Source organism: Onychostoma macrolepis, chromosome 02 (assembly GCF_012432095.1).
Source record: "Onychostoma macrolepis isolate SWU-2019 chromosome 02, ASM1243209v1, whole genome shotgun sequence".
In the NCBI taxonomy this organism is placed as follows: Eukaryota; Metazoa; Chordata; class Actinopteri; order Cypriniformes; family Cyprinidae; genus Onychostoma; species Onychostoma macrolepis.
In genome coordinates, this window is record NC_081156.1 from 5,058,530 (window position 1) to 5,290,844 (window position 232,315).

General features: G+C 36.0%; 10 protein-coding genes across 22 annotated transcripts; 5 read left to right on the plus strand and 5 right to left on the minus strand.

Moving 5' to 3' along the window:
• Nucleotides 1-5,205: 5,205 nt before the first annotated feature.
• On the minus strand, nt 5,206-15,664 carry tmem125b (transmembrane protein 125b). 2 transcript variants are annotated; one of them, XM_058764596.1, is made up of 4 exons: nt 15,138-15,664; nt 9,958-10,105; nt 9,695-9,803; nt 5,206-6,676 (listed from the first exon to the last, which is right to left on the minus strand). In XM_058764596.1, the coding sequence occupies exon 4, from the start codon at nt 6,621-6,623 to the stop codon at nt 5,970-5,972; it is 654 nt and encodes a 217-aa protein (XP_058620579.1). In that variant the 5' UTR covers nt 6,624-6,676; nt 9,695-9,803; nt 9,958-10,105; nt 15,138-15,664; the 3' UTR covers nt 5,206-5,969. The 2 variants fall into 2 exon arrangements, with proteins under 2 accessions (XP_058620579.1, XP_058620571.1); XM_058764588.1 differs by lacking the exon at nt 15,138-15,664 and having other exon boundaries at nt 9,958-10,217.
• A 95-nt stretch (nt 15,665-15,759) lies between these two features.
• On the minus strand, nt 15,760-41,210 carry cfap57 (cilia and flagella associated protein 57). Of its 10 annotated transcripts, none has more exons than XM_058764582.1 (22): nt 40,544-40,577; nt 35,201-35,511; nt 33,392-33,642; nt 30,189-30,354; nt 29,953-30,105; nt 28,788-28,927; nt 27,464-27,629; nt 27,192-27,305; nt 26,824-27,036; nt 25,112-25,285; nt 24,860-25,021; nt 24,393-24,548; nt 24,211-24,304; nt 22,945-23,135; nt 22,540-22,713; nt 20,924-21,082; nt 20,332-20,475; nt 20,015-20,131; nt 18,081-18,215; nt 17,858-18,004; nt 16,484-16,613; nt 15,760-16,375 (listed from the first exon to the last, which is right to left on the minus strand). In XM_058764582.1, exons 1-22 carry the CDS (start codon nt 40,560-40,562, stop codon nt 16,215-16,217), a joined length of 3,477 nt encoding a protein of 1,158 aa, XP_058620565.1. In that variant the 5' UTR covers nt 40,563-40,577; the 3' UTR covers nt 15,760-16,214. The 10 variants fall into 10 exon arrangements, 8 of the variants coding, with proteins under 8 accessions (XP_058620565.1, XP_058620566.1, XP_058620560.1 ...); XM_058764583.1 differs by lacking the exon at nt 40,544-40,577 and adding an exon at nt 37,602-37,647; XM_058764577.1 differs by lacking the exon at nt 40,544-40,577 and adding an exon at nt 36,394-36,670 and having other exon boundaries at nt 17,858-18,001.
• Nucleotides 41,211-42,225: 1,015 nt separating this feature from the next.
• On the plus strand, nt 42,226-47,628 carry ebna1bp2 (EBNA1 binding protein 2). Its single transcript, XM_058761604.1, has 9 exons — nt 42,226-42,476; nt 42,624-42,707; nt 43,474-43,649; nt 44,748-44,871; nt 45,610-45,699; nt 45,785-45,860; nt 45,995-46,082; nt 46,864-47,029; nt 47,123-47,628. The coding sequence occupies exons 1-9, from the start codon at nt 42,396-42,398 to the stop codon at nt 47,168-47,170; spliced, it is 933 nt and encodes a 310-aa protein (XP_058617587.1). The 5' UTR covers nt 42,226-42,395; the 3' UTR covers nt 47,171-47,628.
• A 337-nt stretch (nt 47,629-47,965) lies between these two features.
• LOC131531039 (doublesex- and mab-3-related transcription factor B1-like) lies at nt 47,966-53,219 on the minus strand. The gene is made up of 4 exons (XM_058761592.1): nt 52,581-53,219; nt 51,341-51,579; nt 49,807-49,939; nt 47,966-48,429 (listed from the first exon to the last, which is right to left on the minus strand). Exons 1-4 carry the CDS (start codon nt 53,137-53,139, stop codon nt 48,347-48,349), a joined length of 1,014 nt encoding a protein of 337 aa, XP_058617575.1. The 5' UTR covers nt 53,140-53,219; the 3' UTR covers nt 47,966-48,346.
• Nucleotides 53,220-54,160: 941 nt separating this feature from the next.
• On the plus strand, nt 54,161-156,655 carry LOC131525810 (low-density lipoprotein receptor-related protein 8-like). Of its 3 annotated transcripts, none has more exons than XM_058753781.1 (18): nt 54,161-54,492; nt 56,266-56,397; nt 89,845-89,967; nt 105,939-106,061; nt 122,525-122,917; nt 132,644-132,766; nt 133,212-133,334; nt 136,826-136,945; nt 137,273-137,398; nt 139,551-139,722; nt 142,677-142,904; nt 143,594-143,712; nt 143,864-144,003; nt 148,378-148,519; nt 148,875-149,027; nt 149,208-149,456; nt 150,936-151,004; nt 152,847-156,655. In XM_058753781.1, the coding sequence occupies exons 1-18, from the start codon at nt 54,426-54,428 to the stop codon at nt 153,158-153,160; spliced, it is 2,916 nt and encodes a 971-aa protein (XP_058609764.1). In that variant the 5' UTR covers nt 54,161-54,425; the 3' UTR covers nt 153,161-156,655. The 3 variants fall into 3 exon arrangements, with proteins under 3 accessions (XP_058609764.1, XP_058609756.1, XP_058609751.1); XM_058753773.1 differs by having other exon boundaries at nt 54,162-54,492; nt 152,829-156,655; XM_058753768.1 differs by lacking the exon at nt 54,161-54,492 and adding an exon at nt 55,625-55,754 and having other exon boundaries at nt 152,829-156,655.
• A 2,508-nt stretch (nt 156,656-159,163) lies between these two features.
• LOC131525119 (KN motif and ankyrin repeat domain-containing protein 4-like) lies at nt 159,164-168,608 on the minus strand. The gene is given in 11 exon segments (XM_058752499.1): nt 159,164-159,499; nt 161,760-161,960; nt 162,111-162,253; nt 163,790-164,009; nt 164,883-164,967; nt 165,074-165,406; nt 165,586-165,667; nt 166,112-166,688; nt 166,690-167,621; nt 167,745-167,814; nt 168,498-168,608. Coding segments are annotated over 10 exon segments (2,712 nt in total). The 5' UTR covers nt 167,773-167,814; nt 168,498-168,608; the 3' UTR covers nt 159,164-159,388.
• Nucleotides 168,609-178,869: 10,261 nt separating this feature from the next.
• LOC131554015 (angiopoietin-related protein 3-like) lies at nt 178,870-184,156 on the plus strand. Its single transcript, XM_058799024.1, has 7 exons — nt 178,870-179,396; nt 181,277-181,387; nt 181,993-182,104; nt 182,188-182,301; nt 182,445-182,540; nt 183,111-183,380; nt 183,564-184,156. Exons 1-7 carry the CDS (start codon nt 178,917-178,919, stop codon nt 183,725-183,727), a joined length of 1,347 nt encoding a protein of 448 aa, XP_058655007.1. The 5' UTR covers nt 178,870-178,916; the 3' UTR covers nt 183,728-184,156.
• Nucleotides 184,157-185,513: 1,357 nt separating this feature from the next.
• LOC131554007 (phosphoglucomutase-1-like) lies at nt 185,514-198,567 on the plus strand. Its single transcript, XM_058799010.1, has 12 exons — nt 185,514-185,950; nt 188,356-188,657; nt 189,717-189,879; nt 190,676-190,822; nt 190,928-191,053; nt 192,979-193,169; nt 193,286-193,440; nt 193,530-193,645; nt 195,185-195,320; nt 195,414-195,597; nt 195,713-195,847; nt 198,433-198,567. Exons 2-12 carry the CDS (start codon nt 188,400-188,402, stop codon nt 198,520-198,522), a joined length of 1,701 nt encoding a protein of 566 aa, XP_058654993.1. The 5' UTR covers nt 185,514-185,950; nt 188,356-188,399; the 3' UTR covers nt 198,523-198,567.
• Nucleotides 198,568-202,110: 3,543 nt separating this feature from the next.
• Nucleotides 202,111-227,742, minus strand: LOC131554000 (tyrosine-protein kinase JAK1-like). The gene is made up of 24 exons (XM_058798998.1): nt 227,629-227,742; nt 227,205-227,393; nt 227,009-227,132; nt 226,774-226,912; nt 226,529-226,680; nt 225,239-225,578; nt 224,101-224,289; nt 223,848-224,005; nt 222,449-222,563; nt 222,062-222,257; nt 216,273-216,376; nt 213,785-213,922; nt 213,609-213,696; nt 213,369-213,496; nt 209,556-209,691; nt 207,208-207,359; nt 206,930-207,089; nt 206,539-206,630; nt 205,648-205,831; nt 205,336-205,460; nt 204,967-205,139; nt 204,529-204,646; nt 204,332-204,442; nt 202,111-204,258 (listed from the first exon to the last, which is right to left on the minus strand). Exons 2-24 carry the CDS (start codon nt 227,326-227,328, stop codon nt 204,151-204,153), a joined length of 3,354 nt encoding a protein of 1,117 aa, XP_058654981.1. The 5' UTR covers nt 227,329-227,393; nt 227,629-227,742; the 3' UTR covers nt 202,111-204,150.
• A 703-nt stretch (nt 227,743-228,445) lies between these two features.
• Nucleotides 228,446-232,307, plus strand: LOC131554033 (leptin receptor gene-related protein). Its single transcript, XM_058799055.1, has 4 exons — nt 228,446-228,580; nt 229,095-229,170; nt 229,251-229,434; nt 230,686-232,307. The coding sequence occupies exons 1-4, from the start codon at nt 228,562-228,564 to the stop codon at nt 230,800-230,802; spliced, it is 396 nt and encodes a 131-aa protein (XP_058655038.1). The 5' UTR covers nt 228,446-228,561; the 3' UTR covers nt 230,803-232,307.
• Nucleotides 232,308-232,315: the final 8 nt, after the last annotated feature.

Consider the following 232,315-nt stretch of genomic DNA (forward strand, 5'->3'; position numbering starts at 1 on the left):
CTGACTACTTGTTTGCTTACATTTTATCAAACGACATCCTGCCAACAAATCCTTTTGTGTATGGAAGTAACCGATGATGTCAGGATTGTCATTTTTTGGGGTTAGCTATGCCTTCAAGATGCATTTTTCCTTTTAACGAATCTGATATGAGAAGAAGAATATACAGCACATGAAACAGGAACATTTTTGTAAAAATGTTAGATCTGAGATTATATTTATTTATTTTTTTTTAATAATGGAATTATTCTACGGTGGATGGACAACAACAGAATAATAATAATGTGCATATTAACATGCTTAAAAGAAGCTTGTGTTTGTAATGGGGCCGATTACTGGTCAGACCAGCTTTTTAAAGATGATTTGCTGTCATGTACTCACATTAGCATTTGATGCATGAAAGCCTCCCGCTACACTCTGGCCTTTCAGTGAACGCTTGATTCACACAGTCGGCTGTTGTGATGTGACCTCACAGTTTCCAGATCATGGAATCAATTTTACTGAAGCAAGATGTGAGGGAAAGAGAAATACATTGTAATATAAAAATCTGACAGTATAATGAATGAATTAAAACAGAAGAAAATGTCCTTTTTTCATTCTCACTAGAGCTGTGGTTACTGTTAAATAAAATATTGCACATTTAATATTATTATTATTGTTGTTATTAAGATTACATAACTTCAATTCACCTTATTCAATGAAAAGGCATTTAATAATGCATTCTTGAATGAATGAACGAAAGACTGAAGTCCCATATTTGACACTATTATTCAATAATTAGATGTGCATCAATTGAAATAATTCAATTTGAATTCATACTGTTGCCATATTTAATTATATGTAAGTATTCAAATGCCTGTATGTCAGAGAATATATTCATATACCTTCTAGAATATAGAATATACCTTCCAATGGGACCCAAAACTGTTTGGTAACCCACATTCTTCAAAATATCTTCTTTTGTGTTCAGCAGAAGAAAGAAATTAGGACAGGTTTGGAATGACATGAGGGTAAATAAATGACGACAGAATATTCTTTTTTTGTAACTACAGGTGCTGGTCATATAATTAGAATATCATCAAAAAGTTGATTTATTTCACTAATTCCATTCAAAAAGTGAAACTTGTATATTATATTCATTCATTACACACAGACTGATATATTTCAAATGTTTATTTCTTTTAATTTTGATGATTAGAGCTTACAGCTCATGAAAGTCAAAAATCAGTATCTCAAAATATTAGAATATTACTTAAGACCAATACAAAGAAAGGATTTTTAGAAATCTTGGCCAACTGAAAAGTATGAAAATGAAAAGTATGAGCATGTACAGCACTCAATACCTCGTTGGGGCTCCTTTTGCCTGAATTACTGCAGCAATGCGGCGTGGCATGGAGTCGATCAGTCTGTGGCACCGCTCAGGTGTTATGAGAGCCCAGGTTGCTCTGATAGTGGCCTTCAGCTCATCTGCATTGTTGGATCTGGTGTCTCTCATCTTCCTCTTGACAATACCCCATAGATTCTCTATGGGGTTCAGGTCAGGCGAGTTTGCAGGCCAATCAAGCACAGTAACACTATGGTCATTGAACCAGCTTTTGGTACCTTTGGCAGTGTGGGCAGGTGCCAAGTCCTGCTGGAAAATGAAATCAGCATCTCCATAAAGCTTGTCAACAGAAGGAAGCATGAAGTGCTCTAAAATTTCCTGGTAGATGGCTGCGTTGACTGTGGACATCAGAAAACACAGTGGACTAACACCAGCAGATGACATGACAGACCAAATCATCACTGACTGTGGAAACTTCACACTGGACTTCAAGCAACATGGATTCTGTGCCTCTCCACTCTTCCTTCAGACTCTGGGACCTTGATTTCCAAATGAAATGTAAAATTTACTTTCATCTGAAAAGAGGACTTTGGACCACTGAGCAACAGTCCAGTTCTTTTCTCCACAGCCCAGGTAAGATGCTTCTGGCGTTGTCTCTGGTTCAGAAGTGGCTTGGTAGCCCTTTTCCTGAAGGCGTCTGGCGTGGTGACTCTTGATGCACTGACTCCAGCTTCAGTTCTCTCCTTGTGAAGCTCTCACAAGTGTTTGAATCAGCTTTGCTTGACTGTATTCTCAAGCTTGCGGTCATCCCTGTTGCTTGTGCACCTTTTCCTACCCAAATTCTTCCTTCCAGTCAACTCTGCATTTAATATGCTTTGATACAGCACTCTGTAAACAGCCACACCTTTCAGTAATGACCTTCTGTGACTTACCCTCTTTGTGGAGGGTGTCAATGTTCGTCTTCTGGATCATTGCCAAGTCAGCAGTCTTCCCCATTATTGTGGTTTCAAAGAACAAGAGATACTCAGAATTTATACTGTAGGGATGGTCATTTATTCAAACTCAAATGTAAATATTCTAATATTTTGAGATACTGATTTTTGACTTTCATGAGCTGTAAGCTCTAATCATCAAAATTAAAAGAAATAAACATTTGAAATATATCAGTCTGTGTGTAATGAATGAATATAATATACAAGTTTCACTTTTTGAATGGAATTAGTGAAATAAATCAATTTTTTGATGATATTCTAATTACTGTATATGACCAGCACCTGTAACATGCAATTAAGCATCAGAAAGCATTACATTCAGTTTGCAGTGTATACATTTAAAGTATAGTCCTATTATTTCTTTTTTAAAGTATGCTAAAGTGCACTCCTTTTTCACAAAGGAAGGGAAGATGTTGCACAGGGTGAAAGAAAACAGTTCATAAACTGTATTTAAATTGTCAAGTGCGGATCAGCTGATACCTGCCAAGCCACAAGAAAATGAGTTAACAGGTAATAAAAATTACCTATTAACCCAGATGAAGAGTTACACCTCTTTCAACCTTTGCTCAAGATGCTTGCATTGTGATACACTCCACACTGTAAACATGATAATTGAAAATTATAAAAAACACTGAAATATTGGATTGTACCAAGCAACAGGTATGTATAAAAAAATTACTGTTTATTTTACTGTTATTTCAGTGGGTTTTGACTACATGATCATGCATTTCTCTTTTCAGCTGATCGAATGAGAGTCATATGACTGTTGCATTGCTTACATTGCTCACCACATCCTTGTATTTAAGCCTTAATACGACAGATATGTTAAGATGTCTTTGTATATTCTGTCTCAAAAGGACTGTTATTACTGTACTTCGACCATGCTGTTGCTCAACTGACCTATTTAAACAAAATGTATTGCTATGACTTTCATCATGTTAGTCCATTCCAGGAAACTCTTTGCTTTTTACGCAATATGACAGGACTGTGATATGATTTACAGATAGAAACTACAAAAAAATATCATAAAAATACTCTCTATTACAGACAAGCCATCATGGGCAACAGAGTTAATATGGTTCTGATCACATATTTGGTTATGGCAATGTCTGCACATGAATGTGTGACTGCTCAAAAAGACCAATCAACAGAACTTCCATTGAAAAGCACTTCAGATGGACAAAACGGTTAGTGCATCAATTTAATGTCCATTAGGATATATGAAAAGTGTTTTGATAATTAAGTTAAAGCTGATGTGAACATTATCTAATTAATCACTTTATTCATATCAAACATAAATCATGCATTATTTTATTTAAATTCACAAATATGGATCCTGTCCATAGAGATTTGTTTTGAAAGTTGAATTGAATCTAGAACATTATTTTAAATATACTGAAAGCTCTAAAACAATAACAGATGGATAATCATTTCTCTATTCCAGTATATATTTTGGTTCTGTGTCATAGACACACAGGCTAGTACTTTTTTGTATTTTCATCAAAAAACAATAAGCATTATTAATTTACTATAATCACTTTTGCCATCCTCAGACTCACGGGAAATCACTGAAGTCCACTCCGCCTGGCCCATTGTGCTCGGTGCTTTGACTGCGGTGCTTTGCATCGGCCTCCTGATAGCACTGGCCGTGAGGTACCGCTTCTTCCGATGGTGCCTGACCACAAGCAGTCACGCTTTATTACTGGAGGGAGAAACGGCCAGTCAGTTCAGCCAAGCTGGAGATCTGGAGGGAGATATCCCAGTGCGTGGCATAAGGGGCAGAATGATCCGGAGTGGAGAAAGTTCAGATGATGATAATGATGGCTACATCGAGGACAACTACATCCAGGCAAACGAGAGAGTGAAAGCTGAGGAAGAGGACATCCAGCAGGAAGATACTGAAGACAGTGATGATGAACTGGTCATTCTAGACGCTATATACGTGAACTGATTTTCTCCATGCACCGGATGTCCCCATGAATATAAAGTCTGGAATCACTATGACATTTTGGACATTTGCATTTCTAATAGATGATGTTCTTCAGAACAATTGTTCATTAAAGATTGAACAAGTCTTTGAAGGAATATTCTGGTTTTAGTAAAAGTAAAGTTCAATCTTCAGCAATAATGTTTGTTACCAAAAAAATGTATATAGCCTTCCTTTACTTAAAGAAATCTGGGTTACAGAGGCACTTACAATGGAAGTAAATGCCAATCCATACACGTTAAAATACCCAACGCTTCAACTGTATAGCCACAAATTAATATGGATATGGAAGTTAACATGATTTAACTGTGAAAAAAAATCACTAACCTTTCTGCTTATGCCCAACTGATGGTTAAAAATGAAAAATGATGTTTTAAACAGCTTTACAACTCAAACAGGTTTTAACAGATGAATGAATGTACAACATTTCTTCTTTTAACTCTTTCAAAAATGGGCTCAGTTCATTTCCATTGTATCTCGAAGTAACCTCAGTTTTTCAAAATAAATTATATATTTTTTAAATATTATACCACAAATGCTGTTGATTGAGCTTAACTTGGATATGAACCCTGAATATTCATGGAATGAATATGTTTTTGCATATATTTGTTTTCTTATGATCACAGTTCACACAACACCTCAAAATTATGAAAATCAATCCATCCATAATAATTGTTATCTGTTCTTCCCTGTACTTCTTATTTGCCAGTGTGGCTTTTTCTTTCAATATCTTTCTAAATGTCTAAAAGCCTGTCTTAAAAAAAAGGATGTTCCTATTGAAGTGTGTTCAGTACTCCAGCAAATGAAAAATTACCACACTTAATAATTGAACAAACGTGCTTATGTACATATATTTCACTGCTTAGCATAAAATTAGCACAACATTTTTTTTTTTTAGTTTAGGAATTAATACAATTATGAAGAGCTCAGGACAGCTTAATACATTACACATATACCACTTACATTTAATGCACCTGTATAAACTCTATCATAGATTTATTCAGCAAATTGTGCATACTTAATGTATTGGTCATTCAACAAATATAATAACTACTCTGGAATGTGTATAGAAATAACTGTTGCCATTTAGTTTTTGGCGCCATCTGTAGACAGCTGTGTAGAACAACAGACTTCAAGTCAACATCTGCACTTCAAGTTAAGACAGTCTGACTTTGGAATAGCATACTAGCATACTATGCTTACTTATTTCCACAGAAACAGAGCAAGTTGTATGCCAGTGTGCTAGAAGTTTCTGTTCATTCATCAGATTGGAAATGCATGGTGAAGTTGAATGCACTGCATTCTGGGATCTGGTATTCAAAGGAGTGAATTTTGTTGTACATGGCACATTTTGGCAAATCCAGGTATTCAATTCAAGATTCATTTCCATACAGATATAGAATATTCCTACTTGATCATTTTGACTTCCAACTACAAGTTCCATTGCCTGGTGCTCATAAGACGACACGTAAAATGAGAAATGACAATGCAAGCATTTGAATTGGAGGCGTTTGATTGTCAATAAAGATGTCTTCTAGCCAAACTGCAGGTCTAACAGGTGTAAAATGAACACCAATGAAGCTCATTTATTGTGTTTTACACACCAGTGTGCAAATAGGTCTTAATATCATGTAGGAACCAGAGCCAGATGGAATTCTCGATTCTTCTTTCACACTAAATTCGACTGACTTGAAGTTGAATCCCTCCATGGTCGGTTCCTTTGCCCCGTTACCGTATACACTCTCACCCTTCGTCGTCTTCGCCTTCTTGTGTTTCTCCTTCCCTGCACATTAACCATCACTCCATACACCATCACACCTAGCACCACAGCGCTGCCACTGGCCAGGAGTGTCACGCCAGAGAGCAGCATGTCCAGCTGAGTGAGACTGAGCAGCGTAGTCCCACACACCACCAGTGCCAAACCAGTGAAAAGCAACAGCATGGGATCTACCGTTCCTCCACTGCGCAGCTGCTCGATGCGTCTGCGGCTGCGTATGCAGCCCATGTCTTGCACTGCAGAGCTGAGCAGCTGCTTCATGAGGACCACCAGTGCCAGGAGACAGAGAGTGGAACCTACGCCCAAGCGCCACAGCACCGACGGCCCCGCGGCAGAGGAGGCGGTCGAGAGGAGCCCCACGCCGGCCGAGCCCAGGCTTAGAACCATGGCCACTGAAAAGCAGTAGCACAGGAGAGACACATGCGGCTTGTTGAACCACCATAGCTCCACCTGCTCCTCCACGGCTTGGCGCTGGAGCCACAAAGGGTCTGCTTGCAGACGAAGGGGAGCTCCGGGACTCATCACACTCAGGGGGAGAAGCTCCATCTCCAGGGTCTCTCAGATGCTGCAGTTGTCTGGTGTGTGTATTGTCTCAAAAACTATGTGGTAAATCAACACATTTTAAAATTAATAACACTTTATAATAAGGTTCAGTGCATTAACATTAGTAATGGTGACATCTAAATTAACTGGCTCTCTTCAAATTAAAACAAATATTTAGCATCACTATATCAACCAAAATTATAAACAAAACTAATTCTTATGGGTTAAATCATGTGAAAATTGCACTTTAAGGAAATGTTGGGACGTTTTTTTTTATTTGAATAAAATTAACACTAAAAGAATTTCAAATCACATGAGCCAATATTTTATACTCAATAGAACATAGATAACATAACAAATGTTTAAACTGAGAAAATTTACAATTTTATGCACAAAATGAGCTCATTTCAAATTTGATGCCTGCTACAGGTCTCAAAATAGTTGGGACGGGGGCATGTTTACCATGGTGTAGCATCTCCTCTTCTTTTCAGAACAGTTTGAAGACGTCTGGGCATCGAGGTTGTGAGTTTCTGGAGTTTTGCTGTTGGAATTTGGTCCCATTCTTGCCTGATATAGGTTTCCAGCTGCTGAAGAGTTCGTGTCATGATGTTGTAACAGCTGCAGTATTGGTTTTGCATTGTCCTGCTGAAATACACAAGGCCTTCCCTGAAATAGACGTCGTCTGGAGGGGAGCATACGTTGCTCTAAAACCTTTATATACCTTCTAGCATTCATAGTGCCTCCCAAAACACGCAAGCTGCCCATACCGTATGCACTAATGCACCCCCATACCATCAGAGATGCTGGCTTTTGAACTGAACGCTGATAACACGCTGGAGGGTCTCCCTCCTCTTTAGCCTGGAGGATACGGCGTTTGTGATTTCCAACAAGAATGTCAAATATGGACTTGTCTGACCATAGAACACTTTTCCACTTTGAAACAGTCCATTTTAAATGAGCCTTGGCCCACAGGACACGACGGTGCTTCTGGACCATGTTCACATATGGCTTCCTTTCTGCATGATAGAGCTTCAGTTGGCATCTGCAGATGGCACGGCGGATTGTGTTTACCGACAGTGGTTTCTGGAAGTATTCCTGGGCCCATTTAGTAATGTCAATGACAGAATCATGCCGATGAGTGATGCAGTGTCGTCTGAGGGCCCGAAGACCACGGGCATCCAACAAAGGTCTTCGGCCTTGTCGCTTACACACAGAGATTTCTCCAGTTTCTCTGAATCTTTTGATGATGTTATGCACTGTAGATGATGAGATTTGCAAAGCCTTGGCAATCTGACGTTGAGGAACGTTGTTTTTAAAGTATTCCACAAATTGGAGAGCCTCTGCCCATATTTACTCCTGAGAGACTCTGCCTTTCTAAGACATCCCTTTTATAGCTAATCATGTTACAGACCTGATGTCAATTAACTTAATTAGTTGCTAGATGTTCTCCCAGCTGAAACGTTTCAAAATGTCTTGCTTTTTCAGCCCTTTGTTGCCCCCGTGCCAACTTTTTTGAGACCCGTAGCAGGCATCAAATTTGAAATTAGCTCATTTAGTGGATAAAAGTGTAAATGTTCTCTATGTTCTATTGTGAATAATATAATGGGTCATGTGATTTGAAAGTCTTTTAGTTTTCATTTTATTCAAATTTAAAAAACATCCCAACATTTCCGGAATTCAGGTTGTACTTTTTACAGTGCCAGCATGATGAACTAACAATGAACATCATGTTTACAAGATTAATCTAGAACAATGTTAATTTATAAGTATTAATTCTTGTTTTTTTCTAATGTTGATTTATGCAAGTTTAGATGTTAAAAATGTATATGAAGAAATTAACATTAAAAATGCTGTTAAAGTATTGTTTATTGTTCTTTCATGTTAGCTACTGCATATTCCATTCATGTCAAAGGCAAATGGCGCATGCATTCCTCAAGAAGTACACAAATTGCATGCTGCCATCTTTGCTTTACAGGCTCTCATTTATTTTAACCAATCAACTGAGCCATAGATGCCATGTGACTGATCACTCTATATTTGAACTCTTCACAGCAGACAAAACAAAACAAAACCAGTACAAAGAAGAAAAAAAACCATCACAAATAAAACAAAACCATAATACTTGGTTCTTTTGAATGGTTGTCACAAAAATATGGACCATGTTTGCAATGGAATAATCTGGAATTGAATAATCTACAGTATGTGTATATTACCTTACACTTCACAAATAGTAGGCCCAATTAAATCAGTATGCATATTTACATGCTTAATATTTTAAACAATAATATGCTACATTGTTGTCAAATTAATTTTTTATGTTACATGTTTAATTTAGAGAGTGACATCGAGTTATCATTTTGGAAATAAAAATGGTTATTTTGAATTTTAAATTTTGTGTAAAAATGTCTGAAGAAGAAATACTGGCAAAAAAGGGTGATATGCATTTTAAATTTTTTTTAAAATTTAAATATAATTAATACGAACAAATAAAAAATCAAATTGTAAATATGTCATTTTCACTACACATGATCAACAACCTTTCCCAAACTTTAAGTACTCAAAACTTGCTGTATTTTAAGACAGATATAACTGAAATTAATAACTTGCAGTTAACTTAACTTCATTAACAGAGTCAGATGATTCAGTAACCACTTTGATTAAGTGCAGGATTCATCAGACTGATTCAAAGAGCTTTTGAGTATATTTGAATTATTAAAAGTAAAAAGTAAAAAGCAATACTAAATTATAAGAGAACTTAGGTGCTGTTCCTGCACAATCTTCACAAAATCACAAGCTTGTGAAGTGATACTGTCAGTTCTCAGTGTATCTGTAACATCTCCTCATTTACTTTAGCAAAAGAGTTATGCATCAAAGCTACATTAATGCTTTAGTGTGTGCAACCCAACCTTTATTAAACAATATCACCTATGCCTAAATTACTTAAAAATTGTTTATTCTATTAAGTTTTTTAGCATAATAGCAAATCCAATAAAAGCTTCATAGTTATCACATTTGCATAAAGTAGTTATACCTAATGATATATAAAGTAGTTGCAACTAATGAAGTTTCCTCACCTTTCGTCAGTGCATGTTTCTGATCCTTGATTCAGATTCAGACTCAAACTTTGAAATCATGAAATTTCCACAAACATCATCATGTGTCCTGAACAGCAGTCATTCGTTCCTGTGGAAAAGATGGTCCTGATTTAAAAAGCTACATTTTAGTAAGTTTAATTTGAACAAACACACCATCCTACCATCCTCAAACTCCTCTATTTTGGCAGTTGTGCAGGACTGATTATTGTCACGTCTCTCTTTCTTTCTGTCTTTTTGTTTACCTGTCTCTCTCATGCTGTGGTGTGTCATGGTGCAAGCCGACTGGACACTGGTGCCAAGCACTCGGGACGATGACATACTCCTGCATTGTCTTCTCCTGCCACATTCCACCAGGACAATAAAAGGTTTCTCATTGTCTTCTTTGTGACACTAAACAGCATGTCCGCAAAAGGAGAACACACAAAAATGCTCAGTCTCACACATGTGCACGCCTAGCAGGCAGAAAGACTGACACAGAGAAGCAAGGACATCTTTCAAGGCATTGTGGGAAAAACAATAGGCCAACTGGAGGGACTTACAGAGGGACATCCCACCAAGTGAATCTCTGATGTCACGCCTGCAGCATAATGGACGTTTTGTGACTGTAAGGATGGTGTCATTCACATGACATAAGTTTACTTCGCTTCTGCAACAATAGAGCTCCTCTTCTCAGTGTTTATATGTGCTGATTGTCCAGAATAGCATGTGGCATGTTATTCTTCATAAACCTCCTTCATACAGGATAATATATGAACTGATATAGATTAACAAATGCTAACTCATGTCAGAAGTTGAAAGTCATAGTCAATTTAAAAATATTTTGCACATTGTAGGAAATTAACTCATGAATGAACGTGCAATTGTTTTTGTTTTTTGCTCTATAGTTATTCTGCAGAAACTGGCTTATGACGTTTCTCACCACAATTCAGTTTTGCTAATGTTGAGTTTTTATACTTCTTGAAGAAAGTGTAGGGTTTGGTCAGGTTTTCAAAATTTTCAGATTTGTGATGCACTGTCAAACTTTATTTTTTTATTTATTTTTTTTTAATTTGAGTAATTGCAAATGCAATTTTATTAAATAATATCTAGCAATGATTTTATGTGGCACAATTTTATTGGATTATTCTTACAATTACATATTACTGATGTAATTGTAATAACCCAATAAAATTTAACTACAAAAAATATTTTATGTCATTTATTATGTATGTATATACAGTGGCATGCACAGTGGTCGCTGATGCTAAAGTGCCCTTTAGGTTCAATACAGGTGCCCCTGGACCCTGATTTTGCCCTCGTAAAGTCATTTGCCCCCTGAGTATGTATGTTTTTATGCATTTATTTATTCATTCTCTTGGTCTTGCTTTATGATATTTGTCTGTTGTCTGGCTAAACAAAATTCCATCATGTCCCAGGCCATTTATATTTATATACTGGTCAATAAAGTTCCTGCATTAAAAAAAGAAAAAAGAAATACAAAGAAGAGAGTGAAAGCTTACTAATGGAGGGACCATGTGGGAGGGAGGGAGGGCATAGTATGACCCAGACACTGATGAAAGTGTCTGGTGTCCTGCTGGTTCTTGACTTGTCAGGACTAGAAGTAATTTTGGCTGAGATTCTTCATGCTGTTAAGTAGCGGTTTCAGTGACCTCTTGTTTTACTATCCACTGTCCATTTTTGCCTGGTGACTGGGGGTCCAGACTGGGCTGAGATGGATATACGTAAATCAAAGTACTGTACACTAAAATGGGATGTATTCTATGATAATGTAGTTGTACGCCAATGGAAACATCATGGGCATCATATGGTGTAAAGTGTTCATTAGACACCCTCAATCCATGGCAAGATTTTGTGAAAAGTCAATCTTTCCTCGTGTGATGACGGCTTGTCACAAAGACTTTTTGCTTTGTTGAAGCCCCAAGGAAATGCACATACACGCACCATTTTTAAGAAATTAAGATTAATGAATCCTATAAACTCCCAAAACATGCCTGCACTTTCAACTGTGGAGAACATCACTGTTGTAGTAACAACAAAGCGAGTTCCCTTTCAGTCGGTCACTTGAGAGCCCATACACCTCTAACATCATTGAGAAAAGGCCAATGAAATTGGTCAACAAAATTTACATAGCTTTTACATAGCTGGCCATGCCCTGGACATCCAGGTATAAATAGACAAGCGTGGCATTTGCTCACTCTGTTCTTCAGAGCTTGTGGTGGAAATTTAGATTCTTTCAAGAGATTCGTTCATTTTCAGTTGTTCACCAAAATGATTCATTCAGTTTCATTCACTCATTTGTTCAGACCATTTTTTTCATATTACATAAATATGCCAGCACATGGCAAAAAAGAGTGTCTTATATGTTATGTCTTGAACGTTACTTAACGTTACTTGTTACAAAAAACTGATTTGGCTCTATTAAAATGTGTGCCTACTCATTAAAGGTGCCATAGAATGCATTGATACAATATTTTAAACTGTTCTCTGATATCTACATAGAAGGTATGTGGCTTAGGTAAGGGCAAAAAATCTCCAGAAACGGTTTTACATGTCCATTTACAACCCTAGGATTTGTCCCTAGAACAAAATGGTCGGTTATTACCTTATTTGGAAGGGTCATGAATAATAATGTTGAGCTCTGCTCTGATTGGCTGTTTCACAGGAACATAACATTTATTTCCATGATCTGCCATTTTCGCTATTATCCTTGCTTGTTTCTTCACAATACCATTTGGCTGTGCAGGTTCGGCTGGCGGCTGGCATAGAACATGGGTGGGTATATGCAAATGTAGGGGGTGTAACTATTAGTGATCCCGACTGTAACGTCACAGTCGGTGTTATGTTCTGATTCGCTTATTTTTCAGTGGTCTTTTGCATTTACGAGATTTACATAAGAAGGAGGAAACAGTGGTGTTTGAGGCTCACGGTATGTCATTTCCATGTACAGAACTCTTATTATTCAACTATGCAAAGGTAAATACAGTTTTCCATTCTATGGCACCTTTAAATAAATAAAATAAGTCTAAATAAGTGGTTCAGATGACCAAAGCACAATGTTGACTTGCATAATTAACATTTCAATGGTTTGGTCAGACATTTACATAAATCTGGGATTATGTTAAATGTGTTGTGGAGTGATTCTGTATGTTAAATATGAATATGTAAACAAGCATATGTGCACAGTGCCTATAACTGCGCTTTACATCCGCAGTTATACGTCGAAGACGATCACGAACTCTTCAGCAGCTGGAAACCTATATCAGGCAAGAATGGGACCAAATTCCAACAGCAAAACTCCCGAAACTCATAACCTCGATGCCCAGACGTCTTCAAACTGTTTTGAAAAGAAAAGGAGATGCTACACCATGGTAAACATGCCCCCGTCCCAACTATTTTGAGACCTGTAGCAGGCATCAAATGTGAAATGAGCTCATTTTGTGCATAAAATTTTACATTTTCTCAGTTTAAACATTTGTTATGTTATCTATGTTCTATTGTGAATAAAATATTGGCTCATGTGATTTGAAATTCTTTTAGTTTTCAATTTTATTCAAATTTAAAAAACGTCCCAACATTTCCGGAATTCGGGTTGTAGATCCAACCGTTTGGGAAATAAAAGAACCAGTTGTTGAACGATAATGATGGTGATCAGGAGCTCGGCTCGTGTAGTTTGACATTTTTGCAGCAAAGAAAGAAATTTACACTTTACCATTGTAATGAAAACTGACCCACTACTGTGTTTTAGACTGGTATATTTTGCACTTTACTTGACTATGTACTGAGTACTGAACAAGTCTGAACGAGATCCAACCAATTAAAACCAATTACCTTCACAGCTCGAACTTTAATGCTATTTGCTGACGTGACATAAATGAGACCTAATCAATACTGCCACATTTTTTTTTACATTTTTTAGACAAGTGCATGACATGACTCAAATATAATGAAGTCATTTATAATTAAAAGAAGAAAACTGTTCAAACATAAAACAACAAAAATAAATATAGCTGCAAGCAGTGATGGCGGGCCCAAGCCATCAGCACAAATGCAATCAGGCAAACGGTGTCCAGCGACACATGCATTTACAGTAATTCTCTGGCAGTCTGGTTTTAAGGGATACCACGGAGGCCCTAAAGGGACATGGTGGTGTAAAAATTCGGTGTAGGAGAAAAAAAATTGTTCCCTCGCAAAGATATTTGCATTCCCTTGCAAAACTTTTGCATTCTCTCGCAAAGATATTTGTGTTGCCTCGCAAAACTTTTGCGTTCTCAAACCAGTTGAGTACAGACAAACACTTCCTGTTTGCTTTACGGCTTGCAGTGGTTATACAAATCCATACGTTCACAATGTAGTATTTCATAGAGTTTTATTTTGAACTTGGACTCAAGTATGAAGAAATACAGTCAGTGCTTAGTTCAAGGCACGGTTTTGGGAAATTCTACACTTAATGTAAAACACTGGAGGACCAAATTCAGTACACACCTTATAATGCATACAAACAAGCAGAATAGCCCAGAATATGAACGTAACCTGCTAAATTGCACAGTAAGCATTTTATATCCCATTGAAAGAAAGCGCTTAATAAATGGACTAAGACAGTGGTATAAAATGGCTGAATTCGGTAGGCTATACAGTTTATTAATAAATAGCCTATATACTGGGCTACATACAGGAAAGCAGAGAGCCCAGAATATGAACAGAAAGCACTAAATTGCATATTAAGCATTTTCCTCCCATAAAGAATACACGGCTTAATGAAGACTGTGATAAAAAAGACTAAATATGCCACAGAAATTATTGAAAATATATTACTGTACATGCAAGCAAATGAGCCCAGACTATGAGCTGAATTGCATGATAAGCGTTTTCTTCCCCATAGAAAACCGTGACAAGAAGACAGTGATGTAAAAAGCCCAAATTTTATATATTATTAAAAATATATATGTACCTATGTACAGACAAGCAGGTTATCCATTAAGCCATGTTAAGAGTTTATGTTTTTCTACACGGGAGAAAACACGTGAACTTTGCGCGTTCCGTGCATATTCTGGGCTTGTCTGCTTTCCTGTGCATAATATATTTTATTGATGAACTGTGTACCAGATTTGGTCTTTTTATATTACCGTCCTGGTCCATTAGTGTTTTCTATAACAGTATTCTTTGGGGGGAAAAAAGCTTAATATGCATTAGCGCGTTGCGTTCATGGCTCTTCTGCTTCATTAATAGTTATATTATTAATAATTATATAGCATTTATGAATGTTAGTTAATCATATAATGTAATCATTTTTTATATATTTGTGCATTTCTATAGATATTTTCCTACAAAGACTGGCAGATACCTTATACGTCCTAGTTAGCTGCACACAACACTACTGTCATAAAAGTAGCAGAATATTGTACAAGCAAATTGTAACAATTACCTTTCATTTGTTTCCTGCCACATGACTCTTCTTCACACATTCATCAGTGTAGTCCAGCAGCTCGAACAGTGTCATGTAGCCGAGAGAGTCATTCACAGACATAAACAGTAGACAAGTGTCAGTGATACAGATTTTTCAGACAAAAGATTCAAGCTGCACTTTAACACATACTAAAACAATTTTCACAGGCATTTTATTTTACATTCAGATTATGGAATAAAAATGTAGGTTACTGAACTTACCGTGTTCATTAACTTATGTTCAGTGACCTTTCTCAAACAGCAGCACATAGATGGAAAGTGTCATGCACAACAGATAAGTTTCAGTAATATGCTTTTGTGATTAAATTTATGTATTTCTGTAAAGATTTACCTTCATTGGAAGATGGATGGAAATGCTAAACAAAAACTCATAACTTCTAAAGGTTTGTCATTTTATCACGTCAGCTTATTAATTTTCAATCTTATCGTATAAAATTGTCCAGGCCGAAACACAAGAGGGCAGCAAAACATCCCTCATCACTGAAAAATAAAAGGCCTCAAACTCAATTTTGTTTGAAAATCACTTTTAATGACTATTACAGTTCAACAAAAGTACAAGCAAAAAAAAAAATATATATATGTATTTCAAATATAATGTGCATCTCAAAGTGCCTCTTTAAAGAAATAGACGTGAATGATAGGCCATTGTCTTCTCATTTTAATTGGACAGCAATATATTCAGTCATGTCTGGCAAATGACAAATATGCATTAGAATATATAAAAATCAAGATATTATTTAATGTAATGTAAACTACAATCATTTATAAAATGTAGGAGATACTGTACTGTAAGTGTACCATGGTTTTACAAATGAATTTCTATGCATTTTTAAATTGCATTACTTTCTATTCTATTGATATAAATGGCTGATCGTTTAGAGATTTCTCTGTATTCTGTGTCATTTGTCAGCACTCTGGAGGCAACTAATATCTGGAAAAATTTTTAGGACAGGTTCTTCATCATTGATTCATCAAGAAACACCCGTTATGACTTTTATTTGACACTTTATTCATGCATGGAGCACAAGAAGTGCATTCAGTTGGTGAGTGGTGGTAGTTTGGTTCTGGATGAGGGTGTCTGACCGTTAATCTCCTGCTTGAGCCTCTGGATCTCCAGTCGCTGAAACTGGATGATCTTCTCTGCTTCTTCTAAACTCTGCCGGGTCATCAAGCTGTTCGTCCCTGCTGAAGCTGCACCTGAAGCATGAAAGAAAAAGGTAGCTGAGAACCTCCAACTTCTGAGGTATCAATCACGGTCCATGTTATCCAGGTGTATCCAAAACCCATAGATTTCACACTGGTCACCTCTCGTGTTAGCAGAGCTCTTGCTGTTCTTGTTAAAGCTGCTTTGACTCTCATAGTTGTGCAGCTGCATACGGACAGTGCGCAGCTCCTGACGCAGGTCATTAATCTCTTTCATAAGAATGACGTTGTCCTGGACACAGATGACAGATGTGAGATCTTTCACATAAACAGAAGCAGTGATTGATGAGAAATTAAAGGTGAAGCGCTCATACTGCTGCTTCCATCTCCTCCCCTTACCTTAAATACATGTGATTATACAAATATTATTCATTATATTTTCTAAATATATTTTTCAAGGTAAAAATATATTTTTTAAATATCCTGAATCATTCATTCACAAATTTCATACATGCCAACATCAAGGTTTGGGGGAGTTACACCACGTGAAATTGTCATATTTACATGTTTGTTGTACCATATGATTTTGATCTGATGGACAGTTTTTAAATGTTTGTTACCCTTCAAAAATCTGGGCTTGGTAAGATTCTTTTATTAGTAAATACTCATGGCTCATCATTTATTTGATCAAAATACAGTATAATAAATATAAAAAAATAAAATATTAATACAATTTGAAATAACTTATAAAATAATTTTTCCTCTTAATTCAATTCAAAGTGTAATTTATTCCTGTGATGCAAAGCTGAATTTGTATCATCATTACTCTAGTCTTCAGTGTCACAGGTGTACTGCTCAACATTTTGTGGAAACTGATACATTTTCAGGATTTTCGATGTACAGAAAGTTCAAAAGAACATCCATCCTTTCAATGTGAGCTTAGAATACTTACAATTTACTCATCTAATTTTTTCTTTAATACTGGTCATAACTTTAATTTGGTTACATAAAAATGCAGATTAGGCTAAATTGGATCTGCAAAATAAGACTGATTAACCCTTTGCTAACTGCTAGTTAGACAGACTAGTTCTTAAGACACAGTCTTAACATAGAGACTAAGTTTGTGTAGCTGGCCCCAGGACTGTTAACATTTTTTACTTTATGCACGCCAGAAATTCAGAAATTAAAAACATATTTATCATAAAGGGAGTAGTCATGTAATTGTATGTATATACGAAGCAGGTTGCGGGTAGTCTTTTCTAAATAACTACTCTAAATAAGTGACTCTAAATTTCATATGAAGTTTATTAACTTGATTGTAGACGTCACAGTATGAATAAAAACCTTCGGATACTGATACACTGGAATTTTATTTTCAGGTGTAAAAAAAATATCCCTTATTAGAGTAAAATCAATCCATTTAGACATTTACTGTCTAATTGACCGTTAAATCATAACTACTTAAACCAGAGGAAAGTGAGAAGTAGCACATACTAATTTCCACATTAACTGCACATTGTTATTTGTTATTTGCACCTTCATGAGCTTTGTATTGTTAGCCTGGAAGACGTTTGTGTCCCTGGTGAGCTGGTTCTTCAGTGTCGTGATAATCTTCTCGTAGTGCTCCCTCTGTCTGTGGTTTTCCTTCTGGGTATCTGTGTCCACCGCTGCTTTGTCTACCTGCTGTCAAACACCACACAAGCTCCATTCACTGGAAATCAAAACAGCAAGAATGATGACCCGAATGTATTGATCTTACCACATCTGATGGCTGAACATAGCATTTATAGAGCTCTCGAATGTGTTCTTTTAATCTTTTTGGGTCCTGAATGAATTCCACACATGTGTGAAGGTCAGCTTTAAATCTCTGTACCAGAACCCCAATGTCCTGCACCTGGAGAAGACGACAGCAGGCCAGTCATTGTCTAGGAAATATAGTGAAACTAGTGTATTGGTATATTTATGGATGTAAATGTCAAGTTAAAACTATAAACAAAAAGCAACAAACAAACAATTAATTAAATAAATAAATACTGTTAAATGCAACCTAAAAAGTAAATCTAAAAAATAATGCTTTTTAATATTTTCCAATTTTTCGTATTGTACATTATAATGTATAATATACATAATTTGTTGCTAAATTCACTTGTATTGTTGTCACGGATTCACCTGCCTCACCAGCTGTATCACCTCATACACCAGTTCACCATCTGTAATCACTCTCACCTGACCGCCATCAAGGAATCCTCTGCACCTGTTGCCACCAATCAAGCTCCCTATATGACTGCACTCAATCCATTCCCTCACTGTCTGGTCACAAGGTAGCAAGCTATTCTCTGGTTGCTGTCTATCTCTTGCCTGGGATCTGCCGGTCTGTCACTTGCCCACCAAGGAAAGGACGCGGGCCCAGATAAGACCCTTTATACTGCTTCCACTGATGTTTGAGTTACTATTTACATGATCTTTTGAGTTGTGAATAAATTACTTACCTGCATGCCAGAACCCTCTTGTCTGCCTACTTGACCAGAATCTTTTTTTTTTTTTTTTTTTTAATTTGATCTTTTATTTAGACAGAACTGAATCCTTCATTGTTTTTTAGTAAATTACTGCATACTTAATACATAAGTTTGTAATAAATCTCAGTGACCAGCTGATTTTTTTTTTTTTTTTTAAACTCATTAAAGGAAAAGTTCACCAAAACAGAAGTTCTGCTGAAAATTTACTCCAACTCAGACCATCCAAGATGTTTCTTCATCGGTACAGATTTGGAGAAATGTAACATTACGTCACTTGCTCACCAATGGACCCTCTGCAGTGAATAGGTGCCGTCAGAATGAGAGTCCAAACAGCTGATAAAAACATCACAGTAATCCACACCACTCCAGTCCATCAGTTAATATCTTGTGAAGTTAAAAGTAGTCTTTGTAAGAAACAAATTTCTCATTAGGAGTTAAGTGTCAATCCATAATAACACTTAAAAAAATCCACCACAGTTGTCCTCTCACATCAAAATCCACTGACATATTTGTTTAGAACAGTTTTAGACTGTTTTTTGCTTGTAAATGATGCTTGTTCTCTGCATATTTCTCTCCTGATTCAGACGAGCTGACTTTTTCACTTGAGAAACCAATATTATGGATAGAGGACTCATTTTAGCTGCTTTGAAACTACACAGTTTGAAGTTAAAATCATCTCAATGAATTTGTTTCTTATAAACAGTTTTTCACTTCACAAGACATTAACTGATGGACTGGAGTGGTGTGGATTACTTGTGGACTATTGTGATGTTTTTGTCTGCTGTTTGGACTCTCATTCTGACGGCACCCATTCACTGCAGAGGATCCATTGCTGAGTAAGTGATGTAATGCTAAATTTCTCCAAATCTGTTCCGATGAAGAAACAAACTACATCTTGGATGGCCTGAGGATGAGTACATTTTCAACAAATTTTCATTTTTGGGTGAACTATTCCTTTAAAGGAAATATTCAATGTAGTAAATGTAGATGGGTAGTATTTATGATCACTAAGCAATTGTGATGACAGAAGGTTCTAAATTTAATGAATGATCACTCATCTGTCGAGTAGCAAAGTCTGCTTGAAACCAACAGTACAGTGACATGGAGACCTATAGTGCCAGTGTAAATGAATGTCAGTGTGAACCCTGAAGATGTCCAGTGCAGTACACATACTAACCTTCCTCATTTCTTTGTGCATTTCTTTGTCTTTGTTTTTCAATTTTAAGTTCAGTTCAGCAATTTTCAGCTCCAGCTGTGTGTTCGTCTTATGGAACTCCTTCAACTCTCCCTCCATCTGAAACACACATCTTTTATCACAACACTCATTTGGTTTATGTAAAGTGATTTTTATTTAAATATGTGACTATGTATTTATTATGAATGATATATGTTTTTGTTATTAATGAATGTTACTTTTTAGGTTTGACAATGCAGCAGTATAGTGCACAAAATGATGTGGCTCAGGCAGAAAGGGCTGAATAAAACGTGTCCCACCTCCACCATCTGCTCCTTCAGCTCCTGGATTTCATTCTCTTTTGGCTCAATCTGCTCTTCCATATAGTCAGCCCTGAACTCCATCACTTCAATTGTTTTGTTAAGTGTGTCATTCTTCTTTTTCAGCTCATAGATGCTCTTTTCCTGATGAGACAGAACAGATTTTATTTTCATGTACTTTTTTCTTGTAACTGAAACTAAACTCTGAGTTCACGTATCTGATGTGGACTCTGTCAGATAGCATGGAGAAAATACTAAATCAGTTTTTGCCCATATAAATTAAACTAATTAAGGCTCTGTGACTGATTTTCAATCCATAATACATTAATTCATCGACCATGTTTACTTCAAATGCACATTTTCCCCTCAATCAGGTGCTGCCAGAATGAAACCTTGTAATGAGTTAGAATTTTTGAGCTTCAGTTCCATCATCCTGAAGTCAGTAGGTTTCTATGAGGGAGTGAATTTCGCAATTTAAAATCTGTCAACAACTGCTTAGATAGCTAAATGTCGTAAAATGAACAGGGATACAGAGGACGTACTTGACTTGGTTTTCCTCATGTCGTCATGAACAGGGTTCATATGTACTCACCTTGTCCTGTATGATCCCATCTCTCTTCTGAATTGCGGTCTTCAGCCCAGTGATGTCGTTCTCTAGTGCTTTGATCACCGACTGCAGCTTCTGCACTTCCTGCTTCAGCTTCTCAATCTCCAAGTTCTTGTTTTCAATTTCCCTCTGCAGGACATGAAACTGTACGACACAACACAACCTACATAAGGTTCAGCTCCCTGCATTTACTGCATTACTTCAACACACCACTAGGTGGCTGTCCTCAATCTTCAATAAACAAGCTACAGTTAGTCCAAAATGCAGCTGCTAGCATTCTTACCCGGCCAAGAAAATATGATCATATCATCCCACTTTTGTCATCTCTACACTGGCCACCGATTAAGTTCAATACTGTTCCTTTGTATTTAACAGACCTTATATCACACTACATTCCATCATGCTCTTTAAAGGAATAGTGAAGTGAAAAGCTGTGTTTGTACCAAATCAAATCCATTCTTAAGGTATTTTAACATTTAACAGTCGCTTCTGGACAATATATGAGTAATCCATAATAACACTTCCAACAGCAAAAAAGTCCATCCTCTGTTTTCCGCTCACATCAAAGTTCACCAACACATTTGTTTAGACCTGTTTTGGACTGTTGTCACTTATAAACAGTGCTTGATCTGTACATATTTCTCTCCTGATTCAGACGAGATTTTAGCAACGATTTGCAGTTAAAAACGTCTTAATGATGGATTTGTTTTATTACAAACATGCAGCTTTTGGCATCACAAGATGTTAATTAATGGACTGGAGTGGTGTGGATTATTGTGATGTTTTTATCAGCTGTTTGGACTCTTATTCTAAATTGGAATCTTGGATGGCCCGAGGGTGAGTATATTTTCAGACATTTTTCTTTTTTGGTGAATTATTCCTTTATTATTATTCCTAGGGTTATAAAACTATCGACTTTTGATGGATTTCAAGTCTTCTAAAGTAGGTAGATATTTTCGTGCTTAACTTCTGAACTCTAGAATAGCCTTCCTGATCATGTTTGGGGCTCGGACACACTCTCTCTGTTTAAATCTAGATTAAAGATAAATCTCTTTAGCCAAGCATTCATATAATGTCCTCATAAACTTGCACTAACATTATATCTGATGAAACAGTACTAAAAACTCATGATCATCTTTTGCCTGAAAAGCTTTGAACTACACTAATTCTTTTCCCTTTTGCTTTCCTGTTTCTATCGTTAACTGCAGACTGATCCAGCTCTAGTTTGGATTCAGCCTTTGCAAAGACTACAGATGATGCCAACTTTAAAATCGAAATAAAAACTGTCAAATATCATTCTTATATTGTAATAATTATAAGCGTAACCTGTAATCGCTGCCTTGACTGAATACACAATGTCAACTAACCATATAACATGTATTACCTGTAATAGCTGTACTGTATATTATTGCCATATGGACATTTATACAACTTTGATACACTCGTCTCTGGCTGATATCAGAATACTTACTAATTGTAACACTGAAACGTGCATTTTCAGAAACAATAGGCTATGTATTATGAAAAAGCATTATACAAATAAATTTCAATTAAATTGACTTGTCACTGTGAAGAAGTCAAAACTGATTAATTATAGTCACCTGCTTTGTTGTGGTATCTAGTTCCACTTTGAGCCTAGTGTTGGCCTTTTTTTCTTCTTTAAGATTTTGCTCGAATTTCATGCGGATCTCATGGATTTCCATATCTATGTCTTCTTCCTCCTGCTTTATGTATTCATCAAATTCCCGAACCTTCTGCTGCGATTCATCCTGATACTGCAAGTTGGAAAGAAAAGAATGAGATATTGTGTTTCCAAATTATTTTTCTGTCATCACACCTTAAATTTCAAACGGGTTGATATGCAGAGACTCCAAACATTTATGAAAAGAGTGGCCAGTAAATGATTCAACGTCTCCTTTTGTGTTTCACAGAAGTAATACTGGTTTGGAACATGAGATTTTTTTTATTTGCTAAGCATTGGTAACTTGTTTGGCAATTGCCTTTACCTGGGTGACCAGCATCATTTTCTCCTCCAGCTTGGCCTCATAAGACTGCATCATCTCCTCCAGGGCTCGGGTCTTGCTCTCCTCCACACTGTGCAGCTGCTGCTCATATTCCTGCTGAACTTTATGAAGCTTCAGTTGTAGCTCCTGGTATTTCTCATATTCGAGCATGAGCTTCTGGTTATTGCTTGACTCTGTGAAGAGCAGCTTCAGTTAGTCCAAATAGGCTAACGCTGAGATGGGAACTGACTGGTTCTGAAGATAGTAAAGGTTTACATTACAAGCAAAATGACTCCACCATTTATTAAAAAAAAAAAAAAAAATGTAGGCACAATTTTTATCAATTCTATATTAATATTAATATTCAGTCAAGTGTTCCAACCTTTAACTCCCAGGGGCCAGGACCCCTTCGGAGGCACAAGGGTGCCTCAGCAAACTTACAAGTGGGTATCAAGATGGCTTAAAATGGTTTAAATGAAAAAACAAGCTTCAAAATAGGCTAAAACAACTAAAAATCAAGACATATTTTACGTATTTTAATTTGTTCCAGTGGTCTTGGGAAATTTGGTTAATTGTTATTGGGATATTTTAAAAGTGTGATTTCCACATGGAAAAGTCATGGAAATAGAATGTATATGAATTGTTCCAGTTATGTCAAACAGAAATTTCTATTTGTGCATGATTAAATAAAACAAAACAAAAAACCTTATCTGGTAATCATGAACAACTAGAAATGTCACGTAAATTCGTAAATTTTTATAAAAAAAAGTGTGAACAACCCAATAAAGACATTGTAAATAATTATTTCAAATTTATTATTTTTTATAAATTATTTTAATATACTCCTAGTTTCAGTAAATTAAAATGTTTGAAAACAAGAAGCTTTGTCATTACAGCAAAAGTCTGTCTTAGCCTACATGGGTGGCCTTCTAATATTGTCGTGGACAATCGGGGGCCTTGGAGTCAAAAAATGTTGAGAACCACAGCTTTAACTAGTAGTGTAAAGGTTTATTATTAAAGGTAAACCAATGTCCATAGCATAGCAATATACTGTATAAAGCACAGCTCGCACAGAAAACACCTTTAAACCAAGCAACTTTCCAGCAACTTAAAAAAGAAAAACAACAAAATCTGTCTGGGGAACTTTTTCGCTCTCGCTTGAAACTCCAGATTGCAAGGATTCCTATTGGAACGACTTGGAGAAATTCCGCAGAGCGATAGTAAATGTGGCCGCAGTTTGTTAAAATGAATGAAATATGTTTTGTTTACCCATGTCCTGCTGCTCTTTGTCATGTTTCTCTAAGACTTCTGAGAGAGATTTAACATGGGCTGTTTGCTGTTTCTCTTTCTCTGCTTTCAGGACCTGTAATAAAAAATAAACATCTTAAGTTTAATAAGCCATTGTGTTGCAAAATAAGAATGGTTTTCATTTTGGATCTCTTGACACTGACCTCTTTCTCAGCATTAAGTGAATTGATCTGTTGGATACATTTTTCAGTGAGTTCATTGATCTTCTCTTTGTATTCAATGTCCCTGAGGCTGAGCTGGTACTTGTTCTCCTCCTGGAGCTCTGTCACTCTTGCGTTCAGGTCCAGCATTATTTTATTCTGCAGGAGGGTTCAACACAAGATGAAAAAAGGCTGCAGCTGCTCTTGTGGTTTACAGCGGGACAGTTCTGTGTTCATTTTCCCAAATTGTTTCCTAAACTTTCTCTTAAACTCCAAGTTTAAGATAGTTCAAGAACACAGTTACTGATTTAAAGAAGACCTAAAAACCTGAGCTTAATATTTGAATTTTTGTATTTTCATTTAAGGATAACAATCTATGTCACCTTAAATCAAGAAAGTACAAATTTAGCTGATTTTTTAGTATAAAGCTTCAAATGAGCAACGCAAAGGAAAATATTTTCTGAGATTACCTTTTCCTCAAGGTCTGATTTGGTGATGAGGATCTCTTCTGCATATATTAATTCCTTCTCTCTTTTCAACCCTTGTCCCTCTTTGTCAATAATTTTCCAGATAAAAAGACAGCTGTCTTCTGAGACAGTTATGAGGAACTGGTCATCAAAAGTGATGACCATCTACGGACACAAGACATAAAAATATTAATGAAAAACATGCTTGACTTCTGACTAGGAGCTCACATTCCAACGAATTTTAGCAGTACAAACCTTAGTGACAGGGCCAGCATGGGCCTGGTACTCTATCCAGTCATTCTGGATGGGTAGAGGGTATTTGATGGCCCTCACAGTCCCAGTGGAAGTTCCAATGAAGAGCGCTCGTCCTGAACGAGACATGGCAACAGTGGTGCAAACCACATCACCTGTACGCACTTCCTTAAGGATCTGCAGCAAGAATATTAACACACACTTTTATCTCGCGGGATCATTTATGGTTCTGTTTAATCAAAAGCATTCAAATGTGCTGTGCCACAATGCAACCAATGACATTTGACAGAAATTGAAAACACACTTTTTCCACACATAAAGCTGTTGTATAGCTTCAGAGGGCCCTGAAATGCGGTGTAGTATGAGTAGTATGGACTACTTTTATGGGGGTTTTATTCATTTTAGTAGAGTGAATCATCATCCAAAAATGCTCGAGATTCTTGGTAACAATGTACCTGCATAAGATCTACCATTTAAGGAATATTTTTTAGATCAATACAAGTTAAGATCAATCGACAGCACTTGTCACAATGATGATTACCACAATCAATTTCAATTTGTCTGTCTTTCTCTTAAAAAAAGTGTTACAGTGAGGCATTTATTTTAAAGGATCCATAAATGCAAATCCATAAACGTTAAAATAATCATTGTTTCAATAATATAGCCACAAGGCATACACTACTGTTGAAAAGTGTGGGGGTTTTTTTTCACCAGGGACACATTAAATGAATCAAAAGTCAAGGTAAAACTATTGTAATATCTATTTTAAAATAAATACCGTTATTCAAACTTTCTATTCATTGAAGAATCCAAAGAATATTATGTAGCACAACTGTTTTAAAGACTGATTATAATAAAAAAATGTTTCTTAAGCACCCAATCGGCATATTAGAATTAATTCTGAAGGATCACGTGACACTGAAGACTGGAGTAATGATGGTAAAAATTCAACTTTTCTAATAAATTACAATTATAATAATTTTAATGCATTTACTTCACCCAACTAACCCCAAACTTTTAGTGTGAAAAAATGTATCTTGTGTAAAGTTACATAAAAAATTGTTTTAAACAGCTCTACAGCTCAAATAATACTCACATTTTAACAGAATTAACAGATTATAATTTATCAAATTATAAGCTTCATATTTCTTTTAAAATATTCAAACATTTGGCCCAATTTACTTCCATTGTAAGTGCCTCAGTTTAACTTTTTTTTTTTTTTCTTTTTTTTTTAAATGACCAAGAAGTTGAAATAAATATTTGTGGTAAAAAACATTTTACCACAAATGCTGTTGATTAAGCTTAAGATGTATTGAACCCATAATCCTTTAATAAGCATCACTACATTGTTTAGTACATTGTGTACATTGTTTGTCTATAGTTAGTTAACTCAGTTAACTACTTTACATCCTCTGTCATGTCCTGGATTCATAGTACTAGCATATTGAGAATTTACAATTTTTTTTATGATAATTTTATGCTCTGTACAGAATGGTGACACAGTAATGTGAACATATGAATAAGAAAACTATGATAAAATAGGCTGTTTATTGAACAAACCACATAAATTCTGAAATACATATTGAAAACCGCTAAAAACCCTGTATTTAAATGACTGCATTAAAGTAAATATATAGCAATCAGAATCCAGTTCTGTGACTCAGAAGTGGCTCTGGTTTTGAGATGTCAAATGAGTCTTTTGAAAATGTGCTCACCTGACAGTCTTGGATTTCTTTCAGAGAGCAGTCTGTCCCGACAGCAAAGAATGTCTTTGCGTCAGGGGAGATGGTAACTCCTGTGTAGCTGCACGTCTTGAGGACGCTCTCAGACTCTCGCGCACCGGTGAGAGTATTCCACTCATACACGGCCCCGTCCATGCCACACGACACAAGACGACTGTCCTCTACGCTGAATGCTATCGCCCGCACCTGTAGCACAATAACATAGAGACACTGTTTAACGACTGTTCACGGAGGCAAAATTAGAGCAGTGGATTACCACATTAAAGATATCATATTCCACACAATACATACACATAGTATTGGAACAGAGATGACAGAGTTTTCAATTTCAGAACACATACTTTTTCATTGTGTCCCTTCAGATTCAGGACATCCTCAAATGTGGTAGTGGAGTAGATGTTGATCACGTTTCCATTGACAGCAGCAAACAAGTGGCCCCCGTGGCTGAACGCACACTGAGGACCAATGCATAGAAAATTAGCCACCACAGTCAATCCACAACATGTATAGGCATGTAACAAATGAGATTTTGTAAGAGCGATGCTTATACAAGAACAATGTTGTATACATAAATAAACAGATAATAGCAAACTTGAGCAATGTGGAGACGCACCTCACGGCAACTGCGTACAGTGAACTCCTTGAAAGTCCTGATGTCATCGATGAGCAGAGTCATGAGACGGAGTTTGTCTGAGAATCCCACCAGGATGTAGAGTCCAGTGGGGTGAAGAGCTATGCTGTAGGCTTCCTCCTGGAACTCCTTATACATCTCTAAAACACTGGACAACACACACTCACGCTATTGGAAATATCCAACCCAATCCCTGCCACAAAAGCCTTGACAGCTCAGACCTGATGGAATTTTAATGCTTTAGGGTTGTCAAAGTCATTTTAAAATATCGATTAAATAGGCTCAATAAAATTAATAAATATACTAACATTCAAATTTCAGAGTCAGTAAAAATGTTTTATGTTTTGGAAAGAAGCCTATTATGCTCAACAAGGTTCCATTTGTCTGATCAAAAATACAGTGAAACATTAATATTGTGAAATTATATTGCAATTTAAAATAATTGATTTCTATTTTAATATATTTTAAAATGTAATTTATTCCTGTGATTTAAAGCTGAATTTTCAGCATCATTACTCCAGTCTTCAGTGTCACATGATCCTTCAGAAATCATTCTAATATGGTGATTTGCTGCTCAAGAAACATTTCTTATTGTTGAAAACAGCTTAATATTTTTGTGGAAACTGTGATGTTTTTTTACAGGATTTTTTGATGAATAGAAATTTCAAAAGAACAACATTTATTTAAAATATAAATCGTTTGTAAAAACGTAAGTGTCTTTTCTGCCACTTTTGATCAATTTAATGTATCCTCACTAAATAAAAGAAAGAGAAATAAACAAACAAATTAAAGCAAAAACAAACAAAGCAAAAAACTAATTTTACTGACCCCTATTAATTTTATTCATATCCCTAGTTTTTAACAGTAACATATAAAAATCTGTTTTAAGAAATCTAATATTTCATTAATAAATAATGCTGTCTTTATTTTTACTCACAAAATTTAAATTTTAGTCTTTATAAACAGAAATATACAGCTGGTTTATATTTTAGTAAGGGGGTCTCTCACAAGGGTTTATTTATTTGGGCGTCCAAAAAGAGTGAAAAAAGCCCATAATAAATGTAGGATTAAAAGATTTTGGCATTTTTGGGAATTTGTGGTAAGATTTACCAAGACACAATTTATACATTTCTAGATATGGGTATTTCTGCAACGCGACCATTATCTCAAAACCTACTTTTCTGAGAAAGTAAATACTACCTTGACAGACATTTACAAGAGCATAAAGAACCAAAATAAAAACTCGCTACGAGACACAATAAAGCAGAAGAACGACACCTTGTCTCTTTAACAGAGTTGAACTTACTTGGTCTCAAAGTTCCAGATGCGCACTGAGCGGTCCTGGGAACAGGTGGCGATGAGCGGTTTGCGGATGCAGGTGGATAAACCTGTGATAACGCTGGAGTGGGACGAGTGAGACAGGTGCTCAAACTGAGCAAAAACACCCTGATAACACAACAGGAGACAGAGCTGAATTAGTCATGACTGGTATTAAGAGTACAAACAGAACTATGAGTAAAACACCTCTTTTATTACATGCTGCTATTACGGGACACCGTGAGGTTTGTCATCTTGTTTCTCACAATAGCTCTCTCAGTTTAAAAAAGACACTAAGGAAACTAAAAAATAAATAAAATAAAAAAGAGGTAAAAAAAAATGAACCCAATTTCTGACCATCTGAGATGAGCTCAAGCCCAGACAACTCAACCGCACAGGATTGAGGACTGAGGATTGAACAGCTTTCTCCGTGTGTACAGGTTGCATTTCTTGATGCAGCAACGGACTGTCACAACAACGGTATTTGGAATTACTCCTGAGCCCACGTGGTTATATTTAACACAATAGTATGATTGAATGGTCTGATAATTCTCTTATTAAGTTTAGATTATAGACTGGTATTTTGGCCAGAAGCGATGGTTTAATTGTCTCAATGGATTTGTTTCTTACAAACATGCAGCTTTTTGCTTGACAAGATGTTAATTGACGAACTGGAGTGGTGTGGATTACTTGTGATGTTTTTATCAGCTGTTAGGACTCTCATTCTGACGGCACCCATTCATTGCAGAAGGTTCATTGATGAGCAAGTGATTTAATGCTAAATTCTCCAACTCTGTTCTGATGAAGAAACAAACTCATCTACCTGTATATTTTAGATGGCCTGAGTACATTTTCAGCAAATTTTCATTTTTGAGTGAACCATTCCTTTAAAGTGCTAAAATTACTAACTGGGTATTAACAAAAACTAAAATCGAACTAAAACTAAAACTGAAATAAAAATAACAAAATTATTACAAGTTGTACTGAAATGAAAATGAAAATATAGAAATAAAAGCTAATTCAAAATATCAATAAAAATAAATAAAAACTATAATTATATACGGTTAAAAAGATAATAAAGAAACTAAATCAAATAAAAAAAAGATAAAAAATGAACCCAATTTCCTTAGTATATAAATATAGGCAGACGGCACCTTGTTCAGCTCGGCTAGAGAGAGGCTGATGCCGTAGAGCTGACCGCGGTCTGTGCTGGCAGCAAGGGTCTCTTCTGACGGACTGATGCACAGAGTGCTGATTTCCTGCTGCTCTGCAGAACTGGGATCATTACTGAACAGTTCTGGAGGAATCTGAAATGACAAGACAAGAAAACCCTTTCAGGATCAACCTGACACACTCCCGTGAGCATTTGAATGAGAAAATGCCATGGCACCTTTATTTCTTTGGTTTTCTTGTACTGGTCTTCCTCCTCTCTTTTCTCAAACAAACACACAGTGCCAGGACCAGCGGAGCAAGCAAAGCCATTAGAATAACCTACAATGGCTGTCACCCGCGGCAGTGTGGAGAAGGTCTCGTTAGAGTCCTGCTTTTCTGACTGACTGCAAGAACAACATACACAAATTACAGTAATACACATTCATGACATTTTATATGTTAGGGTTTAAAATGTTGCAGATATAATAGCCATTGTTTTGCCAAATAAATAAATAAATAAATCGTAATGAGATAAATGTTACATGTACCAGAAATTTAAAATGCTGATAATAATCAAAATTTTCAGGGCTCTGTGCATCTAAATAAGACATATGACATATTAGTCCTCAATAATTCAATAACATGTACACGTTGTATCTATTATTGGGTGTTTCTTTTAGATGCAAGTCATTGACATCAGTGACTGCTTTCTTGTTATTTGAACGTCACATTAAAGGGGTCATCAGATGCCAAATGAATCGGATGTTGTTTGAACATAAATGTGTGTTGGCAGTGTTTGTACACATCCACCCTATAATGATAAAAATCCACTCAGTGTTTTTTTTTAATCCCTATAAATAATATCCCCTTTCTCAAATCAAGCCATTCTCAGCTTCTTGGCTGTGTGACGTCACACAGACTCACCCAGGCCCCTCCCACGATTGTTGATTGACAGAGTGAGCTGTCATCAGTCCACCATTGTTTCGATGCCAGAGCAGGAGTAGACAAGAATTTCTCCTTAATGATTGAGGCGTTTTGTTGTTGGACGTAATAATGAACATAGCAGTCATCATTTACTCCCGACATCTGAGCTGCTGAAGATGCAGAGGATTACTATTGTTTTTGAAGGGAATGCTCCCCCAAGCTACCTAAATGCATTTATGTTTGTGTGAATCATTCGTGATCCAGCCTCACCTACAGAAGAAGAGAGTATAAGGTTCTTTTATGAATCTTTGCAAATCGCCTTTCCTAATAATGTGCTAGTTAGCAAGTTTAGCAAATTAAAGTAAATAGTCTCATGAGAACGGCTCGTCACCCCATGGAAGAGAGGGGCGGGGTCAGCAGAGCTCATTAGCATTCAAAGAAACATGCACTAAAACGGGTTGCTGTGTGCAGATCTGGTTTTGGCAAGATAAAAAAGGGTGTTGTTTTACACTACCATTGAGAAATTGTAACCAAAGTATGTTATAGGGTCATTCCGTGTCAAATCAACCAAATTTCAGAAACTTCCCCGGCTCAAATTTTTGATTTTGCTAATATTTTTTCTGAAGAAAGATAAGCATGTATAGTGATGAAAGCCAAAATATTAAATGTCATGGATGAATATTTACTGAGTAATCTGCTTTTTTGAAGAGGGAGGTCAAAATGGCAATTTTCACCTGAAATTCAGAGCCAAATTACAGTGGGCTAAAAATGACTTCAGAAAGATGGCAGCATCATAATGTTACTTTTACACAGAGATTGGTAGGTCATTAAGTAAAATCTGTTGACTTTTGCAATCTTTGTTGCAATATGTGCCAATGGTGACCGTTCAAAAATGGGGAAAGAGCAGGTTTTTTCTCCAAAGTTTGCAGGCCTGTAACTCAAGAAGTATTAAAGATATCTTAATGACCACTAAAAATGTGTACAATTTAACGATTTACTCCTGGAGCCATATTGAAATTCCAATATCTCTAGAACTGAACAATATAGGGCCTTAAAAATGAAGACGTCAAAAGAATCGTTTGTTAAGACCCAAAATCTAACAGGGCATTAAGATATCGTTAATACTTCTTGAGTTACAGGCCTGCAAACTTTGGAGAGAAAACTTGAAAAGTGCTCTTTCCCCATTTTTGAACGGTCACCATTGGCACATGCAACAAAGATTGCAAAAGTCAACAGATTTTACTAATATACCACCAATCTCTGTGTAAAAGTAACATTATGATGCTGCCATCTTTCTGAAGTCATTTTTAGCCCACTGTAATTTGGCTCTGAATCTCAGGTGAAAATTGCCATTTTGACCCTCTACAAAAAAGCGGATTACTCAGTAAATATTCATCCATGACATTTAATATTTTGACTTTCATCACTAAACATGTTTATCTTTCTTCAGAAAAAATATTAGCAAAACCAAAATTTGAGCCAGGGACCTCTAGTTGAGTTGACACGGAATGACTTTTCATTAAGACCCTAAAGAATCATATCAACTTGTGGAAAACGGGCATCCAATGAACCCTTTTAAAGAAAAAACTACTTGTTTACAATGGTGTCAGTAAAGAGACTGATATGAAATACATGTGGTGTGAAGACAATCAAGAAAAATAAAAAAAATATCAAGAAGTGTGAAATATTTAATTGTATGTATTTAGGATTCATTATGTAATATTACATAATATTTATATTACAGAAATACAACAAATGCAACTGTCACAAACATCATTTTCACCACTAAGTGTTATTAAACATTAAATTCTAAAATTATACACAAACTAAAACAAGAAAGTATCAATAATTCTGATCAATTTTTTAATATATTTTGAAATACAAATTTTTAAGAAAATATATGAATTACTAGTATTAACAATTGAAATCGATGGATTCCGTTGAAATGGATTTATTTAAATTCATTTGAACTTACAATTTTATGCATTCTTTTTTAACAACATAAATATTACTCTTATATGTTTTAAAGCAAAATATATGAATTTTACTTGCAAAAAATGTCACTTTTACGATGAAAAAGATGATAAATATTTCATGCAGCAACTTCCTTTCTTTTTCAAATTTAGACCAATTGGTCTTTTTAAATTTTGCTCTAACCCCTTTTTAGGCTGTAGTTTATTTGATATAGTTTATTTGGTTAATTCACAAAAAAAATAAAATAAAAGGCGGTAAAGCCTCAGTTGATACTCAAAACTGATCATTTAAAAAAAAAAAAAAAATGCTTATTCCTCTTAAAAATACTGTATTTTGTATTATACGTATAATAAAATATTCTACACTATTCTGGGTCAGAAATCACCCTGAGTGTATTACAAGGTTTAAGAAAACATGAGATAAATGACAGATTTCTCCTGTATTGTACGCACACTGCATGTATGAACTGAAGTTCCGTAGCACGTTTCCCTCTTGACACTGTTAATATCATAAGCACTTGACGTCACAGTTCATTCCACTCACCTGTAAACCTTCTTCACTGGCGTCACATTCATCTCCCAGCGCAGACGGCCTGACTCAAACATCATCAGCTGACCTGCGTCTGTGCCAGCAATCACCTGCTCCGTGGACATCCAGGTGTGGCACAGGAAGTGATGGGTGTCTGTTTTAAATGTGCTGGACTGTTTCAGGGTTTCTCCAGCATAGCGAAAGATCTTGAACACCCCGTTGCCACTCACACAGATCTGTGTGTTGTCCTCAGGGTTGAAGCTGATCTGAGAATGGGAATTGACAGATTGTATAAGGACAGCTCGATCACTGCAGTAATTTTGACCTGTGATCAAAATGACTTTTAATGGTCAAATTAAAGTTTAATTAATTAATGTGGTTTGCATTATGGTAATGAGAATATGAGAAATAGGCTTTTTTCCCATATAGCAAAGGTGTGCTTAACTGAAAATAATGTTACAATAATTTGTTATATTTTGATGAACAAACCATCATATTTCATGTGGAAATGCCAGAAGTTTATTCCATGTACTACAGATCAGTACTCATAGTTTTATAGTTATTATAGTTAATAATAGTAAATGATCTTTATACAATTTATACATATATATATATATATATATATTTCAATATGCATTCATTTGATCAAAATCTTGATTTTTTACATTTTTTTATTTTTATTTAACCAGAAAAGACTCTCTGAGGTTATAAATCTCTTTCACGGGAGTGTCCTGGCCAAAATGGGCAGCAATACAATCTGTTTCAACACAGATTTATATAACACAAACAAGCTAAAAATACTTAAAACAATTACATATCACCGAGTCATCTTCCATTTGCCGAATAACTGTTTTAAAATGATCCGAAGACAGCAAATTTTGCAATTTCAATTTCGATTGAAGAAGATTCCAGTCGGATGGAGCTGCATGCATAAAAGCCTTCTTACCTAGTTCAGATCGAACAAAAGGAACAGAGAAAATATAACAATTTTGTTTTCTATTTCCTATCAGTATTATTTTAGTATTATTTATACAATATTGTTTTACTAATATTTTGAATTAGCTTTTATTTTATATTATTTATATTTTACATTTTCATTTTAGTTCAAATTTTAGTTTTGTACTTTTTTCGTTTATTTTTTAGTAATCTTTTATGTGATTTTGTCATTTTTATATTTTATTACTATTTATTTATTTTTTTGTATTTCAGTTTAGTTTTAGTTCAGTTTAATTAAATAATTAAAACAATGTAATTTAAGTGCTTCAACCTTTTAATATTTTTTAAAAATTTACTTTAATTTTTAATATTTATCTATATTATTTCAGCCTTACAGCTTTTTCAAATAGTAAAAATACTTGAAGTTTTAGTTGACAATAATGACGCTGTTTCCTACATACGATGTAATAAGATTAAGAAACACCAATTCACATTAATATAATTTTTCTTAAATTCTTAAATTGAGTGATTGTGATGAAATTGAGTGATTGTGAGAACATGAACAATATTTTTAGGACCATATTATCTTTTTTTGATATAATTTTAATAACCCATATTTAATACCCATATTTCCCCACACAATTCTCATTACTCCATTGCAAAAAATGAAATGAATCTTTTAAACAGTAATGGTAACGAATTGTAACTTTCATTTAGGGGAGGGGGATGTTTAATTGTCATGAAAATAATGCCACAGTGCCAAACCTCTGCGTGGTCCTAAAAACAGACTTTATCTTTTTTATGGAAAATATAATTTCTTGTTTTTGTCTTTTGATTTTGAGGTGAAATTTGACCATTTTAAGTCACCTTCCTGTTAAACGTGTTTACCTGGTTTATGGGGCCATCGGTGCTTGTCTTCACAGTGGCCATCACCTTCTTCTTTTCCCACATCCAGAGGAAGAGAGTCCAGTCTGGCCCGCCTGCCTGACCGATCAGATACTTGGAGTCAGGGGAAAAGGCCATGCAGACAAACTCGTTCACCGGGATCTCTCCTCCAGTCAGCACTTTCCTCTTCCTGCTCTGCTCGTGCTGGAGATCAAACACAGTGATGGTGGCTTTCTCTACACATTCAGACACAGCCAGATAACGCCTGTTTGTACTGATGGCCAAGGCCTGCATGCCCTGACTTCTCTCTGTGCCTGTGCAAACACAGGAAACAGATACTGGTCACCATACGTCTTCTCACAGAACATGTCCAAACCACATTTAATCCCAAAATAATAATAAAGAACCAAGAAATTTTTTTTTGCATAAAAATACATTAGGAAGAAAAAAATACTATAACACTTTTATATATGTATTAAAATAATAATATAACCTTTTTAAAACATATTTCACTTTATATCTTTTTTCAATATAGTAAAATATTACTTCTTTATTTCAATGTTGGGAGAAGCAACTGAAGCAACTGGACTGAAGCAACTTAGGTTTACTTGATTATACAAACATATATATATATAATATATATATATTTTTCAAAATATCACGTTAAAATATAATTATTAAATATATAACTTGAAAACAGAGATATGATCATAAAAATTAAATACGCACACACAGTTTAGGATTAGTAAGAGTTTTAATGTTTCAAATAAATGTTGGCATTTATTTGATCAAAAATACAGAAAAAAAAAACAGTTGTGTTGAATATGTGAAATATTATTGCAATTTAAGATAAAAGTTTTCTATTTTAATATAAGGTGAATTTATTTATTTTCCATTTTAATATTAAGCTGAATTTTCAGCATCATTACTCCAGTCTTCAGTGTAACATGATCCTTCAGAAATCTTTTAATATGCTGATTTGATCTTTGATGAATAAAAAGTAAAAAAAAAAAGAACAGTATTTTTTTAAATAGAAATATTTTAGAAATCCTTCTATTTTTCCTTCTAAATTTCTCAAAGAAGAAAAAAACATTTACTGACCCCAAACCTTTGATAGATATATTGTTAGACAGATAGACATAACCTATTGCTTAACATATGAAGCAAATAAAGATTATGATAAAGTTTTGTTGTACCTGGAATGAACTTCTGGCATTTCTGATTGATGTTATAGCGCACACAGTTGTTTCCACACGGAAATATGACGGTTTGCTCATCAAAATACAATAAATTATTCCTCACTCCAGTCCGCAATCCGAATATATAATGAGACTGTGCCACTACTGTAGCCATCTGACAAAATTATTAGCTAACACTCTGTGGAAAAGAAAGATTTAAGCGGGTTGGTTTGTTTGCTGTGCATCTATCTGACACTGCAGTGTTGAATGTTGATTAGTTAGTTACTACGGTAACAACAAGCTACCGCGTCTGCGGCCTTCAAGACCACAAACCACGCCCATTACACCGCCCACCTTACAATAAAGCCCCCCATACGGTCTTGTCTGTAAACTTCGACGATAAATTAGCCCTTAAATACGATTTACAAATTACGAATGGTTATTATAGCTGTAAAAAATACAGTATATGCTTGTTTAGCCATCCACTTTTATTTTAACATCAGCAAACGTCTGCAAGTATGACTTCACACCAATAATAAATGAAAACAGATAAATGATGATATTCAAGCTTATTATGTATTTGATAAACCCAAGCCCAATCATTATTACAATAAAAAATACTATAGAAATTATATAAAAAGAAAATAAGATTTGGTAGAACAAAAATAGGCTAGATATAGGGCTATAGTGACGGAGTGAGTGAATAAAAACAGTACCTATACAAAACAGGACGCAAAAAACTCGACAGACATCATCTTAAGACCCGTAATACAGAGCTTTGAGAAATTATAAGCCGGTGAAATTGACTGATACTGGCCAGTTTAACAAACAAAATTTAATTTTGAATTTTTACAGTTCATTTATGAACGATGCTCTGCTGCCCTCTTGCGTTTGGATCCTAACATTCAGCCTGGATATCTTTTATGAAATTTGCTCAGAAAGTAATATAAACTGACGTGATTTCCACTGGTGTAATGCAAATAAGAAAGAAAACCTTTTGAACTGCTTTTTCTCTGTTTAACTAATGTTAAAGTGATCAGATATTATGCGTTTATGAACACTCTAATAGAAATTTGAAATGTTTGCATTTGGATGTATTAGATTAGATAATTATATTCAGCTGCTTTTTTAACTCCAGCTATAAACATTTAAATGGAGCTTTAAAGGCTGCACAAGTCTTTATATGTCTAAAGTATGACTTTTATTTTTTGTGTTTTTTTCCATACCGCATACTGAAGCCATTCCATACTGTGCATCCCAGGCCGTATAAACAATGACACCTGTTCTGAGATCCAGATCCAACTCCTCCCACCTTACATATACCTAAACCTACCCATCTCCACCCCCTGATCCCTAAACCCACCCATCTCCAGCCCTAAACCTACTCATCTCCACCCCCTGATCCCTAAACCCACCCATCTCCAGCCCTAAACCTACCATCTCCACCCCCTAGATGCGGATCCAACCCTGCCCCCTGGATCTTTGTTCTGCAGTGAGGCGCTGCATGTGATTTGCACGAATTTAGAGCTCATTGGTTTGTTTGAACAACAATAGCGTGTGTAACATTCCAGTGGCGTCATAATGGACAGGTTGAGCTGCAGTTACAGTAACAGCTCTGAGTTCATTTATTGGTACCTGGACGTTCTATAACACCATAAACTGGAACACAGTGCTGTTGAAGTCTATAGTTCTTGTGTGCGACTGGGACGAACAAGGTTTAAATCTTTACAGAAGCACATAAAATAATCATTAATATGTTAAAAATAATATCACAAAAACATATTTTGAAATATGTCTGGTCTTCTCTCTTCCTTGTAGTGCATGACGCTTATCTTCTACATGCTCCTGTTTGGGAAGTTCATTGAACAGCAATTAAAGAACAAGGTCAATTCAGTAGGCCAATTTTTTATTCCATAATGTTAATGCTATGTATAAATACAGTACACTTCATTTCTAGCGATTATCGCCGATTTGATTGCACAGATACTATTTAAACTAAACTGAGCTAGACAATGACATCTCTGAATTCAATAATGAAATGCCTTTAACTGAAAATTGAGTGTTTAATCTTATCATTATACATTACTGACACTCTATCCTCCAATTTGATACTGTTAAGTGCTTTGACACAATCTGTATTGTAAAAGCGCTATATAAATAAAGGTAAAAAAAAAAAAAAAAAAAAAAATGCATGAGAAATTTGTATTAATGCATGTTACAGTACAGCATAAATCCTTTGCCTGAAAAATAACAGATACTGGTCTATTGTTTATTTCTGTGAATGACTCTCGGTCTGAGCTGCTGGACCACAATGGTAAATTTGGAAGCAGAGACATGTGACAGGAAACAAATAAAAGGTAATTGTTACCGTGTCCACAAGGTGTAAACACTTGATTGAAAGGTTTTTAATGAACATTGTTCACACTGTTCAGGACAGTGATTTCATCATGGATACACTGAGTTGAGTTGCAGTTACATGTATGTTCATTAAATTCATATCTGAACATTCAACTGCTTGTATGGCAGTAGTTTTGTAGTCTTTGGAGTTTGTGTGCAACTAACTAGGATGTACAATGTATTTGCTGGTCTATGTAAAAGCATCTATAAAAATACCCAAATACATCAAAAATTATTAAATTCTGTTCAAATATCACATTATTTCCAAATGAAATTGCTCTAATATTGGTCGTCTCTATTCCATGTTGTTCATGACCCCCTACATTTACATGCACTGTTTGATCCGCCACAGTGGTAAAAGTGTCAACAGTAAATTAACACGGTAATGTTCAGAAACCCGCATTTTTATTACTATAAAATAATCATGTGTTTCATTTTAATACATCAGAAAATCAGTGTATCTCTGTGTTTCTTTCCATGCTTGACTCTCTTTATCTACGTGCCACTGAGCGAACCACAATGGAAAATGTGGCAAAAGGGTCATGTGACAACTTCAAACTGGCACACTAACCCAACTTTTTAGTCCAAAACCTAAATCACATGCACCATTTAACAATACTGACCTCTTGTCTTGTTTAACAAGACAAAAGTAATGCAATATAGAGGTACACCATCACTTTTTTTTTTAACTGTGCAGGCTGAAGGATCTGGAGTTAAACAATGAAGAGCAGAAGAGGTCTGGACTTGCAGCTGTTTGCCCAACAGATTTGCTCATTTCCTACACTTGGAAATTCACTTCTCTCTGCTCTCAACCATCAAACAACCTTTGTATATTATCCTATTGAAAATCCTACTAAATTCCACAGTTATTATTTGTCCTCCAGGTCAACAGAGCAGCCTCATCAAAAATCAAAACATGCTGCATCACTCTGCACACTAGTCACAAAGTATTTTAGAAACGTGCACATGTAACACATACCTTTGTAATATAACTCCTTTTAATCAAACACATCATTTGTATGCGACCTATCATATATTTGTAAATAAATTACCGTTTAATGAGATGGGTGTGCTTGATATGATTTGCATAACTGGCTGTTTGGCTGTATGGGAGAAAGTCTTAAATCGTTCTCTGTGGACAGTCTGTGTCGACATTGTTCTTTATGTCAGTAAGTACTGAGAACGCAAAGGTACTTTGTCGCAAAGGGCCTCAAAGTCTTTACAGTAAGTAGTAAGGGTAAAAGGGATTTGCAGTAAGGGTAAAAATATTTGCGAGGTAGCTTCCAATCCAATAGATGCGTGTAAACAAACAGACAATGCAACCCAGGTCTCCTTCTATTCTTTTATCTTTTTACCTGTCTGGCACCTTACACAATATATAACTGCTTCGTTTTTTACCAGCAAGAGCCACAACGTTAACCACATTAACCACCGGACCATTAATTACTGGACACTCTGATTGATGCAACTCTCCTCTCCTTCTACTCTTATTAGCCTACCTATTTGCCACCTTACCTTATATTTTATTCCTCTCTTTTAATCCATAATGAAGCACACATCCCGTGGCACGTAACATCACGCCTGGCACATCTTTCACTGTTTTCACTCTGACCGATGCATGTCAGCAAACAGAGGTGCATTTTTGACCGCAAAATATGGTACTACCATTTTTGTGTACATGTGAGGGGGCACACACTTATAAATTTTGCCTGTGAAACACATGCTCAGTTGAATGTTATTTAAGAGTGCGATATAATTAAAGTAACGGTACCTTTCAGTATTTTGTTCATGTACTTCCTCCGTCACTTCATGTACCCCCAGGGGTACGTGTACCTCAGTTTGAGAACCACTGCTCTAGTCTGGACGCCTTCCCATATCACTCCAGCAGACTTATCTGCACTCACTTACAGCATCAACATATCTAGAGTAACTCCACTGCTCCAAAAAACCTGCTGACATGGAGAACCACCAGAACCTCCTATCCACACTTTCTGACCTAGTCATTACAGAAACTACACCTCACCCATCAGTCGACCATAATATCGACTGTACAATGTCCAACTGGGTTCAACAGCACAAACACAAACCAGAACAGCCAGAAACAGTTAAACTTCTTTGCACGACTGGTGAGGACTGGACTACTGCAATGCTCTGTTTACCAGCCTTCAGTCCAGCGCAATAATGCCTCTGCACATCTGATCTTCCGTCAACCAAAAAGGACCCCATATCAAATCCCTCTTCGTCTCAGTCCACTGGCTACCAGCAGCTTCCCGTATCAGATTCAAGGTTTGTTGTTGGCCTTAAGGAATACAACTGAACAACAGTACCATCTTACCTCAGTACACCTCCACAGCACATTCAGCCACATCAGTGAACGAGCGCTGACTGCTGGTTTCATCACAAGTACAAAGTCACCTTCCACAACCTTCATTCACTTCCTACAACATAAGAAACAGCTGAAGACACATCTACAAACACTTCATGTAAAACACAACTACAATTAAAAGCTCTCTGTACAAATACATTATATTTAGGGGTCCAAGCACCGAAGGCACTGTACTGTTTGGCAGGCACACAGGCAATAGAGCTATTTAAATATGCTTCAAAATCTGCCCATAGGGGGCATTACAACTAAATCATGTCATAACTCTGCAACAGTTTGATCAAAGGAAAATTAAATCAATTAATGAATTGCACAGTCAATTGTACAAAACAACAAAAACGACTGGCAGCAACCAATGAAATTTCAGTGGTTCATAATGTCAAGTCTGAATGGCCTACCAAGACAAAAAATTATATTTGTACAGTACATTGTATGAAAATGTACAGTATATGTGTATTACATTCTGTGAAAATGGGCCACAAGGTGACTAATATGCTTATCTCATGTCTAAGTCCAAAAATTCATTTCAGTAATTTTAAGGAAACATGCTTAGTTTCATGATATTGTGATGGTCAGGGCTAATAGCAAATTCTGATGAATAAGCAGGTTCAACTGACAGATAAAGGCTGTAAAACTATAATGTTCCAGAGGATAAGAAATGCATGCATATGAACATGCATAGAACCAATTGTAGAACCATGGTGCGCTGACAATATAGTTTTATATCATTATTAGGGTTGTGCATATTCAGGAAGTAGGCTAACTGTCAAGATGGCTTTATTTTATGGGGATTTATAAAGTGCTTACGCCTCCACACATTTTATACATTATAATGTCATTCTGTAAATTATTAAAAGAGCATTCGGTTATTTGTTCATATGGTGGTTTTGCTGTAGGCTGCAGATTCTCTGGCCTATTTTACCTGAACATGTTAACATGTTAACACTGAGGGGGGGTGTTAATAACTTTTGGGTTTAAACGTTTTTATTTTGTTATATGTTTTTTAATACAAAATTATAGATTATGCGCCTGTGCCATCAACCTGCCATAAACCCGAAGAACGAGTCGCCAAGTCCTCCAGCAGCGGAACCATTCTTTCGCTGTTCTCTGTTTCCGTCGGGGCTTTAATGTTGCGCGCACTCGTGAGAAACAGCGCTGTCCACACGTGAAGCTTGGGGATGTTGTGAATTCTTCTGTTACTGTATTTATTTTCCTAATTCCCGTTCTGTATTCGTTTACAATGGTAGAAATAGATGAGGATCCCCAGATGGGGTTTGAGGCCGAGGAAGACGACGACGACGACGAATTATCGGACAGCGAGGTGAGAATATAGTGCATATCATGTGTTTTGTTCAGGCAGTGCAGTTTTACATTACAACCCATTGTCATGCTACATAAATCAACAAGTAGGTACGAGATCCAAAAGAGTACTTTAACACGTTTGTATCATACGTTTGTCTCTGATCAGCTGCAAGAAGCTTTCTCCAAGGGTTTTCTCAAACCTGGACTGAATGTTCCTCTGCTTGAGCCAAAGAAGGCCATCAACAATGTGGTAAGTTTTGTGGAGAACTTTATCCTGTGAAGTCTGACATGTGAAATTTAAAAAGGACCATTTTTTTTATCTTTAGACAAAATTCAGGTTGTGAATGTGTTTTGTTTTGCGTCATATATGATGCTTCAGCATTTTATGGCCCATATGGTGTGATATAGGAAAATACAAAGAGGAAAAAGACATCCAAACTGAGCAAAAATGTGCAATCTTGGTGTAGATGCTGAGATTTTGTTAGTTTGTAATGTAAATCAGCGATATCTTTCTAGCAGTATGACAGACTACTTGCATAAAATGCATATTAATTTTAGTTGTCACTCTATATCTCCCAATAATTTGTCATAGTAAGATTATGTAATGTTTTTATTTTGGAAGGCAAAGCATATAATGTATACAATCATGATTGAGTGATGGACAAATAAACATTTCTTAAAAGCCTGACATATTTGATACATTGATACATTTTAACATGATATTTAAAATAAATTATGTATAATCAACTAAACCTAAAATGCTTTAGTCAGTCGATATTTATAACAAAATGAAAGTTATTTTTACATTTACTGAATGAAAATCATTTAAAAAAGTATGAAAATGCATGTAGAAGATTGTGTACAACAGATTTGATAATGTTGCTAATTTTGAGGCCTTAGAAATTCATATCAGATATCATACTGTATTGTTTATAGAGTTAATAGTATAGTAATTTAAATGATTTGTTGAGAAATCTAATAAAACATCTTTAATGATTTGATTGTACATCATTCAGGAGGGTCTTAAAAAATGTCTCACTGAGTTTAAGAAGAACCTGCCGTGGGCTGAAAGGCTGGACCTCACTAACTACCCAGCTGTTGACATTGTTGCAAAAGCGGAGGGCAGAGCGCAGCAACCAGAAGGCAGTGAAGACGTTAATGCAGAGGATGACTTTCAGAGGGAGATGTACTTGTAAGTGTGTGACTTGGTCATGTAAAACAAGGATGCCAAACTTTTTCTCAAACCGCTCTGATCACAATGCTGCACTTCATGAAACATGCTGTGCATATATTTAATCTATTCAAAATCACAGCTATTTTGATTTTATAATTGGATGAAGCCATATCGTGATTTCAGTTTTTATTTTGATTATTTGTGCAACCCTACCTTATTTATGGGTGTTCTCTATTTGGCCTTTATGGTGCTTTTAAATACTGGTTGTTGGATAGGAGTTCTCAGTTTCTTTCTTAGATTTTTTTTTTTTGCATGATTAAGAACTTAAAATGCTAATAATACTTGTATTTATTGACAGCAAACAACATTTACACAAAATCCTAAATGAGCGCTAATTTTACACTTTATAATATTTGGAAACAGTAGCCCCTTTCACACAGTAATACCAGTAAATTGCTGTAATATTACTGGAATGACTTTACTGGTAAATGCAAAAATGTGAAAAAAAATTGAATAAATTCACACATCCGTTTCAAAATACTGGTAAATTCTGTGACATCAGTAGCCAGAAATTACCTCTGAACGGCTGCGCCTCCTTGTGTTGTGTTTGTAAATATGAGGGGTGTACACGGTCAGTGTGTTTGTTGATGTTTTCATTTTTGTGTCGAACGTTCACATTCATGCAGCGCTTTTGGCCCAGAGACATCGCATTACACGACTTCAAACCGAACTACACAGCATGGAGTAAATGCGTCAGAATGTTATGATTGGCCCAGAGCCGTTGAATTTTTAATTTTAATGGCTCTGGATTAGCTCAGAGTAGACGTCATACATCAGCGCGTTCTGAACCTGTTCATGCTCCTGTAATCTTCATTCTGCATTCACACAGCATCATTCTGGCAATTTACTGGTAATGTTACAACTTCTCATACTTGAAATTGCCGTTCTGTGAAAGTGCGGGAATTTTCCGGTATTTTTTTTTAAAAGGGCTTGTTCACACATGATCTCTTTACGGCAATTTACCGCTAATTTTCCAGTAAAGTCTGTATTTGTGAAAGGGGCTAGTGTCTTGTGCTTCAATATGTTTCATACTGTATGTTAACTGATGTGTTTCAGCTACCGACAGGCTCAAGCAACTGTTTTAGCGGCGCTGCCAAAACTGAATAAATTCAAGATTCCTACCCGGAGACCTGAGGATTACTTTGCAGAGATGGCCAAGACCGATCAGCACATGCAGAAGGTGAGAAAATGACATGACAATCAGGCTTTATAGAAAGCACTTTGTCCAGTTAACAGCGGAAGTAGAAGTGCCAATAACCTCTATCTCATGGACAAGCTAAGGACATGAGAATATATGCTACTGTTCAAGAGTTTGGGGTCAGTAATATAGATTTTATTTATTTTTGGGAAGAAATTAATACATTTTTGTTTTGTTTATTCATTAAATTGATCAAAGCTGACATTAAAGACAATGTTACAAATGATTTCTATTTATAATAAGTGCTGTTCTTTCTGTTCCTCAAAGAATACTGAGAAAATGGACAGTTTTCAAAAACGTTTTAAGCATTTTTCAACATTGATGATAATCAGAAATGTTTCTTGAGCAGCAAATCAGCATATTAGAATGATTTCTGAAAGATCATGTGACACTGAAGACTGAAGTAGTGATGCTGAAAATCACAGAAATGACTGAAAAGTAAAAAAAAAAACAAATAAATATAGAAAACAGTTGTTAAATTGAAATGGTATTTTACAATATTATTGTTGGTACTGTATTTTTGATCAAATAAATGCAGCCTCGGTGAGCAGAAGAGACAAGAAAACATGCATTAATAAAAATGTCAACCAGCTGGTGCATAAATCTTCAAAGTAAAAAAGCTAAAGTGTTCCACTTTGTCATAATGTTTTACTAGATGAATTCAATTCCACTGTCTGTCAATTAAAAATGATAATTTTCTACTTGTTTTGTTTTGAACAGATTAGGAAGAAGCTTCTTCTCAAGCAAGCTGCAATGGAGAAGTCAGAAAAGGCCAAGAAGCTCAGAGAACAGAGGAAATATGGCAAAAAGGTCAGTTTTAAAACAGCTGCCAGGTTCTCCCAGAGTGATGTTTTTGGGTCTTGACAGACCTGGTTTTAAATCTCTTTCTCTACAGGTTCAAACACAGGTGATTCAGAACAGGCAGAAACAGAAGAAAGCAATGCTGACAGCTGTAAAGAAGTATCAGAAAGGTACATTTTCACACGTGTACATCATTAAAGCAAAGTGTTTTCACTTCATCTCATGTGTTTACCAATATTATCCAGGTAAAGTTTTACATTCCTTATTCGTGGCACAAATTTTCACTCGTCCTCATGTCCCACAGGAATGACAGATAAATTGGACTTCTTGGAAGGAGATCAAGATCAGAAACCGAAAGGATCAGCAGCAAAAAAGCAAATAAACAAAAAAGAGTAAGCGATGACTCTATATTTAGTTGACATTTATCTGTTCAAGTGTAATCTGTCATCCTTAACTAGATATTCAGGGGGTAATGCATAGATAGAAGTCTACTTGTATTATGAAATTTCACTAGTAAATATGATGGTAGATTTCACAGCTCTGATTGATTTTTTTTTTTTTTTTTTTAATTCATAATTTTGGCAGCTCCTTAAATGGGTCATATCATTACCTGAGCAGCGGAGTTAAATTCGCTCATTGAGAGACATGCGTTTATTGCATTTTATGAAGTTTGACCCCTTTAATGGTGTTGAACTGAACAATAATGCGGTTAAACTGTACTAAGAAAACTTCACTGAAACATCCACAAACAACATTAACAAGAACATTGCAGAGCGCAGTGTATCTGTTGATCAAATGTGCGTGAAAGTTGCGTTTATTACTATAATTACATTACACACACACATACTGATCTAATTTGCAAACTGATTATATGATCAATGATCAGACCGATATTGCCCTCATAGATAGCTTTAATGTAATTGGCTTCTTCTTTTGTTAGTAGCTTGTACAGTATTATTTTTTTACCTTGACTGTTTAACTACTTTAAAGAGATATTTCACCCAAAAATAATTGTTTACTCACCCTCATGCTGCTCCTTCCATTGCTTCTTACTTTCTTTGTGTGACACAAAATAATATATTTTGGAGAATATTTCAACATATATTGTTATTGTGTATTATGTGTGTTTTTATTTCTCATTTATTGTCCTTTTTTTTTTTTTTTTTTTTTTAGTCCAAATTCTAAGAGGAAATACAAGGATAAGAAGTTTGGCTTCGGGGGAAAGAAGAAGGGCACCAAATGGAACACCAAAGACAGCCATGACGATGTTTCTGGATTCAAGGCCAAAATGGCTCATGGGAAAGGTGGGAAACATTTCGGCAAAGGGGGCAAGACAAATGTAAGTGTTTTATTTTTATTTAAATCAGTTCTGTTATTATAACATTTTAAAGACCTCCCTCACACGTTTTCATCTCTCTCTCTTTTTTTATAGAAACGGCCAGGGAAAGAGGCAAGGAGGAAAATGAAGGCACGCAAATGAGCTGTATCTTCCCATTAGTACCTCTCACTCAAATGGATTGTGCCATTAAAAAGACTTTTTTATCTCTATTTCCTATTACTCGGGTGAAGTCATGGCTTTGTTCTTTTTTTGACAAACACCTTTGTATTTTTCAAAAGACCTCTCCATGTTGCCCGAGAGCAAATATTTCAGAAAATTTAATTTTTTATGTTTGTATTAAACAGACCAATGTTAACACCATCAATAAAACCATTCAGGGTGTTGATTATTTAATTGAACATTTTTCCATAGATTTGCATCTATACTGGTAATGTTTTTTTTTTTATATGTAGAGAGACAGACTGTAAAGCTACTTTTCTCCTATTTGTCTGGGTTCAGAAAGCACACAGTCTTGTACTAAATCAGTCAGCAAATCAAATCTGTTTTCACAGTAATGTTTGTATTTGCTATGGGAATAAACATACTGCTTTATCTGCTTACATTTTGTACACAAATTTGAGTTTGGCACACATCGGATGAGAGTTTTACATTCAGCGCTGCTCTGAGCCAGAGGAGCACATTAATATTCATGAGATTGTAATTAGTTTATCTGCCCACTGGTCCTGGTTGTAGTATTCTGACAGTGTCGTTCCTGTGCCGTCTGGGTTCAGATAAGCAAATGAAGTGAGATGTTCATCCTGGGAATCTTAATGTCTCTTTACAAACAGGATCAAGCCGAGTCTGAGTTACACAGGGGAAACTAATAATAGAAAACAGTGATTTAAGAGTCGAGAGCTGCTTCAGTTAAACTTCGCAAAATCAAAAAGACACTAAATCTTCAAAATTGAACTGTTTATTCATAAAACAAATTTAGGAAAATAACATCTTGAATTTCACTACTGCCCCAAAAAGAGTACTAACAACAGGCATTCAGCTTTCTAACCTGTCAAATGCAACAACAAATGAAGACTGATACCATAATCGATTCAGTAATAAACTGATTGTAGTGTAAAAAGAAATTTAAAACTGTTGCCTTTAACTGGAACAAAGACAGCATTGATTTCAGCTGTGTCTTCTGAAAATCAGGAATACAACATTGTCACAGTAATGAACATGCATTGTACACGCTATTGGAAATTGAAAAGGAATAAGGAAAACTCTTATTCTGTTTTTGAAAAGGAAACAATGAATGCATGTCTATGTACAAAAGATGTGAGATCATCTGGTCTCATCTGTGTTCCTTGAGGAAAGACTGTCGGCAGGTACAGCATCTGTTTGCTGGATACCGCAAACTTGACTTTCTGTATGAAGCAAACAATGAACAATATGAACATTTCAAGGAAAGTTCACCTATCGGCAGCAAACAAAATCTGCTGACAAAGAATGAAATCTGACACCTACTGATTATATCAGAACATCTAACTGAACATTATAACTATTATACTGTGATTGTGATGTACTTCAAATAGTTTAAAAACTTAAGTAGACTAGATTCCATCACAGCTGTTATATAAGTGTAAATAAAACTATTCTGCAATGTATTTTTTTAAGCATCTAGTTGAAGACTTTTAATCTGATCAGGTGATCGAATTTTATTTTAGTAAAAAGGTTTTAACTCAAGGTATCATTTACTGTTATTATACAGAAACAGCTAAAATCACTGATACAGTATTTACCTCAGTTCAGTCCAATACACATAGAAAACAAAATATACAATGCCATCTGACTGAATTGACCTAATATTTTTGATAAAATAAGTAAAACGGTGTTCATTTTTCATTTTTTTTAAATTGTTCATTTAAGATCAAATTTTTTTTTTTTTTAATTGAACACAATATGTCCATATGTTCTCTTCTGTTCAGGTTTTTAAATCTTTATTAAAGACATATTTTTATAAAAAGGTTTATGGGCTGGAGTAACTGCTGTATACAGTTTTATTGTGTGTATATTTAGTGTTGTGTATGACTTGTGTCACCTTTTATTTTCATTTTTTTGTTTTATGCTTATTGACATAATTCTATTTCTCTGTGCAGCACTTTGGTCGGCTCTGTCATTTTTAAATGTGCTATATAAATAAATTAAACTGAAACTGAACTGAAACTCTAAAAGTAAATGTCTAGGGAGCAGAAAATGAGTTTGAAAATACTGCTTCCAACAGATCTCAATTACTATTTAAATCATTTGACAAAAAAAAAAAAGCTTAACTATAATATGGTTTTGTCAGTTTTGTCTTATTTTCCAACACAAATGTTTCAAGATACATTGAGAAGTACAATTGCATACAGCAATATCTTGTCAGCAAAGTCTTGTTTTCTGAGAAATTGATCAAAATGAAGCGAGTTTATTATAATACAAGAACAAACAAAACAGGCTCAGAAAATGGAAATCATGTTTTCATTCCACATTGACAGATATTTCCTCACTTGTTGAATTTCTCAGACTTAAACTACTTCATTTTGCATCGCAAGTGAATGCATTTTGATTTAAAGATTACAAAAGAAGACAAATATTGAGGAAGATGTTTTTTTTTTGCAGTGCATGCAACATTTAATGCCATGACTTTATGATTTTGAATTTGTGTAAGGGTGAATTAAAGCTTTTTAAGACCCACAGAAACCTTGTCCTTCCCCCTAATTTTATCAGAATAATCAACAATGTACGGTTTCAATATTTAATACCTGGGATTCTTGCGACTTGAGGAGGAAGCTCAGATCTTCCTTGCTCTCCTTCCATGTGACTCTGTGAATGCTGGGAAGGTTCATCTCTCAGCCCTGGATATGTGGGGTACGGACTATAATGCGGAACATGGATCTCCAGAAACACAGGAACAGAAGAATCAGACTCAGCGTAAATACACCAGAAAAGTCTGGGACAGAGCTAAACTTCGAAGGAACATTCATAAACTTGATCTTCCTGCTGATTTACACTGTTCCCGAAGGTTTGGATAACCTCTGAAAAATCTAATGAGTTGCACAGCTACAAGACTGTCGGCCGTAGCCTGATATCACAGGACTGCCGTCTGTGCAGATTATGGAAAATGAAGTGATTAGAAAAAGAAAGAACATCAAAGAAGTTAAACTAGCTTTGGTGTTTCAAGCTTTCACATACTGTAAGTCGACTGCACAAGATAAAGAGAACAAGAAATAGACATATTTTCTCTTTTTCCCCATTTTTTCTTAAAAGTGAGAGCAGCCCAAAGTATTACTGTGACAGTTCTTGAAGTTTGGATGAAGAGACAAAAAGTTACATAAAAGTGTTACATAAGATGTTTTAATGTTTTTGAAAGATGGCTCATCAAAGCTACTTTATTTGATTATTTATTAAGATTTTATTATACCATTTAAGATATTTAAGACTCTTATGGCCTTAAATTTGATCAAACTGAATTTATAAAGTTACAAAAACCTGTTTTACCTCAATTAGTGTAAATAACAGTAACAGATTTGAGACAAGCTGTAATAAGAGTATATATATATTAGTGCTGTCAAACGAATAATCACATCCAAAATAAAAGTTTTTGTTTACATAATATGTGTGTGTACTGTTTATATTTATTATGTATATATAAATACACACACATTCATGTATATATTTAAGAAAAATATGTTACGTTTATATATTAAATATATTCATATATGATATAAATTACATGAATATAAATATATACATGTAAATATTTTCAAAATATACGCTGTATGTGTGCCTATTTATATATACATAATAAATATACACAGTACACACTCATATATTATGTAAACAAAACTTTTATTTTGGATGTGATTAATCGCGATTAATCATTTGACAGCACTAATATATATATATATATATATATATATTGCATATTTTAAAATGTAATTTATTCCTGAATTTTCAACAGAAACATCAAGACACATTTCTTCTTATTATTAACAATGTCGAAAACAGCATTTTACATTTGAAAAAGAGCCTTTTTCTAACATTGTAAATGTCTTTACTGTCACTTTTGATCAATTTAATGCGTCCTAGCTAAATAAAAGTTCTAATTTCTTATTTTTTTTTACTTTTACTGACCCCAAACCTTTGATTGTGTGTATCACAGACTTAACTCACTAAATTTTATACTAGCTCACACACTGACTACAATGGACAATGCTGTCTTTGTCTTACTAACATAATAGTTTGTAGGAATTTTCATGGGTGCCACTGCAGAACAATCAGGTCTGTGAAACATACTTGCCATTCAGGAGTGTCCAGCGGATGGGACAGCGCCCCTGGTGGCAAGGGAACAAATCCAACATGTTCCCTGAAGGCTCCTGGTGCAGGTGGTCTCAGGGTCACCAGCACAGCCGGGAACATGTATCTGTCCAGGTAATGTTGGTACAGGGGAAGAGGCATTGCGAACATTTCTGCTGGATATATTTGCCCTGGAACTGCCTCTTTAATTATGTACTCTCCAGGAAAAGGTGGTGCATCTGTGGATATATACAGTATTATACAATATTCAATAACACTTTCTAATAACTTTCTAATAAAAAGAAACTACATAATGTTTAAAAGATAACTTGTTAATATATTTAATACAGTGTAAATGGGTTTTAACACGTGACAAAAATATTGTTGCTGCATGAGTTCACTTCTAAATAAACTAATTTTATGCAAATGAAAAATGTTTTGTATGACTAGAGAAATTAAACGGGTCAGACTGTACAGCTAATTGCATTTTTGATAAATAACAAAGTTTTATTCTACATGTACTGAAACTGATGTGTTAATATATCAGCATGTACAAATTAGTGTTTCAAGGAACACCAAATAACCGATTATTGTACTGATATTATTAGAAAAATCTATTTATTGAATGTTAAATCTTTCCTTTCTGTGACTGGTGACCGAGAGAGAAGCCACAAGGGTTTAATTACATTGTTTTAAATGCCGTTTATTGTTGCCACTTTTAAAATATAATTTATTGTTTTACTAAAAATAATACTGTTTAACAATAATGTTAATGCTTTACTACTTCCAGCTACTGATAATAATAAGACCATCTCGAAGATTAGGGAGATAGATTATAACAACCATCTACAACATACTATATAAATACCATAAAGTAAATATGATGTAAACTTTGTCATAAGGTATTTGGTGATTGTGAACTGCTCTGAAACCCCGCGCGCAACAGTTTAGGTAATTAATTGCATCATCGCCACGTGAATAATCAATATAGGCCGATGTCATTAGCTCTTAAATAATTTTATTTTTGTTAAATTTTGATTTTCTGTATCAGTTGTATATGTAGAGAAACTATACTGATCACTAATGTTTGCTAATGACTTATTAAGCTATAATAAGAGTCCTCCCAAAAATATGTACGTCATATTATATGGTTAATAGTAAAGGCTGCCTTCGAAACGAAAGGATTACTGGTCAGAAAAAAAGATTTAAAAAAGTATTTAGTGAAAAAAAAAGCACAAACCTCCAGCGGCACAGTCCTGCGCGCTCGGTCCCGCCGGTGTCTTGGGATCACAGTTAACGCCGCTAACGGGACCGCACGTGCTTACAGGCGCGCGGAGCTCGATGTACGTTGAATCGTCAGCGGGAGGTTTAATAATAGTACTCTGCTTTCTTGCGCTGGTGTCGGTTTCACCGTTTTCCCCGTTAGCTGAATTATTGTTACCCGCGGAGACCGTTTTTCTGCTGGATAAAGCGGTGTGCTCGGGACGCTCGGATCTGATCCGTCTTTGAGATGCGAGGATTCTCGTCCGCTCGTTGATTAGAGAGCACTTCCAGCACAAACACTGCTTGAACTGACATTTTCCCGAATGGCCTTTTAACTGCACGATGAAGCCGTGGTTCCGACATCTGGCACACTTCGGGCTGCGCGCCGCTTTTTCTGCCGTTAGTCCGTTATTTGCTGCCGCTGCTGGAATATTTGCCATCGCCACGAAAATATCCGTATCAATAATAGTTTGAAATATCAAATTAATGTTACATTTGAATAAATTTCGTGTGCAGTGTCTGTCCGCCAAATTCATGAAATTGGCAGTTCATGTTGCAAAAAAAAAAAAAAAAAAAGATTCACGTGACGCTTCCCAGCAGCGTGAGAACAGACTCGTTATGAGCGTCTGGAGACCGCAGACAGCGGAATTCCCCTAAAGCGGGAAATTCCCGAAGTTGTAGCTATTCACGTAAAACAATACTTTTGACGTGATTTTTTTTAAAACACATAATGAATTTAAAGCTTGTAATTTTTGTTTAATTTTTATTTTATATTCAATCTTTTAATTTTATGAATAAAATACGATTGATGTGGATTACAATTCGACATGTAACCCAAATTATTTTTAAATATCTGACCTAATAACCTTAAATAATAAAAAATTGTTGTGTTTGAAAATACATACATAGGCCTAAAGAAGCTGAAACTGACTGCCAAACGTTTGGAACAATTACGACCTTATAATGTTTTTGAAAAAAGACTTATGTTCACCAAGGCTGCATTTATTTGATAAAAAATACAGTAATATTGTGAAATTTCACAATTTAAAATGACAGCTTTCTTTCTTTTTAAAATATGTTTAAATTGTAGTCCCGTGATGGTAAAGTCAGCATCTTTACTCCAGTCTTCAGTGTCACGTGATCCTTCAGAAATCATTCTGATATGCTGATTTGCTGCTCAGTTATTAATAATGGTTCTTATTATTGTCAATTTTCAGTTTCATCGAACAGCATATAATTTTTGTAATATAATATGATGTCTTTAGTGTCCCTTAATGCATCCTTGATAAATTATAATATTTTTTTATTGTAATAACCCCAAAGCTTTGACTGGTAGTGCTTCACCATTTAAAAATATTGTGCAGCAAACACTGTTCTAACATTGATAATGATAAATATTTCTTGAGCATCAAAATCAGCATATTAGAATGATTTCTGAAGGATCATGTGACACTGAAGACTGGAGCAATCATGCTGAAAATTCAGCTGCGCATCACAGGAATAAATTACATTTAAAATACATATTAATGGAAAACACTTATTTAAAATTGGAACAATATTTCTGTTTTTACTGTATTTTGATCAGATAAATGCAGCTTTGATAAACAAGAGACCATCAGAATGAGAGCTGATTCAAAGTTAAAATGTTTTATAATGGATTTATTTACACAAACAAAGTTTTTCACTTCACAAGACGTTAACTGATGGACTGGAGTGGTCTGGATTACTTGTGGACTATTGTGATGTTTTTATCAGCTGTTTGGACTCTCATTCTGACGGCACCCATTCACTGCAGAGGATCCATTGATGAGAAAGTGATGTTATGCTACACTTCTCAAAATATGTTCGGATGAAGAAACAGACTTATCTACATCTTGCATGGCCTGAGGGTGAGTAAATTTTCAAAAAATGTTTATTTTTGGGTGAATTTCTTTGAAGCATCTGCTCAAACTCTTGTTCTAAACAATTTCTTTCAGGGGCAATTCATCAGATCCCTGAAGGCGGATTGGCTGCCACCTGCCGCCTGTTTACATAATCTGGGTGTATGCCAAGTTCATGACAATAGGGTCTTTGCCCCTGTAAATTTTTCCTTTTGAATACCTTGTTGCCATTGGCTGTGCACATAGCTAAGCAGTCGGGGGAGGGGCTTCAGTCCCATCTTACTGCTATTAAAATGACTGATTATTCTGTCAGGATAGCTCTGGCCTAGTTTTGACTGACAGAATAGTTCATGCTGGCACAGTGCCACAGATGCAGTACTATATTACTGTAACTCTTTTACAAGGTCACCTAACCCCATTATCTTAATAAGGATTATAATTAATGCAATTTCAAAACTGATCATCTCGTGCTTTTTCTGCCTTCCCATATCGCTTCAGGGTGATAAGTTTTTAAGGAAATGTGTGTGAACATCCCGGAGGGGTGGTGCAGGGTTTCATCAGATTTTTAAGCTAAATAGGCTCAAAATCTGTTTTTGGAAATTCACAACGAAAACTACTTAAAATAGCTAGATTGAATAAGTCACTTTAGCATATCAAATGAATAAATACAATGAAATTTACATAAATTGTCATGCGTATATGTGTTACTTGCCTTTGTAAATAACTGTGAAATTTATTAGCAATTTCTGAGTGACAACTGTAGGCTACACCAAATTTTAAACCCAAATTCTAGGCCGATAACTTATCTTATGTTACTCTTTAATAAATAAACTAATAAATTAATAATATCTATTGATATAAAACACACACTAACTAAATTAATAATTAAAACAAATAATTAATAATGGAGAATTTATTTTAAACGCTGATTTGTATTAATAATGCCATAAGTATTGTATTGTTTTGACTCATTTTCTAGTAAATGGTGTTTGATAGCACGCTGCAGTTATTACTATATATTTTTTTTTTATTAATTTTTTATTAATTTTTTTGCAAGCAGTGCAGTTATTATTATTCATACTCGCTTACGTTTGATGTCGTCATTGATTCAAATTGTCTGTGAATCTCTTGGAGATCCAGTGAAGGAGCGACGCCATCCGGACGCGCTTTTGTTTGTGGATGAACACTCTTACCCGTTTCGGAAATGTGGACAGAAATTGGGAAATTATTATTTTTTCATTTTTTAGTTTGGGAATTATACTCCGCGAAAGGTTTGTTGTATTCTCTTTTTGAAATGTAATTATCCGGAGCCTTTTTCAAAGGACTGAGTGAATGATGCTGTGTTGGATATTTCGTGGGTGCGCGAGACCAAACACTCCTGATCCTACGGACACACTGCAGCCTCGTGCTTCCACATTTCTGCTTTTAAATCCACAAAGAAACACTTTAGTAAAAAAAGCTAGTTTGCAACACGAGTAGAATAATACAGGAGGATGATTTGGCAGCATATGCGTTTATTGTTTCATGAGCATCACTATCCACAGAAACACTTTCGTCTGAAATAGCACTGAAAGAAAGAAAAGGATCTGTGGGTGTTTTCTTCGTTTTCTTTGTCATGGCTTTATTGAATTGCGCGTGCAGTAATATAATTGCTGCTCAAAGCACGCTGTGTGTTTGGATTCGCTCGGTTCGGTCATGTGTTATTGTGCAGTAGTAGATATATATATATATATATTGTGATGGTCGCAGGTTATCTGTAAATCTCTTCGCTGTCGTTCACAGGTACTGAAACTGGCGCTGAGACGGAGTGCGAGGATGGACAGTTTCAGTGCAACAATAAAAGATGTATTCCCACCATATGGAGATGCGATGATGATGATGACTGCTCTGACAACAGCGATGAGGAGAACTGCCGTGAGTAGCGTTTACTCACACTGACTGACACACATGTGAAAAGAGCAGAGGGCAACAGCAGTGATATTAAGACCAAACAGAAACCAGACCACGCGCATCAGCATTTGTTGGGTTTAATGACTTCTGAGATTTTTTTTAAAACAATAACTTTTCGCTTTTTATTTACTGACGGTTGTACTGTGCACTTGTAACAAATGACACAAGAAGAAAAGCATTGAAACTTGAATCAAATTGTCACACTCTTCGCTCCATTATTCTTTATAGAATAATTGTTGAATGTCGATGTTTTTGTGGGCATATTAGAAACCTTTATTTATAGCCTACATAAAACCTAACGTAAACAAATGCTTATATGCCTATATGCCTATGTTTGGGGTCAGTAAGATTTGTTATTGTGTTTTTTTAAATTAAAAAAAAAAAAATAGAGTAAACAGTAATATTGTATTATTGCAATTTAAAATAACTGTTTTCTATTTGAGTATACTTTAAAATGCAATTTATTCCTGTGATGGCAAAGCCGAATTTTCAGCATCATAACTATAGTCTTTTAGAGTAAAAAACATCTATTGTTTGATGAATAGAAAGTTTAAAATATCAGCATTTTTAATATAATATGTCCCTTCTGAATAAAAGTATTAATTTCTTTAAAAAAATCTTATTGACCCCAATTGTGAGGTTATATATATGTGTGACCCTGGACCATAAAACCAGTCTTAAGTGTCAATTTTTCAAAATTGAGATTTATACATCATCTGAAAGCTGAATGAATAAGCTTTCCATTGATGATTGGTTTGTTAGGATCGGACAATATTTGGCTGAGATACAACTATTTGAAAATCTGGAATCTGAGGGTGTAAAAAAATCAAAATATTGAGAAAATCGCCTTTAAAGTTGTCCAAATTAAGTTCTTAGCAATGCATATTACATTTTTATACATTTACGGTAAGAAATTTACAAAATATCTTCATGGAACATGATCTTTACTTAATATCCTAATGATTTTTGGCATAAAAGAAAATTGATAATTTTGACCCATACAATGTATTTTTGGCTATTGCTACAAATATACCCCAGCGACTTAAGACTGGTTTTGTGGTCCAGGGTCACATATAGCCCAGATATACATAGCCCAACTAGCCCAAATATTAACATTCAATATTTGTTTAGCAATACTAATACTATTAGCCTTTGCATGTTCGAAGACCAAGATCACACTCTTTTTATGAAACTATGCATTTCATTAATGGAAAATAAAGCCCCGTTCACACAACAACCGATAACTATAAAGATAACTATAGTTTTAAAAATCATTCTCAATATTAAAGAATAGCAGAGTCCACACCACAGCTATAACAATAAAGGCACAGAGAAACCATATCATTGGAATCACTTTCAGAAGGATTTTTTCCAGCTGATGAACGATACATACATTGACACCCAATCAGAATCAGATCCTGCTATAACGAGCTCGAGATTTTAAAGCGGCAGACAAGCATGCGAATAAACAGACAATATTGTCCACTGGTGTGGACGCTGATATTGTTGTCTTTATAGTTATCGTTCTCGGTGTGAATGGGGTTTAACTGACTCATAGAATACCTGCCAATTTTAAATGTATTGCATCAGATTTGACTGTTTTTGGAGCATAAACTATAAAAACAAAAACTGTGGAATTCATCCAGCCAGACATTCCCAGCATTCCATGCATTGTTCTTTCATTAGACGGTTAATTGTGGTACAAGACCAATCCGTGTACATGTGTTTTGTACAATAACTTTCTCACATACTTTTAAGAGATTTTTGCCTCATTGCATCAGATTATTTTTAAAGGCTCCAAGCTGAAAACAGGTCAAAGTGAGTGCTTGTTTTCTTAAGCAATTTATGTGTCACCGCATCATGCGCCTGTTGAGTTTACTGTTATGACTGCTACTTCAATTTTTCTCACCAAAGGGCAGTCATGCAGTCTGAAGTTATTGCATCCAAGCAATGCAACACGTCCATGTGGGATCCTGCCTGTCATAATGAGGAAATGTTTTGTATTGATCCAAGCACACAATTAGGTGCTGCAGATCTAGAAGTATTTTTTTGTATAGAACAGAATGGAAAATAAGTCTGTTTGATTTTCTGGCGTTGCAACTAGATAAATAGATTCTTGATCCTGCTCTATAATTCCTTACCTTGTTCTAACAACTATTGGCACAGACACCACTGACCTCCGCCCCAACGGATTCCCCTGATGCTCCTCCATCCCATCCCATCCCATCCCCCCCGTGTCCCTTTTATCCTCCTCCTATACCAGCAGCCCCACCCCCCATGTCAAATCCAACGGATTCATCCGCACGCTGTCTATATATCCGCCTCTAATGCATGACAAGGCCATGCGTATGTGTGTAGAATCATGTGATGAGTTCTTGATTCGTGACCTGCCCTCTCCATAGCGCACATTGGCGAACAAAACCGTTTGATCGTGTGTCATGAAGATGAGTCATGTTTGTCAGGCTTATTGAGTCGTGCTGAACTGTCTTTCTGCAGTTTAAAATGATTAATAATCTGAGACTGAGAGCGTAAAATGAGTCATAAGTGATAAATGTGATAAGCAGCAGATTAGGTATAGCAGCGGTTTTGCTTCAGGACCCAGATTTTACTTTCGAGTGTGACCCATAGTTGTTTATCATACAAAAATAAACAAAAAATCCAACATAGTAATTCATTACTATTACTTTTGGCCCATTTTTGGGTCCCGAAGCACCATAATGTGCAGCAGAGTATAGTAATATCTAAAGTAATCTACTTTCTCAGGTTAAAAGTCATGTAAAACCTAGTTGGTAATAAGATTATATATAGATATATTACTGCTAAAAGTTTTTTGAATGGCATTTTATTCAGAAAGGATGCATTCAATTGATCAAAAGTGACAGTACAGACTATAATGTTACAAGAGACTGTTATGTCAAAAACTGAAAAAAACTGAAAAAAGTGGCATAACCATTTTTAACCATTTAGATTAATATTAAATGTTTCTGCACATAAATAAGTTATTTTAAATTGTAATAATATTTCACAATACTATTTTCCTTTATTTTTGATCAAATAAATGCCGACTTGATGAGCCTTGAATATGACTCATTCTTGTTTATCAATTTATTATTATACAAATTTATACAAAAATATACAAATTTATTCAAAATTATACAAAAATAAACAAAAAATGTCCTTAAAATTCATCATAGTAATTTACTATTATTATTAATTTTGGCCCATTTTTGGGTCCTGTAGCACCATACTGTTGAGTAATTTCTGCAGTAATCAACAATTTTTTTTTTTTTTGACACATGGATACTTGATCCTGGTCCAAAACTCCACACCTTGCTCCACTAAAAACTGGCACAGAAACAAAAAGAGTTGAGCTGTGCCAAGTGTTGATCCATCATATTAACCTCTTTTTATTTAATTCTCCCATATTTTCCTCTTTTTAGTGTGATTATAATCCGGAGGGCAGGAAACCAGCCAGAATAATTAATAAAAATGCAGTTTCACACCATACGTATTGCTTAGGTGGAAATGAAGGTTCTCTTTTTGTCAAGAGCAAAGCGTTAAAATTTTAAAGCTGTGTCATTTTGGCATGTGATTTTGCACGACAGAGGAGGCAGGAAGGATTCCTTCATTTCAGAGACAAGCATAATGTGTACGCTCATACGCGTTTCTGTGTTTGATACATTTCCTGCTGCGTTAGAAAAACAAAACATTTCCAAACAATACTGAATGTGAAATTTAAAGGCTTCATATCAAGAACACTGAATGGCTGTTTCCAACAGGTCCACAGGAAGGCTTACAAATAAGTCCAATGATACTACACTGTACCAAATAGTGTATGGCAGGTGATACTGAAATACGGCCCTTTCACTATCACCATAGCACCGCAACCCCACGCGGCCTCTGTACAGCTGTAGCCCCCGTCTGTGGGCACCTCAAGAGGCTTTTCCCTCCGTCTGCCCAAAAAAACTCTTTTGTATTTGGCTCGAGTGCAAGCTCCGTTTGTGTGCAGACTCCCACTCAGAGAATGGTGGAAAACCACTCAAAGGCCACCACAGAGAGAGACCTGTAGGGACCGGAAGAATAAAAGAGCAAAACCAGAAGAGAGTAAGACGTAAGATTTGATGTTTGGAATAGAATGAAAAGGAATAAGAAAACGGCAGTAATTCAAAACAGAGCGGAGTGAGAAATAACCAGCAGCGCTGAACAGTGATCTTTAGACCTGGACTCAGTGCAAGAGAATGTTATTGAAAAGAAGGCGTCTCTGGAGGATTTCTGTAGCAGATTGTGAAGAGCAAAGATCCTAATAACGATAAAAGGCCCATGGGATGTCTGCATTCTCATTATAGAGTTAAGGAGATGTTCACATAACTAGGCCTATCTACTGAATTTTAAATAATGAAGAGACCATTTGCAACCCTTTCACCTTCAGAGTATTTTAACAAAATATAACAAGTATGTTTGTCCAAATCATGCATTACAAATAGGACTGTACAGTTATATTATACACAGCTTAGCACCGTTTTTGTACTGTTTAATGTTTTTTGCTTGAAGATGCTCGATAGTCAAGGTTTCTTGTAAGGTTCTTGGACTTGCAGCAGTTATGTAATTTCATTTACATATGCATTTTTCAGCCTCATGCTGCCCCTTTGAATTCAGGTTAACCTGAAATCACAATTTTCACTTTCGTAATGCATGTTCCTGGTTTATTGCACAGAACGCAGTGCACATTATTAAAACGATCTACTATTAAGAGCCTTAAAATGTTTTAAAATTTACATTGTGGCATTATTTTCAGAACAAATTGCTTATTTTACCCAAATAATGTATTTTATCTTTAAGATTTCTATATGTAAATGCCCCTTTTTGTGATTACTCTAATGCAAAATCTCATTACTGTAACATGGAAAAATTAGCATTTGTTGTACTGCCTTTAATTACTTAAAATAATTTATTTTGATTTTTAAAATGATTACAAAATACACTTTATTTGTACTGAAATAAAAATAAAATGCCTTTACAGTAATGTGAATTCATTAAAAATAATTAAAGAAAGAAAATATCAAATGATTTTCACCTTTATTAGGATAGGACAGATCAGAACTGACAGAAGGCGAAGTGGGAGAGAGATAGGGGGCGGGATCGGGAAAGTCCTCGAGTCAGGATTCGAACTCGGGACACCCGTAGCACAACCGACAGGAGTGAAAATGTTTTAAATTGTCATCACAATGCAACTAATTACATATTATTATGCAATATATGTTTCCTATTTTTTACCTCTTTATTTGGAGGAAGGTATGAACTGTAATCTGGACATTTCTTGAAAGGTTTTGTGAGAACCACCCTTGTCAAGTGAATATCTCTTTGATTACAAATCAGTGTTGTATTACAGGATGTTGACTGTAAATATGCTGCTTTTCTGCTGTACCATTAAGATTTCTGCATGTAAATGCCCTTTTTGTTATTGGCTAATATTTGCACACAGAAATAGTTCACATTGTTGTTCATTAGGATGGACCAAATGAGTAAATATGGGTGGTCGTTTGTTATTTGCTCATGGTTTGTGATAGAATCATGATGGTTTGTGATCAGTTTTTCATCTAAATGGATAGTTCATCCCCCAAAAATTCTGTCATCATCTTCTATTGTTCCAAATCTGTCAGTGGACACCAAAATTTGTGTCCATTTGATTGCCAACATTCTATGAAATATCTTCTTTTATGGTTCACTGAAAAAAGTCATACAGTTTGGAATGAGGGTGAGTAAATGGGTGAACTATCTCTGAGCTTCCATAAATGCTCTGTGTGGACTGAGGCTCTGTATATTGAACATTAGAGTATGTCTTTTCTTCCGAATGAGAAAGAAAATTCCATGATGTGTGTTTTACCCAAGTTTTTTACCCAACAGAACTTCACTGACTTTGAGTAACCAATCCCTGATTTGCCTCAGAAGTCTTGACATGTGAATACCTGTGGACAGGCCTTTGTGGGGATAGTCTCCTTATCCCTACAGCAGATAATCAGTCTGAGAGGTTTCTCCCCCTCCTGTGTGATCAGGGTTCATGAGCCAGCTCCCCGATGTGGCTATTAGGAACTCAGTGGTTCAAATCCACCCATTATCTGTGATTAGTCAGGGTGATGCTGTGGGAAGATTAGTGGATGCTGAGCAGGAGAGCTTAACGTTGACATCAAGGAATCAGCTCATACCAATTTATATACCGATGCATAACACATATCTGTTCATATGTTCTTGTGTGTGCAAATCTAATATTCTTAGAGGACAAACTAGATATGCATCTAGTTTCCCATATATCAGTCAAATATATGTCAAACTCTTTCTAAAGTAACACCACTCTTAAAAATAAAGGTTCTTTACTGGCATTGATGGTTCCATAAAGAACCTTTAAGATGCATGAAATCTTTCCATTCCACGAAAGGTTCTTTATCGTGAACAAGGTTCTTTAGATGTTCTTCACACTATGAAAAAATGTTTCTTTTTAGAACTTTTCACCGAAAGGTTCTAAAAATGGCTGTTCAGTGTCATTGCTGTGAAAACCTCATTTTGAAATGTTTATTTTAGGTGAGTGGGTGAAGTTTTTAGGTGTGGTAATGGCGATATTGAAATGAAAGTTAACCTGAAAGGAGGCAATCACATTGTCTGGCTCTTTACCCTGTCAATGTGATAATGCTGGCCTATCGTGTTCACAAACGTTCCGCAAATCTGGGTCAGACTGTTGAAACAGACAGACTAATTGCAAAGTAAACAGCTCACCCACTCAGATATCATCACTTTCAGTCACATCTGAATCAAAATGATTTTGAAATGGTGATCTGTGAGTGAGCCGCTTTTAGAGCATTCAGCTCTGTTAAATTAAACCGGCACCTCTGTACCCGCGACCATCACGACACCTGTTGTGTTTACAGAGTTATTGGATAATGGTCCAAAATCAATATGAACACATAAAATACATAATCTATCTATCTATCTATCTATCTATCTATCTATCTATCTATCTATCTATCTATCTATCTATCTATCTATCTATCTATCTATCTATCTATCTATCTATCTATCTATCTATCTATCTATCTATCTATCTATCTATCTATCTGTATATAAACACACAGACTCAGATGGGACCACCACTGCTTAAATGCCCACTAAATTGTTTTGGATTATAGATATTGTCTGCCAAATGCATAAATGTAAATGATGCTGTTTATACTATGGAAAAATCATGCAGACAGTAGGCTTCTGTTTGCATTTAGGATTTCTTTAGTCTTGTGAGAGGCGGCCGTTAAATTCAAATGTCTCAAATGTCTCTGTAAATCACTTTATAGTTACTGCTGCAAACACACACACAAAAAAATACACAATGCATCTGGTGAGGGTGATGTGGGTCAGGTCCATATGATGAGTTTAAGGGTGAATGTGCAGGTTATAATCTGGCCCTTAAAATCTAAAAGAAAGAAATAAGAATGAAGACTATTTTTAGGACCATTAAGTTTTTTTTTTTTTACACTGTGATATTATTTTCTCAACAGTTAAGCTTTTTTAATTTCCAAAGTCTCATCACGATACTACAACCGGACATTTTACTTTTGAGTTGCATGTAATTTTAATTATTCTCATGATTCCCATTATCATAAAAGTACTTTTTCATGACTTACAATTGCATTTAGCAGATTAGAGCTGAGTTGTAATATAGTTACATGTTGCACCAAAATAAAAAGCAGGCAGTTGAGATTTGCTATATAGTATACAGTATATCGCTTTACATGAGTGTACATTTGCTAATAATGTTGTATATAAAATATATACAACTTCATATACAGAGCTGTGCAATAATAAAGTTGACATATTTGCAATAATATAAAAAATCAACAGCCAAGATTTGCTATAAAATATAGATAACATTACATAAGTGTACTCTATGTACTGTACTATATATTAATATATAATTTATACTTTTACAGTAATATATCACTATTATATTATTTAATATGTCATATATTACTAATCAGTGTTTTTAAAAAATTTAATCAGCATAAGTCTAAGGCAGTATTAGCACGATGTATCTCTATATGTAAACATATGACAATTTTGCAAACATATTAATTTTACTGAAATATGTGCATTGCACAGATATTCATACCCTTTACTCAGTACTTAACTGAAAAACGTAATTTAAAGCAGTTTTTTTTTTTTTATTTAAGGCAACAACATAAAATGTATAAAAATTAAGAGGGGTAAGGCATTGTATTGTTATGCTGCTGCCTTATGTTAAAACTGCTTTAAATAATGTATATATATACAGTATATATATAATAGTAATGAGAATTCAAAGTATTTTTTTTTTATTTCTTTTGACATTGTGTTGAAATAGTTTCTAGTTTAAAGATAAAGAAGGTTTTGTTGGGGATCTGAATTGTCTCACAGGTCATGATTATAACATTTATGCTGTGTTTTCCTGCGCACGTGTAATTGCAGTGAATTTGCTGTGATTATTCTCTGATCCATGTTATTAGCTTCTGCCACAATAGATCAATAACACATACATGACCGAGAGCTCCATAATGCACAGATCAGTAGAAATGCAAAACGGTTGCGATTTAAGAACCACTGACTACCATCTGTGTTATTTCTCTGCTTTCATACAAAAATGGAAATTTGTCTCAGAATGCCATTATTATCTTCTGACATTGATTTTTCCCTCTTGAAATCCATTGCATTCCATTACTGATATGTTGGAAATGAGATGAAACTGCCGAAAGACTAGAGAGAATGTAATATCTCTATGCTGACTGAATTTTAAATTTCTTTTGAGATCAAGAAAAGTCGAACAGTCCTCCATAATACAGCAGACTTCAAAGACTCCCTCCAGTCTTTTATGAAAGCGCAATATCTGGTGGCTCAGTCTGTCAACAGTTTGCTATATGTTAACTACTGTGCTTAACAGAAATCCATAATATTGATCTACTAAAATGCTCTTTTTGTGTCACATTATCAAAGAGATGCAACAGGTTTCTGGCTATGAATTTACACACACCTCTTTTTCACTCTAAAAACGTATAGGCCCATATCCTGTCTGGTTTGATCACGGTGTAACTTGTAGAATTGTTTCAGACAACCTTAGACAGGTGTTTTCATCATGTGTTTTACTTTTGCTCTTGTTGTGGCAAAACGGCAACACACGGGAAAGCAATATAACTACTTATTGTCTCTTTATTTCCCCAATATTGGCTTATTGGTCATATGGTAATGAGGGCAAACCAGAAAACTACATTGCTTTGCAGACTTGCTGTGACTCAGCAGAACACAGGCATAGAAATGACCTAATCCTGACTGACCCATTTATTATTAATGCTAAATTAACGGTATGTCAGTGACTATGGCACATCATTGCTAACGGGCTTAATTATGTAAGTGAAAAAGAGCTTCTTGTTTGCCAACATTCTCTGGTGCCAAGTCAACCATGCTCATTCTAATATTCTAATATTGTTGTCTTGCTTTGAAAGTGAATAATGGAAAAAGAAATTGGAGTTAGTTTTTTTTTAGTCAGACATTTCAGTGAATTTAAAAGCATGCTTTCAAGTAGTTTACTTACTCTATTTCAAAGTAAAATTTATTAACTCATTGTTAGTTAGTATACTTTTAATGAATATCTTATTCCTTAGTATGTGTCCAATAAAATATCTGAACATAATATTTATTCAATGTCTGAATTATTGTAAATGAATTCATTAAAAGATAAAACAAAAAGCAAATACATGTTCTGCAATTTCTTCTGTCCACAATTCTTTTACTCTGAAAAAGCAAAAGACAAGTTAAATAACACTGGTAACACACATAGTGTACTAATTGCACAGGTTGTGCTGCAAGTATAAACTCAGCTTACTCAGTCTGTGGACACACATTAATGTCCAGCTCTACAAAACAACACACACAGTATGAATTAATGATTCATTGAATCAAGCTCTATTTTAGCACCTTCAAGGCTAACAGAGGTACAAAACAAAAAGCAGAGACTCAAAGTACACAGTTCTAGCACTCATATTTACATTAAACATCTGCCTACTGTATATTATTTATATGTGAAAGAAATATACTTACATGCCAATCGTTTTCAACACAGATGTAGTACGCTAACTCTCAGTTGATTGCATTGGCTAAGCTAATTGGCTAATCAGCTTGCTAACTCAACTCGGTTAGCTATATTAATAGTTTAAAGGGGTCATATGATGCGATTTCTTGTTTTCCTTTTCTTTAGTGTGTTATGTAGCTGTTTGTGCATGTATAAGATCTGCAGAGTTGCAAAGCTCAAAGTCTCCCACAAGAGGATTTATTCTGTCTAAAAGAGAAGGCTGATCCAGACCGGGCTAAAAGGCCTCATTAAAACACGCCCCCACATGTCTACGTCACGATGTGGAAATATTTGCGCAATGCCTCCCAAATGTTCACGCAAAGAAAGAAGGCGTGGTTTCAGTAACTGCAGTAGTGTTGATGCAGCCGTGTCAGGGAGACGCTGTGTGTTTCTCTGCAAAAGCAAAAGCTTTTTATTTGGCCTTCCGAAAGTAGATGCAATTAGGAATCATTGGTTAAGATTTGTTTACAACAGAACAGCACAACCCAAATGTTGGAATTTGTGCAACGCATTTTATGGACGACCGTTTTGTGAACCTAGGAGAGTACAAGGCTGGCTGTGCACAAAGGTTATTTAAAGAAAAAAAAGGGTCAATTCCGACTTTGCTATGACAATCTGGCGCTTCTGAATCAGCGACTGTAAGTATGTTTTGTTTTTAGTTTAAGTATTTGCTATTGGCTGTTCAAATGCGGAGTTATGCGCAGTTTAGAGAAACGTGTTGTGTGTGTGTGTGAGAGAGAGAGAGAGAGAGAGACAGGGTCACATCACAGTGGAGTCAGCTTTCTTAACTGTGGCTTGTGTACTGCAAATACATACGAGCATCATCACTGTGTCTGTCACGCGACTCTGTTCCCCTTTCGGGCTTGAACTGATGGTAAAACTAACGACATTATTAACTGTCTTTATATTTACTTTGAAAGCTGAAGCTCGCGATTATGGTAAGGGGCGTTACATTTCCGACACGTGCTTGAGGTGTTCGGCCAATCACAATGCACTGTGTCAGCTGGCCAATCAGAGCAGACTGTGCTTGTGGAAGGAGGGGCTTTGTAGAAAATTACGTGTTTGAGAGAGGCGGGGCATAGAGGAACTACAATAATGTACAGTATTTGAAATAGGGGTGTCGTGATATACCGGTATTGACGATAACCGTGATATTCAAAGCTACAATTATCGACATTGTGTTAATTTAGTGTGTGACGATATATTGGCGGTAACCGCAATATTTCAAATGACTCTTATGATAACACCACATGTAAATACACCAGCGCCAGTACCTGGTTGACCTCCAGGTGGCAATATTGCGCCTTAACCCTGACACCTGTCAAACAAGAAGACGACGCAGCACATGCAGCTACTCTGAGGAAAGCCATGTTCAGTTATACAGAGTAAGTTGCGATTATTTTATTAGTCATATAATGGGAAATGTTACATTAACCTGTTAACAGAGGTTTTCTGTGTTCATATTTAAGTAAAGGGTGATTATTTTAATAAGTACAGCGTTTTCTTTACTCGTCTTATTTTTGTATTTGCAATCACTACGGCCTGTGCGTAGTAACACTTCATTTCTTTGTTCAAATCTATTATTAACAGTTACACGATTAAAACTGTTCTTGAAAAACTGAGCGACCACATTGCTACATTAAACTCTGTAAAATGGTAAGTTGGTCGCAGTGCCATGCACTTAATGCCTCATCTGCAGCCGTTCTAGATGCACATTAAAATCGAATTAGTAGCGCTCTTACTGCATGACTTCAGTGGCGCTGGCACAACTATAGGTTAAAGAGCTTAAAATACGGGTATACAAGTTAAAGTATCAGTTTAGATATTAATATGGCAACACTTTACAATAAGGTTCATTAGTTAACATTAGTTAATTACATTAGTTAACATGAAATAAGAATGAACAATACTTCTGCAACATTTATTAATCTTAGTTCATGTTAATTTCAGCATTTACTAATGCATTATTAAAATCACAAGCTGTGTTTGTAAACATTAATGCACTGTGAACTAACATGAACAATGAACGACTGTATTTTTATTAACTAACATTAACAAAGATTAATAAATTGTGTAATAAATGTATTGTTCATTGTTCATTTATGTTAGTTAATACATTAACTAATGTTAACAAATGACATCTTATTGTAAAGTGTTACCATTAATATTTATTCATCGTACTGTTGAGCTTGACAGTATTTTCTCTCGTTATTTCATAGGAGCTCCAAAGAAGACAGAGAAAGCCAGAGTCTTGGACCCTGTGTTTATCAGTATCTTTATGTTCATTGGGTGAAAAAGAAAAACTCAATAAACAAAGTAAAAAATAATTTGATTGATATCTTGTTCCCCCCCAAGGTTTCTATAGACATCCCGATATATCGATATTGTGAATTTGTATGGCCACAATAACCATGATATGAAAAATCTAATATCGTGACAGCCTTAATTGGAAACATAATGTGTTTTTTGGTGTTACACCAAACACACAAAATAATGATATGTTACCACCTTTAACGTGGTAACATGTTAACTTGGTTATCCATGTGCACATCAAAACAGAATTACTGTATGCTAGCAAGTGTTGTCATAAATCCTGTTAACATTCAGGAGATCATGGACATGAACATTATCAAATTTTCATTATTAACTTGATAACCTTCTCAATGGTTTGGGTTAAAGCTGTAAATTGATGTTACATATACAACTGATGGTGAGGAAAATCTGAACTCCAGGGGCCAAACTCATGAAAAACATTCTTAAAGGGGCTATATTTAAAGATGTTAATGTTATTAAGTGCCTTTTTTTATTGCCAATGTGTGAACAGCTTGTAATGAAACTTAAAGGGGTCATATGATGCGATTTCAAGTTCTCCTTTCTCTTTGGAGTGTTACAAGCTGATTGTACATAGATAAGATCCCTGAAGTTGCAAAGACTAAAGTCTCAAAACTGTTACATCCCGGCTCAAGGAAACAACAAAATACACAGCGTTCTGAGTCCAAATATCAGATATTTATTAACTTATTACCAATAATAAAGAATCACATAATTAACAGAATTAAACTAAAATTGACAAAATGGCAAAAGGTCCAGCCAAGCTCAAATGCAGGAGCCTCTTCACAAAGGATCCAGATCTCTTTAATATCCAGTTTGTGATTGATAACAGGTGGATCCAATTAACCTATAAAAATAGAAGAGAACAACAACAGAACCAAAACAAAACCCGTAACACCTCCCCCTTTTAAAAGGGAGAGGCTAAAGGACTCTACCACAAACAATAACCTCACCAAAGTTAAAAGTTTAGTCCCTATTTCCATTACCACTCTCCCGGTCTCCAGACACCTCTTTGGTTTTAAACCCAGTCATCTCCTGGAGCCTAGAAAAAAACAACATTTCAGGAAATAAACCAATAAGAATAAAGATCAGGGGCTAAAGTGGTCGAAAGATTTATTTTTCATCACATGGAGCCCGGGATAGTGCATCAGCTATCACATTGTCCCTGCCCTTCAAAAGATGAATCTCCAGAGCATAAGGCTGTAAAGAGAGAGACCATCGAATAAGACGTTGGTTGGGATTCTGCAAAGAGTGAAGAAATGTAAGAGGGTTATGGTCAGTATATACCACTATTGGCATAGTCCCAGCAGACAAATAAACCTCAAAATGCTGCAGTGCCCAAATCAACGCTAGAGCCTCCTTCTCAATAATAGAATAATTAAACTGACATGAGTTGAACTTCCGTGAGAAATAACTAATAGGGCAATTTATTCCACCCTCATCAGTCTGCAACAGAACCGCTCCCGCTCCAACCTGACTGGCATCTACTTGGAGTTTAAATGGTTTATCCAGTTGAGGAGCCGTTAAAACAGGGGAAGACGCAAGCAATCGCTTGACATTCTCAAAGGCATGTTCACACTTAGGTGTCCACACAAATTTTGCCTTACTCGCAACAAAAAAGGTCAAAGGTGCCACAACAGAAGAAAAATTTGGGCAAAAACTCCTATAGTACCCAGCCATTCCCAAAAATCTCATCAATTCACATTTACTTTGGGGCTTTGGAAAGTTATCAATAGCTGTAACTTTAGCACATATAGGTTGCACCTTTCCCATACCTACAACCTTTCCCAAATAGGTCACAGTAGCTCTGGCAAAATGTGAATCCAGATTAACAAAAAATTTTGCCAGATTAACTGTGAGATTGACAGCAGACAAACGCTTAAACAATGTCCAGATACGGCTTAGGTGTTGCTCCCATGTATCACTATAGTGTCAAGGTACACTGCACAACCCTCTAATCCAGCAGTCACTTTGTTCATTAAACGCTGAAATGTAGCTGGAGCATTTCTCAGGCCAAAACTCATTACAGAATAAGAAAATAGGCCAAAAGGTGTTATAAAAGATGAAATCTCCTGTGCACGTGTGGTCAGAGGCACCTGCCAGTATCCCTTAAGCAAATCAAATTTACTAACGAAATTAGCGGATCCAACTTGACAAAATCTTCAATTCTAGGCAATGGGTATGAGTCCGGTTTAGTTAGAGCATTCACACGTCTGTAATCTGTGCAGAAACGCTGAGTACCATCGGGTTTTCCTACCAACAAACATGGTGAGGCCCAGTCTGAAAAGGAAGTCTTTGCTATGTTGTTTTCAAGCATGTAGTTGATTTCAGATTCCAAATTCTTACGTTTATCCAATGACACATGATAGAAACGTTGACGAACAGGCTTAGCATTTCCTACGCTAATGGCTGGGTACTATAGGAGTTTTTGCCCAAACTTTTCTTCTGTCGTGGCCCCTTTGACTGATTTGTTGTGAGCAAAGGCAAAATTTGTGTGGACACAAGTGTGAACATGCCTTTGAGAATGTCAAGCGATTGCTTGCATCTTCCCCTGTTTTAACAGCTCAACTGGATAAACCATTTAGACTCCAAGTAGATGCCAGTCAGGTTGGAGCGGGAGCGGTTCTGTTGCAGACTGATGAGGGTGGAATAAATTGCCCTATTAGTTATTTCTCACGGAAGTTCAACTCATGTCAGTTTAATTATTCTTTTATTGAGAAGGAGGCTCTAGCGTTGATTTGGGCACTGCAGCATTTTGAGGTTTATTTGTTTGCTGGGACTATGCCAATAGTGGTATATACTGACCATAACCCTGACATTTCATCATGTTCACCAAACGTTCAAACAAACTGAAAAAGGTATCAACATCAGTTTCACTGAATTTGGGCAATAACCTAATATTATTGGGTATATCAAACCCTATAACAGAACTGGCGGCACCACTACCCCCTAACTTGCCCTCACCAATCAGCTGAAAACGCAACGCCGCAACCTCCAATTTACGAAGCTCAACTTCACGATTCAATCTAACCTTTTCTAACTCTAAAAGCATCAGTTCTCTTCTCTGCTCAAAAGAAAATGCTAAAGCCAATGCTCTAGTCTGTTCAGCCCCATCAGCATCAGACTCACTAGTACCAAAGACATTTAAATTAACCAGAGCTGCTTTAACTATTAACGCAACAGTTTCTTTACATTTTTTATCTTTAGTATTTAACTGTATGTCATACTTAGCGGCCACCTCCAACAACTGTTCCTTTGTTAGCTGGTCAAACAGCTCCTCACTAGGAGACTTATAAAATAAGTCTAACTCACCCATTTTTCAGCAAAACTCGTAATCGTTCATTACACACTACAACTGCAAGCACAATTAGCGATTATTCCCCCTATTCTATTTCCTCCCCTACAGTAACTATAGACCCTAGTCTTCGTGCCCTCACCAAGAGTCGCGTCTCTTTAAGCACTCAAATACCATCAACTGTATAACAACTAACATAATAAACATCAACGCAATGCGTTGCTAAACCTTCTGGGGAATGCCACAATTGTGCTACGATATACAAAGAGTTCGCTGAGACTAATATTTATCAGTAGTAGGTTACTGAATACTAAGAAAATAATCTAAACATCAATTCCTGCGACAAATAATTATTTCTTGTAGAAAAAACGTTTTTACAGAGGAACGACTTACCCCACTTAATATGGTCTAATTTCAGTTCTCTCTTCCTTTACCGCACAAAGAACAAAGATGAAGAAGTTCCAGTATATAAAGGACACCGAACAAATTCCTCTTTTACAATCCCCAACAACAAACAAAACACTTGCTGTTTGCCAGCGTGTTAGCTTGGTCAAACAAACAGGTGAACCACATAATGTGCTCCGCCTACACATATGCCGGTGCTAGCGCAAATTTAACAATCAAAACTAAAAACTTTTTTCACTTTATTTGGCCGTCCGAAAGTAGATGCAGTTAGGAATCATTAAGATTACGTACAACTGAACAGCATCGCATTTTATGGACGACCGTTTTGTGAAGCTAGGAGAGGAGGTAATTCTGACTTTGCTATGACAATCTGGTGCTTCTGAATCAGCGACTGTATGTTTTGTATGTTTTTGCGCGTTGTGTGTGTGTGTGTATGTGTGTGTGTGTGAGAGAGGGAGACACGGTCACACAACCGCGGCTTGTGTGCAAACACATACGAGCTTCATCACTGTGTCTGTCACGCGACTGTTCCCCTTTCGGGCTTGAACTGATGGTAAAACTAAGGACATTATTAACTGTCTTTACTTTTATTTTGAAAGCTAAAGCTCGCGATTATGGAAAGGGGCGTTACACTTCTGTCGTGGCTCGAGGTGTTCGGCCAATCACAATGCACTGTGTCAGCTGGCCAATCAGAGCAGACTGCACTTGTTGGAAGGAGGGACTTTGTAGAAAACGAAGCGTTTGAGAGAGGCAATAAAACATGTCAACATATTGTGTTACACCAAATACACAAAATAATGATCTTTAAAAAGCATCATATGACCCCTTTAAAAAAAATGAGGCCTTCCCCAACTTCCCCAGCTAGGTTGTTTAGAAAGCCTAAAGACTGTTTTTGGTTGTTTTGGGATGCTTTTTCTGGGAAAGTCAAAAGGATGTGACCTCTTGAGAAGCACGCTCTTGAGAAGCACGCTCTTGAGAACCTCTCTTCCAAAAGAAACACTCATACAATGTTCAGGTTAATGCCGAAAGAGCTATTCTGCACTGCAATGTCAATGTGCTTATTTTGTTATTGAGAGGAAAGCGTGCAGCACATATTAATCTATTAAGAATCTTGATGTTCGTTAACAATATATATTATTGCTGCAAAGGTATTTTCAAATGGTTTTTACTTCTAAGAAAAGACAGAAAAAGAGCTTTGCTGTGACTTTATGAGGGCACTAAATCACGTTCAATCTCTTGTTCGTTATGTGTGCACGAATGCGAGCGCGAGCAAATATGTTACTGGCTGAAGTTCGCTTAATGGCCACAGGTGTCGCTAATAACAATGGTTTCTGAATTCTACATAAAGCCCCTTTAAGAATAAAAATCTTCTGAACTGCTAACTTGAGAATAAAGTTAAGAATATTTTGTATTCTCAACAACATTTTGTAAGAATGATCTTATATTTTATTTTTAAAGACTGTTCTAAAGATTATTCTAAAGACAAAACACAAGAAAGGAATGTTTTCAAAAACTTGCCTAATCTTTTTTTTGAACTTGTCTAAAATACCCAAAGGTAAGACGTTTAAGAATTTAGTGGGTTGTTTCAAATACTAAGAATTACAACATAACATTAAATACATATAACACATAATTCTGATTGATAATGTAAATAATGTTTCGTCTTGATTAGTTATGCTTGACGTGATTTTTTGCTGATTTAGGAATTCAGTAACAATACAAAATTGACTCAAATAGGGACCTTGTTTGGACACACTCACACAGAGATACATGACACATTCACTCTAGAACAAGTGCAAATGAATGCAACAGACCACTTAATTTTGGGACAGGCTCTTTAAAAATAACTACACAGGGCATTAAAAATGTGAACTCCCATCATGCCGGTTTGTGTGTGTGGGCACCATACACTAAACGACTGAGGATCACAAAGACTTTAAAGCCGTTCTGAACACAACAAACTCACACATAAACATGTGCTTTTTTGTAGACGCACGACAAATGAAAACAATATGTGTTTTGAAATAAGCTAAAAATATCAAACTAAGCTCAAAATCCTCCGACTGGACAGATTCATGGTCTGATGAAAAAAATCACTATAATGCCTCATTTTTTTGTGATTCTTCTTTATTCTTTAACACCCATAGAACCTTTCCATTGTAAGGAAGGTATTTTATATCAGAAAAGGTTCTTTAGATTATTAAAATGTTCTGTACACTAAAAAAATAATGGTTATTTTAAGACCTGTTAAAGGGATAGTTCTCCCAAAAATGAAAATTACCCCATGATTTACTCACCCTCAAGCCTTCCTAGGTGTATATGACTTTAGTTCAGCCAAAAAATTCTGTCATTAATTACTCACCCTCATGTCGTTCCAAACCTTCAAAAAAAATTCACTACCATTTTTAATATATCTCTGATTCTGTTTGTCTGAAAGAAGAAAGTCATATACACCTAGGATGGCTTGAGGGTGAGTAAATCATGGGGTCATCTTCATTTTTGGGAACTATCTCTGTAACTGAAAGTTTTTTTTTTTTGGGAAGCCAGAATGGTTCTGAGTGTAGCGTCAACTCGATAACAAAAGTTATGTAGTGTATTTCAGGCTTTAAGAACATTCTTGCAAACTTATTATAATGTATCGCTTTATCTTCAGAAATGACTTAACTTCTTTCTTGTGAAAATCAAATCTTAATCTAAATTTTACAAACTTGATTGTGCCTCAGGTGATTGTGGCAAAGTCCTAAAGAGTAGAGCCTTATATGAAATCCAAGTGAAAGCCAATGCTCCCACATCCACCTGCAAAACTATCATTAATCCAGAGTCGAGGGTGAAGTCCAGCCTGGAGGAGCAGAACAGACAGCACTGCTGACTGCTGAAGCTTCATTCTAGTGCATCTCTAATGTTTGAGCTCTAATGCCAGATGGCAGCGTGCCCCCTGCCAAGCACCGCCTGACCCCTGTGAGGCTTGTGCTCGGTGATCAAAGCTCCACTGAGCTCTGCCCGGAGGAGACGCAATCCAAATGCATCATTGTTGAGGAAAGCTTGGCTGAAACCTGCCCAGAGAAGAAAGAGTGTTAAAAGCTCCGTTTTCATCTAACGTCACACTCAGACTCAACAGAGCAGCTGTGGCAGATGAAATGGCGTTCTTCATCATTTATCGCAAACATATTGCGAGGCCCGAGGTCAAAACAAAGGAGAACGCAGATTAACGATTACCGCCAATTTGTCAGTGGTGAAGTATTACACTGTCTAGACACAAATCTAGCATCGATTGAGGGAAATTTGCTGTGAAGAATAAGGAAGGATCTTTGTGAATTGTGAAGAAAGTGCTCTGTTTTCTGTGAAGATGTTGAAGGCGTGTTTGATGTTTACACGCTGCTGCTTAAATGATGTCTGTAGGAAACAGCCCACACATTTATGTGCACTTTACTAATCAAACGTGTGCACACCACACACACGCAGGCTCTTTATTCTGAGCTTAAACTAGCATCAGCACTCTTAAATGTTTGATCGAATACTTGTAGGCTGGAGGTCTCCGACCATATTGTGAGTGAGAGCTACCTGAGGAGAGCTGCTGCATCCATGCTGTTTCTTTACCTTATACTTCAGGCAATGATGAGTATATCATTTTATTATTGAAATATTAGAAATATTATTATTTCTAGCAAGCATTATATATTTTTTAATAATAATAATACAGTAATAACTGTATCATTGTTATTGATTATTGATTCTGATTGGCTGATGGTTTCTTGCATTATGTGCAATAGTGCCCGTACACTTTTTCAGCGGCTTTGGTTCAGCAAGAATTTTTCCCATTCATTTTCCAAATAGGGATTTAAAAAAAAAAAAGATTTATGAGCCATGAGCCAAACCAGTCAGCTACAAAGTGAATTAAACCAGTACAAACTCGATTTGAAAGAATGAAAGAAAAAGACTTTGTATTTAACAGCTTTAGGGAGGGAAAGAATCATGGGTAATGTGTTTTTTTAACCAGAAATTCTGCTGATAATTATTTAAAAATAATATTTAAAAAAAAAAAGCTTGATGCATTCAACAAATGCATATACCATTGATTAACAATCTTGCAGCTCACAGTAGGTCTGTCTTGTAATGTTTATAAGTTCAAAAATCAATTCCACTATGAAGAAAATGAATGGAATCTTTACTTTCAGAACCAAACAGTTGCACTCCATATAATAGTTTTATGTATAGTTCCCTGCAGGCTCTCTGTTATCCACAGATATCTTACCAAACTGTCTAAAGATGGAAATCATTTAGTGGTCTCCCAATTTCATGTCAAAATCTCCACTGCAACACTTGCAAACAAATATAAATTTGCTGACAAATGTAAACTAATATCATTAAGTCAATTATAAGGGCCAAAATAATTCATAGTTGGTGGCCAGTTTTGCTTGGATTTGATTATATCTCTTTCATTTTTCTCTGATGTCACTCACAGCCAATAAGCAATAAGGATATTTATTGCCTGACTGTTTCAAGGCCTCCATGCAACCATTGTGCAGATAAAGTCTTCAGTTCAGTAATACTGAGGCAGGAAATTGATTGTTCAGTGAAGTGTAATGAAGTTGGACCTATGCCAGTGCAGTTATAGCACTTCCTTCTAACTACTACTGCAATACTGTGTGCAACGTCCATACAGACATAAAAAAAAAAAGGTCTGAAGTCTTAAAAATGCGTAATACTGGACTTCCTTTACACCAACTAGTCATTCAGTAACCCACTGACTAGTCAATTGTGAAAGAAATTTAGTTTTGCACATCCATAGTTCAATACATTTGAGAAACCCTCTTATAAACAGCATAGAATGAATGGTTTGATGACAGTAGATGTTTTTTACAGAGCTTCACGTAGATGTGTATTTTATTATAACCTCCCTTGAGAGACCATTAGACAGACGGCAGCAGAAAATTACCACTGAGAGTATTAAAGTACACACATTATCAAATCCTCATAGTACTATAATAGAAGATATGCTATTTTACAAGCACAAATGCACACAAGTAAAATAAACCAAATGTGTAAGTAACATTATCAGCATCTGTGATAATAAACTATAATTCTTAATTCCAGCCAGGCTGCCAAATATTGATTTTGCATTGTTGATATGAAGATAAAAATATGAGGGGATCCGGATTAGATGTGAAGGCATGTCATGGGTTTATATTCTTATATGTGAAGCATGTCCAATCGTGTGATAGAGACATTTATTTGAGGATTACACACATAAACATGATTGGGGACAGGCTGTTCTCTGGAGCGGGTATTCAAAGCTCCAGGTATTTCAATTTGTCCCTAAGCCTTAATTCTGGATCAGACTCCTGTTCAAATCCTGTAGTATTATATATGAGAGGGAGAGGAAGTGAAAGAGAGAGAGAGAAAGAGAGTGGCAGAGAAGTTCATTGTAGTCTCAGATCAGTTAAAGGAAGCTTGAAGACTGTTTTCCTTTATCCTATGCTTGTGTTGATTAACACTCGTGAAATCATCTTGTGCTAAAATTGCATGATTGATGCCTTGTTTGCATTATTGCATTATTTTTTAGGTATGATAGAAAGTTATTGCTTTGCCATAATTCTAAGCCTGGATTCAGATGAACGGTACACTGAAAAAATATTGTAGTTTTTTGGGGTTGTTATTTGATCATGTCTTCAAATTTAAGGCCTGATTAATAAGTTAAACAGAGTGCTTGATTTTAAAATGCACCACAATGATACTCAGTTGATCTGCAAATTTGTTGGTAGAGAACTGTTACTTGATTAATCGTCATAATGATCAGTAGATTGTCTACATTGGCTAAGGTTTCTTGATTCCAAGGGTTTTACATTAATATGCCACTAGGATAATGATGTGATACTCTGTTTGTCCCCACTGGCCTGCGTGAGACCTGCATGTAGGATTCCTGTACGTTACGCTGTCCGTCTGGCTGCTTGTTTCAATGCTAATTGTAAAAATAATTGCAGTTTACTTGATTAGCAAGATTAATCGATCAGTTATCAAAATAATCATCAGTTTAATCAGTTACGAAGATGTACAATGAAAGTTACTCAAATATCAAAATAGTTGGCATGGTTACATGATTATTACAGGTTGCTCTATGAACCAGTAAAATAGTCATCAGTTTACTTGCTTTCCAATCTGTTTTGCTGAATTAATCCACAAACTTTACTCAATTACCAGGATGTACCACAAAAAGTTACTTGATTAATCACCAGAACTTATCGGCAGATTACTTGATTACCAATAGGTACTTGATTAATTATCAAAATACTTTTTTGATTACTCAATTGTCACAGGTTACTTGTTTAACAATTACAGCAGTCATCAGATTACTTGCTTTCTAAATAGTACAATGTGGATTACTCAATTAACCCTTTCACTCCTAAATGTAAAATATTCTAGCTTTACAACTGGGAAACGAGAGATAATTTTGAGTTTCTGAGTTGGGCAGGCCATAAACTTTAAACATGGGGGAAGAGAGAAACATAGCTGTAGCACTGATTAGTTTGACTAATTTTTCCCACAACTTTTTCATCACTTTCTCTTATTGTTACAGTCATGTATAATTAAAAAAATAACCATTTGTTGCAAATTTTATGCAGCATATTTGACCAAAATGTCAGCATCGTCAACAAGCTGAATATCTAGATAGCACAGTGAGTGTTAATATGATGAATGGGACGGTACATTTTATTAAAAACAATATTTCCTATACATTTAGGCTTTAATACGATTTCCAATAAATGGGCAAGAATTAATTGATAAATGAACCATCCCCCATGATTCCTGTTCTTTAAGACAACAAAGCACTTGAACGTGACAAATTCGTAATTACAGCTTGAGAAGTGGGAAGTAGGAAATTTCCGATAGCACATGAAGGCAGCATTATTGCCGTTTCCATAGACAGTATGTTTTTAAAAACTTTAAAGGTAGATTTTGCTAGTACTTATGTGTATTTAAATGCCTGAAACCTAGAATAAACATCATGTGGTTGAAAACCACAATAGTTGTGATATATAAGGTGCATTCACACCATGTCATAATTACCCTGATTGCGAACTTGTGAAGTGTTTTCTTAGAACTCATAATTACAAAATGTAAACTAGGAATTTTCAGAGAGCTCTGACTTGTACCACCTTACGCTGCAGATTCATTTAGGTGCTGACAGTGTTGCCATAGAAACACATCATTCTGAGTCCGAGGATGTGGACAGCTTCGAGTAGAACGTCATCTTGAACTTATGTTAATTACTACATGCATTTGTCAGCATATGACAAGCACTGAGCGTGTCTGGCTCTGGCCGAGCACAAGCCAAAGCTTGAAAGTAGATTTGAGTTTAGCCGGGTAAATTACTTACAAATTGTAGTCTGTTACTGATTACAAATTACATGACAAAAACTGTAGTTAGTAACATAATCCTTTACATTACACATTTTAGGTAATGTAATGATTACTTTTTGATTACTTTTAGATTACTTTTGACTTAACTCATTTTTCACATTGATTTAAATAGGATTATCCTACATTTACATTTCAGAATCAGAATCAGAATGAGCTTTTATTGGCAGGTATGTTTAGACATACAAGGAATTTGTTTTCATGACAGAAGCTTCCACGGTGCAACAGAATGACAGCGACAGAACAAAAAACACAGATAACAAAAAGAAGAATTTAAAAATAGAACAAGTAAATAAGGAATAACAATATACAAATTGACAATTGTATGTACAGGTATATAACAATAGACAGTTGTATGTACAGGTATATTATGTGCAAATTGAAATGTAGACTAAGTATGTGTGTTAGATAAATAAGTGTATAAGTGTATAAATAGTGTGTGTTCCATAATTATTGTCAGGTGTTCATGAGATGGATTGCCTGAGAGAAGAAACTGTTCCTGTGCTGGCCGTTCCGGTGCTCAGAGCTCTGTAGCGTCGACCAGACGGCAACAGTTCAAAGAGGGAGTGTGCTGGATGTGAGGGGTCCAGAGCGATTTTGTCAGCCCTTTTGCTCACTCTGGATAAGTACAGTTCTTGGAGAGTCGGGAGGGTTGTACCAATGATTCGCTCAGCAGTCCGGACTACCCTCTGTAGTCTTCTGAGGTCAGATTTGGTAGCTGAGCTGAACCAGACAGTTATTGAAGTGCAGAGGACAGATTCAATGATGGCGGAGTAGAACTGTTTCAGCAGCTCCTGTGGCAGGTTGAACTTCATCAGCTGGCGAAGGAAGTACAACCTCTGCTGGGCCTTTTTAACAATGGAGTCAATGTGATTGTCCCACTTCAGGTCCTGGGAGATGGTGGTGCCCAGGAACCTGAATGACTCCACTGCAGTCACATTGCTGTTCATGATGTGAGTGGGGGGAGAGCATGGGGGGTTTCTCCTGAAGTCCACGGTCATCTCCACTGTTTTGAGCGTGTTCAGCTCCAGGTTGTTAAGACTGCACCAGACAGCCAGCTCCTTAACCTCCTGTCTGTAAGCAGACTCGTCACTGTCCTGAATGAGGCCAATAAGTGTGGTGTCGTCTGCAAACTTCAGGAGCTTGACAGAGGGGTCTTTAGATGTGCAGTCATTCGTGTAGAGGGAGAAGAGCAGTGGGGAGAGGACGCAACCCTGGGGGGCACCAGTGCTGATCGTACGGGTGCTGGATGTGTATTTTCCCAGCCTCACTAGCTGCTGCCTGTCTGTCAGGAAGCTGGTGATAGACTGACAGACAGAGGTGGGCACGGAGAGCTGAGTTAGTTTGGGCAGGAGGAGGTTTGGAATGATCAAGTTAAAAGCTGAGCTGAAGTCCACAAACAGGATCCTCACATAAGTCCCTGGTCTGTCTAGATGTTGCAGAACATAATGCAGTCCCATGTTGACTGCATCGTCCATAGACCTGCAGCTCTTTTCTGTGGGGTAGAGGGGGATTGCTGGAGGTGTTAATGGTTGTATGGAGAGGTGTTCAGGGCAGGTGTGGAGTGTTTTTTCAAATCTTCACTGATCAGAAAAGATTAGTCGTTTAGCAGACACTTTTATCCAAAGCGACTTATAAATGAGGACAATGGAAGCAATCAAAATCAACAAAAGAGCAATGATATGCAAGCGCTATAACAAGCCTCAGTTAGCTTAACGCAGTACACGCAGCAAGGTTTTTTTAATTATATAATAAATAAAAATAAAACAGATAGAAAGAAAAAGAATAGAGCAAGCTAGTGTTAGAGGTCTTTTTTGCTTTTGTTAATTGTATAATAAATAAAAAGAAAACAGAAAACAAACAGATAGAACACAAAAAGATTAGAAGATTTTTTTTTTTTTTTTTTTAAGTATAGAATTAGAATAGAGAGTGTTAGTCAGAGGGTCAAATAAAGATGGAAGAGATGTGTTTTTAGCCGAATCTTGAAAATGGCTAAGGACTCAGCTGCTCGGATTGAGTTGGGCAGGTCATTCCACCAAGAGGGAAAATTTAATTTAAAAGTCCGTGAAAGTGATTTTGTGCCTCTTTGGGATGGCACAATAAAGCGACGTTTACTTGCAGAACGCAAGCTTCTAGAGGGCACATACGTAGGTCTGAAGTACTGAATTTAGGTAAAGGGGTGCAGAGCCAGAGGTGGTTGGTAGCCAGTGCAAATTGATAAACAGAGGTGTGACGTGCATTCTTTTCAGCTCATTAAATATTAATCTTGCTGCTGTATTCTGGATTAATTTTAAAGGTTTGATAGAAGTGGCTGGAAGACCTGCCAAGAGAGCATTGCAATAGTCCAGCCTGGACAGAACAAGAGCTTGAACAAGGAAAATCTTGTAAAAATATCGATATAAAACTACAAAGAGATAGAAAATATATTCCATTCGTTGTTATTAACAACATGAAATGCATTAAACATTACATTACGACAAGGTTTCCCAAACTGGGGTTCATGAAAGAGCTGCAGGGGGTATTTTTAAAAATAACAACAATCAAAATAAAAGATGAAAAAGACAAATTAGTAAGAATCGATTATTTATGAATGATTTATTGCTATTGTGTAAATAATATGTAATCGTGTAAAAAAAAAAAAAAAACTGTAGTCTGATTACGAGTATTTTAAAATGTAATATAATCGAAATTACAAGTACTTCATTTTTAGAATCTGATTACATAATCCAGATTACATGTAATCAGTTACTACCAGGATGCACTGACGGTTCTACGCATCAGGGACCAGCCTAGAGCGATCACAGTGGTGCGATTGTATGTATTACATGTATGTATTTTAAGTTGACTTAACTTAAAAAAATAGATGAAACCCGTTGCCTTAAAATTTTTAAGTAAATGATAATTAAAAAAAAAAAAGTTAATTGAATTGTCAAGTTCACTTAACTTTAAAAAAAATTATTATGTACTTAATAATTTTAAGGCAACGGGTTTCCTCAATTTTTTTAAGTTAAGTCAATTTATCACTTTTTACAGTGTAGGGTTAATGATCAAAATTGTTGGACAATTGATAGATTAGCAAGATATACAACACATATTACTTGCTTAGCAGACTGCTGTTGTGCATTTTATCATCAAAAAAATCATCAGATTACCCAATTACCAGCTCTACTCTGAACAAAGATCTGTGGTTTGTCATAAGATGAGCATCACGTCTGATGCTCTTGGATTCTCAGAGGGTCCTTTTGATTTCTGCTCTAATGAAACAGGGATTTGCGAGTGTTTGCTAACAATAGAGCAGGAGAGTGGAGTATCAGAAGAGGCACAGGGAGGGATTTCTGAACTGTTGAAGCTCTTCTCACCCATCACTGATGCCCAGACACACAGCTGCAATCCTGCCTAATGCGATTTCATTCCCCAAATGCACACTATTTAATTTCAGGGATGATATTTACCAATGAAATGCTAATCTTCTGTTTGCTTGGGCTGCATTTGAATGGGAGATTTAGAAACAGGCTATTACAACAAAACTATTACTTATTGTTTAGTGGGTGTTGTTATATTGTGTGGGAATAAAATATATACTCCCATGTCTTAATCCTCTGTTTTCAGATACTGCTTAGACTTTATTTTGTACTTGAAACTGCTCAGGTTCAGAGAAAGTTAGATAGTCTGTTGTTACAGAGGCATATTTTTGGCCGATGTTCTCAGGCTTTGTCTTTTAAATCATGCTAGAACACAGTGATGGAAGACTGCGGGACCAAAACAAGATGTAGAGACGGATAGAGGTACGCTTGTCTGCCCTGTTTGACAGAAAGGAGAAGCGTATCTGGCTGATGGTGAGCAGGCCTCGGGTGATTACGGCGTCCAGATTGAGCTGCTCAAGCAGAACTATATTTCTTATCTGGCGGTGAAGCTCAAAGGACTGTAGCACATACAAACTATCTTGTTATTGGGTTATGAGGTGCGGTACTGCTATATTTCTGATCTGATCCAAAACATACTGAGCTGCCTGTCTGTCTGTCTATGGCCTATATAGTTAGCTGTCTTCTAAGGCAGCATCCTAACCAAAAATGGGACTGGTTTGAAACAACTTCCTATAGCATGCAAACCCCAACTCATCAGGACCTTAGTTATATTGCATATTAAAGGAATAGTTCACCCAAAATTAAATTCTGTCATCATTTACTCACCCTCAAGTTGTTCCAAACCTGTATGAGTTTCTTTCTTCAGTTGAACACAAAGGAAGATATTTTGAGGAACGTTGGTAACCAAACAGTTGCTGGTAGCCTTCCATAGTATGGAAAAGAAAAAGAAGTCAATGGCTACCATCAACTGTATCTTATATTTTCTTGTGTGTTGAACAGAAAAAAGAAATTCATACAGGTTTGGAGCATCATGAGTATGACAAAATGTTCATTTTTGGGTGAACTTAAATTTGAAAACAAGGCTGTAAGGGGAAAAACTTCTGGCTTTTTAGTAGAAATTTTATATTTAATTAATATATAAATGAATATACTGTTATTTACATTTTTGCGAAGAAATTAGTTGGTACAACGGAATGAATAGATGTTGAAAATACGTTCATGTCACTCTTGTGAAAACTAAATAAACTGAAAAAGAAGCATACTTTTAACAGAAATAATATAAAAAATATAATTAAGTGCAAATTTATTGTCATGTTTTTGGACACTTAATTGTATGTATTACAGTTTAAATTGATTTTAAATGTTAGCTAAACTTAAGAATGTTGACCCACTTAAGCAGGACTTAAGTACATCTTTTTATGTATTTTTATGTGTTTATAAAAAGACAGTATAAGTCATTATAATCAGTAATTATGTCCCCACTGGATACAACAAATACCTCGTTTGTAATGGTTTTATTGTTTTTGTGTCGTCGCGCCACAAATACTCAAGTACATTTCTCTCAGTCACGGTTTATAAACTTTACTCAAACAATGTAGCACTGAAAAAAACATGCTATTAAAGTATGTGGATCACTTACAGACATGTAAGTAAGCAAGTAGCTTGTTATCCTTTTTTAAATAATAAGTCTACTCAATATAATTATTACCCAAATGAACACAGAGAGCTCAATACTTGGTACACCATACACAATGACGGAAACAATCAGTGGATAGTGTTTGAGTACGAATGGGTCAATTTGAGTTGAAAATGAACTCCAGATGTCACAAAATAGCAAATTACTAAACCTAACAACAAAAGCAACCATAAAACTGTAAATACAACTCAAAAACAGCGAAAAGTTAACCTTATTAATTACTCATGCCCCAGTGCATGATGGGAACAAACCGGATCATAACTTTGATATTTCCTTAAAGAATCCTTGTAAACATAACAAACAATTCCAAGTAAAACATACTCATAAGTTCAAACTTTAATTTCTACAAGCTTAAATTGAGTACTAACATAGAATTTACTCTTTTTAAATTCTTGCCTGAACTAAATTATTTAATGAAGAAATTACATTTGTTTCTCTGTAGTAATTACTTCAACACAAAATCATTTTTTATCAGTGTACAAGTAAATATTCAATAAAATTAAGCACTTTTTTTGCAAGGAATATCTTTGTTTTCATATCTTTTTGTTTTCATTTCAAATAAAATATGGCATCTACACTGACTTAATTCTGTTCATTCCTGTAGTTGTACATTAGCATGTTGCTAAACTAATCACACAATACTCAAAAAGGGGAAAAACACACTAACTGGTAAAATATGTTATTCATTAGAATTGTTATCAATACTTAAGTACTGAATGAAATCCTGTCCTCTCAAGCTCGTCGCAGTGCACACTGGGATTGTCTTATCTGTGACGGACAGGATGTGATTCATACGTCTCTGTGTCTGTATTGAGCTTATAATGTCTTACAATGCTACTTATGTGATATAACAGCGCTTTTGAGATCCTCCATGCACATTTTCTGTTAAACATTTGACAGAATTTGGCTCTGCACTGCCTTGGGTGATTTAGGATAATGCCTTTATGAGTAGCTGTCAGAATGAATACGTCTTTTCCTTCTTATACGCTACAGCCAGAGAGCTTAGAAACTTTGTTTGTAGATGTCAGATTGGACACCATCAGGTCTGAAACTTGCTGAAATCATCTTTTTATTTATTTATTTTTGTAGGAGCACATGTTCATCCTATTACCTGAAGATAATTAAAAATATGTAGAAGTGAATGTGGATTTGATGCATTATATACAGTTATGCGGAGTGAGATTTTAAACTATGAGATTTTACTTTTGTCAACTATCATGAATAGTTTAGACACATTGTTCAGGTGAAATTTTACATTCTTTACTTTTTCCATCCCTCGCTTTCCCTGTTTATTTCTCTGTTTCTTTGAGTACCATTCTGTCTTCTTAATTAAAATAGCAGTGCCTCCCTAACAGATGGCACTAGTTGGTGAAAAGAGTTATTAGTTAGTAAACAACTTTGTAGTGAATCAGTGAATGTGCAGATGTCCTCATTGTCCTTCAAACATCAAAGCACTACAGTTACATTCAATTGAAATGAAATGCATCACAATATCGTCTGCATGTGTGCAGGCATCAGTACAATATTCAGTGCCCCAACAATATTCCAATATTCCCGTGTCCCAACAGATTATGCATTTTTCATAATTTGCCTTTCATGCAATGAAAACTATGGGGAACATCAGAACATTTTGTACATATACTGTACATGACAAGGTTAATCACAAAAATGTTTGCTTCCTTTTCATCCTATTATTTTATTTGACTTTTTGATTGGATTTTTACTTAGTGGATGATAAAACAGAGGTCTTTACTACTCATCTGAGGTTTTTACTATTTCTTCCTGACTTAACCCATAAAAATTAGTTTTATTGGTATAGGTTGTTTCAGTGATGTTAAATCATATTTTAGACTTGAATAAAACCATTTAATTTAGATGTCACCTTTTTTTTTGGTGCCACTTTTTCAGTGTATAAAGCAGCTCTGCTGAAAACAATAGTGTCATTATTCAGCTCTAATTAGTTCAATGTTGATTCAACTCAGTTCGATAGAAATGTCAATGTTGCAAAGTTCATCAGTGAAATGAATTTAATTCAGCTGAAAGCAGCAGAAGACGACAGTGTACTTATTGAGCTGAGTTTAGTTCAGTGTTTATTTAATTCAGTAGCAGCATTGTATGTGTGGTGTATATGGTGATGTTTTTCGACCACTCACATTTTCTTCGTAAAAACTGAAATGTACTTTTTTTAATCAGGTCATATTACATATTCCTACATTTAACAGCTGCGCCTGTAGTCATAGAAAAAGAAGGGCAAACACATTCATCTGAGCTAATTGACCTTTTGCTAAGCTTCGTCTTTCTGTGTACTGTGTGATTTTTGAGTAAAATGTGCTCGTAATTTGGTAGAAATAAATTGGAAATCATTTTTTACTTGAGCTGGACTGAAGACATTTTAAGCCATTGTATTCAATGTTTTTCTTTAAATAAATTATTCAATTGTACAGTTGCGTTGCTAAAACACTAAAATAAAACAAATTCAGTGTAAAATTTTGCATTTAAAAACTATCAATACACACACTTGCATTAGAAAAGAGTGAAAGGCGGCAGCAGTTGCTATGATTGGTCAGCAGCGTTTCTAAAGTGTAAAGGGTCTATCATGGTTACAATCTGCTCAATAAACGCATGTTTACTGTTGTGAGGGGAAGGAGAGAGTTGCTGATGGAATGTTCCTGTTAGAATCACATTCTCAGATGAGTCAGATGCACAGCTTGAGGATTCGGGGAGGGCTGCGGGTGCATTCCGTTTGATTAGACGCGTCCCTGTTGGCTGGTTACTGGCCCACACCACGCATTGCCTTTACCAGAGTCCAAGGACAATAGGAAGCCTCACAGAGCTGTGGGGAAAGAAAATGATGCAGCATTGCCGCAGCGGATCCTTCAGGTTTGTCGACAGGTCTTGTGGAGTTGTGTTAGGCTGTTGTGATTGCCGCCCACTGAAGGTCTGCGAGTGTTTGTGAGAACTCGGCAGGTGGAGAGCAGAGCCTCTGCATATAATATCTGCAGCTCCAGACTGTTGTCCGTGCTCTGTTGCTTACAGCTCCATCTGCTCAGATCAGTGAATGCAGCAGTCTTGCACAAGCAAAGTCAGCATGGAATGAAAATTCACACGGTTTTCTTAATGCATGTCATTGATCTTACTGTGAACAATTCATCCATGCATATGTTTAGGCCTAATTTTGTACATTTATATCTAAAATGTCACAGCTTGATCTTCCAGTGAAATTACAGCCTTCTCTTTAGCTATGTAGGTTGCACTTCTCTAATCATTTAGTCTGCTTAAACCTGACTCTTTCTTATAGATCTGCATCCATCCAATCAACAGCCGATAGATATAACCATCGGTACACACTGCCAACTTTCAGGAGAGACAACCACATTTAAATAGCGAATCCTCTAAATTACAGTTTTGTGTTTACAGAACAGAAGTCACTCATTGGTATCAGCTATTTTTACCAAAAGTAATATTACAGCGACCAAGGACTTGTCGTGTTCAGCTATTTTAACTAAACAGCTGTTGACAGAGCCATCATGTTTGGTTTATGTTTGGAAGGCTACTTTGCAGAGCGCTCTTAAAGGGTTGCCTTGTCCACTTATTATAAGCGATGCTTATTAAACATCTTTGGGCTTGTTGTTTGGTCTTGGCTCATAAAGGGATCCGTTTTTTGGAGTTAATAAAGTAGGAAGGGGCAGGTCGCGATATTTTGGTGTTTCCAAGATAACGCATTTGGATTTTTTTTATAGCAAGATCTGGCAACACTAATGAGTCAAAACGTACCTTGTTCACTGTAATTCCTTGCACCACACATACAGAAAAGACTCTGATCCACATTTAAATACATCATTAACAACTAGTTGTTCATTTCGGTTCTGTACACACTGTGTAGAATTTTTTGTGCAGTTGTCACTAGAGTTAATTTGGTTGTTGAATGCAAATTTAGCTGCAGTGCGTATATGGCATAAATCCCCACCTAACGTTTTTCTTTTTTGCTACTAAAATACAGAAAAAAATATGAAGAAAATATGATTTGCCTGCACCTGTTTTTTGTTTAGTTCTTTGTTAGCTCTTATATTTATAATTTTTTTGTCAAAAAGAGTTTGTCGGTTATGAAAGTCACACGTTAGAGCTTCCATGTTTATTCATAATTATGAATAAATTAAAAATAAAATTTGTTATGTAATTAAAATAGCCTATGTGTAAAAGTTTTTAAATGCATGTAGTCAGGGAGAGCGTGCAAGCATATGTGTTTGATAATTTTGTATTTTAGGCTAATCAGAATCATGAGTATTTCTAGTTTCTTATTTCAATCCTATACAATTTATTCATTTTGAACGAATCCTTTCTGTGACTCGGGAGTAATGAGTTGTTTCATTGAGTTCATTAATTTTTTTGTGTGACCGAGCATGAATCAAATGACTCAGGAGGTGAACTAATCAATTCTGTTTCCTGTACTCACGACTCGGCAGTACAGAATTCTGGTACAGGAAACAGAATTGATTAGTTCACCTTGCGAGACTTCTGGTCTGAGTCATTCAGTCTTTTATCAGGTGACAGGCACGTATGCTATGTACACAATATAGAACTGATTAGTTTACCTCCTGAGTCCGTACTTTCCTGAGTTTGTGCATTTATTACTAAGTGTGATTGTACAATACCAGATTATTTCAATGTGGTCTCAGACTTCTGCGTCCCACTATGTGGACACTTGCTTGTTCCTTAGAGAGTGTGCAAACATTTAACTCTCTCTTTCTTTCTCCGCATACAGTGAAGAACACATGTGCTCCCTCAGAGTTTGCATGTGCGAACGGTCAGTGTGTTCCTGGGCGTTGGCGGTGTGATGGAGAACCCGAGTGTCCGGACGGATCGGATGAGGCTGATGCCACCTGCAGTAAGTCACATCTCATAAAACTCTTATCGCTTATGTTTAATTATCTATTTAAAGCGGTGGTTCTCAAACTTTTGGATTTCAAAGCCCCCCTCTTGTCCGGGACAATATTTGAAGGCCTTCCTATGTTAGCTGATATGTACCGCTGGTACTTTTGTTGAAATGAAAATAAATTGACTCAAAAATATCTAGGCTATATTATTTTTACTTTTCTAATGCTAATTTATTTTTTTAATAATTTTAAGATTTATTGCTGAGGCCCCTGATTGAAAACTACTGATAAAAAGGATTTAAATTTATTTTAAGTGCTGTCAACCGCATCTGTAATATGCTAAAATAAATAAATAAATAAATCAAATCATTTTGGCTCGAACCTCAGTTTGTAAAAACAAGCACAATCATGTTTACAGTACTGCATTAATGGAAGTCAATGGGGCAAATTTATCCTACAGCAATAGTCCCAGCAGTAAAAGAATTATGTAGACAACTTTGAACAGCTCTAATGACATATTTTTGAGCAAAAGATTTAATATAAGTGCTGTGATATAAATACAAGCTTCACATTTCAGTTGTCTAACCCTCTGGAATGCCTTATTCATTATGAATCATCCATAATGCATTACTGTCGAATGTGGGACAAGTCCATTTTTTTTCCTTTGGTAAAACAAGGGACTGAACTTGTACTGAACCCAGAAGATTCCTTTAGGCTGCTAATATTAAACACACCACTCTAAACGGCACCTGAAGTGGAGTTAGCTTCTCAGTTACTGATTGGCCTCCCAGTGTGTTTGTTGTGCAGCAACTTGATTTTGTTTGTCTGATATTTGGTTTGATTTATGCTGTAAGTGCTGTTTCCTCTCTGAAGGAAAATCAAATGTGATCTTGTAGTGTTCATGTAGGTAGCATCATGTAAACTCTATAGCTTGGCAACCGTAGTCAAGGCCGAAAATCAGAGTGTGAATTTAGGAGCAACATTAAATTAATTCTTTCCAATGGTTTTTGTGCCCTTGGAACAAGTTATAGGAGTGTTAGTTCATTCAGGGGAAGTTGTTTCGAAGCTCATCATGGCAGCTCATCTAGTATTTAATTACATTTTTACCTTCTGCCATTGCATGTGCACTTTTCTCATGAATGATTCAGTCGCCCATCCCCAACCAGTTCAGAAAATGTCTGTTCAGTGGGAAAACATGAGAGATATTAAAAGAAAGGGCTGTATATGCTAGAATTCCATTAAAGATGAATGAGTTCACAGCTCAGTTCTGCCCTAACACAAAAATTCATTACTGTACTAACTGATAAAACAGAAAAAAAACAGAATGACTTTACGTTTTTGTCTAGTGGAGTATACCATCATTTGATATGTTTGTCCAAACTTTCTTACAAGTATGTAAATATGTAAGAAAGATTCTAACATTTCTGAGCTGGGTTTCCCAAAAGCATAGTAAGCCTAAGTTGTTCGTAGCTCCATTGTTTTCAATGGGTCTACGATGTACTTAAGCTTACGATGCTTTTGGGAAACGCAGCCCTGGTCCTCACAACATACTGAAGCATAACTTTATTTTAAACATAATAGTTCAAACTCTAAATCTGATTAGACCAGCTCAAAACCATTGTAAACGCACACCTGTGACCACACATCAGCTGAATTATATATTAATATGCCAAGTTGCTGCATGACTTGGCAGCCATAAACAGTCTAATGAATTAATGAACCGGTTAGAGGAACTAGATTCTTCACGCAAAACATCTGTGACACAAAATCAAATTTAAACCTGGGAAAAGTTTTAGCATTAAAAAAATACAGAAAATATATTTTTTAAAGATTCTACAGTATTTCTATGGTTAATAGAACAGTAATTAACAGTTATCATTAATATCACTAATAACAATGCTGATGTTGGTTGTAGTAGTAATAATAATAAATATATAAATGTAACTATTTACTACATTTATTAAATAACAAATAAATTATTAGTATTAATAATAATAATAGTAATTGTTTATTATAACAATAACAAAAACTATGATTTATTATTATTATTGTTGTTGATAATACTAATAAATCTAACTTTTTGTTGGATGTGGTGTGTTACTGTCTTTCAACTATTAGCGATTATCTTTGTTTTTAAATATTATTAATAGTATTGTTGTTATTACAGTAATAATGATGATAATAAATGTAACTTTGTTAGAGAAATAATATAACAAAACGTATTAGTATTAATAATAATAGTAATTGTGTATTATATACACTTGTATTTACAACAACTAAACAATGATTTATTATCATTATACGGTCTCTCAACACCCTAGCTATTATTATTTTTAAATACATTATTAATATTATAATTTTTGTTGTTGTTACAGTATGATAATAACAATTTATTGGACATGGTGTTTTGTTGCCTTATCAATTTTATTTTGGTGCTGCTTTATAAAAGTAATACATCATTCAAGGCCGTGTCTTGCAGTGGTTGTACATCATGCTTTAAATGATGTTTTTTGCCTTATTGCTGTATTGCTTTCTGCAGCCTCCATAGTACTTAAGTTGTTTCTGTAACGGGGCTGACGAGACGTGAGACATGCGGATCCAAATGCAAGCTTTTATTTACAGGCATGGTCATCAATACAGGCAGGGTCGAGCAATGGCAAACAGGTATGGCAGGGACAAGACAAAGAGTAATCCTAAGGCAGGCAAAGGTTGGTAGACAGCGAACAGTATCCAAAGGGGCTAGACAGAGAGATAATCCAGGCAAGGGAAATGATCAGAGTCCGAACAGGGAGACAGGGGTAAACACTAGGAACACAGACTAGAAAACAACAAAAGTTCCGTATCACAGCTAACACTAGGGGAGTGAAAAACGCAGAACAATACAGGAACTGAAAAGAAACACGGAATGGCACAGAAAGGGTTAATCCAGGAAAACACGGGTTAGAAATAAACACAGGAGAACAGGTAATGCCAGACTAGGAATACTAACAATGGCTCTGTAGAGTAGCTATGGCTAGGGTAGCGGTAAACGCATACAATACTCGGCAACGAGGGAAACAAAGTCCAGGATTTATATGAGGTGTGAGATCAGTGTGTGCGTGGGATCAGGTGTGTGTGTGTGTGTGTGTGATTAGTGCAATGAGTGATTGGTGACAGCTGTGATCAGTGTTGGATGATGGGAATTGGAGTCCATTGTGAAGTGTGGTGTGAAAGTCCATGTGGTGAGCGAGTGACCTCTGGTGGTGAATGAACGGAAGTGCGGACCAGATTCATGACAGACCGGAACAGGTGGAGCAGAAGACCACCAGAGCGGAGCAGACAGACCTGAAGACAACCACGACGGAGCAGATAGAACAGGAGCATACCATGACGGATCAGGAACCCACAGCAGAGACTGGGACCTAAGGGAAACTGAGACACAAGGAGGAGACAGAACATGCACAGACACAAGGACTGAGGTAGGGAACACAGGAAGTTCATAATTATTTTCCATGGAGGCAGTTCACAGTCAGCCACCATGGCTGGGCCAGATCGGGCCAAGAGTTCAAAGATGGCCTTCTTAGCCATGACAGAGAGTTCAGGGACAGCCCTTCTGGCTGCGACAGGACAGGCAGAGAATTCACAGGCGGCCTCCATAGCCGTGATAGGGCAGGACGAGAGTTCAGGGACAGCTCTTTTGGCTGCGACAGGACAGAACGAAAATTCATTGACGGCCTACATAGCTGTGACAGGACAGAACGAGAGTTCAGTGACGGCCTCCATAGCCGTGACAGGACAGAACGTGAGTTCAGGGACAGCCCTTCTGGCTGCGACAGGACAGGACGAGAGTTCATTGACGGCCTCCATAGCCGTGACAGGACAGAACGAGAGTTCATTGACGGCCTCCATAGCCATGACGGGACAGGAGTTTAGGAACAGCCCTTCTGGCTGCGAGGAATCAAGGACGACCTCTGTGGCCGTGGCAGAGCAAGACGAGAGTTGGCGAGTGGATACCACTGACACCTCCGGAGGTTCTGCAGCGGTTGCCGCCACCTCTGGAAGTTCTACAGCGGTAACAGTCTCCTCGACCGCAACTCGACAGACCGAGAGAACATTGCAGGGCGCCACCACCATACAAGGGGCTGAGGCAAGCCCCGCCACTTCTGGAGGTTCTGCAGCGTGTGCCGCCACCTCGGGCAGTTCTGCGGTGGTGTACGCAGCCCAAACGTAACAAAGCGATTCCCATCAGGGGAAGTGCCTCGGACAGGGGAATATGCATAAGAACAGGAGGGTTAGAGTGAGTTGGTTTGGGGATACCAGCCGTGCGTGCAGACACCAGCGGTACATCCCTCAAACTAGACATCAAATTGGGATAGTGGAAGACTGACCTTGATGATCTGGGTGTGTCAGCCCGGACGTGACGTGACTCTGGAAGGTCAGCGGAGACGTGACGTGACTCTGGAAGGTCAGCGGAGACGTGACCCGACTCTGGAAGGTCAGCCGTGACGGGCTGTGACTCTGGAAGATCAACAGAGACGTGACTTGACTTTAGGTGATCAGCTGAAACGTGAAGTGACTCTGGATGACTAGCTGTAATGTGACGAGACTCTGGACGAGCAGCGGAGACGTGCTGCTGTGACTCTGGACGAGCAGCGGAGACGTGCTGCTGTGACTCTGGACGAGCAGCGGAGACGTGCTGCTGTGACTCTGGACGAGCAGCGGAGACGTGCTGCTGTGACTCTGGACGAGCAGCGGAGACGTGACTTGACTTTAGGTGATCAGCTGAAACGTGAAGTGACTCTGGGTGATCAGCTGAGACGTGACTCGATTGATGACGACCAACTGTGACTTGGCTTGACTCTCTGACATCAACTGTGACTTGACTTAGCTCATGAAGATCAGCTTTAACTTGGCCTGATTCGTGAAGATCGGCTGTGACTTGGCTTGGCTCTTGTAGATTGACTGTGACTCGACTTGACTCTCTGACATCAACTGTGAATTGACTGGGCTCTTTAATATCAACTGTGACTTGATTTGGCTCATGATTGGCAGCAATGACATGACGGGGTGTTGTTGTTGAGCTATAATCCAGGCAAGGGAAATGATCAGAGTCCGAACAGGGAGACAGGGGTAAACACTAGGAACACAGACTAGAAAACAACAAAAGTTCCGTATCACAGCTAACACTAGGGGAGTGAAAAACGCAGAACAATACAGGAACTGAAAAGAAACACAGAAAGGGTTAATCCAGGAAAACACGGGTTAGAAATAAACACAGGAGAACAGGTAATGCCAGACTAGGAAAACTAACAATGGCTCTGAAGAGTAGCTACGGCTAGGGTAGCGGTAAACGCATACAATACTCGGCAACGAGGGAAACAAAGTCCAGGGTTTATATAAGGTGTGTGATCAGTGTGTGCGTGGGATCAGGTGTGCGTGTGATTAGTGCAATGAGTGATTGGTGACAGCTGTGATCAGTGTTGGATGATGGGAATTGGAGTCCATTGTGAAGTGTGGTGTGAAAGTCCATGTGGTGAGCGAGTGACCTCTGGTGGTGAATGAACGGAAGTGCAGACCAGATTCGTGACAGTTTCGGTGTGTTCAGCTGAGTACATGGGTACATCAGTTCACTCAATAACCTTATTCCAGACATGTTTATTCTGTCCAGTAGGCCTCTAATGGCTGTTTTGACAAGTGAAAAAATAGAGACTGATTACATTGATTTAATGTGGCCAATATGTGTATTTTCTGAACGTCACAATAAAACCATGGCCGCGTTTCCATGACTACAGTACGCCGGCATCTGTAGGTGAGGAGCACAGCTGTGCAACATGAAACGTCATCTCAGATTGACTGCAGCTCAAACATGAGCCCTCCCTGCGGTATTTCTGTTCTTTCCGCTCCATGTCTGCATTAACTTAAGCAGAAAGAGAGCATCATGTTAGTTCATGTTCATTTTGTGGATGCCAGTAATGTAGCTAGAAATAATAAGTCATTTACTTCTAGCTAATGCATGTGCATATTATTGTGATTCTTTCATCAGTAGGCTGCCGTTCATTTCACGTAGGCTGTTTAGAGAAAGTAGTTTGCATGCTAATAGGATTTTATAATCTTCAAGAAGCATCTTCAACAGAAATGTCAAACAAAAGAGTCTCCTGATGCATTTAGATGGAATAAATACTCAAGGGCCATTTCAACAGCAGTTCTCCTAATGAATTCACACAGCAAGACTGAGGCTCTCTGGAAAACCGTTAGCTGATGGGCAAGATATAAGAAACAATTAGGGATGCTGTTTATTTGGAAGTCTGTTCGTTTGCATAAATGGCTGTTGTGCATTAGACTGAGTATTATTACGTATCTCATGCATAAGTGAAGGATGTTTATGTGATGTTATGTTTTAGTCAAAACAGGTAAAATAATCTTTTACTTGACACTAAAATATGCATGTATAAATAAATAATTGCCTTATTTTTTAAATATTAATAAAATATTTGGATATATTTATATATCTGGAAATATCTTTCTGAAAATCCTGTGTCGATTTGTGCCTTGCTTGTAAATGAATCTGCGGTAAAATGAAGTGAACTTCTTACTTCTTACATCTGTGTTTTTCCACAGCTTGGCACTGCACAGCGTCTTGTTGTCTTCAGAGCCATCTTTATCGTTTTGTTTCTGATGTTTTTATAGAACATTGACCTCTTATATGTCACAAGATCAAGGGAATTTTGATTTCTCAGTTCATGACCCATTTAAATCTTCATCTTGTTTGAACTTGTTTGTTCATCTTGGCTCAAAGCTGCTTGATAGGGACGTGTTTTCTTCATGGAAGCTTTGGATTTAGTGAGCTTGTTGTTACTCAAATCAATATTTTGTGTCCTATTATTTACTTCCATTATCTATGCATGAATAATGCCAGGTTCTAATCAACTGAAATCAGTTAAATACTGATTATTTCACCTCATAACAACTGAATGATTGTATCCTCTAGACATATTTTCTCCAAAAACACTCTGACTGCACTGAGCCTGTGAAGCAAACACAGTGGTAGCCTCATTCATGTTTAATTTATCTAGCTGCCATAAACAATGAAGCATGTACTTTATCCAGCAATATCTCAAAGGCTTTGTTTAGGGTTTTGCCTCAAACCACTTTCTTCAGCATTCAGGTCTTGTCAAAAAACCATTACGAGATGGCAGTCCTGAGATTGTGCCCTAAGCTCAGCATCCTCAGACTGTGTCCTAACCACGCTTGTTGCAATCTGTTTGTCCACACTAAAAATAAAACTGCTGTGACTTTATATATATTATATATATTGCCACTTTATTACATTCATCACAATTTATTATGTTAACTACTTGTTGGTGTTAAAAAATAAAATATTTTATCAAATTATTATAAAACATAAATTGTTGAAATAAGTTGAAATAAAGTTTAAAACTTGTAATTATGGGCTGTCAATATAGCTGTCGATATGTTAAAATAAATTACACTACCATCAACAATCGGAACAAAAGTATCTTATGCTCATCAAGGCTACATTGATTTGATCAAAAATGCTGTAAAAACAGTAATATTCTGAAATATTATTACAATTTAATATGTTGTAAAATGTAACTTATTCCTGTGATGGTGAAGCATGGTGTCACATGATCCTTCAGAAATCATTCTAATATACTGATTTGCTGCTCAAGAAACAATTATTATTATTATCATTATGAATGTTGTTTTGTGCTGCTTAATATTTTTGTGGAAACTGTGATAAATTGCCATTCAAATGTTTGGGGTAAGTAAGATAAATAAATAAAAAAATCAGCAAGGATGCATTAATTTGATCAAAATTTATAAAATATCAAATGTAACAAAATATTTCTATTTCAAATAAATGTTGTTCTTTTCTTCTCTTTCTATTCATCGAAGAATCCTGACAAAAAATATCATGGTTTCCACAAAAATGTTATTATTAAGTAACAATATTAAGTAGCAATGTTTTCAACATTAATAATTTAACACAAATAATAATTGATGATAATTGAGCAGCAAAAATGATGCTGAAAATTCAGCTTTGCATCACAGGATTAAACTACTTTTTAAAAAAATATTGAAATGGAAAACTGTTTACTTTATATGTTTTTGAATGTAAGAATGTGTGCTGGGTGAATGTCTTCTATGGCAAGACGATTACCTTATAATAAAATGTATTCGCTAGTCATGATTAATTACATTAATTTATCATGTTATCTTTACACACTAAATAAAATTTAAATTGACTCCTCTAATTTTTTACTAGTTGGAATCTTGAAATTAATTGTAATTTTAATTAATTAATTTTTTCTGATCTGTCCACCCAAGATCACTGAATCTTATGCTCATCTTCCATTATGATGGCTATAAAAGCTTCACACACATACACATAAACTCAAAGGTACAGCATGACATTTCTATAATACACACACACACACGCACGCTTTTCTGTCTGTCACACACAGTTTTCATGCTGGAGTAATCTTGTGCTCTCACATTAGTGAGCACTACTGCAGGAGCACTGTTCTGGATGTCTTATTTAATAATAAATGATGCTTCCATGTTCAGCACATTTTCCAATTGCAAGGAAACGCACAGGAATTATAAAAGCCGATTTAACGGCTTTTAAAAGGAAAGACAGTCAAACCCCCTTTCAGAGGGAAAGCATTAGCGACTGAAGCTGAGAATGTTTGTGATCTCTACAGTCAAAATACAGCACAACCAGGGTTTTGCTGACCCACTTAATGTAATTGACTGCCATATGCTGTCCAATATGTTTAGTAAATCACTGCTGGACTAGTATCTTTTCCTTCAGTATATCGCCTGTCCGGCTGTAACATTACCCAGGATTATTACTAGTTCCCTGATCTGTCTATAAGGCAACTATAATGGCAGCTGAACTAAAACAGCGCTTAAATAATTCAATTGTTTAGCTTTCTGTTTCTTTAATTTGGCCCACATCTAGAATTGACCTAGTTTGTTCCTCAATAACAATGTAGTTAACAACATAGCTACTGTAACAAGATTCAAGCTGTACTAACACTCTGTAAATGTTTAGTTTAGTTAAAATTGATTGTATTAAAGGTTAGTGGACACAAAAATGAGAGATGCTATCATTTACCCAACCTCATTATTTGCCCATTTTTTTTTTACATTTAAAAATACAGTAAAAACAGCAATATTGTGGAATATTATAACAAATTAAAATAACTGTTTTCTATTTGAATATATTTTGAATTGTAATTTATTCCTGTGATGCAAAGCTGAATTTTCAGCATCATTAGATCGCTTAAGAAACATTTCTGTTGAAATTTGTTTTCAGGATTCTTTGATCAAAAGCAAACATTGTAAAGAGAAGCATTCATTTGATGTCATTTGGAAAATTATAAATGTCTTAGCTGCTATTTTTGATCAGTTAAATGCACCCTTACTGAATAAAAATATTAATTTCTTAAAAGAAAAATATTCTTACTGATCCCAAATTTTTGAATGGTAACGTACATTTGCACCCCACTTTCATTGTATCGACAGAAAACAGTTGAAATATTCTTCAAAATATAATTTTATATATGATTTCAATTAAATGAATGTACTATATTTTAGTTTGATAATGTTTTTGATGTACTATTTTGCAGTTTTAGGGGATTTTATGGTACTAAATTATTTATAAAGTAGTTATAATCCATTTATTACATGTTAACCATTTTTTGAGCAAAGATCTCAAAATGAATTTTGCAACTGAAACTGTTGTAAATCTTGAATTTTGGAACACAGACTTAACAGATTATTGCTTAAGTGAACAAAGTTTAAAAAAGCAAACATTTACAAAAATGTTATAGAAGTTATAGCACAAAAATATTATTTTCAAATTTTATATAAAATAATTATTTTCCAAAACATTTTTTTTTTACTCTAAAATTGCATGAAAATCAAAGCCATAAATCTAAACAAGTTGTTTTCCAAATTTGAGGTTGATATGTCAAAAAATGAGTTTAAAGGGGTCATCGGATGCCCATTTTCCACAAGTTGATATGATTTTTTAGGGTCTTAATGAAAAGTCTATAACATACTTTGGTTAAAATTTTTCAATGGTAGTGTAAAAAACAAAATTTTTACCCTGTCAAAATCAGCTCTGTTTTCAGCGAGCTGTTTTTACTCCATGTAGCTTTAAATGCTAATGAGCTCTGCTGACCCCGCCCCTCTCTTCCATGGGGTGATGAGCAGACTGTAAACTTCAGCCACGAAACTTGCTAACTAGCACGTTATTAGGAAAGGCGATTTGCAAAGATTTATAAAAAACCCTTATACTCATTTCTTCTGTAGATGAAGCTGGATCACGAATGATTTGTGTGAACATAGACGCATTTAGGTAGATCGGGGATCGGCGCATTCCTTTCAAAAGGAAAGTAACGTTAATCCTTTGTGTCTTCAGCGGCTCAGATGTTGTGAGTTAATGACGACTGCTATGTTCATTATTACATCCAACAACAAAACACCTCAATCACTTAATCTGAGACATTCTTGTCTTCCCCTGCACCGGGGTCAACACAATGGCGGTCGGACTGTTTACAGCTCACTCAAGGCGGATCTAAGATAAGATGGCCTTGTCAATCAACTATCATGGGAGGGGCCTGTACAGAACTATATCATTCTGACAGGAATCTCAGAACAGCCTGATTTGAGAGAGGGGATTTTAAAATAGGGATTTAAAAAAAAAACACTGGGTGGATTTTTATCATTATAGGATGGATGTGTACACACACTTCCAACACACATTTATGTTGAACTTATAAAGTGAATTTTGCATCCGATGACCCCTTTAAGTTTTGATTGGGTGCAGTACCAAACATTTCCACAAACTCACTTCCTGTTGATTTCCAGTGTGGTTACTTTTGACTGCGAGGAGTACAAGTGTACCTTTTTAACTCCGCTTTTAACACTATCATCCCATCACTCCTCCAGCTCAAATTAACTCAGCTATCCGTCCCCATCTCTGTCTGTCAGTGGATCAACAGCTTCCTGACAGACAGGCAGCAGCTAGTAAAGCTTGGTAAATCCTCATCCAGCACCCGTACGATCAGCACTGGTGCCCCCCAGGGTTGCGTCCTCTGTCAAGCTCCTGATGTTTGCAGATGACACCACAGTCATCAGCCTCATTCAGGACGGTGACGAGTCTGCTTACAGACAAGAGGTTGAGCAGCTGACTGTCTGGTGCAATTTTAACAACATGGAGCTTAACACGCTCAAAACTGAGCGTGTAGCTCAAATAGTAGAGCATGGCGCTAGCAACGCCAAGATCATGGGTTCAATTCCCAGGGAAAGCAAGAGCTGATAAAATGTAAAAACTGGAACTTGAATGCAATGTAAGTCGCTTTGGATAAAAGCGTCTGCTAAATGCATAAATGTAAATGTAAATGTAAAACTGTGGAGATGATCGTGGACTTCAGGAGAAACCCCCATGCTCTCCCCCCACTCACATCATGAACAGCACTGTAACGACAGTGGAGTCATTCAGGTTCCTGGGCACCACCATCTCCCAGGACCTGAAGTGGGACACTCACATTGACTCCATTGTTAAAAAGGCCCAGCAGAGGTTGTACTTCCTTCGCCAGCTGATGAAGTTCAACCTGCCACAGGAGCTGCTGAAACAGTTCTACTCCGCCATCATTGAATCTGTCCTCTGCACTTCAATAACTGTCTGGTTCAGCTCAGCTACCAAATCTGACCTCAGAAGACTACAGAGGGTAGTCCGGACTGCTGAGCGAATCATTGGTACAACCCTCCCGACTCTCCAAGAACTGTACTCATCCAGAGTGAGCAACAAAAAGGCTGGCAAAATCACTCTGGACCCCTCACATCCAGCACACTCCCTCTTTGAACTGTTGCCGTCTGGTCGACGCTACAGAGCTCTGAGCACCAGAACGGCCAGCACAGGAACAGTTTCTTCTCTCAGGCAATCCATCTCATGAACACTTAATAAACACACAATAAACGTGGAACACACAACACTATTATACATTACTTAACACACATACTTATTTACATTTCAAATTTGCACATATCATACCTGTACATACATAATTGTCTATATTATATATTGTGTTTTTGCTATTTTGTACATTGTCTATTTTGTATATTTGTATATTATTCTTTTTATTATCTGTGTTTTTGTCCTGTCGCTGTCATTCTGTTGCACTGTGGAGCTTCTGTCACTATAACAAATTCCTCGTATATGTAAACATACCTGGCAATAAAGCTCATTCTCATTCTCATTTCTTTTTATTTTTTAGTCAGGACAATTTAACCTTTTTTGAATCATGTCCATGATTATTTTTGGCATTCACATAGCAAGTGTCATAATCTTTACCAAGTTTCATACAATTCTGATGTAGTAAAAAAAAAAAACAGAACGGAATTTTTTTTTTTTTTAGTCAAAAATGACAAAGAGCACCAGAGGGTTAAAGGAGTTGTGTCATATTCATAGCTTAAACTCTGTTCATTGGTTGAGCCAATATATAATTTGTTATTCTCTCCGGTGTCGCTTGTGGCTTAAAAATAACACACTGCAGCTTTAAGGTAAAGGTGACTGCATTAATGTTCTGGCATTTATTTTACCTGTGCTCTGTATGGCAGCACCCCTGACAACAGAAATGACTTGATGAAGTGGGGATCAATTTAATGTGTTTAGAGATTAACAGCGATATTTGACTCTGTTGATTTCAGTGAAGTGGAGTTAAGAAGCTCTTCATCAAATAGCCATCGGCAAAGCCAGATGTCTCCTCTGAGTTCACCGCGACCTTTTCACAACACCACTCTCTCTCACCTCACAGCTCACTGCATATACAGCAGGAGTGCGAAGTCACGGAGAAAGTACTTCTGACCTTGTTATCATTTGTTCCTCACATGCTTTCTCACTCACTCTCCTTCTTTCACCTTTTCCCACTTTTCCAGTCATCTCAACTTCATCTTGACAGTACTATTAATCTGCTTTAATGAATATTCTGTCATCATGTACTGACTCTCTTTCTTCTGTTTATTTCTTCTTGTGTTCCTCAATAACAATATGTAGTTAGCAACTGAGCTACTGTAACAAGATTCAAGCTGTAAATGCTCTGAGGATGTTTCAATAAGTTCAAATTGATTATGTTAAATGGATAGTTGACCCTAAAATGAGAGATGCCATCAGACTGCAGAGGAAAGTTTGGGATGATGTGAGGATGAGTGAAAGATAATGGGTCAGAAAACTGATCAGTAATAAATGTACTTCACCGTGTTGTTTTAATATTTTTATTTATAGAATTTATTAATATTCCCAATATTTGTTTTTATTTTAATATTTTCTATTTTAATTTTAGTTTTAGTCATTTTGTTATGTGCTTTTGTTATTTTTAACTAGTTTTTACATTTCTATTTAGATTTAATAAGCTTTAATTATTACTTCAGTTTTAGTATTTTAGTTCTTAACCTAGAAGTTTTTTTAAGTTTAAGTTTTTAAGTCTAATATTTATATTTTCTTTTCTTTCGGCTTTATTTCAATTAACAAAATAAATCTGAGTTTTTAATCATGTTTAATCATACTTTTAGTTAACAATAACAATACTGATATTGGAAAATGTTAAATAAAAGTAGTTCCATCTAATTCCTTTTACCAAGTATTTGTGTGCTGCATATTTTATGCTTGTTTTTGTGTCATTAGCTTAGCAAGTGACATTCTAACGTCCAGCAATGGACCATTTACACAATCTCTGGTGACACGTTTCACTGGTCATTAGCATTGTCAATAAGTTTTTTTATATTTTCACTTATAAAAAATATATGTACGTTTATAACAGCTTATTTTTTTATTATATTACCTTTGCATCAAATTAAAAAAACAATAAATAGTCAACGCTGATGAAAATGTGAAAAGAGTCTATTGGAATCAGTTGTGAACTAAATCATGTGTGTGTGTGTGTGTGTGTGTGTTTGTGTGTGTGTGTTTGTGTGTGTGCGCGTTTTTGTGAAAAGTCAGGACATAGATTTGTATAATGACAAAGGTATGACATAGGTATTACAAGGTGAAGGTGACATCTCAGGACATTGACCCATGTCCCCACTCTTCAAAACGCTTATAAATCATACAGAGTGAGTTTTTTTTGGGGAAAGTTGACATGCACAGTCTCCTGTAAGGGGTAGGTTTAGGTGTAGGGCAATAGCACATACAGTAAGTACAGTATAAAAACCATTACGCCTATGGGATGTCCCCACTTTTCACAAAAACGAATGTATGTGTGTTTGTGTGTGTGCATCGCACATGCTGTGAAGAACTAAGGGCCATTCAGAACACATCTTTGCATGTAAAAGGAATGATTTTTTTTAAATGCGCAGTGCAGAACACGAGGGTCTTGATACATGCTTTTGATTTTGTGATGCAATAATGGAAATAACAGAAAATAGCCTAAATAGAGATATTTCTCTCCAGGCTCTTTTTTTAAGAAACAGGTTGAGAAAAATTAATTCTTCATTGATTTGTCTTTGTCTTTTGCTCTTCATATTATAATTAGTCAATGATACATTCATTAATTCACTTCCTCTAGCTGTATAAGCATCTGCTATGCCTTTATACAGACGCACACCCTCCAACCTGCACACTCAAACACCGCATTACTGCAATGCAGAACCCCCCCAGAACCTTGTCATGAAGTGTTATGAAGTGACACTGTTTGTTCTCATTATTTCATAGGCTGGCTTGAATTCAGTAAAATAATAAAGTCAGGAAAATAAATGACAGCTATTTTGCTTGATGAATGATACTGAGGGTTAGACAAGTACTGCAGTAATCGAAATCACATCTCATTTGATATGTATCACTCATCTAAATGATGAAACAGATCCAGCGATGAATAATAAATTCACTCGAGAGCAAATTGAAAAAACTGACAGCCTAAACGGAGCTGCCCTTTCTCCCCGATTCTAGAAAGTTTATACAACATGTCCTTGGCCAGGCTAATTGGTATAACTTGTTGAGCCATTTTGAATTCTTTCATGATATAAGGCCAGTCAAACGGCCCCGGCAGACTCACTGACTGTGGCGGCTCTCCAGGCATCTGCAGCTAGAGATGATTTATTTATGCATTTCTGATACCTCTCAAACTGTAATCTAATATCAATAGACAGCCTGCCAAATGGAGCAGATTGGCCATGACTGTGAAGGAGAGAGGGGGACAGAGCTGCTAAAACGGGGCCCACAGACCCTCTGATCTACCGCCTGAACCCGTTTACTCTCACTTAAAGGGATAGTTCACGCAAAAATTACAATACTGTCATTATTTACTCACCTTCTGTTTTTCTATTTTTTTTTTTGCCACACAGGTTTGAAACAAGATTATTATTGTAATATTATGCGCTTTGTACTATAATGTTTTCTCACCGGTGAATGAGACATGAGGTAATCTGACAGTGTTGACGTCGTCTCTCATCATGTCGCTGGTTAGCCTCTGGTCTGCCAGAGCGTGTTCATGTGTTTTGGAGGAGGCGTGGCTTTGGAGACTGATTTTGCAGGGAGAGTGGGATCTTATGCTTTCAAAGTGAGCTTGCTTTCGCTAGCCTCTCCGAAGTCACCTACCCAAACTTTAAAACCATGATTTTTGTCACACATCAACAATTATGGATGGAAACCTGTCATAAAATTGTCTAATGAGTACTGTCAAGTCAGTAATGCCCCGACACTTTATCTCATTCTGATCTGCATCAGCAGCCAGAAAAGCTCCTGGGTGTATAAATGGACTTCAGAAAGCAAAGACATGCTGAAAATTGTATTCAAAAATTCTGTTTAGAGGTGCCAAGCATGTTTAGATCGCATTTGCCATCTCACATTTCTCACTATGACAGGCAGCACAGATCTGAGGAACACAGTGAGATCAACAAAATGATTTGATGCCAGTCGGTTTACTTGCCGCATGTTTCACTCTAACCTGTTCAAACATTTGTTTCTGTTCCACAGCAGTCAAACAGACATGTCCACCAGAGAAGTTTGACTGTGGAGGGAAGTGTGTGTCGCTGTCCTGGCGTTGTGACGGAGAAAGAGACTGCGAAAATGGTGAAGATGAAGCAGACTGTGCAGCAGGTGAGTCTGCTCTCTTTCCCTCAGACTGTGTTTGATTCTCCGCAGGGAGTTTTGTTCAAGGCTGAGGTGATAGTTTGAATTTAGTTTCACCCTGATGCTGTGGACCTACTTCAGTCGTGGCTCTAAAAGGCACAAAGAGGAAAGAGAGATGTAGTGAATGGTTTATTTCCTGAGCACACCATCTTGTTACGTGTGTATTCAGCTCTCTAGTACTGGACAGTTACATGTTGATTGGACAATTGTAGTACTGGATAACTACAATTAAGCGTCGATTACAGCATTTAATTTAGCTCTACCCTGGTGTGTAATTATTCTGTTAACAACATGTTTGAGAATTGTAATCAGTCACAGACATGTCTGTTGTGTGCGCGAATGTAATGGCGAGATATTTAAATTAGTCTACAGACCTATTACTGATGGTCTTAATACGTTCAGTCTGATTCACAAGTGTGTTGTACATTTTACTTAAAGGGGTAGTTAAAAAAATACAAATTCTGTCATTAATTACTCACTCTCATGCCGTTCCGAACCCGTAAGACCTTCGTTCATCTTTGGTACACAAATTAAGATATTTTTGATGAAATCTGAGAGCTTTCTGACCCTGCAAAGACAGCAATGCAACTGAAACGTTCAAGGCCCAGAAAAGTAGTAAGGACGTTGTTAAAATAGTCCATGTGACATCAGTGTTTCAATATTAATTTTATGAAGCTACAAGAATACTTTTTGTGCACAAAGAAAACAAAAATAATGACTTTATTCAACAATTCTTCTCTTCCGGGTCAGTCTGCCGGAGTTCACGAGAGTACCATGGCACATGCGTGTGCATTGCTCTGCTTGTAAACAAGGCGCAGTGCATGTGTGTTCTATGTCTGACACTGAAGAGAAGAAATAAGCTAAATTCATATTTTTTGCCACCCATGTTAGCTCTTTACTGTCAAGCCCCAGGTAAAACAGTAGGCTATTGTAAGGATAAGAATAAATGTAAGGGCGTTATAAGTGTAAGGTTATAAGTGTAACTCTTTGGTGCTAGACATTAGTGATTGATTTTTAACTATATTTACTTCATCGGAATGGCACAAAACTTGCTGACTTTTGTTACACTTATCAAATCATGGTCATCAAATGCTAAATGGTCTTAAAAAAAGAGTCACACTCATACTGTTCACGGTCAAAAATGACTGCCATAGCAATTGAATAGGAAATACAAAAAAATATGAAAATGTAGAGGAGACTCAACTAAGTAGTTATATCAGATTAGAGCCATATAGATCAAGCTCTGATCAAGCATTCCCGTTCATTTTATGTTGGAATTAGATTATGGGTAACAAAATCCTTTTTTCCGAGTTCAGGTTTGACCATAATAGTGCAAAAACTGACACTTCAAATTAACATTTCAAAAGTAGTCTTTGATAATATCTAAATATATATCCAAATAAAATACCTAATACAATAAATTATGTCTGAAAACATTGTTCTCAGCAACAAGGAACACACAGGCCTTTATATAGGGCTGTATGCAATGGTATTATAGATGATTTTCTTTCCACCAGATAGCATTAATCTGCCTGCATTGATTATATTTTAAATACTTTTGCTCTATTTGTAACTTAAATACTGCATTCATTTGAATAATACAATTTTTAAATAAATAAATCAAATAAATTAATACATTAATAAAAAAAATTATAATATTGCTATTATTATATAGGTAAATAAATAGTCTGTTTTAACTGATGAACAGCATAAGTGTGACCCCAAAATGAACAGCTCCAGATGGTTAAATATGTGTAAACATTCCTCGACACCCCAAAACAAAGCATCATCTGTAATTTGAGAATATTTTGGATTCACTAAATATCACTGCAAGAGAGCGGTGCAACAAAACTGCAGCGTTCACATAAATTCATTAAGGCAGAGTGAATAAGAGATTAATTCTGCGGCGTGGACAGCTTCGTAACGAGCTTCATTTATTGTAACATTTATTGTAACTGAGAAACTCAGGCAGTGAACTCACACTGAACTTCAGGACTCAAACATTCGCATCAAACTGTGTGAACTTGCAGTGACAGCTTCAGTGATTATTATCTTGAGTGCCGCAGTGTCGCTTGCATTGAGCATAATTTATTCAGCATTTCAATAACAGTTTTGGATATCATGCTGCTCAATGTGTAGCTATCAATGTGTAGCTAGCTATACAAATGCTACTTTTTAAAATGATAATTCTATTGATCAAAAAAATTGTGATCAGTTTCATTGGAAGTAATAACAATTATAATTTGTAAATGTCAAATGATGCCTGTTTATCTTGTATTTACAATTAAAAGATATGAATATCATTGCATTATAAAAAATATATATCAAACCAAGTGGCATTTATTTGAAAGAAAAGTAAAAGAAAAGCAAAAACTGAGGTTGTTGTTTGGTTGTAAAGAGGTTTAAATGGTAAAATAGTCACACTTTACTTTGTAGACCAATTCTCACTATTAACTAACTATTAACCATGACTTTTGTGTCAATAAACTACTAATTTGCTGCTTATTAATTATTATTATTATTAATTGTTAGTAAGGAAGTTGTTAACTTGAGGTATGAGGTAGGATTAAGGGATCTAAAACATGATCACGCAGTAAAAGGCATTAATAATTACTAATAAACAGCAAATATGCTATTTATATGCGTGCTAACAAGCAAATAGTTAATAGTGAGAATTGGTCCCTAAACTAAAGTGTTATTGGTAAACTGATAGAAACTCTTCAGAATAGATTTAAGAAGTCTGGTTGGTGGATGGTGTTCATTGTTAATGTGGTAGCCTAACACTTGAGAAGGCAATGACATTGTAAAATTTTTAAGAAAAAAAAAAAAGATTATTTGTCTGCATATGCATTTAAATTAATACTCAGTTATTATTTTGAAGTGTGGGTTAGGTGTCCAGAAAGTCTTCGGCTACTGTATAGTAAGCTTAAACTGAATGCTGAAGGCTGTGGTACCAAGTGATTATTCTTAAGGAGTAGCAGAGCATGTCCTTGACATCCTCGCCCAAGGTTTCCTTGATAAATTGTGTAGACTCTTGGGTATTGATGTTAGTGGCAGAGCTCATGCTCATGTGTCATGATCATTGAATGTTTCAGCACTTCTGGTGGGAGGTGCTTGAGCTCTGCTTATTAAACACGCTTGTTTTACCTCAGCCAATCAGACATCCTCCCAGACCCCCGCTGTGAATCCCGCTGCCCTACTTTTAAGAAGCTGTGGAAATTGATGCTTTCTCTAGCTTCCCTTCCCCTTGCTCTTTATAATTGTATCTCTTCACTGTCAGTCTCACATTAATGGCATCTCATGCTCCCTCCGTTTAGTCTCTCTGTCTTTCAATTCTGCCTGTTAAAATAAAGAATAGTCTTGCAGCTGCTAAAATATGATCATTTTGAGCTACTTACACATAATAAAAATAATAATACAATTAATAAAATGACTAAATAAAATGTACTTTTCACAATTACTATAAATATTACTAATGTGGTAACACTTTGCAATAAGGTTCCATTTGTTAACATTAGTTAACTACATTAGTTAACATGAACTAACAATGAAAAACACATTTATTAATCTTAATGTTAATTTCAACATTTGCTAATACATTATTAAAATTAAAAGTTGTGTCTGTTATTATTATTTAATGGAGCTGCACTAACATAAACCAAGAATGAACAGCTGTATTTTTAATAATTAACATTAACAGAGATTAATAAAAAATAATGGTAGAAAATGTGTAAAAATTCTGTCTGAACCTACCTAAAAAATGATTGTACCCCTGAGTTATTTAAATAATGATTACAGCCAATCCTTTATTTAAACAGCCTTTCCAGAAGTTACATAATCATAGTTTATTGTACTTAAACATTCAATAATAATTCTTTTCCAGTGTGCATTTTCTGGGGTTATGTTTAGGGCACATAATTTAATGTTTCCTATCTGTCCGTGTTTTATTTAATTTGTTGTCTTGTTCATTTCTGATTATGATCTGGTCCTTTTAAAGAACAAAGATCTCCTCATTTCTACTCTACATTTGTTAATTGTAATTAACCTGCAGGTCACATCTGTTGACACACTCTGAGGATTAAGGACAAACTAGCTGAAAATGCATTATTGTGTCAGCATGGCCATTTGTAATTTTAAAATGCTTTACAGAAAGGCCATTTAAATAAAGTTTGCTTTTATAATTAACTTGAAAATGTGCCACAGATTGGGTTTAATTCATATAACAAATTGAAACCTGAACTAGTGTTCCAGATGATTTTGTTATCTTGTCGGCCCATCTGAAACACTAAAAACTTGTGCAATCTCACAAGATATAAATCACAATGTTAATTGCCCTATTAAGAGCAAATGAAACACCCTCCAACCATTTTTCACTCTGGGGGATGATAATTCATGGCTGTTAAAAGACTTGGCTAAACACAAAGCCTAATTAATCATAATGCATCTTCTACAAGCAGTCATTTTGGAAGGACGAGTTTGTACGGTTGTATGTTTTCCAAATGATTTCTATCAATCAGCGTTTTATTCAGCCGTCCTCATCAACCGCACAAGTCTTGGCAGCACTGAGCCATTCTTTCCTTCTATAGAGGTAATCATGCTTCTATTTTCATCAAGCTATAAACCGAGAGTCCAGACAATCTCTTACCGCTCAGACTCTTGATCAGTACATCCGTGCCAATGTCACAGTATCGAGCCAGGAGAACCGGAGCCCTGGCTCGAAATGATATTACACCTGGGCCCTGACGATAATTGATTTCCTGCCTTTCTCCGCCAGGTCTGTGCAGAGTAATACACCTCTAATTATCCACCGCGGAAGGCCTCATAACTTGAATCCACTGTGATGATGCTCAGACAGGATATGTCTCAATGCACTAGCACAAAGCGCTCAGTGAATGCATATGTTACTCAGTACTGCATTAGTTTAATTTCCTGTTGTTTTGACCTGTAGTGCCATAGAGTGAGGCTAAAAGATCCTTTACCAGCATCCAATATATGTTTGTTTTTTCAATCTTTGACTTATCTGTTTGCCTATGTTATGTGCAGTAGTTTGATTCAACATTAATGTTCTTGGCAGATGCTTTCTTATAGAGGCTTAAAGGAAATTAATCACTTTAATAATCCCTTCCTCAGCTATTACTGGTGTTCACTATTTTCTCAGACAAGCTTTTGCTTGTGTCTAATTTTTGAGCTTATGCATCCACTATGGAGGATCTGTGTGTTTTTATACATTTAACGGAAACTTTACAAAATGTGGTAGAAAAAAAAAAAAGGTTGCCATAGAATATTGAGCTTTTCTGGTGGTGAGTGTTTCAAAATTCCTGTTTGAGATATGACTTATTTAACACATTTAAGTAATGCTTAAATAAAGTCCACAGACTTTCAGTCATGAATCAAAAATAACATCAAGTCAGAGAAAATGGAAACGGTATATTTTGTGAATGGTATGCTTGTTGTGTTTGTGGTAAGCAGCCACAGATCAGTTGCAGACTCTTGTGTGAAAGCACAGTCAGTGCTGCTTCTGCACCGCTTACGGACCGCACATGGACTGCATACACACTGCAAACAGAGTAGGCCTATGTGTGAACCTGGCATAAAAGGCAACCTCATATACAGCTCACAAAATCAGGCTTGTGCTGTGTGTAAGCTATTGCACGATTGTAAAAATAAAAATGCACTGCATGATCAAATATTTAGGTGAGATAAATATATATTTTTGAAAAATGTCAAAAAAATGCCCCCTCCACCCCTCAAATAAAAAATCCTGATTTGGAGTATCACTATAAATAATTCTACATAATAAAAAGAAGGCTTTAAAAGGATCGGTATCGGTGATCGGATCGGCAGATACTGCTTTCTGTGATCGGTCTCAAAAATCCTGATCGGAGCACCCTTTGTTGTTGTGTTTTCAGACTTATTTTGCTTTTATATTTGCCATTTTGTTTATAATTGGTCATTTTATTTTTGGGTTATTTAGCAACTTACATAAAAGTATAACATAAAAGTAAAACATAAAATTAAAAAGAAAAAGTGAGAAAAAACCTGCCTCAGAATTGTCATTTGAGATACAACTGAGTGTAACTTCTTCAATATCTTCAAGTAATGTTCCCCTCAGACCTTGTTCTAATCATGAATCAAAAATCGCCAGGAAACCCGAATAAAAATGAATCTATGGTTTGAATACTAATTCTCTTCTGGGTTTTAGGACTACAAACTTCCCAGCTATATGTTATGCTATGTTATTATTAACATGCATTGAGCAGGAGGTGCAGGTCTCTGACTTATTCCTGGTCGTAACTCTTTTGTCATCATCCAGTATCCATCATATCCCTCGCTGTACATAAATTGACTTACATGCACTGTAACAGAAAAATGCTCCTTGCTAGTCATTGATCAAAAACACCGCTGGTACAGTGTTCTCTTCCTCCTCAGATCCCTCCTAATCATCAGCGTTAGCAAGCAGAGGGTAACTTATTAAAGTCAATCTCTCTTTGGCGTATGGTTAATTGAGTCTTCCATGTATTGAATTATGTATGATTCTCTTGAGCAGGTTTGATTATCAGCCCCTCTAGAAGCTCAAATTGCTCATCATGTAAAATCACACGTAACATCCCGCATAGCATTTCAAATCGGTCACAGGCTATGTGCTATGCAAATTACTGTTTACTGACAAACGTCAGCGTTCAGCTTCTGTACCTGATCTATTAGCTGTTCAAAAACACAAAAGAAATCTTAGATTATGTTCAGAATACTAGCATACTTCTCACGACATACTGTGCAAGTGTACACTAAATACTGCTTACTATATAAAATATTTTTCTAAGGTCAGCTAAGACGTCTCTGAATTTCATGAAAGCAACTCTTTTCTATGTGAATCTGTTTCAAAATGTAATTTATTGCTGTGATCAAAGCTGAATTTTCAGCATCATTACTCCAGTCTTCAGTGTCACATGATCCTTCAGAAATCATTCTAATATGCTGATTTGATGATCAAGAAACATTTCTTAATATAATCCATGCTGAAAATAGTTGCACTGCTTGATATTTTTGAAAAAACTATTTTTTTTTTCAGGATTCTTTGATAAATAGAAAGTTAAAAGGAACAGCATTTATTTGAAATAGAAATCTTTTGTAATAAATGTCCTTACTGTCACTTTTGATCAATTTAATTAATCCTTTCTGAATAAGAGTAAGTATTCATTTCTAATAATTAATAAGTTGTTATTCCTAACATCAATAAATGCTACATTATTGTCACATGACCTTATTACATGCATGTTTTATTCTACGAGTAGCATCCAGCTGTAGTTTTGGAAATTTTGCATTTTAATGTCAGATCAAATAATGAGTCAAGAAATAGATATGAAAACACAGTTTATATAACATTTGGTTCATTCATCACACAGGAAATGGAAGGTCAAGTGCAGGGCATTGTGGAGTACAGTATTCTATTCAACATGGTTGCTGTATACTGAAATGTTTAGTAAATGTTGTAGCTCATCCGAATATTACATGGAAGGTTTCATTGCACACAGTATACATACAGTATTATATAATAGAGCAAGTATAGCAGTATGCTAGCATGTTACTCCAAACATTTACAGTAATATTTTGGATTAAATAAAGTGATGCTCTAATTTGACAGCATACAGTATGTGGCATGCTAGAGCTTGTATATAGTATAAACCTTATATAATATAAACTGAATATACCTTCCTTCATATATCCTGGTGCTGTAATTTGCATAAAGGTAATGAACTGTAAAAAAATAAATAAAAACTGTAAAAATATTTTTTGAGCAAAAAGGGTCAAATATTTATTCTAATCTGAATCAAGTATTTTTGAATTTGATCATTTTTCTAATAAATTGAATACATTTATTTAAATAAATTTTAATCTGATTAAATACTTATTCTAATCTCAAGAAAATGTTCTGTCTTGTCCAAAACTGAAGGATTTTGTGTCTGTAAGTGATTAAACTGTTGCATGGAATTACTGAAACACGTTTGGCCCTGCTTTTGAGTACAATTGTGCCCAAGAGCATAAAAGTTTGTCCGTCTCCTGGTATATATATATATATATATATATATATATATATAAACCACACAAGAAAAATTGACTCTGGTGAATTGTGTGTTCAGAGACTTTCAGCGGGCACTAGAAGAGTGTAATGTGGGTGGACTGGTCCGTCATACCTTTCTCCCCCAGGCAGGCCGCGGCCCACAGCTTCACCTCTACTAATCAGAAGTTCTCATCATCACGGCAGAGCAGTTTCCAGGGAACTGGGTCAAACTGGCTTCACTCCAACATTCACTACTGAGTCTCCATAGAAGCACTGCTGACTGGGCTGCAGCTCAGAGCTATAGAAAAATCAATGCAGATCCATCTTTCACTCAGATTCCAAATCTCTGCCAAGCACATTCACCATTTTTCTTGCCTTTTCACCTTATATACCTAGAATATTAACAATTTTTGAGTGCTTCACTTAAATGGATTGATTTTATTGTTTTTACTCAAAGGGTTACTCCAAAGTGATTTCAGCTTAGAAAATTTGAAATTGCTCTGTAAGGTTTTGCATAGTAGTAGTAATAAAAATTTATAAATTATAATATATTAAAATATCATAAATATAATGTAATCAAATGTTTAACTTTACAGAATGTGGCATTATCACAATTTCAGGTTTTTTTTAAACACTGTCTGGAAAATGTATTATATAATTTATTTCATTTATATTAACAGACAAGAGGGAAAAAATTAGAAGTATGTATTTTCCAGGTAGTGTTTTGCACAATTACTTTGTTCAATAGTTTGTTATCAGTTTGGTATCAAGATTTATTTATTTTTTTTATAAAAATTTGAATACTTTTATCCAGCAAGGATGCAATAAATTGATCAAAAAAGTGTCAGTTAAAACGTTACAAAAGATTTCAAATAAATGCTGTTCTTTTGTTCTGTGTACACTTTTATTCGTCCAAAAAAAAAAACCCCTGAATAATAAATGTATGATGCATTACAGTTCCTACAAAAATATTAAGCAACATGACTGTTTTCAACATTGATAATATTAAATGTTTCTTGAGTGGCAAATCAGAATGATTTCTGAAGTATCATGTGACATTGAAAATTGGAGTAATGATAATGATTTGCATCACAGGAAAATCATATCTTTTAAACTATACGTTATATGCAATATACAATTTCAGGATGGCAGTAGTCCTCAGCAAGCCACTGCTGACATTAATGGTTGATTGCAAATGATCTGTAATGTCAGTTTAAGTATAAGCAAAGTTTAAATGTGGACTTGGCTAGGAAAATAAGGCAAATTCTGATCTGAAACAGGGTCAGGCTATGAGGAATATATATCACTGTTTTTTTGTACTGCATGTTGGAGTGCTGCAGGGATTTTGCTTCCTGACTGGAATAAATGAATCATCTTAATGGAGGGAGTTTTGGCACAATGATGATAATTGCCTGTTCCCACGCATTAATCTGCACTTAATCTAGGCTAATCTCAAGCCAGAGGCCTTTATACTGGAGCTGAGCACATCATTCACAAGCCTCTTGAACATGTGTCAAATACAGGACTATGCATCCACACTTTCTATTAAAGTGAATTTCAGAAATTAAATACCCAAATTAAATTTCGTTAAAAAAATCTATTGAAAAATTAAAGAAAAGGTAGTCCTAATAAGTATGAGCAAAAGTAAAAAACCCAGTATACTCAAGTAAAATCAAAGAAATTCTTCTCTCAGTTCGATAAGGTCAGACACGAGTAAAAACATGAATACACTGGATTGCTGAATTGCAGAGCTGGTGCAAACATCCACGTCCTTGTGATCAGAGGCTTTATTAACTGTCCTTTCTTCACTGCTGTTAGTTTGGCTGTGTGTTTGTGTGCTCTTGAACTGATGACTTTCATACATTTGACGGCAGCTAGGGGTGTGCGATATGACGATTTTTGATCGTGGACGATAAAAATGTCTCCACGATCTGCTTTTGGAGAAATATCGTAGTATCGTGCTTCGGCACATTCTATCAGCTGCAGTTCTTATTCCTCCGTCTCAATATATACGGTACAATGCAACATACATTCACATCAGTGTTGACTCAGCGGTAGAGTTACTCTCACGGGACACTGCACTCATTCGCAGTCACAAATGTACATTATTCGGATCTGCTTTAATATGGAATTAGATTTGTGCCAAATAAAATTAATGTAATTTTTCAAGAAACTTATGAAAATATAAATTGAAACTGAATAAAATGTCTTTGAAACTAAAAAATAAATAAATTACGGGCAAAATCTTTGACCTCGTTTTTTAATATACTGCAGGTTTTGCAACTGTTTCTCATCTTTCATTCGCTGATCTGTACTTACAAATGCACTTCCAGAGTTTTCATTTACGCTTCTAAAGTTTTAGTTTACGCTTCTGAAGTTTTCGTTCGCCATTCTGGCACAAAGCTCTCGTGGGGGCGGGGTTAACAGCGGTGTGTTCTCATTGGCTACTGAGTTTTTGATTGACAGCTTCTTTACCTGGAAGCGTCTGTTAGCGGCTTCCTATTTCATTTTAATGATATAAAGGAGTTTTGTTTTTGAATTCAATTTGTATTTATCTGTTGCTACTACTCTGTCAACATAAGCTTTTAGGAGCACGAGAAAACGCGAGAGAAAAAGAAGGTCATATTGAGGTTTAATTATTAAAGTACTGTAATACTGGAAATATTGTATAATGTCCAGTGTTCTCTTATTATATTTGTTTATTGCTCTTGATTCTTTTGCATTGTAGGGTCTAATTAGGTTGAGCTGTTACATTTGAAATATAATACTATCCTGTGATATTCAGACGTCAATAAAGTCTCACTCCAACCAGGCAATCAAGCTTATTTTATTATATATTCCACACAAAGAATGTTCTTGCTGCCAATTGTTTTCATCATGCTGATCATTTTGTTTAGTTATTTTATTTAGTTAACATCATCATCTAACATTTAAAATTGGAAATACATTTTTAACAATCATCAACTCTTTCAAGTGTGACTTTTATAAACCAGCTGAATGAATGTAAATGAAAATATGAATTAATTCAAATAAATTGACATTCTTTATTGTCACTATAGCATATACACAAGTATCAAAGTGAAAGTCTTGGATGCAATTATGTTGTGAGCGGAAAAAAGACCAGAATCCACAAAACACTAACTGCATAGTATACATAATGCACAGTATTATTATAATTTACATTACCACACAAAATGCACAAGAACATAGCATACAGAATGTTTAAAATTCATATGTTTTAAACACTGCAATGATCCTTTCAACAGTTCATGTTACAGTATAAGTTACAAAACAGTGAATGAGTATGGTATGTAATGGAGTGCAATATCAGTCTTTACAGGGATAGTCCACGCCAAAAAAAGAAAATTCTCTCATTTACTCACCTTCATGCTATTCCAGATGTATATAACTTTCTTTCTTGACACAAAGATTTTTAAGAAAGTTGAGAGTTTGACAGTTGAGTGGAAGCGATTATTAATAGTCAAAAGTTTATATTATTAGTGTTTTTCTTATCTGTTATTTCACTTCAAAAGATACTGATTTAACCACTAAAGTCAGATGGATTACTGTCACGGTCGCTGTGTGTGGTTTTTAAAGTATCTTTAGGACTCACAGAGATTAATTATTTGCCTAAAAATCTTAACTTGTGTTTACCTGTCCAGTAGAAAGAAAGTACAGTAATATGCATGAGGGTGAGTAAAATTTTTGAACTATCCCCTTAACAATCATATGCTGTTGGTATGCCAATCCAAGATCAGCATAGACTAATAAGAATAAAGTGCAACCTCTTGTGTACTTGTGAACAGTGTTTGTTTTATCTAGAGCTCCAAAGAAATAAAAATATTTGCATAATATCAGGTGTCTGAAGATCAAGATCCCAGTCATTCAAAGGTGATGTGTCTTGTCTGATTCTGATAAGATTCTTGTCTGATGAGGGCAGTGGATCTCTGGTCACTACATCTTCTAGGTCAGCATCAGAAGTTTATGGAAACGTTGCTCTGCTCTCTGGAAATTGAGAAAGGACATGTATTATAGTCTAACAATACAAACTGCTTTGAACTCCCATGGCACATTTCAAACTTAAAATATTTCAAACAAATAAATACACAATATAATTATTTAATATATATTAGTATTAACTTGGTACAAAAATACCTCAAAATTACGTACCATTAATCATCTGTGATACTGCTGTGTAACCATTATATGGCTGTATAGGCCTGTATAATCATGACTGTGTATACCCTAGTTGCTGGAACTGTTTTCAGTCATAATTATTTGCATGTATTAGGTTTTGCATTTGGATATATATTTAGGCATTATTTGTCAAAGTTTGTTTGTTTTTCCCCCCGAAATGTTCATCTGAAGTGACTATTTTTTCATTATTATTACAGTCAAATCTGGACACAGAAAAAGCATGGTAAAACGGCTTACCTTGCTAAAGTTGACAGCGCAGTGATTGACAGCTTGTAAAATAGCATTGGTCATTGTCAGATACAGTAAATTTAGTACTGTACACTCTATGTGCTGGGGGAAAATATGAACTAATCGAAGCAAATATGATCTAATTGAAGACTGTAACTGTGTGTAGATACACAGGTCCTGTGATTGGACTAAATCAAGACAACTTACCGTTAGTATCCTGATAACGACGATGATTGATGATCATGATGATTATATCATTCATCTGTGCTATTCCTAAGAAATCATCTCATCAATGTAGTGTAGCAGCAGAAAAATACTGATAAAATAATAATAAAAAATCTTTATTTATCATTTTATATCATTAAAATGAAATAGGAAGCCGCTAACAGACGCTCACATCCACACAGGCAATACTGACGCCTTCACTTCCAGGTCAAGAAGCTGTCAATCAAATCTCTGTAGCCAATGAGAACACACCGCTGTTAGCCCCGCCCCCACGAGCAATTTGTGCCAGAATGGCGAACGAAAACTTCAGAAGCGTAAATGAAATCTTCAGAATCGTAAACGAAAACTTCAGAAGTGTAAATGAAATTTTTTGGTATTTTAAAAAAATTGTAATTATTTATTTTCTTGCATCACAGTGGATGTAGTTCATGAAAAACTTCTTATAAAATGTCTCATGGACTACAGCAAAACCACTGTGATGCAAGAAAATATATATACGTTTTCAATATTTATGAGATATTTTATTTAAATATATTGTCATATGCAGGGGCGCCTGCAGGATTTCTTCCGAGGGTACGCACAGAGTTTTTTTTTTTTTTTATGGGGTGGGGGGGTGGCTGTCGTATAAGTGATTATATTTCGTTTTTTATAAAGCTAATTTATAAAAACGTTTGGAGCACTTTTTGTTCGTTAAATGTAAGGGTTTTTTTCGTTACTTAAAACTTCGTTTTAAGTAACGACCAAGCGGCCAGCGGCTATGATCACCTATGCTTGATCAATTTAGCCTTCTCAAATCATCACGACTTGCCTAAAATACAATCTATAGATATAAACAGTTCAAGCATATCAAAATGTTAGTTTAACTGTTCGAACTATATAAATGTGCGCTAGGTGCATATCTAATCGTTTGTGTGAAGAGTGGAAGCTGAAGCGCACTTTGCAGGACATGGAGGCGCCAGAGTGGTCACTTGCATTTTTTTCTTGATCGTGGAAACAACTTAAAATATGCCGTAATTTTTGCTTATAAAAGTAAGAGTAATACATCATTCGGAACTGTAAAGGGTCTACTTTTATTTGTGTGCATTCACAATATCAACAAAACGTTGTGCTTTTATTAAAATAAATAGGAAAACAGAGGATGCACTTGCCGTCTCGTCTTGAACAGGAGCGCTTCACAATGATGAACCGAAACTCAATGAACTGAGTCACAAATATGATAAATATATCTATAGAAAGCTTTGAATTACTACTTTTAAACGAAATAATTCAAATCGAAAACAAAAACTCTTTCATTATGTAATCTGTAAAGATGCATTTCTCTCTAAAGGCACGTCCAATGAGATGGCGAGTCATTTTTCATCACTGTCTAAAATATAAAAAATAAGGAAAAGCCTAAAACAGGCCCAATTATTTTTTTCTGATTTTTATGTTGCTCTGCTCTGAATTCCTTAAAATTTAAAGGATTTTCTGCAACGCAATTTTGTCTGATATGTGATTTGTTTATTAGCCTATTTTTAATCCATGCAGCAAAACAGCTTTAAAAATTACTTTATTGCATTCCAGATGATTTTAAAGAACTTTTAACGCCTCTAACAATTATTACAAAACATTCTGTCCATTAAACGGATATATGATGAAATATATTTTTCTCTTTGGTGTATGTGACCAAACTAACTGACCTTAATCTTGTTTCCTGTCTTTCTTGGTTTCATGTCTCCTTTCCTATTATGCTTCTTCTGTGTTCCACTTATCTGTACTGTCAAATCTGTTTCTTAGAGATCCAATTAAAATCTTGCCTTTGATCAGCAGGTCCTTCAGTCTATCTTTACGTGATCTCTTAAGATCCCTCTATTACATTAGCAGCTCTTCTGATCTCTTTTGAATTCTCTGTGTGTTTGTCTTCAATCTCTCAATTGGGATTTAAATGAATAGTTGACCCCAAAATGAACAATTCACCCACATGTCATTCCAAATCTGTCTGATTCTCTTTCTTCAGTGAAACATTTGAAAAATATATTCTTTTTTTCACACTAGTGTGCATGGTTTTTGACTCTACTGACCCCATCGATTTTGACTTTTTAAATTTTTAACAGTATTTTAACAGCCACAATATCTACTATGAGTCTACTATGAATGAATGAATAAATGTGCAAATTAATTGTGACACTATATGCTTTGAGCAGTGCCATATGCTGGCATACTGTATATGAGATGTGCTCTGCTTCTGCAGACATCAGTCATGTGCTCAGTATTTAGGGTTTCATGGAATCACTCTCTGTTTCTGTTGCCTGATTTTCTGAGGCCTGTGATTTACTTTGCCGCCCCCTCTCACTTCATCAGCTATCTGTCTGCACCACAGACAGGACAGACATCTGCTTATGAAAACATCTTAAAACCTGCTGGAAGCCAGAAATGTGGGAGGGATGATATAGCATCATACAGTACAAATGAAATTAATATTTCACAAAATAAAATATAAAATGCATGCTTCTCTAACATGCAGCTACTGTTAACTTCACTGTTCACTCTGGTAATCTTTTGCATTTATAGTTTTTAAATTATAACATATAGTATTTTCTTACAAGGTCCTTTCAAAGTGCCTTTCAAAAGTTTGGGGTCATTAGGTCATTTTTATTGTTTTTGAAAAATGGGAAGTGTTTTTACATCTTTAAATAACTGTTTTCTATTTGAATATATTTTAAAATGTAATTTATTCCTGTGATGGTGAAGCTGAATTTTCAGTGTCACATGATCCTTCAGAAATCATTCTGATATGTTGATTTGCTGCTCAAGAAACATTTCTTATCACAATTATGTTGAAACCAGTTGCTGTGCTTAATTTTTTTTTCAGGATTCTGTGATGAATAGAAAGTTAGAACATCATTTATTTGAAATAGAAATCTTTTGTAACATTACAAATGTCTTTACTGTCAGTTTTGATCATTTTAATGCAGAGATGCTCAAACCAGGGCCCGTGGGCCAAAGCTGGCCCATGATGACCTTTGATTTGGCCCACAATGCCATACTGCAAGAGGAAAACATGGCATTAAAGCATACCTTCATTTTTATTTTTTTACTTTTTTTGTTTGTTTGTTTTATTTTTGGATTAATATGTAAAAACATTATAAGTGAATCTGATTAAAAAATTATATACAGTCAAACCAAAAATGATTCAGACACCAGATATAATTGTTGATATTTTTTACTAGTGGGTGCAGGACACTATAGTTATTTTATTTAAGTGAGGATAGCAAAATAAAGTGAACTGTGACATATTATACCCAAAAATTCTTCATACAGTGGACTACCAATTTGGGACCAAAAATTTTTCAGACACTTTGACTTGACCATGTTTTGCTTAAGCATTGCTTGGTAATTGACCTAAATTGGTATTATCTAAATGTGTACTTAAATTTGACAGCTATTCAACCTAATTCATTACACACCTTTCTATCAAAGTTATTTGACGTTATCAATTACATGTATATATATCATTATACATTATATACATTTAACCTTTAACACTTCACTTTCAAAACATTTAAATCAATGCAAACTGGATGGTGAGTTCATTGTTTAAAAGAAAAATGATTTTTTTTTTTGCACATTTTAAAAGAGCTACCACTATGCAGAAAATATGGTTGATGGCTACACATGCCATTCAGTCTCTTCATTTGTAATTGGGCATTTCTTAATCAAGTCTTTGTTTTCTCATCCCCAGATGCCAGGTCCTGCTCAGCGGGCGAGTTCCAGTGTCGTAACCGTAAATGTTTAGCACCGGTCTATGTTTGTGACGGCGATGACGACTGTGGAGATGGCAGCGATGAGGAGAAGTGCTCTCCGCCCACCTGTGGGCCACACGAGTTTCGCTGTAACAGCTCAGAGTGTGTGCCGCAGCCCTGGACCTGTGACGGCGACCCTGACTGCGCTGACGGCTCTGATGAGTTGGCGGGGCGATGCGTGGGCGGGTCTGGACGCCCGGCTCCGCCCCCCACCCGGAGACTGCAGTGCGGTGCTGGAGAATTTCGTTGCGGCAGCGGGGAGTGTGTGAAACTGGCCTGGAGGTGCGACAGGGACCCTGACTGCAAGGACAAGTCAGATGAGGTCGACTGCCGTGAGTGTGCATTCTCACTTGCTTCCTGTAGAAAGTGCTTGGATCTCACTGTACAACCGTGACCCTTTAATCCGTCACTCAAATATGTAGTTAAAAATTGAAATTTATCAGGGCAGGGCATTTTTTTTCAGTAGTACAGATTTTGCTTGCCCTGACAATATTTTCACTGGCTCACCACAATAAGTATTCTTCTATTGTCCTCATTTGTAAGTCACTTTGGATAAAAGCGTCTGCTAAATGACTAAATGTAAATGTAAATATAAGTATTATATATTATATTTTATTTTTAGTAATTTATATTTATATATGCCAAAAAAATATATAGGTCACACTTCAGTTTGGGGACCAATTAACTAACTATTAACTACAACTTTTGCCTCAATAGACTACTAATTTGCTGCTTATTAATAGTTCGCACAGTAGTTAAGTTTAAGTATGGGGAGGATTAAGGGATCTAAAATATGACCATGCAGAATAAGGCATTAATATTTGCTTTATAAGTACTAATAAACAGCCAATATGCTAGTAATCTGCATGCATTAAAAAATATTTTAATTTGTAATTTTCTCAAGAAATCTATTTTATTTTTTTTTAAATTTGCAATAACTATAAATGATACCACTGTCATAAATATACTTTTGCTAGAAAATGATGGCGGTTTGGTTTATTATTTTCTACCTATTCTAACTGATGATTCAAAGATTATTGCACATTTTTCTTGTAATTTCCTCAAATTCTCATCGTTGTTAGGTAGCTAGAAAATGTTACATTTAATATTTACATATTTGGCACATTTTTTGTGGCATATTGGCATATTTTACATATTTTTGTTACATATTTGGCACACTTTATTTAGCCCAATCTACAGTACTTTGTTTTTTGTTTTTTGCATTTTTATGCATTTGGCAGATGCTTTTATTCAAAGCAGCATTCACTGAATTTAAGGTACACATTTTATCAGTTCAATGACCTTGATGTTGCTAGCGCCATGCTCTGTGTTCGCAAGATGTAAAAAAAAAAAAAAAAATCAAGACAATGATAAATGAAATTGAATGAAATTTTCAGATGCCCAAAAGGGCAAGTGACAACTGGCCTGAAACTCTATTGTCTAACACAATATTCAAGCAAGAACAACATGTTATTTGGGGTGATACACACATTTACATTTTGATGTTATATGTGTGTGTTTTTATTTTAATTAAGAGATTTATTTTAATATTTTAATAATAATTTATTCATTTTTATTAATTTAATTAATAATATTATTAGTAATAATAGTGGGCCCCAGCCCCCTGGTTGACAGCCGCCGTCTTACACTGGCCAACTGGGTCAACTGTAGATGATACTCATTGTTTTTGTGCCATAAAAGTTTTGCACCCACCCAGTTTATTAGGATACCTTTGCAGGGCTCAACAATGAAGTCAGTGTTGCATGAGACAGTTGACAGACTGCATTTGTTTTTAAGTCTTGCCAATTTAAACACAAGAGAACTGAAAACATTTAAGCTCAGATAGCATGTGTACCGAAATGATTTTTATTTCGCTTCATTTTGTCGTATTGTGCTTGATCTGACAAATGCACACAAAGCTGTCAAATGCCAGTCTTGGGGAGTATCCAACACCACTGCTTATTTCTTAAGTGAATGTAAATGAAATCGGATTTGTCAGTATATTGGATCTGTGCGTTAGGTCTTAAAGTGACAGCAGCCCAATATACCTGCTGCTCCTGTCATTAATGTTAATAAAACAACAAAAGACAGAAAAATCACTCACTGCTCTTGATCGAATAACTTTTTGTAGTTTTCATGAAGATGAATCTGTATTAATTTTATACAGACTATGCAGCATTATTTTACATTTGGTAGCTTAATTCAATTCCTTCAGAATTTCTTACTTATATGAAAATCTTAAAGCACTGTTTTTGATTTCACTGGTACCTAAAATGGTGGTGTCATAGCAGTCTTATTTATTAGAATACAAGGTTACATGGGTCAAAAACAATAAAAACAGAAACTGAAAAGTTTGAACCAATGACTGCTGTGTGCAGTATGTTCTATTTATGAGAAATGCTCTTTCATATCAGTAACATTTAAGAGGATGTGCAAGAATGTGGATTGATTTTGTAGCATGTTTGTGTGTATTTGTGTGTGTCTCTTTGTACGTTGCATGGTTCATCTTCCTTTCTCTCAGACTCGTTTTTGACCTACTGAACTCGCTGGCTGCTGCATTTGCACACAAAGCAAACACTCCCAGTGAATGTGCATGGTGGCATCTCCACCACATTTCTGGAAATATCTGTGCAGGAATCTCAGCAGGAGTTCTCATTGTGAGGGCCACATGACCCCAACAATGTTTCTGAAGGGCACGTCGCACTGACATGCTCCAATGGGAATTAAATTCTCTTAGATACTGTGAGGTTTTGCCAAAGATGGAAGGCGACAGTTCATGGCAAATAATTTTTTCTGACTGCCTGCCATTTATTATCTATTCCACCCACACAAAGACAATTCCTATTCTTGAAGCCATTATTGCCACGTGATTCAAAGCATTTGGTATGGAGACACACTTTAATTTAGTTTGACAGTGATGGCAGCACACACATCATTGTTGTGTAACGTCATAGAACAATGATAGCTTTTTCATGCACTTTTGCAGTACGTTAGCCAAGTGTTTGTGTATTCATGTAGAGTACAATGTTTCTGATCTTCCAATGCACTTATTATATAGAAAGCCCTCCTGGAGCATTCTGGGGTTAAATGGGCCGCTCAAGGGCACAATGGTGATGCTCATGAATGTAGCGAGTACTCTGCACAACCCACACATAACACTATTAATCTGTGTGCCGCAGCATAATGGGTAAAAAAAAAAGAGAGAGAAAAGATTTGACTTTGAATTAAGCTATGGTGGAAGCATGTATCTTTAACTGTCTGATGTGACAGTTTGTCAGTTTATGGAAAGAAAATGAAATTATTAAAATTTAAGGGATTGAAAATTCGGTCATTACTCAAACCCGTAAGATTTTCTTTCATCTTGGAAACACAAATAAGGATATTTTCTGACAGATTTCCCACCAGTGAAAGTCCACACAGTCAAAACTTTAATGCTTTAAAATTTCGTACAGACATAGCTGTAGTAAACATAATACATGAAATTAGCAGTTTAATCCAAGTTTTCAGAGAAAACTCAACGGTGCTCATTGATTCTGGCATGTCAAGCTCACTCATTTGAGCTTCCATTGACCATTACTGATGTGCTCAGTGTTTCTGCGTTGATCAATTATTATCTGTGAATAAAGCCTCAGTTAAATCTGTCCAGCATATAAAGCAGTTGTGTCTCAGAAGACTTGGAATAAACCGCTCGATTCATATTGATTACTACGATGTGAACTGTGAACTTTTTGAAGCTTGAAAGTTTTTGTGGAATGGACTTTCAAAAGAGGGACAGAAATGTTTCTCAATTTTTAATTCTTAAATCTCAATTTGTGTTTAAAAATGAATGAAAATCACATGGGCCTGTAACAACATGAAGGTGAGTAAATGACAGAATTTTCATTTTTGGGTGAAATAACTCTTAACGTAAATACATTCAAGAGGTAAATGCCTTTTTTTTTTTTATAGCAATTAAGTAATTATTTTTACTAGTTATTTTTGCTGAAATTTCAGCACAAAAATATTTTATATGCAGTAATTCATATTTTCAATAATCCAGTAAAATGTTTTTTAATTGGCTATATATTTGGACATATATTTTTGGGGGGAGGGGATTTTATTTGATTCATAGCAAAGTACAGAAGCAGCTGTGTGGTCTTCGGTCACTTTTGACCGAAAAATTATACATTTTGAAATGTAAAAAATCGTAGCTTCATCGGAATGGTACGAAACTTGGTGACTTTTATGGCACTTGGTATGTGAATAAACCAAAAAAATTGAGGGCATGATTCGAAAAAGCTAAGTGCTCATAAAAAAGATAGTCACACTCATGGTCTTCGGTCAAAAATGACCGACCATAGGAAATCAATGGGAAATGGCAAAAAAATTTAAAATACAGAACATTTTTGTGTGTACAATCTACAAATCCCCCACGATGCAGAAAAAAATTGCACAGCTATGAAGGGGTGAAACTCTAAAAGATCTAGAGTACAAAAACACGCACACTCACACACACACACACACACACACACACACACACACACCCCTATGAACTGGTGTGCCTGTAACACAGCAACTATGTACAATAAAATCAATAATTCATCTACAATTTAGTAAAAAAAGTGGACAGCCTAAAATATCAAGAGTGCAAAACAGACACATCCACTCACAAACACTCACTTACACACACTCACAGACACACACACACTCAAATGAATTTGTATGGCTATAACCATATAGCTGAAATTAGTACAAAAACTGAAATAAGAGGTTAAAATCAGATCAGACCCAGAAGGATTAAGCTCTCATAAAGCATTTCTGTTTATTTTTGTTAAATTTCTATGGAATTTTAATGTTTTGTATAACATTTTGGGAAATACTTTATTTTAGGGTCTCTTAACTAGTTGCTAATTAGCATGCATATTAATAGAATATTAATATTCATATTAATGCCTTATTCTACATGACCTTATTCTACATCCCTAATCTTACCCAATACCTAAACTTAACAACTACCTTACTAACTATTAATAAGCAGAAAATTAGGAGTTTATTGAGGGAAAAGTCATAGTTAATAGTTAATAAGTGTTCCCTATTCTAAAGTGTTACCATATTTTGTATAACAAGGTCAGTGGACCGAAACGTCGCTGTCTTTTGTAATAAATTTCTATATTTAGCATGGACTGATAGTGTGCGGGATCATTTTTATTGAATGTTTTGTATAACAAAATGCTTTTTGTGTTCAGGTTTGACTGTAGTAATAATAATTCAAAAACTGATGCTTCAAATCAACATTTAAAACAACAGAAAAAATATAAACCTTGACAAAAAGTAATTTTTGAGAATGCCTTAATATACATTTAAATCCACAACCTAATAAAAGTAAACAATTATGTATAAAAAACAACTAGGGAATTCAAACGTCTCTCTATAGATTCCTATACAGACATCTAGTGGTTACACCATAAAATTACATGTTTTTCTTTCTTTGCTCTCACCAGGAGGTGCTAATCTGCCTTAAAAAAAATGGATTTCAAAGGCCTAGTCTCTATTTTAATCTGAGATACTGCATTAATTGAAAAAGAATTAAAAAAAAAAATTAGAGAAACGTTTTTTGTACTATTTTCAATGGGACAAATTGATAATAATTATTGCATAAATATGAATTATTAGATTTAGATTTAGATTTAGATTTAGTCATTTTGCAGACGCTTTTATCCAAAGCGACTTACAATTGGGGAATACATAAAGCGATTCATCTTGAAGAGGCAATCAGACAGACGAAGTGCTTGCAACACCAAGTCTCAGGCATTGTTCAAATAAATACAAACTACCAAAGGAAGGAATAAGTAAAGAGAATTATTATTTTTTTTTTTAAGTTTACCATATTACCATAAAATACTCTCAAAATGCAAAATAGTGTTGAAGTGACCCGGGACTTCGGTACCAAGTCGGTACTAAAAAAATGAAAACGTCACGGTACCAGGTTTTTTAAAGTACCAGTGGTATCAAGTACCCGGTCAACCCGGTTCTTGACCCGTACAGCCCTATTATTTCTGCGATGTAGAAAACGCGGACGGAATCTCGGAATCCAGTTATAAAAACTGAATTTACAGTTTAACACGGAATATCACGGAATTTGTCAAAGTTTGGATGAATTAATTAAAAGTAGGTCATTAAACTTAAATCAAATCGCGACATGAACTAGTATCTGTAAATATTAAGCCGCAAAAGTCGATTCAAATATGAATCCCCATGTTCTGTGAGTCTCTGTGTGAATGAATGAATGGCAGAGACGCACATTTTTGTTTTTTTTACTACACACACTGAAGCGCGCGTGATGCTCGCGGTGATTTCAGCGATTTCAGTGATTTTCAGTATTTATGTCTCAATGAGGACATAAATACATAAACAACATCTACAGAACTGCACTGAGAGTCACTTCATGAGCATTTTACCGTTTCATTTGAGTAAAACCAGCGTCATATCATATAGCTACACACAGAAATTTAAAGGTATTCACGGCAACCCGTCAAAATAAAAGTTTCTTAAAGACATTGTGCCAGAAATATATTACTATTATTTAGTAGAATGTATATGATACTATTACTACTGTTGAAAAAAATTACTATTTATTTTTAAAGAAATAATCACACAATATTTCTTCCATATTTTAATTTTAGTAGTAAATCCCCTTTATTTACCAAAAAAATAAAATGTGTTTAAATTTCATTAATTAAAAGACAAATTAAATTTGGGTGAAATTTTCTGTTTACTGTTTTTCATACTTTTATTACTTGCGGAAAAACTTGAAACACAATTTAAATAAGTATAAAGAATGGCATTGATTTTTGTACATTTTAGTTTTGTTTGACTTTATTATTAAAAATAGTGTGTTTTTTAATTAGCATGTGGTACCGAAATTGGTACCGATAACCGTGGATTTTCACTGGTATCGGTACCGAATACTGAAATTTTGGTACCGTGTCAACACTAATGCAAAAGAAAAAATATTATTGAACAAAAATATATTAGATTGATTTTACTGAAGAAAAAAAAGTTACATTTCAGGTGTTTTCAGGTCACTTTTGACAGTGAACACCATGAGTGTGATTCACAAATAAAGACCGCACAAGTTGAAACATAAGAATCAAACAATACATTATTAATATGGTTGGACAAGCCACATATCTTAAGCCTATAGATATAAAACAACCGAAAAATATAAAACTTACCATGCATCAGAATTCTACATAAATGCGTTTCTACCATTGCATGGTATTGCCGTCTACCACCCAGCCCTAGTTATGGTATTGCACAAGGTGGTTTGTTTCGATTTGGCAATTTCTTTTCATATACATCAGCAATGACTCTGATACGCATCAGAAATCAGATTTGTCAAAATGCTGCCACATCCTTTTAAAATCTCTGGGCCACGTCCTTCTCTGAAAGCTGGGGAAATTCACATTTTACATCACCGCTGTCGTACTCATTCCCCAGGCACCTCTGATAGAATAGAGCTGCCACAAGGTGTTTGTTATCTAACATCGAGGTCTAAGAAGAGCGGCTTTGGTAAACAACAAGATCCTAGGAGTATTAACCGACCTCGAGATCCCGAGAGTCATGGGAGAAAGACAGGTGCCTGGGAGAGCGCCTGATTTTAATTACGATGCATTCTCGTACTTGAATTCTGTCGGCAAGATAAGCTTGTTATAAACCTGCTGCCTCTTATTTCATTCCCACCATCAGGTAACACATCCAGGTCAATTACGATGTGGCTTTGCCCAGGCCAGAGGGAAAACGGGCGAGCAGAGTGGCACGTGCGTTACTAGGCAACCCTTGGGCGTGTGTCCTTGAGCATCTTGAAGCCCTTGAAATAAAGGGAGGATACATCCACCACAGACTGCTCCATAATCACATTAATCCCTTGTTCTTATGCAGCGTTTCAGGGGGTTTTACTTTGAACTTCATAATGGCCAATATTGTTTGTCTTCTCAGATGTGTTTGTGTAATTAAACCACAGCTCTCCAGAAACGCTCACTAGAGGTGTGTTTGTGGGGGTTTTGTGAGCTTTGACAGCTACACACATTTTGAAATCAAGTTGGATTTGTCTTAAATCTTACTGAAAACACAGAATACTCATATTCATATACAGTTTTAGTCAAAAGGTTTACATACACTTTGCAGAACATAGTCCACAAGACAAAACAAAACTGAATTGATAAAAATTACCCCATTCAAAAGTTTGCATATGCTTGGTTCTTAATACTGTGTGTATCATTACCTAGATGATCTATGACTGTTATCCATATTTTCACACTGAGGTCAACTGAGGGACTCATGTGCAATTATAAAAGTATTACAACTATTACAAAAGGTTCAAATGTTCACTGATGCTACAGAAGGAAACACAATTTATTAAGTGTCAGGGGGTGAAAACTTTTGAATAGGATGAAGATGTGTACATTTTTCTTATATCATATTTATTTTCATTCATTAGTGCCTTTCAGAAGCTACAGAAGATACTTCCATGTTTAACAGAAGATAAAATAAGGACAATTTACCCTGAACTTGAAATTCAGAAAGTTTTCACCCCCTGGTTCCTAATGCATTGTGCAATTAACAATACATTGTTAACTAACACTAAAACTATTACAATTATTTTTGTGAAAGAAAATAAAGAATAAATATTAGATGAAATTTGAAAACAAAAATCTTAGGTGAAAAATAAATTCTAAATAATAAAATAAATATTTGCTGGTGAAGTACTAAAATGACTAAAAATGAAATAGTAAAAATAAATTAAAGCTAAATATATATAACAATATTACAAAAACTTTAAAAATAAAACTGAATATATACATATATATATATATATATATATATATATATATATATTAGGGCTGGGCAAGTTAACACGTTTTTATCGCGTTAACGCATTAATTAATTAACGCCGACAATTAGTTTATCGCGCGTTAACGTACTTTTTATTTTGAAAGTCCGTTGCTCACTGCGTTTGAATACACATAGATAGACTGTAATAATACAACCGAATACAACACAAACCATGGGTCACAGGAGGGGTGGGATGTATCAGTAGGCTACTGGCTGCTTGGGATGAGCGTCATCACGCGTCTCAACCAATGAAAGCATTTGTTGTGTGCCTAAGAGAGCTACAGCGCGAAACAGAAAATATCTGGTGCGGACAGAAAAATGGAAAAAGGTACCGAAATCTTAAATGGACATTTTTATTTTAAACCTCTTCCACACGGTGGAGTTGATAGAACTAAAGCTATTTGTAACCACTGCAAAGCTGAATTGTCTTATCATCGAGTACTTAGAGTCTGAAGTATCACTTAAATGCAATGCACACCGTTGATGCCAGCAAATCACCCACCCAAACAAACAGTGGAGGAAGGCTTCGGCAGACTACATTGGATGCAGCATGTGGGAGAACTATAGATAAACAAAAGAAAGACAAGCTAACAAATGCCAGTACGAACTTTTGTTCATACAGCAGTACTTTGAAAGAATAAAATTATGCAATACACTACTTTTGATTTCATTATTGAATTTTGCGCATGCTGCGATTAATTGCGATTAATCGCAGAAAATCATGCGATTAATCGCGATTAAAATATTTAATCGTTGCCCAGCACTAATATATATATATATATATATATATATATATATATATATATATATATATATTTGTAAATTATAAATCAGTTGGTTTACCTTATAGCGTTTTATTGATTGATTGATTGATTGATTGATTGATTGGCTGCTTCTTGTGAAAAAGAGACTTTTCTAGAGATTCCAGAGGGAGGAATATAGCAGTGCTGATCACATGTACTTTGAGTGATCAGATCAAAAATTGATTGGATGTAAATATAAAATCATTTCATGTCATTTTTCCCCTTTTCTGCTGCATTAAAGACAACATAAGTATTCATAGGAGTGTTTACAAATTATGATGCTCCAAAGCACGTTCCCTAAAGATAAAATACCATGAAGGTCTGCTTGGTCTGTGTGTCAGCGTTTGGCTGATGCCTGTGCTGTGTTTGGCTCATCTGCAGCTCTGCTCACATGCCGACCTGATGAGTTCCAGTGCGGAGACGGATCCTGCATCCACGGCATCAAGCAGTGCAACAAAATACACGACTGCCTCGACAAAAGCGACGAGGCTGGCTGTGTCAACGGTACGTCTTGGTGTGTGTTTGTGTGTGAGTACTTCTTTGCACAAATCTTTTGTGTTGCTTATTCAGCAGGGTGAAATGTACCCCAGAGATCAAATTGGTTCCGCCTTTTAATGTGACATCCTTCAAAGTTTAATGAGTGCAGACCTGTCTGTCCATAGCAGAAGCGTGTCCTGCTCAAAGAGTGCTGTGTCTAAGCGGTAATAAGCTTTCATGTGTGGAAATAAACTGGCCAATCCTTTTGAAAGTGGCTTTTATATGGAAGACGTGCAGAGACTTCACCTAAACTGCCCACGTCTGTTAAATCAGCAGTCTGTATCTGTGCACTAAAGACCTCTGAGTATTTGTGCTTATGTGGGAGGAAACAAAGCTAAATTGAAATGAACTGAACAAATCAGCAGCCATCTGTTCTGTAAGCATCTTTTGCTTTTTTCCCACAATACTTTAGCCACAAAGTGTGAAGGACCTCTGAAGTTCCTCTGCAGGAATGGAGAATGCATTGACGGCAGCAAGGTGTGTGATAATGTGAAGGACTGCAAGGATCGGTCGGACGAACCCAAGAAGGAGTGCAGTAAGAAACCTATTTGTTGACATACAAGAGTAGAGAGCTATAAAATGAATGTGGATTATTTAGTTCAGATTATTTGATCTTGAAAGAACTGATTAGAAATATTTGAGCTCACACTGAAATCTTTGACTTTTGATTGTACATATGAGACATATTAAGTTCTCTTCTGAGAATATTTTGAAAATCTGTTAAAAAAAAGGATACTTCAGTGTTGATAATAAATTGTGAATAATTCATGCATGCATATAGTAGAATACATCTCATCTTTAATAATCAAAATGATATACTTGAGCATTTTTCCCATGACAATAACTCATTCATGTCTTTGCATAATATTGGATGTTTGCCGATATCTAATATGCTGATATTTCTGGCCAAAAAGCTGACGCTGATACCGATATATTTCCTTTTGTTTGGAAACAACACCAAGCCTCTCCTGTGCAGAGATTATAAAAACATTATTTTTAATTTGGGTTAGTTTTTAACAAAAACTTACTAGTTAGAATTAAATAAACATTAATGAAGTTCTGATATAATAAGAGTACATTGAAAGCTTTGAAAACAACTATAAAACAACTGTAAATCAAACACTGCATTTATTACACTTGCTTTTTATTTATTTATTCCCAGACAGATGCAGTGGCAACCCTAACATTTTATTTGAAGATTTAACATTTATAAAAATAAACATCTTATTTTGAATTTATAGAGTCAAACTTTATTTTCCCTCCAGTTGATTTTATTTCTGTCTGTAAAAGCTAGGTAAAATAATAAGAGATCTTCTGCCAGAGCTGGGTGGATTGGTAATACTTTATTGTTATGCACGCAAGTGTATAATAGTAAGTACTTGTTGCATGTATTATACTATTATAATAAGAATAAATTATACATAATTACATGCAAGTAACACTAAGCCAAACCCTAAATCTAACCCTAACCATATAGTAAGTACATGTAGTTAATTAATATTACTCAGTATTTAAATGTATAATTACAAGGACACCTTAAAATAAATTGTAACCATCCGTTACTGATTCCAAATGACATGAAGTTAGTAACGTAGTCCATTACATTACACACTTTTAGACGTTTTTCACATTGATTTAAATAGGATAATCTTGTACCATATTGAATTAAATCATTTTTAAATGAATCAATATAAAACACTTACTGAAAAAATTTAATATTTTATTTATTTACATGCATGTCATGTGACCATTAACCTACATCAGATAAATGAACATGCAAATGTGATACTTATTAAAAATCTAAGGGGTACTTGTGTACTTGTGTAAAATGTATTAGGTGTATTAGGGGGTTGGCTCTTTTGACTTGGTCCAATAAGAAACCTAAAAATCACTCAGGAATTTTAGCGACTACATAGCAACATGCTAAAAAAGCCAGAATCAAGTAGGCTATGGAAGTTGCTGGAGCACCACTGAAAGTGCATCGTAATTTATATGGCAGAGAAAACAAGATTATTTTATTCATTCTCACTCTCATATGTCCCAGCACTATCTGGGGCAGAGCTGACGGATCACCATCTTCTCCGAAAATCCATTAGCATCAAAGAGGAACGAAGACCTGCTGTGGTTGTTCTAGAGGCCTGAGTGTGTGTGTGTGTGTGTGTGTTTCCTCACCAAACCTGCACCCTTATCCTCTTCCCTCAAATTCCACATTCACCCAAGTGCCGTAATAATCCCCGTCTCCAGAGAAAGTGCTCATAACTCCGTCTTAATGCCCTCAGTGTCTTCCCCTTTAATCCAGAATCCTCTGCTGCTCGTTTGACATATGGCTGGCTCCGAGCGAAGCGGCCCTGCCCCAAATTGTTCACTGCCATGGATATTGTCAGGATGCCAGCACCTACTAATGAACGCAGAGAGCTAGAGAGAACACCTGGTCCTCAAATGCTACCTTGTGAGAGAGCGCAGAAGAAAGAGAAAGCACATTGTTGCTCGTTTTCTGGCCCACACAGCCGTCTCCATCTTGCCTCATTAAATTATTGTCTGCAGAATGCTCAATATGTCTTGCTGCTCACTCAAGCTTTCAGACACAATATGTTCCTGGGATTCAACTGCAAACAATGCAATGCTAATTTCAACACACCAAGTCAAGATGGTTCAGTGCCTGAAAGTTTCAACCTCGTTTTGACCCTCTCTCAATAATATCACTCACACTTGCGTGTTTTTTTAAAATGGGCCTTTGGGAATGTAGATGAGGCCTGAAGATGGTAATTGTGTTTGGTTGTTATTGCTCTAATATAGACAACCACTCTCTCTCACATAAATGAAGAATTTTAATTTCTTTTCCACATTAAAGAAAAAGCTCATGGCTCACGGTTTCCAATACAAGGAATCCACAACAGTATTAAACAAGTGGAGCAAATTAAAGTGATACAAAAATATTTGCTGACAAGGAAATGTGTCTAAATTATATTTGCACTACACCTACTTAGCACTAGCTATTAGTACTAACAACACACCTCAGTTGTTGTTATTACAGTATAACATGACTTAATCATATATCACTGCATACAACGAGTGACATTTTTTTCATATGGCTTGTATTTTGCATTGAAGTGAAGGACATCATTTGGTCAGTCATGCCTTGTAAAAAGAAGTACTTAAAAAATTAAAAAAAAAACTTTTTATGGAAATAATATACTTAAGAGAATATGCTTATAATATAAGTGCAAATTGAATAGAATTACACTGTAACAAGGACACCATAAAATAAAGTGTAACCAGTGTTTTCTGACAATTAATTGCATGTTGTAGGACTTAAGTACATTTTTATATGTAATTTCATAATTCTGCTGTCTTTGAAATATGGTTAAAAGTGTGCTGACTGAATGTACTGACAAGTATTTATGTTAAACATATATTTTAAAATATAGTTCATGTTATTTTGATTGAATCTTGTATAATCTTGTAATCTTGTATTGAGTCTTGTGTAATTAAACATATTTGAAATGCACATTTATAATGATGAAGTTACAATTTAGTACTTTCAAAATACTGTAGTCATTTCAAATGTAATATTGAATAGGTCACCACAGTTAAAATTAAAATCAAGTACTTTACACATGCGTTACTATGCTAGTGAACACATAAAAAGAAGTGTACTTCAAAGCATGACAAAAGATTATTAAAACATGATCTTTTAAAATGTAGTTTTAAAAGTGCACTTAAGTGTGTTAGTCATGAAAGTGTACTTGTTTAAGTGCCCTTTTATTTCATTATTAATATTATCTCCAAGCACAGTTTTTCAAAAAATAAACTTTTAAGATTTGAGGAACACTACAAGTGCATATTCAATACGATTAAATGCATTTCTTTTTCAAAAGGCATACGCTGTTTTGCTTTAATATGAAGGAAACCTGTTTTTGTCAACATCAATTGTGCATTAAATTGATATTTATATTGTCCAAATTTTTGGAGGGCACTGTACTTTTCAAAATCTGCATCTTAATCCATCTCTTCTCTCTTTTAAAGGTTTGAATGAATGCTTGCTTAACAATGGAGGCTGCTCACACATCTGTGTGGACCGTCCCATCGGATACGAGTGCCAGTGTCCTGCTGGCTATAAGCTTCTGGACAAGAGGACATGTGGAGGTCAGTCTGGCTCAATGATGAGATGATTTTGACAGTAAAAGTAAAGCTGATTTAATTGAATTTCATATTGGGCAAGAGTGTGTGTCTTCAGTTTACAGGCACTGTGTTCTGTTCATTGTGTTCTGCTATGACTTACATATCTCTATATATGACAAACTCAAAAGATCTCACAGTAGGAACTACATTTGAAGTGCATGATGTGCCCTTGATCAATATCAGCTCATAAAAGACAGTGTTTTCCTATATACTGTACGATGTAGTAATGATACTCGGTTGTCTTGAGCGAGTGAGCATGTCTGCAGTCACATGTGTCTGTTTACTCCACAGATATCGATGAGTGTGAGAACCCTGATGCCTGCAGTCAGATCTGCATTAATCTGAAAGGGGATTTCAAGTGTGAATGTCACCCGGGTTATGAGATGGACCCCGTAAGCAAGACCTGCAAAGCTGAGGGTAAGACATTCCTATTAAAAAAACAGATGTTTGTTATGGTTTCTGATCTTTTATCTTCATTACCCTTACAATAAAGGTCATTTCCAGGTTGATTTATGCTAGTTAGGTGCTTGTTTAACTAGCGGACCAGAACTGCAGTGTTGTAGTATCCAGCATGGCTTCCTGATCCCAGTTTATGATTGGTTACACTTTATATAAGGTGGCATCAAAAATTAAGTACAATGTACTTATTGTGTTCATACTGTATTGCAAAACACTTTTGCTGCTATTGAGGTGGGATACGGGTAAGGTTAGGGACAGGTTTGGTGGTATGGGTAGGTTTAACGGTGGGTTAAGGTGTAAGGGATGGGTCAACAGTGTAATTATAAATGTAATTACAGAAATTAATTACAGATGTAATTACATATAGGTATTTTTAAAAATATAAGTACAATGTGAAAACATGTATGTACACAATAAGGGCATTGTACCAAATGATTAATTTAAATGTAAGTACATAGTAGTTAAGGCCACCTAATGTAAAGTGGGACCGAATGATTTCTGAAGGATCTGAAGAATGACTCTGAATAATTATTATTATTATTTATTTATTTAAAAAATTTATTTTGAGAATTGAGAATTCATGCTAACCAGTCATACCATGACCCTTAATTCTCAATTGGTTATTTGTGCTTCTGGTCATCTTATATTAGATCACACTGTAGGATATTGCATTCTTGAAGTAATTTTTATATTTTCCAGCACTTTTCACTTAGCTACTGCAGACATTCCAATTAGATCTTATCACATGACTGACTGCTACTTCCTGTGTCCTCCACGGCTCATCAGCCTTCATGTAGAAGACCTCTAAAAAATAGCACAATGACACGATCCCTGAGGCCCTCAGACATACAGAGATGTAGCAGGAGAAATGTAATGTTTAAGAAGGATAAAGATAAGTGAATCCTTCCCACAGAGGGCAGTTGTGTATCCGTCTGTGACTGGAGTTATTGTGATCTTTATATACAGTGTGCACTCAGTCTACAGCGTATATAAAGTTTAGAGATGTCAAAGTCTCTGTAAATGGCTTTGCAGAGTTGTTGGCATTAGTAGACACTAATGACTGACTTATGAATCACTGTGTTAATTTAACATAGTTCTGCAGGATTATTCGGGTTGTATTCCAATTCCATCAGCAGTATTTGTGACATGTTCCCGCTCAAATAATTTTAAATTATTCCCTTCTTAAAAACAAAAACACTTTTTTTCATGTACGGCAACATCATTTTTATTTTGAGTTGTGAATATGAGTTTTAATTTGAAATGAAATGTGAAGAGATAAAAAGACTGTGTACTGCAAATGAATGGCAATTCTATTCAGTTGTCCTTAAAGATAATTAAATGTTATTTAAGTTTTATGTATCCTACTGATTTCGAAAATATATGTGTTGAGTTGCAAGACATGACTGGAAGGGCTGCCCGCAAAAACAAACATACAGAGCTACTAGTGTAGTCTGATTCGCAATCTTTTTTTTAATTAACGTATTATTTTTTGTAATAAATGATATTTAAAAAAATATTTTAGTTTATATAGCTATAGAGTGAAATATATATAGTTTTAAATATTTACAAAAATATTAAGTATAAATATACAATATTTACAGTACAGTATAGACAGATGTATGTGTCTTTTAACATTTTAACATTTGTAACAAATGTAAAATATATATATATATATATATATATATATATATTCTGATGCACTGTCAAAGATCATTAAATCTTAACTTAAATTTTAATGTGTCCTAATGATTCAGAAAACATATTGGTCAAGTTGCCACTAGTGTAATCTGATTCACAAGAAAATGATTTTTTGGCGCTGGATCTTTTAATACATTTTTGAATGATTTATTTATTCACTTTTTGTAGCTTAATCTTTTGTAATAAATAATATTTTATTTAAAGAAATATTATTTAAAAAAATATTATATATCTTTTATGTGTATGTAACAAAGTTACCATAGTTTGTGACTGTAAACACAAATTTAGTTTCTTTGAGGGAAGAGTGCAAAAACCTGTGGTACTTGTAATCATGGATAGAAAGCTTTTCTTTGTTTCAAGAACGAGTCGTCTGTGAACTCTCTGTGATCACTTGTCTTTGTGCTTGTTTTAGGAAAAAGCCCTTACCTGATGTTCACGAACAGGCACGAGATCAGACGCATTGACCTGGTGAAGAGGGACTACACACAGGTGGTTCCTACGCAGAAGAACGCAGTGGCCATTGATATCGACGTCTCCGCCAACCGCATGTACTGGTGTGACCGTTTTCAACACAAAATATACAGGTGACCTCATCTTCACCTTTGGATTATTATGCTGTAAATATGGAAGCGGATTAGCTGAGCACTTAAAAGCAAGCCGTGGCCATTACTATGAGAGCCGGGCTTCATTTAACAGCAAAGTGCTGCTTCACATGCTTGTGATGTGTTAATTATTTTAAACTCAGGAGATATGGCTCAATTTATTTACATATCCCTCCCTCACACACTCAGACCGTTACTTTCCAGATAACACTCTCTCTAGTGAAATTAATTAAAATGAGATGCAAAGAGGCAGAAAAACAGCACTTACAAAACATTTTAACTGCCATATTGCTGAAACAAAGATTATGTGGGAGTGCCATTCAGAAGTGAAAGATGTTTCTTATTCTCACCATGCCGGGGTTTATTTGATTATTGTGAAATATTATTACAATTCAAAATAACAGTTTTCTATTTTGATACATTTTAAAATGTAATTTATTCCTGTGATGCAAAGCTGAATTTTTAGCATCATTACTCCAGTCTTCAGTGTCACATGATCCTTCAGAAATCATTCTAATATGCTGATTTGCTGCTCAAGAACATTTCTGATTACAAATGTTGCGTGCTTATTTGAATGTGTGTGTGTGTGTGGAAACTGTGACATTTTTGTAAAAAATTTTTAGGATTTTTTAAGGATTTTTTGATGAGTAAATTTATTTGAAATATAAATATTTTGTACATTATAAATGTCTTACCTGTCACTTTTGATAAAATTATTAATTTTTTTTTTTTTTAATTAAATAAATAAAATCTTACAGACCCCACAATGTATTCTACAAGTTAAAACTCTTAGGTCTTAGGACAAAACACCCTAAAACTGTTCATGTGTTGGCAAAAAAAAAAAAAAAAACCTGACAAAAGCTATAAACATTTAAACAAATGTACCATGAATGTATGATGCACTGTTAATGATTGGAATTTATGCATATTTGTGTGCATTTTTTGTGATGTACCTAATGTACCGATGTATTTTTTACAATACTGATATAGTAAATGTTTATATTTTGGTTGCACTTTATTTTACAGTATGTGTACTTACGTGCACTTACAATGTACTTACCTAAGAAAGTCCTGGCAATATAAGGTAACTACATAAGTTAAGGTTTAGGGATAGGTTCAGGATTAACTATATACGTAATTATTACCCAGTTATTGTAATTACTATATGTACACATGAAACACTAATGTAAAATAAAGTGCTGCCATCATTTGTCAATTAATGTCTGTTATTTGTGAAATAAATCCGTGTATGCTTTTAAAACACTTTTGTAAAACTCCTTTATCAGAAAAACAGGATTTATAGCATAATGACAGCAGAAATGATAAAAGCAGCAAAATACCATGATGGGGTTAAAAAAGGTTATTAAAAAGTTAATGATAGTAAGACAAGACTTTTATAATATCACCAATTTTGAGAGTGAAATGTACATCATTTGAACCCTTTGAAAACATTTTGGATTGGTTGTAAAAGTTTTTGTTTTGAACTAATGTTTGTAACGACACTGCAATGCTTGATCTCCTTTCAAAGTGTCCTGCGTAGACAGCAGGTCGAACGTACTGTGTAATGTAATACAGGAAAGGTTTTGACTCTTGCCATTTGAAGGTCTGGCCCTGTTACAAATTCATTTAAATTCGCAAAGAACCTTTTGACTCATGTTTCCACGGTCCATCTTCCTTTCCTCCTGATTGCACATTCCATGTGATCTGGCTAATTGGGGACATTCACTTTCCTAATAATAGATACCTCTGTGGCTGCCCAAAATTATGTGCTATCTTATTAAACGGCAGTACTGTGCCCCTGCCCTCTCTCTCCCTGCCTCTCTCTGTCTCTTTTGGACTTATAAGTGAGGATAAAGTCCAAAGTCATTAGCTGTAGCTGCTCCGCTGTGAGCTTGAACTAGTTTGGGATGATATTGAAGCTGATAATAGAAGGCTGAGGGGTGAGTTGATGCCCTACAGGGCCATTCATTCATTTAGACACCTGTGGCACTCATGAACACTTCAGATCATGTGAAGATCTGTGAAGAGAAGCGTACTAGAAAAGGTGTTTTAGTTCAAATTTCCAAAATACGAATTAAAAAAACACGCAATTACTTCCATTACTTCCAACAGTGCATAAAACAATCATTTTACATTTGCTAATAGTTTTTAATGGCGACACATGATCACTTTTAGGGAGTTTTGGGGGAAAACAATTTGCTTGTACATTACTGTTCAAAGTTTGGGGTCAAAATAATATATAAATAAATAAATGCATATATTTTTTCAAAGATTTTTTTTAATATTCAGAAATTATGCATTAAATTGGTCAAAAGTGACAGTAAAGACATTTATAATGTTACTAAAGATTTCTATTTCAAATAAATGCTGTAAAGAATCTGGAAAAATATATCAAGGATTTCACAAAAATATTAGGAGGCGAAATCTGTTTTCATCATTGATAATATTAATAAATGTTTCTTGAGAAGTAAATCAGCATAGAATGATTTCTAAAGGATCGTGTGACACTGAATACTGAAGTAATGATGCTAAAAATTCAGCATTGCATCACAGGAATAAATTATATTTTAAAATATATTCAAATAGAAAACTGTTATTTGAAACATTTTAAAAAATGTTATTGACCACAAATCTTTGAACAGTAGTATTTTTATGTGAATTTTGGGATGTCATAAAAAAAATGCTTGATGGAAATGACATTCAAGATGCAAATATTGAATTAAAAATATGCACAGTCGTGGACATTACATTTATTGACAGTATTTTTGGCTGTTAGTGGTTTTACAAAATAAATGTCAATGGAAGCAGTTTGTGGGCAAAGGATTTTTCCTCATTCTATCACTATCTATAAAACAAACACAACTGAAGTCATGTGATTTGACTGTTGGACTCTGGGTCTAGTAGCAGAACCTGTAACTGTCTGCATGTCTCTGCAGTGCTTACATCCACGAGGCGAGCGACCCGTCTCGACACGTTACTCTGATCGACTCGGATCTGCATTCCCCTGAGGGTCTGGCACTGGACTGGGTCCAGCACAACCTCTACTGGACCGACTCGGGCGACAGAACCATCTCTGTGGCTTCAGCGGATGGCAGCAGGAGACGCGTGCTGATCAGCACCGATCTGAGCGAACCACGAGCCATCGCTGTGGATCCAGAGAGAGGGTGAGCAGCTATCAGACACATCCCATCCCTGCACTGCCATCCAAATGACAAAATCACAAAAGGCCAGACTGCATTTAAAGGTCACTGAGATGATAAGAGAAGCTGAGGCTGTGGAGTATTACAGAGGAAATGTTATTGAATTCTATTAATCCATAGAGATAGCCTTACTGCTCATATAAATGGTTTCAGACATGGTGTTGTTTGCTCACAATAGTGAATGCCACAAAATGGTTCTCTTGTTAATGGACAAAACTATTTGAATAAGTAATTTAGGTCTGCTCTGGTCTTAAGATAACTTTGACCTTTGTCTTTGGCAAGTCTCAACAGTAAAAAAGAGAGAGATTTTTTCTTAGATCTTAGAAAGTTAGAAATGTGCTATTTGTATTCATGTTAGTTTCATTTAGTTTTGAAAAACATGTAGACCATTTTCAGGAAAGGTTTAATAACTCTAAAAATGTGATGTATATCCATCAAATGAAAGGTAACATATTTTCAAATTTCACAATATCATTAAGTTTTTGGAGAATCACCCCCCATGATATTAAGTGTTGTTTTTGTTAAATAAAATGATGTATTCAGGTCATGCATGTATGAATTGCATTTTTAATGTATTTAAAAAAAAAAACATATCCAGGTTGTGTTACATGGAAGTTTAAACTTTTTTTGTAATAAATGCTTTGCTTTCACAGGTTCATGTATTGGTCTGATTGGGGCATCAGGGCCAGGATTGAGAAGGCTGGAATGAATGGTGTAGATCGGCAGGTGCTGGTGTCTGAGGACATTGAGTGGCCCAATGGAATCACACTCGGTAGGAATTATTATGGTTATTCCCTTCTGTTATTTATGCTTTATGGAAAGAGGTAGAGATAGGCTTGTAAAATGTCTAAAACGGTTGAGCTTTATGCACTGAATCGTTAAGGCTGAACTGTTTGACTGCAGTATTGTGTCTCTGAATGCAGATGTGGTTGGTAAGCGCTTGTACTGGGTGGACTCAAAACTGCACCTGATCTGCAGCGTGGATTTAAACGGGGCCCATCGCAGAGTCATCCTGTCCTCCAGCGAGAGACTCGGCCATCCGTATGCCCTCGCTGTGTTCGAGGTGAGTGAGCCTCCTAAATACTATACCTGTATTCTCAGTTTCTTCTTTTTCTTTATAAACTCAATGTGCAAGTGTTTGCATGCATGTGGTTAACACCAGCTAGTCTGTGTGTGTGTATTTATCAGTGCATTACTGTGAATTTAACTGCTGCCCAAGGCTGTCCAGCACTTAATAATAACTCCCACTCACACTGCTGAGAAGCTCATGTCCTATCGCTCACACACAGGCAGGGCCGACTGAGCGTATGCAAAAGAGTGTGCGTGCAGTCAGTATCTTACAGCCGAGTTAGCACTAAAGCCTTTCTTCTGTTTTCTTTGTGATTTATTAATATAGCAGCATTTTCAGAGCTGCAGGACTCTGGCCAGTGAGGTAGTCCAGATATATTTTTCCTTCAGGCTAACAACTATAAGTCTAGTGCTAAATCAAGCATATCAAGATCAGATTACATTTTTAGTAATGCTCAGAACCGTTTTTCCTTTATTATGATAGGACAGTCTAGATCTGACAAGAAGCAAAGTGGGAGAGAAAGAGGGGGGCGGGATCGGAAAAGGTCCTCGAGCTGGGATTTGAACTCGGGACAACCGTAGCGCAATGACGCTATATATCGGTGCATTGCCCATGAGGCTGTCGGCGCTGACCAGAACCAAATTTTTAACCATAAAACAACTAGAATTCTTTTTAAAAAAAAATCTTTTTCAATAAGCAATGGCAATATCAGGAAAGCAAATACAATGCCGATATTTATATAACGCAATTTAAGGACTGGTGGTTGAGCTTTTTAATGGATTTTGCTGATTCACACTAACCATTCAAAAGTTCGGTGTCAGTAAAATTTATTTTTAAAGTTTTTTCAAATAAATTTATGCTCACTAAGGCAAGTAAAACAGTAATATTGTGAAATATTATTACCGTTACGGAGTGAACAGAGGAAACGTGCGGCTCCGTCTGCTAAGCTTTATTCAGAGGCATGGTCATAAAACAGGCTTGGCAAGACAAAAGAGTAATCCAAGGATAGGCGTGAGTCAGTCGACGGTGAACGTTATCCTGAGGGCGAGGCAAACTTGCAAACACAGTCCGAAACAGCTAGGCAAAGGATAAATCCAAGACAGGTTATAAACTTCAGAGCAGGCAGAGATCAGACAAAACGAGATAACAGGCAATGATCAAGACACGGGAAAACAGACTATGAACAAGGCTAAACTACACTCAGGAAACTTGGAATGGCTCCGTAAAGTATCGCTGACAGTGATAAATGCTAAACAATAGATTTGAAAGAGGAAGTCCATGGCTTATAAGGAGTGTTTGATTGGCTGCAGCTGTGTGTGTAATCAGTGCAATGGATGATGGGAAATGTAGTCTGGGATGACATGTGAAAGTCTGTGTAGTGAGAGAGTCAATATAATGGAAGAGCGACCTCTGGTGGCAATTGGACGGAAGTCCACGAACCGGATTCGTGACAATTACAATATCCCTGTGATTTAGAGCGGAATTAGTCCATGCAGTAACATAATTAGTCCATAATTAGTCAGAGCCACGATTCTTCAGAAATCATTCTAATATGCTGATTTGCTGCTCATGAAAACATTTCTTATTTTTGTCAATGTTAAAAAATGTGCTGATCAATATTTTTGTTGTCTAAACTGTAATATATTTTCTTCAAGATTCTTTGTTGAATAGAAAGGTCAGAAGAACAGCATTTCTTTGAAATATAGCCTAAGTGTTTTTACTGTTACTTTTAGTCGATTTAGTGCATCCTTGTGGAATAGAAGTATAAATTTCTTTCAAATTTTTGAATGGTAGTGTATTTAGTCACTTAAAAATTTTGGAATTGATGCAAGACTCCCTGATTAATTTGATCATCTCAAAATGTCCAAATATTGTCTTAATGAATGATTGTCATTCATATTACATATATTACATGAGATTAGCAAAGATGTCCGTTAATCGACTTTTAATTGAGTCAGCAGGCTTATTGGGTACAACTAGTCTCAAAATAAACAAATATCAGAAATATAGTTGCCCTGGGCGATATATTATCTATCACTAAAACATCTATAGAAATGCCGTGTGTAGGTGAGTGGCTATTATGGGCTGTGGAAGACCGTGGAAATCGATTGAAGCTGTCTCTGAAGCCACTTTAAATGTTAAAACTGAAACATGCTCAGAATTATTCATGTTCAACATCCTACATCGGCGATGTATTGTATTTTATGTGGGACATTCCCTTTATTTTTTTGCTGCTTAAGCTCAGCGGTCTCCATGGCAACGTAGGGATGGGTCCTGGGCAGAGTTATGATAGGAAGAAAGAAGATTATAGTATTTTCACACAAGCACGGCTCAAGTAGTGGTGAGCACACTAATCTAAGATTGACTTCCTCTCACAGCAGAGCAGGGCTGAAATGCTGAAGGGCTGTAGTCTTACACACCTACACATCAGCCGCAGAATTAAAGGTCTTGCTGGTCAGAGAATCCTGCTGTGGATTTCACCCTGGTAACAGAGCTTCTGCAGAAAACAATGTGGGACTTTTTAATGTGGAACTTTTTCTTGGCAGCTCAATTGCTTGTCTCAATAGGCAGTTGTTTTACCCAGTTTTACCTTATTGAATTGATTTTCATTGTTTCAAGCAAACTTCAATATCTATGATGCAAGAGTGATGTTTGCTATTTTCTAAGTATGTTTCCTGACTGTATGTGTGTTTACATCACTATATTTTGAAAACCCATTACCTGAAATATACAATTTTAGCATGTTAAACATGTCCTCCTCTGCTGTGCTATAGTATATTTCAAGTCATGTGTTTTGAAGAGAGGAGAACTTTTTAAAGGGGACATAATATGCCCATTTTACAAGATGTAATTTAAGTCTCAGGCGTCCCAAGAATGTTTCTGTGAAGTTTCAGCTGAAAATACCCCACAGATCATTTATTACACCATGCCCAAAATTACAATTTTGGGGTAGGAGCACAAACACGCTGTTTGTGTGTGTGTGTGTGTGTGTGTGTGTCTCTTTAAATGCAAATAAGCTGATGAGCTTGTTAGCATGCAGAACGGCTAATGTGGCTAAAACTACCATTGTCTCTGACTGTATTCACAGAGACCAGAGCTATGTCGTTATTTATTTGTTAGAAGCAATAAAGGTGCGTTTATGAATTATAGAGATGGTAAGCGTTTTTAGGTTAAAAATAACAACATAGCTCTGGTCTCTGTGAATACAGTAAGATACAACATGTTAACAAGCACATTAAGAAAGGTGATTTGCAAACATTTAACAAAATAAAGTAAGGTACTTGTGTGTCCTGAATATAAAGTTGGATTCACAAGTTGGATAACGAACAGTTGGTATTGGTCCATCTTTGAGAATCAACTCAGGGTGGGATCTATGCTAATAGGGCAGATCGTCACCAGTCGTGGGCGGGGCTTGTCATAATAGGTGCCCTTTAAGCAATCAGATTATCCCTGCCAGCCCTAATGCCCTAACAAAACCTAAAATGCCTTAGCAAACACGTATAAACCACCTAGGATGTGTTAGCAAAAACCTAGCAATGCCCTAGCAAGTACATGGACCACTGAACATTTCATTTCACCTCTTGCTCACTGCTCGGTCCTGGAGAGCCACAGTCCTGCAGAGCTCATATCCATCCAACCCTAATCAAACACACCTAATCAAGGTCTAATGGTTACTAGAAAGCTACAGGCAGTTGAGTTTTAATCAAGGTTGGAGCAAAACTCTGCAGGACTAAGGCTCTCCAGGACCTACGTTGGCCACCCCTGACCTAGAACATCCCAGGACACCCTAGCAATCACCCAGCAAAACTCTAAACCTTCCAATAAAAGTATAGACTCCATTTAGCAATCCTCTAGCAACCCTCCACAACACCCTAGCTAGTTAACTTAGAAATACCCTAAAACCACTTAGAACACTCTAACAACACCATAGAAACCACCTAAGACACCCTAGCAACCACCTAGCATACCCTAGCTACAGTATCACCAATGAAAAGTCCTAAACCACCCAGAACACATTAGAAACACCATATAAACCACCTAAGACACCCTAGCAACCACCAAGAACACCCTAGCTACAGTACCACCTAGAAATGCCCTAATACCGCCCAGAACACCTTTGCAAAACCATAGAAACCAACTAAGACACCCAAGCTACAGTGCCACCTAGAAAACCCTAGCTACAGTACCACCTAGAAATGCCCTTAAACCACCCAGAACACAATAGCACTGCCTTAGAAACCAGCCAGGAAACCCTAGCAACAGCCTAGCAATGTTCTAAAACCACCCTGAACCCCTAGCAACCACCTAGCAGTTTTCCTTTCTTAAGGACATGTGAAAGTCTTGTGTTGACTGTTGTGTATCTCTTAGGATCACGTGTACTGGACGGACCGTGAGAAGGAGGCCGTCTACAGTGCAAACAGACTCACAGGACAGGATGTGACCAGTCTTGCCGAGCACCTCAATGACCCTCATGATATAGTGGTTTTCCACGAGCTGAGCCAGCCTGCGGGTGTGTGGACTTCAACTCAGCTATTTCTATTTATTTCAAGTCCTTTTTTGACATTTTGACTAATGGAGTACAACATAAAGTTTTTAATCCACCTTATGAAATCCACTATCGGATTTGTTCCTTTTGTAATCCATCACACTTGCCATTTCTGTTTTAATCGGCATCTAAGTCATTTTGACTTAACAATCTGGTACCGAAGACAATATGCGTCAACAGCCTACTGTTAAATATTAATCATAGTTCCACAGTCTCCACAGACTGAAGATGAAGTGTGTTTGACCCATGTGGCTCACAGAATGAGAACGCATCTCCACTGATGGATGATTAATCATTGCGTGTGTGTGTGTGTGTGTAGCTCCTGACAGCTGTAACCTGAGTGGCGTGACTAACGGAGGCTGTGACTTCCTGTGCCTGCGAGCTCCTCAGATCAGTGAACACTCACCCAAATACACCTGCGCTTGCCCTGATGGCGAGGAGCTCAGCCCTGACACACGCCAATGCATACCCGGTAAGCACATTGCATTTTGCCTAACACCATGTACTGACCAGTCCTGTAACCAATTTTGTTTTGAACATCAAAGGAGATATTTGAAGAATGTTGGTAAAGAATGTTGCTTTAAAAAAAAATAAAGCAACTTATTTTTATTTTTTTTCCTATAACTAACCTTACCCGTCATTATACCACCAGTGCAAAATGAGACTGTGGTCACACCTACTGTCCCCATCAACATCACCAATGAGACAGGGGCTGGCCGGGCACCAGAGTCCCCTGCAGTAGTGACATCTCAGTCTGACAGTATGGCTGAAACCACTCTCTCATCACTCCTCACCTCCAGCCCAGAGGAACCGGCCATCTCCTCTAATACTACAGCAGAGCACAGTCCTACACAAGCGTCCAGCACCACACCAGACAGCCTGAGCAACCTGTCTCATCACTGTAAGTGTGGGTCTGTGTGCTTTCATGCACAGGAGGAACCTTAATTAAGCCTTGTTAAGCCATCGTGGTTACTGTTGGTAGGTCTGACGAGATTACAGGGTGTTTCAGAGGACTCATATCCATGAATGGTTTTTGGCAAAATATGCTCATTACGTGGAAGTACTTATTATGTGGGTTGGAGTGAAATGCTTTGAGTGCAAAACTGCTAATCAGAAATGCCAGCTAACAGCTTGCACAGTGAAAAATGCCATCAACGTGATTTGGTTACTGTTCAACCTTTCTAATCAGCATGTGGTATAAAGTTTTTATGGAGAAATATGGAGTTTGCAACCTCAGGATATTGTTTTCATTTTTGAAAATATGCTTCCAAATGGCTAATATGCATACAGAAAAGACTTAAGTAATCTTTGGAGAAAAAAATAAATAAAAAGTGATACTAAGACGGCGTTTTAGTGCTACATTAAAAAAAAAATAATCTAAGATTACGAGAATAAAGTCTTAATATTTTGAAGAAAAAAAACATAATTATGAGAATAAAGTCATAGCAATACAAGAATAAAGTTGAAATATTTAGAAAATAAAGTCGAAATATTTCAAGAATAGAGTTTGAAATATTTTGAGAATAAAGTCGAAATATTTTGATTATAAAGTCAAAATCGCGAGTATTAAATCGTAGCAATTAAAGTTATAATATTTTGAGAGTATAGCATATATTTCGCATGCAAATGGCCTGGATTAGGAGCACCAGGAGAGGTTGCCAGGCCACCGGAAATTATTTGAATATACTGTATGTGGGATTACCAGCAGAAATCATACCATGTGTCATATACTCACATTGACAGTATGCTTGAAAATAATATTTAACGTCTTCAACTGCATTCATGATTTGCAGTGCACCAGCCACCCAATAATAGCAACATTTGTATATTTGTATTTCACTAAAAAAACAGATTTTTAAAAATATTTACAATATTAGTACAATTATAACAGTATTTCAATTAAACTGAAATTAACATATGATAGCAGAGGTGATACAAATATAAAAACAGGGCAAATGAGCTGCACTATTAAAAATTCAAAATCTAACGATAAGTGATATGATGACAATTTGTGATAGCAACAATGCTGTCTATCAGAAATGCATTAAGATAAAGATAAAACCTATAAACAACTCATAAAGGTGATTCATGTGGCTTTGCTTCAAAAGTTCACCAGGATTTTAAAATGATTTAAAATTTTGTAAAGTGTTTCTACAGTTTGTAATGCTCTTTTACCCCTCCCTTCAAACTTTTCATCCATTTGGTCATACTGAGAAAGCCTGAAAGCTTGCGCTAGTGCTAGTAATAGTCACCAAGTTGCAACTGGTCACTCTGTTTTGATAGGCTTAGTGAAGGGTCAGTCAACTACATCTACATGTTTGACTTGACATGTTAAACAAATGTGACTGTGTATCTGAAGGTGTCTTTCATTTTCCCCCAGCTGGCAATGAGTTGTTTCTCCTTGGCCGTAATCTGACAGTGGCAGTGCTTGGAGTTGTAATTCCCATAGGTATGTACATCTTCTGCTCTCTGGGGCCGCTAGGGTCCTGCTCTGTGCTATTTTGAGCACATTTTGACACCAGTGTTGCTCACCGATGCTCTAACTACAAGGTGAAAGAGCCTGGGGCAGCAGACTCAGCTGTAAGGAGATGCAGTTTGTGTGTGTGCTGTCTGCATGAATTTAGATTCATTCTACTTTATTGTGTTCGTGAGCCAAGAAAGAAATTCCCTTGGTAATATTACAGCAAAACGGACTAAAATCAAGCCTGCTGCATTGCAGAGAGAGCAGATGTTTTGATTTATTTGATTTTTATTAGGTTAGGTTTTTATCAGCATTCAAAGATTTCTGAGAGCCATATAATAATTTTTTTCTGATTGATATGAAATGTTTCAGTTTGTGTGGAGTTTTTGCCCTTCTTCCTTATTCTTCATTCCCTGTCAACCCTCTTTGCTCTGTTTCAGTTATCATCTGCTATTCTCATGTTCTTTTTTTCTAGCCAATTTAAAGGAGCAGTTCACCAATAGCAATCCTGATATTTACTCACCCTCATGTTGTTTCAAATCAGTATGATTTGACTGACCTCTGTGGAACACAAAAGGAGATGTTATGTAGAATGTTCATGCTGCTCTTTTGCGCACCTGAAGTCTACAGGAGCCTAAAAATAACCAAAAAGCACCATAAAAGTGATCTGACTCATGCACTAAACTTCAAATCTTTTGAAGCTATGTACTAGTTTTGTGCATGGGTCGCGGAAGCGAGGGGCCGCCCGAACCTGGGCCCGGGTCTGGTACAAATATGAAAAATTACAAATATGAAAATTCATAGGTTATAGGCTGATATGTATGCACGATTAATCAAGATTGCGATCTCGATTCAAAAATGTGATTTTATTCCTAAATGATGATGATTCTGCTATGTCTATTAAACCTTTGAAATCACAATCACATTGGAATATTTAAAGCTGCTTTTGCAGAGAGAGCAGCGCTCAGCATGTAAGCTTCATATTTGAAACAGCTTCACTAAGCAGGCTAGGCTACATTTCTGTGTTGCAAACATTAAATAGTAACGAAAGTAGGGTGACCATACGTCCTCTTTTTGGACCTAAAAAAATTTCTAATTCGCCCAAAATGAGTAATTTATAACATTTTAGACATTTATAAATAGACTCATAACATTAAATAAAACATTTTGTCAGAACCTCGTATTATTTTGTTATTTTTGTCAGTGTTTTGTTTTCAGAATCATAGGAGAACTGTGAACTCTGTTCTAAAAATCAATTATCCAGAGTCAGAGCTTAAAAAATTAATAATATACCTGGCATCTAACTAATAATATTATTACTGTTTCTAATATTAAAATAGGATATAAAATGTACAATCTTACAGACTTTATGTAGTACATTAACAAGGATTTGGTACAATTATAATGCATTAGCCTATAATAACTCTTCTCATCCAGTGTGCGAAGTTCTGCAAACCACACCCCAATCACCCCCCCAGCATTAGGGCAGCATGAACATTACACTAAACTTCTCATTTTTTGTTCCACGGAAGATTTTAAAACAACCTAAGGGTGAGTAAATGACAGAATTGTTATTTTTGTGTGAACTCCTCCTTTAATTCTACACTTGTTTGCCTCCCCATTCCATTCTCTCTATCTCTCTATCTATCTATCTATCTATCTATCTATCTATCTATCTGTCTATCTATCTGTCTGTCTGTCTGTCTGTCTGTCTGTTTTTGTTTGTCACACTGGCTGTCTTGTCAGTCATTCCACCGCCAGTCAAGCGTGTGTTAACATGTCCCCTCACGGCTGTATGTTAAACACATGCAGTTCCTATTGTTGCCACAGTGGTCTTCGGAGTGGTGTGTGCCGGCATTTACCTCGTTTACCGCAACTGGAGGAGGAACAGCACCAAAAGCATGAACTTCGACAATCCCGTCTACCGCAAAACCACAGGAGAGTCAGAGGAGGACGAGATTCACATCGGTCGGACTGACGGGCTCGCTGGCCATCACCATACTTACCCCGGGCCCGTGGTCGGCATGACGCCAGTCGGTACGGGGACGTGCCCGCCATTCATCGCTCTGCCTCTGGGGACCGGTTTACCAGACCCTGCCACACACTGGTACACAGAGCAGCCCACCATCTCTAGTACTAAGTGAAAGGGAGGACGACTCTAGAAATACTGTGACCGCAGGGAGCAGGACTGACACGTGGCTGCCAAGCTATGCAGGAACTGAATGGCATTTAGCGAGCTGAATCATTCTTAACATGCCCAGGTTTTGAAGTACGCTGAAGTGCAAACGCTGGGTTGATTAAACAAAAGGTTTAGACATTTCAGACCCATATTCATTAGGTCCATTTTAAGCGTCATTTTATTGCTGGTTGGAACCACCAACTGGTTCAAACCTGCATTATTTATATTTATCTTATAATCCTAGACAAATCTAGCACTGTAACTGGCATTAAATTTACTACATAAATGTTGAAACTAGTCTATTAGACTAGAAATGTCCAGCACTTTTGCTAAAGCTGCAGAGAGAAACAGTTTTTGACCCTTATTACTAACATGGCAGTGTTTCATTTAGTCATCAGGTTTCCAAAATTTCCTAATTAACCAATTAATTTGATTACAATTTACAATGTATTACATTATAAAGTACCTTTTAATAGGCTTAACAAAAAATTAGACACATTATTCCAGAAATAATCTTTGATGGCTCAAGGGCAAACAAGCAATTTTAACTGCTTGGTGTCATGACTTTTTTTTTAGAATTGTTTAATAATGATAAAATGTATAAACAGTGATTTGAAACTATGAAACAGTTACCTGTATCATATTATAACCGTTTTATTTAAATAATCTTTGACCTATTGCCTCGTTACAGACATAATAACACGCGAGGTGTTAACATGAAATCAAAATGGACTTATTCACTTTCCTATGTTTGGTCATACTGTACACGTTTCTTCTGTGCATATGATTCCAAAGAAAAAAATATTTGTCTTAGAAAACTTGATTCTGAATTCTGAAACAACTTTTGTTTTTTGGCTAACGTCACTAACAACTTTAATATGGAGACCGCTCTTCATGATCCATTCAGTTCCCAATGCATAAAATCAAGTCCCACCTTTTTTCTTCATTAAATGTTCAAATTTCATTCAGAAATGCTGAGCAAAGGCTGCAAATGTTGTTTCATGTTAACTTTAACAGCAATTAATACTAGGATGTTTACATTTTAGGTTTTCAACTTAGAACGCACCCAACAAAGAAAGATATCAATACAAAAATATTCCCAAACTTGATATGTTTTGTCCGTTTCATCAGTATTATCCACTTTTTATAGGTGTGTTTATTCCATAGAGAGACATTGTATATTCATCACTCGCATGCAAATGAAAAGCCATTGTCCTTGAATTCACACGACTGTCTGGTGAGGCTGCGGACGCGTCTCTGTGGGGCTCCACCGCACTGCAGCTACGACTTGGCAAGACACTGAAATTGGCAGAGTACCCTGGTTAGTGGAGCAAACCCTAGCGTAATCACTCCGAGCCGGAATAGATGTTACGAGGGTCAGCGCGAGTGCGTTACACAGCGGGGTCTCTTGTGGTTCACACCGAGCTGCGTTTCGCTAGGCGTAAACCAGTGGTAATTTATGAAATGTCACAGTTTCACACGTCTGTTTCTGTTATTGGAGTTTGTCGTGCCGCCCACTTACAGTACATTCACTTTCATGTTGTTGTTTATCTCCGGAGCGGAGAAACGGGGAGAACATAAGTTGATAGTCGCCCCAAGGGTCTAGCATAGCTACAGGCACTGAGCTAAAGGATACATAAGCACTAGGTTGACGTCTAAACACATTAGAATCACGTTAACGTTGGGGAAAAAGTGTCTGGGACTGGCATGTGTGCAGACAGCCTGCTCAGCAGATTTAGTGCTCATGCCTCGCTGTAATAGATGCACCGACCTTTAAAGATGCTCTGAAAGGCCATACATTCCAAATGCTGGACATTTATTTGCGCGGTTGTTTTTAACACGGGGTACCTCTGCATTCTTCTGTCATGTGCTGTGGGGACGTTTGGTTTTGTCTCAGGGAGATGGTATAGAGAGTGGTGAAGGGTTTCAGTTAGTTATGATAATTGGAATGGGAAATAATGTGTAACAATGCATTCACTGTCGAGAAAACATAAAATGCGCCTTGCGTAGGTCGACCTAAGATGTGATGCATAGAGACTGGCTTTGGTCAGAGAGATTTTTTTAGAGGGCTAGTACTGGTATTGTCGTCCAGGTCACCAAACATGCCAAAGTCACATTTCACCCCAAAATGAAAAGAAAGAAAACATATTTTACACAATGAAATATGTACTGTATGCACACTACTGTTCAAAAGATTTTTCAAAAGTTGTTGAAAGATTTGTGTTCACCAAGCCTGTAATTATTTGATCAAAAATACAGTAAAAACTGTAATATTGTTGAGTAGTAATATTACAATTTTAAAAACTTTTTTTCTATTTTAATATATTATAAAATGTAATTTCTTTCTGTGATCAAAGCTGATTTTTCAGCATCTTTACTCCAGTCTTAAGTGTCACTTGATCCTTCAGAAATCATTCAAATATGCTTCCATAGTAAGAAAATAAGATCATCATCATGAGGGTGAGAATTACCAGGGACAAATGTTTTACAATACAATAAAGGTCCTTAAGGTAGGCTTTGTTTTTGTTTTCATGCAAAATACATTTTGTTATTTCTGTCTTTTGATTTTGGGGTGAAATATGACCTGAACATTTTTCGTGAGATTCACTCGCTGAGGCTTTTTTTCCTTATACTTTATATTATGAGGGTGTCTTTGGTGTCCTATCCTTTGAATAAATTGTCAGACAAAAGGACAGTTTTTTTTTTTTTCTCATTTGGGTGGTCAGGAAGACCAGCTGTTCATTCACAGATTCTGAGATCAGATGTTACCTCATTAATATTAAAGAGCATCGCTCTAGGATTTCAAATGAAGACTCCCTCATAAGAGAGGAGCATTAAATATTCTGTGTGTGTGTGTGTGTGTGTGTGTGTGTGTGTGTGTGTGTGTGTGTGTGAGAGAGTGTGTGCGAGTGTGTGTGAATGTTAATATGTGCGTTCAGAATGCATTTATTTGTGGTGTGAAAGTTAAATCAGTGTGTAATGTGATTATGGAATGCGATGTGTAAATACGTTTTCATACAAATACTTTTGATACACCTTTGTAAAAATGTATATAAGATTTTAGATAACAGTATTGCCTATGAATTAATTTATTTGGAATATATGATCATTGTTTTCTGATGGTAAAATAATATATTCTGCCAAAGTGTTTTTGTGCTGTTGGTATTATTCATTTTTGCTGTTCGTATTTTTTTACTTTTTGAATTTATTTTGATCTTTATTTTTGCATTTTAAGGCTTTAATATAGAATATTTTGAGTAGTTTAATTAAATTACATTGTTATTGCACTATATTTTGCAAACACAAAACTTATTTTTCTTTTTTTGTGCCTTGTTTTGTGATTTTTACCAACACTGATTTCAACACTGTCTGATCTCTGACTGCATAAACTTTATTGTGGCATAATGGTCTCATTGTATTTCAAATGTTTCTCTTTATATGTCTCTCTATAAATTGATATAAAAGTGAATTAAACATATGCTGCCATTTGGTGTTTCATTAAACTTAAATATTTGAAATGTTTTTATAACATTGTTTTAAAGGGGATCTATTATGCAAAACTCACTTTTATATTGTTTTTGAACTAATTATGTGTCCACAGTGTATGTACACATCCACCCTATTGTGGTAAAAAAAAAAAAAAAAAATCCATCCACTGCATTTGTTCGTAAATCGTAAATATCAGGCTACTCCAATGTGACGTCACATGCCCCGCCCACGACTGGTAACGATCTCTGATTTATTTGCTTAGCTCCTCCCCTGAAAGAGCTGTACACTGTCCGCCATGATTTTCTGTTTTTTCCTTTTGTTTAATATTAACAGAATAGACAGTATTATGCTGCTTTACTCATTACACAGATCAAATATCCACATACAAATTCTTTCCCAGCTTTTTAGTTCACAGACATAACTGTGTTTATGTGAACTTTCTGTGTTTTTGACATATCCTTTTATGTAGCCTACTTTACAGTTTAAGTGCAAGATGATGCAAAAGAGAACTTCGTTTAGTTCTCACGCGACATGTGCCATGTCACAGCTAGCTTTCTGCGTTTTGGCTTCAGATATAAGCGCTCAAAGAACAGAAAAATAAATTTTTAAACTGATATGGCTTTAAAGGTGCAGTATGTAATATTGACAGCTAGTAGTTGAAATGGGTACTGCAGTCCAAATTCAAAATAGTGTGTCTCCCGCCCCCTCCTCAGACTGACACTCACGTGAGTTGCCAGGTTGAGGAAAGGTCATGCAAGAGGAATGATCGCAACTGACAATGGAAGGCAACAAGCCTTACACTGCAAGTTGTTGAATTGACTTAATACGCCTCTTGTTATAGAGCTTTATAGATGGATGCCAAGGCCTTTGTAGGTTGGGTAGAATCGGTGATATCTGACCCAGTTTGTTTGCAGCTTCCATGGTTGTAATACCATGTGTCTCCTTCAAGTGGCAACCCTGGGGGTCGAAATACCATTAGGTAAATTTAAAAAAAAATCCAAAACAAAAACAGACATTGTGACACCGAACGCACATTTCAGAGTAAATTAACTGGCTGTAGGATTGTTTTTCAGAGAAGTATGTGAACTTAACATGTTTCCTGTCACGGAATGACTCCGGAAGAACAAAATAGATCCAGGTGCAGTTTTAATAGTGGTACAAAACAATAATCCAAAACAAAGCAACAGGCAAAAAGTAATCCAAGGACAGGGTAACAAACACAAAGTAACAGGTCCAATACTGCAGCAACAAAAGTAAGTGAGCATGGTATAAATAGTGATGAGCTAATGAGTAAATGAGCTACAGCTGATGATAATCAGTACAGAGAATGCTGGGCAAAGGACTATGGGAAACTGTGTTCATAGCATGTAACAGTGGAAGTGGAGAGTGCCATCAAGTGGACAGTCTAGGACACAACAACTAAACACTGTGACAGTTTCCTAAATATCTGCAATTATGATATTTTTATGCTTAAGTACAGTCAAATTACATACCTATAAAATGCATACAAATAATAAACTTTCACGATGACAAAGAACTGCAATGTCGCGTGAGTGTGACCATGACAGAAATGATCATCAAAACCAAACAGTTGTGTTGTTTTGGTAGAGTATCCGAGGCACGAGATGTACTGTAAAGTCACAGCCCTATTCTAGAAAAGGCAACATTCTAGAAATGAGCAGCAGCTCATTTGCATTTAAAGATACATGATTTGCTTCCACTCAAAAAAGGTATTTTTCAGCGTGGTGTAATAAATTATATGTGCATGGGGTATTTTGAGCTGAAACTTCACAGACACATTCTGGGGACCTGAGACTTGTATTACATCTTGTAAAAAGGGGCATAATAGATCCTGTTTAATGCAGATCACATATTCTTGTTATTATTTACCTGCAAGTGTGACTTATTTGTTGGGACTATTTGGGATTGAAGCTTTCTTTAAAACTCTGCCGGTAACATCTTTACGTTCCTTCAATCCTATGTTTAATTTAAGAAACTATTTTTCTCAAACAAGACATATGGTGTTGAGGCATCCATTCTAGGACACTGTCTGGCTGGATCGCCTCAGGAATCATGTTGCTACGGTAAAAAATGTTTTAATGGTTTTTAATAATGCCACTGTTGCACAATATATATATATATATATATCAGGCTACATGTCTGCCCTGGGTTGTTTACTTTATTACACTTTATATTAACAGCTTTTACCCACTAGTATGTTTACCTTTTCAACAGTGACTTTATGTGTATTTAGATGTCCGTGGTAAGGGATTCTCTTCAGATGATTTACCGTACTGAAATGAATCCTCTAGATAAGCAAATCATGCTGTTTTGAAGATGTCAGAAGATTTGTGTGGCATTCAGTGGATATGCAAATTGTGTTCATCTTAAAATACACAGTCAAGCACCCAAAGGATTTGGACTAGTCTTATAGAATAGTTTAATTTATTGACATAAGATGACTCAGAATGAAACTGGGTTGGTTACAAAATTTTTTATTTTTTTTCTGATCTGACTTGGATTTATAGGAAAGATACACATTTAGCTGTTATCGTCAGTTATATTTACATTGACAAGCTTTACATTAGCAAACTACTGTCTTCTTGACTACTAAATTATAATATTGACATTTTATTGCTGATCTTCTTAGTAGTAACTGTACATGAATGATTATTGAAAATGACTGAGATGTCCAAGCTCTGTTCTAAGAGACCTTGCATTTGTCTGTGCTCTTGCTTTCTGTGTGGGCTTTCAGGAGGTCTGCTATCTCTGTGTGAGAGGCCTGTGTCGCCAGAGATATTGCACTGCGACCGCCCTAGAGACAAAACAGAGATGCATGAATATGATACACAACATGACATCTACAAAGATCTAAACAGCATGTGGATATAGTCTGTCTTTATCATAGTGCTAAAAAGTTAGTCAGGGACTACATTCACATCAGTGTTAAATGTGGTTCAGTTTTTTTCTTCTTTGTATGACAGTGAATCTGACATTTTCAATTCTTATCTGCGCCATTTTCAATTTTGAAAATAAATTGGATAGGCTGATATTTTGCTAGGTGACTGACAAAGTGTGAACATTTAGATTGGAATTTGTGATTTTACATCGAAATATCTTAATTGTAAATGCATAATAAATACTATGATATATGTACTACTGTATATATGCACAAAAAAAAACATATACACATTACTATTCAAAGTCACTAAGATCTTTTTTTCTTTAATGTAAACTTTTATTTAGCAAGGATGCATTAAATTGATAAAATTTTTATATTGTTACAAAAAACTTATTTCAAATTAATTATCTTCTTCTGAACTCTCAATGAGTCACAATTACCACAAAAATATTAAGCAGCACAACTGTTTTCAAAAAGAGTAAAAATAAAAGGATATATATGTATTTAATTTATACATTTAGAAAAGCTATTTATCTTATCTCTTTTAGTTCAAACACCTATTGTGATGATCTTGAAAATGCAACAAACTACATTGATAAGAAATGTTTCTTGAGCAGCAAATCAGCGTATTAGAATGATTTCTGAAGGATCATGTGACACTGAAGACTGGAGTAATGATGCTGAAAATTTAGCTTTCCATCATAGGAATAAATTACATTTTAAAATATGTTAACTCAGAAAATGCTTATTTAAAATTGAAATAATATTTCACAGTATTATTATTATTAATTTTTTTTTGTTTATTTATCAAATAAATGCAGCCTTGATGAGCATAAGAGTCTTCATTCAAAACATTAAAACAATTGAACTGTTCCCAGATTTCTGAAAGGTAATGTGTATATATGAATCGAACAGGTAGACATTAAACAGGAAGCTTCTATCTGAAAGATAGCAGGAAGTCTTTACAGCACCTGCTCTGTGTTTCAAAGGATTTATTAGTTCTCAGAGCAGCTCTTCAGTTGTAATGTGACACAGATGTGACCTGACTAACGCTCTAGTTTCAGCTGTGGGGGAGCAGACTTGACAGCTTTCATTTTGTCTTACATGCATCCACATTCTCTCGCTTTCTTTCTCTCTCTCATTCCCTCGCATAGAGGGATTATTTCAGCTGCCAAGCAAGGATTTCTCAAACACAGAAAGTGATAAGGGTTTGTAAGTGTTATTTGTAAACTGGAGGCTGTCAGTTCCTGTTGTTGTTTGTGTGAAGAGCGTGAGGCTGACATCATGTTAACATGAACTGACCATTTCCAGAGTTCAGACAGGATTGTGTCCAGCAGGTGGCACTTTTTTACAGGTCAACTGTCAACAGAAACAGCTCACTGTTGCCGTTCAACCCACACTGAACTTACTCCAGTCTAGAGAGCTGTTGTCTTCCTCCCATAAAGTTTCATTGTTTTTTTCAACAAAAAATTCTAATGACTTTTTGTTACTGTGCATATATTAGTAATTACCCTGATGTAGCTCACTTCTATTACAAAAAACTGTTATGCATTCATGTGCAGTTTAAAAATATGGAAGCAGCCTTATTATTTACATTCTATAATTAAGTCAAAAGTAATTTGACAATGTAAAGATCTAAGGTTTGTGAAAATATTATGTAAAATATATAAAATACATTAAAACATTATAAAAAACCGGAGAATAAAAATAATAATATAATAATTGTCTATTTCAAAAAACGAATGTCATTTTTCTTAACCATTTTATTTTAGCCATAAATTAAGTTATTGTATAAAATTATTCAAATCTTTGTACCTTTTGACTGGATGTTGCCTATTTTTTTAAAGGAAGAATTAATATCATTTCTACTGAGTCCAACAGTTGACATTTAAAAAAAAAAAAGATATTGTGGCCACGAATTACCAATTTGTTCTCACAGCTTCTTAAATCATGGTCACATTTTATTGATTTGTTCCCTTATTCCCATTAAATCATGGCCATATTTTGTACATTTCTTTTAACTTTTCAACAAAAAGCACATTTCTGCTTTTAAACTCTACAGAAATCTTGTGTTATTGGAGCTGTAATGTGATCCTTCATATTGTTGGATGAACATGTGGTTAGGTGCTTGTGTTTTCTGTTAAGGTTTAGACAAACATGCGCAAGAAATTACCTTGTCTTTTAAATTGACATCACAGTTCGCTTCCTCTAACAAAATTCGCACAATACTGACGTGTCCCCGATCACAGGCGCTGATCAGCGGAGTGGTTCCTGCATGATCCTGGGCATCAGGATCCGCTCCCTGTTCTAGCAGGAGACGCACCACTGGGACACGTCCATGTCTTACTGCCAAGTGAAGAGCCGTTTGTCCCACCTAAAGACACATTTGTTTAGAACAGAAACACATCCATCTTCTGAAACATTACAGAACATGCCAGATCTTATGCAAATCAGCAGTCCATTTCAAACAAATCATTTTGATATAAAGTGTACACTGAGCCAATTGGCTGATGCCTCCCATCACCTGGCCAACACAGGCGTTGACGTCACCAAGCTCCATCAGCTGCTGGACCACTTTCATGTCTCCTGGTGATTCTACACCTGTCAAGGGGGCCAGCATGATAGCAGTGTAGCCAGACTTGTTTCTCAGGTCCACGTCACATACACCTAAGGTTAAGGGAAAGCAAGCACATTTTTTTTGAATCGCTGAAAATGTAAAGGATGCTAAAAAATTAAACCTGAAGCAGGGCAAACTCAAGGTCAATGTTCAAAGAAAGCTGTATTTGGACAAAATAGCTCTTTTTCGAGCCCTAGTGAGCTGCCATCCTGTCTACCACCTTCTAAGGCAGCATCCAAAATTAAATGGAACTCCACAAGTGACAGATTTGGAACGCTCTACTTAGGCAGCAACATGTGCGCCACACTAAAAATATAGCAGTACTCGCAAGAAGCAGAAAAGAGACACAAATGACAACTGATCTATTAAGAATTTGATGCTAAGCTAACCATGCTATATGCAAAGCATAAAAAGCACACACAAACAATCCATTGTCCAAGATGAGTTGGAAAGTTTGAGTACTTCTGTAGCTCCATTTAACCACTTGTTAGCAACCAACTTTTTCAAGAGGTGTTAAAAGCTTTAAAAATGGGGGTGTTACTGAAATATTTTATGTCATAGAATAAAACATGAAAACATTTGCGCTTTTGTTAACCACGGACCTTATTTCAGGCATTTAACTAAAAAAAAAAAAAAAAAAACTTAAAAAAAATACATTGTCTTCAGGCCGATGGAATTGCAAAAAATGGGGTTTATGACACATTCCTGCACCACTCGATTAATACTTGTCAGTACTAATTTAAAGGGTTAGTTCACCCAAAAATTTAAACACTGTCATTAATTACTCACACCAAACCTGTGTTCATCTTCAGAACACAAATGAAGATATTTTTGATGAAATCCGAGAGCTTTCTGACCCTGCATAGACGGCAACGCAACTGAGATATTCAAGGCCCATAAATGTAGTAAGGACTTCATTAACATCACGGAAGAGAAGAAATTGCTGAATAAAGTTGATATTACAACTGTAATCTCATGAAGCTACGAGAATACTTTTTGTGTGCGAAGAAAACTAAAATAACCACTTTATACAACAATTTCTTCTCTTCCGTGTCAGTCTTTTCCACTCGCATTCATGAGGCGATCGTGATGCATACATGTGGTGCTGCTGATGCAGGAGCTGGCGTTCTGATTTAGAACGACCATCTCTCTTAGTTCATGTCATGGATGTCACATGGACTATTTTAATGATGTCCTACTACCTTTCTGGGCCTTGAATGTGTCAGTTCCATTGCTGTCTATGAAGGATCAGAAAGCTCTCGGATTGAGGGTATGAGGGAGAGTAATTAATGACAGAATTTTCATTTTTGGGTGAACTAACCCTTTAAATGAAGGTATAAAATGCTGTCTAGGTAGAACGCCACTTTACCTAGGTTTTGGAATAGTTATAGATTGCAATCACAGCGAGAAACATGAATGTTACTCTTTCCATTGATGTATGTGTTTTGCTTTCATTAGCTTCAAAGAAATCAAATACTTTATAATGTAATTTCCCACACCATAATTAAAGACCAGTTTTAAAACATTTCTTTTTGAGCAGTTAAAAATAAGAGGAAATGAAACAAAACAATTATGTTATCACTGACCTGTGTCTAAAAGGAGCTTAACGATGCTGAAGTTACAATGCGACACGCTATAATGCAAGGCAGTGTTCCCATTATCATCCGCCATGTTGACCAGGAACTGAAGGACTGTAGGTGTTTGTGAGTTAACCTCGTTGAGATACACAGCAACAGTGTCAGCACATGCTCCCTCCTCAGCAGAGATGTGAAACCACTGCTGGAACATCACAGTGAGAGCCTGGCTCTGCAAATCAGCAAAGGAAACCAATCGTGGAGTTACCACTCAACAGAACAACAGGTTCCTTTTCCTCTGCTTGGAACTGTGGTAACTCGTTATCTGTCAAACTTGGCATAGGAAGTAAATAGTAATTTGGCAGGTGCTTTTCTCCAAAGTACAGCAACTAACAGTACACTTACTACAAGGACAATCTGCCTGGCAGTACCTGAGATTAAGGGCCAGATTTACTCAAAGCTTTAGCACCAGTGCAAACCCTATTTTTGCCTTAAAACATGCTGTCAGGATTTACTAATGGCACTGAAAAATTGGCAACAAAAAGGCATGGACAGAGTTTTGTTTTTTACTTCTGACCTTGTTGCATATGCATTTGTAGGAGTTTCTTTTTCAGAAGTAAAGTTTATGGGAGGAGAGTATTTAAATGAATCATGTAACATAATTTACTAAGGTTTGCGCTAGTCAATTTACTGTCTTTGTGCCATTAAGTAATGCCCTAAAAAGAATGTTTAACCCATTCTGTGTTTGAAATGGCTATTTTTTTTTTTTTTTTCAATTTGCACTGCTCTTTGGTAGATTCCACCAGTCGTTATGGAAATAATCTTGCTGTGTCTATGTTCTTTAATTTGCTCAATGTCAGTAAATCACTTGCAGAACTTTACACTCCTGTCGACACTTTTATGGGATTCCGGTCTCATGCTAATTTGCTCTGTTTAGTAAATCTGTGTGTCTTGCTCAAAGGTTCATTGGTGATGGTTCATGTCTTATTCCCTGCAGGGATTGGACCAGCAACATTTTGGTTACTAGCTTCAAACTAGTACACACCACTGCCTAAAACAGGCAAGAAGGGAATATTACATATAAACTAGTTAAGTTGAGTATTACCATTTCATCATCAGGTTCTGACACTTTATCCATGTGGTCTCTCAGGAAATAACATGCCTCTATGAAATCTTTATCAACAGCTTCCCTGGGGGAAAAAACAGGTGGTTTCCATTAGTGTTTAAAATGTACAAGAAATGTAAGAATTTAAAAGTTTAAAATTTAAAAGAAACCTAAAGATGAAATCGTCTCACCTGTTTTGCTTCATTGCCTGGGATTTCTGATCTGAGTCCAAGCTCAAAGAAATGCAATCCTTCCTCTCTTCCTCTGTTTGATCCTCTAGAGCTCTTGCCTGACTTGTTTGCTTGTGCGGATATTCTTGTTTTGTGGTCTCTACATCTATGGCATCTTCTTTTGGACTGAATTCTGCATTTTTACTTTTGTGTGTTTGTGCGGTGGAATCTGTTGTCCATGTGGTCCATAATTTGCCTTCTTCTTTAGTCGTATTCTTCTTGAGGCCAACATTCACTTCTGCGTGCTCTTGTAGTTTGATAGCATTACTTATTCCCTCTGTCTCCATGCTCCCACTTCAGAATGTTGAAGGTCAAAGAGTATTAGTATTCTGAATCTGAAGTCACTATTTTAGTGGATTAGTCTGAAGTCATTGTGTATGACTATACAAAAAAAAAGAAAAAAAAAAAAAACTTTCTATTCCAAGACCATTAGTACGGTTTAATATAAAATTGCCCATAGTGGTGATATTTACCTGTCTCTTATGCTGATTGTCTTCAGATTTTCTGTCTTGGGGTTCTCTCCTACTTCAGGAAGTATTTCCATCATTTTATAGTCTTGCAATTCACAGAAAAGCCACAAAAACCATCATACACAAACCATCATACATCATACAATGTCAGTAAAAGAAATAGCACTTGTAGAATAGCTTGTCACTTGGACAGTACCCTCAAAAAATAAACATTTTAGTTTACCAACTCATAAAGCAGGGAGGTATCTCCAACCCTGCTCCTGGAGAGCTAACGTCCTGCAGACTTCAGTTCCAACCCTGCTCCAACACACCTGTCTGTAATTATCGAGTAGCCCTGAAAACCTTGATTAGCTGGATCAGGTGTGTTTGATTGGAAATTTGATTTGATTGCTGAAATTTGCAGGACAGTAGCTCTCCATTAGTAGGGTTGGAGACCCCTGCCATAAAGGGTGCATATTAGTACCCTTTGAGGGTACCTCAGTGATGAGCTGTTGTACCCCTAAAGGTGCAATTGCGTGCAGAGTCATACCTGGTTGTGAAACATCACCAGTAGGAAATACATAGAAGGTAAGAAGGGTGACTAAAGTTGATAACTGCTCTTGAATAGTGCAGGCACGTGGAGGCAAGTGATCTGAAGACATTTTCCCTGATGAGTCGTCTTTGCAAAGGCATTCCCACTGCTCCTGAAGGAGCTCTTGTAATCTTTTCACATGGTGCTCCATGTCTGCATGTGATACTGGAGGTTGATCCAGAACTTGAGGAGCGGTTCCCTCCTCTGTTGGCATCTTTTGCCCACTTTCCTGCAGTTCAACCACAGGTTCAAGACTTTGTGTACTTATTAAGGAGCTCTCAGATGAAATCACCTTGGCCAGTGTGCAGCCCATTTCAAGCTGTACGGTCAACTGCTTGATCTTATCATCCTTGTGAAGACTCTCCTCTACTTGCTGCTTCATCAAGGCTCTGGTCTTGTCCAGCTCTACCTCCAGTTCATGAAGTTTCTGTTCCAGCAAAACAACTTTCCTCTGGAGAGTTTCAGTGAGAGACTTAGTTTTGTCTCCATTATCCAAGAGATCTCTTTCTCGAGACTGTCTTACGTCTTTCAATCTCTGGAAGGATTCTTTCAGTAGCTGAAGTCATTGCAACTGCATCAACTTGTTCAGAAGAAGCCTTGACATTTTCCTCTAGCCGGTCATATTCTCGATTCATCCAGTCATCACTCGCTTTGTCTTGATTTTCTCTGGCAAATGAAGGAGTGTCCCAGTTATTTATGTGTAGAGGAGCAGTAAGAACATCCAGTGGCCCGATGGTTTTGTTTTGGGAATGTAACTGGAGTAAAAGTCTCTCTTGCTCCTCCTGCAAAATACATATCTGTGCCTTGAGCTCAGGAATGACTCTGATCTCCTCTTCCAATTCCCCAACTCGTTCAAGAGCTGCAGTGAGCCGCTGGAGGGTCCCGTTTGCTCTACCTGTCCTGCTGTCAGAAGCATGGAATACATCTTCAGAGGAGCCGTTTTCTCGCATTAGATATTCCTTGGGGCTGCTGGGGCTGGTTGGGTCCTCGGTTGACTCGGAGCGCTTTCTCAGTAAAACAGTCAAGGGTAAACTGGAGGCTCTCAAGAGATTTGGCCTGACGTAACATCCTAAGGGCTGTTCATCAAAAGCCTCCATCTCTGCAGATGTGAAGGACTTGTAGATGGGTTCTCCCCTCCTGACATAGCCAGCAGACACACTGTCACTAGATCGAAATTCAAAATGTTGTTGAGAGTCTCCTAGTTTGGTTTTGGGCCATAAAGTGCTGACTGAGTTCCACTCTGTAGCTCTGCATCCATAACCCGGAAGGCTTAAGTTACGTGACAGGATGCCATTATTTCGTTCTCTTTGCCTTCTCTGCATTGGCACCCTCCTAATGGTGTTACCCTTCTCAATGTCATCGACATACTTGAGAAAGTCCAGGTCCAGATGGAATCCATAGGGCGTCTCTACAGAATAGGAGGGTGGTCTTCTTTGGCTCCCATTCTCTTTTGGAGAGATGCCGTTCTCTAAAAGAAAAACACAAGGGTGAGTTGCAGAAGTGATGCACAATATGCAAAACAATCCAAATGTATTTAGACCACTGGAACTGCAGTACCACATGTTCCTAAACAAAACTGTGTGATTCATACCTTTTTTGGTTTCCATTGTTCTTAGCATAAGTTTTCAGCTTAATGTGGTTTTTAGTTTGTCTCCTGCCATCTGAGGACAAAAACACGTTGCTGTTAAGTGTTAAGTGAAACAGAATCATGCTGTGAACACAAGTTGAGATCAAAGTAGTTTGTGCATGATTATTTTGCAGATTTACAGAGCCAGACTCTTTATTCTTTTTCTCTCTATCCCTCCTCATCTCTCTCTCTCTCTCTCTCTATCTCTCTTTGACCACGCAGCACTTTCAAGGCACCACAGAAGCAGCCACAGCCCAAACAATGTGAGCTATGCAGTAAACACACAAATAGTTGGGACCAAACACTTCCACTAGCTCGCATACACACGGCAGCAAAAATTGCAGCAGCCCTTCTTTCATACCTGTATGTTCTACAGTTCTACTCTATCAGTAGAGATCAGCCAGACAAACACACAAATGGGGGCTGACCTTTTTTGGTTATGACATACCTCAGAACCTGGCTATGCTAAGGTAGGCTGATCTTAAAGTACTGATATAACAATTTAGATGTATGGGCACTGCCAGACAAAAAATGCATTGCTGATATAGTCTTATGCTGATAGGAAATGGGGTTGCAAGATTCTTGTTCGAAACACACTTATAGAAAATATCCTGACAAATGTTTCCTGTATCCTGAAGGTCCATAAATAGCCACTGAACAAGAGGGTATCTAATCCAACTTCTAGTAGAGTTTAGCTCTAGCCCTAATTAAACACACCTAAACTGGTCTTCAGGGTCACTAGAAACTTCCAGACAGGTGGGTTGGAGGTAAACTCTGCAGGAAAGTGGCCCTCCAGGAGCAGGATTGGACACCCTTGTTTTGTAGGTACACCTAAACAGTGTTGGTAGGGCACATGTTTAACATAAACAAGTAAATGCACATTTACTCACAGACATATATAGACTGACATGACAACTTCTCTCATATGGTGACATAGTAAGGCCTGAAACGTACTCTACACAAGTATGTGAAAACAAATATTAACAGCTACATAAACTTGATATGTCGCGTTTATTGTGAGGGATACTAAGTTGGCTTTAAACTGTCTTCTACACTCAGTTTTACACTCATGTTTAGAACTAGCTGCCTGAAAGTGACACATGCAGTGTAATGGCACTGAATTTGATGTTTAAGCCCCCTTGAGTACTTGTAGAGTATATTTCTGTCCTAATGCTGAAAATTAATTTACACCACTAGTAGCTGTAATATAAATACTAAAACATTATGAGTGCTGTTAATTGCTTCTATAGACAACTTTAATACGAAGTCTTAATTCAGACATTGTAGTAGATTTAGAATTTATTTGGTCACTTTCACATTGTAGTCTGTTTTCACTGAGTAAGGCACACTCCATTTCACAGTAATGATTATTGTTCCCTTTTCTTTTTTGCAGCACTAAGGAAAAAAAATCCCTCCTCTCATTAAATGTATTTCTCTCCGCTGCATTCTTCCTTACACCACAAATTGGATTGAAACTCTTGACAACTTAAAAACTGCTACCGCTGTAAGAACAAAATTTGAAACACTGTGTACTCTGAACGGCGTGGACAATTTCAGGTTTTAGGTCAGGCTTGGAGGATGGAAAAAAAGACCAAACTGGAAACTTGAGAGGAACAAACATTTGCGAGAGGAGCAAACTAGTCTGCTACAACTGGAAGTCTTTTTTTACTTATATTTGAATTTGAGTTCAGTCATATACAAGGAAATTTTGTTGCACAATGCATAATTTTAAATGACTGTGTTGTTTCTGAGTCTTTTCATATCTTCCCTAATTGTGCTATCAATAAAATGTGTCAGATGACACAATCTGTTCTCTCTTTTATCTCTGAATACCATATGTCATGCTAGCTTTGTTTTGACATGCACATTTAACAGCTCAAGTAGACCTGATTCACTGTCACATAAAACAGACTGCTGGTCCTGCACACGTTCTCACTCACTCACATTTTTAACACACACAATAGACAGACATTTCACTCTTCCTGTTTGGCCCTGTAAGTGGTGTGGTTTCCTTGGCTCAGATCCTCATTCTTTCTCCTCTGTTTGGAGCTGGCTGGAGGACTAAAGCCAAAGATTGGTTCTCCTGATCTATGACCCCCATCACCCTTTCACTTTATGGAGAGAGGGTGTGGTGGAGAGTCTACTGGACTTTTCAGAATGACTACTGTGAGAAAAGAGACGCTTGTTCTTCTATCTATCTATCTATCTATCTATCTATCTATCTATCTATCTATCTATCTATCTATCTATCTATCTATCTATCTATCTATCTATCTATCTATCTATCTATCTATCTATCTATCTATCTATCTATCTATCTATCTATCTATCTATCTATCTATCTATCTATCTATCTATCTATGCATTTACACGTTCTTATCCTTAGAGTGTTGTTCCATCTCTTCCTCTGTGGGATTTTTTCCATGTCCACAGTATTTGGACCATGCCGACAATCTTGGCTCTCTGCCAACAGCAATATGTGCACGCACCAGTTACATGAGAAGACATGTGTGCAGCAAAGTAAATTCTGACTCACTGTATAATCAAACACATGTGAAACATTGAGCACTTGGTGCCTGAGAAACATTCAAAAAGAGTCTACTAAAGTCACCATTTGAAACCTCCTGTTCATTGGCTCCTGTCACACAAACTGAGTAGTTCAGGACAGCTCTCTATTGTTTAAGTGACACAGTCATTACATCAGAGGAAAGTCTTTGAATCTCATTTTAGACACCCAAAACATGGACTTCCTGAAAATTTGTTTGTCCAAAATAAACAAATGACGTATCATATGGAAGTAAAATGACATACCCAGATTACACTAAATCACTTTTTTTTGCAATATTCTTATATAGTAGGAAAAAGTAAATGCCTGGGCACCCAGAGATTAAATATATCCTTAGAGATTTGCTCAAGCCCTTTGACATTACTTCTCTCATGAGTTGTTTTTTTTCTAAATATTCACACTAAATTTGATATTTTAGGGCTGTATCTTACCTTAAATATCACAATTCTGCCATTGTGTCCTCTCTGTGCTGGAGTTTAGCCTGTTCACCTCTTCACTTTTCTCCTTCTTCTGAGAGGCTTCAGAGGGGAAGGCAGACAAAAGACATTCAAGCAATGCCAATGTAAAATTCTTGCAAAACATAAGCAGTGTTATTGTGTGTGGAACAGGAGGCGGGTTGTGGGTACTCTGGCCTTTCATGACTCCGCCCCCCACCCAATCAGAGTCACTGGGTGGGAGGCAATCTGCATTATTCCTCCAATCAAAGTAAGAGGGCGGGCTGAACAGCTGAGAGGGGGGCGGGACTTTGTGCATAACTGCATCTGAGGGATGTTTCTCAAAACAGGATCCATGAGATGGCAGGGGGCATGAGTTTACTAGTACAGTCTGGGGCACTCACAAAACTAGCCCCGCATGAAACTGGGTGAAAGTGGACCCTAGTGTAACCCCTCAGAATCTCAGAGCACATGTGGCTAAAGCCACCACCCACACGCTTTAAGTGTAATTCAATCCACTGTAACATAGTGCTCACCATCCATTATAATCATGGAAATAGTGCAGGGCTTTTCATGAGTATAGGGCACAGAGTGGTTGAGGCTCTCTCAGGACATGCCATTCATTCTTTATGTATCTTCTTTCTCCTCTGGTCTTCGTTTTAATTATATTATTGGAGATTTTCAGCAACAGCATCAACAAGGCAATGGTAAATGAACATAGAAATCAGAAAAGGCTGACTACTTTTACAACTATTCAAAATGCTGAAAATGAATTCTCTCTTTTTTCCATTTTAGCTTCCCTTGTGAAAAAGAAGCACACTTATTTTTAAAAAGATGACATATTATGGAAATAACATACTTTAAAGAGTGCAAATTAAATGTAATATTTTTGGACAAAATTGTATGTTACATTTAAATGAACATGTAGCTTTATTATAGTTTAAATTTATATGAAATACAGTTCGTTGAACGTAAGATTGTTTTAACCCAGTTATTTTTATGTAATTTCATAATTACTTCTAAAGTAAACTAAAGCATACTTTAATGTAAATATACATTTGTTATACTCAATTGTTACACAGCTGCAATTAAGTACATTTAAAAAATATTAACTTTAATATATCGAATAAAACGTCCCAAGTTACGTATGTAACCATGGTTCCCCGAGGGAACCAGACGCTGTGTCGGAAAACACTATGGGAACGTCTTCTGTGAGACCATGCTCTGAATCACATGTGTAATCAGTCCAATAGATGGGCGAGACGTCATGGGCGGGGTGACGTAGCGACCAGGAAACTTAAAAGCACGTGCGGTGCAATCGGCGTCAGCTTCTAGGAATGAAGCAAGCTAGTAGGGATATTATTATTATTATTATTTTCTTTTATAATATATATTTTTGGGGTCAATAATTGTATTAACTAGAGGGTTCTTGCCCACTGACTGGCCACCAAGTCGGGCGTGGTAGGCCGCTATAGCCGCCACGTAGACCTTCAGGGTGGAGTGGGTTAACCCTGCGGAGAATCGGGCCTGCAGGAACTCCAGCACTGTACCAATCGGACAGTTAACTGGGTCGAGCTGGCCGGTCTCCGCACCATGAAGTGAAGAGTTTCCACTTCAAGGCGTACAGTTTCCTCGTAGAGGGAGCTCTGGATTGGAGGAACCTCGGTTGAGAGACCAGAGGCTATGAGTTGTGCCTCCTCAGGGGCCACACCCACAGCTTCCACAACTCCGGACTGGGGTGCAATATTGTACCATCCGCCTGTGAGAGGAGATCCCTCCTGATGGGAATCTCCCATGGAGAGCCATCGAAGAGAGATATCAGGTCCGAGAACCATACTCGGTCCGGCCAGAATGGGGCTACTAGCAGCAGACAGACCCCGTACCAGTGCACTCTCTCCAGAACTCCTGGGAGCAGAGCAATCAGAGGAAAGGCGTACAGACAAAGCCTCTGTACCATAGCATCGAGCCCCAGTGGAGTTGGATGAGTCAGAGAGAACCAGAGGGGACAGTGTGATGTCCTCGAGTCACAAACAGGTCCACCTGAGCCTGGCCAAAAACTCTCCATATCTGCTTCACCGTCTCGGGGTGAAGTCTCCATTCCCCGGGCCTCGGCCCCTGCATCGACAGGATGTTTGCTCCCATATTGAGATACCCAGGAATATGCACTGCTCTCAGCGAGAGGAGTTTGTCCTGGGACCACACAAGGATCTGGTGCGCAAGCTTGTACAAGGGGCACGAACGCAGATCTCCCTGGTGGTTGATATAAAAGACCAGCGCTGTGTTGTCGGTGCGCACCAACACATGGCGATCTATTAGGTCCGGGAGAAAGTGTTTCAGTGCCTGAAACACGGCCAGCATCTCCAGGCAGATGATGTGCCACGTGAGATGGCGACCACGGGCAGGGTGGCCACTCATGACTGCTCCCCAAACGGTGAGGGACGCGTCTGTCGCTAGCATTACGTGGCGACAAGGAGCTCCCAGCACAGGGCCCTGAGACAAGAACCAAGGTTATTTCCACATGTCTAAGGAATGTAGGCATCATCGTGTGACCTTGATCATGCGAAGCAGGTTTCCCCTCAGGGAGAACCCCTTGGTCTTGAGCCACCACTGTAGGGGTCTCATATACAGCAGGCCAAAAGGTATCACGTTGGACGCAGCTGCCATCAGACCCAACAGTTTCTGAAACTGTTTGACAGTAAGTGACCGGCCTTCTCTGACTCTCGTGACTGCAGTGAGGATCGACTCGATCCGAGCAGGAGACAGATGTGCCTGCATCGTGGTTGAGTCCCACACCACGCCGAGAAAAGTGGTCCTCTGTAATGGAGAAAGCACACTTTTCTTGGCGTTTAGTCTTAACCCCAGCTCTTTCATATGAGCAAGAACGACATCTTAATGCTGAACCGCCATCTGCTCTGATTGAGCTAAAGTCAACCAATCGTTGATGTAATTGAGTATGCAGATGCCCTGGAGTCGCTGAGGAGCCAGAGCAGCATCCACACACTTCGTGAAAGTACGGGGGTGAGAGTGCTAGGCCGAAGGGAAGAACCCGATATTGGTAAGCTCAGTGTGGAGGTCGGGGAAGAAAGGTAGGCTTGGAGGTGCTTGCTTTTCTGCGGTTCAACCTGTTTCTTGGTGGGCCAATCGATGTTTAACTTGGCTACCGCACGATTAACCACCTCCAATAGCTCCTCATACTGGGGTGATTGAGGGGGCGAATCTTGGACGCTCTCCACATCAACCTCCTCGGAGGAAGATAGGTGGAGTGCCAAGCCCGCTCCCCCGGGGGGAAGAAACCGCAGAACGGGCTTCTGATTCCAGAGAGCGGGTGCTGGATCTGGCAGGTGAGGAAGGAGATAGGGACTCGCCCGTCTCCATTCCCTCCACCAGATCCACCTGCAAACCCCACGAGTGCATATGCAGGGAAGCTCTCCCTCGAGAGCCGATTCTGCGTGCTTCTCTCCCAAGCAGACCACGCACGGACCGTGTGTATCCGCACGCGCTTTTAAGCTACCTGCCCGTGACATCTCGCCCATCTATTGGACTGATTATACATGTGATTCAGAGCGTAGTCTCGCTGAAAGCATTCCCATAGTGTTTTCCGACGCAGCTCGAGTTCCTGAAGGGGAACTATACTTTTAACTACAGTTAAAATTATAATTTAAGTATTAAGTATAGGTACACGTCACATCAAAATAAGTGTACTATAAAGCATGACAAAAGATTATTACAATATAATGATTTAAAACGTAGTTTAAAGTAAAACTTTAAAATGGACATTATTATAATGTGCACTTTTTAAAAGTGTAAAGTGTGTTCAGAAACATAGTCGTAACAGTGTACTCTCTTTAAAGCAGCCACATGAAAATGCTCTGCTTGCATGTGACACCCACCAAACAGAAAGACTTCAGTCATCTGAGGTGGTCCTGCATGACTGATGGGAACAAGCGTGCATAACTAGACTTCCACAGTTATCAGTGATGAAAGAAACATGCAAGTCCACTTTACTTTGGCTAATGGTCACCAGTTGCTTTTGTCTGTTTGTCTTTCTCAGTAAACAGTTGCCATTGTCAGCAACATTATTTGATAGGCTTAACACTGTTAGTGTGTAATGCAAAATCCATTTAAAAAAAAAAATTAAACCCAAAGTCCCACAATGTCTCTGGCACTTATAGCACTGGTACAGCCCTTTACAGTTTTCAGAATCTCAATTATGCAAACTCATTTTAATGGAATCAGTTTTAAATGGTGTCTAGGAGAGAGTGAACTATATTAGCATATAAAACACTTCACTGCTTATGACTTTAATGCTTATTAGATTAGTTATGTGGGTTTGCCTACAGGAAAATAAATGCACATTTGTAGAGCCCTAAATAAATAAAATAAAATTCCACTTCAGCACCAAGTCGTTTGATTTTTTATTTACTTATGCCAATGAATTCTTCACTTATATGGGTATTTTACTTGCTAATGCCTGAGGGTTAGATGTAATTGGTTGCAATTTTAGATTCCCACTAAACTAGAAGTAACATACAGCACATTATAGTCTGTGTAGAAAATGTAGTCATTTTGTGATTTCAGTTTTTTTCATAATTTTCATAAACACAGATATATTTACACTAGAGCATTTTTGCTTGCTTGTATGTACAAACAGGTTGAACCATCAGTGATACAAGGCTATAGTGTGTAGGCTATTCAGTAAACCCATTCGTAACAAAAACATTAGGAAGCAAATATGGCTTTATCAATCCTTGTTGAAACCATACAAACCGCAAACTATAGGTATGAACATAAAGATTGATTGCTGGTCCATGAGAAATTATTAATTCAAGCTTTAATCCAAATCTTAAACAACAAACATATGATAGGTGATACACACACTAATGTGTTCAGCTTATACAGCCCTTATATACAGTCTCCTTATACAGCCCTTCAGACACGCATTCCCTGTGTTGGACAGAATCTGGGATGAGGTCAGGTTGTTGTTGTTTTTACTGTGTCATCCTTATGCAAGTTAACCTTTAACTGGAGATGACCCAAAGCTTTTTGATTTACGTTTGTTGGAATTCTGCTTTGAGTTCATCAGAACTGATTTCACAAATTTTTATTTTTAGCCCTCAGGTTGTGAAGGTCGGTTGTATGGTTGTACGAAGTTGTAGCCATCGGCCCTTATATAATCGTGTGTGTTTTGTTTGGCTCTCTCACTGGCTTTTGAGCCGGTTGAAAAACTTTGACTATGATGAAAAGTTCAGAGGTATCGTCGTCCCGGTCTCTGCTAAAATAGAAGGCAGAGGGAAACAGAATGATCTTTCAGGAAAATAGGAAATAGTCTCACTGCCATGTGGCAAACGACAGTGGTATAGTTTTAGCTAATGGTTAGTTTTGGTTTTAGTAGGACGCTGGAGAGCTATGAAGTCAGAACTGATGATATTAGCAGCCGTAGCCTAACACACACACAAACACACACATTACACACACACGCACACACACACACACACACACAGTCTTGGGCAACCTTGGTCTTTTTTGATTTTCAAAATCAAAGTAGCTGTCATTGGTAAACAGAGGGTTATTTTATCACAGTGACCACAGCACATCAAATCTAGTGCACGCTACTTTCCTTTCCTTATTATTATTGAATAGCTCTTTATTACTGGTATTTGCTACAGCAAGCATTAGTATTATATTGCTCAGACTTAATGTTAGTATGCTAGTGTGCTATTCTGAACTCAGCCTAAAACTGCATACTGAGTTGGTACAAAATTTGGATTTGAACTTACTAAAATAAAGTTTAAATTCAGACATAGTTAATAAATTAATGAAGTATGTTCTATATAGTATGAATATGAATTAAATTTGGACATACTACATCATAAATCCTCTGCTGTGGCCTCATGGGATAAAATGTCCATCAAACGCACACCTTAGAATCTCGTCGGAATAAGCAATTATTCGAAAAGTTTTTCGAATACTATGAATTCGGACACACTACTATTTTCATACTGTTTTTTGCATACTATATATTAGGGAAGTATTTGATTTCAGATGCAGTGCAAGTGTTATGGTGTGTTCAAGTCCTCCTGGGAAGTTTGTATTTGCGAAAGTCGTAATTCGCATATCAGTTGCGTTCAAGTCACTTTGGTTGAAGCAAAGATGATGAATTATCTTTTGGCAATTTAAAAAATTCTACAAAAAAAAAGATGAATAAAACATCAGTGTTTTTAATTTAAATGTATGAAGGTGCTGATGAATATAGTGTATATAAGTATTATTATTTTATTGTTATTGTGTTTTGCAAAAAAAGTCTATTAATTCCAGCAAACTTACCATCACTGCATCCAAGGCATCCATCCAGTGCATCTGACATGTTTTCTCATTGAAACTCACGGCTTAAAGAGAGTTCAGAGTCCATGATGTCCATGTCTGTTAAACTTGTAAATACGATCTTTCTGACATGATTTGAATGAACATGTACTCATGCTGGCAGAGTTTCAGATTGGTCTGCTACTTTGAAACTGATTTTCATTAGTTGTGTTGCATGTCCAAAGCTGAACTTTTTTTTAAAAAGTGTGCCTCTACAATTATTAATTTGGCTGATATTTAGAACAGTTATATTCATTTTTGGTTGAAAAGTCGCTATACAAATTTTAATTTGTACATTTTCTTTACATTTTACTTTAAAATTTAAATTAGTTTAAATTATTTGGGCAATATTAAAGTAACCATTTACAAGGAAACAAGGGAATACAATTTTGTGCAAAAAGCACAAAGCATTGCAAAAAAAGCATTCTGTGTGAACTGATCCTAAGGCTCACTATTTTAGGAAATTCTGGAACTGTTTCGCAATTTCCCATTTTGTGGAATGCCAATCTGTTATACCGTCAAATCCAAGCCAGCCAAGTATTCAAATTACTGTCTGCCTTAAGCACATTTCCATAGCGTGTGGTATACTAACATTATACAAGAGACTTTTATGGCTGCAAATATCTTTACTTTTCCCTCCATCTTGTCAAAACAATTCGGGAACCTCAGGTCATTCTCCTGAATCAATACTAGCTCACAAACAGTCACACATAAAGTCAAATATGATCCATCCTGACCTATTTAAAATACTATGAAAGGAATTCTAAATATATATTTAAAATGGTAGGCCACAGAGCCCAAATGTACTGTGCTTTCCTGCAGTACTGTTACTTTTTGTTTAACTTAAAATAAGTAACCTGATTGCCTTAAAATTGAGAGTTAATTAAAACTAACAAGTTGAGTTAATACAAGTTGAGTTATTTTATCTGAACAGCATTAATTATCTAAGTTGATATATATATACAATATATATATATATATATATATATATACCTTTTATTTTTTTATTTTTTTTACATGTAAATGCAATGTAAGTCGCTTTGGACAAAAGTGTCTCCCAAATGCATAAATATAAATTTTCTGGAAAACTGCTTATTAACATTTGAAAAACAATCACCCAATTCAAAAGTCATGAGGTGCAACGGAGGTCAAGGTCTTGTAACATATCAAATAATTTGACCTTTTTATAATAAAACAAGTTTAGTTCAGATTATAAAATGTCATGGGGTTTACTTTAATAATAAAACTTTGATAATATTTATGAATGATAAATTAATGCTATTTATAAAAAATACTTAATACTAAAACATTTTATTAAAAAAAAATATTCATGTATTTAATATTTGTAATATTGTAAAATTTTAATGAAACACACTTTATTTTTATTTATTTTTATAAGTATTCAAATGTGAGGAAAATATACATTTTACTTCATGGTTACACCACATGAGAGTCATTAAACTGAACATGAACATGGAAATGGAAATTCTTTTTCTTTATCATGGTCAATCTTATTAACCATTATCTTCACAGATCCTTTTGACAGATCCTAAAACTGTATGTTGCATGATGTTGTGAGCAGTGAATATAACTGAAATGTTGTGGTATTTGCGCATTTACTTACTTGAGCGCTGGGATTTATAAAAGTCTATATCAGGTCACCGTCACACTGCTTAATGATTAACATGAGGAGGCCTATAAAAGAAGTTCAAAACTGTGGGCTTCTCACTCTAAGAGCTGTGAAGACCATAGCAGTCTTAGTCTAAAGAAGCAACCATGAACCTGCTTGTGCTGTTGCTCCTTCTGGCGTCAGCTCGTTCCTTCCCTACAGAACCCACCTTTCCTGAACAGACAGAGAGCCGCTTACGCTTTGCTGCTCTGGATGAAGTTCGGCTTTTGGCAAACGGCCTCCTACAGCTGGGCCATAGCCTGAGGGACTTTGTGCAGAATACCAAGAATCAAATCAATGATATTTTCCAAAAGCTCAATATCTTTGACAAATCCTTCTACCAACTTTCTGTGCTAGCCAGTGAGATCAAGGAGGAGGAGGAGGAACTGAAGAAGACCACTGTGATCTTAAAGGAAAATAATGAGGAAATAAAGAGTCTGTCACTGCAGATCAACTCCAAAGTGGAAGATATCATAAAAGAGAGGAAGCATCTGAGGAGGCAGGTGGGTGGTTTGGAGGAGAAGTTAAGCGGTCTGTCCCAGAGTTTGCTCTCAGCTGAGCAGGTGGCTGAAATCTCCACGCTCAAGGTAAGATCGGATCAGTAAAGTTTTGGATGTCTTTGATATAAACAGAAAATCCTTTATGAATATTCTCAAATGTAACCAAGCTAGATGATTTATATGTAGGTCATTTATTCACGTTCCAGGGTTGACTCTTTAAATACTGACTCTTTTTCAAATTATGATGAATTTGAATTTTGAACTTTGAATTTTGAAGTGAATTGGAACTGAATCAGCCACGTGTTGGCCACATGTTAAATTGAAATTTGAAGAGGCAGGGAAGAGTTCAACATGAGAGAGAAATTTCTTTAGTCCAAGTTTTAGAAAAAAAAAACATTCATATTTACAACACTATATTTTATTATTATTTTATTTATTTATTTATATCAATGTGTATATATATTTTTTTTAAATCTGGATGGAAATATTTCTCTAAATTAAGGTAAGCAGTGTCAAATTAGCACAGCCATCAAATTTTTATTTTTTTCCTTTTATTTTCCACATTTTGCTTTCAGATAATGTTATTTAAAAAAAAAAAATATATATATATATATATATATATATATATATATATATATACACACACATATATATTATAGTATTGACAAAATCTATTGATTATAGGTTAGCTCAGTTTCGAAGAGTTCAATTTTGAAAAGTCGGAAGGTTAAAAAGTTCAATAATATAATAAATATAAATATTCAATAAAGACATAAATATTCAACAATGAAAGTTATTCCCAAAGTTTTAACTGAATTAGAGTCTTATAGGAAATGTGCTTTCTTCCAATGGTACAAACAATAATTTATATAGTGAAATGTATATAAATTATACATATTTTAATATTTTAGTATGTGGCATTTACAGTAGATTTATGCATTTGGAATAAATTTGTAAAATGAAGGTACTGGTAATTTTTCTGCCAGTAGCATTTTCCGTTTAGTTCATTTCCTTTTAACCCTAAAACTCAGTGCAATGCATAATTCCTTTATATTAACAGTACATAGGACAATGCCTTTTATTATTCATATATTAATTCATTCCACTTGAATTCTACCTCTTTATTTGATTTAATTTAAATTGATTTCTTAATATAATTTCCTAATTTTAATTTTCCATTTTAATCCCATCTCTTTGTTTGTTTTTCTTTTAATTTCTTAAAATAGTTTCCCGTTTTAATAATACTTCCTTATTAATTTTCTCTTTTTAAATTTCCATTTTAATCCTACTTTTAAATTTGCAGAGGCAGACAGTAGTGAAGTATTTTTACTCTGCTGTAAAAGTACTTTTCAAGTGTGAGTACTTTATCAGAGTGTTTTTCTTTAGAAAACTTTACTTCACAACATTCTAAAGCATAATATTGTACTTTTTACTGCACTACATTTCTTATTAAATATCATTTAATACTTAATTACATTAGAAATCTATTACTTTCTTTTACTCAAGTAAAAGTAATTCAAAGATTTAAGAACATTAAACATGTAGTACTTTCTTGTACTCAAGTATTAAAGGTAAAACTAACAACAACTTTTATTTATGAAATGTAGTGCAGTAAAAAGTATGACATTATGCTTCGGAATGTAGTGAAGTTTTTCCACAGAAAAACATTCTGATAAACTACAGATACTTTTTAAATTTACTTGAGTAAATTTATAATGCCTCACTACTGTCCACCTCTGTAAATTTGATTTGTAATGTCCTGTTTGCCACCTGAGTACAAATTGAATTCTCATTTCAGTTATGAATGGCATATAACTCTATGTCAGGTTCACAATTATGTTTGACAAAAGACCCCAAGACAGCAGGGAAAACATCTGGGACTCTAGCAGATGTGATCTCTAATTGTCTATGCCATGCTCAGGTTTACAAGATGCTGAGATGTTGTTGTTGTTGTTGTTGTCTATTAGGAGATAATCCTGACCCAAGAAAAGAGCATCGCTGATCTGCTGAAGGCTGTGAGTGAACAGAGTGAGCAGCTCAACAACCAAAGGACCAAAATCAAGGGCCTGGAAAATAAAGTACATTATTAAGATACCATTTTTCTTATCCAAAACAATAAATACAGAATTCTGGCATGAAACTCTAGATGGCGCAGTCCGATAGGCCAAACTCAATCTGACATAATGACATCATTATCACATGGCGCATGTGATTGGTTTCTTTCACATCAGCAGCCAATGAGCTTGCTGCTCAACATTCAAATACTCTGCCAGAGCTTGCTGTAGCAGCTGCAGCATGCTTCAGAAACCCTCCACCTTCCCCAGCTCCACCTGCATAGATCTGCTACGGCAATGCTCTGCCTCAGCAGCAGTATAGCAGATTTATTCCACCAAGACCAAACACATTAACATTGCCATGTATATTACCATGCTAAACTAGAGAGAGAGTTATCATGACAGAAAATGATATTTTAAATCACCTGGCTTGTTGATAAGCGTGGTGTTACTTAGTTAAGTGATGGTACTTTGCACCCAGCAGACATTAAAATAAACTAAAATACCCCATAGACCTGCAGTGAAAGAGGAACCTGAGCCAGATACTGTATGGGATTTGGAAACCTCCTAATGATTTTTTTTTTTTTTTTTTGAGCTTGAATATTTCTATGTTTTAAATTTCTATCTAGCTCAACTCTGCACATATCCAGGAAACTGCTGAAAATTTGGACAGGAAGCACCAAAGCAACAGCCTCTCAGGATATCTACCATACTTCACATCGGATGGGAGCTTCTCAAGCGGTATGGGGTGCAGGAATGGTTTGCTTTGAAAAATGTTATTGCACCTGTTCAATTGTAGACCCACATGTCAGGTTGTGTTTTAGATCTTCCAAAAGACTGCGGCGAGGTCTTCAGCCAAGGACAGAAATCCAGCGGCCTGTATGCCATTAAACCTCACGATTCACAACCGTTTCTTGTGAAATGTGAATTCACTGAGGGTAAGGATAAGGCATTTTCTTTTTCTTTCTCAGATCTCTGATTTCTGGAAACAGCCAGAAGTGATTTGCTTCCACAGAAAAGAGATTCTCATTAAACTTTATGATGACAGTCTCTTTGTGGTATTGTCCTCTGTCATCCACAGAGGGAGTGTTCACTGTCATCCAGCACAGACATGAGGGCTCTGTGGACTTCAACCAGTCCTGGGAGAAGTATGAGGATGGATTTGGGGACTTCAGCAGTGAGTTAAATCAAGAATGTTGTGCTCATAAACTGAATGTGTTCAGTCTGTGATTATAGAGTGGAGTACAATGGAGCGCTCTGTGATTGGTGTTGAGAAGTCTGAATCTTAACGCCCTACTTTTAGTATCACTTTTTACTACATAATTTCACAGTTTGTCCAATTTGACCAGCATTCCTCTTTTATAATGTTGCCTTCCTTGTCCCAATCTGTTCTCATGAGACATCCTGGCATAAAAACTTTCAGAATACTTACTGAAGAATATAGTAACTGGTCACGCATGTGGTCACAACCTTATTTCACAGTAGGAGTGAAATTTACAGAGTTCATTTACTTAAATTCTGGTAGCACTGTTAATAAATTACTCGGTTTCTGTGTTCCCTGCAAATAATTATTTTTTAAAAAGTATATATTTTATGATATTAAATAATAAAAATAATAATAACCCATGAGATTTTTTATTTAAATGATGTAATCTTGTGAAATTAAAATTCAGAATACCATAATATTAAGTGATTTATAATACTATAATACAGAGAGCTGGATGTCTCAGATGTCTGTGTTTTGTAGGTGAGTTCTGGCTGGGGCTCAAGAAGATCTATGCTGTTGCCCATCAGGGACACTCGCTCCTGCACATCCAGATTGAAGACTGGAGGAAAGAGAAGCATTTCATGCTTTATCAGTATATCCTTGAGGACGCTGCCTTCAACTACACCATCCATCTGAGGCTACAGACCGGAGAGTCCAGCTCTGATCTGGATGAACACACTGGCTTCAGGTTCTCCACTAAAGACCACAACGATGGAAACCGTGATTCAAACTGTGCTCAAGACTACACAGGTACATGCGATCGTGAGCAGATCTTTTCATTGAGTGTTTTTGTGCAAAACCAATACATCAAGTATAGCGACTTTGTTGAAAATACCTATTTTTGAGGTAATCCCAGTGCTTTTGAATAATAGTGTGCTTGGAAATTGCAAACTAAATTAGTTTTCTCTCCACGACTGCTGCTGTTTTCTTTAGGTGGGTGGTGGTTCAGCATTTGCGGCGACATTAACCTGAATGGCAAGTGTATTCAGAGCAGACCTCGTAAAAAGGGAACCCACTGGAAACCTGGCAGGGGAACCACCATCTTCAAGGCCTCGAAAATCTCCATTAGTCATCTCACAAAGCCACAAACCCCTTAATATCAAAAGTATGAGCAGATGCACAGTATGATTGCATTCATGCTGAACAATTGCATCTTGGTTTTCACAAAGTAACTGTTTAATGGACATGACAAAGTTCCCATTGTTGAGTATGAACCTATCAATATGATGCAGTTAAAAAAAGTAAAAATGGGACATTTACACATGATTCAGTTTCTCCACCAGTCATCTTAATTACATTGTAATGAGTCCAACCAGGAAACCTCTCATTTAACCTTCTGAGAGCCACTTTCAGCATGTGTTTAAATGAGTCACATTGACCTCAAGATGTCATATGCACAGTTGTATGGCTTTTGCTGTCTTTGCACTACTTCCAATACATATATATTTGTATCCATTATGTTGTTAATGAATTATGAAACGTTACATTGAATTCTAAATTATATTTAATTTAAACACGTGTTTAAAATGATCAGATGGCTTTTCATTTGCTGAATTTCTAACATCTTATGTAATAAATGGTAAAAAAAAAAAAGAGAGAGAGAGAGAGAGAGAGAGAGCAATAGCAATGATGTTCATAGCTGATGCAGTATCGCCCTCTGCTGAGCACTGCCAATAATCGCAGCCATTTTTAATTAAAGCTCAGTAAAAAAAAGTAGATACAGTACAGCTGTGTTAACTCTACACGCAAATTGGTGCCATTTGGGCCACAGAAATATTTACAAAATGATAAATGATTATTTTTATCATTTAAAAGGACTACTATGAGGGAAATCATATTTTCCTGAGGCTTTCCTTTTTCTCATATAGCAAGGCTGTAATTGTCATATACACACACCATAGGGAGCTGTAATTAATTGATATTTATGATTATAACGGAGCTAATATGTGTAAATACAATGAATAATTATCACTACAAGAAAAACCTACTTCTGTTTCAACCATGTGACCAAACATATATAATCTTTTGTTGTGTATATTCTCTAGCATGTATATCAGTGTGCAGTGGTGTATAAAGTACCTGAAAGCCATACTTAAGTAAAAGTACAGATATCTTACCAGAAAATGACTTGAAGTCACCATTTAGAATATCACTTGAATAAAAGTCTTAAAGTATGTAATATTTTTTGTACTTAAGTATTTTTTAAACCTTAAACGTACTTAAGTATTGAAAGTAAAAGTACAAGTAAATGGAAAATGGAAAAGAATAAATATATATAAAAAATGTTCATACACAGCTTGAGTAGCAAGATTGTGTTCAGTTTTAACTTTCTTCCATTTTGTATTTTTTGATAAGAATAAGAAGCACTTCATCCAGTACTTAGTGTCTTTCATTCCAACATAAGAAAACATTTCTGGAATCTGCATCTGAAATAGCATTTAGATGTATTCACACAGTTCAGTGTAGCTCAGAGGGGACATGGATGCATTTAAACTGCAGTTACAGATGCATAAATAGGCCTAATATTGAATATTGAATACTGATATTTGAAATAATTTAAAACATGAAAAACATAGTCGAAATGTGACGCTAAAACCGCCAGTAGGTGGCAGCAAGTGACTGTTAATGAGTGAGTCATTGAGATTCAACCGATTCATTCAAACGGCTGATTCATTCAGAAACAAGCTTTTGACTGTGTTAATGAGTGAATCACTGAATAATTTTTTTTTATCAACCGATTCATTCAATGAGTAAACACCGTCCATTGCTCAGAGACACAAAACAGTGCTGTGATCTTTGTTTGGAACTATTTTCGTTGGCAAAATTGAGCAAAAATAAGCCATATTATGTCTAAAATGTAAGTCACTTATTGCTTTACTGAACTTGTATAAAATGATTATTAAATGTGTTATCATGCTGATATCTGCAGAAAAACGGTAGGCCTACCCTTACGAAAAATAAATTTATTCAAGTGTTATATTAGTATACACTTTCAAACTAAAAATAGGAAAGTATACTTTTAGTCTACTTTTTATGTACTTCTCAGAAATACACTTAAAATAACATTTAAGTATACTTGACTTATACTTAGAAAAAGTCGAAATAAATTTGAGCTATACTGCGCTCCTAGAATCTGTGTTTTCATTGTTATATTATAGGGGGCACTAGTACACATCTTCTGTACAAAATTTCCAAAAAAACAGAAGTGAAGAAGAAACCGAAACAACAGATGTTTCCACATATAACCTAACACGATCATCAGACATAAAACAGCATCAGAACTGTGTAACCTTATGGAATAAAATGTCACCAATGAACAGGTAATAATGACTGTCAAGCTTTGGAGTGTTGATCGACTCCATCTACGTTTTGATTATCATTCTGAATCCAATTTATAGTCTTTTTCCCAGCCTTTTCTTCAAAATGTTGTTTATTTCTTTATTTTCAATTTATGAAACTTACCCACATTCAAGTGTTTAAAAAAAGAATGCATGAAGCTAGAATAAATTTTTTTTGTTTACAAGCAGATACCCTCTTCTTTCTTTTGATGTTTTGTATGTTCAGATCATATAACAAAATATATACAAAATAATACCTAAATAGGGACATAGTAGTATACTTAAAGTATGATGTAAAGTTCACTTAAAGAAAACTTACAAGTATACTTCCAGTATACTCGTACTACTAAACTAGTAGTTTACTGAGACTATACTTCAAAGTGTACTAAAAATGCTACTACGAGTATTTAATTAGTAAACTATCAGTATACTATGGAAGCCCGTTTCCGCCACTGAATAAAAAATAAAACAAGGTAATTGCAACTTTTTATCTCACAATTCTGACTTTTTTTCTCGCAATTGCGAGATATAAACTCGCAATTCTGACATTTTTTCTCAGAATTCTGAGATATAAACTCGCAATTCTGACTTTTTTTCTCTGAATTCTGAGATATAAAGTCGCAATTCTGAGATATAAACTCACAATTCTGAGATATGAACTCGCAATTCTGACTTTTTTTCTCAGAATTCTGAGATATAAAGTCGTAATTCTGAGATATAAACTCGCAATTGCGAGTTTATATCTCACAACTCTGACTTTCTCGCACCATAGGAAACCACTCTCCGTGTAAGGCTTTGCAGTGCTTTGTTCAATTTGCACTATCAAAATGAACTAGATGAATGCTGCGTCTGAATATGATTTTTGAACAAACATACAAATGACTAATTATTCTCCATTTCTGTGTTTTGCGCTCGTGGTTGGACAGTACCATTACCGCCGGGCAGGGTGCGGGAGGGGGGACGGCGCGCACAGCTTTCAGACACAATATTCTTCTTTTCTTTATATTTCTGAGTTCTCAATGGGAAATTGAGAATAGGAGAGAGTCTAATAAAGTGAAAGTATATTTTATTTCCATAAAAAGACAGAATTAGGTTTATTGGTCACGCTTTTGTTTGTAGACCAATTCTCACTATTAATGACTTTTGCCTCAATAAAATCCTAATTAATTGTTAATAAGGTAGTTGTTAAGTTTAGGTATTGGGTCAGGTTAAGATATCTAAAATATGGTCATGCAGAATAAGACATTAATATGTGCTTTATGTGTACTAATAAACAGCCAATATGCTAGTAATATATGTACTAATAAGCAACTAGTTAACAGTGAGAATTGGTTCCTAAACTAAAGTGTCACCGATTTATTTTATACTTTATTTTATGTAACACATCCAAATGTGTGGTTGGCTGATATTCAGAAGAAATAAATAAAATTCAATAGCATGTGACTAACTTCAGCATCCTGTTAATCAGTAGTAAGTCATGGGGACACATATCTAGTTCAGTTTTAAAAGCATCTGATAGGTCCTTGTCTGCTAGGAATCACATCATCACTACATGGCATAAGCTGATTTGCTTGCAGCTCAACATTTAAATAGTTTGGTTTAGTGTTTGTTTTTAATCGGGTCTTGCAGCACATTGTCAGAAACCCTCTACCTCCCCCAGCTCCACCTGTCTAGATGGGTAAATTTTGATATTTTGTAAATTTTGATATTTGTGCGGCAGCAGTATTGCATGCTCACTGCAAATGTCTCTGAAATGTATTAAATATAAATAATCTCTGATAAATTCTTTCTTTCTTTCCCCAACGGACCTGGTTTTGTTGCAGTAAGAACTTAGCCTGGGTCTTTTTTTATTCGGTTCATTCTGGAGCCAGCTAAACCACCTGTTACGATCAACACATCAACACAGAAACTTCCTCCTTAAGTATTTTAAAGGTGCTGCAGTAAAACCCAAACCCCCCTTACTACCCCCAAACGCCACCCAGTTATCAAGCTACATTGGTACATTTTTCATTAGCCACGCATCTTGAATGATCCTGGGAGATTTAGCATATGTCAAAACAACTCATGTAGCATTTACAGGCAGATCATTCCAGGCTTATTCACTCAGCATCAGCTCTATTTAGCTTCTGAGTAAATGCTGAGTAAATACCGCACATGAATGAGGCTTCGCTGGTCATCTTATGCATCTGCCTCAACAGGCCTCTGGAGGCGAGCTTGTCTGACAGTGATCCCCATGCACATGTGTGAGAGGCCGTCTATGGTTACCAAGTTTATTTTTAGCCCCTTAAAGGCCTCAATCCAACTCTGGGGAATGCCATAAGGGCACAAGGTTCTCCTCCTTCTCCTCCCGTCCCAGTCACTCTCTCTCTCTCTCTCTCCTCTGAGAGGAGCTAACAGCTTCTCCTTCATTCTTCCTCAACGGACTGGAGCAATGAACGATAGTCCCTTGCAAGTGCTGACTTTGCCTACTTCTCCGTACCTCGACCAGAGGCCTGGAACCAACGGCCTGAGGAAGAAGACCCATGTTTTCCAGTCTGAAAAGAACTACCTGCACAACTTCATTCAATGCATCTTCTCCTCCATCGACCTGCGAGACAGGCAGGGCTCCGCTATGGTGGTGGGTGGAGATGGACGCTACTTCAATTCGACTGCCATTCAGGTCATAGTGCAGATGGCTGCCGCTAATGGGGTCAGTTGCAATTCTTACAGTATGTTTTCTCATGAGGAACCACTACACTGAACAAATTCAGTGTAGAAACAGTTTTCACTCAGAAATGATTGCATTTCACAAATAATTCGAATTGTAACACATAGTAACATTTTGAATGAAATTTTCAATTTTGAAGTAGAAAGAATAAAATAATATTTTCATTTAAAACAAACAATATTTTACACTGTATATGTTTCGGAATTTCAACATACCAACCTTATAGACACCTGTCATTCAAATGCATCATTGCACCTACACTGTGTCTTTTGTGGTAAATTGTACTTTATATTCCTATATTTTAATGGCAAGAAATAGGGAAGAAGCTTTAATGAAGCTAGTTTGTTGCACACCACTTTCCAGTTCTAAATTTGCCACAAAAGATATTTATTCTTGACACAATTGTTGGGTACATATATTTAGGGCACATTACAAGCAAATGGTGGCACGGTCTTTAATAGATTTCTAATTTTGCCAATTAGATCTGGCACAGGCGGAAAGAGCATGTTCAGTGAAGTTACTATTGTTGATCTGGTGAACTTTTTAGAGCAGATACATGAGTTGTGCTCAGCTTTTGCCTCCATGGTGTTATATGCAATTGAAAGTCTAGACATACCTTTTGTTTTTAATGAAAGAGTTTATTATTACATTCTCTAATTTCCAGATCAAATTTATTTTAATGCTTTATTTTGATAGTCCACTGTATACATTCTACTAACTATGAGCAACTTTGCAACTTCATGTCAACCAAGGTTAGAGTTAGTAGAATAAGCTGACATGTACTTAAAGAGATACTTATAGTTAGTAGAATGTCTGTTGGGGGACCATCAAAATAAAGTGTTAACAGGTATTAAACAGACAATCTATTAATACTCTAATGACTGCTAGTTGACATGTAGTTGCAAAGTTATCTATAGTCAGCAAAATGTCTAAAGTCGACTACCAAAATTAAGTTATGAATAAAAATCTGTATATTATTTCCTAAAATGTTGACCAGTTACAGGTGGTGTTTTATTAAACGTGGACTGATGAATTTCTCAGGTGGGTCGTGTTGTGATCGGTCAGAATGGCATCATGTCGACCCCAGCTGTGTCGTGTGTGATCAGGAAGATCAAAGCTATTGGTGGCATTATTCTCACAGCCAGTCACAACCCTGGAGGACCTGACGGAGACTTCGGCATCAAATTCAATACCGCTAATGGAGGTAAAATGGCTCACATGTGATTATGAAGATGAAGGAAAGATGTCGGTGTCATATTTTACCCGAAAATCAATGACAGAAATAAGATATGTATACCTAAAATGAGGCTCAAGTTGTGATCATAAAACATTCCACTCTATTATACAATTCATATGACGTTTTATTTTAGAGTTGATTTATATATCTCAATATTCTCAGTGTTGCTTTTCATTAGATTCTCATTACTGTAATGCAGTACATTTAATTGAATGCATTTTTAACCATCACACACAAATAATAAAATAATAGTAAAATAAAATTAAGTCATTGAAAAGCCCACATTGATCAACCCTACCACAGTATATTTTACTATATTTATAATAGTTTAGAGTCAGTAAGTTTTTTTTTTCCATTAAAGATTTTTAAAGAAACTTTTAATCAACAAGAATGCATTAAACTGATCAAAAGTTAAAGACATTTGTAATGTTACTGAAAATTCTATTTCAAATAAATGCTGTTCTTTTTAACTTTCTAAAATCCTGAAAAAAAATTCAAGACTTCTACAAAGACAGCCCAACTGTTTTCATAATTGATAAAAAAAAATAATAATAATAATAAGGAATGTTTCTTGAGCAGCAAAAGATTCATTTTCTTCAAGCAATTTATTTATTTTTATATAAATGTAAGGAATTAAAAAAAAAATATATGGGGTGAAATTTGAACCTTCTTCACAGATCAAATAACATAAAGTAGACCTAGTCTTACAACACATGCTTTAATGAACTGTTTTGTTTGAGTTATTGATAATTCCTCCATACAGGTCCAGCACCAGAGGCTGTCACAAACAAAATCTTCCAGTTGAGCAGAACCATAGAGGAGTTAGCTGTCTGTCCTGAACTCAGAGTCGATCTGGGGACTATCGGCAAGCAGTCCTTCGACCTGGAGAACAAGTTTAAACCTTTTACAGGTGACAACATTTGCAACTTCTGAGCTGTTGATTCAAAAGAATGCCATCATTTTAAGAGCAATGAACAGAATGGATGCATGTCCTGTCAATATTCTGTCACGGCAGTGGAAATTGTGGATCCAGTCGAATCCTATGCCAACTCACTGAGGAACATCTTCGATTTCGCTGTTCTAAAGGAGCTTCTGTCAGGAGACAACCACATACAAATCCGTTTAGATGCCATGCATGGAGGTGAGGAACCGTATTTGTTTCCACTGATAGAAATGGACTGATACAGTCATTGAGTTACCACCATAGCCAATGCTTCATCAAGACCATTTCCCACATTTTGCAAAGAGCATTTAGAATAGCAGCTGCATCTACTTAATGGACTAAGATGCTTCTGTGTGTGCCAGTTGGATAGGGATGAGTTTAGGCTTGCATTGCTGCCCGCTTCTTGAGTTTCCATGTATGTGATCTGAATGATTAAGTCGAGCCATCTGACATAACACTAAAACCCAGCACAGCTCTCCACTTTCAAGGAGTAACACCATCCCACATCGATGAGCCCCTTGAAATTAAAGGAATCTTCTGCATTCATGCATGTTATTTGAGCTGTAAAGTTGACTAGGTGGACTAACTGCTGTGCTTACAAATAGTAGGCTGTGTTCTTTGCAAGTAGTTATTAGTATGCTTGCATTAATACAAAAGATTTAGGTTTACATGCTTTGCCTGGTTGTTAAATGTATAGTCATCATTTACTTATCTTCATTTAGATGTTTTGAAAAATCTGTCTCTCTATATATATTTTGTTCATTAATTGAAGTGAAAATTGGGGTCCAATTATGTTTTCACTCCAACACTCTTATATTCATATCTGTTGTATAGGTTTTTAATGACATGAGGGTGAATAAATGATGACAGAAGTTTTAGATCTGGATATAACTTTGCACAGGTTTGGTGATTGATTTAGCATTTGTTTTTGTTTTTTTAAATACTTCTGTCATTTATGGTAAACTAAAATATAATTTTAATGTTGTAATTTCTGTTTAAACTTGTATGTCATGTATTTAAATATATTTAATATATTCAATTTACTACTAACTATTCTAAATTAAATATTTAAATATTATTTGTAATGAAGTAGAAATTTAGTTCATATTAACTTTAATATTTTAGTATAGTTTAATTTTTTTTTTTTTTACAATGTAGTTAAATATGTCATTTACATGTGATTTACTATGGTAGTCTTCATCAAAATAAGCATACTTCTTAAACACAACAAAATAAATTGTATACTTAAGTGTAAGAAACATAGTCTTGAAAGTGTTCTCTCTTTAAATACATTTAACTGGCCTTATATTTAATTAATATGATATAATATCTATACACTTCTATTTGAAATATACTTGATTTATAGATTTATATATTTATAGATTGAAATAGATTTGAAGTGCAGATTCAATCAAAGTAAGTGCATTTTTTTTCACAAGGGTAATAAAGGATTTTACGTCTATGGTAATTCCTTTAATGGAATTTTAACGGTCCAGTATTTCTTATGTCTGCAGGGTTTATAAATGTTTTGATAAAGGGTTTAATAAAGTTTTATAGAAATTAGCTTAGTTTAGTCATATTGAATCTATGAAAATGCTCTAACTGTGTCCACACCTTTTCAGCACTCATTTTTCACTCTGTGCCTTTAGTAAATCATGACAGTAGTTTTTTAATGCCTAAAGAGGGTTTGCGCTGGCACAAGCTGTTAGTAGTTAGTTTTTTGACCCTGCTTAAGAATAAAAGTATCATGTATGCAGATGAATAGGAAACATGGTAAGTTCACATACCTGTTTCTCCAAAAAAAAAAAAAAATCCTTCAATTATTCTACTATTCAAAATGTGACCTAAAAAGCCTCAACATACAACTAAATAGCTCTATGACCAGAGGAATATTAAAATGCAAATAAATCAGCTCAACAACTTGTGTAAGGCTTGTTACCTTCCATTGTCAGTTACGCTTATTACTGTTGCATGTCCTCAATCTGGCAACCCGCATGAGCATCCAGTCTTACAGTAGGAGAAGGGAGCGGGAGGAAAAAACTCTCCAATATTTTGAACCATTTCAATATCACATACTGCACCTTTAACAGCACTGACTCTTTGAACCTCCATTGGTTCTGCAGTGACTGGGCCGTATGTGAAGAAGATCCTGTGTGAGGAGCTGGGCTCCCCTGCAAATTCAGCCATTAACTGTTTACCTCTGGAGGACTTTGGAGGTGGCCACCCAGACCCCAACTTGACCTATGCCGCTGACCTTGTTGAGACGATGAAGAGCGGACAGTATGAATTCGGAGCTGCTTTTGATGGTGACGGTGTAGGTGTTGAGACATTGAGATCAGTGTTGCTATACGACCTTTGACCCAAGCAGACGTGCTCAAGTGACAGTCAGCATAACATTTTATTGACCCTGTCCTCACGTTCTCTTTCTAGGACCGTAATATGATCCTGGGGAAGCATGGCTTCTTCGTAAACCCCTCCGACTCAGTTGCCGTCATCGCTGCGAATATCTTCTGCATTCCTTACTTCCAGCACACAGGAGTAAGAGGCTTTGCTAGGAGTATGCCCACCAGTGCCGCTCTGGACATGTGAATATTACTCCTAAATGTTTCACACTATGTAGATGTACACTTAACAGGACCAGCAGCATCTCCACTCACTCTGCTGTTTTATCCAGGGTGGCCAGAGCCACCAAGATCCAGCTGTATGAGACCCCAACCGGATGGAGGTATTTTGGGAGCTTGATGGACGCAGGTCGTCTCTCGCTGTGTGGGGAGGAAAGTTTTGGCACAGGTAATGAATGTACCTAGGACTGTAGAGAGCATGTCAGTAGGAAAACAAAGCTAAAACCCAGACATTTTAGGCAATTTAGAAAAAAGAGGATCTACTGTATGGTCATATAAAGACAAAAATAAATTCATTGAAATGTTTTTTTCTTCTTCAACTATGACCACTTCAGCTATGGTGCTGTGGAAAATAAAATCTCTTAAAACACAGTCTCACTATCTAGTATCTATGGATGTATGATTAAGGTCAATTTCAATTCCTATTTCAGTCACATTATAACATTCTGTGGAAATCACAATGATGAAAATGATTTTAAAAGTTTAAAAAATCAAATCAAATTCCTAACGTCTTTGTCTTGCTACATTCTTGAAAGTAAAGATCCTTTACTGGCATCTACAGTTCCATGAAGAACTTTTAACATCCATGGAACTTTTACATTCCACAAAATGTTATTTATAGAAGAAAATGATTCTTTTTGAAAATGATTTCCTCGGTCAAAAAGAATCAAATGAGAAAAAAGGGATATTTTACAAGAACTGTTTACTGAAAAGGAACAAAAAATGGTTCTTCAGTGGCGTCACTGGAGGGAAAAAAGCCCTTTTGGAGCCTTAATTTATAAGACTATTTAAATAGGTAGCATATTATGTACCCTCAGTTGAGATAATTTGAAATAGCATTTTAAATAACATTACAGCTAGATAAAAAATAAATGACACACACAAAAAAATATTCTGCTAACAAATTATATTTACCTGTTTTTTTGTTGTTGTTGTTTTGCTTCTAACTTCTTATATTTCATCTCATGCTCATCACTCAACTCAACACCATTGCCTCCATATCAAAAAAAAAAAAACTAAACAAACTAAAGAAAAAAAAATATTAGAGGTTTAGGTGGAAATAACAGGAACAGTTTAAATTTCAGCTAAAAATATTATAAAATTAAACAAAAAATCAATAATAAACATTTGAAACTATTACGAATTTCTTATGGAAGTTATACTTTAAAGATTTCATATATGCAGTGCTGTCGATTACATGTAATCTGCATTACATAATCAGATTAAAAAAATAAAGTACTTGTAATTAGATTATATTACATTTTAAAATACTCTTAATCAGACAACAGTTACTTTTTTATTACATTTATTATAAATATAAAATTTGTGTCATTCTTTGCTTAGATTATAGTTTTAAAATATTATATAGGCTATAGATATATCATATTTATATGATGGAATTTAGTAGTTTGGGTCTAGGGCAAGTATAAAACACTAAATTGTATAGATAAACTGATTTTTGAGCATCCAATTCAGTTTTAAAGTGACTTACATACAACAAAATATTTCTTATTATTTTAATCCTTTGGGATATAAAAGTGACAACAGTTGAAGAAACTCCAACACAAGAATGTGCAGCAAGATACACTTAAAAATAAAAAAGTTCTTTACACTAAGATTTCAAAAGGGGGTTTTCACAGAAATGCCACAGAAGAACCATTTAAAACAGTGGAATTTATTTTCCCCGAATTTGATCTTCTCTCCATAGGATCTGATTATATACGAGAGAAGGACGGGCTTTGGGCAGTGCTAGCATGGCTGTCCATCCTAGCGGTGAGGAGACAAAGTGTAGAAGACATTATGACAGACCACTGGAGAACCTACGGGAGGAACTACTACACCAGGTGCACTATCAGCAAAAGATGCCTTTTACACATACAGTCTAGAATCTAGTCATACTTTTGATTATAGATTGACGACATGTTTATACTTGACAGATTTGACTATGAGGAAGTGGATTTAGATGCAGCTGTGGAGATGATGCTGGATCTGGAGCTGATGATTTCAGACAGGGCTTTCATTGGGCAAGTGTTTACTGTGGGGGAAAAGAAATACCAAGTGGAGGCAGCAGACAATTTTGAGTACAGTGACCCTGTGGATGGAACCATTTCAAGAAACCAGGTAATATAGTGGATCCTCTTTGTTGATTCAGTATATTATACAAGTAAAAAGAACAGCAAAAAAACAGGCATTTGTCACAGAGATACTGTTATTAACATGTAAACATTCCCTGTAGGGTTTGCGGATCATTTTTAAAGGAGATTCTCGCATTATCTTTCGTCTCAGTGGGACCGATAGTTTCGGAGCCACGGTTCGTCTGTATATCGACAGTTATGAGAAAGATATAAACAAGCTCTTTCGGGACCCACAGGTAAATTATGATTTATTTCTTACAGAACTTATACTTTTAAAATGTTGTGTTTCATTCGCAGTTCTGGGTAGTAACTGATTACATGTAATCTGGATTACGTAATCAGATTCCAAAAATGAAGTACTTTTAATTGGATTTTTACATAATACTTGTAATCAGACTACAGTTACTTTTTATTGATTGTATATTACTCACACAATAGCAAATAACTTTTAAGAAGTGTTTTTCCAACATTTCAGCACTGCATCAACTACTGATGAACACATTACTTTTTATTTGAACTATCATTCAGTGTTTTTTTTTTTTAACCATCTATTACTATGCATTTGGAAGGCTTTTGTCTCGCAAACACATTAAAATGCACAAATTTCTTGTTTATATGTAATGCAGCGATTGCCAAACTATTTTGTCAGCTGAACCTCTTTCATATAATAAATTTACTTGAGATTTTTAGGTAGTAATTAAGTAACACATTTGCATGTTCACGGTTCTCTGATGTTAGGTAATGGTTACATGACCTCAGGTAAACAAATATTTCTTTTTTTTGTTTGGTTTTTGTTTTTTGGTAAGTGTTTTATTTTGATTGTCGTTATTTATATTTGACATTTTTATGATGTAATTAATAATTAGTTTTCATAAAACTCACAAACCCCCTGCAGTTCCTTAAAGGGGTCATATGATGCGATTTCAAGTTTTCCTTTCTCTTTGGAGTGTTACAAGCTGTTTGTGCATAGATAAGTTCCCTGAAGTTGCAAAGACTAAAGTCTCAAAACCAAAGAGATATTCGTTATAAAAGTTAAGACTCGACCACGCCCTCCTAAAACGGCTCATTCAGACACGCCCCCACGTCTACGTCAAGGTGTGGGGAGATTTGCATAACACCGCCCAAGTGTTTACGCAATGAAAGAAGGCGTAACTTTTATTCTCGCTGTAGTAGTAGTAATATCTTTATTTGTCCCTTTACAGGGCAATTTAAGCAGTTTCAAAACCTCACAAAAAACATACAACATTATAAAAACAAAAACATCACAAACCCGGGCATCTACAATAATTCCTCATGTGCTAGTTAAATTCACGTTACACCTTTATCCTTTGTTTCAAACAAGCATTTACACTCATAACTGCATTTGAAACAAAAGACCTAGAAGCTTTAACAGTCCTCCACTTAGGCACTCTATATCGCCTGCCTGAGGGAAGCAGTTCAAATTCTAAATACAAAATGTGAGATGTATCATCCAAGATAGTCAAAGACTTCCTAAGAACATTCCTCTCACACAAAGCAGATAAGTAGTATTGTTGCTGCCGCCAGCGCCATGTCCTGGAGACGCTGTGTTTCGTTGTGAAAGTGAAAGTACTTTGTTTGGGCTTCTAAAAGAGGACACAACTAGAAATCAGTGGTTAAGTTGTATTTACAACACTGTTCCAGAACAGTTCAACCCAAATATTAGAGTGTGTGCAGCGCATTTTACGGAGGACTATTTCCTGAACCTGTGAGAGTAGCCTGCCAGCTGCTCAAAGACTGTTTCTATAAAGTGGGGCAATTCCAACTTTGCAAGGACAGTCTGGTGCTTCTGCCTCTTCATATTTAAAGAATTTGCCACTGACTATTCAAACGCGAGTTTTGAGCAGTGTAGAGTAGCGCTTGTTGTTTGTCGTTTCTCCGATCACAAATGCAGACATGGTAATGTTTAGTAAAAAGACAGTATAAGTCATTATAATCAGTAATTATGTCCCCACTGGATGCAACAAATGCCTCGTTTGTAATGGATTTTATTATTTTTGTGTCGTCGCGACGGGACACGGCATCACTATAGGTTAAGGGGCGTAACATTTCCATCTCATCTTGAGGTATTCGGCCAATCACAACGCACTGGATAGCTGGCCAATCAGAGCACGCCTCGCTTCTCAGAACGATGAGCTTTGTAAAAATAAGCATGTTTCAGAAAGGCGGAGCATTGAGGAGCAACAATAATGTACAGTATGTGGAAAATAATGTGTTTTTTGAACCTTAAACCGCATAAACACATTGCATTACATCAAATACACAAAATAATGTTCTTTTTAGCAACATCATATGACCCCTTTAAAGAACCCCAGTTTGGGAAACCTTAAAGTAATGTTTATTGCACTTCATGTTGTTAATTACGAGTGCAATATATTTTCTTTCTTTTTGCATTTTTATATCAATATGATCATATACAAGATTATCCTAATTAAATCAATGTGATTACATTACATTACATTTAGTCATTTAGCAGACGCTTAAAAGCGACTTAAATATGAGGTATATGATAAACAGGTTAGGTCAAAAGTAATATATTTCAAAAAGTAGTCTGATTATGTTAGGCCAAAGACTATAGAATACCCTTAAAGGGACTTTGGTTAGGCCTACTTAAAATGTGTAATGTAGTGTATTACGTTACTAACTACAGTTTTTGTCATGTAAATGGAATCAGTAACGGATTACCCAGCACTGTTAATAAGCAGGGCTTGGTTTTACCGCATAAAATTTAAAACGAGCAACAACAACAACAACAAAAAAACAACAACTTTGGAGTAATAAGTTGTTTTTTTTTCTGTCACAGGTGGCGCTGGCGGAGCTCGTTACCATTGCCCTGCAGCTTTCACAGATACATGAAAGAACCGGGCGAAGAGGCCCTACTGTTATTACATGATTATATTAAATGTCATATTTACATTTAAAAAAATTTGTATTAAACATTGCTTTCAGCGAAAAGTATAACTGCAGCATTTTCTCGCATTATCACAAAGAGAGAGAAAGTGTACAGACGTTCTCGCATCATTTTGTCTCTCTCACGCTCTCATTGCTTAGCTTATGAATATTAATTACGTCACTTGACGCTCCGGAAAGGTTACCAAGCAACGTGCCCATGACGCAATTAATATTCATGAGCCAACTACTGACGAAAGTTGCATTCGTGAGTGTGCTGCCCAACAACGACATGCACTCATAAACAAGCTCAGATCTGAAGTGGCAGTGTAATATTCTGGCTGAAATAATTGTGAATTGAGACGCAGCTGTGACTGACAGGTAACTACTGATTTTATAAAGCAGTGAAATGTGCTATTCCAGCACTGATTGAGTGCAAATGATTCATTCATTACGGGTTTTGATGTTAAGTCCTTAAAAAGAGTTGGGTAAACTTGCTTAAATTAGACCTTGTCGTGATATTGTTATATAAATTTGATACTGTATGAATTATATGTCTGTTTAATTGGTATTGCACGGTTCTCTGTGTCTCTTTTATTTTATGCAGCAAATTCTGAATAAATATTATCTCGGAGAGAGAAAGTTATATATTTGTATATACTGATATAGGCATTGGGCTAATAGCTTGTACATTTCATGTTTTTCAACCCCCCCCCCCCCCCATCGAACCTGTGTAGCTAAAAGTAAAAAAGAAACCCTGATTATTGCAGTACTAGCAAAAAGTCTAAACTTAGAAAAAAATATACATACTTACTAATTTAATATAATTACTATTTGTATTAATTACTGGATAAAAACAAATCTGACAATCTCGTAATCAGACAAACCTCTTCCATGATCAACAAAACTTTCCCTCACTTTTCAACAGGTTAAAGGCCACATACAGTATATTGTGATATAACGGCCTAATTCACACTCATTTTAAACTTTTAAAGTAAGAATGGAAGCTTATGACCTGCTATCCTGCTCTCCATCAACACAAGTCATGAAGAACAGCCAGGAGCTGGAGGGTAAGCCTTTCACATCATTACAACTAAATAACATTTACAAAATCAAATTATGACAATACTTTCAAACTGTTTTTTTTTTTGGTTTTTTTACCTGTTCAGGTACAAATGCTATTGAAGATGTGGGGCTGAAGTCAAGGGAGAGGCAAGACCACTAATCTTCTGACACTTTTACTATTTTATTGTCTAGTTTTGTAATAGATATCATAAAAATATAGGCTTTGTAAACAAACCAGCTCCTCTTCTTTACAAGACAAGTGTGTGGAATTGCCTTTGAGGGGTATCTCAGCATATGGATGAAAATTGCCACCACTAACCCAGAACTTCTGATGGGAAACGAAAGTAAGTGATTTGATATGACTGTATTTAAAGTGATAAGAGTGGAATACTGTACATAAACAGAGAGTATCATCAAATCTACTGTTAGTGCTTTATTCGCAATCTTTGCAACAGGCAAACTTTGTGAGATGTTCTCAAATATAAATGAAACAGTTGCAAAGTCTGATGTGTAGATGGTCTGCCAAAATTCATTGATATTCCTCATTTTAGATTCAGATGAATTCATCAACTGTAGAGACAGATGTGCAGTCGGGTCAAATGGCAATAAGACAGATCATCTCGTTCAAGCACAGCGCAACATGTGAGTTGGTGTTACCCATTTCTACTTATGTACAAGCTCAGTTATTATTCAAAAAATTATGAAAAATGTTTTAGTTTCAATTAAATATAGTTTACATTTCTGAAATAAAGGGGCACTCATAATATCGCTCTATTCCCTTTTGTATGGACTCCTGTATAAGGTTCTCCAATTGTATCTCAGCTCCTTGTGGCACCACAATTACAAACTACAACTTGTTTAGATTAGTCATTAGTAGTCATAATTATGAAATAGTGATAATTATGGCCTAAACAGTTGAAAAAGAAGTCATAATTTGTACTTATTTCATAATTGACAATTTTGTAAAACAATAATTAAATATTTTTGACTGAAATAAAAACTACAAATTGACAAGTCAAAATTATTAGATGAAAAGTCATAAAAAATCGTCTTGGAATATATGAATATATTGGAATATATGACACAAATAAGAATTTTCACCATATATTGTCATCCGAACAAGTAAGTAACAAGTCTGCCACGTTTGTTCTGACCAACTGAGGAAAAAAGCATTACAATAAATCTCGCTACCAATGGTGATTTAATCTAAAGATCGGTTAGCTCATATCACATCAAACCATGCAAATTATTATTATTGTTATACTTTATTCTCAAATGATTAATGTTAACAACGTCAGCATTGCATGACTATGAGTATAGTGTGTATTAGCATGTAGATTTCAATTTCTGTGCAGTCTAATATCTAATTGTCATACAATTCGAATTTCATATTAATAAATTCTTTTAACCCAAAAAGCAAACTATGCTCCCTTCGAACTGGTTTTCTTTAAAATACAAATCTTGTGTAATCCCAGGCTATCTGTAACCAGAAGCACATTTAAAACTGGAATATAATTTAATTTCATCCACGTGTTTCATAAACACATAATACTTTCTGGATTACAATCTGCCATTAAAATGATACATTTAATTATTCCAGCTGCTGTGAGAAAAGGCTATAAACGATCCGCCACCCTCAGGATCCTCACATGTGAGAGCCTCGTAGCCGGGAAAACCTCTTTATGTTTACAGACGTGACGTAATGACGCAGTGCCATGCTCGAATTTCACGCGAAAACCTACCCGTACCACTCAAATTAGAAAACATTATTATAAGCAAAGCGTTGTGAATCGGGCTAAAGGCAGGCAATAGTTTTGAACACTGGCTGGTTATGTACTTGCTCAAATATTGATTTTGGAATTAACCAAAAAAAAGTTATGGACTGCAGCTTTAAATTATGATTGACCAAAGCAAAATTCTTATACAGTATGATGGAAATGGGCTTCCATGCAAGGACTTATTGTTATTAAAAAGTAGAATAGAAAGTATTAGTTGTAGTGTCTCTTTAAGAATTGCACTCCATAGACTGTTCAATTTTAAATTGTACACCAGTTTATGATTTTATTCAGTGGCTATCATTTGCTTTACCTTTACATATATACTTTTTTTGAGATTGGAACACCCTTAAAATAAACACCAGCACAGTAAAACACTCTAAACACTGTAATTCTAAGTTTTACGGTCATTATGTGCAGTCCTGTTCAGAAGCTTCCAAAGAAACACACCAAAGCGAAACGCACGCGGGTGGAACGCATGAGAAGACTCTACACGCAGCGCAAAGCTCCAGGTGATTCCTCCTGTAGATCCGTCTGTGTGTTCTTTCAGAGACCTCACCTCACCTCAGTTTCTGCTGTGTGTCCCACTAGACCCGCTGACCCCCCAGACTCCTGGTCCTGCTCTGGGTCCAGATGAGCAGGAACACTGGGAGCGAGAAATGGACGAACTGCTGGAATGGACGCACTCCCTTTCTCTCAAAGAACTAGATGACCTACTATATGCACAAATTTAGATATCACAAGTGTCAAAATTGTTTAATGTTTTTTTAATGATCAAAAAGTTTACAGTACAATCAACTGAATATAACAGCCAGTAAGACTATTTAAAAAAAATTATAAAATGAAATGACATTCATGACTATATATATTTAATAGATTTACCTATCTCTCTGTCTTGTTTATCTGTCATAAGCTGCTTTTCCACCGTCAGGTTCTTATTGCTTAATTGTTCATTGCTTAATATGGTTTGGTTTTCCACTGTGGCACTGATAACAGAGCTCGTAATACAGATGTATCAGTCGTTGCCCTGGTAATGCAAGTATTTACATACAGTACGGTATGAGATGTAAATAGTGACTGTATTATGAAGGATGATCAGATATTTCTGTTTGCTTCACTCAAATAGCACGCTTGACCAGCAATAGAGAGAAACTACACACATTTTTGCCGTGCCAAACCGAGCTGAAGTGGAAACTGGAACCATTTCTTACGTTCTTAGAAACGTTCAGCCTTACGGTGGAAAAGCAGCTATAGATTATCCAGTAAATATAACAAATATGCCCCCTGTGATATTAAGGCACCTCTGCGTTTTATCTTTAATAAAATAAATCACATATGTTTAAACATTATGAGCCTGATTTGGTAATCAGGGAAAACTGGCATGAGATCGCAATCCCATAAATGCACTAATAGGAATGTAATGTTCTGCGTGTGGTTTACAGAAAATAAGCAAATTAAAGAACACAGATGCATCCAGATAATTTCCATAATGACCAAAGCAATCCACCAAGAGCAGAGTAAATTAGCAACTATTGTGTCATGTCAAGTGTAAAACGGGATAAAACCACTGAAAGTTACTTTTAAAAATAATGCATTACAATATTGCGTTACTTAGGGTGTATTCACACCCGTCTTGTTTGGTTCGATTGAATCGAACTCAAGTTCGTTTCCCCCCTTTGGTGCGGATCTTTTGGGCAGGTGTGAATACAGCAATTGCACTCAGGTGCGGACCAAACAACCGCTTCCAAATGAACTCTGGTATGGTTGAATGGATCAACCAATGAATGGATGACCTTAAGCACACGTGTGGTTTTCTTTACAATTTCTGGTTCGCTTTCTAAAAGAGCAGTGTGAAAGCGAACTGCACCAAACAAAAAAAAAAAAAACCAACAACATTGTATTTGGTCCAGACCAAAGCAAGTGAACTAGCGGACTTTTCTGGTGTGAATACACCACCCTTAGTTATTTTTTATGGAAAGTAATGCATTACATTACTTTTTCTCATCTGAGCTTGGCTTGCTTGTTTGTTTTTAATATTAAATTTTATTTTTGTATATGTAAAAGGCTGAAGGAAATGTAAATTCAACATTTGAAAAATGGGAAAACAATGTAACTGCATCACTTATTTGAAAAAGTAACTGATATTTTCTTGTAAGTTAAAAAGTAATGCATTACTTTACTAGTTACTTGAAAAAAGTAATCTTATTACGTAACTTGCATTACCCCCAACACTGCTGATCTATAATAGAGATTATTACATATAGATCAGTGGTTAAAACATGCTTTTTGGGCATTAAATAATGGCACAAATATAGTAAATCGATTTGCGCAAATTACGTCACATGATTAATTTAAATACTCTCCGAAATTTTGCGTTTTAAAGAGAAACTCCTACAAATGCATATACAATAAGGTCAGCCGCAAAAATAACTGTCCACGCCTTTTCATCACTCAGTTTTCACTGCATGTCTCTAGTAAATCTTGACAGTACTTTTTTTAAAATGCCTAAAGAGGGTTTGTACTGTGCTGTTAGTAAATCTGACCCTAGATTTGATGCGGCATAAGATTTCATAAATGTATCTTTTTAGTACTTGATACTTAAGTGCTGAGTGGTGTGTTAATCTAGTGAGAATACACCGTATAAACAGAGTGTTTTTGGAGGTAGATGATTAACTGGAAAAGATTTAAAGAGAAAGAAACATGAATCATTTTTCTTAGTATAATGAGAAAGTTACATAAACCTACAGAATTCAGATTCATTTTGTATTTGTAACTGATGTGAAAAATGGAAGCTAGATGTTTTCTCTAGTGAGAAGATACTCAAACTCTTTGATCAGGCCCTTGAAGTCCACTCTGTTTTCTGGGGCATGACTCCAGCACCTGAGCATCTGACTGTACACCTGCAGCCACAGACACATGTCTATTGAACAATCTGCCCGTAATATAATATAATATAGAAAAGAGATATCTCACCATTTCAGGGCACGAGTCTGGACGTGGCATCCTCCAGCCTTTCTCAAGAGCGTCTACCAGCCTGGCCATGGTCATCTGCCCTTGAGACCTGCCAATCGTCTGCAGGAATACCTACCAGAGAAACATACAAGAACAGGAATTGGAGTCACTGTGATTATAATCCCTGATGTATTCAATTTCAGGTCTGTAATGCTCACCTGTGGAGGGCTGTTATCACGGTCACAGTAGGTCATGATTTCATGGAGAGTGACCCCAAATGACCAAACATCAGATGCCTTATAGAACTTCCGATTAATCAGACATTCTGGAGCATACCTACACAGACAGAGGACATGACTGTAGTTTAGCTGGACCTTCAGTGGACATGTGTGCATATATACAGTGAAACTAAAGACATTAAAACACTTGTTAAACACATGCTTTAAAAAAAAAAAAACAGGTATTGTCTGCAGTATGAATAAAGTCAATATGAGTCAGTATGAGTTTTTAATGTTTAAAATAACGGTTTTCTATTTCCTTATATTTAAAAATATAATTTATTCCTGTGATGCAAAGCTGATTTTTCAGGATCATTACTCCAGTCTTCAGTGTCCCGTAGTATAAAGGTGCGTAAGCTGGAATGAGTGCTGCTTTACCAGTACACAGGACTGTCCTGTTCTTCGGTCACTTTGTAATATTCCTCGTCATCTTTGATGCTCTTAGTTAGGCCAAAGTCCCCGATCTTTACAAGTGATTCATTCTCCACTAAGATGTTTCTCGCTGCCAGATCCCTGTGGATGTAGTTTTCAGATCCCAGGTACTCCATACCCTGACACAAACACAATATTTATACTGATTTATACCATAAGATGGCAGTTATAGTGATTGTGATCGCTAAAGTTGTGCAATCTAAAAAAGCATTTGGAAACTTAAGTAACAAATAAAAATATCTGAATATAAGTGAAAATGGGTGAAGCTATCTGTATCTATATATGTTTAGCTATCTGTTGTATTGGCTACATTACCTGACATATCTGAAGAGCATAATGCAGCAGTCTCTTCTTATCGATGTTGGATTTGTTACGGGGCAGGTATTCTTTCAGACTGCCAGAGGGCAAATACTCCATAATGAGTCTGATGTTCGTTCCTCCTGAGTGACACACATTCACCCCAAGCAATAATACAGTAAGTACATATACATGGGCTATATATTCATTTGTAACTAAGGTACTGTAGATAGTCTTATTTATGAAGTTGAAAGCCACCAAGATCAGAAACCAATGTAAATACTGTGTGTAAACAGGGTCTTTGTGTTTGTAGCTGAGCTCATGACTTGCCTTCGTCATTGCAGATGCCTTTGTATTTGACGATGTTTTCATGGTAGAGGTTTCTGATGGTGCTGATCTCTCTCCTCAGGTTGCTGCTCTCATTTTCCGTTTTCAGAGATTTGACAGCCACCAGCTCACCTGTCTGATCTCCCTTAGGATCATACAGACACAGTTCCACCGTCCCAAAGTTTCCCTGGACAAGATTGATAAAGAACAATTTCAAGCAGATAATGAATCAAGAACACATTAATCCAAGGGGATTATGGGATTTAGGAGAGATGAGAGGAAATGCAGGGATCTCATTGTGAATGAATCAAGTGTGAGACTGCTTTAACTTGGTCCAGATTTCCAATTATAATCAATAGTTCGAAATTCTGATGGAATTTGTACCGTATTCCCATTGAAATCTGTATAAAATCTATAATATACAATCTCTGTAAATTGGTTTTGTTGTACTGGGTTTACAGTTAATCATAATAGTCCTTTTGGGAACAATACTTTTGTTAAATAAAACTAAAACAAAAATCAATTAAAAACTATTTTTGTTCATATAAATCTGAAATAAACAAAAAATTGTATATTACATAAAATTAAATTATGCATAGTCAAGTACTAAAATTACTTAATTTAAACTGTAAAAAAACAAAAATAAACTACTAAACCTAAAAATAAATAAAATAAAAAATAATAAAAAAAATAATAATATTAGAATAACACTGATTGGGAATGAAAATGTCTTGTAAAAAAATCGATGTTATACGAATTCTATAAAAATATTTCCAAATACTTCCAGTACTTTCCAATACAATCCAGTAGAAATCATGTAGCCTACATGTTTCTTTATTTGACTAGGGATGAGTAACAGTACATGACAATCATAAACCTGGAAAAGTCCAGTACCTCTCCAAGTTTTCGTATTTTCTTGAGAAATCTTCTCTTGAAATCTGTAGGATCAGTCTCCTGTGGAGGAATTGCCTCCATAAGGTGAAGCTCTGTAGATCAAATAAAAAATAAATTCAGTAATGCACACAAATACAACCATAAAGGTTACTTTAAACCGTATTTTAACATTTAAATATTTCCATTTTTTAATAAGAGTAATAAGAATGAGATTTGTAAATGAAGTTTGTAAATGTGCTTAAATGTCTTCTTTCTTTTTTTAGGGTGAAATATTTACATTTTTTGATGTACTTGATGACAAAAGGTTTATTTTTTTTTTTATCTATTGCATAACGAAGAGGTAAAGACTACTAGTGTTAGTGATGGTCGTGTGATATTATGTGACAGATACCCTTCTCGTGCCGCTCTTTGATGCGGCCCAGCTCTCTCACTATGGCTCTGAAGAACGGTCTCTTCTTGGGGTCATAGTTCATGCACTGCGTGATCAGATCAGCCAGTTCACTGATGCTGGGAGTGACCAGAGTACCGTACACATCGTAGAATCGCTCTTTCTGCACACACAGATGGTAGATTCAAAGTGTTATAGTCAGGAACAAAAGACAATAATTCCAATAAAACTACTGCTTTGGACAAGTATAAATGTAGAGTCATCTTAGAAGAGTCCGGCACCTCTGAGAGTTTCTTTTCACGCAGAGGCACCTCGCCATTGTAGCAGATCTCCCATAGCGTGGTCCCAAACCCCCACTTGTCTGTGGCAATGCTCAGCGCTTTGGGGTTTTTAACACACTCCGGGGCGATCCAGGGGATCCTATCAATACACTCTGAGCACAGACACAATCAGGAGCGTTAATAGTGCAAAATGGACTCTCAGAAACTGTCATTTAGTCAAAATACATTACACTGATGATTATTTAACCCTTACAATGCATTCGCGTCTGTTTTGACCTGGGCTGCATTTCCCAAAAGGATCGTAAGCTTAAGTACATCGCAGACCCATTGAAACCAATGGCGCTACGATCAACTTAGGCTTACAAGGCTTTTGGGAAACGCAGCCCTGGAAGAGATACATAAAAAGAAAAAATTCGTTTTTAGTAGGGACCCTCAAAATACAAATTTTTTTTACAATTATTTTTTAAAAGATATAACCATTTAGATAAAATGTTATACGTTCGACTCTTTTTGGACCCAGGTATGTATGGAGTACCAATAGGTGTCAAAAATACTTTTGTAAAATGATCTATGAAGTTATATTAGTGTCACAAGGCTTTTGTAAGAGATATTTAGCCTGTTCCCCATATCTCACACACTTTTGGGTCTAACCTTTGCTGAAAAATATGAATATATTTGCCTATTGACAAACCATTGGAGCATGCAAAACTGATCACTTTTTTTTCATCTGAAAGTGAATGTTTATGCAAGTAAAATGAATTTATTGTGTCCGGAAACATTTCAGAGTAGTATTTGCTGTTTACATTCACATTACATTCATTCTAATGGGGGTTAAAACTGGTTATTATCAGATCAGAATTATCAGATGTTCTTTTGATCGTGACATACAATGATTTATCATGAATACTGAAATAGTTTTAATTTCACTATAGTTTATAGTATTAATCATAATTTCACGTGTAATTTGAAATTCAAAAGAATTTCTACATTTTTTAATTAATAAAAATGCAGTAATTACACAGTATTAACATGGTAACATTCAAAACTAACATTTTTTCACATTCACTCAATATTGAGAAGTTGTTGATTGGTTCTAAAAATAAAAAAACTTTTAAGTTATGACTGTTTTATAAAATCACCATTCTTCGGGGTCCAAGTGGACCCAAAATGCAAAAATAGTATACAGATTTTCAATGCATTATGGGGGTTTGTTAATATATTTGATTAAATGTTAAATAGATGTTATTAAATCAGGGTTTCTACAGATATGAACCAGTGAAATTTAAGACTTAAGACCTTTTTAATACCACCTTATATGAAATACATATATGTAATATTTAATGTGTTTACTGTAAAAAGAAAATTCATCGCTGTCATAAATGATATTTTTTACTACGATACACAGTGAACTTTTCATATCAGCAGACAATATTCCACACAAAATATCCCCACAAAACTACCACATTTTTGGTGGTGTAAACAATTATACTGAAGCAATATTTTCATCCGTGTTCTATCAGCTTTTACATACTTAAATCTGCATTTAAATGTATGTATCACCTTTCATGTCAAATTATTTCAATTTATCAATAAATTGTAATAATGTTAGCAGTCAGATTAAATCATTTACACTGCAAAATTACAACGGCAATAAATAATGTTATGAGATTAACGTTTTAAACACGTTTATGAATATACAAATAAGAAATGTTGGGGGGGAAATGCATCCTTTTCAAAATACTAAACCCCCAGTAGGTGGCGGTAATTCACTTAATGAGTGAGTCATTGAGTCATTCATTCAACTCAACTGATTCCTTCAAAACGCTGAATCATTCAGTAACAAAACACTGCTGAGTGTTGCTTGGAGAACGTGCTATAACTTCTGCTGTGATCCTTGTTTGAAACTAACTTAACTACTTGACTAACTAACTTTAATTGTTTATTGAACTAAAATCAATGTAACATTTGCAATCGTGAGAATATTCAGCAAAATAGCTCCCTTGGTATGTTACTGAACTATATCATGTTATAAATAAACTACATATTTTGATTTTTTATCTCAGTGTGTTTCTTCTGAGTTTCTTTATGTGTGCTGTTATGCTTGCTCATTTGTTTTGAAGTCTCTCGCAAAGAGACAGGCAGCCCGACCTTGATACCAGAAATACCATTCCATTATCAATCGCTGTTTACGCTGACTGTATTAAATCCATAAGTATCATTCTTTCGTTTCGATGCTTAACTGGTTATTTGTTTGTCACTTAAGTCTAAATAGACAAAATAGACAATAAAATGTATGTTGTAAGGCTATACAGAGGCTCTCTGGATGAGTGTGAATGAGCATGTGTTACCCGTTTGGCTGAGAACAGCAATGGAAAGTCCAGGATCACTCAGTTTAATGAAAGGACCACTTTCTCCTTCCAGACCATCCAGCTTCAACAGAACATTTTTAGCGCAGACATAGCCATGGACAAGCTTCTTATCCTCCTGAAAGAGAGAAAATAAGACAGTAATTCTCAAACATCCCATTAAAGAGTTCTGAATCATATATTTACATTATAAGTATATTTACTTTATAATACTTTATGAGTAAAGCATGATATCAAATTATCCCCAGGAAAATTAATACTTGATGATTGGCGCATGTTATTGTTGTGATATATGAATAACATGAATCGTGGTATGAGTTGCAATCGTAAAATGTCAAATAACTTTGGGGTGATGGGTCATAGGGCTTTCAATTACTGAATTCATGACAAATGCAACAATCTTAATAATGCATGTTTGTCACATAGAGAAGCACTTGACAGTAAAGCATTGATTTTGAGCTAGACTGCTGGAAAGTTACTGCTAATAAATTCTGTCATCATTTCCTCACCCTCATGTCGTTCCAAATGACTTTCTTCTGTTGAACACAAAAGAAGATTTTGTAGAATGTTACCAAACCATTTTGGTTTCTACTGTATGGACAAAGAATTCTTGAATTTCTCAAATTATGTTCCACAGAAGAAAAGAAATTCATACAGGTTTGGAAGGACATGATGTTGAGTAAATGATGACAATTAAAATTTTGTGTAAATCTCCCTTCAAGATCTTTATTATTTGTAAATAAGAAGCACCTAATTTATATAAGAATTTTTTAAAGATATTTATAAGATATTTATCTTTAATCAGGCCCTTACTGAATTAACATTTTACTTAAATTGGATTTTACCGATAGCTAGGTTGGACCACACTGGCCGATACCGATTAATCAACCCATAGTTTTCAAACTGGATACTGAAAGAAAGCTAGTGCTTTACTATTTAAAAAAAAAAAAAAAAAGCAGTAACAGTACTGAACCATACATTGTAAATGAATAAAAACATTAATATTATTTACTATATTGATCATTAAAGTTATTTCATAGTTTGCTAATGTTAAAAGAAGAAACTTAAATTTAAAAAATGTAGCGTATTAGTTGCTAATAGTGAATGTTGAAATGAACACACTTTAACAAGGAACAATACTTCTACAGTTTTCATTAATGCTACGAATGGACTCCTATTGTTAAGTGTTACCATTTAATTTCAATAATCATGCTTAAAGATGGCCATCTTTAAATATCTACACAAGGCCATAGCATTAAAATTACATACATATGGTTATTGTATGTGTACTCACACACTTCTATTTTTTAACACTTGATAATTATCTAATAAAAAAACACACTGGGGAAAAAAAGCACAGCGCTGCGTCTAGGAGAACTCAGAGGTATCACACACACACACACACACACACACACACCAGATGCTTTACGTTCAATTCAAGTGGTGGTCTAAAACAATTTATTTAATTACCAAACGGACATAAGTTTGCTTCAAAAATGAAAAATGTGGCATAAATGAGTTTGAAGTTCGTTGTTTAAAAAAAACAGAGCAAGGGGAAAGAGAAATCGCGATCTAGTACAGCTCTCTATATGAAGCATACAGACTTTATTACAGCCACAGAAAGACAAACGTTTTGCTGAAAAATGCACAGGGTGAAGTCATTATGTACATTCACAATGATTTGGGACAAATATAATGTAATTTAATAGAAAACTATGTGAATGGCCTCTGTTCCGCGGCAGGCTTATCTGTCGGCTGTATTTAAATGCGAGTCTGGAGTTTCCCGCTCTGTGCAGCGTGCAGTGTCACGTGTCAAAATAAACAACACGTGCTGTCAGTGATTTCCACCTCTAGAGGCCGCTCTCATACTGTATAATGCCAGCGGACCCTTCTCAGCCACTCCAGCAATGGTTGCAAACTGGAAAACTATCGGCATGGATTTTGCCGATAACCGATAGTTGCGGTAATCAACTATCGGTGCCGATTAATCGGCAAAACCGATGAATCGGTCGACCTCTACTGATGATACTCAGCTATATATATATCTCAACAAGACCAGATCAAACTTCTAAATTATCTAAGCTAACAGAATGTGTTAAAAATGTAAAAGATTGGATGACCAATAATTTTCCCCTATTAAATTCAGATAAGACAGAGATATTACTTATTGGACCAAAAAACAGTACACAGAATCTCTTGGATTACAATTTGCAACTAGACGGATGTACTGTTACTTCCTCTACAGTCAAAAATCTGGGTGTTATATTAGACAGCAACTTGTCTTTTGAAAATCATATTTCCAATGTTACAAAAACAGCATTCTTCCATCTTAGAAACATTGCCAAGCTACAAAACATGTTACCTGTTTCCGATGCAGAAAAGCTAATTCATGCATTCATGACCTCTAGACTGAACTATTGTAATGCACTGCTAGCTGGTTGTCCTGCATCTTCAATAAACAAGCTACAGGTAGTTCAAAATGCAGCGGCTAGAGTCCTTACCAGGTCAAGAAAATATGATCATATTACCCCAATTTTACAGTCTCTGCACTGGCTACCTATTAAGTTCCGTATCAGTTAGAAAATATTATTACTTGCCTATAAAGCCCTAAATGGTTTAGCTCCTGCGTACCTAACAAGTCTTCTACCACGCTACAATCCAACCCGCTCCCTAAGGTCGCAAAACTCTGGACTTTTGGTAGTACCTAGGATAGCAAAGTCCACTAAAGCAGGTAGAGCTTTTTTTACATTTGGCTCCCAAACTCTGGAATAGCCTTCCTGATAACGTTCGGGGTTCAGACACACTCTCTCTGTTTAAATCTAGATTAAAGACATCTCTTTAGCCAAGCATTCACATAATGCATCATATAATCTTGTACTGCAGTTGTATCTGATCAAACGCACATTATTATTTAGCTTGGGTTGAACAAATAATTTTTGCTTGGATGGAACAGCAGCTACGTCTCTATTTGTTTCTATGTTTCTGCATAACTAAGTTAAGTTACCATACTCGAAATGGTGCTCTGCATTTAACCCATCCAAGTGCACACACACACACACACACACACACACACACACACACACACACACACACACACACACACACACACACACACACACAGTGAACACACACACACGGAGCAGTGGGCAGCCTTGCACCCGGGGAGCAATTAGGGGTTCGGTGCCTTGCTCAAGGGCACCTTAGTCATGGTATCGAAGGTGGAGAGAGTGCTGTTCATTCACAATCCCCACCTTCAATTCCTGCCGGCGCGAGAATCAAACCAGCAACCATCAGGTTACAGGCCCGACTCCCTAACCATTAGGCCACGACTACCCACGACTACCCCTAAACTAGAAATTATTCAGTCTGGATCCAACCTTTAAATGATCTGAGATGACCAAACACCTGAGAAGAGATGATTCCAACCCCTCAGAGGGGGTGATGCCAACCCCACATACAGAATTACCAAATTTTGCCATTAGTTAAATATATTAAGTTTCGACAATATATAAATATATTCTAGAAACTTAATTTCCTGTAAAGCTGCTTTGCAACGATTTGTATCGTCAAATAAACTTGAATTAAATTGTATTATGGTTAAGTAATACTTAACACTGATTCAGAACTAAAATGTGTTCTTAAATATCTATGTTCAATGAATATTTAAGATGATCACACCTTAATTAAATACACATTTTATATCAAGTCATAAAATCACTGACCCAGAAGTTGTAAATATTTCACAAAATGTAAACAAGGGTGAAATAAGGTCAAGATCAAACTTAAATATTGTACCAAATAACTGAGGACACTGGAAAGTTGCTCCGCAACTTGGAACTTCCAGGAGGGCGTGAGTTCAGAGCGATGATTTCTCATGAACATATCCAGAGGGCCGTGCTGAACAAACTCCTCCACCATAATGACTGACAGAACAACAATGAGACATGAGGTCATCTACAGTCACATGTCAACTATTCCTTTAACTGTACAAATAAGTATTGTTGCATTTTTGGCTGGTGGAGCGGGCACACTTACTGTCCATGCTGTGCATGCATACGCCATACATCAGAACCATGTTTTTATGTGAAATCTGCTGCATTACACTGACTGTGTCCAGGAAGGCCTAAAAGCAGTAGAGCAGGATTTGTGAAAGCAATTAACAGTAGAGTTATCTACCTACTGTATGTATCAATAGATGTGGTGCCACTTACAGAAATGTGTCCTGCTGCCAGCATCTTCAGAACCACATCCACCTCCTCATGGCCTGACGAACCTTCAACATCCTCATTTCTCAACTTCAGCTTCCCAGAATAGATGTTTGTGCAGGTGCCTTGGCCCAGGTGCTTCTCCTGTTTTATAAATAACAGTTTCAATACATTGCTTTCCATTTATAGGCTCCAGATAATTTTATTATTATTATTATCTATATATGACCTTGCTGGAATATACAACTTAAACTGTAACACAATAACTGATCTAAGTTGCTTGACCATCTTGGACCTGGTCTAACTGTCACGGTTGTGTGGAGTGGAAGGACGCAGGAGACAGCAGGTGAAGTAAATGATCAATCGTTTTAATAAATCAACTGGTACACAACATAAAATGAGTGAACAGACAAAGACTAAGGGAGAACTCAGGACTTATAAACACATAGAACGTAATCAGGAGAACAGAAACAGGTGAGGAGTAATCAAGGAATAATCAAATTGACTTGACAAGAACAGGAAAATAACCAAATAAGGAAACTCAGGAAGGACAGGGGAAAAACAAAGAACAACGAGTCCAGAACCCTGACACTAACCAGCTTCAAGACATTTTCTTGATTAGTATTTTTTAGCAAAAACATCTAAACATCATTTAAACCACTTAATAAAACAACAAATAATACATTTTACATTCATTTTTCATTTTAAAGATTAATCTCATTAAAATCGTCTAGATTTATGCCTAGGGCAACTAATAAAATAGTTGTTGTTAGTGTTGTTTTTGACCCCTGTTATCTTCTATTGTAATAAATAAGCTTATATGACACCAAAGTTTTAACATTTCAGTTTTACAATTCTCAATTCCAATTTCAATACCACAGCAAAAACTACTAGTCCACCAAATATAAAAATCAAACACTATTAAAGACAAAGCTTTAGACCAGGGGTGTCAAACTCAATTCCTGGAGGGCCACAGCCCTGCAGAGTTTAGCTCCAGCCCTAATTAAACACACCTGATCCAGTTAATCAAGTCCTTCAGGCTCAATTGAAAACTACATGGTTTGGGTGTTGAGTTTGACACCCCTACTTTAGACTGTTAGGTTTGTAGGTGTTCAAGCACAAATACAGAGTTCTGGCATGAAACTCTAGATGGCGCAGTCTGATAGGTCTAACTCAATCTGACCTTAAGACATCATTACCACATGGCACAGCTGATTGGTTCTCTCCTGTATCGGTAGCCAATGAGCTCTCTGCTCAACATTCAAATATATGACTAGTGCTTGTTGTAGCAATTTCGCAGCATGCTTCAGAAACCCTCCACCTTCCCCAGCTCCACCTGTATAGATCTGCTACGAGGTGATTCATATATGCTATAGGGGGTTATTTCATGCATGTTATATTTGCAGCAGCAGTACTTCCTACATGCTCACAGCAGCATGTTGTGGATGTATTGGCAGTAGCAAGTCTCTGTACTTGCTCTGCCACAGCAGCAGCAGCTGCAGCGTATCAGATCTATTCCGCCAAGACCAAATACATTAACATTGTCATGTACATTACCATGCCAATCCCTCCGAGAGTTGTCATGACAGAAATATCAGTGAAATATAGATTAGTCATTGTTGAAGCTATAAAAGTGAGTGGCCCAAATGTCTTTCAGACTTTCACACTGGCCCCGGGCCATCAGGCAGTCCTTATTGTCAAGCCCTGATTCCTAAAACATTTTTAAAGGTGTGACATAGGAGTCTGAGGTCCTTTTGACTTTTTATCTTGTAATTCTATTTTTTTTTTCTTAGTTTATTTCCCACAATTCTGATTTTCTTTCTCGCTGTTTTCTTAAACTTTCTTGAAAGTTAGAATCATGAGATATAATTTAGAATATAATCGCAATTATGAAAAAAGTCAGAACTTCAAGATATAAAAACAAAATTGTGACTTCACAATTTTAAAGTTTATATTTCACAATTTAAACTTTTTTTTCTCTGAATCCTGTGATCACATCACACAGCTCACCATGGAATAATTTTCTCCAAATTGTGAATTTTTATCTCACAATTCTGACCTTTTTTCTTGCAGTTTTCTCAGTTTTTTTCTCACAAGTCAACATTGTGACTCAGATTTGCATGATAAAAAGTCATAATTACATCTTTATTTTTCTTTTTTATTCTGTGGTAGAATCATAAAAAAAACAATACTATTTAAAAAATATTTGAAAACAGCTGGTTAAACCTGGTAAATCTTCTGTTGCTGATAGTTATTTTTGGATACAAGATTTTAGCAGTGCAGCATAAAGGTTGTTCGATCAGCTAACACCAGCTTACTCCAGCTAGAAACCAATGACTTCATTCCAAACCACAGATCCCTGTTTAGGTTGGATCATCCAGCAGGATGCACCAGGAAATAACTTCTCACTATAGAGAAATTTGCTTGTTTTCTATGAAACAGGTTTGACTTATTCACATCATGCATATAAGCAAACAGTTTTTAAATGTCCAACCTGGGTAATGTCATTTCTGAGGATCCTATGGATAACTGCATTATTGAAGGAAGAGTGTGTCAATGCTGAATCGTTCCTGGTCACCATCACAAGGTTGGATTGCTCTGTGAAGCAGTAAATGGAAGATTATTCATTTTCTGACATCTTTTAAGACAAAGATGATTTTAGTACAATAATAATCTAACATCCCTAGCAAAAAAAGTAATATTTAAAATACACATTTCATACTAAGTATAGTTCAAATCTAGTAACATATTTACTCGAGATGTACTGATATAAAAATTATAATTTATTTTTATTTTTATTATGCAAGTAAAGAATGTGACAATGTTTACATGTACCAAAAACATAACCCCATGGGCCAAACATATTTAACATATTTAACACATAAGAGAGAGAGAAAAAACAAAAACACTAAGTTTAGAAGGTGACAATATTTACATGTGCCAAAATGTAGAAACACTAGGACAAACAAACATACATACTGATGGCCAACATTACAAGTCCCTTCTGATTAACTCCTGTATTTGCATTCATATGTCTATGAGCATGCATATGTGTGTGTGTGTGTGTGTGTGTGTGTGTGTGTGTGTGTGTGTGCATGTCATTGTGTCTCTAGGGTTGGGGAAGGAAGCATACAACTGAAATAGTATCATAATAGATTGATAACAGATATAAGTAGTGTAAAAAAATAAATAAACAAATAAAGACAGATAATAATAATAATAATAATAATAATTGTTATTAGCAACAATAACCATAATAATATTAATCATAATAGGGATGCACCGGTACCGATACTGGTATCGGGCCCGATACTGAGCTCCTGTACTTGTACTCGTACTAGTTAAAATGCCCTGATACCAAGCGCCGATACCTCACAGCATGTGATAAGTGCCATATTCAGACAAAGAAACAGGACAACATGCAGCAGAATGGAGTTATTAGAGATTAAGGATGTCTACGAAGCAGATGTATGCAATGAATAATGTTAAACATTCAGTATTAATGCCTTTATAGCTGATGTGTGCGAACTGAAAAGCAAAGCGCTGGGTGGATTGAGCGGGCGCCGGCGCAGATGCACGAGCTTGTCGAGTGAATATACTTTTCTCACAGACATCACTGGAACGTTTGTAGTTCGGTCGGATATCTCAAAAACAAGTAAGCAAAACAATGCACAAGTTACTTAACGGTAGGGAGGGAGAGAGAGATAGAGCATGCGCGCACTTCTGTGATCTTTATTGATGTTCGCTCACATAGCATGCATCACTTGGATTAAAACTGAATCGTAAATATAAGACAATTTATAGGGGCATTCACTATAAAATAAATAATTTATTTTCAACCTTAAGCATACATGACTTTCTGGCGAAAGTGAAACTAGCAGCCTGTGTGAAATGCGCTAGGCTGTACTTTCCCTCTCATTCTGCACCAGTACAAATACTGCGCGCGTTGTGCATGTTTTGCTTGCTTCATGAGTGTTTCTGCATTAGAAAGAAAAGCAAAGAAAAACGCGACTTCTATTTCTGAAAATATCACAGTTAGGAGATTTATAACGAGTGGTTCCCTGCATTATTACAGCAAAACGCGTGATTTTAGCAACCCCAAATCAATTGAATTAAAGATGATGTACCATAGAGCAAAAAAAATAAAAATGAACAGTGAAAGTAACAAAAACTTGTAAAATACATTTTAATGTGCATAATTAAGTGTGAAAATAACCGAAGGATATACAGTCAAACCAAAAATTATTCAGAGACCAAATATAATTTTTGATATTTTTTAGTGGGTGCAGGACACTATAGTTCATTTATGTAAGTGAGGATAGCAAAATAAAGTAAACTGTGACATATTATATCCAAACATTCTTCATACAGTGGACTATCAATAAAATTAATACAAATTTGGAACCAAAAATTATTCAGACCGAGTCTGGGAAAAAAAAACTGAAGTTCAGGTTTGCATGAACCTGGTCGACAGCATGCCCAGGAGACTACAGGCTGTCATTAAGGCTAAGGGTTGCCTGACAAAGTATTGATAGTTGTGTAAATATTGTCATACTAACAGCTGTCTGAATAATTTTGGTTGACTGTAATCCATCACATACCTTTCTATCAAAGTTATCTGATATTATCAAGCTGAATTTGTTCTGACACAGTTTAACTCTGAGTTCTTGTCATATTTTACTACCATAAACTACAGTGAATAAACTGTGATAATGTGAGAAGTGTTGAAGGTGTCTGAATAAATTTTGGTTTACATTTACATTTAATCATTTAGCGGACGCTTTTATCCAAAGCGATGTACAATATGAGAACAATAGAAGCAATCAGACCATCGAGAGTGCAGCAGTATCCAAGTGCCATGACAAGTCTCAGTTAGCCCAGCACAGTACATGTAGCTAGAGTTTTTTTTATTTTATTTTTTTAAATAGATAGAATAGGTTAGTATTAGTTGGTCAGGTTTGACTGTATCTATTTGATAAATTAAGTTAACCAACTAACATTATACATACTCTTTTGGTTTCTGTACCCAATATTTAAAAAATTTACAAAGGCAATGAAAATATCGGTATTGGTACTCGGTATCGACAAGTACCAAAAATAAAAGTATCGGTATCGGGCGAGTACTGGAAAAAGTGGTATCGGTGCATCCCTAAATCATAATGATAATGATGATAATAATAATAATACTAATGTCATCAAAACTGGGAAAGGGTGGAGGACAATGAAGAGGGCAAGTAAAAATAATAATATTAGTATTGAATTATAAATTAATAAATATTTAGCAATGGGGGGGGGGGAACTTAATTCCCCAGCCCATGTCACACCCCAACGGTGGTGCCAGGGAAGGATGCTGCTGAGCAACAGGGCCCAAAGACACCCCCCCATCTCCCCAAACATCAGCCATCCCCAGCCACTACCTACATGCCACACTTATATATCTATTTATTTATTATCTAATTAATTATGTTTTTAATGTGTAGATGTGTATATGTCACAGCTAGTTTATGATGCATTAAAAAAAAAAAAAAAAAAAAATTATAATTAAACTTTGTTTAGAGTACTACTTGTGCACAATGCACATTTCTCAATATTCTTAATATTAAGCTTGATGACGGTCAGTGGACCGAAACGTCACTTTTTTGTAATAAATTTCTATATTTAGCATGGAGTGATAGTGTGCGGGATCATCATTTTTTATTGATTGGATTCCACTTTGTTGTTGGAGTTTTTTTCTTACGCACCTATCAACTTCTCAGGTGTGCTGAGTTTGTGTTGATTTAATATTAAGCTTAAAATGTGTTTTAATGATGAGGATTGTATGATCTTTGAATAATATCGGTCCAAAATGCAGCAGCTAGAGTTCTTACTAGAACCAGGAAGTATGACCATATTAGCCCGGTTCTGTCAACACTGCACTGGCTCCCTATCAAACATCGTATACATTTTAAGATCTTGCTAATTATTACCTATAAGGCCCTGAATGGTTTGGCACCTCAGTACTTGAGCGAATGGTTTAGCTCCTCAGTTGCTTATCGCATTATGGTCCTCCACGTCCACTACGTTCTCAAAACTCTGGCCATTTGATAATACCTAGAATATCAAAATCAACTGCGGGCAGCAGAACCTTTTCCTATTTAGCGCCAAAACTCTGGAACAATCTAATATTCGAATCCGTTAAAGGATTGTTAGGCTGCATTAATTAGGTCAACCAGACCCAGGAACACTTCCCAAAATACTTGTTACATCGTAAGAAGAATGGCATCTACACTAATATTAGTCTGTTTCTTTCTTATTCCGAGATCACAGTATCCATCCAATCCAGGCCGTATCCAGATCAGATGGTGGATCAGCACCTAGAGACGACCTCTACAGCCCTGAACGTCAGCGGAGACGAGGACAACTAGATGAGCCCCAGAGATTGATCCCCAGTGGAGACCCGGTCTCCTAGACGGCCATCGGGACAAGACCACAGGAACCAGACGAGTCCTTTACACAATCTGACATGGCTGCGGTTGGAATTGAACTGCTGCTTTGTCTGGCCAGAGGAGAACTGGCCCCCGACTGAGCCTGGTTTCTCCCAAGGTTTCTTTTCTCCATTCTGTCACCGATGGAGTTTTGGTTCCTTGCCGCTGTCGCCTCTGCCTTGCTTATTAGGGGACACTTAGGGTGTTTTCACACCTAGTTCGTTTAACCCTTTCAAAAGCTCTCAGAGCGGTTCAGCGTGTATATGTGAACAAACCATGTGATCTCAGACCCCCCTAAAAGGACCCAAAAGCGAACCGTACTCAGACCACCTCCGGAGGTGGTCCGAGTACGGTTCGTTTGTGGGTCCGTTTGTGGTTCAATATCTTCATGATATGCGAAAGCAATGAGATCCCAGCCCGCTTCGCATTTCGTTTCGACATGTGTACCTGGAGGCTTGCCATCTGGGACAAAATCCGTCGAAGTGGAGAGTCTGCGGAAATAAAGGATTCGTGCCCCTTCTACGAAGATTTGGATGAAATTTTGGGTGCAAGCGCTTGTGCTTGCCCCACAAATGTTGTCGAAGGTGGAAGTGTGGCAAGCAGCAGCAGTTGTTGATAGTGTTGGAAGAAAAATTTCTTTTTAGTTGCTATCCTCTTCCTTTTCTATTTTTTCAGATGCATTCCTTTAGTTCTGCTTTGTCTAACTCCTTCTCTGTTTGTCATTTGCCTCAAAATGTGCCACATCCATGTGATGACAACATGTGAAGATGCCATTTTAATACCCAAAATCCACTGCTGCAAAGAAAGCTGGGCTCTGAGTTCTTATAAAGTTGTGGTGTGAACAAAAAAAGAACTTTTGAGTCTTTTGAGTCCACTACATTGTGAACACCAAAAGGACTGAGGTCACTTTCGGCTGGTTCCATTTCTGGTTCACTTTAAGTGAACTGGGTTTGGTTCTCTTAAAACGAACTATATGTGAAAACACCCTTATTTTCCAGCGATATCGTCTACATGATTGCACAGATACTATTTAAACTGTACTGAGCTGGACGATGACATCACTGAATTCAATAATGAAATGCCTTTAACTGAAAATTGAGCGTTTAATCTTGTCATTTTACATTATTGACACTATTTTCCTATTCTGATATTGGAAAGTTGCTTTGACACAATCTGTATTGTTAAAAGCGCTATATAAATAAAGGTGACTTGACTTGACTTTTAAGTGTACCTAAAGTATACTTGCAATAGTTCCACTTTTTTACTGCACAATTAAATATACTTCGGTATATCTTGCACTACTTCTGCACAATTAAAGTGCATTATGCACAAAATTAGTTGATCCAATTTAGCAGACTTTCAGTATACCAGTTTAGTATATTGAAAGTACAATTTATATATTATAAATTATATTTATACTATATAAATTGGGTATATTTATTATGCACATAAATATGCGAATGTATTTGTAGTATACTAAATGTGAAAAAAATGTGTTTGTAATATACTTAACATGAAAAAATAAGTATTTCAAATAGATTTTTGTATATTTATTTTTCACTAGGGATACAACGGAAATTACAAATAAAACATCTTAACTATCATAACTTTGCATGCCAATTGATTTGATTATACTAGTATTTCCTACAGGATTCATTTTTATCCTGTTGTTCCCTACATGCTGTACATAATCATGCCACACAGAATAAATGTAAAAATCTATTGCAGTTTGAAACTAAAATTAAATTATTTCATTAAGAAGACACAGATTACAAACTGCTAGCTATCTATATTAGAAATATCACTGTTGGTCCAGTACCTTTGGGTTGGGGTGGACAGCCACGCTCAAGTCTTAAGCTGATGTGCTCAGTTGTGAGACACTGGCTGCACAGGTGGTTCGTCAGCTCTCTCAGAGTGGGCTTCATAATATCTGTCCCAGTCAAGAGGTAGCCCTGTGCGCTCGCCTCAATCTGGAAGTTCTTGAAGGTTTTAATGATGCTGCCATGACAATCCCTCTAGAATAAAAAGGTCAGTTTTGATTTGCGTTACTTACTCTGTGTGAAACATAGAAAAATGTCAATATCCTAATTTTACACAAACATATTTACATATAATGTCTGTTTGTTTATTTTGCATTTGCTTGACATACTGAACTTTTACTGAGGTCTCTTTCCAAAAGCAGCATATACAATAATAAAGCGAGTACCTCATTGCATATGACAGTCAGGAGAACATGATCGAAGTCGTGAGTGCTCCAGCGCAGCAGATACATGCCCTCCTTATGACCTTCCAGCTTGAGTTTATGGATGGCATATTCAGTACTGAGGGGTACAAAAGAGATACCATTACATCAGCTGTCCAAAGACATTCTTTTCTGTCATTTGGTGATTGTACATTCACAAAAACATGCTGAACAAATTAAATAGGGCTACAGAATGTTGTATGAATTAAGGGATGAATTCAAGTTGAATTATTACACCACCACTGAAAAGTTTGGAGTTTTTGAAAGTCTTTTATGCTCACCAAGGCTACATTTATACAGTAAATATAGTAAAAACAGTAATATTGTATGAAATATTATTACAATTTAAAATAATTGTTTTCTATTTTAATATATTGAAAATTTGTATTTATTCCTTTGATGGCAAAGCTGACTTTTCAGCATCATTACTCCAGTCTTCAGTGCCACACGATCCTTCAGAAATATTATGCTGATTTGCTGCTCAAGAAACATGTCTGTTTATAGTAATATATTCAGGATTATTTGATTAAAAAAAAAACTGCATTTATTTGAAATCGAAATCTTCGTCAACATTATAAATGTCTTTAATGTCACTAAATGTATTAATTTCTTTAAAGAAAATTTTGAAATCTTACTGACCCTGCAATTTTGAACAGTAGTGTATAAAAAATATAAATAGCATACTCAAAATTAGGTTAGCCTCACATCGTTCCAAATCTGCATGACTTTCTGCCATAGCTTACAAATCTCATTCACATTTGCATATTTGAGGGATAAGTTAGCACTAGATGATGGCAAAAGTAATCAATACAGGGGAAAAAAAGAAGATAATTTACATTTTGAGTTGACAATTCCATATTGTCTGATTAAATCCAATATTGGCTGTTACAGTGAATAAAATAAGCTAATATACTGTACTGTGGGACAACAAACAATATAATGGCATTATATAATGCAACCTTAGCACATTCAACATTGATAACCACCGCTTACTGGTGGCCATTGCTGAATAGAAAAGAGCAGGGACCAGTTGCATAAACACTGCCGTTGTGTCTTGTGAACTAGTATGACTTATAAAGTAGTATGACTACAAGTTATTATGGGGCTAATTAGCCTCTCTTTTCGGTATCAAATTAGATTAAGCTACATTTTTATGTAGCTGAATTCAATTAAGTTATTGTTAACTTGTAAGCCTAGTCTTAGCAGTTTATGTAGCCACAACCAGCATGAATATTTATTAAAACATTTCCTTTTGTGTTCCGCAGAAATAAGTCAGTCATACAGGGTTTGGAACAATAAGAGTTCATTATCATTTCTGGAGGAACTATTTATATGTTTAAGCATGATGAGTACATGTACTAACTTGATTGGACCATGGCAGCCCTCTTGTACGTTCCTTTGCAGTGAGACGGGAGCCACATCCCTGCAGAGGAAATGATGCGCATCTACTGTGAGCCTAAAGTATCCATCTACCAGACTAGCAAAGGACAGCGCCTCCTCATGGGATGCCAGCTTCAGCTCCTGAAGAAGATCACAAACATAAAACTGGGTTTAAGAAAAGTTCTGATTTTCCCTAAATGAACCAAACCGATCGCAGATCTCACGGTAAGCCTCACCATGTTTTTGTTGTCCTGTTTGTGTATGGTAACCACAGAGTATTTGATGAGAAGATGCGTTATCTCATTAAAGTCTGAGAAGAGTGTCCATTTGTCCTCTCCTGCATCATTTGATGCTACTTTACTCAGTTTCTTACTGTCTCTCTTTGATTTACGTCTCTCCTGATTGGCCCACGGATCTGAACTGGCCTTAAAAAAATAAATACGTGACATTAAAAAAACTGTAGAATTAGAAACAAATAGAAATATTGAACTCTGAACAGAAGTGTGAAACATCAGCACATACATTACCATTCAGAAATCTGGGGTCAAGTTTATTTGTGTGTTTGTTTTAAAGATTAATAATTTTATACATCAAGTTATTTGGGTTATTTTGGGCTACTTTTTTAATGTACTGCGGCCGCTCAAAGTGTATATAGACAAATAAAAATGAATATAGATCCTTTTACTAATGTGTATTATACTTGGAATGTATCCCTGACAACTTAAGAACTGAGAGGCGGTTGTAACATCAAACAACGTGAGTTTCAGCAGAGCATACATGGCTTTTACGCAGCAGAAATAAACATGACAACAGCCACTATAGATTATATTAGATGTATGTGATTTTCTTGAGATGAAAGTGTACATCTGAAATGCTAATTTGTGCAGTGATATAAAAGGCTGTAAATAGCATATTTTAACAACAGTAAAGGACCAAATTCCACATGTGATCGTAAAAGGAAGTTATTACAAACACTCGATGGTGGTTTGAAGTGAGTTCTGAGTAAAAGTGTACTATCAATCTCATAAATTGTCTTATGTAGCATGATGCTAATATTAGCTCTAATGCAGCTGCAGAACAGGTCCAATTCTTCTTCATAATGCATTTTGTCATAATACTTCATGTAAGGTCGCAAGAAAATGTTTTGTTGTATTTATTTAGAAATATTTTTGATATATATATTAAAATAGAAAACTTAATTTATATATTGCAATAATATCACAATATTACTTTTTTCCTGTATTTTTATCAAATAAATGCAGCCTTGTTGAACAAAGAAACTTCTTTCAAAAACATTTTGAACTTTTGAATTGCAGTGTAACTCATTACGTACTATTAGTACTATGGCTATTATTCTTACTACTGCCTTCTTACCTCGGTGGGGACTTTACACCAGTGAATGCCAGAGGTGCCAGACACCAGGATCTTGTAATGAACACCAGCAGTCCTGCTAGAGTCTGTGATAATTTGCTCATTGTCATGTATGATGAGGGAAGTGGGTTTAAACACCTCCTGGCCAAAGTGTTTCGTTAGAGTCTCTAAAGTGGACATATATTTGACCTTCAAGTCATGGGTTTTGATCTTGTTGCCTTGCACAGTGTTCCTGGTGAATTCCTCAAGGAACACTTTAAAGACGTTGGCGATGCGCAGACGTGTGAGAATGTTCCTGTGACGTATGGACTTGTACAGGGCCTTGGGGATGTAATTCTTGTACCTGACAAAGATAAAGTGAAACAGAGAAAATTACAGGGAGTTTAATAGTTTTATAATTACTCATTATTGGTGGATTTGTTTCTCAGATCACACTGGGGTGAAATCAGAGGGGACTGAAGGCAAAAATTCAACCTTACACCTGTAAACTCCATCTCAGTGACAACAGCCCCATTAATGAATCATTATGTAAAACATAATCAGAAATCAAACAGCATTCAATCATAAGGATACACATTTCCAACAATACTGAGCAAATACTGAGTTTACATGGTCATGTACTGTATATCAAAATAAGGGCAGTTAATGTATTTTTTATTTACATTTTTTGAAAAATAATGGTTTTACAATTAACACATGCAATTATTTTCATTATATGTTTGTTGGGAATATAATTCACTTTTACTTTTTTCATCAGTGTTTCATTTTTTTCCAGGTTTTATTTTTTTTCATTTTGTTTTAGACATCCTTTGCTTGCTTGTTTAATGTTTTAATTTAATGTTTATTTTATCTGTCATGTATTGTCTTTATTTAATATTTATTATATTAAAATAAAATGTTATTATTAATTTATTCATTTTCCTTTACTTATTTAATTATCATTTGGGGGGGATTTTATTATATATATATACACACACACACACATACTTACATATATATACACACACACAACAATACATAACAATATAAATACAGAAAAAAAAAACTTTCAACAAAAAGCAAAAAAAAACCCTAAAAACTAAAAGTGTGTGTGTGATTGTTCTCCACTGGCAGCAGCCTGAGAATCAAAACTCACCCACAAAAAAATAAATATATGAAATATAAAGAAAAAATAATATAATAAACTTTTTATTTAAAAAAATCATTCTATAGTTTCAGTCATGAAAAATAATTTTTTAAAACTAAAAAAAAAGTCTCAAAATACAAAGCAAATAAATTAAGAAATGCTCTTACTCAAATTCACTGACAGGAAGATTTTTTTCAATGGCATCATGGGTGATGGCCATCACTGCCATACCCAAACACTCATTTTCTATCTGCTGGACATCATTCACATCACGAGCGCTACGCAGCTGTGCCAGATCACTCTGAAAGTCACACTGACTCTGCAAAACACAAAAACACACAAACAAATGATCAGCCACAACTTTCTTGAACGGCATGTCTTTTAAAAGCAGGCATTGTTTTTGTCACCGTACCTGTGCGTAGAGGTACATTAGTGAAACTACATCCAGAACAGCCGTTCCTGTAGACCCCGTCCCTCGCTTCAGACTGTGTCTGGACACTGGAGGAGATGTCTTGAGAGGAGATGTCCCATGCCAGTTTGTAAAATAGAATCTGCCCCACGAATGTCATTACAAAGTAAATATCTAACATCCTTTAAAATATCACACAAAACAGGATAGAAAAACTAAAAGAGAAGTACAAGAATACCTCATGCGATAGTAAAGCTTCAATCTCGTAGTCTCATCAATAGTGAATGAGTGATTGGGTGGATACCAGATCTTGCTAAATTCATCATAAAGAGCGAACAAACTGCTACACATTGGAGATATACCTGTAATACCGAGACATTATTAGGTCTGTGATGATTACAGTGTTTATTTTGTGGAATAGTTGAAAAACCTACCCAACTTCTTGGCAGCTTCAACACACAGCTCCTCTGCCGTGAAACTTCCTGAGAGACGAATGATCTGATGTGTCTCCGGCAGGTAAAAATGTATCTCGAGACCCTGTAATATCACCGAGGCCATGGCTACTTCTTCTTTTTCAGCGCTTTATTAATGAGGTCCCGGCAAAATTCCATTCCAACAATTTCCTAAGTATAGTCAAATAAAATTCTGTCATCGTACATATAGTATAGAACGACATTTCCCTCTTTGAAATACAGTAAAAGCACAACACCTGGAGTCTTTACAGGCAGTTTAATAGAAACTGAAAGTTCGCAGAAGAGCTCAGTTCACGACTAATACTCATTAATGTGTTTGGAGTCTTACAGCGACATCGAATGAACTTATAAAACATAGAAATCATAGAAAAGAATTGTTTCTTACCGTCGAAAGATCATCAGGACGAGATTCGCTTCCGAAGAAACCGACGATGGCCAGTTCTGATAAATTACGTGAGCCATACACTGAATCTGATTGGCTGCTTGACGCTGACGTCACCGTTATTTAACCCTTAATTCGCTCGAGTTTCTGTCACTGCGCTATGATCCTGATGCAGACTTCTTGCGAAAGTCTCTACGTTATTTTCCAGCGAAAAACTGTGTGTGTTTACGGGTAGCGGTCTTACTAAATAATGAATGCACGTTCAAATGTTCTATTATTGGATCTTGTCATTTTGTTTATTCCCCCCAATACATACTTACACAGTATATTCGATTAAATGTGTATGCATTTTATTGTTTAGGCTATTTTAAGATTAACTAGGCTAATATAATATTCGTTATTATTAGATAGACAGACAGACTGAGCTAACAATGAAAAATAATTCAAAAGTATTTATTAATTTTAGTAAATGTTAATTACATCAGTTTCTAATATTCAAATGCAAAGTTGTATCCGGTAATGTTATTTAACGGAGCTGATGTAACAATAAAACAATCAAAACAGTATAACGTTAACAAAGATAAATAAATACTGTAACAAATGTCTTGTTCATTGTTAGTTAACGTTAGTTAATGCATTAACCAATAACTAGTTACAGATAGAGACTGAATCCTACTACTACTGCTGCTAATAATAATAACAATTATTTGTTTGTTATACTGGAGAGCTTCAGATCAGTAGATTCTCTTTTTATTATTATTCAAAGTAGCATGCAATATTTTATCAAGGAACAAAAAGAAGAAAAGGAAGAGAAAAAAAAAATTATAATCAGTAGAAGTTTTTGTAAGACTGCTCCTTTAAGGGTGTAGTTTGAGGAAATAGGAAGTCAGTCCAGTAACATTTAGCACAAAGACCACAAACAAAAGGCGTTTGTGAATGATGGCAGGAATAAAAGGTAAAACTAAACAGTAACTCTTGTTCTGATCAGTACTTTATAACACTTTATAACATTTTGAAAAACCACGCCGATGCTTTTACTAGTGCATTTGCTGTCGAGAGTAACCTAAAAGTCTTGTATACTTTGTTGAAGTTTTATAACTACAGACTGCTAAAGGTATAAGTATAATATAACTGCAGATAGTGCAGATTGGTTAGTTCAAGTCTATTAAGTATCGTGTAGCAATGGTAAATAATAATACGTTGTCAACTACGATTTAAGTTTTACTTAGGTTTACTTTTGTTATTCTGTTGTGCTGTAGTCTTTTTTCGGTCATATTCAGTATTTAACTAATGATAATCAAATTGAGAAATGATCTTAAACAGGAAAATCACGGAATTTATTTATATGCAGTTTAGTCAGTAAGTACGCCACTTCTGCAGTTGCGAGGTTTGGCCGCAAGGGGGCCATACAAACAATGTTTCAGTGCTCAAATCCTTGGCCTTGACTAATCTGAATTATTGCTTTTCAGCTCTTGTTGCGTTATCCTTCAGTGGTGCACTTGGACTGACTTTTCTCCTTTTGGGATGTGCACTGGAACAGTTTGGGTAGGTCTATATTTTTGTCTTCTGTGAAGATCTGAAGTGCAGTAATTCAAGATAACCTATATGTGCTTCTTTCCTCACAGAGTGTACTGGCCAATGTTTGTCCTGATGTTCTACATCCTGTCACCTATCCCAAATTTAATAGCCAGGAGGCATGCGGACGACACCGAGTCAAGCAATGCATGCAGGGAGCTTGCATACTTTTTAACCACTGGAATTGTGGTGTCAGCATATGGGCTACCCGTTGTGCTTGCACGGAAATCTGTGGTGAGCACAGAATATGTTTTATGTCCTGCTTCGGTTTCATCTTGACCTTTGTTATGCTAAAAAGTGAATAGTTCACCCAAAAATTAAAATTCTGTCATTTACTCACCCTCAAGTTTTTCTAAACCTGTATGAGTTTCTTTTCGTCTGTTTAACACAAAAGAAAGGTATTTTTAAGAATGTTGGTAACCAAGCATTTGATGGGAGCCACTGACTTGCATACAGTAGTATTGGAAAAAAAATGGCTACCATCAACTATTTGGATACCAGTGTTATTCAAAATATCTTCTTTTTGGTTCAACAGAAGAATGAAACTCTTACAGGTATGGAACAAGTGGTGGGTAATGATGACAGAATATTCATTGCTGGCTAACAACATATTTTTATCATATAATAAAAACATGTCCAAGTCATGTTTAACCTAAAAAGAAAGAAATAACGAAAGACATTTTATTTATATATTTTGTATTTAATTTTACTGAATACATTTTATTACATTTTTAATCAATTAATACTTTTTCATACTTTTTATACTATTTAGAGGTGCTATTATAGTTAATTTCTTAATATAGCAAATTTATTAATACTTTGAATCAGTTTTTTTATTTTAATATTTTCTGTTTTCATTTTAAATTTCGTTTTAGTCATTTTGTTTTTTCAGTGTTTTTATAATATATGTGAATTTTCTATATAGTTTTATTCTTTTAATTTTGTAGTTTTTTTAGTACAATAATTTAAACCAAAATTAAATAAGAAATGTTGCCTTGGCAACTCGCTAAATTAAAATGTTTTGCTATGTTGTATTTTATTTCAGGTGATATTTTATTTCAAGTAGTGATTATTTTAGTTGTGCTTTGTTTTAGTTTCCGTTTTTTTTTTTTTTTAATCAAATATAATAACTGATGAGAATGTGAATGTTTTTGCATTATAATGATGAAAATTAGGGTTGAATAAAATGCAGATGCCTTACTGGTTTTTGAAAATACTCTGTCTTCCGTTCTTTAAATTATTATTTATTGCTTGTTTAATTAGATTTCCAGGTAAAATATGACCCATACAGTTCATATAATAATAGCTTTTTAGAGGTTAAATTTCATTACATTTTTGTTCAGATTGCATTTAGTGCTCTCAGTGTCCTCAAAATGACTTAAAAGCATATACAGATGGAATATGATTTCTAAAAAGGCAAACCAGACAGTACGCTGAATGAAATGTGTCACCATGAATGAAACTAATGGCTGTCTTCCTCTGCAGATCCAGTGGGGCGCCTGTGGACTGGTAATGGCAGGCAATTGTGTCATTTTTCTGACCATTCTGGGTTTCTTCCTGATATTTGGAGGTGGAGATGACTTTAGCTGGGAACAGTGGTAAAACCTACCCGGAAGAAGAACATAACTACATTATAAACTACGAAACTTTAAATAGCTTGCCATGGCAATGCTGATTAACCCAGGCCTTGACAGAGACTGTGTCCATTGCTTTGTTTTACTCTCGGGTTATGGCTGCTTTGGTGTTCTGCTTCTGCCTTTTCATTTGCATTACATATGCATGGCTCTGTGTATACAATAATTTGCTAAAAAAAAAAGGTAATTATGAAGTTGCATTTATAGAAATATTGCATTTAAACTTGTTTGAACAGCAAAAAGAGTAAATCTCACAACCTGTATAGTACAGTTTGGGTCATATTTAATCAAATCATAAGCAATCAATTATGATTTGCTTAAATGAAATGAAGCCTGTTTTTGGAACATTTATTGATTTTTATTTTTAATTTAAAAATTAAGATTTCTTCCCCACCCTCTCATCAACAGGTGTGTTTTTTCAAAATGATTTATTATTTGATGTATTAAAAACAAATAATTTTGATAGCTGTCATTTTTTATTTGCGGTATTACACAAGAGGTTCACAATAATTCGGAAAAAGTCCTAAAAGCAGGCTTCTACTTTTACACATACACATACAGTCCACTGGTTTTGTGAGATTCATGCTCAAATAACAAATTTTAGAATGAACCAGAAATCGTTTATGCAAGCCAATTAAACCATCATTAAGATTTAGAATTTAATAATACACAAAGGTAAGCATTTTTTTTGTCCTTTTTTAGCAGCTTGAATTGTTAGTACTTATGAATGATCATCATTTGCACTTGATATATATGCCTGCCAGTTAAGAGGCATAATGAATTATCAAACAATGTCACCTAAGAGCAATGCTTTGTGTTTGCAAACAGAAGCGATATAACCATGGCAATCTATGGAGTGTTTTTGTCTTTAGTTTTGCAATGCCACTAATGTCAGTTACGGATTGGACCTTCTTAAACTGTTTACACCACATTACCAAAGCAAACATCTTCCTTCTGTTCTGTTCCTTCATTCCTCGTTATATCAGTTCCATGTGGGTCTGTAAAAACAGGAAGAAAAAGTTTTAAATTCATGCAGAATACAATCATAAACAGCTTTTCAGTGATTATAGAATGCTTATTATGGTTACATATGTTTTCATGCATTTTCTTACAACTGACATAATTCCACATCAAAGCTTATGAAACTGTGTGAAAATGTAACTTAATATATTGTAGGCTATATAGTAAATGCAGAGTCTGAGATCCAGTTTCATCTTTAAAGACATAGTGTTCGGGTTTAATGATTGACAGTTTCACACTACTTCTATTGACATTAATAGTTTATAAAGGGTTGTAAGGTTATCATTTTATCCACTGTTTAAAATCTTCCTGTTTTGTTTCTTCAGAGGTTAGACTGACTCTACACAGAATCACTTGTATAAGGGATGTTTTTGATATACCTTTGTGATCTTGTTTCAGCACTTTCAAACAATATCCATTTGATTATATGAATTAAAAAACACTTGAATTTTTCATTTTTT

Bases quoted from the DNA above. Each gene is read 5' to 3' on its own strand.
- tmem125b (XM_058764596.1), bottom strand. From the start codon at position 6,623: ATGGAGCTTCTCCCCCTGAGTGTGATGAGTCCCGGAGCTCCCCTTCGT.
- cfap57 (XM_058764572.1), bottom strand. From the start codon at position 36,550: ATGGCTACAGTAGTGGCACAGTCTCATTATATATTCGGATTGCGGACT. The intron at 23,136-24,210 runs GTAAACAAAACA...TGCTCTTCACAG, and splicing joins CAAAGAGCAGCAGGACATGG to AGTCAAGCAATAACCAGAAG. The intron at 18,216-20,014 runs GTTAGTATGTGT...CGTCTTCTCCAG, and splicing joins TGCACAAAGAAATGAGGAAG to GTGCAGGACATTGGGGTTCT.
- ebna1bp2 (XM_058761604.1), top strand. From the start codon at position 42,396: ATGGTAGAAATAGATGAGGATCCCCAGATGGGGTTTGAGGCCGAGGAA. The intron at 42,477-42,623 runs GTGAGAATATAG...GTCTCTGATCAG, and splicing joins ACGAATTATCGGACAGCGAG to CTGCAAGAAGCTTTCTCCAA. The intron at 45,861-45,994 runs GTACATTTTCAC...CATGTCCCACAG, and splicing joins TGTAAAGAAGTATCAGAAAG to GAATGACAGATAAATTGGAC.
- LOC131531039 (XM_058761592.1), bottom strand. From the start codon at position 53,139: ATGAATTTGGCGGACAGACACTGCACACGAAATTTATTCAAATGTAAC. The intron at 51,580-52,580 runs GTTTGTGCTTTT...ATATATCCACAG, and splicing joins GCAGGACTGTGCCGCTGGAG to ATGCACCACCTTTTCCTGGA. The intron at 48,430-49,806 runs GTATTAAATATT...TGCTTCATACAG, and splicing joins TCAAGTCGCAAGAATCCCAG to AAAGTCAAGTTTGCGGTATC.
- LOC131525810 (XM_058753773.1), top strand. From the start codon at position 54,426: ATGCTACACTTCTCAAAATATGTTCGGATGAAGAAACAGACTTATCTA. The intron at 142,905-143,593 runs GTGAGCAGCTAT...TTGCTTTCACAG, and splicing joins GCTGTGGATCCAGAGAGAGG to GTTCATGTATTGGTCTGATT. The intron at 143,713-143,863 runs GTAGGAATTATT...CTCTGAATGCAG, and splicing joins GCCCAATGGAATCACACTCG to ATGTGGTTGGTAAGCGCTTG.
- LOC131554015 (XM_058799024.1), top strand. From the start codon at position 178,917: ATGAACCTGCTTGTGCTGTTGCTCCTTCTGGCGTCAGCTCGTTCCTTC. The intron at 182,541-183,110 runs GTGAGTTAAATC...TGTGTTTTGTAG, and splicing joins TGGATTTGGGGACTTCAGCA to GTGAGTTCTGGCTGGGGCTC. The intron at 183,381-183,563 runs GTACATGCGATC...TGTTTTCTTTAG, and splicing joins CTGTGCTCAAGACTACACAG to GTGGGTGGTGGTTCAGCATT.
- LOC131554007 (XM_058799010.1), top strand. From the start codon at position 188,400: ATGAACGATAGTCCCTTGCAAGTGCTGACTTTGCCTACTTCTCCGTAC. The intron at 191,054-192,978 runs GTGAGGAACCGT...TTGGTTCTGCAG, and splicing joins TTTAGATGCCATGCATGGAG to TGACTGGGCCGTATGTGAAG. The intron at 195,598-195,712 runs GTAATATAGTGG...CATTCCCTGTAG, and splicing joins GAACCATTTCAAGAAACCAG to GGTTTGCGGATCATTTTTAA.
- LOC131554000 (XM_058798998.1), bottom strand. From the start codon at position 227,328: ATGGCCTCGGTGATATTACAGGGTCTCGAGATACATTTTTACCTGCCG. The intron at 225,579-226,528 runs GTAAGAGCATTT...TATCTTTGTCAG, and splicing joins CTTCCTGTCAGTGAATTTGA to GTACAAGAATTACATCCCCA. The intron at 205,461-205,647 runs GCAAGTCATGAG...TGTGTCACTCAG, and splicing joins AGGCATCTGCAATGACGAAG to GAGGAACGAACATCAGACTC.
- LOC131554033 (XM_058799055.1), top strand. The intron at 229,171-229,250 runs GTAGGTCTATAT...CTTTCCTCACAG, and splicing joins TGTGCACTGGAACAGTTTGG to AGTGTACTGGCCAATGTTTG. The intron at 229,435-230,685 runs GTGAGCACAGAA...CTTCCTCTGCAG, and splicing joins TGCTTGCACGGAAATCTGTG to ATCCAGTGGGGCGCCTGTGG.